The following is a 243793-nucleotide window of genomic DNA, read 5'->3' as shown; positions in this document are numbered from 1 at the left end:
ATGCTTAGATGACAGCTGAAACCCCAATGTTGGATTTATACACCCAAATATCAAGCTAACTTTCAGGGCTGGTATTTTCACACTGATGTGAGAATGACAAGTTTTATTGGCATCAAAAACAGAGTAGCCTGGGGAAGAATCTCATCAAGTGAGAGCAAAGAATCTAGAGTCTTCATTATACTTCAATGAAATGTTTGAATCTTCTTTTGTATCCTACTACTAACAGACAGCAACATGGCTTGTTTTGAACTTTACCTATTTTATTTGTCTGCTCATAAGCAAGAGAGCACAATAGCCCAACAAGCAAGTACGAGTTGGCTCTTGGCTCTAAAGACCAGCAGCTGCAGCTTCCTCTCTAAAGGTGATCACATCTTAAACAATGTAGCAGAGCTGGGGGCAGCAGTCAGGAAATGGGAGGGTGGGCTTTGTGTGAGCAAAGGCTTTGGTTTGTTTAAGAGTTCAGGATATAGATTTGAAGATTATGGTCTCTTTGAACAGTGGCTACAGGCCACATATGAAATAATCTCCGTAATTTTCATGTGTACCTGGCGAGACAAAGTCATGAATTTCAAACTTGATTTTTCCCCACAGACCTACTTGCTCCTTTTGAAAAGTGCTGGGACTGGGAGGTCCAGGCAACATTCATGCTTTTGTTGTTTTTTTTTTAATTACCAGTTGATTCTGATTTGTGAAGACCTTTGCAGACTGCAGCTGTTAGTGGAAAGGGAACAGGAATGAGCTGAACTTTTATGTCCATGTATCGAATATAGATAATAACTCTTGCCCTCCATACTTAACAGCTAACAGCAACTGTTTAATAAAACATTAGGTATTATGTGCCAGGCACTGTCCTAAGAGCTTTACATGTAATAACCACAAAAATCCTTTTTTTTTTTTTTTTTTAGACGGAGTCTCGCTCTGTCATCAGGCTGGAGTGCAGTGGCACAATCTCGGCTCACTGCAACCACTTGACTCCCTGGTTCAAGCGATTCTCCTGCCTCAGCCTCCCGAGTGGCTGGGATTACAGGCGTGAACCACCAAGCCCAGCTAATTTTTGTATTTTTAGTAGAGATGGGGTTTCACCATGTTGGCCAGGGTGGTCTCAATTGCCTGACCTTGTGATCTGCCCGCCTCGGCCTCCCAAAGTGCTGGGATTACAGGCATAAGCCACTGTGTCCGGCCCCACATAATTCCATTTTAAGGTAGGAAACTCATTCACAGAAGGGTTAAGTAACTTGTCCACGGACACAGTTAGGGCTTGGATTTAAAGCTAGACAGTGTGGCACTAGGGATCATGTTTTCAACCATTATTTATAACCTTATAAGGAATATAATAAAAACATGTATCCAAAAAGTATTTTACTTTGAGAAGTTAAAAGTTCTAAGCAGCTGCTGAATTAAGTTCCTGGAGGAAAAGTAGGCTTCTAGACAGTACTTGCTACATAATAGCTGATTACAAACAACTTTACTCAAAGGACTTGAAATCTGATCTTTGCTGTTTCTCTCAAATGCTGACTCTGGCCTACTGAAGTATTAAAGTGACTCCTTTGGCAACTGAAAATAAAGAAAGGAACTCTTTGCAGACCAGGTGCCTCACACACAGGGCTTGGCACCCAGGTGATATGTAAATGTTGGCTGACTTAAACGCCTTCCAATCAAAGGCATTTTGAAATGTGCTATTCATATTTCACAAAATGGCTTGAATATAAACTATTCAGAATGTCAAAACAAAGGGGCATGTGGCAAGTTAAGGAAATTAAAGAGAAATGGAGTACAAATGGAATATTAAACCTTTTACATTCAAAGTGAAGAACCTGGTTGCATACCCTAAAAATCCTCTTTCCTGGCTTAGCAAGGGATGAACTTTGGGGATCAAGTAAGCCTATTCTTTAATAACACAATATCTCTCATTTGTGATGTATATGCTTGCTGCAGGCATACCAATATAAACAAGCTGCTTAATATGCTCAGGTGATTTCTTTTTTAAAGGCTGAATTTATCTTATATCATTTCTTAACAACCCCTACACTTTTTAGCTTGCACTCAAACACAGCTCAGAAATAAAACAGGTTTTGCTACCACTTTAGGGAACAAAATGGTTAACTTATAACAAGCTGGGGTCGTATTCCAGGCATCAAAGCATTAAACTTAACTCAAGTCCAACAAAATGTGTTCAGCCTGCCTATAACTTCCAACCAATATCTAAAGAACTGATGCATAATCCAATTTTTTTACCATAATCCCTGAGAATTTTATGAGTAATGGGTTAATTGGTAATGTGGCATGATCCAAACCTAGGGCAGGCAAAGAATTCCCTGTGAAGACCTGTGTGAGAAGCAATGAGATCTACTGCAAGAGCTCAACTGGGCCTACATTTAGCCCTTTATGGAATTATGAAGCAGAAACCACTTGTGTTGAATTGCCATAGGGAGGAAATTAACTCAGTTTTTCTAGTACAATGTTTTCACTCAGTCTGTCTTCTGACACACATTTGTAAAATGTTGCCCACACTATCTTAGTTGTGGAATTTATTTTTCTCTGTTAGACTACTTGGCCTTTGCTTTAAGAGCAATGTAAAAGGAACTAGGGACTAGGAAAAGCAGAAAAACAGACTTAAGAGCAGTAGTGTGTTGGCTATGACAGGCTCTCAAAAAGCATTTGTTGAACCCACACACTACCTATGTTATGAACATGGCCATAGGCTAATTTCAAGATGGGAGTTAAAGCTGTTTTAAGCTGTTAGGGCTGGGGATGGGGATAATGGGCTGACCCTCAACACAAGAGTAGCTACACATGGTCTTGATCCAACATCAGTTAAATGTGCAGTCCAGATGAAGAGACATTTGAAGACACTAATCAGTCATCCTCACAAAATTTAATTAAGGGCCCGTGTTGAAACAGCCAAAAGCAAACTCTAATACGGGATCCTAGCAATAGTGCTTGGAATGTATTCAAATGGAAAAGTTTGTGCTGGAAATACTTGTTTAGAAAAAGAACTACATCACTCCACCCTGCTTTATCAAGTAATCCAAGCCATCTTAAATGCTCAAAGTCTGATCCAAGCAAGATGTTTTTTATTAAAAGCTCTTTCAGCTTGAAATAGATTATAACTTTGGGAATAAACATTTTAATGAACAAGTAGAAGGGATTCTTGACTACTATAGTTCTTTTTTGTAGACTGCTTCTAGGTAATGCAAAAAGCTCAGAAAAGGACATCAGATAAGGTAAAAGGCTTTATTATTCAGGATCAGCTCAAAGTCTGACATGGACACAGGCAGGGATAATTATCTCATTACAGTTGACCTTTGGCACCCATTTAAAAGTACTAGCTTTCCAAGTGAGACATGTTATACCCAGTAGACTCGGTATAATTTCTGACAGCCAAATGTATCCCAATTTCACTCAGTAGGGCTGCCAGGAGATGGGTAGGGATACAAACAAAATCATCTACTTTATCAATCTTTTTTTTTTCATGGATTTTTTTCCCCCATTGGCTTTCAAAGCAAGTGAGATAAACAGCGTTACTGGCAGATATTGGTCATAAATAACATCTTCCCAAAGCCCAACAGTCAAAAAACAAACACCAAATATAAGCAGATTAGGCAGATTTCCTAAATATTCAGTTAAGGCTATGGTGTGCTTGGTTTTGACCAGAGCAATTCTATGGCTTCCTTTTATTTTTCTCCCTGGATAAAACTATGCTTACTTGATCCATGCAATTTCAGTTGTTACAGCTTTAACTTATAAGATCAAAGGAATTAAAAAGTTGTCAGAATAGATTTTCAAATAATGACAAAAACTGACATAAAGTCTACACAGTCCTCAGGGATATGGATAAAACAAATGAAGTTTCATGACTGGAAGGGGGCTCCCTTCTAAGTAAATAGTACATAGAAAGTATGTAAAGCCTCTTTCCATGAGGTTACAAAGGTGAAAAATATAAAACAATGGTTCAAGATCACTGATACATAATTGTTGAATAAGGGGAGGGATGTTTAAGATATTTTGCACATTATTAACTTAGAGTCAGTCTATACACTCTCTGTATTAAATATCTAGAGAAAATTCTATTACTTTTTGGCTCAGGGCTATCTATACTAAAAGGCTATTGCTTTTTATGTACATGAAAAGAAACTCAAGATTTATGTTTCTGGTTCTGGATTTTCAGTTAAGAGCTATATTCTGTTACAAAAATATCAATAAGAAATCATCACTTTTTTCTTAAAATCTGATGACTTATTTTTTTTAAAACATTGCAGCCCCTAAAGAACTGATGACTGCACCTGAATTCAAACCCCAAATTGATTTCATAAAACATCTTCCTCTAGTAAATGGCAAAAATCATAACCTCCTGTAGAAAGTGATGTTGGGTTGGCTGACATAGCAGATTGCTTGGTGAAAACATGGGGACCTGAAATCTCATACGGGAGATATATTTGAGAGAAAAAAGACAAACACAGCTTTCTGTTGTTGTTCTCCTAGTTTCTCCGAAGAGTTGACATTTATCACTGCATTTAAAATAAAGATGACTTTAACTCAAGAGACTGCATTTTAACACTGAACTGATATAAATGTACTTATCTGAGCATCACATTTTTACACATACTTAAAAAAAACCCCACAAAAGCATAGTGAAAAGATTATGTATTTCAAATAAAATTATACATGTTGGAGGCAGAACAGAACCAGGGGTCTTCAGCAGAGGATTTCTCAGTCAGCCTTCACAGGCCTCATGCTGTGGCTGGCAGATACTTTCCACTGAGCATAGAAAGTTTCAGGATAACAAGAAACTTGTTTTTTGCCTCCATGAACTGGGATGTCATTATTATAGAGAAGATGAATAATTTAAAAAGTGAAGACTATTCATTCAAAATGCTAGAGTGACAAATTTACTTTATGAAATTTAAACACAGCATTCATCCTCGGGAAGCTGCATATACATTATGGTAGTAGAACCAGATTAGGTACATTTCAGCGTTGAAAAGATTTTGTCTAAAAATGAAAAGGCAGCTTTCTTAAAGACCAGAGTTATAGAGTCACTCTTGTATTTTTCATCTTGTTTTAGTGGACCAAAGCTCAGCTTGTTTTAGTGGACCAAAGCTCAGTAACTCACTCAGATTAGAATCTATAATTCTGTTGAGTGTTCAGGACCACAGAAGTCCTCCTGGGACTTTCTATGGAAGTATGTGCAGATTTTCCTCATGGAGCTGGGCGTGATGGTGACCTAGAAGAAGAAAGTTTAGATTTCAGAGATTTCCTTGAAGTTCAACTGTTACTAAGTTATTACTAAGGCATACCTTAAATTAGGCTGCCAGAAATTTCATTGTTTAGCCTGCTTTCAGCTCCAAATACTTTCAATGGCAATGTCTCTTTTGGCTGATTTGTACTGACTATAGTAAAAACTTAACAGATGATATGTAGGGAAAGAAGGCATAGACTTCTTATGTGAATAGAAAACATTTACTAGCTAAGTCTCCTAATAAGAAACAAATAAGTTACAATTACTATCCTTTTTGAAATAAATGAATAAATCAGCCCCCCCAATTTATAAACAAGATAGGTATTCAAATGGAAGATGTTACTCTCTTCTGAAGGTTGACATTATCATCATATAAAGGTAAAAAATTTTTAAGAAATGTTAGCTTCAAATAAATTACAAGACCAGCACACTGTTTCTACTTTTTAAAGATTTTAAGATTTATGTATCAGTGAAAATAGTTTTTCATTGAAACTACTTTTCTGCTAACACATAGCTGAGACCAGCTCCCTTGAAAAAAAAAATAGAAATTTTGGCTAGGGATAAAGAGCAGTCATAATTTTGAGAGAAGGAAAGATTCCTTATAACTGTCTTTTTTCTCCACTTTCTACAGCAAGGTCTTGATTGCAGTTTGTGTACTAAGTTGTCTTTAAAATCTATCAGTTTATTTTTCTAAAATTATGGGATAGGTCTTCATGAGAGCAGGTCGGGGTTATGAACACTTTTTAAACTAAAACTGGCCTAAGGTTGGTTATCTAGCTTCTGCCCTTTAAAATGGCAGATGATGCTGATCATGATTCTGGATTCTATTTCAATCATCCCGCCACCACAAGAGCTACTGTGAAGTACAGTGGAAACTTCCTTAACCCATCTCCCCTTCACATGCAAACAACAGAAGCTTTTTATTCTCTCTGACTGGTGCCCATAGCTCACCCAATGCACTCAGCTACTTCTGCCTCCACCACTGTAATGAATCTTGTTTTTCAAGGTTCACAAACCTATTTCTGCCATCAATCACTGATGACTGATATTATCTAATTTAAATATTAAGTCAGTCAATGAAATGAGTCCTAAAAAGATAAGTGACACTACACTGAATGTTAAAAAGAATAGATATAGGTGTCAAAAGTATTACTGTGGTGTGGCAAAATGATTATAAAAGATTGTGGAGAAGTCATAAAAATCTAGAAAGATTTTGCACTCAAATTGTTTTGTAAGTATCTAAGTTTCACTGTATTTTAAATAATCACAAAATGGAATTACAAACTGGAAATCTACTTATGGATGTTGGCAACTTTCCCATGAACAACAGCTTTATCTATAAAAAGAGGATGGCATACTGTCTAACAGGAGAGGGGAGATATTTTTGAATTGATATCCTGGAGCATGATGAAGGCTTTGGTCAATCAGGCAACAGGGCTGAGGAGTATGGACCCTGACAGGAGGGATTTTAATGGGAGTAAGTAGAGTTGCCAGATAAAATACAGCACATTCAGTTACATTTGAATTTCAGACAAACAAAAATAGTTTCTTAGCATAAAACATTTTTACTAAAAATATGGCCCATGCAAAATTTGTTTTGTATTTATGTGCTGAATTTGGCAGCACTAGGAATAAATAGATTTCTTTCTTTAAAAAAAAAAAAAAGCATCCTGACTTGAGACATCTGGGTGTCTGGCCCCTTTTAAGTTAGGAAATGTATCTTCCCACCACTGCTGACTTACCGGGCTTGGCAATTTCTTTCCGCTCTGTCTCCTGGAATTGGGTGTCTGGGATGACGGACTTCGTGGAGATGGATTCTCAGCCTTCCGTTTGGCTGCCATGGCCAACAACCAGTTTTTATTCTCTGGGGAACTATTCTCTTTGCCTACCATTTCAGACCCTTCTCCACAAGGTCTCAAAGGAAGAGGTAGCGTTCCACAGCTTTCTGAAGCATACGGACTGATAGGAGACGGAGGCTCTGAGATACTGGTACCAGCTCCTTCAATTTTGCTTGATTTGGTAGGACCTAGAGAGTCCTTACTAAGGTCTTCCTGGTTACCAGCAAGGCAGCACAGATCCAAATGAAGATTTTCAACTTGGCCATCAAGCTCAGTCACACAGTTACAACTCTTCACACACTTTTGTTTCACACTCTCCAGACAGCTTGAGTCTAGCCTCCTCTTTACTCTATTTCTAGACTCAGAGCAAGCCTCTGCTTGGGATGACTTCTGGCTCACAGGAATAAGGGCTTTTCTCGGAGACATGATCTTGGTCTCCGAAGCAGGTGGAGTGATGGGTGGTGATGAGGAAGGTGTTCGGGTCACCCAGTTTCTAATCGACATCTTGAAAGATGAAGGTGGCTTGGGAGAGACGGAGGAGACAGAGCCTCTTCTGTTGATGGGAGACCGGGCCTTGGCAGGAGAGGTTTTAATAGAGAACGTAGGAGTATTTGAAGGAAGAGGGAGGTCTCCAGCACAGCTTGGGGCACAAGCTGCGGATGACGGGGAAGAATTGGATGGATTGCACTTTGCCCTGGGGGCTTTGGCAGGAGTACTCTGGCTACTCGTTACTGTTACTGAAAAAGAGGAGAGGATCATGAAGATCAGAAGTGAAAGCCATACAAAGTCCCTAAATTCTCATCAAGAAAAATCATAGCTAACCTAATCATCTAAGGGTCAATTTGCCAGTAAGTAGGTATACATCACTTGATTCCAACCACACCCTTTTATCATTTTCCTTTCTCTTTTCCAAGTCACCAACCTCCCAACTATCCCATTATAAAATATATACTTGTAAAAATCGACAAAATACCGAAAAACATAAAGAGAAAAAATTTAAAGCACTTACGTAAACCATGTTTAGCATACTTTCTATATTTGTGCATGTGATACATACTATACATCTCAACTTTTTTCTTTACAAAAATGAGACTGATTTAAGGGGAAAGTGGCAGATAGGAGGCAGGACTAATTTGCCACTCAGACAGACAGAACAGCATGTGGAGACTCACATAGTGAACTTTGGCTCCAAGAACTATCACAGGAACATACCAGAAAAAACAAAAGAATTAACAGATCCTTTGAAAGAAGTGGCTTGCTGCTGCAAAATCCACAAGACAGCAGAAAAATTGAGTGCCCAAAGTGTGAGAGGGCTCCCGAAGCTGTGTGCTTGGTCGAAGAGGACAACCATTCCTGATAAGAGGAGAATCGGTCTTCAGTCAAGGGTATACGAGTAAATGTGCTCCCCTGCTAGAACCTCCAAACAAGCTCTCAAGGTCCAAAGTGTGAGAGGGTGGCTGGGTGTGGTGGCTCATGCCTGTAATCCCAGCACTATGGGAGGCCGAGGTGGGTGGATCACTTGAGGTCAGGAGTTCAACACTAGCCTGGCCAACATGGTGAAACCCTGTCTCTACTAAAAATACAAAAATTAGCCAGGCATGGTGGTGTGCACCTGTAGTCCCAGCTACTCAGGAGGCTGAGGCAGAAGAGTTGCTTGAACCTGGGAGGTGGAAGTTGCAGTGAGCCAAGATCGCATGCACTGCACTCCAGCCTGCCTGACAGCGAGACTCCGTTTCAAAACAAACAAACAAACAAACAAACAAACAAAAAACAGTGTGAGAGGGGTAAAGTCCACTTCTGCACACATCCTCACTGAGGATCCAGATCATGGGAGAAGGAGAACTGAAATGAATTTAGAGAGCCAAACAAAATATAAAAGTAGAAGCAGCAGCAGGAAGAGCCCTGTAGGCACTCCTGGTCCCCAGGGAAACCATTTCTGACTATCTCACAGGGGTCTTTGGAGAGGGCAGCCAATGGAATTGGGGAAGGACCATAGGGAGAAGGAGACTTTCAGCTGAACTTTGTAATGATTTCAACTGAGCGTGAATTTTCCTGGGCAGAATCTGCAGGGGGATGGGACAAATAGGAAGTGCAGATATGAGCACAGAAGCTGTGGCAGGCAGATGGACAAGGCCTAACAGCCCTGCTTGCTTTCTCGGCGGGGAGTTTTGTAGTCTAGGGCAAGATCTCCACCCTGTGCACTGGAGGCATGGATATAAATTTGGTTCTGTTGGCTGTTGGGGAAGCACTGCAGGAGTGAGACTGGCCTTGCTGGCTGTGGTCTGTCACTGCCGGCTTTCCCCTATTTCCCTGGTGATGTGTATGAAGCAGCAGAGGCAGCCATAATCTCCCTTAGAACGTAACTCCATTGGCCTGTTAACCACCACTCCCATCGCCCAGAGGCCACAGCAAGCCCTGCCCAAGGAGTCTGAGCTCAGACACACTATCCCTGCCCCCACCAGATGGTCTTTCTCTAACCGCCCTGGTAGCCGTAAACAAAAGACAAAAACTCGTGGGGCCCTGCTCATTGCCTGAGAAGCCCGAAAACCTATCCAGGAAACCGTAAGGCAAGCTTATATCCCCCGCTATACTACTGCAGTTGATACTCTCTTGAAAGTGCCACCTCCTGGCTGGAGGCCAACCAATTCAAGCCATTACAGCAATTCAACAGAACAACCCTGCTCCAAGAAAGCAGAAAATAACAGCTAATTCTACTGCCTGTAACATCTTGGCCAACCAGAGAGGTCCTGAGTCTGTCCATGTAATAACTTCAGTGCTAGTATAACTAGCATTCAAGACAACCAGTACACTAAATAAAACTACAACCAAGTACTCTCACACAGTCCACTTCACTCCTTTCCTACCACCTCCATTAGAGCAGGTGCTAGTATCCATGGCATACAGACCTGAAGACAGATCACATCACAGGACTCTTAGCAGACACTCTCCAGTACCAGCCTAGAACCCAGTAGCTCTGCTGGGTGGCTCGACCCAGAAGAGCAATAACAATCACTGCAGTCCAGCTCTCAGAAAGCCCCACCCCTAGGGAAGGGGGAGAGCACCACACCAAGGGATCACTCTGTGGGACAAAAGAATTTAAACAGCACACATTGAGTCCCAGATCTTTCTTCTGACATAGTCCACCCAAACGAGAAGGAACCAGAAAAACAATTCAGGTAATATGACAAAACAAGGTTCTATAACCACCCCTAAAAGATTATACTAGCTTACCAGCAATGGATCCAAACCAATAATAAATCTTTGAATTGCCAGAAAAGAATTTAGAAGGTCAATTATTAAGCTACTCAAGGAAGCACCAGAGAAAGATGAAAACCAACTTAAATTTAAAAATAAAACAAAACAGGATGTAGACGAAAAAAATCTCCAGAGAAATAGATATCATAAATAAAAAACAATCATGACTTCTGGAAATGAAAGACACATTTAGAGAAATGCAAAATACACTGGAAAGTTTTAACAATAGAACCAAACAAGTAGAAGAAAGAATTTTGGAGCTCAAAGACAAGGCTCTTGAATTAACCCAATTCAACAAAGACAAAGGCAAAAGAATAAAAACTTCTCTGGCCTTGCTCGAGATCTAGACATCCAAATACAAGAAGCTCAAAGAACACCCAGGAAATTCATCACAAAAAGATCATCACCTAGACACACAGTCATCAGGCTATCTAAAGTCAAGATGAAGGAAAAAATCTTAAGAGCTGGGAGGCAAAAGCATCAGGTAACCTGTAAAGGAAAAACCTATCAGATTAACAGCAGATACTCTACAAGCTAGAGGGGATAAAGGTCTTATCTTTAGCCTTATTAAATAATTATTAGCTGACAAAATAATTATCAGCCAAGAATTTTGTATCCAGTGAAACTAAGCTTCATAAATGAAGAAAAGATGAAAGTCTTTTTCAAACGCTGAGAGAATTTGCCACTACCAAGCCAGCATAGTTTACAAAAACTGCTAAAAGGAGTTCTAAATCTTAGAGCAAAACCTTGAAATACACAAAAATAGAATCTCATCTCATAGTGGGGGACTTCAATACAGTAAGTCAACATAGAAACAATGGACTTATACCCTAGAACAAATGGACTTAACAGGTATTTACAGAACATTCTACCCAACAACTGCAGAATATACATTCTATTCATCAGAACATTCATGGAACATTCTCCAAGATAGAGACCATATGATAGGCCACAAAACAAGTCTCAATAAATTTAAGAAAATCAAAATTATATCAAGTACTCTCTCAGACCATAGTGGAATAAAATTGGAAGTCAACTCCAAAGGGAATTCTTAGAACCATGCAACATTAAATAATCCGCTCCTGAATGATCTTTGGGTCAATAATGAAATCAAAATCAAGCTGGAAATTAAAAAAATTCTTTGAACTGAATGAAAAAAGTGACACAACCTAACAAAACCTCTAAGATACAGCAAAAGCAGTGCTAAGAGGAAAGTTCACAGCATTAAGTGCCTACATCAAAAAGTCTGAAAGAGCACAAATTGACAATCTAAGGTCACACCTCAAGAACTAGAGAAATAAGAACAAACCAAACCCAAACCCAGGAGGAGGAAAGATATAACAAAGACCAGAGTAGAACTTAATAAAAATGAAACAACAACAACAAAATACAAAAGATAAATGAAACAAAAAGCTGGTTCTTTGAAAAGATAAACAAAATTGATAGCCCATTAGTGAGATTAACCAAGAAAAGAAGAGAGAAGATCCAAATAAGTTCAATTAGAAATGAAACAGGAAATATTAACAACGAATACCACAGAAATACAAAAGATCATTCAAGGCTACTATGAACACATTTGTGCTCACAAACTAGAAAACCTAGAGGAGATGGATAAATTCCTGGAAATATACAACCTCCTAGATTAAACCAGGAAGAAATAAGAACTCTGAACAGACCAATAACAAGCACTTAGATTGAAATGGTAATAAAAAAATTGCCAAGAAGAAAAAGTCCAGGACCAGATGGATTCACTGCTGAATTCTATCAGACATTCAAAGAAGAACTGGTACCAATCTTACTGAAACCATTCCAAAAGAGAAAGAGGGAATACTCCCTAAATCATCCTATGAAGCCAGTATCACTCTAATACCAAAACCAGGAAAGGACATGACAAAAAAGAAAACTACAGACCAATATCCCTGATGAACATAGATGCAAAAATCCTCAACAAAATACTAGCTAACCAAATCCAACAGTATATCAAAAAGATAATCTACCATGATCAAATGGATTTCAAACCAGGGATGCAGGGAAAGTTTAATATACACAAGTCAATACATGTGATACACCATATAAACAGAATTAAAAACAAAAATCAGGCCGGGTGCGGTGGCTCATGCCTGTAATCCCAGCACTTTGGGAGGCCGAGGAGGGCAGATCACTTGAGGTCAGGAGTTTGAGACCAGCCTGGCCAACATGGTGAAACCCCATCTAAAAATACAAAAATTAGCCAGATGTGGTATCTCAGCTACTTGGGAGGCTGAGGCAGGAGAATCCCTTGAACCTGGGTGGTGGAGGTTGCAGTGAGCTGAGATGGTACCACTGCACCCCAGCCTGGGCAACAAGAGCGAAACTCTAAGAGAAAAACAAACGAAAACACATGATCACTTCAATAGAAGCAGAAAAAACGTCTGACAAAATCCAGCATCCCTTTATGATGAAAACACTCAGCAAAATCAGCATAGAAGGAACATACTTGAAGGTAATAAAAGCCATCCATGACAAACCCACAGCCAACGTTATACTGAACGGGGAAAAGTTGAAAGCATTCCCCATGAGAACTGGAAAAAGACAAGGATGCCCACTTTCACCACTTCTATTCAACATAGTAGTGGAAGCCCTAGCCAGCCACAGTCAGTCAGAAAAGAGAAATTAAAAGGCATCCAAATTGGTAAAGAGGAAGTCAACCTGTCACTGTTAGTAAATGATATGATTGTATACCTAGAAAACCCTAAAAACTCATCCAAAAAGCTCCTAGATCTGATAAATGAATTCTGTTAGGTTTCAGGATACAAAATCAATGTACATAAATCAGTAGTACTGCTATACAGCAACAGCAAACAAGCTGCAAATCAAATCAACAACTCAACCCCTTTTACAATAGCTGCAAAACCTAGGAATATACCTAACTAAGGAAGTAAAAGACCTCTACAAGGAAAACTACAAAACACTGCTAAAAGAAATCAGATGACACAAACAAATGGAAAAACACAACCTACGCTCAAGGATGGGTAGAATCAATGCTGTGAAAATAACTATACTGCTAAAAGCAATCTACAAATTCAATGCAATTCCCATCAAAATACCATCATCGTTCTTCACAGAACTAGAAAAAACAATCTGAAAAGTCATATGGAACCAAAAAACAGCCCACATAGCCAAAGCAAGACTAAGCAAAAAGAACAAATCTGCAGGCATCACATTACCTGACTTCAAACTACACTACAAGGCTATAGTCACTCAAATAGCACGGTACTCGTATAAAAATAGGCACATAGACCAATGCAATAGAACAGAGAACCCAGAAATAAAACTAAATACTTACAGACAAATAATCTTCAACAAAGCAAACAAAAACATGAGGTGGGGAAAGGACACCCTATTCAACACATGGTGCTGGGATAACTGGCAAGCCTCATGTAGGAGAATGAAACTGGATCCTCATCTCTCACCTTATACAAAAATCAACTCCAGATGGACCAAAGACTTACATCTAAGACCTGAAACCATAAAAACTCTAGAAGATAACATGGGAAAAACTCATCTAGACATGGCCTAGGCAAAGAGTTCATGACAAAGAACCCAAAAGCAAATGCAAGAAAAACAAAGATAAATAGATGGGACTTAATTAAACGAAAAAGCTTCTGCACAGCAAAAGAAATAATCAGCAAAGTAAACAAAGAACCCACAGAGTGGGAGAAAGTCTTCACAATCTATGCAACCAACAAAGGACTATTATCCAGAATCTACAAGGAACTCAAAAAAATTGATACGGGAGTGCTGGGAAGGGAAGAGCATGGTCCCTTTAAATGATACGGAATGGGGGAAGGGAAGTGTTGGGCAGAAGAAGGTGTGATCCCTGGCTAGGGCTCCATCCCCACAGACCTAGGTGAGGACAGGCATTTCCTGCCCAAATGTTGCATTTCCCAAGACCACCTTGGCCTGCCACGCCCCCATCCTGTGCCTATAAAAACCCCCAAGACCCTAGCAGGAACACATGGTGGCTGGATGTTGTGAGGAACACATGGGCAGAGAAAGACACAAGTGGCTGGTCGTCAAGCAGACGTTGAGAAGCACGCTGGCAGAAGAGCACACTGACAGGCATAGGCAGGCCGGCAGGCCAGCAGGGCATCAACCGGTGGAATGATGCAGTTTGGTCGGGGCAGTCGGAGGAGAACTGGGGCCGCCAAGGGCCCAACTCCAGGGGAAAGCCATTTCCCTTCTGGCTCCCCCATCCGCGGAAAGCTACTTCTGCTCAGTGGAACCTTGCACTCAAATTCTCCAAGCCCACATGTGATCCGAGTCTTCTGGTACACCAAGGCAAGAACCCCGGGATACAGAAAGCCCTCTGTCCTTGCGATAAGGCAGGGGTCTAATAGAGCTGGTTAACACAAGCCGCCTATAGACAGCAAAACTAAAAGAGCACACTGTAACACACGCCCACTGGGGCTTCAGGAGCTATAAACATTCACCCCCAGACACTGCTGTGGGGTCGGAGCCCTACAGCCTGCCCATCTGTATGCTCCCGTAGAGGTCTGAGCACCGGGGCATTGAAGAAGGAAGCCACACCCTCATCGCACGCCCTGCAAGGGGGACAAGGGAACTTTTCCAGTTTTAAAATCAGCAAGGAAAAAAAACCAAATAATCCCATCAAAAAGTGGGCTAAGGACATGAATAGACAATTCTCAAAAAAAAGATATACACAGGGCCATCAAACTTATGAAAAAATGCTCAACATCACTAATAATCAGGGAAATGTAAATAAAAACCACAATGCAATACCACCTTACTCCTGCAAGAATGGCCATCATTGGGGTGGATGTGGTGGAAAGGGAACACTTTTACACTGCTGGTGGGAATGTAAACTAGTACAACCACTATGGAAAACAGTACAGAGATTCTGTAAAGAACTAAAAGTAGATCTACCATTTGATCCAGCAATCCCACTACTGGGTATCTACCCAGAGGAAAAAAAGTTATTATATGAAAAAAACACTTGCCCATGCATGTTTATAGCAACATAATTTGCAACTGCAAAAATGTGGAACCAGCCCAAATGCCCTTCAATCAACAAGTGGATAAAGAAAACGTGGTGTATATATATACCAGGGAATACTACTTAGCCATAAAATGGAATTGAAATAATGGCATTTGCAGGAACCAGGATGGAGTTGGAGACCATTATCTTTTTTTTTTTTTAGACGGAGTCTCGCTCTGTCACCCAGGCTGGAGTGCAGTGGCACGATCTTGGCTTGCTACAACCTCAACCTCCATCTCCCAGGTTCAAGCAATTCTCCTGACTCAGCCTCCCAAGTAGCTGGGACTACAGGCATGCACCACCACACCTAAGTTTTGTATTTTTAGTAGAGGGGGGTTTTACTATGTTGGCCAGGCTGGTCTTGAATTCCTGACCTCAGGTGATCCACCTGCCTTGGCCTCCCAAAGTGCTAGGATTACAGGCATGAGCCACTGCGCCTGGCCTGGAGACCATTATTCTAAGTGAAGTAGCTCAAGAATGGAACCAAACATCGTATGTTCTCACTTATAAGTGGGAGCTAAGCTATGAGGACGCAAAGGCATAAGAATGATACAATGGACTTTGGGGACTCAAGGTGGGAGGGAGGTAAGGGATAAAAGACTACACATTGGTTACAGCGTACACCACTTGGGTGATGGGTGCACCAAATTTCAGAAATCACCACTAAAGTACCTATCCATGTAATCAAACATCACTGGTTCCCCCAAAACTATTGAAATTTTTTAAAAAAGGAGAGATCACTATATATATACTATTTCGTAATATTTTATCTCAAGCAAATTTATTTTTATTGTGTATATAGGCTATAATGTGATGTTTTGATACATGCATACATTGTAGAATGATTAAATCAAGCCAACTAACATCACTTCATATATTTTTGTGGTAAGAACATTTAAAATCTACTCAGCAATTTTCAAGTACATAGTACGTTATTCTACTCTCTGCTCCTATGAGTTCAACTTTTTAAGATTCCACAAGTGAGATCATGCAGTATTTGTCTTTCTCTGTCTGGCTTATTTCTCCTAGCATAATGTCTTTCAGGTTCATCCCTGTTGTTGCAAATGACATTAACTTTCTTCTTTTTCAAGGCTGAATAGTAGTCCATTGTGTATATACATCATATTGTCTTTATCTGATGAATACTTAGGTGATTCCATATCTTGGCTATCGTGAATAGTGCTGCAGTGAACATTGGAGTGCAGGTATCGCTTCCACATACTGCGATCACTTTTTTTGATATATACCCAAAAGTGAAATTGCTGGATCATATGGTAGTTCTATTTTCAATTTTTTGAGAAACTGCCATTCTGTTTTCCTTAATGGCTATACTAATTTACATTCCCACCAGTGTACAAGGGTTCCCTTTTCTCCACATCCTTACCAATACTTGTTACATTTTGTCTTTTTGATAAAAGCTATCCTAACAGGTGTGAGGGGATATCTCATTGTGGTTTTGATTTACATTTCCCTGATGATTGGTGATGCTGAGCAGTTTTTCATATACCTGTTGGGCATTTGTATGTCTTCTTTTGAGAAATGTCTATTCAGGCCCTTTGTCCATTTTAAAATTAGGAATAACCTGCTTCTTAATATATTGTGAACATTTCCCACATTAATACAGATTTATCATTTTTAATAGCTACAATGTATTCTAAGGTATAGGTATTCTACAACACATTTAACGCTGCCATTAGCATTCTTATATAAACTGTTGAGCAATGCTAGGGCAGAAAGGCACTGCACAGGGGCTCTCAAACAGGAATGCACAGATCTAAAACCTGGCACAATCACTTACTATGTGACTTGGGCATAACCCTTTATCTCTTTGGACTCAGATTCTATATCTGTTAAAGGAGATAGTTTTTCTTTTCACAAGAAGCCATTCAATCAATTATTTGTTAAGGTTATCAGGCCTCACATGGCTTCCCACTTTATTTTACAAATGACTACTATTTTCCACAAGGCAAAAAACATTCAGAATCTCAGTGCTTGCTCTCTGTAAATCAAATCAAACTTAGTAAATAGGACTTCTGTATGTGTACCTGTCCCTTTGTTTACATACAATGGCAAGTACTTCAGGCAAATTTTTATGAACTTCATGCTTCTTCCCTCTCGGGCCCTACCACAGACAACACTTTCTCAATTTCCTTCTGAGCTTTCTAGATTGCTGAAATAGCATTCCTGTCTTCAAATAACAAGGGTATTTATTTATTCTCAGTCACAAAGCCTTTGAATTGTTAACTATAATTTTTAATTCAGTTTAATTACCTAATTGCATTTATATCCAGCTGAATTTAGGATGGGCTGATATAAAAATGCAATCTCTCTTTTAGCATAAATAAAGATTGGCAAGTACTCACTTTAGTCAGTTAATTATCCTGTCCTTTTTTTACCCTGTGTTTTTCACTCCTAAAGCAGTCTTGCCTTGAGAGAGAGAAATTCTACAAATTGACTTTTGCCTAAACTTTTCTCATCAACCATATGTTTAGAACCAGCCAAAATGATACTGCTCTTTTAATAAGGATAATTACTGAAAAACCCCATTTTGTCATAAGATGCCATGAAAAGGACTTAGTAACAGGGACCTATTCATGAAACCTCTGGTTATGGTTCTCACACTAACGCTCTAGAGCTTGATAACAGCTATTTTTTTCAGCAGAAAAGGAAGTTTTCATTTGCTGCACTCCTCGGTGCAGGTTAATAGTCACTGCACAGCTGCCACAGTCATCTGTTCCATTTAAGTGGGTCAAAGTGTACATTTAGGGCAGAAAGTCCTAAAATTTTATGAGTCCTATAATATGCCGATTAACAAGGCAGGATTGGGGAAGAAGGAAGAGCTGGGACAGGGACAAACCAGGTATCTAGGTTTCTGAAACTTGCATGGCACACACTGGAGTATTTACTGATAAGGCTGGTATGAAATTGATGTGTTGGAAAGTTGGGGCATTTCCTCTTCCTTCAGGATGTCATGGTGAAAGAGGAAGTGGTCCATGGGGGTCAAAGAAATTTTGTTAGCTTTGAAGGTTAGCAAATGCTGGGTCAAATTTAAGTGTGTGTATATGTTTTTTAAACAGTAACTACATTATAACAGTATGAAAGTTAATGGTAAAAAAATTCAACCAGTACAGAGGGGAAGAGGGTGGAAACAGGATCCTCTTTTCAACTTTTTCATTTCACTTTTACATTCTTGTGCATTCCGCAATTTTCTCTGTGCCTATTTAGCACATACAAAGGTATATATGTATCAGACCTTAAAAAACCCCAAAATACAAATGGATTATACTATATATATATCTGTACATGTTCTGCCATTTGCTCTTTTATTTTTACGTCTCTTCATGTAAGTACACATAGATGCATTGCATTATTTTTAACAGGTGCATAGCATGCCATTATATGGGCCTACACATTTAAATATGGCATGCCATTTTCTTTAGTACTTCATCTACTTAAGTGGACTAACTCCTTATTGACCTTAAGCAATATATGAGATTTGATGACATGGTAGCATAGACTGAGTTATTGCCCTAAATGCTTCCTAAAGTCAGTTCCTTCGAAGAATTATACAGAGTCTACTAACAGTTTGCAGCTTCTTTCTTTGTTTTTTGAGACGGAGTCTTGTCTTGTCGCCCAGGCTGGAGTGCAGTGGCATGATCTCGGCTCACTGCAACCTTTGCCTCCTGGATTCAAACAATTCTCCTGCCTCAGCCTCCCGAGTAGCTGGGATTACAGGCGTGTGCCACCATGCCTAGCTAATTTTGTATTTTTAGTAGAGATGGGGTTTTGCCATGTTGGCAAGACTAGTCCCGAACTCCTGACCTCAGGTGATGCGCCTGCCTCGGCCTCCCAAAGTATTGGGATTACAGGCGTGAGCCACCGTGCCCAGCCAGCTTCTTTCTATATGAGTTTGCCATCTGGCCTCAGCCTGCCTTTTCAGTCTTATCATGTACTTTGCTATTCTAGGATCACGTTACAGGACACTACTAGTTGCTTCCTGAACAAGCTGTGTACTGTCACATTTCTTTGTTCATGTGGTTTTCTTGCCAAGTCAGCTCCTCCTTTGCCAGGCAGAAATTCTTCTCATGTTTCAAGGCTCTGATGACAATGTTAACTCCACTGTGAAGAATTCACAACTTCTTTCCTCTTCTCCCACAGAGCTCTCCTCTCACAGGGGAAGTAGGTTCTCAGAGCCCCTTGTTTACACAGCTAATGGCTGTGTGCTATAGTTTTTGAATCTGCCTCCTAGACTAGACTGTGAGCCTCGAGGGCAGCTAATAATGGTTTACTCATCTTTAGGCCCAGTGCCCCTATAGTGCGTAGTAAGGAATTATTAAACAATGTTTGTTAAGTTTCATTACTGCTGACAAGGATACAGGTGAGGTTCTAGGGATCAGAAAATTGACTCTATAATTATCCTGCTGACTTGTGAGACTGCAGCAAGCAACTGAGGCAGAATAGGTAGGGTTTCCTTCTCTTTAGGATAAGGATAATCAACTTTATCACTCAATAATGCCTAAACCAGAGGTTCTCAATCCTCGCTACATAACAGACCTCCTTGGAGCTTTGTAAAAATACAGGTCCAGTCCCATTGAATCAATCACTGGGGATACACGGACTTGAAAAGCTCCCCAAGTAGCTATGATGCATAGCCAAGATTGAGGACTATTGGTTTCAACAGTGCTATGAGATCTCTGGCTAAAACATAGGGAAAGAGTGGTAAGCAATGAAGCAGGTGCCGGCTGGGAAAGGTAGGGCAGGAGAAAAAGAGGCTATGTCTTAGCACTTAAACCCTTCCAATTAATGTGTTAACTGAGGGGGTTTACAAGCCAGGGCCAGAAGTGAAGATAAGCAGCCCAGGACAGCAATGAAAGGTTGGCGTGGCAATTAGAAGCTTGGGAAAGCAGGGGAACATGATTTTCAAGATGGCAATGTGATTAGAAGCAGCAAATCTGTGGCTGGAAGCTGGCTTAGAGAGTCGAATGGTCAGTGTGCCAGCCTTTGAAAACCCGTGTCAGGTTGTTGCTTCGTAGTGCTCTTCAGAGTAACCCTAGCATCACCCAGAAATGGAGTAATCTAGGCATAACTCTTACTCTGATCTTAACCTGAACTTTTGCCTTGCTCTGCTAGGTTCTTTTTTTTTTTTGAGACAGAGTTTTGATCTGTCGCTCAGGCTGGAGTGCAGTGGCGTGATCTCCACTCACTGCAAGCTCCGCCTCCCGGGTTCACGCCATTCTCCTGCCTCAGCCTCCCGAGTAGCTGGGACTACAGGCGTGTGCCACCATGCCCGGCTAATTTTTTTTGTATTTTTAGTAGAGACGGGGTTTCACCATGTTAGCCAGGATGGTCTCGATCTCCTGACCTCGTGATCCACCCACTCGGCCTCCCAAAGTGCTGGGATTACAGGCGTGAGCCACCGCACCCAGCCTGCTCTGTTAGGTTCTAAAGAAGGCAGTGCTGCAGAGTGGTTCTGAGCATGTGTTCTAGAATCAGACTGCAAGGGTTCAATTATAGACTCTGGTTCTACAACTTCATAGCTATGAGATTTTAAGCAAGTCTAACTTCCTTGACCTTCAGTTTCAGTTGTTTTCATAATTAAATGAGATAATCCAAGTAGGTCCTTAGAATAATTATGCTAGGAGTCAATAGTGGCTAAACGTTGTTATTATTACAACTCACATTTGGTCAATATGTAACTTTTTTGGTGACTTGGCTTCTAATACTAAGGATAATTAATGGCACACTAAAAGTACATAGTTAAAAGCAAGATACTTTTCATCACAAATTTTAAGAAATGGTATAGTCATTAACACAAGAATTCCACCTTTGGGAATCTTATTTTAATGGGAAGGGGGACCCTAAATTCAGGGAGGAAAAAACCCCAAGTTTTAAAATATTTGAAACAAATGTTTAAACTACAGTAGAATAGCTAGGTAAATTATGGAACATTTACTCAAGTGTAGTATTTGAAATAGTGTTGCAAAAAAGATAACATAGAAAGTACTTAAGGCTGGGTGCAGTGGCTCATGCCTGTAATCCCAGCACTTTGGGAGACTGAGGTGGGTGGATTGCTTGAGCTCATAGTTGAGCCCAGCCTGGGCAACATGGCGAAACCCCATCTCTACAAAAAATACAAAAATTATCCAGGCGTGGTGGTGCATGCCTGTAGTCCCAGCTATTGGGAGGCTGAAGTGGTAGGATGGCTTGAGAGAAATCAAATGCGTATTCAGTACAACTATGGTTCTGTTAAAAAGAATCTCTATGTATAAGGGAAAAACCTCAAAAAATAACTGGAAATGTCATTTAAAATTATGTCAAAGTGGAGGGAATACTGATGACTTTTTTTTAAAATCAGTATTCTCTAATGGCCTCATATGATTCTTTTCTTTTATATTTTCTAAAATGAGAGAGAGAAAAGTACATATAACGACAGGCAATAGAAAGACATCCAAGTTCATGGACCAGAAGATTTAACATTATTACGATGTCAATACTTCCATAACTGATCTACACAGTCACTGCAATTCCTATCAAAATCCTAGCTGGCTATTTTGCAAACAATGACAAGCTGAAACTAAAATTTGTATAAAAGAGACCCAGAACAGTCGAGACAATCTTGAAATAAAAGAAGAAAACAGAAGTAGGATTTCAAAACCTACTACAAAGCTACAGTAATGAAGACAATGCAGAACCATAATAAGGACAGATACATAGATCAATGGAATTGAGAAGTCAGAAATAAACCCTCACATTTATGGTCAATTGATTTTTGGCAGATTTTTACCAAGGGTGCCATGACGATTCAATGGGCTAAAGAATAGTCTCTTTAACAAGTGATGGTGAGAAAGTTAAATATCCATATGTAAAAAATTTGAATGCCTAACTCACACCATAACACAAAAATAAACTCAAAACGAATCACAGGCCTAAACTAAAAAACTAGAAGAAAGCATTGGAGTAAATCCTTGTTACCTCAGAAGAGGCAATAGTTTCTTTGATTTAACATCAAAAGCATAAGTGACAAAGGAAAAAACAGATAAACTGAACTTCATCAAAATTATAAAGTTACATGTGTCAAGAGACACCATCAAGAAAGTAAAAACACAACCCACAGAATAAATCATTGCAAATCATTACATGATAAGGGACTTATGTCCAGAATATATAAAGAATGCTTACAACTCAACAATAAAAAGACAAATAACCCAATTAGAATATGGGCAGAAGATCTGCATAGACATTTCACCAAGGAAAATATATAAATGGCCAATAAGCACATGAAAAGATGTTCAGCATCACTGGCCATCAGGAAAATATAAATCAAAACCACAATGGGACACTAATTCACACCTGCTAGGATGGGTATAATGAAAAAGATGGACAATAACAAATGTTGACAAGAACATAAGAGAAATTGGAACCCTCATTTTAGGTGTTGAAGATATTCTAGAATTAGATTGTATTAATGACTACATAACTCTAAATATAGTTGACTCTCTATATCTTGAGTTCTGTATACTGGGTTCCACAGCCATGCATTCAGTTGACTACAAATTGAAAATATTAAAACAAAAACACGAAAAAAGATGGTTGTGTCTGTACTAAACATGTGCAGACTTTTCTTTCCTGTCATTATTCCCTAAATGATATAGTACAACAACTATTAATATACCATTTATACTGTACCAGGTATTTTAAGTAATCTAGAGATGATAAAAGTATATGGGAAAATGTACATAGGTTATAGGCAAATACTACATCATAGATAATGAATCTGAGCTTCTGTGGACTTTGGTATCTGTTGGGGGTTCCTGGATCCAATCCCCCATGGATCCTGAGGGACAACTGCATACTAAAAGGAACTGAGCTGTATCTTGATTTAACCAAAATCATGACCCTGTGTTAGGAGGATGAGGAGTATGAAGGTTTGATAGTGGTGGGACACAGGAAAGGGAGTTAAATCCTCATGTTACAAAGGAAAGAAGTTAATAAAGCTGAAAATTGCAAAAAATAAATAGAAATGCACAAAACTATTTAGAGGTCTAGACATACATATCAAAGAATCAGCAAAAGGATTTGAAAGAGGTTGCCTCTGGGAAAGGGAAACTATGAGGCAGAGGGTCTGTGGACTGCTATTTATCTTATTCACTGTTGTAGAACTAGCTGACTTATTAAACTGTAATACTAAATTAATGAAAAAAAATTTTTAGGGCTGGGCACGGTGGCTCACGCCTGTAATCCCAGCACTTTGGGAGGCTGAGGCGGGTGGATCACCTGAGGTCAGGAGTTCGAGACCAGCCTGACCAACATGGTGAAACCCCATCTCTACTAAAAATACAAAAATTAGCTGGGCATGGTGGCACACGCCTGTAATTCCAGCTACTCAGGAGGCTGAGGCAGGAGAATTGCTTGAATAAGTGAGCTGAGATCATGCCACTGCACTCCAGGCTCAGCGACAAGAGTGAGACTTTGTCTCAAAAAAAAAAAAAGAAAAGAAAAAAAGAAATTAAAAAAAGCAAAGAGCAAAAACAAATAAGGCAGCACCATCAAAGACTACAGAAACCAGACTTAGAGCAAAAGACTCCTCTGAAGTCTAGTTCTGCATCTTATAAGCAACTAAATAAGTCCTTAGAAAAATGAACCTGTATATTTTCCCTTTCTCACCTTCAATTCCCCATTAACCTTAGGCCTTGATGGCTGAAGTAAAATGAATCTTTAAGCTTAAAACTCAAGCTTAAAGATAAGACAGTTTGAAACAGTCACTGAGAGAATATAAGAGTAAATGGACAGGGAAATATGATTGTTGGCCAGTAAGAGTCAACTTGAGGCTAGCAGTAATTAATTGAAAGTGAGCATTCCACAAGGTTGTGTGTTTACCATGTAAGTACAAGTATACAGCACATCTAATGATACCCTGAGGATCCACACTGTGGGTGGCTCATTGCTTGAAGATTTTTGCTCTTGGTTCATTGTTACTCTCTTCAACATTATCTGTCAATTTATGGTGATTAAAAAATCTATGTACATGATCTTTCCAATACCTTGGTTTCTCAGTTTTTTGACCTCCTTCTTCTATAATCTTGTCCTTTCACTCTCCTAAGCCACTTATTCTTTACCTTATTATTACCAATACCTGGAAATCTTCCATTATCTTAATTTCAATCATCCCACTCATCACCACTTATTTTCCCATCTCCCTTTAGTATTTCAATTCCAACAATCTTTTATCCTCAATCCACTGCTAGTACCACATTTACACTATCCCTTGGCCCCATTATGTCCTTACTTCCCTCCTGATATGGTTTGGCTGTGTCCCCACCTGAATCTCATCTTGAATTCCCATGTGTTGTGGGAGGGACCTGGTGGGAGGTAATTGAATAATGGGGGCAGGTCTTTCCCATGCTGTTCTCGTGACAGCAAATAAGTCTCATGAGATCTGACAATATTATAAGGGGGAGTTTCTCTGCCCAATCTCTCTCTTTGCCTGCCGCCATCCATGTAAAATGTGACTTGCTCCTCCTTGCCTTCTGCCATGATTGTGAGGCCTTTCCAGTCATGTGGAACTGTAAGTCATTAAACCTCTTTCTTTTGTAAATTGCCAAGTCTTGTACATGTCTTTATCAGCAGTGTGAAAATGGACTAATATGCCTCCTTACCAAGGTTATATCTTATAGTCATAATCATCCTCTTTGCATCCACTGTCAACTTCCTTCTTCACTTGCATTGCTAAACCACATCCCTGGTTAAATCTAGCTCTCTACCTATAGTATACTTGTACTTGCATAGCAAACACACAACCATGTGGAGTGCTCACTTTCAATTAATTATTGCTAGCCTCAAGTTGACTCTTGAAGCCCAACAATCATATTTTCCTGTCCATTTATTCCTCTATTCTCTCAGTGACAATTTCAGACTTTCTTATCTCTTCTAAAATCTCTACTCCCTTTCTCCCTTATCCTCATTCGCAGTTAATAACCCTGATTCATGTTTTAACATCAGAACAGAAGGAAGCTTCTGTAAGTTATGGCCATCTCATCTCTCCACCTCTCTCCCCACCATCTCTCAGTAGCCTACCTGCACCATGCTTATATATTCCACCTTTTCTCCAATTACTATGGGTCAACTATCCATGTTCCTGGCAAAGGCCTACCCTCCTACTGTGTATCAGATAGTATCCCCTCATGCTTAACATTGCTCCAGCAAATTCCCCTGCATCAATCTCCCCCTCTCTATACGATCCTGCCAATCACTGTGAAATGTTATATTCCTATTTAAAAAAACCCCAGCAAACTTCAACCCTGCTTCTTTCTCCAGCTACCACTTCACTTCTCTTCTTTCCTTTATAACAAAACTCCTTGAAAGAACTGTCTATACTTGTAGTCCCCAAGTCATATACATGAATGACACCAATCAGGCCACCATCATACCACCAAAACAACACTCATTAAGGTCACCAAATAACCCCTATGATTGCCTAATCCATTGGTCAGTTTTTAGGCCTCACCTTATTTGGTATACCAGAAACATCAAATCAAGTTCATCCCTCTCTCCTCTTATTTACTTGGCTTCCAGGATGTAACACTCTCCCAGTTTTTCTCTTACTTCTCTGGTTGTGGCTGCTCAGTAGGCTTTAATGGTATTTGTCACCTCCTCAACCTCTAAACATCGGGGTACCCCAAGACACCAGGCCTATTTTTTTCTATCTATAGCTATCTTCACCCTGTGTGATAATGAACCTCACATCTGCAACTTCAACCCTGAACTGCAGAATTAAACATCGAAATGCCTCCCTGACATGTCCATTTGGGTGTTTAATAATCATATCAAACAACATGTCCAAATGGAACTCCAGCTGTTCCCTCCCAAACTTGCTCTTCCTGCAGGGATATTTATCTAGGTTAATGACACTCCATCTTTTCAGCTTCTTAAGCAAAATCTCTGAAGTTATCCTTGATAACTCTCCCATATAGCCCCACATCTGATCCCTCAACATATTCTGTTGGCTCTGTCTTGTAAATATATCCAAAATTGGATGACTTCTCACCATAGCTTCTGCTACTACTCTGGTCTAAGTCACCATCATCACTTCCTGGATTATCTCAATGGCTTTTTAAAAGTAGCTTTTTGCTTTTACCCTGACCCCCTTACAATTTATCCTCAACACAGGAGCAAGAATGATCAAGTTAAAAGTCAAATTATGATACTCTTCTGCTCCAAACCCTCTGGTGGACTTTTGTCTATCAAAATAAAAGCCAAAGTCTCACAGAATTTCATTTTCTACTACTATTCCCTCCCTTTCCTTTGCCTGCTGCAGCCCTAGGGGCCAGCCATGCTAGCCTCTCTGAGGAAGAGAAAATATGCCAAGCATGCTCCTGCTTTAGGGCCTGTGTACTTTTATCTGCCTGGAATATTCTTCTTTAAAATATCTATATGGCTTACTACTTCACTTTCTTTACTCAAATGCCATCTTTTCATTGAGGCCCCCCTGGTCACCTAATATAAAATTTTGATAGCATATTTCACCCTTGCCCTTCTCCCTTTCCTATTTCCTTTATTCCTAAGCCCTTATTGTTATTTGACACAGTATATATTTTACTTTTTTATCTTGTTTATTGCCTCTCACACTAATATGTTAGCTCTATTTACATCTTCAGGATTTTTTATTCTTTTGTTCATTGCTGAATCCCTAGCAACTAAGAACAGGGCCCAGCACATACTGGGTGTTCAAGAAATATTTGTTGAATAAATCCACCACTGTAGTACCTTGTGTAAATGATAAACATAGTAGTGCTTGGGAAATACTTATCAAAAAGAATGAATGGCAAGAAGATAGTGCTTTTCTTTAAAAACATACCAAAGCAAGATCAAATCTAGCTTATTACTCTGTACTGTCGGACTAAACTAGTCAAACCATAAAAAACTTGGAAAGTATATGATATCCTTACCTAGGCCAGGTCTTGACTCTTTTTTCTTCTGAGAGGCCCAACCCACCGTGGAAAGTTTATCACCTCCTGGTTTCTCCTCTAAGCCTCTATTCAAGCGCCAGATTTTTAGTGTATTGTCATCAGAACAGGTAGCAATCTAAGAGGGAGTACCAAGAAGGGAATTAAGAAATTTCAATCAAGATTCAAAATACATTAAAAAACAGGTGTGTCTTAAGGCCTTGTGACTGGATAATTATTTTGTCTAATAAACAGGATATAGAAAATAATATCTTAAAGATCATGTACATCCATTTCTTGCTTTCAGGAATCATTCCAGATTTCCAACAAAGCTGACTCTTTAGTTTATTCTTCATATACATTCTACTAGTATGTCTTTTGTTACTGGTCATTTCTTATCTAATCTAAAGTTCTGGCTCTTTATCATCTTCTGTATAAATACAAAATATGTAGTTAAGACACTCTTTTTACTCTTCTGTTAAATGATCAATCAGTATATGTTACCAACATTCAATTTCTACAACTTTCTTCTGAATTCTGCATGTTGTGCCACATTGCTAAAGTAATGGCACCATTTGCAAGATCAGACTTGGCCCATGACTCTAGTAGGCTGTGACAAGTAGAAGGAAACCATTCCTTTTGAGATTCTTTTTCAGATAGGTAGAGGAGCAATCTGGGAAAACAACAAGTTCCCTAGGCTGAAAGAAGTTAAAAAATAACCTTTGTCCCTTTAAAAATATCTGACTATTCTAGATCTTGGTCCCAAGCCTTTTATGGCAGAGAAAGTCCAGCTTGAAGAGCTTGTGGCAAATGGCCACTGGTACCAGAGCTGTTCCCCAGCATTTGTTTATATAATTTCTCTATTTCAGTCACTAAAGAGAAAGAAAAAAAGAATACATGTTCTCTTAAGTCTTGGCCCCCAAGAGACTGGCAGCTTTTTCCTTTCCTTACTGGGAGGCCAAAAGAAGATACACATATTTAACTGTTCAATATGAAATGTTTGGAATCTCACAGTTCTTCTATAGTTTATTAACAATAGTTATTTGCAGAGCACCTACTATGTGTCTGGTAGTTTACATTCTTTATCTTATTTAATTCTCACACTCTAAAAGCTTTGTACTCAAATAATCTCATATGCAAAATGGGAATAAAGTTATTTGCCCAAAGTAACCACAATCAAATGGAAGAGCTAGAATTTAAACCCAGCTTTCTCCTATTCCAAATGCCAGACATTAAAAACACAAAAACAACACAAACCATATTTTACTTTCCTAATTCTAGGCTTGGGATGAAATTATTTTTAAGACTTAAAAAAGTAGCCAATAAATTAGTATAGGTAAACAGCCCTGCTATTTCCTTTGAGCACAGGAAATAAGGATAATTAATATATGATGTTTGAGATGCATAGGGGTAAGGATAATATATGACAATTGAAAAAAAGATAACATAATTAACTGAATAATTCAAAAATCATTCAACTTAGTAAGTCCCATGAAGATGCAACCCTCCATGTTAAAAGAAATTACATGGAATCTCAGAGGAAAAAATATCATTAATATGTAATTTTGGGTGATTAAAGTAATGACTTAAAAAAAAAGAAAAGGTCTGCCATGAAGTTGAGCACAGAAATGGTAACAATAAGGAGAAATCCACAGCAATACTGGAAGCTAGCAGGGATGCCACAAATAGACCAGACCATGAGAAGTTTCTGGAAGATAAAAAACAGATGGGAACAATAGGCAACAAAACCTCAAAACGTCATACGTGAAAGGGGAGACCTCCACAGAAATAAGATTTCCTGTAGAACCCAGAATAACTCAAAGACCAGAGGCAATGGGGTTTGGGAGAATGACTGGAACTTGAGCTACTATTATATGCAATTCCAATAGATACATAGTTTTTAATGTTTCTGGCCTTTCTACATTTTAGGGTTTTTTTGTTTCTTAAAGTGTCACTATAAAAAAATTAAAAGGTGGGCATATTGTCTTCTTTCTGGAGTATCTAAAACATTTCAGACCTACTTACATAGTTTAAGCAATAGATAACCTAACATGTTAAGACTTCACAGTTACCATTTTGTTAGCCATATGTGAAAACCCAAATTGGGCTGTCAAGATGTTACCTTTAATATACTACATTGATAATATCTAAAAAGTAAAAAAGACTAGTTCTCACCTTAGATTGTATTTTTATCTTAGATTTTAATAGAAAATTTTAATTAAGTTAACAACTTAATCCTACATTTAGGAAAGAAATAACTGTAGGGAACCAGAAATCTATCCTTATTTCACAGGGCATAATACCATTATGGTATGGGTAGAGAAAAGCAGAATATGCCTGAGTAATGTGAATATAGATCCTGGATGGCCTTTAGGTCTTTAAAATCTCAACTTAAACATAAAAATTTATATCATTCTCAAAACAAACCTTAGAAAAACCTACAAACCTGTGATCTACATTTTAAACCAACTATAGAGATTCATTTACAAACCTTTGTGAAGTCAGATGGACACCAGCACACAGACGTGACCTCTTGAGAATGACCCAGGAGCACAGTAGGAGGTTGCCAGGGTGTGGAGACCTAGTCCAATCAAAAACAAACAAGTCAGCAAAGCAATATTAGATTTCCCAGATAGAGGCCTTTGAATTCAGAAGTGTGTCTTAGAGAGCTTTAGGATTGTTACCAAAGGCCACTAGACCTGCCTAGCTATAGTTAGGAAAAAAAAAACAACAGATTTCCAATGGGCAATGAAATATTTCTGTTACTAATCTGAGAAAACACAATGAAAACAGTCAAAATAAGTAAATAACATGAGCTTACACACAAGGATAGTCCTTATTTCATATCAGGACAACCTAGCCATATATATTTTGACTAAAATTCAAGACTGGCATTGTCCCTTATTCCTTAGGTGGTAAACTTTCTGGAAGGATGTTATCCATCCTTAAGTAGTCAACTCGACAACTCAGTCCTGTTTTTACACAGCATATATATCTTCAGATCCCTAGTCAGCTACTTCTAGGAACACTAAATTAACTGTGAAACCTGAAGATTTCTGAAACATGCTACCAGCTCTCTTCGGACAAGATGATGGTCTTCCTTCCAAAAGAAGACCGTCCTCTTGTCCCAACAGAGCTGGTCACTAACTTTTACAAAACCCAAAGTTATACTCCTTCATTTTGAGTTGGATAACCTTCATTCTGAAGGGGTATAAACTATATTTTACATGGCACTTTGGTATCCTTTCTGAAAAACATTTTTTTCCTCTAAAACTATATTTCAGTTAATTTTCTGAGAGAAGTTTTGAATTTTCAAGTAAGTGTCACTCGCATTTTAATATATTTTAATGCAGAAAGAAGGGTCACATTGTACTGTCCTGTACATGTGACTAAGAATCATATTTTTCCATCATCAGATGCCACCAGTTATGTACATTTGACAGCATCATACAGCTGACTCATTCAAGAGATGTCAATCTCTTTCATAGGCCATGGGAATTAATCAGCACAATAACGAGTACAAACACACATAACTATTATTAGCATGTGTGTTTCAAAAGAGCAAGGAGGTTGGGGCTGAGAGAAGTTATTCTCTTTTCATTTTCCTGAGGCTCTGAATCATGGCTCATTTGTATGAAGAAAGTGGAGGTGACTCTGGAATGATTATTTGTGAGAATGACTAAGTAAACTTAATAGATTCCCCCAGATTATGGTTAAGAGATCTGACACACTGACTGATAAGGTTATTCAACTCAATCATTAATACTCCTCTCTTGGCTTAAATGGTACATATGCAATAATTAAAAAAGCAAAAGAAGACAAAGAGCAGAGTCTAACTTGTCTTGCAGAGTTAATTAAAATTTATCAGAAAGGAAGCTTTTTCCACATCTACAGGAATCTCACTTACTGCCTACTCCTACAATGGCACAGAGATAATTCATTCTTTCACAATGTAACATATTTTAGAAAAGACTTTGAAGATCGTCTCTAACTATCCCAGTAGTCACAGAAATTTTCCTTTCCTCCTCTGTTTGGGATGGCCCCAGTCGATTAAGTTTCTCTTCACCCAAGGTCCAAACAGGTCTGGTAGCAGCAAATTAGAAGGGAGAGGAAATCCTCAAGTCCTACTGAGCATCCCTGGTAGAAATACATTATTGTCTTCCATTGATTCACCCTGCTTATTGCCTATAGCTTTTTAATTTCATGATATTGGTCCTTTCTCAGTTTCTGTATTATAATACCTAGGAGAACCTAAATGTGTACACCAAGGGTTAAAATAAGTTTCAAAAAACCCCCTAAATACCCACCAATAGAATATATGCACATTTTTGCATTTATCTATAGGGTTTCAGAGAAAAAAGAAAGAGACCCATTAGAAAAACATTTTGGAATACGTTAACAAGGTATCAATGACGACAGTAAAAGTCTAAGCCAGGCACTTTACATAGCATTAAAAGTGGGGGGAAGTTTCCTCAGAAAGTTAAACAATTATATGACCCAGCAATTCTATTCTTAGGAATCGAATTCTGTTCCTACACTCCCAGGAGAATTAAAAACCTATGTTAAACAAGAACTTATACACAAATGTTCACAGCAGCTTTATTCATGTCAAAAAATGGAAACAGCTCAAATGTCCATCAACTGATGAATGAATAAACAAAATGTGGTCTATCCACACAATGGCATATTATTCAGTCATAAAAAGGAGTAAGTACTGACACATGCTATAACATGGATGAACCTCGATATTATGCTAAGTAAAAGACGTCACACACAAAATGCTGATTTTGTATGATTCCATTTATATGAAATGTCTAGAATAGCAAATCCATAGAGACTGAATGTAGTTTAGCAGGTGTTGGGGAGGAAGAGGGGATTAGAGAGTGACTGTTAAAGGACACGGGTTTTTTTCTGGTGTGATGATGTTTGGGAATTAGATAGTGGTGATGTTGGTACAACACTGTGATTACAATAGTAACTACTCCATTGTAAACTTTAAAATGACTAAAATGGTGAATTATATGTTATATGAATTCTATCTGAATAAGGAAAAATGGGAGGAAGGGCGTGTTATGGGTTAAAATGAGAAACTAATGTCTAACACGTTTTTATGAACTTTTATGCTTTGATAGTTTAGGACTATCCTAGGGTATAGTATGACTACTTCAAGAAAGATTCATTCCTTCTAATGAGATTCAGGTGGCTTTTAAATCCTTCATTTTTATTCAAATAAATTTTTATTTATTGTCCCTACATTATTATAAGAACACTATCATAATTACGTAACTTCATTTTTTAAAGCTTCCTTTCCCTTTTAAGTAGGAAGGCGACTATTAAGTCTAAGAGACATTTATATCCATGCATTTTGGAGATGCTCAGACACAGAAGACTGTCCTCTCTTACATATTCTACTTTTTGTAAAATAAAGACTTTAATTCAAGGCACAAGGAATCCCAAAGTTAAATCTCCTAGAACTAAGAAGGTACCTCTAGAAGTAAGTGGCTCTAACTTACAGATGTCATAAAGTTATTTTGTGTACTGAAACATACAAAGAATATCAGCACTTTTCCTCACAAAATCTCTTCTCTGCCCAGTTGGAAACCAAGTCTAATCTTTATTTCTGCCATGAGATCATTTACACTTCCTAAAGTGTCAGGCTCAACGTTTCACCAGTCAGTGGTAGAATGACTATGCCAAATCAGTTTATTTATAACCACTTCGATGCTATTCAGTGGCTATATCAGAAACAAACCAGAGAAAAGAGGATGGGGTGGGGGTGAGACAATAGTTAGGAAATTAAAAAGAAAAGGTATAATATTAAATCTTTTTAAGTCTTGGGCCTCAATATCAGCCCGAATATATTATATTTCCTCTTTGCTGGGCAGTAGTGAGGATTAAGAGGCCATTCTCTTCTGTCTTAAGATACAAAACTCCCTTCTATTTTGTTTTCTTGTGCCCATGGGCTTTTGGCTTTTTAGCATAGAAAAAATTCTAATACTTAAGAGAATTCTGACTTTTTGAACACGTAGAAGAGCAATCTAACAGCCTGGATACTCAGCTTGAATGGAATTGCTCTTAAAATACCACTCCTCCTTTTTTTAATCATGGAAAAGAGAAACTGAGCCACCTCACTAGGCAAATTCAAATTTAGGAGGTGCAAGCTTGCCAGGATCTCAAATATCAGAGCCTGTACACCGAGTTATGTGTGGACAGGCAGAAGAACATCACGTCTGAACCACGTCATTCAACACTGACATGTGACCCAGCCTAGGAATTAAAAAAGGGTAACCCTTGTATGTGGTAGACACTGATTGGTTGTCTGAAAATGGCTTAGAAACAATGGCCAACTATATTTAGTGTATATCTTTAAAGGCAAGTATTCCCACAACCTTCATTCCCTGAAACAAAATCTTAAAAAGGCCTTTGCACTAGAGAAGAGGAAGGAACTTTAACAATTGTCAAGAAAACTTTACACAAGATACACATAATATATAATTATACACATAATTATGTATATATATAATTTAAAAATTTATTAAGAATTTAAAAACTATCAAGAAACTATACAACACACATGTAATTGTATACATAATTATGTACATATAATTAAAACTTAATAATTTAACAAGAATGATCAATACATAAGTATTTTTTGAATTATTCTTATATGCTTTTTGTGATGTTGGAAAAAAAAATTTTTTTTTTAACAAGAAACAAACCTTAAAAGATACAGACCTGTGGTAGGAATAAAATCCTCTAGTTAAGTTGGGAGCCAAAGTGGAGAAGGAAACATAGGCAAGACAGTGAGCAAAGAAGAAAGGAAAAAGGTAGCAAAATAAGCATTAAGACCAAATTTGAAACTGAAAATTTTAAATATAAGACAGAGCATTAGTGCCAGCGACATAACATTGTTAAACTTAAAATCTCAAGTAAGAAGAATATTATAAAGAGGAAACTCCATCTTGTGATGGAGTCAAGTATATACTTTATAGGCATTTAAAAATATAACAAAAGAAAGAAATATGCTTGTAGAAAAAGGCAGGCCCAACATAGAAGCATCTTGGATAGAGCAATATTTCCACCCTGTGACTATTTAGGATATTGTTAGTAAAATTTTAATAAAGTAGTGTTGCATTTTCACAACTCCAGTTATATAGAAATCACTTTTCTTTTGTACTTCCCTCAGGATTGGAAGAAATTAAGCTGAAGAATTATGCTTCATACTAAACAGGTTTTACCCCTGTCCTAAAAAAAATTAGCAATATTACTTTCTAGAGCTTGGCAGGATAAAAAATGATATAACTTTCTCTTGAGAAGGGATTTGATACTATCGGAACTATGGGATCTATGAAGTTTTAGACATTATGACTTTAAAACCCAAAATATGTGAACTCTAATCATTCAATTCACCAATGTCAAAGACATTTATGAAGTTACAGGGAAATCTAGAAGATAATTAATTCTTAGTCATGGGTAAACAATGCCTTAATGATCATTCTCTGAATTCCCAGAACATTTCCATAATTAATTATTCCTTCAAGAGACATTTTTCAGTAATAAGCAAGTGCTACCTGTTGTCTAACATTTTTATTTTCTCCACTGGACTTCAAATGGACAGCTTTAAATTTCTTAGCTTACAGTAGACACTTTAGAACTACTGTTATTAAAAAAGTTATTTAAAAGATTATTGGCCAGGCATGGTGGCTCATGCCTGTAATCCCAGCACTTTGGGAGGCCAAGTTGGGCGGATCACGAGGTCAGGAGATCGAGACCATCCTGGCTAACATGGTGAAACCCCGTCTCTACTAAAAATACAAAAGAAATTAGCCGGGCGTGGTGGCAGGCACCTGTAGTCCCAGTTATTCGGGAGGCTGAGGCAGGAGAATGGCGTGAACCTGGGAGGCGGAGCTTGCAGTGAGCCAAGATCGTGCCACTGCACTCCAGCCTGTGCGACAGAGTGAGACTCCATCTCAATAAAAAAAAAAAAAAAAAAGATTAGTAAATAATGCTATTAAATATATAAAAATCTGATAAAGCAGCCATATCTACTTTAGTGGCCTGAAGATCAGCTACTTGTAAGGAGAGAATAAAGAATAAATTAATCATAAAAATATTTTTGAGTTTCTGTTTTGTGCAAGGCTCCATGGGTGATTCAAGCACAGGATCCTAGGGATCAAAATACTGTATTCTGAACGAGAGTTTGAAAACATAGGGCAGAAAGTCAGTATAGCATGTTTTCCAGGATGCAGGACAAAGTAGTTAAGGTTCTTATCACCCTCTGAATTCTCAATTTCCTAATAATTTTTGAAACAGAGGATACAAATTGTCAATTTCTGACAAGCTATGGCCCTGAAAGTGTCATACATTCTGTAGTAGAGTAAGGTTTCAGCTATATTAAGAGCCAAGAGCAACCTTTACTAAATATCTGATGCAGGAATAGTATAGCACGTGGTTACATTAAACTTATCTCATATTGGACAGAACAAATATTTGCAAGAATACTTCAGTCTAACACTTGTGGGTGAAGTTTAGCAACTTACCTTCCATATGTAGGCAGCTTCATCACTTGAGCCACTGACTAAAAACTGGTCATCTGGACTAAGGCTGGATTTTACATAAAAGGTAGAGTTCTGGTGTCCATTGAAAATAGCCACTGCCAGAGGAAAAAAACCAAATTACTTGGCTCTTGTTATTTCTAGTGGTCAAATGGATATAGACAGCATATATATTCTAACAAGTTTTATCACTGTATTGCCTATTGAAGCAGATGATCTAGCTTTATCCATCAAATACAAGGGAACTAGACATTGGCAGAAAAACAAAACCCTAGAAGGAAGCTTTATATTAGATCCAATCTCATGAACTCAGTCTGAGTACTTGGTACGAAAATGGCAATATCAAGAGAAAAAAATTGGAGGGAAAACATTCCTTAAAAAAAGAATCCAGCCAATGTCCAACTTGCAGTAAAATGCCTTTATAAGACCCTCTCTCTCCAGCCCAGGGTAGGATTTTTTCCACTGCATAATATATTCATCTAATTTCCCCTTAGACTTCAGGCCTCTTGAGGATAAATTTTATATCTTACTTTTTCCTCACTAGACTTTATAGTGCTTTGAACAGAGTAGATCCTCAAACATTTGTTCCATGAAAAGGAAAAAAAAAATCAGTGAAAAGTATCATTTGAGTTCTGGTTAAAACTTACTAATAGCTTATGTGGGATGTGAGAATCATTTTAATCCAGCACTTTGAGTAGACTGAATGGTGGAAGAGCTAGTGGAGTAAACTGTTTATATGTAAGGCACTAGATTAGGTTTAGCCTTCTCACTCTCAATGGCAAAAGGGCAGGTAACCCAATCTAGCATATGTTCTTAACAGGTTCTTCTATCCTAAGAAGGTCAAAACCTGAGGCCTCTGACATCAGAACACTACTAGGAAATACAAGAGAAAAATCTCAATTATTGGAGAATTTAAGGATACCTTTAGGCAGGAAAAAACAATCACACTCCAGAGAGAAAAGTATTAGTAGGGGACTTAACAGCTTCCCATAAGTGCTCACAGGAATCTCTTCCATTTTCTAGAATAAAGCTGGAAAAGAACTTTGTATTTATAGCTTTAAAGGAAAAAGCTATGCAGGCATAGCAAATACTCCTCACATCAGACATTTTTACTGTGAAAGTGAGGCAGGATATGAATCAATTTGTATACACCTATTATCACTGCAAAATAAACAAGCTCCTTTATTCTGAACATTGTTCTAAAACTGTAATTTTTAATCTTCCTCAACTCTCAACTATGAATGGAAAACTCTAGCCTGAATTTCCCACTACACCTGTAAGTATTTATTGCCCTCTGCTGGTCTAAGAAAGGCTGGTATGATATGCACTGTAAATGTTTAAACCTTGCTAAAAATCCTCCTAAAATGTATGTTGGCTTTAATGAGCTCAATTTAATCTTGCTTTGGTGATCTGGGCTTTTCAAGTACTTCCAACCAAGTCATCCTTATGAACATATAAACACCATAATACAAAGCATGGTAGATCAAGTATCGAATCCAAGATCGATTCAGAAGTTTTGAAAAGGACAAGTAATTACAAGACGTTACACACACACACACACACAGTTGTCATTCAGTTTTTTTTTTTTGAGACAGGGTCTTACTCTGTCACCCAGGCTGGAGTGCAGTGGCAAGATCATGGCTCACTGAAGACTCAAACCTCCCAGGCTCAAACAATCCTCCTACCTCAGCCTTCCAAGTAGCAGGACTACAGGTGCATGCCACCACATCCAGCTAATTTTTTGCATCTTTTTGTCAAGATGAGGTTTCACCATGTTGCCCAGGCTGGTCTCGAACTCCTGGGCTCAAGTGATCTGCCAGCCTCGGCTTGGGTTTATAGGTGTGAGCCACCATGGCCAGCTGTCATTCAATTTTTAAGGAATAAATCGATCTATTAACCTATCTACCTATCTATCCATCTGCGCAAATGAAATTAAATAGAAGCATAGAAAAGGTTTACTAAATTATTAGCGAAGTGTTGGACAGCAGGACACTAAACTCAAGGACCTTTTCAGTGCCACACTGTAGCAAAAATTATATAGAAAGAGCTCTTGTACATCTGATAATATAATCAGGATCACGCTTTATCTTTCAAGGAAAGATGTTGAAAAGTCTATTTTATTTGACTAACTAAATTAGCAGCTCTCCAAGCTCAGATTCCATTAAGGAAAATAGCAAAAGAAACACCTCTTCCCTTTTCTAAATACTATTGCTCCTGTTTAGAGAAAACTAGACCCAGTGCAAAGTATCAGAAATGCAGACTATGATGCTGCCACCGATACTAAAGTCCTAATAAGATTGCTTGGGGTGATCTTTGGAAAATTCTGTAAGATCTCAGCTAAAATGACAAGTTCTGGGCCGGGCATGGTGGCTCACGCCTGTAATCCCAGCACTTTGGGAGGCTGAGGTGGGTGGATCATGAGGTCAGGAGTTCGAGACCAGCCTGACCAACAAGGTGAAACCCTGCCTTTACTAAAAATACAAAAATTAGCCAGGCATGGTGGCGGGCGCCTGTAATCCCAGCTACTTGGGAGGCTGAGGCAGGAGAATTGCTTGAACCCAGGAGGCGGAGGGTGCAGTGAGCCGAGATCGAACCACTGCACTCCAGCCTGGGCAACAGAGTGAAACTCCGTCTCAAAAAAAAAAAAAAATTTATATCTATATCTACATCTATCTATAAATAAAATAAAACAAGTTCTGTACTTGAGATTTCTTGTTTATCAGCACTTTTTACTTTAGTGGAAACTGGGTAACTCTGAGGATTGGTTATGGAATTCAAAGTGTTTTTGAAAGATCTATAGATGAGGAATAACCAGGCTACTAAGATGTTGCTTAAGAAATTGATGTTCTTAAAAATAATGTAACCCAAATAACTCTCTTAAAGCATGCCTGAGGCTGGTGATTTGGAAGAGGGAGGGGAGAGGATTAAAAAAAAGAGGAAAGCATGCTTGAGAAACTTGGGTTTTCTTTTTAAAACTATCATTTATTTATTAGTTTTAAGTATCAGATTCTATTTTTAAAGTTTTGAGGAAAAAAAAAAGGTGAGGCTGGGGAAAACATCTAGAAATAAAAGGGCCTCTAACATTAAGGAGAAGGCTGAGATAGGCTGAAACTATTTTGGGGGTATGAAAATTTCAGCCCCCTAATTTTAACCAGCAGCCCCTAAAGAGGAAAAAAGCTGAGCAGAAGCACTTTATCTACTCCACAGCTTATTAAATAAAAAATTGAGAGAATTCTAAATATAGGCCAAAGGGCATAATTTCAGGAGATACTCTCTATTAAAATAAAGTCACCATGTAAAGCACAATTCAGCTAACTTATGAAATCATCACAAGGAATGTACACTTATGAAATTATCACTGGATGTAATCAAAGATGCCAAAGTCCTCATATGGCTTAATAAGTTCAGTTTAGAAGAAAGCCCATTAAATTATCATTACCAAAAAAAGCCCATAATGCTTTCCTGGTAAGAGAATTTGAATGACTAATATCTTACCTGGAGAAGTCTTCAACCCAGTCATATTAAACATGTAGATGTTATCGTCTGTGCAATTAGCAAATAAAGTAGAGCCAGTGGAATCCAAAATCAGACTTGAATATCCTGGAAAAAGGAAACTTAAGTTAGCACGTCCTGATGATGGTGAGTAGATCTGAGGTTAAAATGTAGAGACAAAAATAGATCATTTCATAAGAATCATCATCAGAATTCTTTGTCCCCAAAATATACACAAACCAAAAACATTCTTCTGAGTTTTTATCTTTTGAACTTCACATATTAGAATTTTTCATATCAATGTTACTGGAAATTAGCCTTTTTTTTTTTTTTTAAACAAAAACTCTTATCTCCCCCAAAAGACCTATTAAAGGCTTACCAAGTTTTCGAGTGCTGCTACCTGGGTACAGGAAAGACTTGGATGCTATGGGTTCTTGTCGATAAGCAGTATAATTCTTACGTAAATCCCATACTTTGATTATCCTAAAAACCAAGGCAAATAAATATTTTGTAGACCTTCTTCCAACCCCAAACAACTTCAACTACACTAAATGTGAAATGACTTTTAATCTAACTCCTCTGGCACATTAACTAGGTACAGTAAGGATATTTCATTGGGAAACAAATTAAAGTATCTTATACTGTTGTCTCCAATATCAGGCTTATAATTCTGACAGAACGGAAACAGATGTGATTTGACCCAGTGATGGGTTACTGGAGTTTACTCTAAGAGAACGGAAAAGGAAGATGAAGGTTGAGTGCCGATAGTAATTGTTCCATTGTTTTTAGAAAATACACTTCCTAAGCCTTTAATATTCTGCATATATTTTTGATATCATAAGTAGCAAGTTCTGTCCCTGTGGTTATATCTCCATACATAACTCTTTAAATAATCTAAACAAATTGTTCTGTGAAATAAAGTATTTTTTCATTTCATCTATTGAGATAATTGTCTTAATCCTCTACTTCTAGTATAAAGGTAACTTGAAAACACAGACCTGCTATGAAATGACAGTATTCTTGGAAACAAACAGAGCAAGCTTTCACAGTCATTCACAAGCAGAACTAATAACCTTTAGATAATCCTTCATTCCTGCCTGAGAATTTGGTTCAGAGGGTTTTAGTGCCCAGAGGACACAATGGAAATCCTAGTTTGGTAAGCCATCATCTTTTAAATTAAAAATTTTAAGAGAAGGATGCCTTGAGAGATATAATAGGAAGGAAACTTAAAAAGAAAGAGTCTCCATTTGCATAGAATTAATATTCTACAACACAATCAACAAGCATCACAGAGCAGACTTATTTGGAAGCCAAGAATTCAGACTAATCATGGATGACAGGTATGTGAAAGTCATTAGACCTTACTATCATCAATCTAGTTAGATTACTCCCAGAAATGTCAATTACATCCCCAGAATCAGATTTCTTCTTTTAGGATATTCTTAAACCTGAAAAAGACAAAACCCAAAGTAACAGAAATTTTACTCTTCAAAATGAGAATTAGTGACTAAATTATATTGCATAAGGCAAGCAAGCTACCCAGCCAGCTTCTTTTCTAAGATAGCAACAGCAGCTACCACTGCTCTTATGTGCTAGACAATGTGCTAAGCGTGACACATGTATTCTTTCATTTAATTATCCAGCAAGAGTCCTTCAACTAGGTATTTTCCAATGTGATCTATAGCTCCTTTCCTCAGTTGGGGTACTTGCTATGTTGACAGTTGAAAGCACACACATTCAATTATAATGAGACTATGTGACTGCCTCATCACAATCTCATAAAAAAGATCTCGTCGGAAGAAAAAAGAAATAGACTCTTACCCATCCACAGCTCCTGCTGAGACTAAGGTATTCTCGTCTTGAAAGAGGACCACAGTAACACTTTGCTGGAAATCCTGATAGCACAAGAAAAGAAGAAGATTCTATCTTGGGCATCATAATCTTTACCATCAAGGGAACAAGGTGCTAAAAAACGACTTTTCTCCCCAGACTGACTTAGATGAAGTCTTGTCTAATGATCTCGATCAGATATATATGCTGACCAAGAGGTAATTTTAGCAAGGATCATTAAGTTTTAGTATACAGTGTTAATATTTCAACTTATACTCAAAAAACAAACTGGTGACTAAAAGATTTTGCTCGTCTGAGCCTACTGCATCTACTTAGACTCAGCCCTACTAATATGCTGTGTGTATCCTTAGGAAACTTATTTAACTTTCTTGTGCCAGTTTAATCTCTAAAATGTTGCTGTCTACCTAGATTATCATATAGGAGTATCAAAAGAATTATGAATAAAAGATTATTTCATGCCCTGAAAAAGAGGCCCAGTGGAGTCGTACCTCCTAATTGCTATTACTTAACAAGTTATCTTGGCTCAGAACCAGATTAAATGTCTGAAATGCTACTCGTTTTAACTTCATATGGCCTCTACTATCTGCTTCCATTCATGCTTGTGTCCTGTTCACGGTGTATAGTTTTAAGTCTTAATGTCTTAGCAGTCATACTTCCCCCAAAATATTAACTTGTACCCTACACACCAGGAATATGAAAAAAAAATTACATTAAAGTGAGAAAAAGGGCAATTTTTTAAAGAAAAAGGATATATTATGGGCATTGTTTGAGCTCTGACTGTAAGTTATTAGAGTGGTACTATGTTCTACCCATGTGTTTCTCAATATATTTAACAATATTTTGTCAAATGCTTAAAAATAAGCTGGCCAGGCGTGGTGGCTCACATCGGTAATCCCAGCACTTTGGGAGGCTCACGAGGTCAGGAGATTGAGGCTATCCTGGCTAACACGGTGAAACCCCGTCTCTACTAAAAAAACAAAAAATTAGCTGGGCGTGGTGGTGGGCACCTGTAGTCCCAGCTACTTGGGAGGCTGAGGCAGGAGAATGGTGTGAACCTGGGAGGCGGTGCTTGCAGTGAGCCAAGATTGCGCCACTGCACTCCAGCCTGGGTGACAGAGCGAGACTCTGTCTCAAAACAAAAAACATATTTTTCTGTAGTTTGTATTACGAAAACAACAGGTATTCTTTCCCCTTAGAAAACTGCATCACAGTACTTAATATGCTTCTTCAAACTACTCCTCCCCCACTTTTCCTAATGAATTCCACTATACTATAGGGGTGTGTTTGTGTGTGTGTGTTTGTGTCTGTGTGTGTAGAGAGATTTTTAGGGATGAGTAAGGTGAATTTTCAACATGTGCCTCAGGCAACTCTGATGCACACAGTATTTGAAGTGATGGCTATCTCAATTACCCTGATTTGATCATTATACATAGTGTACCCCCCAAAATATGTAAAATTATGTTATCAATTTTTTAAAATGTAGATATTGAAATTGTAAAAAAAAAAACCACTTTCTGCTTAATGGCATGAGACAACATCTTATGTTTAATTCAATCTAATTCTTTAAAACCAAAATAAATTTAAAGATATTTATCAACGAGGCTACATATATTTTAATTCCATCAATAATATAGGTAAATGGCATTATAATTCAGAAGAACCAAAAATTAAAATTTGAGAACCACAAATGTAGGTACTGAATAAGCAATAAACCACTGATATCAAATGAGAATCATGAAGATTCTCATTCACTTAATCAATAGCCTCCCATTTATTCTATCCTACAGATAAGATCTGCACACATGTATACATCTGTAAAACCTTACCACAGAAGGAGCAAGTCCTTTTGAATTCTGTTTCTTCTTGGGTTTTGAAGGGGTTTGCTTGTCTGAGGTATTGTGAGCTCCACTGATTTGATTCACTTGCCTATAAAACCCATCTGAAAGATATTCCAAGGAAATTTAGGTTTCAGGATTCTTACATGCTGAATATAACATGTGTAAATAAAACTTCAATATTAAGTAATTTTTGACCAAGTTGGTGAAATTAGAAGCCAGCAGAGCCAGCTGCACTACATCTCCTGTGGTGAGACTATAATGTATAAAAAGGGAGAGATGTTTATAACAGCTTTAATAATTGCCAAAACTTGGAAACAACCAAGATGTCCTTCAGTAGGTGAATGGATAAACTTTGGTTCATCCAGACAATGGAATATTATTCAGCACTGGAAAGAAATGAGCTTGATAAAGCCATAAAATGACATGGAGGAAATGTGACTGGGGGAAGTAATAAGATCAGTGGTTGCCAGGGCTTAGAGGGAGGTAGGGATGAATAACTGGAGCACAGAGGATTTCTAGAGTAGTGAAACTATTGTGTATGATGCTACAATGGTGGACGCACGTCATTACACATTTGTCAATATCCACAGAATGTGTAATACTAAGAATATATAACACTGATGTAAATTATAAACTCTGAGTGACAGCATGTGTTGACATAGGTTAACTGATTATAACAAATGTACCACTCAGGCACAGGATGTTGTCAGTGGGGAAGTCTGTGTGTGGGCAGGGCAGGGGCTATATGGGAACTCTCTGTACTTTCTGCTCAGTTTTGCTGTGAACCTAAAACTGCTCTACAAAATAAGGTTTATTAAAATTTTTCTAAATAATTTTATTATTTATTTCAAAATAGCTAGAAGAATGGGAGGCTGAGGCAGGCAGATTGCCTGAGGTCAGGAGTTCCAGATCAGCCTGGCCAACATGGTGAAATCCTGTCTGTACTAAAAATACATAACTAGCTGGGAGTGGTGGCATGCACCTGTAATCCCAGCTACTTGAGAGGCTGAGGTAGGAGAATTACTTGAACCCAGGAGGCGGAGGTTGCAGCGAGATGAGATCACGCCACTGCACTCCAGCCTGGGTGACAGAGTGAGACTCCGTCTCCAAAAAAAAAAAAAACAAGAAACAAAAAACCAGAAGAGAAGAATTGTAATGTTCCCAACACAAAGAAAAGATAAATGTTTGAGGTGATGGATATCCCAATTATCCTGATTTGATCATTTCATGTTCTATATATGTATCAAGATATCACATATACCCCTGAAAATATGTAGAACTATGTTACCAATTTTTTAAAATGCAGACACAAAAAAAAATTTTAATAAATTAACTAAAAGTGAACAGTGAGATAATCATCGTCTGCTTAATAGCATCATGAGACAACCATGAGCTTATGTTTAATTCAATCTAATTCTTTAAAATCAGGCTGGGCCTGGTGACTCACGCCTGTAATTTCAGCACTTTGGGAGGCCAGGGTGGGCAGATCACTTGAGGTCAGGAGTTTGAGACCAGCCTGGCCAACATAGTGAAACCCCATTTCTATTAAAAAAATACAAAAATTAGCCAGGCATGGTGGCGGGTGGCTGTAATCCCAGCTACTCAGGAGGCTGAGCTAGAGGAATTGCTGGAACCCAGCGGGTGGGGAGTGCAGTGAGCCAAGTTCACGCCACTGCACTCCAGCCTGGGTGACAGAGACTCCATCTCAAAAAAAAAAAAAATAATAATAATAAAATAAAAAAAATTCTTAAAAACCAAAATAAAGACATTTACCAGTGAGGCTGCGTATTAATATTTTTAAGTCCATCAATAATGTGGGTAAATGGCATTATAATTCAGAAGACAATATGAGATAAATACATGAGTGTAATACTTGTAACAGTGACACTCATGTATTTATCACTCAGGACACTCAGTGAAGATCCTGAGATCTGGAACAGTGAGCAGAAATGGGAAATTATGAGTACATGCCCCCTGGTGGTAATCAGATGAAATCACTAACTCTTTCACTCAAAATTAAGTACAGGGTAATCCCAAATCTCTCAAAATTAAAATAGATCTAGATAACCTTTTTTGTTGCACCTGGTATCCCAGACCATAATGTTGCCATCTCTTCCACCCGTACAGAATACAGCTGTGGGGAAATAAACAGATTATTAAGAGGTTAACAAAACCAGTCAATGACACATATATTTCAGTTTACATTTTGTAGACTATCTATTATGTGCTAGGTACTGTATCTGTCACTGGAGATCAAACATTTAAAAATATATGGCTCAATAACAAATAGGAAAAAGGATTATGAAGAGCTTGAGATGCTAATGTTGAACCAAAACTTCATAGAATCACCCCTCTGTAAATTTTTTAAAACCCATATAAAATATATAGTACAGTTGTAATAAGAATAACAATCAAGAGTCAAAATACAGAGTGCTTCTTATTCTAAATGTTAGCTACTATCCCGCGTGTTTTATAAAAATTATCTCAATCCTTGCTATCAACCTTATTAGGTAAGTACCAAGAGAGGCACAGAGAGGATAAGTAACTTGTAAAGGTATTCCTGGCAGTATGAATCCAGAGCTTACACTCCAAACCTCTAAACTGTATTGGCTCAGTATAAAAATATGGACCAGATCCATATGAAGTTTGTTAAAGAGGTTGCCTGGGATGCAATGGGATTGGAAAAGGCACTATAGGAGAACTTCAATTTATCTGTAATGTTTTATTCTTTAAAATTAAGCCAGAAAAAAACCCTGCTTCCTGTGTGAAAGAGTGAGCACTTAAACTAATCCACTTGCATTAGTTGTACATGGGATAAAACACAAAAACAGCTACCTGAGGGCTCTGTGGAAACTGAATGAAAACATGCAATTTTTCTTACTGATACATAGTATTTTACATATTTATGGGGTATATGTGATATTTTGATGCCTGCATAGAATGTGTTATGATCAAGTCAGGGTATCTGGGGTATCCATCACCTTGTATTCATCATTTCTATGTGCTGGGAACATTTTAAGTTCTCTCTTCTAGCTGCTTGAAATATACAATAATTTGTAAGGTGACAATAGTCAGGTATCGAACAATGGAACTTACACCTTCTATCTAACTTTATGCTTGTATCCATCAAGCAACCTTTCTTCATTCCCCCCTCACACCCACTCACTTTCCAGCCTCTGGTTATTTATCATTCTACTCTCTACCTCCATGATACTGTTTTAGCACCCACATATAAATGGGAACATGTGAAATTTATCTTTTGTGCCTGGCTTGTTTAACATAATGTTGATGTGAATGACATTTCCTTATGGCCAAATAGTATTCAATTGTGTATATACTACATTTTTAAAAACTCTATTTGTTCGTTAATAGACAGGTTGATTCCATATCTTGGCTATTGTGAATAGTGCTGCAACAATGTGACTGCAGTTATTCCTTTGATATACTGTTTGTCTTTGAATCAATACCCAATAATGAGACTGCTAGATCAATGGTAATTCTATTTGTTTTTTTTTTTTTGAGAAATCTTACTGTTTTCCATAGTGACTGGACTAATTTACATTTCCACCAACAGTGTACAAGAGTTCTCTTTTCTCCACATCCTTGCCAGCATGTTTTGTTTAATAATAGCCATTCTAACTGGGTTAAGATGATATCTCACTGTGGTTATTAGTCATGTTGAGCAGTTTTTCACATACCTGTTGGCCATTTGTATGTCTTCTTTCGCGAAATGTCTATTCATGGTCTTTGCCTACTTTTTTTTTTTTTTTGAGACAGGATCTCACTCTATCACTCAGGCTGGAGTACAGCGATGTAATCACCGCTCAGGGCTCAGTGATCCTCTCATCTCAGCCCCACCAAGTAGCTGGGACTACAGTAGTACACCACCATGCCCAGTTAATTTTTTTGTATTTCTTTGTAGAGACAGTTTTGGCACATTGCCCAGTCTGTGTTTGCCTACTTTTTAATATTTTGTCTTTTCTACTGTTGAGTTGTTCGAGTTCCTTGTATACATTCTACATATTATTCCCTTATCAGATAAATAGTTTGCAAATACTTCCCATTCAAAAAGTTTTGGCATGCAGAAGCTTTTTAGTTTAGTATAGTCTAGTTTATCTATTTGTTCTTGTTGTCTGTGCTTTTGAGTTCTTGGCCAGCCATAAAATCTTTGCCTAAACCAATATCCTGAAGTGTTTTCCCTATGTTTTCTTCTAGTAGTTCTATTGTTTCAGGTCTTACATTTAAGTCTTTATACTCCATCTTGATTTTTTTTTTTTTTTTTTGAGACTGAGTCTCACTGTGTCAACCAGGGTGGAGTGCAGTGGTGCTATCTTGGCTCATTGCAATTTCTGCCTCCTGTGCTCAAGCGATTCTCATGCCTCAGCCTTCCAAGCAGCTGGGACTACAGGCGCGCCTACCACGTCAAGCTAATTTTTTGTATTTTAGTAGAGGTGGGGTTTTGCCATGTTGCCCAGGCTGGTCTTGAACTCCTGAGCTCAGGCAATCCACCTGCCTTGGCCTCCCAAAGTGCTAGGATTACAGGCATGAGCCCCATGTCTGGCCTATCTTGATTTTCTTTAATATAGTGAGATAGAGGTACAGTTTCATTCTTCTGCATGTGGATACCCAGTTTTCCCAGCACCGTTTATTGTAGGTTCTTGGCACCTTTATTGAAAATCAATTGGCTGTAAATATATGGATTTATTTCTGAATTCTCTATTCTGTTCCATTGGTCTCTGTGTCTGTTTTTATGCCATGCTGTTTTAGTTATTATATTAGCTATATTCTTTTTGCTTAGGATTGCTTTGGCATTTGGGTTCTTTTTGGCTCCACATAAATTTTAAGATTGTTCTTTCTACTTCTGTGAAAAATGATGTTGGTATTTTGATGGGGATTGCACTGAATCTGTAGATTGCTTGGGGTAGTATGGCCATTTTAAAAATAATAATTTTTTCCCATCCATGAGCATGAGGTCTCTTTCCATTTGTCTCCTCTTCAATTTCTTTGATCGGTTTCATACTTTTCCTTATAGAGGTCTTTCACCTCTTTGGCTAAATTTATTCCTAAGTGTTTTATTTTTTTGTAGCTATTGTAAATGGGATTGCCTTCCTGATTTCTCTCTCAGCTAATTCATTATTGATGTATAGAAATGCTATTTTTTTTGTATGTTGATTTTGTATTCTGCAACTTTTAATGAATTTATCAGATCTGAGGTTTTTTTTTTTTTTTTTTTTTTTTGTAGAGTCTTTAAGTTTTTCTAGATATAAGATCATAACATCAGCCAAGGAAAATACAACTTCTTTTCCAGTTTGGATACTTTTTACTTCTTTCTCTGGCCTGATTGCTCTGGGTAGAACTTCCAGTACCATGTTGAATAGGAGTGGTGAAAAGCGTGCGTCCTTGTCTTGTTCCAGTTCTCAAGGGAAAGGCTTCCAGCTTTTTTCGATTCAGTGTGGTGTTAACTGTGAGTCTGTCATATACAGCCTTTTTATGTTGAGATATGTTCCTTCCATGCCTAGTTGGTTGAGTTTTTTAATTCGGAGGAGATGCTGAATTTTATCGAATTATTTTTCTCTATCTACTAAAATGATCATATGGTTTTTGTCCTTCATTCTGTTGATGACGTATGTATCATGTTTATTGATTTGTCTATATTGAGCTATTCTTGCATTCCTGGGATAAATCCCACTTGATCATGGTGTATTTTTTTTTTTTAATGTGCTGTTGAATTCAGTTTGCTAGTATTCTGTTGAGGATTTTTGCATCTATGTCCGTATGTTCTGTAGTTTTTTTGTGTGTGTCCTTGTGCTTGTCTGGTTTTGGTATCAGAATAATGCTGGCCTTGTAGAATGAGTTAGGGAGAATTCCCATCCTTTTCAATTTTTGGAATAGTTTGAGAACTGGTGTTAGTTCTTTAAAAGTTTGGTAGAATTCAGCAGTGAAGCCATCTGGTCCTGAACTTTTCTTTGTTGGAAGACTTTTTATTATTGCTTTGATCTTGTTACTATTGATTTGATCAGGTTTCCTAGTTCTTTCTGATTCAGTCTTGGTAGGTTGCATGTGTCCTGTAATCTATCCATTTCCTCTAGGTTTTCTAGTTAGTGTATAGTTGTACACAATAGTTTCTGATGATCTTTTGTATTTCTGTATTATCAGTTGCAATGTTTCCTTTTTCATTTCTGATTTTATTTAAGACCATCTTTCTTTTTTTTCGTGGTTAGTCTAGCAAGTACCTTATTGATTTTGTTTATCTTTTCCAAAAACCAACCTTTTGTTTTGTTGACCCTTTTTCTTGTTTTTTTAAGTCTCTATTTAGTTAGGCTCTGCTATTTATTATTTCCCTCTATTAATTTGGGGTTTGGTTTGTTCTTGCTTTTCTAGTTCCTTGAGGTACATTGTTAGATTCTTTTAAAGTCTTTCTACTTTTTTGGTATAGGTGTGTATTGCTATAAACTTTCCTCTTAGTACTGCTTTTATTGTATCCCATGGGTTTTGGTATGTTGGGTTTCAATTTTCATTTGTTTCAAGAATTGTAAAAATTTCCTTAATTTCTTCCTTTACCCAAGTCATTCATAATCATACTGCCTAATTTCCACGTATTTGTAGTTTCCAAACTTCCTTTTGTTGTTGATTTCTAGTTTTATTCCATTGTGGTCTGAGAAGATTCCTGATATTATTTCAACTTTTAAAAATGTGTTGAGACTTGTTTTGTGTCTTAACATGTGGTCTAGCTTGGAGAATATTCTGTTTGCTGATGAGAAGAATGTGTATTCTGTAGCTGTTGGATGAAATGTTCTGTAAATATCTCTTAGGTCCATTTGGTCTAATGTGCAGTTTAAATCCAATTTTCTTTCTAGATATCTGTCTAACGCTGAGTGGGGTGGCTGAAGTCCTCAACTGTTATTGCACTGGAGTCTCTCCCTTTAGATCTAATAGTATTGGCTTTATATATCTGTGTGCTCCAGTGTTAGGTATATACATGTTTACAATTGATATATCCTTTGGCTGAACTGATTTATCATCATAGAATAACCTTCGTTTCTTCTTACTGCTTTTGACATAAAGTCTGTTTTATCTGATGTAAGTATAGCTATTCTTGCTTGCTTTTGGTTTCCATTTGCATGTAGTATCTTTTTACATTCCTTTATTTTCAGTTTATACTTGTCTTCACAGGTGAGATGCGTTTCTTGTAGGCAGCATATAATTAGGTCACATTTGTCTATTTGCCCAGTCTGTACTTTTCAAATGGAAAGTTTAACATGTTTACATTCAACGTTATTGATATGTGAAGGCTTATTCCTAACTTTATTGATTGACTTCTGGTTGTTCTGTATATCCTTTGTTCCTTCCTTTCTCTGGTACTTTTTATCATTATGGTTTCATGGTATTCGGTAGTGGTAACATTTCAGCCTTTCCTCTTTCTTGTTTGTGTGTTTGCTTACCAGTAGTTTTTATATTTTCTTGTGTTTTCATGACAGTAAATATTGCTCTTCACTTCCCGGTATAAGACTCCTTTTAGTATTTTCTGTACGGCCCATCTACTGGTGATTAATTTCCTCAGCTTTTGCTTGTTTGGGAAAGACTTTATTTCTCTTTTATTTATGAAGGATAATTTTACTGGGTGTAGTATTCTTGGGTGGCAGGTTTTTTTTTTTTTCTTTAAGCATGTTGAATATATCATCTCATTCTCTCCTGAACTATAAGATTTCTGCTGAGAAATCTGCTGTTAGGTCTGATGGGGTTTCTTTTATAGGTGACTAGATGTTTTTTCTCTGCTTTTAGAATTTTCACTTTGTCTTTGACTTTTGAGTTTGACTACAATGTGCCATGGAAAAAAAACCTTTTTGAATTATATCCATGTGGGGATCTTGGAGCCTCCTGTATGTGGATATATAAATCCCTTGCTAGACTTGGGAAGTTTTCACCTATTATTTTGTTAAATAGGCTTTCTAACCCTTTCATTTTATCTTTGCCTTCTGGGACACTGAAAATTCATATATTTGGCCACTTTATAGTGTCCCATATGCCATGAAAGCTTTAGTCATTCATGTTTATTATTTTTTCTCTATTTTTGTCTGAGTAGGTTATTTTAAAAGATCTTCAAAACATCTTCAAGTTCTGGGATTCTTCTGCTTGATCTAGTCTATTGTTGAAGCTTTCAAAGGTATTTTGTATTTCATTAAATGAATTCTGTAGTTCCAGAATTTAGCTCTATTTTATGATACCTATCTCTTTGGTAGATTCCTCATTCATTTCCTCAATTATTTTTCTGTTTCTTTGTATTGTCTTTCAGAATTCTCTTTTCTCTCACTGAGCTTCCTTAGTATCAGTATGTTGGATCATTTTTCCAGGATTTTGAGAATTCCTTTTTGATTGGGATTTGTTGCTGAAGAATTACTGTGTTCCTTTGGATGTGTCACATATCCTTGCTTTTTGATTTCTCTGTGTTTTTATGTTGATATTTGTGCACCTGGTGTAACAGTTGCTTTTTCCAATTTTTTGAATTTGGTTTGTAGTGGAGAACATTTTCCTGAAGATGTATCTATGGTGATGGTTGGAGAGGACACTTGGCTTTGGTTCTGGATGCAAGCAGTAGCATAGTCTCTATCATTTCTTTTGGCCATAGAGTCATTGGTATCTGGTTTCGTTGGTAGATTAGAGTGTGGTTTTTAGTGCAGACTGGTTAAGTTTTGCCAGAAATTGAAATACCAGGTGGGCCAGTCTTCAGGCCCCAGTGGTGGCAGCAGTGGTCTGAGCCTGTGTGTCCTTTGGCCCCAAGGCAGCATACGCTGGCACTGGTGTTAATGGATCCAGGCAGGTAGATTCTTGGGCCTTCAGATGACTTACTCAGGTATTGGAAATGGCAGCAGTGGGCCAGGTGGGTGGGCAAATTCTTGAGCCCCTGGGCAGGAGGTGTGGAGTGGTGTGGATGATGACAGTAGCAGTGATGAAAAAATCCCCTGGAACCCAAGTGTTCCGTACTAGTGTTGGCGGTGGCTGTGACAGGTTGGGCAGGCCAGTCCCTAGACTTGCAGGTTGCATGTACAGGTTGGTGCCAGCTATGGTGGTAGCAGCAGATTGAGTAGGCCCAAGTTTAGACTCTAGGAGGAGTGCTCAGGCACCACTGGTGATGAACTGAACTGGGCAATCCTCAGGCCTCCCAGAGGGTGTGCTTGGGTAGTGGCGTGTATGAAGCCAGGCTAGGTGGAACTGCCCTCAGTGACCCTGGTGGTGCATGCAGGTGCTGGCTATGGAAGGCAGGGGTGGGGTGATCCCCAGGCTTCCAGTGGAATGCTCAGGTAAGGGGCAGCAGCAGCTATGCTGCAGTACTGACATGCAGAGTGGGGTTGCTTTCCCTGGGAGTACCCATAGGCAGGCAGTTAAACGACTGAGTTTTGCTTACACCTCTGCCCTGCAGCAGCCCAGAGTGGTGGTGGTTGCAGGAAGTGGAATTTGTCCTTGGGGAGTGTGAAAATGTGCAGCTGCCCCTCCACTCAGGGGAATGAGGTCGCTGTGTGTGGCTCCCAATTCAGCCTGGGTGGCAGGGCAGGACACAGTCTGGTGGGGGCTGGGCTCTGAAAATCAGTGTTACAGCTGCTTAGGACTTGAGGGTTTGTGGGACCCAGTATGATATCTCTCTGGAGCAATGCCTTCATGAAGTCTCCAGGCAGCTCCCTATGTTAGTCTCAGGGTCCGTGAGCATCAAGGGGTCTCCCATGGCTATTATTAGGGTTCACAGTGGGTATTTGGGCTGCTGGGGGTCTCCCACTTACTCTGTCCCTGCATAGGAAGCCTCTCCAGATTCCTAGCTGATCCCAGCCAAACAGGCTGCTTTACTTTTCTCTCCTTCCTTGCTTCCGGAGCTTCTTATCACTTCTCTGTTGAATCCCAGTGTTCTCTCTTAGATGATCTATTTGAAGGGTGATTATCTACGATCTCACTGTCACTATAATATCTCACTATTTTGGTTCCACTCTGTGAAAGAGGTGAGTACCAGATGCATCTAGTCAGCCATGTTGAAACCATTCATCTAATTCAGCACTTTTTAAGTGTCAGGCACTATTCATTCCTTTTAACAGCTTTGGTTGTACAGAATGTCACTCGGGTTCATTTTTCCCCTTTTGTTGGAATTTACTCCGCCTAAAATAGAAACTGTTGTTTGGGGATAAAATTTACTCCTCCCTTTAAGTTACCACTTTCCTCCTTTTTTTTTTTTTTTTTTTTTGAGGTGGTGTCTCGTTGTCACCCAGGCTGGAGTGCAGTGGCACGATTTTGGCTCACTGCAACCTCTGTCTCCCAGGTTCAAGCGCTTCTCCCGCCTCAGCCTCCCGAGTAGCTGGGATTACAGGCATGTGTCACCACACCCGGCTAATTTTTTATATTTTTGGTAGAGACAGGGTTTCACCATCTTGGCCAGGCTGGTCTCGAACTCCTGACCTCAGGTGATCAGCCCACCTCAGCCTTGCAAAGTGCTGGGATTACAGGCATGAGCCACCGTGCCTGGCCCACTTTCCTCTTAAACATGCAATTTTTGGAGGAGAGTCAACATCTTTAGCAAATGATTGGCCTGAGATTAAGTTACTGGGTTTTTTGGTGTTTTTTTTTTTTTTGTGTGTGTGGTTTTACCTTGAGGACAGCCAAAGTTGCAGCATTAATACCAGGCAGCTAAAATGCAAATTAAAAAATCTGCCATCTTTCAAGCCAGAAGAACAAGGAAAAGGAGACTGGGAGCAACAAGAACAGTCAGAGAGTGAGGGGATGGGGAAAACCTGGAGACAGCTAGAGAAAGGGAACCCATGATTCCGTGTTTAAACTCAGTCCAAGTCTCTGGCTGACCCCTGTACCATATGGGCAAGAGAAACTGAAAGCAGTTTGCAGCTGAGGCTTAAACTAAAGAAAATAATTGAGATAAGATCCACTGCCCTCCTGTAGGTGTGACAGTCTTCAATTTGGATCCAAACAAGTGAATTGCCTGTTAAAAAAGGAACACCAACTCTTTTCTAAGCAATATAACAGAATCTAGAATCCAACATACCACTCGCAATGTCCTGAATATAATCTTAAATTACTTGACTTACAAAGAGCCAGGAAAACGAATAATTCTCAAGGGAAAATAAATCAATGGAAGCCAATCCCAAGATAATCCAGATATTGATTTATCAGATAAGGTTGTAAAGGATACATAACCATGTTAAATGAGTTAAAGAAACGTACACTTAGCCTGGGCAACATGGCGAAACCCCATCTCTACAAAAAATACAAAAATTAGCTGGGTGTGGTGGCATGCACCTATAGCCTCAGCTACTTGGGAGGCTGAGGTGGGAGGATCACTTGAGCCCGGGAGGCAGAGGTTGCAGTGAGCAGATTTCGCCACTGCACTCCAAACTGGGTGACAGAGTGAGACCCTGTCTCAAACAACAACAACAACAAAAAACAAAAAAAGGAAGAAAAAAATATATACACTTGTAATCAATAAAAAGATGATAAATCTCAGCAGGAAACAAACAAACAAACAAACAAATGAAGGTCAGCCACTGTGGCTCATGCCTGTAATCCCAGCATTTTGGGAGGCTGGGGTTGACAGATCCCTTGGGCCCAGAAGTTCAAGACCAACCATGGGTGAAACCCCATCTCTACAAAAAATACAAAAAGAAATTAGCCAGGCATGGTGGCATGTGCCTATGATCATGCTACTGCCCTCTAATCTGGGCAACAGTGCCAGACCCTGTCTTAAAAAAAACATAAGAAAATTTTAGAACTGAAAACCAGTATCTGAAATTAAAAAAAAAAATCACTGGATAGGCCTAAGAACAGGCTGGAGAAAATAGAGAAAGTGAACTTTAGGACAAATTAATAGAAATCATTCAATTTGAAGAAGAGAGAGAAAAATAGAACTGAACATTAGGCTAAATTAAAGAAGCCAGTCACAGAAGACCACATATTGTATCATTCCATTTGTATGCATGTGTATAATGGGCAAATCTATAGAGACCGAAATTACTATAGTGGTTGTATAAGGTTGGAAGGAATGGGTGAAAGTACTGCTAATGCGTTCAAGTTTCTTTTTGGACTGATGAAAAGATTCTAAATTTAGATTGTGGTGATAGCTGCACGACTTAGTGAATAAACTAAAAACCACTAAACCGTGTACTTTAAATGGATGAATTTTATGGCTTGTTCATTTTATCTTAAGTTTAGGATAACTGAAAAAAAACAAAACCTCAAGGATGCATGGGATAATTTAGAAAAGTCAAATACATGAGTAATTGAAAAAAAATATATATATATGGGTAATTAAGGTAACAGAAGAAGCAGGGAGGAGAGAGAATATGAATAAATTAGGCAGAAAAAATATTTCTTTTTTTTTTTTTTTTGAGGCAGAGTCTCGCTCTGTTGCCCAGGCTGGAGTGTGGAGTGCAGTGGTGCGATCTCAGCTAACTGCAACCTCCGCCTCCCAGGTTCAAGCGATTCTCCTGCCTCAACCTCCTGAGTAGCTGGGATTACAGGTGCCCACCACAACGCCTGGCTAATTTTTGTATTTTTAGTAAAGATGGGATTTCATCATGTTGGCCTAGCTGGTCTTGAACTCCTGACTTCAGGTGATCTGCCTGCCTCAGCCTCTCAAAGTGCTTGGATTACAGGCCTGAGCCACCACACCTGGCCCAGAAAAAGTATTTCAAGAAATGATAGAAAAATTCCTATTCAGTAAAAAGGAATTTACAAATACAAAAAGCTAAAACAAGCCTCAAACAGGAAAACTGTGAAGGGAACCATGACTAGACATACCACAGTCAAACTGCTAGAAACCAAAGACAAAAAATCCTGAAAATAGTCAGGAAAAACAGCATATTATATACAGGGAAATGATTTTAACAACCACAGAGTTCTCAATGAAAGCAGAGATGATAGTGGAACAACTTTAGCAATGAAAGGAAAAAAAAGCTGTTGACCCAGAATTTCATATCCAGCTTCTTTTCGGCCGGAACCGCCATCTTCCAGTAATTCGCCAAAATGACAAACACAAAGGGAAAGAGGAGAGGCACCCGATATATGTTCTCTAGGCCTTTTAGAAAACATGGAGTTGTTCCTTTGGCCACATATATGCGAATCTATAAGAAAGGTGATATTGTAGACATCAAGGGAACGGGTACTGTTCAAAAAGGAATGCCCCACAAGTGTTACCATGGCAAAACTGGAAGAGTCTACAATGTTACCCAGCATGCTGTTGGCATTGTTGTAAACAAACAAGTTAAGGGCAAGATTCTTGCCAAGAGAATTAATGTGCGTATTGAGCACATTAAGCATTCTAAGAGCCGAGATAGCTTCCTGAAACGTGTGAAGGAAAATGATCAGAAAAAGAAAGAAGCCAAAGAGAAAGGTACCTGGGTTCAACTAAAGCGCCAGCCTGCTCCACCCAGAGAAGCACACTTTGTGAGAACCAATGGGAAGGAGCCTGAGCTGCTGGAACCTATTCCCTATGAATTCATGGCATAATAGGTGTTAAAAAAAAAAAATAAAGGACCTCTGGGCTAAAAAAAAAAAAAAAAAAAAAAAAAAAAAAAAAAAAAAAAAAAAGAATTTCATATCCAACAAAAATGTCCTTCGAGAATGATGATGAAATAAGGACATTTTCAGGTAAAGAAAAACTAAGGTAAATTATTACCATCAGACTCACACTATAAGAAAAGTTAAATACGTTGTTCAAGGAAATGATATCAGAGGAGAGGAAAAAGATGGCATTGCCAGGGAGAAATCATGAGTTCAGGGAGGAATTGTGGGTTCACTTTTTGATATGTTGAATCTGAAGTACTTGCAGAAAGGTTAAGGCTAGGAATATAGATCTGGGTCAACACAAGTAGGATGAAAAACAAAACAAAACTGGTACAGATGAAACTGTCCAAGAAGGTATAGGTTGAAAGCAAAAAAAGGCTAAACACCAAATCCTGGGCCTTGCTAACACTTCAACCTAGGTAAAAGCAACTATGAAAGAATAAAGAGAAGGACAGAAGGAGTACCAGAGGGAGTGGGATATCACAGATTCTAAGCAAAGACTTTTATTGAAATTCTATAAAAGACCAAAAGTGTAACATATTATACAAGCAGAAGAAAAGACCTGAAAAGTTTCGTGCTTTCTGATAATTAGATAATTAATAACCTTAGCAAGAGTGATTTCAGGAAGAGGGCTAGATGTGGAAAATAGATTAAACCAAATTAAAGGAGATGGAAAATATGAAACAGTAACAACTAAAAGAGAACACAGGGTTAAGATATTTGGGAAAATAGGCCAAATATCTTCTCCTAAGGAGAAACAGCCAATAGAGAGGGAGAACTTGAAGATACAGGGTAGTGGGGATACATGTGATGGTGGAAGGTCTTGGGAAGGATCAAGAATGTTTCTCAATTTTAGCTACACATTGAAATCCCTTGAGGAACTTTGAAAAAATAAATGCCTGGCCCACTTGCAAGAGATTCTCATTTAATTAAAACTTGAGAATGAAGAATGAGAAAGAAGGTGTAAATATAGGTAAGTTTGTAGGAGAGGAAATAAATTTATAATCAATTTTAATTATCCACTAGAAGTTCTAATACCTGCCCTTTTGCCACACAAAGCACTTATCTGAGTCCATTTTCTTTGCTTTTAGTTGGTAGATACTTAGGGAAGGCAAATTCCATTAGTGTGACTATGTCCAGTTAGGATTATTTGTATCCTACCTATGTAGGGTGGAAGGAACTGGACCAAAGATGTTTTCTACCATACTACCTACAAAAACCCCCACAAAACACTAAGTATTTATATGGTCCTCTGATTGATTATAGATAGATCGATTGATTTAATTAATTTATTTTGAGACTGGGTCTCACTCTATTGCCCAGGCTAGAGTATGATGGCACAATCACAGCTCACTACAGCTGCAAACTCCTGGGCTCAAGCGATCCTCCCACCTCAGCCTCCCAAGTAGCTCGGACTATAGGTGCATACCACTGTACCAAGCTAATTTTCTGTTTTCTTATAGGGTCTCACTATGTTACCCAGGCTGGTCGTGAACTCCTGGCCTCAAGCAATCCTTCTCAGCCTCCCAAGTTGCTGGGATTATAGGGATGAGCCACCATAATGAGCTCAGATTAAAAAAAAAAAAGTATTCATATTTCACCTCACTTTTATGTCTACAATATTTTTGTGACCTAAATAGACTAGGTATTTATCTCATAAAATTAGAAAATGAAGGCCCAAGGAGGTTAAAATCACTTTGCCCAGGAGGCCAGAATAAAACAGAGGGCTTCCATGTTTAGTTGCAAAGGTTTGCCCTGCAAGAGGGCTTATGGCTGATGGAGTGAGTGGAGCTATTATCTATTCTGTTTTAACAAAACAAACCACAGGGCTTGGGAGCAGTATCCGATCAGACTAATTTACACTAGAGTACCTATGAACTACTGAAAATCATGAAAAAAGCCACCTGCCCCAATCTCTAACTCAGTGCCTTTTCTTCTACAGCTCATTGTCACAGGCTGATTCACATGCAGAGTTGTAAAAATTAAGCAAAAGGACCAAAAGATATGTTTTCCACTACTCTTTAGTTAGGTAAATTTTCATTATCTTAAAATTATGTTTACAAACTCAGAGTGAACTATGACACAAGAGTGTAGAAAACTAGAACACAAGCATACCTAACTACTTAAATATGTTAATAAAGTTATGCAGAAATAAGAAAAATCATGCCATATTTCCCCTTCAAGGTTCCAGTTTCAACTGCAACCACAGTAAATTAAAACCGACTTTCTTAAAAGTCCAAGCCAGGCTGGGCATGGTGGCTCATGCCTGTAATCTCAGCACTTTGGGAAGCCAATGCGGGCAGATCACTTGAGGTTAGGAGTTCGAGACCAACCTGGCCGACATGGCGAAACCCTGTCTCTACTAAAAATACAAAAATTAGCTGGGCGTGGTGGTACACGCCTGTAATCCCAGTTACTTGGGAAGTTGAGGCATGAGAATTGCTTGAACCTGGGAGGTGGAGGTTGCAGTGAGCCAAGATCACGCCACTGCATTCCAGCCTGGGCAACAGAGTGAGACTTTGTCTCAAAAAACAAACAAACAAACAAACAAACAAACAAACAAAAAACCAGTCCAAACCAGCTTAACCTCCTAAATGGCTCAGGTGAATAAATGAAAACATTTGATTTTTAAAACAGAGTACTTTTTTTTTTTTTAGTGATAAAGGAGATTGTAATGTCTGTCACTATTATTCAGAGATTAAAGTCAGATTACTTCAGAGACTCCTTTGAGAGAAATGTTTGTTGGTCCATTTAAAAAAAATTATTTAGTGAGAAACAAATGGAAGGAGAAAACAAACAAACAAAAACAGAAATGAAGAGCTTATTCAGACACCACTGATAAGTTTTTCCCTAGCTGCTACAGTACTGTGCTGTGTTATATAACTCTTAAATCTTCCTTGTCCATTATAACAATATAAACATAGGAAAATCAATTTTAAGTAATAGTTGAAAACATAATAGAAAATTGGGCCATTTGGCCGGGTGTGGTGGCTCATGCCTGTAATCCCAGCACTTTAGGAGGCCGAGGCAGGTGGATCACGAGGTCAGGAGTTCAAGATCAGCCTCGCCAAGATGGTGAAACCCCAGATCTACTAAAAACACAAAAATTAGCTGGGCGTGGTGGCAGGCTCCTGTAATCCCTCCCAGGTACTTGGGACGCTGAGGGAGAGGATTGCTTGAACCCGGGGGATGGAGGCTGCAGTGAGCTGAGATCGAGCCTCTGCACTCCAGCCTGGGTGACAGAGACTCCGTCTCAAAAAACAAACAAACAAACAAAAAACAAAAAACAGGCCATTTAAACCAAATACATGATAAATTTTTAGGTAGAAAAAAATTATGTTGTTTATCAGCCTTATAGCTCATTTAGATTTTACAAGCAGAGTTAAAGTAACTCTGTTTTACAAATAGTTAATGAGTGCCCAGTACAAGGTTTTAACTTCAATGAACAATCAAGGTTGAACAATGGTATTGTAGCTGTTTATAAATCTTTACCTTATGTGCAAGATTACAGAAAAACTTATCAAAGACTCTTGACTTTCAGGGACAAGCTAGAGATAATGTCCAGAAGAGTGGGCCTAAAACCAATTTAATTTTATTAAGGTTTTCAGTCATGTTAGAATCTTAATCACCTGGCTGGGTGCAGCGGCTCACGCCTGTGATCCTAGCACTTTGGGAGGCTGAGGCAGGTGGATTGCCTGAGCTCAGGAGTTCTAGACCAGCCTGGCCAACATGGTGAAACCCCGTCTCTACTAAAAATACAAAAATTAGCTGGGCATGGTGATGTGCGCCTGTAGTCCCAGCTACTCCGGAGGCTGACGCAGGAGAATCACTTGAACCTGGGAGGCAGCGGAGGTAGCAGTGAGCCGAGATGGCGCCACTGCACTCCAGCCTGGGCAACAGAACGAAACTGTCTCCAAAAAAAGAATCTTAATCATCTATGTAGGTAAAGCAGTAACTTTGACAGGGGAAAGGGTAGAAACAATTACAGGTTCTTATCTCCCAACTGCAAAGAAGGTTAAGGAGATGAAAGAAGATAAGCACAAACCTACCTTTCTCAAACTTAGAAAAGGCAACTGACTTGAGGCTGCATTGATGACCTTTGCATGTTCCAATCAGCTCACCAGCTTTTACGTCCCAAAATTTGGCTGTTTGATCACCTGCTGCTGTAACCTTTCAAAAATAAGGTAAACACAATTTAATAAAGCACTCCCTTATCAGTATTTACCCAGATCCTAATGAAATAAAGTCACTTACAAGTTTAAGTTCACCAGGAACCCAGGCCAGGTCAAAGACGGCATTCCAGTGAGCCATCCATTCTAAACAAAGAAAATGGTAAATGTGAAATGTCTAAATTGTATTCTGTGGTACCCATATTAATATAACTTTAAATGCCTGGAAAGCTGTAGTAGTAAAAAGATCAGTAGTTGATCATTAGAGAAATGCAAATCAAAACCACAATGAGATATCATTTCACGTCAGTCAGAATGGCAATTATTTAAAAAGTCAAGAAACAACAGATGCTGGCAAGGCTGCGGAGAGATAGCAACAGTTTTACACTGTTGGTGGGAATGTAAATTAATTCAACCGTTGTGGAAGACAGTGTGGCGCTTCCTCAAAGACCTAGAACCAGAAATACCATTTGACCCAGCAATCCCATTACTGGGTATATACCCAAAGGAACATAAATCATTCTATTATAAAGATACATGCATGCATATGTTCACTGCAGCATTATTCACAATGGCAAAGACATGGAATCAACCCAAATGCCCATCAATGATAGATTGGATAAAGAAAATGTGGTACATATACACTGTGGAATACAATGCAGCCATAAGAGGAATGAGATCATGTCCTTTGCAGGGACATGGATGGAGCTGGAAGTCATTATCCTCAGCAAACTAATGCACAAACAGAAAACCAAACACCGTATGTTCTCACTCATAAGTGGGAGCTGAACAACGAGAACACATGGACACAGGGAGGGGAACAACACACACTGGGGCCTCTTGAGGGGGAGCATGGAGAGGGAGAACATCAGGAAAAATAGCTAATGCATGCTGGGCTTAATACCTAGGTGATGGGTTGGTATGTGCAGCAAACCACCACGGCACATGTTTACCTACGTAACAAACCTGCATGTCCTGCACATGTACCCTGGAACTTAAAATAATAAAAATAAAGATGCACACATAAAAAATCAGTAGTCAGCACCCTTTGGCATGAGCAAAGAGAATTTGTGGACTCACAGAAATTACACATTCCCTTAATTACCACATGAGAACTACTACCATCTGATGTCAAATTCCTTTCCATGAGTTCACTAGTAATATATTCTCTACAATGGAATCTTTCTGAAATATATTCCAGTTCAAAAATCTTCATGATACTGGCTGGGCACAGTGGCTAACACCTGTAATCCCAGCACTTTGGGAGGCCAAGACAGGCAGATCACTTGAGGCCAGGAGTTAACCAGCCTGGCTAATGTGGTGAAACCCCATCTCTACCAAAAATACAACAACAACAACAACAACAACAACAAAACCAAAAACAAAAAGAACTTCATGATGCTCTCTGAATGGAATGTAAAATACTTTAGTTTGACATTCAACATTTTGCATTCTTTAGTCTTTATCTTGGTTGCAAGCCTCATCTCTCACTGTTCTCGATACCTTATTCCAAACAAATTGGTCACTTCCTATTATATCCTATGCTTTTCTATCTCTAGACCTTTGCTAATGCTTTTCCCGTCACCTGGAGTGCCCCCTTCCATTTCCACTGGTCTAAATACCATAATCCAACTCAAATGCCCCATGCTTCGTAAGTTTTCCTAGCCTTCTTTACTACATGAGAGCTTTCTCTTTGACACCAGTGTGTTTTCTTTCTACTTCTACATCATTTATAGTCTTTGTTTTATTTCAGTTATTTCAACACTTGACTTATGGGTTCCAAATTATCAGCTTCTTAAGGTTAGAACTTTGCTTTAAACATGAAAAATGCTTGATTAATATAAGTATTTTAAAGCAACACTTCTCTAATCACATTAAGTGTTAAAGATTTAACTTTTTGAAGAATTGTTTTTAATCCTAAAAAGTATTTTTCTTAACTTTGAGTAAAGGCATTGTCACAGTTAACAGTTATTGACAGATAGGCAGTCCACCATTCACATCTAATCTGGTCCCTAAAAAGACTTAATCAGAAGTTAATATCATTGGGAATGTGTTATATATACTACAGATGTTTGTCCCTTCCCAAATCTCATGTTATAATTTAATCCCCAAAGTTGGAAGTGGGACCTAATGGGAGGCATTTGGGTCATGGGGGTGGATCCCTCATGAACAGATTAACGCCCTCCCTAAGAGGTGAAAAGATGAGTGAGTTCTCACTCTATTAGTTCCCTGGAGAGCTGATTGTTAAAAAAGAGCTTGGTAGTACACCCTTCTCTTGCCATGTGACCTCTGTATTCATGGGCTCCTCTTTGCCTTCTGCCAGGAGTGGGGGCAGCCTGAGGCCTTCACCAGATGTCTACTATTCTAGCCAGCAGAATCACACACCAAGTAAACTTTTTCTATATAAACTACCCAGTCTCAGTTATTCCTTTATAGCAACAGAAGACAGACTAAAACAGAATGTGTTCAAATAATAATATACTTGAGGATGTGTAAAGTTTTTTAAATGTTAAAACAAAAATTGTAGACCTAGACTTACCTTTGAAGCACTTCTTTCTGAAACTTTGTGATTCTGTGTTATACAATCGAACAAAGCCTTCTTCATTGGCAACTGCTAGTACATGTTCCATATTGGGAGCTAAAGCAGAAATAAAGAAAAAAATATATAGAGTAACACAATTTTTTTTTTTTTTTTCAGACGGAGTCTTGCTCTGTCACCCAGACTGGAGTGCAATAGTGCAGTTTGGCTCACTGCAACCTCCACCTCCTGGGTTCAAGTGATTCTCCTGCCTCAGCATCCCAAGTAGGTGGGATTACAGGCATGCGCCACCACGCCCAGCTAATTTTGTATTTTTACTAGAGATGGGGTTTCACCATGCTGGTCAGGCTGCTCTCGAACTCCTGACCTCAAGTGATCCACCCACCTCAGCCTCCCAAAGTGCTGGGATTACAGGCGTGAGCCACCATGCCTAGCTACAAAAATTTTTAAGCTTACTCAAAACCACCAAAATTTTCTTCAGATAATCTCTTATTTAGAGAAGGGCTAAATCGAGGGTAGTACTTAAAACAAGAGTGGTACTGGCCAATGGCAAACAAAGGCATATGATGATGTAGGCTGCCAGCAGGCTGAGTCTATTAGTTTTTTTAACCATATTTTTATTTACTTATTTTTACCACAATCATGACTATGTAATAGTCTATTAGTTTTTGAGAGACAGTCTCGCTATGTCACCTAGGCAGGAATGCAGTGGCGTGATCTCAGCTCACTGCAACTTCCGCCTCCCAGGTTCAAGCGATTCTCTTGCATCAGCCTCCCCAGTAGCTGGGACTACAGGCATGCACCACCATGCCCGGCTAATTTTTATAAGGAGTCTATTAGTTTTAAATTTCCTTGTCACAACTTTTTCTTTCCTCTCAAACTATTATGGGTGGAGACAAATACTTCTATTTCTTTTTTTTTTTTTTTTTTGGAGATGAAGTCTCACTGTCACCCAGGCTAGAATGCAATGGCACGATCTTGGCTCACTGCAACCTCTGCCTCTCAGGTTCAAGTGAGTCTCTTGTCTCAGCATCCCAAGTAGCTGGGATTACAGGGGTGCGCCACCACGCCCAGCTGATTTTTTGCAATTTTAGTAGAGATGGGATTTCACCATGTTGGCCAGGCTGCCTTGAACTCCTGACCTCAAGTGATCCACCCGCCTTGGCCTCCCAAAGTTCGGGGATTACAAGTGTGAGCCACTGTGCCCAGACCTACCTTGGCGTCCTAAAGTGCTGGGATTTTAGGTGTGAGCCACTGAGCCTGGCTGAAGTACTTCTATTTCTGTTCATATATTCCCCAATGAGTCACAGAAAGATACATTCAACCAGATCAAAGGGTATGTATCTACTGGATAAAACAGTTTTCATAGTAGCTGAACCTTTGCAACCCCTTCCTTATATTGATTTTTTAAAAATAGTGCTATAATAGTCCTATGCTTTAGAGGAAATATAGTTATGCTAATGATGTATAGAGATTAAGAAAAGTCTATTTTATAAATCAGAAGATAACAGTTTTTACAAAAACTCTAACATCCACCTAATTTACTTTTCTTTGAAAGGGAAATACTCTAGTATATTTTCCCTATAAGTGTGAAATAGATCATTTCTGTCCAAGCCTTGCCTAGATAGTAATTCTCTTACCAGAAGAGAAGGTACATCCAAAAGGAGGAACTGGGACTCCTGTTTCTCCATAAGAAGTGTGTTCATCATTACCACTGCACTGATAACCAGTCAGAAGGGATTGAAGAGGGTATTGTGAAGACCATCCTAAAACAAGATAATTCCTTATAGAATTCCAATACAGCATCACATTTCAGCATTTTTAACAAATTCAGAGGTAAATATTTGTCCTTAAGAAACTTTAGATATTAACATAGATCCACTTACTATTAATATCTATGGAAGACACCATTTCTGTTATTTCATTAAGGAGTCCTAAGGAAAAAATGAAAGAGCACTTCCAACTTCTGGGGAGGTATAGCTTTGGGCTTACTATCTAAAATGGAGACTCTCACTAGTACATTGAGATTAGAAGAAACAAGAGGCCTCTGCATATTAAGAAAGATCTTCCCCCTTCTCCTACCAAAGAGACAACCACAAAAGCATTCCATTAAAACTGCTATCCCCTTCAATTAAATTCTTATTCCAGAACATCATACAAAATCCAATGGTCAAAGAGCCAAAGAAAATAATATGTCAATGCAGCTACTATAGCCAGTAACATATTCACCAAATTTACTTCTGTTTTCCTTTAGTGCTGAAATTGTAGGAATCTAAAATGTCAATAGCAGCAATTATAGTACCTTAAATTATATTAGAGAAATTGTAAAGTGAAGTGTTATGTACCTACCCCTAGAAAACATTTAATTAGCCCTGGCTAGTGGTAGTGGGTCAGGGAGTCTTTACAGGAGGTCTTGAAAGATGGGTAAATTTTCACTGAATTTAGAACAGAGAACAAGAGACTCAGGGTAGAAGAAAAGTTTATTCTGCTTGGGTCAGAGGTCTAATGTGCACTATGCTCCTACATAGTAAAGACATCTTCAGAGATTTGTTTTTATTATACTGATTTGTGATCAAGACATTTTAAATATATAAAATAAACATTCATTCAACAAGTAATTACTGAAAACCAAATGTTCAATAAGCATTGGAGGAAACACTGAGTTTACAATCTATTGAAAGCATCTTAAATAATTAACAAACTCACATTTTAGGGTACTCTGAATCCTCACTTTTCATCAAAAGTACTATGTGGAGAATACATCTTAGCCTGACATAACCTCAGACAAATCTACATTTGGATGTTCATAGACATAATCTGAATGAATCAACAGAAGGGCACCAAAGAAATTTAATCCAAATTTAATTAGTTCTGGGGCCATCACGTCATAATTTCAGCATCACATATCATTGTAAAGGAGCTGTTAAAGACCACTAAAAGAATGCAATAGGCCGGGCGCGGTCTCTCACACCTGTAATCCCAGCACTTCGGGAGGCAGAGGCAGGCGGACCACGAGGTCAGGAGATCGAGACCATCCTGGCTAACACGGTGAAACCCCGTCTCTACTAAAAATACATAAAAAAAAAATTAGCCAGGCGTGGTGGCAGGCGCCTGTAGTCCCAGCTACTCGGAGGCTGAGGCAGGAGAATAGAGTGAACCTGGGAGGCGGAGCGTGCCGCGAGCTGAGACCTCGCCACTGCACTCCAGCCTGGGCAACACAGCGACACTCCGTCCCCACCCCCCACCCCCCCGCCAAAAATGCAATAGTTATGTTGAGGTCACAAGTATTAACCTACGGAATAAGTGTGTAAAAACAAAAGCCTCTGTTCAAAGGTTATGTAAATATACACGTTTTGGAATTAAAAAAAAAAATCAACTGCAAAATAAAAACTCAAAAGGGACTTTTGAACAACTTGGTTGAAATGAAGATGATACACTCCAAAAAACCTACAATTTTTTACAATTAAACAATGACTCTTTAACTCTGCCTCACTGCCTATAATTAACATCCAAACACCAATGAATGGTGAGTGATTGGTCCTTGCCTACCCCTCTACTTATGCAATCCCTGCAATACACACTTCACTGATGAACCACCCTAAGCTACTTTTGGATCCTTATTGTGTTATGAACATGAAACTGTAATGCTTTCCTCCACAACACATTTGGAAAAAGCTATTATTTCCTCATTGTACAACTTAAGCCCCTGGAGTTACATGCACATATTCCAAGTAGTATACAAGAACATGAGAGTTTTCAGAGACTCAATTTCCAGATACAGTAGTTACCCCTCACCCGTGGTTTCGCTTTTTGTGGTTTCAGTTGCCTATAGTCAACAACGGTCTGAAACTATTAAACTGAAAATTCCAGAAATAAACAATTCATGTTTTAAATTGTGTGCCATTTTGAGTGGCAAGAAAATTTCACACTGTCCTACCCTGACCTGTCCAGGATATGAATCATCCCTGTGTCCAGAGTAGCAGTGCCATAGACGTTACCTGCTCTTTAGTCACTTAGCTGCTGTGTCTGTCACATAGTTGGGAGTAGTAGCCTAATGTTATATCACATAGAAGCTGCTTTGTCTGTCACATAGTTGGAAGTAGTAGCCTAATGTTATATCACAGTGCCTGCCTACGTCATTCATCTCACTTCATCTCTTCATGTTGTAGGTATTATATCATCTCACATCATCATGAGAAGGGCAAGTATATAGCACCATGAGATATTCCGAGAGGCCACCTTCACATAACTTTTATTACAGAATATCGTTATAATTGTTCTATGTTATTATTAGTTATTGTTAATCTCTTACTGTGCCTAAACTTAATCATAGGTATGTGTCTGTATAGTAAAAAACACAGCATACATAGGGTTGGGTCTTGGAACATATCCTTCAAGGATAAGGAGGTACTACTGTACTCAACTACGATATACAGTCATATGCCATGTAATGGCATTTTGGCCAAAGACAGACCGCATACACAATGGTAGTCTTACAACATTATAATGGAGCTTAAAAATTCCTATTGTGTCTTAGTTTTTAACAAAAGGTTTGAAAAGTTAAGAAAAGAAAAACATTTAAAATAAAAAAACTTATAGAATAAGAATATGAAGAAATAAAATATTTTGTACAATTATACAATGTGTCTGTGCTTTATGCTACCTGTTACCACAAGGGTCAAAAAGTTAAAAAATTTAAGATGTTTGTAAGTTTAAAAGTTACAGTAAGCTAAGGTTAATTTATTATTGAAGAAAGTATTTTTTAATCAATTTAATGCAGCCTAAGTATAGAGTGTTTATAAAGTCTACAGTAGTATAATGTCCCAGGTCTTCGTGCTGACTGACTACTCACTCACTGATTCACTCACAGCAACCCCCAGTCCTGCAAGCTCCCATTCATAGTAAGCACCCTCCACAGGTGTTACCATTTTTTATCTTTTATATCCTATTTTTACTGAACCTTTTCTATGTTTAAATACACAAATACTTACCATTGTGTTACAGTTGCCTACGGTATTCAATACAGTAATATGCTACACAGGTTTATAGCCTAGGAAAAATATATAGCTTAGGTGTGTAGTAGTTACACTATCTAGCTTTGTGTTTATACTCTGTGATGTTTGCACAATGATAAAATCACCTAATGATGCATTTCTCAAAATGTTATCTCCATTTATAAGCAATTGGATGACTATATACGCATTTCTAAAACTCACCTGTCTGAAAAACCTGATGTCTCTGAGAAGGTTGAGGTACCACTTTTTCCCTTTCCCTTCATCACTTCCTTTCTTCCACTTTATAAAAGAAAGGCATTCCCGTGCCCCAATCTTAAACCTTGCACTGATCCAAAGAATAAAAACTTTTGGGTATCAAATATTTTTAAATAAAAACAAATAAACTGGTGGAACCTTAACTAAGAGATAATTAAATAATTCCTTCAATAAAGGGACCATAAACACCCAAATTCATCTCTTTAAAAAGATGGACTTCCAATAAAATTTTACTTTTGGTTAATAATTATCAAAATTGGTAATCTATATTGTTTTAATCAATCATATAGTACTAATAATTGAATTGAAAATTCAATCCATAAAGAAGTTTTAATACTTGGAGGCTTATGACAGAAAACAGCAATTTAAACACATTTTTTGACACAGAAGGGTATGACAGAGTGATCAGTAAAAGAGCTTTTCAAGCATAAAATTAAATTACATTAGGAGAAATTCTGTAGGAGAAATGAAATGGAAATAAATTCAAGAGGAAAAAGCAGCTATATGGAATGTCCAGCAGATAAAGAGGAGTTTGTATTTTTCTAAAAAATGGATGATGTGATTATCAAATCACTATAGTATTTAAATTATATTAGATACACTTAAAGGAGTGATATAGCATTTTTATTTTTAAAATGTCAATATTCCCAATATGGTCAGAAATTATATTCTTTGCATTTGTTTAAGTTTATAATAAAAACTTTTAGATATCAATTTAAAAATACACAGAAGAGTAATCAGATTTCCATTTTAGAAGGATCATTAGCAGCAATGTGGAGAATAAACCGAAGACAGACAAACTAGGAGGCCATCTGGGAGACTTCTTACAATCCAGACAAGAAGGCATTAGGGCCCAACCTAGGGAAATGGAATAGTAAAAATAGAACACATCCAGCATACAGTAAAGATGCATAATCATAACAGATAAAGAAGAGAGGATGGATTCAAGAGATTTTAACGAAATGTTTTGAATGTGTAACTGTGAGGAAGATGAAGAAGTCTTTAATTTACTCAGGTTTCTGGCAGGTTTAAATAATGAGGCCACTCTCTAAAATTGGTAATATTGCAGGTTTGGGGGAAAAGCTGAGTTCAGTTTTGGGTATTTGAGTTTGAGATGCTTGTGGGATTGACCGTCTAGGTGCTAATCAACCCACACAGCTTTTATAGAAATGAATCTCAGGTACAGGAAGTCTTCCAATAACATAATTTTGTACAATGTCATTTCGTTATACTGTTCATGAGGAAAAAATCAATTCCTGTTTGAGGCCATTGGCCGTGTGGAGTTTGTACATGCTCTTCCCATGTTCATAGGGGTTTTCTCCAGGTACTCTGGTTTCCTCCCACATGCCAAAGATGTGTATGTTAGGTTCACTGGTGTGTCTACATGGTCCCAGTAGACAATGAGTGTGTGTGAGTGCTTCCTGTGATGAAATAGTGTCTGGTCTAGAGCTGGTTTCCACCTTGTACCATGAGCTGCCAGGATAGGCTCCGGGCACCCACAGCCCTGAGCTGGAATAAGTGTGTCAGAAAATGAATGAATACAAATCATTGTAAAATAAAAATGGGTAAACTTTACAATAATCATACAAATGAATGACAATAAACGATTTGGTATGAAAGGGCTCAGTGAGCTGCCATATTTGTGATTGTTTTTGACCTGGGTGGTGGTAGGAGGTGCTCCTTCCAATTTTCACTTTGCAAACATTTATTCCTTGATTTAGCCCACCACCACTATGACCGAGGTCACTCGCTGATACACCAAAACTTGGATAATTATCTCACCTGTTTTTATTAATCTTTCTCAAATATATGTATAGCACACAATTATTTCAACATTTAATATTAAAAGTACTTTGAGTCTTTCTTTAGAAGTTCGGTGGTGTTTGTGTGACCAAAATATGCCACTGAAACAATTCTTATTTATATCAAGTAGCCTATGGTAGAGTTAGTTTAGTTATACACTGTTTTCCCTAAAGTCACAGTTTCCAAGAGCCTATCTAGACATTAAGTGAGGACTTACTATATAAGTAACAGAAGGTTGTATGTATGTAGAAGTGGAAGAAGCCCTGGTTGTGGCTGTGATCATCCAAAGGAGTAGGTAGAAGAAGAAAAGGGGTCAAGGATGGAACACCAACACTGAAGAGGAAAGGAGATGATTCTATAGATTTCATATAATAACGAATGAATTTCAGTGACTATTATGTAACAACGAATGAGTACTTGAGAATAGGAAAGAGGGAAGGGAAAGGTAAACACATGGAGAATTAGGAGAAAATCTGTCACAAAATAGAGGCTGAACAGCTCCCCCAGAACACACATATAGTAAGGTGTGGAAGTATAATAAAACCCAGGCAGTTTAACTTCAAAGACAGAGTTCTTAGCCACTGTGCGTACTGTCACTCTTAAACAGAGGACAAAGAAGTTACTCAAACAAGGTCCCAGGAGAGACAGAAAGAGGAGCATTTAAGTATAATTACAAAGATTATCTAAGAGGGAAATAAATAAGGATGGTATAAAGTTTCAGACTGCTAGCAGGAAGTTGAGGGACTACTTCTCAGTCTCTTTCTCAATATTATTTTCCTAGACTCATCGCTGAATATAAAAATTCCCTTCTCAGGTTCGTTTTCCACATAGTTTCAAGGGGAAAAAGAACCTCTGGCTATAGTCGACCTTCACATGAGTGAGATTTTATTTCTGTCCAAGGTTAATCTGGGTAGTTAGCTCCCTTATCTGAAACTTACCAAAAAGTTTAAGTTGATGACATCCAAATCTAACCTCAAATCTCTTATTGCCAATGTTTTAGCGTAAGAAAATAAGTTAGATTTCTACGTATTAACATGGGAATACGTTCAACTTATACCATTAAAGTGAAAAAACTGGACGTTTTGATCCGATTTCTGAAAATAATAGGTATTACCTCTAGCGTCGAAAACATCTGGAATAATATACTTCAATCTATTAACAGGGGTCATCTCTGGCGGATGTGGTTACAGGCATCTTTCACTCTATAATTTAAATTTTTATGACCGTGTAGTAAACGGGGAAAATAAGATTTTGTTCCTGTTAGAAGCAGATATCCTGTCTTCTCTGCTTGACTGAGTTCCTTAACAGCGGGTCATATTCACTGGTATATACCTATAGCACATAGCTGGGCTCACTAAGATTCTACAACAAACGAATGAATTAATCAATGATTAGGAGTTTTGAGCATCTCAAATAACCGTTGAAGGAAACATATACACACAAATGCATGCATTTTCCCGTTAACGCGCAATGGAGATGTAAGCTGTAAGGGGCCTTGGAAGGCAGTTATTTCGACGTCCCTGCCTACGTTACGATTTTAAAAGCCCGATTACGATTACAAGTGTCCCGAGGGGATGAAAGTACAGCTTTCTTTAGTAGTCCCTGCTAACACTAATTTACCCTTGCCATGGGAGAACTCAGAAGCTGAGTTCAGAATTGGAGTCGGCCCTGGTCGGAGGTGGCGTGTGTTTCGGGGGAAATGAATTCCGCCAGCTCCGAGCAGCGGTTGGGACCGTTACTCACCATTTCTCAGGACGCCAAGCTGGGGCTGGCGGAGCACCGAATTGAAGAGCATCAGGGTCGGAGGAAAAGCCTCAGCTGAGAGAAAAGTCGTAGAAATGCCTCCAAGTTCAGCAGAAATCGCAGCTTGCGCCTCTCACAACACAAATCGTTATCGCCTCCAACTCCCGCCACTGTAAGCCCCGGCCGCCAAACTCCGCGCCAAACTGACGTCACGCTCTCTGATTGGCTTCCGAGCGACGTCCGGGCGCCTCAGAGTCATTTCCCCCTTCGGATCCCCGCCTCCTTTTCTCCCAGCCGCGGGAACCTGGAGTCCAAGAGCTCCTTGAGCGCCTGCGCAGGGGGTAGCAGAGGCGCGGACAAACCGCGGGGTGACCAGGGCGCATGCGTAACAGGGCTTGACAGCGCGCGGAAGAAAAACCAGCAAGAAGGCGGCGGGGGAAGATGGCGGTCCTGGGGTAGAGTTTGCAAGCTTTCTGACTAGGCTAGTCGAGTAACTATTCGGGTCATGGCGTCAAACTCAACTAAGTCTTTCCTGGCAGATGCCGGCTATGGCGAACAGGAACTGGATGCCAACTCTGCCCTTATGGAATTGGACAAAGGTATTCGAAAGAGAGGGCTGAATGGGTGAAACAGGCGTGGGGGGAAGTGGCGCCACCAGGTGGTGGTTGCTTTGGGAGAAGACGGATAGGCGCATGCGCATGTCTTCGCTGGGCGGGGAGCGCCTGTGCTTTTGCTGGGGCGTGGGCTTTGACCCCTTCGGGAGGTTGCGGGAAATTTGCAGGATTGTGTGACTGGCCTTATACCGGCTAAACAAGTAGCGAGCTCTAGTGAGAGGCCCGTTTTGACCACTTGAGGGAGCAGTCCCCCGATTTTCTAAGCAGTGACAGTGGCTAGTTTCTAAGAGACACTGCAAAGAAATTGTGAAATTGGTTTTCAGTCTGTTCAGTTGAGACCAGGTCTTCATGAAATGTGCTGAATAGTAATCTTGCACCGACTTGACAGCGATTCATTTGATTTCCATAGCTCTGTTACCTGCGGGTTACAAGGCAGGCTAAACCTGGCCAAGACCATAAAAAAGCAAGGGCCCTGCTCATTCTCTGCGGACAAGTTCCAGGAGTTCTGTTGCCGTACAGGGAGCAGCTTGGTGTAGAGGGAGCTTTGGGGTTACACTGAGTTAAGTTTCAATGCCGCTGATTTTATGATTAACTTCATCTAGCCTCGGCTTGTCGTCTGCAAAGTGGGTACAGTACCATTGAGCCGGCAGAATTGTATTAAGTGACTTAATGGTATGCAAAAGAAGCATTTAGTAAATGCTGAAGAGATATACCTCCCTTCTTAGATGTGGATATGGGAGGCAAGGTCGGAAATTTGTTAGTAAAGAACTCGACTAGTAATATGAAACCTTTATTTCATATTGAGGATTTTTATTGTACGGGAAACATTTCGGCAGCTGGTATACAATTAAATCTTGATTAATCGTAGCCAATATATAATGTTGGAGAACTGGACTAGAACTCAGAAGGGTTTGAGCCACTTCCCAGTTTTCTGAGTTGGACATGTCTATTAACTTTTTTGGGACTCTTTTTCTGTTTATTTTTTAAACTGTGAATATTTTTAGTGGGTTAGTCTAAATAAGAGTTTCTCAGGCTCTTAAAAAAGCTTTTACCTTATTTTGATAAACACAAAAATTTCACAGCCCCCTAATGGGATATTCCTTTGGTTGAGTCTCAGTATCTTTAGTGCACCCCCATCAACCAAGAAAATTATGTTGAACTTTTCCTTCTCTTACCAAATCTTTAGGGGTTTTCTCCTCTGAAAAAAAAAAGTATAATACTAAATGTGTTTTTCTCTTTTTTTTTGGAGACAGAGTGTTGCTCTGTTGCCCAGGCTAGAGTGCAGTGGCGCCATCTCGGCTCACTGCAACCTCCGCCTCCCGAGTTCAAACGGTTCTCCTGCCTCAGCCTCCCGAGTAGCTGGAATTACAGGCGCCCGCCACCACGCCCGGCTAATTTTTGTATTTTTAGTATAGACGGGGTTTCACCATGTTGGCCAGGCTGGTCTCCAACTCCTGACCTCAGGTGATCCGTCCGCCTCGGCCTTCCAAAGTGCTGGGATTTACAGGCATGAGCCACCGCGCCCGGCCTTAAATGTGTTTTTCAAACACTTTCCTCCTCATTCTGATACATTTCTTTCTTATTCCTCAGTGAAAGTTACAGGTCAGGATAATATCTAATATCCCTACGAGTTCTAAGGACATTTTCTACCATTCTGGTGCAGCTGAGCTTGTCTCATGCTGACAATAGGATAGTGGTTGTGGAACAGGGATAAAGATGGGGCACTGAAGAGGAGTCTAGAATGGTTTAATTCCTCAAATTTTGCAGTTGTAAGAAAAAAACCACAATTTTTCCTTTTTAAAGAAGAGTTGAAATGAAAATATTTTATATCTATAGGAAAGAAATCAGGTGTCAATCTTAGACACAGAGTAAGTGATCATTTGCACTCCTCCCAGCAATGCCTGGCGTGAGTGTTTTACAGGTGAATCTCAGGCTCAGAAAGATGACTTGTTCTTTTTCATCTCATCTGTAGTAACTTTTAAAGCTGTTAGGAAATTAAGTTATAGAAATAGCCAGTTTCGTGTAGAATATAGTTGAGTATTTTAAATATTGAGTCATTTCATCTTGTACCTGTTAAAGTATTTCTGTTTTGTGAGCTAAAGGTCAGAAGGCTACAAGTTCCAACTCTTTTTTTCGTTCCCAAACTCCAAGGAATACTGTTTCTGAAATATCTCCCCCACCTCAGCATACACACTCAGACACATGACTTATTTGATCGGGCTTTGTACTAGGAACATGGCAGTTAATGAGACAAAACTCCTGCCCCTATAGAGCTTACATTCTAGACAGCAGATGCAGACACTCCGCAAATATAGCAAACGTGACAGTTAGTGATACATATTATAAAGGAAAATGAAGCAATGAAAGGGACTGGAGAAAACTGATCTGGGGCTGGAGTTGATTTCTTATTTTATGAAGTATAGGCAAGAAAGACCTCCTCAATCAAGTGGAAGAACAGCAAGTACAAAGGCCCTGAGGTAGAAGCCTCCTTTGCATGCAGTTATCTGGAGCAAAGTAATAGGCAATGAGTATAGAAAGATAACCAGAGTCAGTCGGGCGTGGTGGTTCACGCCTGTAATCCCCGCACTTTGGGAAGCTGAGGCGGGCGGATCACGAAGTCAGGAGATCGAGACCATCCTGGCTAACATGGTGAAACCCTGTCTCTACTAAACAAAATACAAAAAATTAGCCAGGCGTGGTGGTGGGCACCTGTAGTTCCAGCTACTTGGGAGGCTGAGGCAGGAGAATGGCGTGAACCTGGGAGGCGGGGCTTCCAGTGAGCCGAGATCACACCACTGCACTCCAGTCTGGGCAACAGAGCAAGACTGTCTCGAAAAAAAAAAAAGAAAGATAACCAGAGTCCCGTTCAGGTAGGGCCGTGCAAGCCATCAAAAGGACTGGCTTTCATTCTGAGTGAGAAAGGAAACCATGGAGGATTTTCAGCAGGTGTGTGACATGATCTGACTTTCCTTTGAAAAGTATCAGTCTGGCTACTGTGCTGAGAATAGACTGAAGTGGGGAGGGTCAGGGACCCAAGTAGGGAGACCAATGAGAAGGCAACTATAACAATCCAGGGAAAAGAAAATAGTGGCTTAGACCGAGATGGTGACACTGAAAATGTGTGAAGTGCTGAGATTCTGGATATACTTTCAAAGTAGAGCCAAGAAGATTTGCTAATGGATTAGATGAGGATATAAGAGTAAGTGGTCAAGAAAACTTAGAGGTTTTTGGTATGAGCTACTGGGAGGATGTATGTATTGTTTACTGAAATCAAATCAGTTTGGGTCATGTTAAATTTGAGATGTCTCTTAGACATCCAAATGGAGATGATTAGTCAGTTAGGCATAAGATGTAACCTTTGAACGCTATTTTAAAGAAATATTTTGTGGCACTGGTGTCCTTAGAAACACACTCAGGAAATGCTGCCATTCATAACCTGTTATATATTTATAACTGTTGTACTTTATTCTGAGCCTTTTGAGCAAGCATTGGCAGTAAGCTGATTGTTTCTGATCTCTATAGGAATAAGTGAATACTATTTTGAAGCTGACTCAATTCCATTACTTTAGGATGTAGTTAGTAACAGGAAAATCATCCTTCATGTGATAGCCATTCATTTACTCAACAGATATTTACTGACCACCTGCATTGTCTCAGGCTCTATACTCAGACTAGGGGCTATGTTGGCAAACAAGACATCTTTAAGGAGATTGCATACAAATGTAAGGAGATGGACAATGCTAGATCAAATGTGGTGCCGTTAGTCAGGACAAGAAGTTGGATTTTGTGCAGAGTGCAATGGGAAGGCATTGAAAGTTGTAGGCTGATGGCCATGCTGCTTGAGCTTCTGTAAGACTGAGCATACACAAGCAGAGTTAAGTGTCATAATCAAATACATTACAGCTTATGTTTATCTGACACATTTCATGATATGATCATTACTATACATAATTGGCAATATAAAGGATGCATCTCACAAAAATTAGTGTAACTTTTTCACTAATATAATTTCTTAGTCTAAACATTTTTAGATCAGCTGATGGAAGGTTATCCTGATGATTTGGGAAAACTTATGCAAGATCTCCTTCCCCCTGGGAAAAGAGGAGTCTCTTAAATGATATTATTCAGCCTATCTGCCTTCTGCAATGTTGACCTTGGAAAGGATGAGATGAAAGCAATGGGGAAGAGAGCAGTGACTCATTCCCTTTCTTGCAGCTGATGCAATGGGAAGGGAGGAAATATAGAGGATAGATTTGTTACTAGAGGTGCTGGTGAATGTAATGCTGTGTGAAAAACCTTGATGGTGTGCTTAATGAAAAATTTAGTTATGAAATAGAGAAATGATGTGAATCAGGACAACTGTCTCTGCACTCTAATTTCCCCCTTAGACGGTGTCACCTCACCTGTATTCCAAAATACCTGAATTCTCAGACCATCAAGAAAGTTTGTCAAGAAAGACCACAGATTGCTTTTACATTATCGATATGGCTCAGATGTTGTTGGTGTTTCAGTAAACAAATATGAGGCCTTTGGGGAAGTATCTTCATAGGCCCTCCTCAAGAGAAAGGCCTCAGCAGCCAGATTTGTTCCAGGTGACTAATTCCATACCATAACTGATTGATTCAGAAGTAGGCATGTGACCCACACTGAGTCAAATTCTTTCTCCTGAGAATCTCTGCTGCCAGACCACACTTAGTCTGAGAGTGTTGAGAAGCGGACCTATAAAATCATATAGAATTAGGCCGGGCGCAGTGACTCACACCTGTCATCCCAGCACTTTGGGAGGCCGAGGCGGGCGGATCACCTGAGGTCAGGAGTTCGAGACCAGCCTGCCCAAGATGGTGAAATCCCATCTGTACTAAAAATACAAAAATTAGCCGGGGGTGGTAGCAGGCACCTGTAATCCCAGCTGCTCAGGAGGCTGAGACAGGAGAGTCACTTGAACCCAGGAGGCAGAGGTTGCAGTGAGCTGAGATCATGCCATTGCACTCCAGCCTGGGCGACAAGAATGAAACTCCATCTCAAAAAAAAAAAACAAAAAATCATGTAGAATTGAAGCTAAGGTGAGACTCTGGGCAACTTAATGCAACATAAAAACCAGCAGCCTGGTTGGTAATTCCTTGATGGGCTATGAACTAATCCAAAAATTCAAGTTTTTACTGAAACCCACAGACTCATTCTTATATATAACTAAGATTTACTGTCTTGGAATTTGCAAAGTGGGTTATTAAATATTCCTAGAAGTTGGTATCCATAAACTCAAATTTGTTTAGAATTCTAGATTAGTATTCTCATGTGCATACTGGATGATGTTGCATACATCTTGCCATGTACGTTTACAGACATTTTCTGAAATTTGGGGGATGGATGCTGCCTTATTAATGCATCATTAGTTTTCACTGTCATTTTACTTGTTTCTATTTCTGCTTTTTAAATATAAAAATGGGCTTTGCCATCAATTTTTTAAGCTGTGGGTTGTATGTTTGTGTTCATGTTTCTACCCATGTCCCCCCACACACCTTTTATTAATGTATAGATTTTAAGATATGTTCGTGTTATGGTTCAATTTTGAATCATCCTCATCTCTTAGCTAAAGCAAATGTATGTCACAAATTGTCCTAAATTGTGTTTGTTTGGTAATGCTTTATTTGTGGTGTTCTTTGTAGTGGATGTTAGTTATGTTGATGGTTGCTTAATATATTTTGAACACTCTTTTTATGCTTAAGGAATGTCCCATATCATGAACCTTGTCTTACTAAGGTAGAAGCAAAAACTTATTTCCTAGTTTCCCTTGCAAGAGTGCAGGATCTGACTTAGGCTCTGCCAGTCAGACACACCTCCTTCACACTGTCTGATTTAGAAGTTAGAGATGCAAGAAGGAAGAGTTGAAGTGTCCACTCACAGTTCTGCCATGGCAGCAGCAGTATTTCTAGCTTACAGCAGCAACAACAATGGCTACGATATTCCTAGATGACAGCAGAGCTAATTGTTGCATCTGGTGTTTCCTATCAAAGACAGGGTTCTTCCATCCAGTTGGTTGGGTAGTGTGGTATTAGGTGTTCCTAGAAATTTAGCCTTAAAATTGTTTCTTAAGCTTTTAATAAACTCATTTTCTGCCTCATAAGCCAGAGTTAGCTTCTGTTGCTTGCAGCTAAGAACTGCTGATAGATGCTACTTGGAGATTTGTGCTGTTTTGAAAACTTGATTAATGTGTATCCCAAACCCCAAGTTTACCATAATTTATGGTATTCCCCTAATTCCCTAGAATTCATCACCTCAGAATTCCACCATTTAATCACTAATTTAAATGTCTCATTCTTGAATCTTAATCTCTTTCTTTCTAGTTGCTTGCTAGAGATGCATTTTAGCATAGTGGTTAGCACTATAGCCTTTGGAGCTACATTGCCAGAATTTGAATCCCAGCTCTGTCATTTGTCAGCATTGTTGTTTCTTACGCAAATTGCTTAGCTTGTCTGTGCCTGTTTCCTCACCTTTCAAATGGGGAAAATAATGGTACCTAATTTATGTGATTTTTAGTGAGACTTTAATACATGCAAAGTGCTTAAAGTGACTGGCACAGAATAAGCACTTCATGTGTATCATCATTATCATTATGATTAACTGCTATTTTGGCTAGTCTTTATTTTCATTCAGACCTCGGTATTTCACCTCTCTACATTTCTGTACCTGTTTTACTTCTTTGTTCAGCTTAGATTTCATGGTCCTTCATTTTATTAACTGCATTTACTTTCTTACCAGTACTTTAAATTCACATCCAAGGTTCCATTCTACTCATGTATCCCCAAAGGCAGTCAAAAATTGCTGCAGAAAGTCATACAGTGGGGTACATGGCTATCATCATAAATGGGAGCCGAATCTACACTGACCTTCAACATGGACCTGCAGTACTGTAATGTTTCTGCAGTACTACTATGTTTCTTTGGTCAGACACTTCTACCTTCTTCAGTAAGATTTTAGATCTTTTACTTTTCTAAAACCAGAGATCCTGGGGTTTTATGTGAAGTATGATTTGTAAAACTTGACAGTGTGTTCGAAACCTTTAAAAACATTGTGCCAGATAAAAGCATTCTGAGGACCAAATTCAGCAGCCTAGTAGTTTTCTAACTCCAGTATAATCAGTGTGGGCAGGCTAGTTAAATAAGTTATCAAGTGGCAGAAGTTAACTTGAGAATCTAGGTGCTGGCTGGGCGCAGTGGCTCACGCCTGGAATCCTAGTACTTTGGGAGGCTGAGGCGGGAGGATCACCTGAGGTTGGGAGTTTGAGATTGGCCTGGCCAACATGGTGAAATCCTGTCTCTACTAAAAATATAAAACTTAGCCAGGTGTGATGGTGCACGCCTATAATCCCAGCTACTCGGCAGGCTGAGTCACAAGAATCACTTGAACCCGGGGGGCGGAGGTTGCAGTGAGCTGAGATTGCGCCACTGCACTCCAGCCTGGGCGGCAGAGTGAGACTGTCTCAAGAAAAAAAAAAGGAATCTCGATGCCAACCTTTTCAAAGTAGTTAAACAGATGCCTGGGACTCTGCCCCATATATTTAGTAGGTTTGGAGTAAAACCCATAGCATAGATATTTTTCAAAAACTTAGCAGATATTGCTGATGCAGAACCAAGCTGAAAACCACTAGCCTGGCAAAAAGCTCTGCACACTTTAAGTGCGAAATAATGTTAGAATAATGAATGCTTTACTACTGCCAAATGAATTTTGAATGAATAAATGATTTTACAGCCTATTTTAGTTTCCCTGGTCTACATGCATGTTGCAACTGAGTTAAGCACTGTTTAAGTCCAGGCACAGAAAAGGAAGAGAGATCTGTTTTTGTTTTTGTTTTTTTTTGGTGGAAGAATACAAAATAAAATGTAGGTATAGCAATCACATCCCTCCTTCTTAATCTTATCTCTGGGCTTACAGTAGTATTCTTATGATTAGTGGTCTTATGACCAGGGCATTCTTCCTGTAGCAAGCAATACAAATAAAATGTCTAGCCCCTCTTATACTAGAACTGGAACGTGCTGAGCTCCTGTTTTCCAGTGCTTACAAAATTGGCCTAGAGCAAGCAAGATGAGTACCATACTACCCCAACCCAGGGCTGTTGCTAAGTAATAGGCCTTTAAAGCACTTTTTCCTTCTTTTTCACCTTAGCTCCTGTCCTTCGGAGCCAGCCTGAATTCTCACTACCTCTTTCCTAAGGAGGGCTCTTACATCAGAAAATACAGAAGAGGTTTAATATTCTTTAGTTCATTTACCCCGTGGCGTTGTTACAGAGGAATGAGAGTCTATTTTATCTCAGAGAAAAAAGTTTGATGATATTAGATAAATCAAAACATTCTCTCGCTTCATTCAAAATAATCTTTGGTACATTTTAAATCAGCATGTTTAAACAAATCAATATGGTCTTTGGTTCTGTTTTTCAAGGGAAGATAAAACATGATTATATTCTGTCAAGGAGACTACCTGTACATAGGCTGTTTCCTACTATGCCTTTTTCATCTCAGCCAAGGTTAATTCATTACAAACAGAACTTTACCATCCTTTGTATCTAACTCAGCTACTGACAGTGAGAAGAAAATGAAACAATCCAATTACTGTGGATTTTTTCAACCCCTTTGCCAACACATATACGTAAGCACACATCTCTGTTCCTTCTCACCTCCATCCTCAGCTATGTCTTTCCCCTTCTCTGCCCTGTGTGTCCCTTGACCCGTTTTTCATATCAGGCTTTTAGAAAAGTAAGGCTACATGAGCCACACTGCCAGCTACTTAGAATTATCCCTTTTGGCGTTGTGTTTGATAGGAAAAGGATTTCTAGAGCTTCAGAGGCAGTTCTTTGTGTGTGTAAGAGGGTGAAGGGGAGGAGGGAGCAGATGAAGGAGGGATGTGTTCTATCTCAGTTAGAAATGTTAATTAATTTTCCCATAGAAACATTTATTATAAATGGTTATTAGGTTCCAGAGTACTGTGAGTGCCGATAGTGCTATTATTTTCCTATGAGGAAATAATGTTCTAAGTACTGAATAACTAACATGAGTGCATTACGGAACATCACCCATTAGTAAATGATAGAAATTACCTATGCAGTTTTACTTTGTGGTTGTCTTTTGTATGAAACATTGTGGCAACTAGGAAAAGCCTTCAGATTTCCTTTGTCTTTTTGTTTTTTTTGGAGACAGGGTCTCTGTCACCCAGGCTGGAGTGCAGTGGCGTGATATTGGCTCACTGCAACCTCCGCCTCCCGAGTTCAAGCAGTTCTCATGCCTCAGCCTCCCTAGTAGCTGTGATTACAGGTGCCTGCCATCACGCTGGGCTAATTTTTGTATTTAAACGGGGTTTTACCATGTTGCCCAGGCTGGTCTTGAACTCCTGGCCTCAGGTGATCTGCCAGCCTCGGCCTCCCAAAGTGCTGGGATTACAGGCATGAGCCACTGTGCCTGGCCTCCTTTGTTGTTTTTTTTAAGAATAATCAAAGGTTACTGGACAGAGATATTCTAAGATACTTATTCCTGTGAGGACATAATCAGCATTTTGTGACTGGTAAAATACTAAACAGAGACATTTGAAATTGATGCTGTTAAATCCTTACCAAGGTATTCATTCTTAGTGAATTTTTTTTTTTTTTTCCTGGTACAGCTGTGACTCCAGGCAGGATCCAGAGAGGAGTTTTCCAGTCTCTTCTCTGGGTTTTGTAGAGACTTACTTTATCCTTCTATGTTAGCTTCTTAAAGCACCACATCAACCTTAAAAGGGCATAAGAAAGGGCAAATTCTTAATGCATTTTTTAGAAAATTGAATATTAACTCTTTTTTCTTGGTTGGGTTTTTTTTTTAATTTTTTAAATATCAGATTTAGTGAGGTATAATTTGTATCAGATAAAATTCACCAAATGTATGCAGTCATGAAACCATGACCATAGTCAAGACATAGAATATTTCCTTTACCCCAAAAACTTTCCTCATGCCCCTGTGCAGTCAGTTCCCTCTCTCTAGCTCCTGGCTACCACCAATCTGTTTTTTATCCCTATAGTTTTGCCTCTTCCATAATGTCATATAAAATAGAATGATACAGTAAGTTAAGTGTAGTCCTTCAGGTCTGGCTTCTTTCACTCAGCATAATGATTTTGAGATCGTTTTATGTGGTTAAAATAAGGTATGATTTCACAAATCACGCAGTTTATTACCATACAGAAAGAATTTTCCCTGCCTTTTTCACAATGTTTAGAGAGGGAGAATAACAAGAACACATCTCACAGGGAACACGTTTGATAGACAAAGTCCAGAAACCACATGTGAGTGAATACTAGTTTCATTTAGAGTCAAATTAGTAAAGTCTAGTTGCGCATTTAGGATGGAAACAGGCCTCTGTGAATGTAGTCTAATTGAAGTTTGAGGTGTACCTTTCTATGAGATGTTCTCTGGAGAGATGATCAGACCAACAGTGGAGATCCATGATGACAACAAGATTTTCAATGCTAGGAGCCATGTCATCAGGGAGGGAGATTACACTCCATGTTCTTATCACAGCAGAAAATTTCACTCACAATAGCAGACTATGTGTTTGTAATCATTTCAAAGCTGCACAACAGAGATCCACCTTTGTTGTTGTATGCATCAGTAACTGGTTCCTTTTTTATTGCTGAGTAGTAGTTCATTGTATGGATATACCACAATTTGTTTATTCATCCACTAGTTGATTAACATATGTGTTTCCAGTTTGGGGCTATTAATGAATAAAGCTGCTGTGAATATTTGCATACAGATGTTTGTGTGGACATATGTTTTCATTTCATTTGGATAAATAGCTGAAAGTAGTATTGCTATGTATATAGTATGTTTACCTGCATTAAGAAAGACCAAACAAAAAATAAAATGCCTAGGAATACATCTAACCAAGGAGGTGAAAGATCTCTACAACGAGAACTACAAAACACTACCAAAAGGAATCTTAGGTGACACAAATGGAAAAACATTCCATGCTCATGGATTGGAAGAATCAATATCATTAAAATGGCCAAACTGCCCAAAGCAATCTACAGAGTGCTATTACTATCAAACTATCAACATCATTTTTCACAGAATTAGAAAAAAAAAACTCTTCTAAAATTCATATGGAACCAAAAAAGAGCGTAAATAGCCAAACCAATCCTAAGCAAACTAACAAAACTGAAGGCATCACATTACCCAATTTCAAACTATTTTGTAAGGCCACAGTAACCAAAACAGCATGGTACTGGTACACACACAGTCACATAGACAGCAGAATAGAGAACCCAGAGATAAAGCTGCACACCTGCAGCCATCTGATCTTCAACAAAGTCGATAAAAATAAGCAATGGGAAAAGGACTCCCTATGCAATAAATGGTACAGGGATAGCTGGCTAGCCCTATGCAGAAGAATGAAACTGGACCCCTACCTTTCACCATATACAAAAATTAAGGTGGATTAAATATTCAAATGTAAGACCTCAAACTCTAAGAATCCTAGAAGAAAATCAGCATTGGGAAAGAATTTGTGACTAAATCCTCAAAAGCAATTGCAACAAAACCAAAAATGGACAAGTGGGACCTAATTAAGCAGAAGAGCATCTGCACAGCAAAAGAAACTATCAACAGAGTAAACAGCCTACAGAATGGGAGAAAATATTTGCAAACTATGCATGTGACAAAGGTGTAATATCTAGAGTCTATAAGGAACTTAATTCAACAAGCAAAAACCAAATAACCCTATTAAAAAGTGGGCAAAGGACATGAAAAAGCATTCTCAAAAGAAGACATACAAGCAGTCAACAAACATGAAAAAAATGCTCAGCTTCAGTAATCATCAGAGAAATGTAAATTAAAACCATAGTAAGATACCATCTCACACCAGTCAAAATGGCTATTATTGAAAAGTCAAAAAATAACATGCTGTGAGGCTGTGAAGAAAAGGGAATGCTTATATATACACTGTTGGTGGGAATATAAATTAGTTCAGCCAGTGTAGAAAGCAGTTTGGAGATTTCTCAAAGAACTTAGAACTGCCATTCAACCCAGTAATCCCATTACTGGATATATACACAAAGGAAAATAAATCATTCTGCCCAAAAGACACATGTACTCATATGTTTATCCCAGCACTGTTAACAATAGCAAAGATGTGGAATCAACCTAGATGCCTGTCAGTCATGGATTGGATAAAGAAAACATGGTACATATATACCATGGAATACTATGCAGCCATAAAAAAGAATGAAAACATGTCTTTTGCAGCAACATGGATGCAGCTGGAGGCCATTACCCTAAGCAGATTAATGTAGGAACAGAAAACCAAATACTGTAGGTTCTCACTTATAAGTGGGAGCTAAGCATTGGGTACACATGGACATAAAGAGAGGAACAGTAGACACTGGGGACTTTTAAAAGTAGGGAGGAAGGGAGGGAGAGGGGAAGAGTTGAAAAACTGCTTATTGGGTACTATGCTCACTACCTGGGTAATGGGATCATGCGTACCCCAGACTTCAGCATCTCACAGTATACCCATTAGCAAACTTGCACATGTACCCCCTGAATCTAAAATAAAAGAAAAATGAAAAGTAAAGGAAAGAGCCAGAGGGTTGTCAAAAGAGCTGTACAGTTTTACATTCCCACTAACAAGGTATGAGAGTTATAGTTATCCCATATCCTCATTAGCACTTGACATTGTTGGTCTTTTTAAAGTTTTTGCCATTCTAGTGAATGTGTAATGGTATCTTAGTGGAGTTTTAAATTGTCATTTCCCTGATGACACTGTTGAGCATCTGTTCATGTGCTTATATTTGCCATACATATTTCTTCCTCAATGAAATTTCTCTTCAATTCTTGTCCATTTAAAAAGTTGGTTTGTATTATGGAATTACAACAACTGTGGATGAAGTCCTTTATCACATATGTGTTTTGTAAATGTTTTCTTTCAGCATGTGGTTGTCTTTTCGTCTTCTTAACAGTGTCTTTTGAAGAGCAGAAGTTTTAAATTTTGATGGAATTTAACTTAGCACTTTTTTATTTTATGGTTTATGCCTTTTGTTTTATCTAAGAATTCTTTGCCTAACCTAAGCTCATAAAAATTGTCTCTATGTCTTCTTCTACATAGTTTATAATTTTAGCTCTTACACTGAGGTCTGTGGTTCATTTTGAGTTAATTTTTGTGTATGATGCAAGTTAAGGGTGGAGGTTGATTCTTGTTGCTTATGCTTATCTAGTTTTTCCAGAATCACGTTTCAAAGATTATTGTTTCCACATTGAATTATGTTGGTACCTGTGTTAGATCATTGATTTGAGAACTTTCTTCTTTCTTGATATAAACCTTCAATGTTATAAATGTTCCTTGAAGCACTACTCTAGTTGCATCCCATAGATTGTGCTTTTATTTTCATTCAGTTCAAAATATTTTTCTAATTTCTTCTTTCAGCTGTGGGTTATTTATTTATTTGTTATTAAAAAATTTTTTTTGAGATGGGGTCTTGCACTGCTGCCCAGGCTGGAGCACCGTGACACAATCACAGCTCACTGCAGCTTCAACTTCCCAGGCTCAAGTGATTCGTCCACCTCAGCCTCCTCAGTAGCTGGGTCCACAGGCACACACAACCACACTTGGATTTTTTTTTTTTTTTTTTTTTAAGAGATGAGGTCTGACTGTGTTGTTCAGGCTGGTCATGAACTCCTGAGCTCAAGCAGTCCTTCTTTTCCCAGCCTTCCAAAGTGTTGAGATTACAAGCATGAGCCACCTATGGGTTAAACGTGCTTTTTTTTTTCTTATTTCTAATTTAATTCCATGTGGTCAGAAAACATACGTTGTATGATTTCAGTCCTTTTAAATGTGTTGAGATTTATTTTATGGCTTTGAATATTCTTAACTCTTACCTTTAAAAAATTTTTTTTCATTATTATGTATCTAAAAGTAGCGATTTCCAGATTACTATTTCAATATACCATTTTTACTTTTAAAAGGGTAATGAATTATACTTTACCTGCTTCTTAAGAATGATTATTTCTTTACTATCTAGTAAATTATATTTGCTATTTTTGCTTTGTAGCCACAAATATGCAAACTGTTCTTCCCTCTCTGTGCTTTTTTTTTTCCATAGGCCTAAGATCTGGCAAACTTGGTGAACAGTGTGAAGCAGTTGTTCGCTTTCCCAGACTTTTTCAGAAGTATCCATTCCCTATTCTTATCAATTCTGCATTCCTAAAGTTAGCTGATGTTTTCAGAGTTGGGTAAGTCTTTTTAAATTCTCGATGTCCTAAAGTACTTTGTTCATATTTCTTGTTTTATATTGTGGTCTTTTTCTTTTTGCCTTTTAGTACTTCCACCTGGTTAGTTACCATTAGTGGACACACATGACTGTGTGCAGCACATCAGTGTGAGATTTAATGACATTTAAAGCAAAATGAAGAGTATAATTTAGACGATACTTATTTCTTTGGAGAACAGAATAAAATTAAGACAACCTTAATATTTTACTGTGTACTTCAGGAAAATCTGTGTCTTTGTACAGATTGTTTTTGAGAAGTTTCTGATTTAATTTAATAATTTATTTTATAGCATGAGATGCATGTCTGTGAAGTACCTGAAACATGTAAGCACTGAATACATGCCTATTTGCTTTTTCTCCCCCGACCATTCCATCTTCTGCTGCTTTCTGCCATTCTCCATGCACTCGTGCTCATATGCACACAATACCACACTGGAAGGAGAAAAGAAGTTGTGGAATAAGCCCAAGAGAAGAGAAAGACCGTCTGATTTCCTGGCCTTGGTTATAATATAGTTTGAGGAGATTTAGTTCTGCTCTAGGTCTTCTCCTTGTGTCACTGCCATTTTGGTGTCTTGCAGCAAGACTGTAGCATAGCTCACTGCTTATGCTTAATGTCCACCTAAAGTACAAACTTTAACTCTTTTAGTAGTTAAACAAATAATGTTAAGATTGAAAAATATTTGTGTGTTGCTAAAATTTAATATTATTAGTGTTGCTTTGGTTCCTAATTAAATATTACTTTCTAAAGTGACCTAATTTATTTCTGGTTTTTCTAGAAATAATTTCCTGAGGCTATGTGTTCTTAAAGTTACCCAACAAAGTGAGAAACATTTGGAGAAGATTCTAAATGTGGATGAATTTGTGAAGAGAATTTTTTCTGTGATTCATAGTAATGATCCTGTGGCAAGAGCCATCACCCTCCGGTATATACCGTATTATAATAATTCACTATGAGATTATTTGAACTGTAATTATGTACAAAAAAGGCAGTGTATTTACATTTTTCATTTTGAGTATTAGGAGTTGTTTATGTTTTTTTGACTAAGAGTCAAGGCAAAACTGTGATAACTATCCCAGTCTGCAAATGCTTTTTAGTTAACATCTGTGTTAACTGTTTTGGTTATAAATTGTTGCCTAACTTGTGTTTGAAATGCATCTCTATGTAGATAGGTGTTCTGATCAAATAACTTGGTGGATCTCAATATAGCTTAGCCTCAGCACATTTTGAACTTCGTGTTCCTGCCCTTGTACTTAATGTTTTCTGTCAGTTTTCTATATTCTTCCTTGATTATGTGATCATTTTTAATGTGATAAATCATATTTGATTTCATTGGAGAACATCAGATATAACCACTATAGTTTCTTTAGCTTTTTCTTTTCTTTCTTGGCATATTTAAAAAAATTTATTTGTTAGAATTTCATTTTGTAAGCCTTATATCCAGCTTGAACCATATTCTCTTTTTAGCTCTGCCATTTATAGTATCATATCTATAACTTTTTATATCTTTTGAAATTCACTTTCCTAAATTATAGTGTTCATTTCTGACCTAGCCTGCCCAGACAGTCTTCTTTTTAACCAGGAAGTTTGGGATGTCACATCTTCCCTGAGTGTCGTTTTTTCCATATCAGGAATCAGTTCTTCCTTCTTGTTCAGAATTTAGTGCTTTTGTCATTTCTTTGCCTTTTGAGTGATTAAATTGTGAGTAATATGTGATATTTTAAAGTCAGTTCATTGATTTTCATCTTTTGAAAGCTATATTCAATCGAATTAATTAATTAATTAATTTATTTATTGAGATGGAGTCTTGCTCTGTCACCCAGGCTGGAGGGCAGTGGCGTGATCTTGGCTCACTGCAACCTCTGTCTCCTGGGTTCAGGCAATTCTCCTGCCTCAGCCTCCCGAGTAGCTGGGATTGTAGGTGCCCGCCACCACACTCAACTATCTTTTTTTACTTTTAGTAGAGACAGCATTTCACCATGTTGGCCAGGCTGGTCTCGAACTCCTGACCTCAGGTGATCTGCCCGCTTCGGCCTCCCATATTGTTGGGATTACAGGCGTGAGCCACTGCACCTGTCCCAGAATTTAAATTTAAGGTATTTTTACCCTTTACTTCAGCAAATATACCTATAGGAATTTTTTAAATGAATCATTTTTAAAAGTTGGTGAATATATGTATATAGATGATTATAGTATCATTTTTGTAGAATGAAAAATTGGGGAAAAATCGACATGGGAATAGCTATTGGTGAACTACTGTATAACTTTTAAAGAGTAAAGTGAGTTGTGAGTCTATATATACTGACATAGAAAGATATTGTTTTAAAAAGTAGTCAAATAGTATCCATTTTGTTAACTCATTTTGCTAGTTGATATTAATATATATGTTTATATAGGCTCAGAAAAAAATCTAGAGGAATATATACTGTTAACAGTGATTATTTTTGGTAGAGTCTTTGGGTTGTAGATTACAAGAGGCTTTTCCATTTGGCTTTTTTTGGTAATGTTTGAATTGGTTTTCACAAACATGGTTTTTTTTTTTTAATCAAAAGATAATAGAAAAGAATAGAATTTAACTGGTGGAATGAATTTCATAAATAATTTAGAGCTAGCCTGAATATTTTGATAAGAATGTAGATTAATATTTGAATGTTAATCATTTTCCATGCTTGCCCTTCTCTAAGTCATGGCAATTGACTTTTGCCTCAATTCTTTTTTTAAGCACTGTGGTTATCAATAAAGCCAGCGATCTCTAGAAAGCTTCCAAAAAGAAGGATCACTTTAAAGGAAAAAAAAATTAGATTGAAATCAGATTTTTCTACAGTAACACTTGATGCAATAAGTATTAAAGGAAAATTGAGCCAAGAATTTTATATCTAATCCAGTTTTCATTTAAAAGAGTAGTAAAATAAAAAGATTCTCAGGCACACAAGGCCTTAGGAGGTTTGCCATATAGGACCTGTTTTGTAAACATTCTAGAAGGAGGTACTCAAGTAGGAAGAGAAAAATTAAGCCGGAAGCAGTGGGAATAAGTCATTAAATGTGTCAGTATTAGCCTAGTCTAATCTTTTCTGGTATAATAGATTAATAGTCATTTGTTATTTCTTTTGAAAGATGTATAATTCCAAAACCTTCAAATTAAATATAAATTACATATTTAGTCCATTTTAGTTTCTTGCTACTAACAGTATTACTTATTTTTAACAGTACTAGGAACAGTACTACTTTGAGTGTAATTACAGGGAATAATTAGGTGATTACATGTCACATTGGAAGGTTATTTAGGATGTTGACTTTGAAGAAGGTTGTCATTGTAGGAACATTGTAGGTTTTGTTTACTGCAGTGTTTTGCAAATTTCTAAAATGTATGCCTTTCTGCTGAAAGGATTTTTCAAACTACTTTCTGTAGTTTATACCACAAACAATAGATTTTTTTCCTTTCTAAATGTATGATTTTATTATAAAGTAGACTGTGTTTTCCAAGCTTTACCTTCTGCACCGTTGTTGATTCTGGTGTGAGCCCCAGGGGCGTCCTCAACCACTGCTTTCTTGATCTTGAGGACATTTGAAAATCATCATACCAATATTTACTGATGTGGGAAAAAAAGATTGGGAGCTCTTACTTTTTTTTACTTTGTGTATCTGCTTAACAGCAAAAATGTTGTATTCTTAATGCTTTGCTGAAATGGACTTCTTTATGCAACATTGGAAAATTGATATTTTGATGCTTTAATAATTCAGAAGTTTCCTTCCTGGGCTGTTTGGTACCTGGGAGGTACTTCAAGGTGATTGTTAAAAATTTTGCTTTTTAGATAAGCCATTTTAATTTTTCTGACATATTGAAATATGTAAAAGCGTTTAAAATTTGAGTCATGGATTTCTAAAGTTATGCTTTATTAACTGGAGTTACATAGAATTACCTATAAACTTTAGTTTTGATAATCTGACTTTGCCTTGCCTCTTACTTTTCTGACCTTGACTTTATTTTATGCCCGATCTTCTTGGGTTTCTCTGTTTCTGTAGGATGTTGGGAAGTCTGGCATCAATAATTCCTGAGAGGAAGAATGCTCATCATAGTATTCGTCAGAGTTTAGATTCACATGATAATGTAGAAGTTGAAGCTGCTGTTTTTGCTGCTGCAAACTTCTCTGCACAGTCAAAGTAAGCTTACAAAAGTACATCCCTTTTAGTAATTTGGCTTCCCAAGAAAAATTTTTGAAGGAAAAACTGATCAACTTATATAAACACTGAGAGATACAGGAAAGTGTAAATTACAAGGTGTGTTTTCCAAGAAGGTTTACCTTATGTTGGGGAAACAAGACTTAAATTCATAAAATGGAAAATGTAAGTACAAATGTTGGCATTAATTGTGTAAATGAAATGAGTTTCCAGAAGGACAGGATCAGCATAGATTAGTTGGAGAAGGCTTCATTGGGTAGCAGAAGCTTTGTTGACTGAGGAGCTTCTCCCAGACATATAGATCTGTAATACTAAATTGCTTACTTACTGTCTTCTAATGTTAATTTGTTTTGCATTAGAGCTGTCCACAGTTTGGCAAAGACAATAACTTGAATTAAAACCAATTTTAACCTATTCAGAATGTCATGTCCTACACTGTTGTTTTACAGAACAGTATTTTGTTTTGGGCAGGAGGATTAAATGTTGACCATGGTTTTATTACTATGTTTGATTGGCTTCTCTTCTGTAAAAGAAAATACAGTATCTCCCTGACTGACAGGAAAAGTAGCATTGCCTTCTGGGGTGCATTTTGGTAATATGTATGAAAAGCCTTAAACAAGTACATCCCTTTGACCCAGGAAATTCACTTCTAGAATTTATCCTAAGATAACAGCAATATGTACTGATAATTATTTGTATGGATGCTGGTTGTAGTGTTACTTGTAACAACAAAAGAAATGAGAAGCAACCTAAATTTCTTCCATTGAGCTTAGATAAATTATGATCATACAATAGAATACGGTAACAACTTAAAACCAATGTTTTTAGAAACATATTTGGAAGCAGGTTACATAATAGGTTATGTAATATAACAGGTTTGTTTTAAAAAACCCCAATAGCTTATATAATGTAACAGATTTGTTTAAAAAAAATAAAAGCCGTAATATTTGTATTTATGCAATAGAAAAAAAGACTAGAAGGATATATATCAAAATCTTGGTAAGATGGTATATAATTTTTATTTTCTTTTTATAAATTTCTCTATATCTCTATATCTTGGCATGAGCAAGTTCCAGTTTTATAACCAGGTGAATAATAAATTTTTTGAATCCTGAAAAGTTAACTTTTTTTTTTTTTTTTTTTTTTTTTTTTTTTTTAGTATTTATTGATCATTCTTGGGTGTTTCTCGGAGAGAGGGATTTGGCAGGGTCATAGGACAATAGTGGAGGGAAGGTCAGCAGATAAACATGTGAACAAGGGTCTGTGGTTTTCCTAGGCAGAGGACCCTGCGGCCTTCCTCAGTGTTTGTGTCCCTGGGTACTTGAGATTAGGGAGTGGTGATGACTCTTAACGAGTATGCTGCCTTCAAGCATCTGTTTAACAAAACACATCTTGCACCGCCCTTAATCCATTTAACCCTGAGTGGACATAGCACATGTTTCAGAGAGCAGGGGGTTGGGGGTAAGGTTATAGATTAACAGCATCCCAAGGCAGAAGAATTTTTCTTAGTACAGAACAAAATGGAGTCTCCTATGTCTACTTCTTTCTACACAGACACAGTAACAATCTGATCTTTCTTTCTTTTCCCCACATTTCCCCCTTTTCTATTCGACAAAACCCCCATCGTCGTCATGGCCTGTTCTCAATGAGCTGTTGGGTACACCTCCCAGACGGGGTGGCGGCTGGGCAGAGGGGCTCCTCACTTCCCACACTTCCCGGGCAGGGGCTGCCCCCCACCTCCCTCCCGGACGGGGCGGCTGCCCGGGCGGGGGCCGCCCCCCACCTCCCGGATGGGGCGGCTGCCGGGCGGAGGCGCTCCTCACCTCCCAGATGGGGCGGCTGCCAGGCGGAAGGGCTCCTCACTTCTCAGATGGGGTGGCCGGTTAGAGACGCTCCTCACTTCCCAGACGGGGTGGCGGCCGGGCACAGGCTGCACTTTGGGAGGCCAAGGCAGGCGGCTGGGAGGTGGAGGTTATAGCGAGCGGAGATCACACCACTGCACTCCAGCCTGGGCAAGATTGAGCACTGAGTGAGCGAGACTCCGTCTGCAATCCCGGCACCTCGGGAGGCCCAGGCGGGCAGATCACTCGCGGTCAGGAGCTGGAGACCAGCCCGGCCAACACGGCGAAACCCCGTCTCCACCAAAAAATACAAAAACCAGTCAGGCGTGGCGGCGCACCTGCAATCCCAGGCACTTGGCAGGCTGAGGCAGGAGAATCAGGCAGGGAGGTTGCAGTGAGCCGAGATGGCGGCAGCACAGTCCAGCCTCCGCTCGGCATCAGAGGGAGACCGTGGGGAGAGGGGGAGGGGGAGGGGGAGGGAGAGGATAAATTTTTTTAAAATTTAAAAAATAGTATTTGCATACCCTCCTCTTCAGCTTTTTTTTTTTTTTTTTTTTTTTTGAGATGGAGTTTTGCTCTTGTCATCCAGGCTGGAGTACAGTGGCGCAATCTCGGGTCACAGCAACCTCCATCTCCCAGGTTCAAGTGATTCTTCTGCCTCAGCCTCCGAAGTAGCTGGGATTACAGGCGCCTGCCACCATGCCCAGCTAATTTTTGTATTTTTAGTAAAGATGGGGTTTCAGCACGTTGGCCAGGCTCGTCTTGAACTCCTGACCTCAGGTGATCCACCTGCCTTGGCCTCCCAAAGTGCTGGAATTACAGGCGTGAGCCAGTGTGCCCGGCCCCTTCAGCTATTCTTATCAAACCTTCAGAGTTCCAGGAATTCTTACTGAAAAAGTAGATAATAGAAAGCATATAATTTTTAATTTCACAGATCAAAATTAATAGATGCAGCAGTAATTGATGATCAGAAATACCTGAATAAGTACAGTTCCTATTTGTGCCTTTGAAAATAAGCATTTTTTTCCCTCATTGAGAGAGTCGTTGGTATTGAGAGGACTTTTAAAAATTTCAGTCACACGTCTCTTAACTATGAGGTTACATTCTGAGAAATGCATTGTTAGGAAATTTCATCATTGTGCAAACATTGTAGAGGACTTACACAAATCTAGATGGTATAACCTACTATACACCTAGGTTATATGGTATAGCCTGTTGCCCCAGGCTGTAAACCTGTACAGCATGTTTCTGTACTGAATACTGTAGGCAGTTGGAACACAGTGGTAAGTATATGTATATCTAAACATAGAAAAGGCTCAGTAAAAATATGGCATAAAAGATAAAAATGGTATTCCTGTATAGGGCACTTACCATGAATGGAGCTTGCAGGACTGGAATTTGCTCTGGGTGATCAGTGAGTGAGTGATAAATGAATGTGAAAGCCTAGGACATTACTGTATATTACTGTAGACTTCCTAAACACTGTACACTTAGGCTTCACTAAATTTATTTTTGAAGTTTTTCTTCCTTCAACAATAAATTAACCTTACCTTGCTATAACTTTTTAACTTTGTAAAGTCTTAATTTCTTTTAACTTTTTGACTCTTTTGTAATAACACTTAGCTTAAAATACAAACATACAGCTGTATAAACATACTTTCTTTATATCCTTATTCTATAAGCTTTTTTTGTTAAAATTAAGACATAGCTGGGCACAGTGTCTCACACCTGTAATTCCAGCTATTTGGGAGGCTGAGGCCGGGGTATCACTTGAGCTCAGGAGTTCAAGACCAGCCTAGGCAACATAGTGAGACCCCTCAAAGAAAAGACACAGAGACACATACATTAACCTAGACCTACACAGGGTCAGACATCAAGACATCTCTGGCCAATATGAATTTTTCAGCTCTGTTATAATCTCTTGAGGCCACTGTCAGTATGTAGTGTGTTGTTGACCAAAACGTTGTTATGCTGCACATGACTGTACTTTTATTGATTAGGAGTTGTGCCTAGGGAATAATTACCATCTGATTACCACTGCCAAGGTGTCAGTGCTTCATAGTCTGTCAGATTAAATATATACTTCCAGTGCTTCCAAAAATAGTTTTCTAAATTTAGTTTCTAAATTTAGTTTCTAAATTTGGATGATAAATTTGTAGTTTAGTGATTAAATTTTATATATGAGAATCACTTTTAGTTCAGTTTTTCTCTTGTGTTCTTATTAGAAGCTAATTTTATTTCACTCTGCAAAATTACTGGTTTTGGAAAATGATTAAGACCAAGTAAGAGAAACAGCAAGATTCTTCACTTGTGGAAATGATGATTAAACATCTAAATTAGCAGTTTATGTAGAAACAGTTTTTAATATACCATGCTTCAATATGATGTACTTCTAATTTATTAAAAAATACCAAATGAATCTCTGTCACCTAGGCTGGAATGCAGTGGCGCAATCATGGCTCACTGCAGCCTCGAACTTCTGGACTCAAGTGATCCTCTCACCTCAGCAATCCCAAATTGCTGGGATTACAGGTGTGAGCTACTGTGGCCAGCTGACAAGACTTATATTTTTGATATCAGTGTTCATATCTTCTCCCGGAAATAATGACCTGGCTTGAGATCACATATCTTCGTCAGTACTGATGGATTTTTTTTCTAGTATCTGTATTGATCAGTTTTGGATATTAAATCAGAGTAACAAGCCAAGCCAAATAAGACCTTTAGAATTTATTTAATCCTGTTCTCCGCCCCCTCCCCCCCCAATCTCCTACCATAACCACATTTGTTTTATTCTAAATTGCTAGTCCCTGGGTGGCAAAGCAGGAGTTACAAACTCACACGCTTTCAGGGGCCAGGTGAACATTGTCAGTGAGAGCAGTGTCCCCTAGTGGCAACTGTGGTGAACTGAAGCACGTCCACTCCATCTAAAGTGCCCCATGGCACCAGCCTATTGTTAACAGTGCAGGAATGGATGCCCAGTGCTCAGGTTTTTGGCAAAGGAGAGGGGATAATCTGAAAAACCAAATTATTCTATTTGGGCTCACTATATTTAAATGTTGACATTAAGAATTTTTAAAATGTTATTTTAAAAAGAATTTTAAAAATATTATTACACACAAAAAACCTGCAGTCTCCTAGTTTGAAGTTTCTTAGCCCTAAAGGTCTGTAACAGATTTTTAAATTCTAAGTTGTTATGAGAAGTCTTTATATGGTTATTAAAGAAATACTTACTGAATATCCACCATGTTCAGACACTTTTCTAAGTTCCAGAAATATAGGAGTGAAAAAGGTCAGGCCCTGTTGTTATATAAACACAAAATAATTTCAGATGCTTGTTAGTGTTATGAAAAAATAACACTGTATTGTGGTAATGGCCTAAGTGAGCTGCTTTAGAGCAGTGTTGGCATAGCCCATTTGGTGCTGGAGTTTTTGTTTTAGTTGTGTTTCTTACCACCTCCCCTAACCCGAGCACCTGACCTTGGAATATTAGTTGCAGTTTGGAATATTGTATTTCTTCTGCGCTAATTGTGTTTTATTTCTTTTAAGTCCTTAGAAAATATAAGCAAATGTAAGTTTTTTCTGTTCTCTGTTCTCTTTTTCCAAAGGGATTTTGCTGTAGGAATCTGTAACAAAATCAGTGAAATGATTCAAGGTATGTATTCTTCATTTAGTATTATGAAGTGACTTAATTAGATTTATAATAGTTGCTAACACTAATTAAGTACTTATTATTTGCTAGTCACCATACATTCAAATAATATTTATTAAGTATCTTCTATTTGCCCAAACTGTTCTAAATGCTGAGGATACAGGAATGAGCAAAACAAAGTCCTTACCCCCATCTAACCTACACTCTAGTCAGGGGTGGGGTGTGTGGGGATAGACAAATGTGCCTATGACATTTCTGGTGCTATGGTGAAAAAGTGAGAGAAGAAGGATAGAGAGTCTCAAAAGTAAGTCGTTGGTGGGTTGAGAGAAGGGACTTATCTATTTTATATATATTGATCAGAGAAGGGACTTTTTTGTATATATTGATCAGAGACAGTCTCTGATGAGGTGATACTTGAGTGAGACATGAAGGAGAGAAAGGAGTGAGCCATGCAGATATAGTCTTGCATTGCTTAACAATGGGGATCCTGTGTGAGAAATGGGTCCTTAGGCAGTTTTGTTGTTTGAACTTCATAGAGTGTACTTAAATAAACCTAAATGGTATAGCCAACTGTACACTTAGGCTGTATGGTATAGCCTATTGTTCCTAGGCTCTAAGCCTATACAACATGTAACTGTGCTGAATACCCATAGGCAATTGTAACAAAATGATTTGTATATCTGAGGTAGAAAAGGTAATATATTGCACTGTGGTGTTACAATGACTACAGGGTCTATGAAGTTACTAGGAATTTTTCAGCTCCATTATAATCGTATGGGACCACCGTCTGTCATGTGGTCCATCATTCACCAAAGCATACTTATGGGGGGCATGATTAGTGTAGGGAAGACTGCTCTGTGTGAGAGAGGCTAATATTATTAGGAGCTCTGGAACTCTCTGCTAATGTCCCTCCAGTGTCTTCCAGTTGCATTTAGAATCAAATCCAGATTCCTTACCATAGACTACAAAGCCCTGGTTTTCCAGTCTCTTATACCATAAGTCATGTGTATTAACCCTATTTATCCTTACAACAGTCATTATGGGAGCCCAAGAGCTCCCATAGGGTTAATACACGTGTCATACCCCTATTTATCCTAGCAGTCATAAAAGGGAGCTCTTGGGCTACAGCATTGCCTGACTCTAGAGAACACCACTTTGTTTATATTCTTATAAAGAGCATTCCTTTGAATTGTGCAATGTGGCAGCCTTGGATAGGTAATACCATTATGTTCGTTTTACAGGAAAGGAAATAGAGCCACACTAAAGCTGAATGATTGGTTCACAGTAAAAAAGCTGATAACTTACAGTTTGGCTTTGAGGCCGATGCTTTTAACCACTTATGCTACTGTGCCCTTCTAAGGCATGAATTGCTTAGTGTAGTTATATTTTGCACGCATTTAAATTGTCCTTCAAATTAAAATTAAAGAGAACTTGCTCACTTGCATAAATAATAAAAATCACTTAAAGACCAAGATACAGTGAATGAGCTTTGTTGTGTTCCCCTTTATTCCTTTGTGTTTTTTCTTCCACCATTAGCAAAAGGGCTTTCCTGCAGAAAAGTATCCTTATGACATTAGAAGGAAGCATCACTTATTCATTGAGCAGATTTTATCAGTGCCTGCTGCATCAGACAAGATCTCAGCAGGAAACAGGTGGCACATTTGAATTAAGATAACTCAAGGAAGGTGTAATAAAGGAACCATTCACAAAGGCATGGTCAGGGTGTACTATAGGGGATAATGTAGTTCTTGAACCCGTAATAGCTTTTACCATACCTCTAAGGGTACAGGTTAAAGAGAGGTTACTAGAAAATTGGTATCATGTCAGGAGGACCACTTTGAGAAGCTAACCTCCAGGAGCATGATGTGACCCTGCAGTGAGAGAACCAGGGAATAAATACTCTGACCTCATTCTTCTCTGCAACTCCTGCTGGGCTCTCCATTGGTTAAACCCAAACAAAGGGTAGATAGCAAGGGAGTTGATGAAAGCTATACAGGTGAGCCTTCTAGGATGCTGGAGTATTCTGTGTATCTGATGACAGTTATATGAGAATATACATATGTAGAAATACATTAATCTGTACACTTAAGATTCATTACCTTATTGTTCCTTAAATTTTATCTTAAAAAAATCTGAAAGAACAGGAATTAGCAGGAGAGAGAGGCAGAGGAAAACATAGGAGTGTGGGTGGAGGAAAATTGGAACCTAAGATATGGAAATGAAAGAGGAGTTTTAGGAACAGAATCCTGACATTTGGTTTTAAGCCACTTTTGTTTCTGCCAAGTAAAATCTCCGAGCCTCCCTAAATCTTTAGTAAAGATGCCTGTAAACACAAAGATCCCTCTGAGTACTGGGTTGAGAATAAACTTGCAGTGGAGGAAAGAGGGGGATATAAGAGTGGAGTCTGCCATGGGGAAAGGCCTAAGCAGGGAGAATACTTAGGAGACTTGCAATAATTTAGTCAAGAGATGGTAGTGGAAATGGATCGGCATGGTAACAACGGAGGTAGAAAGAGTCAGTTTGGGTTTTATTTTGAAGTTAGAACCAATAAGATTTGCTAATACATTTGGAAATGGGATGTGATAGAATCCTTTCACTAATAAGAAAGACTCCAGGGTCTAAGAAGCTATAATGATGTGATTTACTGAGACAGGAATATTTTTGGAGGGGCAGTTTCAAGGTTAAGATCAGTTCTCTTTGAGCCTTATTAATACAAAATGCTTCTGAGACCTCCTAGTGCAGATGACCAGAAGATAATGAGATACATGCGTCTGACGTCGGGGCAGGAGGACGGATGGGTGGCAGCCTTTCACATTTAGCCGATAATGGAAACCATGGGATTATATCAGCTCACTCAGGGAAAACACATAGAATGAGAAGAGAATTTATTACCAACCTATGGGAATATCAGAAATTAAAGCGTAGACAGACAAGGAGACTACAAAGGAGATTAAGAAGGAACAGCCAGAGAAAGAGGTCAGAAAACAGTAAAAGTGGAAGAGCCAAAGCCATTAGGAGTGAGTTTCAAAGATAGAATGGTCAGCAGTGTCAAGTGCATTCAGAACCTTAAGGAACAAAGTAATAACATGAGCATGATGTGACCCTGCAGAGAGGAAAGCAGGGAATACTCTGATCTCATTCTTTTCCCTCTGGCAAACCCAAGTAGAGGCCATCTAGCAAGGGAGTTTATTGACGTAGGCAACTGTTGGACGTTGAAATGCTGTCTTACGTTCATACCCACAATTATTTCACCATGGAAAAGCCAGCAATACGCAGAGTATAATTAGCTTGTGGCATGTATGTGGTACATTACGACTGAGAAATTTGTGTTCACCATGACCACAAAGCCATGCCATAGAGAAAAGATTTGTTGGTTTCGCTCCACTGTTGACAGGAAAACGTGGATTAGGGTTAGTCTTCATGGATCCAGTCGTGTATGCAATAAAGAAAGGCATTTACTACACAAAGTTCAGAGGACTTCGAAACCATTCTACACACAGTTTATTCACATCCTGATTATGATTTAGTTGTTGAAGGAAATAATTAAAATCATAAGTATAATCAGACTGTAGCCATCAAGTGTGTGTGTTTGTGTATATATATGTATATGTGTATGTATAATTTTTTTACTATGACAATGAGAGGAAATAGGCAGCAAATATGACTTTGCTTTCTACTGTGCTTTTTAAAGGCAGTTTTTATTATCAGCATGTAGTTTTATAATCATTGAAAAGTTAATGTCAAGATAAATACTTAGGAAAAAATATTGAATTTATCAATTGGTTCTAGTATAATCTTTAATGTTATAAATATATTAGTATACTGTGTTTTTCAAGTGCAATTTTGCTAAATGAGTCACAGCTTTTAAATCTGGAATATTATTAAGGATGGTGATCACAAATACCTTGAGAATTATTTTTGTGTCTAGGTTTAGCGACACCAGTAGACTTGAAGCTAAAATTGATACCCATTCTACAGCACATGCACCATGATGCAATCTTGGCTTCCAGTGCTCGTCAGCTTTTACAACAGCTGGTCACATCCTATCCGTCCACCAAAATGGTGATTGTGTCTTTGCACACTTTCACTCTGCTTGCAGCGTCATCTTTGGTTGATACACCTAAGCAGGTAATTTCAATTTTCTTTAAACTGCCTATCTTTGGTAAACTTACATATTAAATATATGATTAGAAATAAGAAAGTGGCCCACAAGTCTTGAGGACATTAAGGTTCTTTTCTCTAATAAAGGTCAGATTAATTTGCTTTTGCTTGCTTTTTTATTCTCTCTGTTCACAGTACTGATTGTTGGGAGCCCTTGAGGAAAATGAGATGTTATGGAGTACATGGCTGGGTGTGAAGTTGGCCGTATAAAAAAAAAAAAAGAAAGGATTGAGTATCTGTAAAATGCCAGGGCCTGTGCTAAAACTTTAAAGTTAAATGGTAGTATTTTACAAACATGGAGAAAGAGGCCCAAATGTGGGCACATAGCTAGTGAGTGACAGGGCTCTGATTTGAAGTGAGTCCTGTCCCTTTATAAGTTTCACTAAACTACACTGCATTTCTAATGATCATTTCAGTTACAGTATTGTTTATGGAGTGACTTATTTCCTTTATAGATTCAGCTTCTGTTGCAGTATTTGAAGAATGATCCCAGGAAGGCAGTAAAGAGACTTGCTATTCAAGATCTGAAATTACTTGCTAATAAAACACCACATACTTGGAGTAGGGAGAATATTCAGGTATGTAGAACTTGTAACATTTTATATAGAAAAAATAATATAACATTATAATATAGTAAAATGTTTTGCATTTTTATATTGTCTTTGTCATCTTCTAAGTGGTTGAATATGAAAAACTTCTAAAAGCATTGTTGATGTTTGTGGCAGTTATTTTATAAGTGGCACAATAAATACATAAAACTTCTATACTTCAATGTTTGTTTTAGTCAGTGAAACTTGCCACTCAGTTGCTTGTTCATTCTCCCATAGTGGCACTAAGGCTAATTGAGAAGCCCAATTACATTGGTTTGGTTTTTTTATTCTTGTATTTTTCAGTCAATTTGGGGAGAAAAATTTAGGGGCTGAATGTTATCTGTAATGGAGGTAGGGCTGGATGGGCAACTTGGGAAATATATTTCTCTCTTCCTGGAGAGCTGAAGACATTCCTAAGTCTTCTTTTGTAAACAGAAGAGCAGATCTCACTCTTTAGACTTTTAATGTGCATCTTTGACACCATCTCTTACCATCTGTTAGGTTAAATTAATATTTTATGTTTATTTTTTTCTCAAAATAGAACCCTGTTTGTTTACCCATTACCGATAGAAATAACACCATTTTGCAAATAATGCTATTTAAAATGGAACGGTAGTTTTTATCTCTCAGCTTCATCATGACTCCAGTGGATTAAAAATCTTTGAATTTCAGATTATTAAAACTAAACTGCTGTGTTTGTTTTTCTGTTTGTTTGTTTGTTGTTTTCTAAACATCTTTTAATTTACTATATTATGATTTGATAGTCACAGATATCCCAAGATAAGGGCAGTTGTTAAATCTGCATTTAATAGATAAGCAGTTAGGGTTCAGAGAGACTTAATATGCTTAAGAGAGCATCTTAAGAGAAGTAAATTAAGAATTTAATTAAGAGAGCTTCTGTCCTCTGATCCCTAGTCTTATTGCTTTTTCTACTAAATAATGCTATCTTTCCAAGAAGAGAATGTGCCCAGCCACTTTAGTCATTTTAGAGAATTTGTACAAAGAACCAAACCCAGTTATTTAGAAAGATGAGTGAGAAGCACAGTATTATTCCTTCTCATTTTTTTCTTATTGTGAGATAGATCATACATACAGAAAAGTATGTAAAATATATAAATAGTTTAAATACCTTTAAGTGAGAAAAGTATGTAAAATGTATAAATATTTTAAATACTTTTAAGTGAAAACCCATGCAACTACCATCCAGCTAGAAATAGAACATTACAGGATCACAGAACCCTGCCTCCTTCCCTTGCGTGGTCCTTCCTGGTTGAAACTTTACACCTTCCAAAAGCAAACCACCATTTTGACTTTCATGATAATAATTTCTTTGCTCTTCTTTTACCTTCTTCACATGTCTTCCTAAAGAATACTGTTTAGCTTTGTTTTTGTTTCTTTTGCTCAGCATTACACTGGTGAGACTCATCCATGTCTTTCCCCTTTAATTGTAATGTACTATCCCATTGTATGAATGTATCACAGTTTATTTGCTCTCGATGGGTTATTTCCGCATGGGCCTATTGCAAACAGTGCAGAACATTCTTCTGTTTGTCTCCCAGTTCACACACGCAAATTTCTTTAGAGTGTATACCTGGGAATGAAATTTCTGACTTACAGAAAATGCGTATCTTCAGTTTTAACAGATGATGTCAAACTGTTTTCCAAAGTCAATGAACCAGTTTACATTCCTGCTGTGTATGAGGGCGTCCATTAATCACATCCGTACCAACACATAGAATTATCAGACTTACGTTTTTTACCAGTTTAGAAGTTGTACTTTTTATGTGTAGCTCCTTGATTATTAAAGAAATTGAACACCTTTTTAATATGTTTATTGACCATTTGGATTTTCTCTTATGACATGGCTATTCAGGTCTCTTGCCTATTTTTCTGTTGATTCATAGTTATTTTTTATATATTTGGAATACTCATACTTTGTTAGTCCTTGACAATTCTATATAAATTTCAGAATCAGCTTGTCAAATTTAACAGTTTGATTGGGATTACACTGAATATAAAGATTAGTTTGTAAGAAATTGGTAACTTTATAATATTGTCTTCCAGTGCATGAACATGTTATATCTTTCCACTTATTTTAGGTCCCTTAAATGTGTCTCTTGCCCTAGTCTATTTCGTCTGATATTAATATCACTACTTTAGTTTTCTTTTACATATGTTGACATGATAGGTTGTTTACCATCTTTTTAGTTTCAATCTTTATATATCTTTATGTTTCACATGTTTCTTATAAACAGCATTTAATTGGAGGTTTTTTGGGTTTTTTTGAGACAGAATTTTGCTCTGTCACCCAGGCTGGAGTGCAGTGGTGCAGTCTTGGCTTACTGCAACCTCTGCCTCCAGGGTTCAAGCCATCCTCCCACCTCAACTTCCCAAGCAGCTGGGACTACAGGCATGTGCCACCACACCCAGCTAATTTTTGTATTTTTAGTAGAGAATCGTCATCATGTTGCCCAGGCTGGTCCTGAACTCTTGACCTCAAGCAATCCACCTGCCTCAGCCTCCGAAAGTGCTGAGATTACAGGTGTGAGCCACCGTGCCTGGACTAATTGGATTATTTTTAATCCAGCCTGGCAGTCTTTGTCATTTTCAGATGGAGCATTTGATTCTTCTGATTTACTATGATTTGTCACACATTTGAGTTTAAATCTACCATTTTATTTTGTGTTTTCTCTCTGTCTCCCCTGTTCCTTTTCACTCTTTGGAGGAGAGGGGGGTTTCTTCCTGTATTGATTATTTTTGATATCTTACCATTCCATTTGACTTGACTAGTCTGGAAGTATACAGTCTTGTTAAATATTCTTTTAGTTGTTATCCTAGAAATGAAAATATAACTCATAGTCATTTTTATCAGTCTAAAGTTAATTCTGCTAAAAGTCCTTTGAACACATTTGAATGCCATTTTCATCACTCTACACTTTTATGTATTATTGTCTTGTATAATTAAGATACAAGTTAAATAAAATATAATTAAACTTTTTTCTGATACAATTTTGTTATTGTTTAGGGAATTCATTGTTCATTTGCACCTTCCACTGTCTTTGCTCTTCTTGCATCTCAGCTATTTCCTAGTTACTTTTCCTTCTGCCTTCGGAAGGTCCTTGAGTGAGAGTCTGTGGTGGTAAACCCTCTCAATATTTGCTTGCCTGAAAATGCTTTCATTTTGTCCTCAATCTTGAAAGATGCTTTCTTGGGATAGAATTCCCAGGGCATTGAGGATACCATTCTGCTGTCTACTGGTTTTCTTTATTGCCACTGAAAAATAGTAATACTCTTTGAAGGGTTTTTTTTTTTTTTTTTTTTGCTTTAAAATTGTTCTCTTTGACTTGATTTTCTGTAGTTTCACTATGAAATGTCTAGTTGCGAATTTCTTTTTAAACTGTCTAGACTATGTTTGATTTCTTGAATCAGAAGATTGGTGTCTTTCAGCAATTCTGGGAAATTGTTACTTGTAATTTCTTCAGATATTGCCGCTGTCTCTTTTTCTCACCTTTTCTTCTGGACCTCCTATTAAATGTATGATAACCCTTCTCCCGTTAATCCCTCATGTTCCTTATCTTGTTTTCTATTTTCTATCTCTTTGTGCTAAGTTCTCAGTAATTTCTTCTTATATATGTTTTAGTTCAATAATTATTTTTTCAGTTTATCTAAAGTCTGCAGATTTGTCTCTACTCTCTATTTCTATACCCTTTTTCCTTGTATACCTGATTGTTTTTCACTTTGAACTAGTCATTATTCTTGGAGAAGTATGTGTGGGAATTCTTTGAGGCTCAAACCAAAAAGTACATTCCTGTAGGGATTTGCATTTGCTTCCGCTAGGCAGAGACGTCAGACAGTGATAAATGCTGCCAAGAAAACTTAAGTCAGGAAGAAGATTAGTGAATATGGAAGGTGGAGGTTGCAGTTTTAAGTAGGCTGGTTAGGGAAACCCTCACTGCGAAGTTGACATTTGTGCAAAGACCTAAAGAAGGGAATGTCAATTTTGTGGGCCCCTAAAGGAAGGGTATTATCAGGAGGAGAAAAGCCAAAAGGCCCTGAAGTGAGAACATTCATGAGTGTGAGGTCAGTGTGACTGTTAATAGAGGAGATTAGTAGGAGGTGATGTTAGGTGATGGTAGGGAAGAATAGGCATTTAGGGCCTTTGAGTCCTTCTTAAGGACTTTAGCTTTTTACTCTACATGAGATAGATTGCCTCTGGAAGATTCTGAGCAGAGGACATTATCTGACTTAAGTTCTAAAAGATTATCTCTGGCTTAGCTATATTGAGACTAGGTTGTAGGGGCCCAAAGGCAGAAGCCGGGAGAACATTTAAGAGGCAGTTACAAATAATCGAATTAGAAAATATGTGGTTACCTGAACCAAGGTAGTTGGGGTGGTAGTGAGAAGTGGTAATAGTTTGGATATATTTTAAAGGCTAGAGCTGATGGATTTCCTGGTATAGTGTAGAGAAAGAAAGGTGGCTCTAAGCTTTTTACCATCAACAAATGCAATTGTGATTTACTTGGAATGGGCAAGACTCTGGGAGACTCATTTCTTGAAGATCAAGAGTTTACTTCTGAGTATATAAACTGTAAAATGTTAGACATCCAGGTGGAGATGTCAAGGACATATGCCTGGAGTTTAGTGGACAGATCCAGCTGAGGTTATAAATATGAGAGTTGTCAGTTTATAGATGGTATTTGAAGCCATGAGACTGGATGACTCAACTAGGGAGACAATATGGCTAGAGAAGATTTAGGGAATGATGAACTGAGAAACAACCAGCAAAGGGGCCTGAAAAGGAGTGGCCAGTGATATGTAAGTCAGAATAGTATTTTATAGGGAGAAGACCTTGATCTACCATGAGAGCTACTGCAGCCATATTCGCCAAGATAAGGACTGATAGTTCACCTTTGCGTTTGGCAATATGAAGTCATTGATAACCTTAAGAGAGCAATTTTGCTGCAACATTGTGGGTAAAAGACTGAGTAGAGTGGATTCTGCAGGAAAACAGGAGGGAGATTTAAGGCAGTGAATGTACATTGGTCTCTCAGTATCCGCTGGAGATTGGTTCCAGGACCAACCCTTCTCTAGATTACTTATAATACCTAATACAATGTAATCTTAAGTAAATAGTTGTATTATGTTGTTTTTTTATTTGTATTATTCTTTTTTATTATTATTTCAAATACTTTCGATCTGGATTTGGTTGAATCAGTGGATGCGGAACCCATGAATATTGAGTGCCTACTGTAGAAAACGTTTTAAGAGGAATTCTGGGCCGGGCGTGGTGGCTCATGCCTGTAATCCCAGCACTTTGGGAAGCCGAGGTGGGTAGAGTTCAAGACCAGGCTGACAAACATGGAGAAACCTTGTCTCCACTAAAAATACAAAATTAGCCGGGCGTGATGGCGCATGCCTGTAATCCCAGCTACTTTGGGAGGCTGAGGCAGGAGAATCGCTTGAATCCGGGAAGCAGAGGTTGCGGTGAGCCTAGATCGCGCCATTGCACTCCAGCCTGGCAAAAAGAGCAAAACTCTGTCTCAAAAAAAAAAAAAAAAAAAAGGAATTCTGCCCTCAAGGGAGCAGAGAAATGATATGGTATTGCTAAAGGGTATGCTGTTTGTTTGTTTTTATCCTCGGAGGAGTAAACTTGTTTTTTATTGATGGAAATGACCTGGTAGAGGGGAAGAATTGCAACAGCAATGGCCTTGAGTGGGTGAGACTGGAAGGGATCCAGTGTAGAAGTAGATAGGCTTTCTCTAGTTCACATAGAATAGGAAGGAAGACCTTAAGAAGCCTAATGTAGGTGAATGAGTAGGTATTATGGTAAAAAGTTATAGAAAGTCTCTTGTGATGGATTTTTTTTGGGTTTTGTTTTGTTAGGTAATTAGGAAACATGGTCATTAGGTATGGTTAAAAATGGAGGAGGCAAAGAGAAAGGTTTTAAAGAAACACAGAAATTCAAATAAACTAGGGAAATAGAGGATTGCCATGTAAGATATTTGAGTAAAGCAATATATAATGTGGTGTCTGGCACATACAAATAAATGCTTTTTTAAGGGTAGCTGTAAGTTATATTAAAGGTAAGTTTATTCTTTAGTTTTTCCTTTTTGAATACTTTGACAGATTGTAGGGTTGGGGTTGTGCTGTCTTAAAATGAACTGGGAAGTTTCTCTTTCTATACTCTGGAGTGGTTAAGAAGTATAACAGAATTTTCTGTTTCTGAAGATACAACTTTAAAAGTACCACAAATTTATCTGAATGTAGAACTTTTTCCAGCGATAGTTGTTTTGAGAACATTTCCAATCACTACATGTTATTGTCCTGTCAGTTTTTTACCTCTTCTGGAATCAGTTTTGGTCATTTGTTTCCCATTTAATTTACTTCTCAAATTCATTAGTATCAGCATAAAGAGTCTTTATAACTTCTAATAGCTTTGATTTAAAAATTTTTTTTATCTTGTACATTTGTGTTTATATCCCTTTTTCCTTTTTCTTCTTTCTTTCTTTCTTTTTTTTCTTTGAGACAGAGTCTCACTGTGTTGCCCAGGCTGGAGTGCAGTGGCACAATCTCGGCTCACTGCAACCTCTGCCTCCAGGGTTCAAGCGATTCTCCTGCCTCAGCCTCTCAAGTAGCTGGGATTACAGGCATGAGCCACCCTGCTTGGCTAATTTTTGTATTTTTAGTAGAGACAGGGTTTCACCCTGTTGGCCAGGCTGGTTTTGAACTCCAGACCTCAGGTGATCCACGTGCCTCGGCCTCCCTAAAGTACTAGAATTACAGGCATGAGCCACCACGCCCGGCCTATATATCCCCTTTTCCTTGATTAGACTTGCCGGAAGCTTTGCTTTCTTATCTTTTTCAAATCCTTGGTATATTCATTTTTATTTTTTCCGTTTAATAATGAAAGCAGTTAAGACCATTAATTTGCTTCTTGGTACAGATTGACCGCATTTTGTAAATTATGTCTTGTATTGTTCTCATTGCCATTAGTTTGAAATGCATTTTTTAAAAAGCCAGATTTATTATGGTATAATTTATTTACAGAAACTTTTCTAGGTTTGCAGTTGGATGAGTTTTTACAAATGTACAAAACCACCACCACAATTGAGATACAGAACATTTTCATTACCCCCAGAAGTTTCTGCAGGCCCCTCTGTAGTCAGTCCTTTCCCCAACCCCTGACAACTACCAGTCTGATTTCTGTTGCTGTGATTTTGCCTTTCCAGGATATAAATAGAATCATATGGTATGTGGCCTTTTGGATATGGCTTCTTTCACTTACCATAATACTTTTAATATTTATCCATGTTGTTGCATGTAGCAATAGTTCATTCCTTTTTATTGCTGAGCAGTATTCAGATACATGGGCGTACAACAATTTGTCTGTTCATAAGTTGATGGACATTTGGATTGTTTCTGGGTTTTTGGCCATTATGAATAAAGCTGCAATCATACACGGTTTTGTGTGACATCTCTTGGTTAAATACCTAGAAATGGAATTGCTGGGTTGTGTGGTAAACACTTACTCTGTTTAACTTTGTAAGAAACTGCCAAACCGTTTTCCAAAATTGCGATACCATTTTACTTACCCACCAGCCATATATAAGAGTTTTAGTTCTGTATCCTTGCCAGCACTTTGTGTTGTATGGTTTTGTAATAGTGTGTAGTGGTATCTCATCATGGTTTTATTTTGCGCTTTCCTAATGGCTAATGATGTTGAGCATCTTACAGGCTTATTTGTCATCTGTATCTTCAGTGAAGTGCCTATTCTAATATTTTATTCTTTTTTTATTAGGTTTTTTTGTCTTTTTGTTATTGTTATTTATATATTCTTGATATTAATCCTTTATCAGATGTATGTTTTACAAATATTCCCTCTCAATATGTATCTTTAGTATCTGTCTTTTAAAAAGAAGTTTTAAGTTTTGATAAAATCTATCTAGTTTATTAATGTTTTTTTCTTTTATAGGTTGTATTTTATCTAAGAAGTCTGCCTAATCCAAAATCACAAAAGTTTTCTCCTAAAAGTTTTATAGTTTAAGTTTTATATATAGCCCTGTGTGATCCATTTTGAGTTGACTTTTGTGTATGGTACAAGGTAGGCATCAAGGTGCTTTGGATAGCCAGTTGTGGCACCATTTTGTGGGGAAAACTTTTCTTTCCCCATTGAATTACTTTAGCATCTTTGTTGAAAATCAGTTGACAATATCTGTATGGATTTATTTCCAAATTCTATTCTGTTCTATTGGTCTGTGCAAATAATACACTGTCTTGATTACCATCGTTTTATGGCAACTCTTGGAATCAGATAGTGTGAGTCCCCTACCTTTGTATTTCTTTTTCGAAATTGTTACGCTGGGTGGGATGTGGTGGCTCATGCCTATAATCCCAGTGCTTTTAAGAGGCCAAGGTGAGAGGATCACTTGAGGTGAGGAGTTTAGGAGTAGCCTTGGCAACATAGTAAGACCCTGTCTCTACAAAAAAAATAATTTTAAAAATCAGCTAGGCATAGTGGTATACACTTACAGTCCTAGCTACTTGGGAGACTGAGCTGGCGGGATCGCTTGAGGCCAAGAGTTCAAATTTGGCTGTTCTAGGTCTACTGCCTTTCCATGTAAAATTTAGAATCAGTTTGTAAATTTCTATGAAAAAAAAGGCTGCTGGGATTTTTGTTGGTCTTTACATCTAAAGATCAATTTGGGACGAATTGACATCTTAATAGTATTGTGGTTTTTTTTTTTTTTTGAGTTGGAGTTTTGCTCTGTCACCAGGGCTGGAGTGCAGTGGTGTGATCTCAGCTTACTGCAGCCTCCACCTCCCAGGTTCAAGCCATTCTCCTGCCTCAGCCTCCCAAGTAGCTGGGGTTACAGGTGCGCACCATCACCCCCAGCTAACTTTTGTATTTTTAGTAGAGATGGGGTTTCACCATGTTGGCCACGCTGGTCTCAGACTCCTGATCTCAAGTGATCTGCCCGTCTCAGCCTCCGAAAGTGCTGGGATTATAGGTGAGAGCCACTGTGCCTGGCCAATAGTATTGTGTTTTTTTGATCCATGAACATGGTACATCTCTCCCTTTTTTTTTTTTTTTTTTTTTTCTGTTTGGAGATAGGTTTCACTCTGTTGCCCAGGCTGGAGTGCAATGGTGTGCAGTCATGATTCACTGCAGCCTCAGGTGATCTCCCACCTCAGCCTCCTGAGTAGATGGGACTACAGGTACACGCCACCATGCCTGTCTAATTTTTGTATTGCTGGTATTTTGCCACATTGCCCAGGCTGGTCTCAAGCTCCGGGTCTCAAATGATTTGCCCACGTCAGCCTCTCAAAGTGCTAGGATTCCAGGCATGAGCCACTGCACCTGGCCTATCTCTCTCTTTTTTTTCAGCTCTTCTTCAGTTTCTCATCAGTGGTATTTTTGTTTTGTTTTGTTTTTTCCATAGGTTTTTGGGGAGCAGGTGGTGTTTGGTTACATGAGTAAGTTCTTTGGTGGTGATTTGTGAGATTTTGGTGTACCCATGACCCAAGCACTATACACTGTACCCAATTTGTAGTCTTTTATCCCGCATCTTATCAGTGGTTTTTATTTTTATTTATTTATTTTTTGAGACAGGGTCTCACTCCAGTGCCCAGGCTGGAGTGCAGTGGTGCGATCACGGCTCTTTGCAGTCTTGACCCCCCAGGCTTAAGCGATCCTCACACTTCAACCTACCAAGGAGCTGAAACCACAGGTGCACACCAACACCCAGCCAATTTTTGTATTTTTTTGTAGAGGTGAGATCTCGCTATTTTGTCCAGGCTGGTCTCAAACTCCTGGGCTCAAGCAGTCTGCCTGCCTGGACCTCCCAAAGTGCTGGGGTTATAGGCGTGTACCACTGCGCCAGGCCATATGGGTGGTTTTTAGTTCAGCATACAAATCTTGCACATATTTTGTTAGATACATTCCTAAATATTTCATGGTCTTAATGCTACTGTAAGTGATTTTTTTTAATATCCATGAGAGCAATTTTTATTTCTTCTTTGACCATGGCATTAGTTTAATGTTTTCTGCTTTTGAAGTGATTAATTTTCCATATTTGTTGGTGGAATTTTTGTTGTTGCTTTTTGTCATTCTTAAAGTTTATTTGTGGCCCATTGTAGGATCACTTTTTGTAAACAGTTCAGGGGTTTGAAAAGAAGACATTTTTTTTTTGTTTTGCTTTGTTTTTGAGATGGAGTTTTCCTCTGTTGCCCAGGCTGGAGTGCTGTGGTGCTATCTCAGTTCACCTCAGCCTCCACCTCCTGGGTTCAAGCGATTCTCCTGTCTCAGCCTCCTGAGTAGCTGGGATTACAGCTGCCCACCACCATGCCTGGCTAATTTTTATATTTTTAGTAGAGATGGGGTTTCGCCGGGTTCACCAGGCTGGTCTTGAACTCCCAATCTCAAGTGATCCACCCACCTTGGCCTTCCAAAGTGCTGGGATTACAGGGGTGAGCCACCGCATCCGGCCAGAAGACATATTTTCTATAAGCTCTGTTGACTCTTATTTTATTGGTGATATTACTTAGGTATACTATATCTTAAATTAGTTTTTTTCTCTTGTCAGTGTGTGAAATTTTGATAGTCTTTAGTTTCTCACTCCAGTTTATATTTTTCTTAGTTCATTTGGGCTGCTGTAGCAATACCATAACCTGTGTTGCTTACAAATAACACAAATTTATTTCGGACATTTCTGGAAGCTGGGAAGTCTAAAATCATGACTCCAGCAGATTCAGTGTCTGGTGAGGGCCCACTTTCTGTCTTCTTGCTTTGGCCCTCACATGGTGGAAGGGGTGACCACACTCCCTTGTGCTTCTTCTGTAAGGTTACTTACCCCATTCATGAGGGCTCCTTCCCTATGGCCTAATCACCTCTCAAAGTCCCCACCTCCTAATTCCATCAACTTGGCGGTTAGGATTTCAGCATAGGAATTTTCGGGGAGACACAAATATTCAGACCACAGCAATATCTAACCATTTCAATTAAAAAATATTAGGGCTGTCTTATTCCATAGAGAGTTTTATCTGCATAAAAGAATCTTCTGTTCTATTTGCAGCCTTGGCCTCATTCATTTTGTTAATATTGCCACTTGCTTGTTTTTCTTTGCATGTATCTTTTGTCTTTGCCAATTTTATTATCCGTTTAACCTTTCTCTGTCATCTAGGTATGATCCTTATAGTTAGATTTACCTCTTTTGATGCTGAAGTTATTGCTGTCAGGTAAAATAAAGAAAGAAAAAACAGTTTACCTCTTTTGACTTAATTCGAGTCTTTAAAAATGTGTACCATAAGTTGTTTACATTTATTGGTATAACAAGTTTTTTTGCTTATTTCTTCCATCATTATTTTATGCTGTCTGTAATGCTTTCTGTTTCCTTTGTCCCATCGCTTTTCTTTGCTATTTTGATCAAGTTTTCTTTGTTCTTGTCTTCCTCTAGTGAGTTAAAAGATTTTAATGTGCTAATTAGGCATAATTATTAACATTAAGAATGAAAATTATGATGGCTGAAATGTTGCAAATTTTAAGAGGCCTAATTCTCTTTTCTGCTGCCATTCATCTTCCCCTCACCCCATATCATGTTAAAGTAATCTGGAATCTAATTGCCAGTTATCTTTTTTTTTAATACTATGAAGTTTCTTTTTTGTAATAATTTTTAAAAATAATATTTGCATTGAGCTTTACAACCACATTAACAATTAGTTAAATGCAATTGTTTTGTTGATTCACAGCTTACTATTATTTCTTCATTATACCATATCTTATCTTGAATTTTTATTCTGATTTATGTTTCTTATGGATTTTTGTGTTTTGTTTTGTTTTTTTTTTAATTGAACATACTTTTTTTTTAATGTTTGTTTCTTCATGAAGAATTTTTTTCCTCTGGGCACAGTAGCTCATGCCTGTAATCCCAGTACTTGGGGAGGCGGAGGTAGGCGGATCACTTGAGGTCGGGAGTTTGAGACCAGCCTGGCCAACATAGTGAAACCTCATCTCTACTAAACAAAAAAAAACTACAAAAAGTAACTGGGTGTGGTGGTACGCACCTGTAATCCCAGCTACTCAGGAGGCCGAGGCAGGAGAATTGCTGGAACCAGGGACGCAGAGGTTGCAGTGAGCTGAGATCACGCCATTGCACTCCAGCCTGGGTGACAAAAGCAACACTCCATCTCAAAAAAAAAAAAAAAAAGAGAATTTTTTTTCCATTGCAGCTGAATCCTGAGCATGTTGATTTTAATTAAACAGATGTTGTCAATTAATCATTTTTTATAGCCTAGATATATTTTTGAAAATACTGAAATACAGCAGGGGAAAACAATTCTAACGATTTAACCTTTTCTAAAGTAATAAGGTGTTGATTTTGAATTTGAATTTTACTCACAATTACCAAGAGTGATTGTATAACAGGTTTTTTACTTATTTCTTCCATCATTATTTTACAATTACCAAGAGTAATTGTAGGGCTTCCCTTCTTCCTTCTCTCCTTTTGTCTTTCCTTCTCTCCTTTTGTCTTTCCTTCTTTTGTTACTTTCTGCCTTTGTCTCAGCCAGTCTTATCATTGCTGGTTGTTTTTGAGTTTTAGTATTTCAGGTTCACATTGTGTCCATTTCCATTGCTACTTTTTCTGGTTTGTTGGTTAGTATTATAATTTTCAGATGGAATCAGATATTTCAGGTTTAAATGAATAGCTTTCATTCTGTATACCTTTAAAAACCTGAAAGAAGGAAGGGCCTAAATCAAGGTCCAAGTATATTATTATTATTACGGTAGTCAAAAACGATAGTTTCATAGGAAAAACATTTTTTAGTGTGTTTATATTTTTCTTTAGATTTTTTTGATGCCATGCTGGGATAAATAACCATCTTAGCTTGTGTTAATCTCTATTAATAGTTTACAATATCTGATGCTGTAGTCTTTTTTTTTTTTTTTTTTTGAGTTTTAGTCTCACCCTGTCACCCAGGCTGGAGTGCAGTGATGCCGTCTCAGCTCACTGCAACCTCTGCCTCCTGGGTTCAAGCGATTCTCCTGCCTCAGCCTCCCAAGTAGCTGGGATTACAGGCGCCTGCCACCACGCCTAGCTAATTTTTGTATTTTTAGTAGAGACAGAGTTTCATCATGTTGGCCAAGCTGGTCTCAAACTCCTGACCTCAGGTGATCCACCCGCCTTGGCCTCCCAAAGTGCTGGGATTACAGGCGTGAGCTGCCGCACCTGGCCTGTAGTCTTACTGGAAGAGAATATTTGATTTATGCAACCTCTCTGTTACAGAGCAAAGTATTATTTGTTCCAGATAGTCTCAAAGATGTAAATTTTATTTTTAGCATTATCTCTTCTGAGAGCTTCTAATTTGTACCTTACCTGTGACTAGGAGGAGTAACAAGTTCAGCCTGAGAATTAGTTCTTGTAATAATCTTTTTCTTTGCATAACTGCAAAGGAGACAGAAAGTTTTGAGGTATTCTGTCTCTGACAGAATACTTTCAAACATAACATTTTTCTTTACTTTAAAGATTATAAACTCCTTTTTACTATACTTTTCTGGAACATATCCCTGGTGACCAGTCCTATTCCAGGGTGTAGGAGAAGCCCCTATTTAGGGATTGACCCAGACAACAATAATTCAGGCCAGAGCCTCTAGTTGAGTAGTGAGTTAAGCCAGTAGAGAAGGAAATGTAGACCAAATAGTTAGTGAAGAAGGCAGTGGTAATGAATGAGACAGAGGACTCCATTTGAAAAGACAGTTTTTCCTTTTTGTTATGAAAAATGGTCCTGGTAACAATTTTGTAATAGGTAATGTCCACGAACCAGATTTTATATGGAAATGTGATTGACGTATCATTTCTGGGGAACTTCATGATTTGCTCTGTTAAGCTTACTGATTTGGATTAATGAACGTTTAAATCAGTGTTTTTTAATTTTATTATTATTATTTTTAAGACAGAGTCTTACCCTGTTGCCCAAGCTGGAGTGCTGTACCACAATTGTAGCTCATTGCAACCTCAAATTCCTGGGCTCAAGTGATTCTCCCATCTCAGCCTCCCAAGTAGCTAGGACTACAGATGCGCCCCACCACACCTAGATAATTTTTAAAAAATTTTTAGTAGAGATGGGACCTTGCTATGTGCCCAGGCTTAAACGAATATTTATTTACTGAGACTGCTTTAGGTTCCCAATAATGTGCTAGATGACAGAAACAGAATATAACATTGTAAATAATTTTATCACAAGATTTTCTAATATTCAGTTTTTTAAATGGTAAAATTCTTCTTATTTAAAATTATTAATATTATCATTTTATATAAAATCTCTCACCTAGTTTATTACCACAGAAGGCTAAATATCTGTTATACATAGAGCAATCTGAGACATAATATGGAATACATATAAATATAGAACATAGTTCCTAACTTCTGGGGCTGTTTGGTTTAGGATATTAGTCCTAATCACAAGCTAATTAACAGTACAAGGCAGGCCAATTTAGGTAACAAAAAGTGAACAACGGAAATGGCCTAAGTGCTTGAATAAATAAATATAAATTATAGTATTAAATAATAATCACTTTTTTAAAATGCATTCTTTTGAACTTCAAAAACAGCATCTATATCTGCTTTTATTTCCTCATCCCCTGCTCTTTCTTTCATACACTTGCATTTTGATCTGTTTTCCTGTCACTGTGCTTAGGCACTTTACATTTGGCACTGTCAACCTGCCCCTTCTCTTGGCCTCTTTGGCACTTAACTGTCCTCACTCATTCATAACACTACCTAACCTGCACCTTCTCTGTATTCTTCACTGCCCTTTTTCTTCCAAGTTGAGTCCATGGCTCTCTGCTTTCTACCATTTATTCTGTCATTCTTATGGCCTTTCTTAATGCCAGTTTGCAGGGCCTCCAACAATCTAGTCCTTTTACCTGAGCTTCTACATTGCTCTCTAACATAGTAGCCTGTATGGGTCACAAAGTGCTTTGACTTTTAGTGGCTTTGTAATCTTACAGACAGTAGATGTTACCTCACTTACATTTGATTTTTAATTTTAATTCAGTTTTTTAAATGCCAACACATTCATGTGGTCAAAATTCCAAAACTACAAAAGGATGTATAATGACTGTTTCCCGCCTACTGTTCTCTCATCTATGTAGCTCCTTTGCCCAGTGGCAACCAATATCTATTTTTTTGTATATTTTTCTAGAGGTGTTTTTTATGAAAATCAACAGTTCTTTACAAATATTTACCCCATTTTACAGACAAAGAAGTTGAGACTCAAATATTTCAGTAATTGGCTCAGATCACAGAGTTGGTAGGTGGTAGAGCCAGAATTCTGATGTGAGTCTTCCAGTTAAAAATTTGCTGTATCTTAGATTCCAAATGCCTGGTGGATATTTCTTCTTGGACTTCATATCTCATCCTATTTTCTGTCCTTTTTCTAAAATTGGTTTATCCCCCATAAATTTCAGTCTTTTAAATGGAATCTGGTTACTAGATTTGAAAGTTTGTAATACTTACTGAATCCTTCTTATTCATTTCTTGATATGTAATCTCTTTTAAAATGTCTGTCATACTCATTCACTAGTCTCCATTCCTGCTACCAAGTTCTAGTTCAGGCCATCATGACCACCTGCCTGGATTACTGCCAGAGGCTATAGGTTGGCATCCTTAACTCTCAGTTCTCTTTGTTAACTTTATTTTGTTTACCATTTGCCAGAATTATCCTGCCTAACACTTTAGATGCCATTATTCTCTCCTCTGGCTTCTTTTTTTCCTTTTTCATCAGGTTTTAATTATTCTGCCTAACTTTTAAGGCCCTATATCATCTGGCCTAATCCCCCCCATCTTACTTAGCCTCTATCCTTTTGAACATATCTCCTCTTAGGCCAAAATTAAACACCCCATATTCTGGCCTAATTGCCAGAGTATGTGTATGCATTACCTAGACTGTCTTCCCTTCAGTTACCAGAAACATACTGCATCTTTCAGGTCTATTTCCATTCCTTTCATGATAATTTTTGCTGCTGCTGCTGTTTTTCTTGTTAACTAGGTTTTTCTTTCAGTCAAAAAAGTATTCATGTATATGACAAAAAATTTCTAGAGCTCAAAAGTATACCATGAGTGAAATATGTCATCTCTTCTCAGGTCTCCTCTGCAGAAGTGATCACTGTTAATAGTTTCTTATGTATCCTTCCTAAACTTTTTCATCAATATGGAAACGTGTATGCCCCATCTTTTTTTCTTTACAAGTGAAAATACACTACGTGCATGTTCTAAACCTTTTACCTCTTAATATGGGGGAACATCTTATATTAGCAGCTAGATCTACTGCATTTTTTTTTTTTTTATCAGCTGTGTGCTACTTCCTTTATATACCCAGTTCCCCACTGATGGACATTAGGGTTGTTTCTGATACTTTCACGGTTACTGTTGACATTTCTACATTGAATAGTTTGTAAAAAAATCACCTTTGTGAGCATAAATTTTCAGAAAAGAAATTTCTAGGTCTAATGATGGATATTTAAAAATTTTTGAGAGTTAATACCAATGACTCACCAAAGAGATTTACACCATTTTACTCTTCTGACAACAATGAGAGCACCTATTTCCCCATATTCTTCAGTGTTATGTATTATCAAACTTTAACCTTGGTCAATCTGATAGGTAAAAAGTGACACATTTTAATTTAAAATGTTCAAAGTATGAATGAGGTTAGACTATTTAAAAGACATTTGTTTACATTCTTTCTATGAAATACCAAATTTTTATTGAGTTTTTGCCTATTAGTAAGAACTTTTTTTTTTTTTTTTTGAAACGGAGTCTTGCTCTGTCGCCCTGGCTGGAATACAGTGGCGCGATCTTGGCTCACTGCAACCTCTGTCTCCTGGGTTCAAGCGATTCTCCTGCCTCAGCCTCCTGAGTAGCTGGTACTACAGGTGTGCACCACCACACCCGGCTGATTTTTGTGTTTTTAGTAGAGACAGGGTTTCACCATGCTGGCCAGGCTGGTCTCGAACTCCTGACCTCAGGCGATCCTCCTGCCTCGGCCTCCCAAAGTGTTGGGATTACAGACGTGAGCCACTGTGCCCAGCCAGAACTTTTTATATATTAAGGTTCTTGGTCCTTAATTGATGTTATATGATGTGAATATGTTTTTCTAGGTTTGCCAATTATCTTTTTACTTTGTATTGTTCCATGTTACCTCATAGTACTTTTTACAGTTTTGGTTTTTTATTTGCCATAAAAAAAAAAACAGGGATATAGTTTTATTTTACCAAATGACTGGTTAATTGTCTTTGTAGTTTTGATTAACTGGTATCTTTAATTTAAAATGCCATTATCATATATTAAATTCTAGTATATATTTGAATCTATTCCTTGCCAGTTTTTCTGGATGTTTTCTGATTTTTATTTTTCCACATGATCTTTAAAATCAGATAATCTAAATCATCCTGCAGTTTTGTTGACAATTTTATTGATGGTCATATTAAATTTATTTTAACCCTTTCTGAAATGTTATTTTTAACTTTTTTCCTTAGACTTTAAGTTTTGCTTATTTTCTGAACCTTTATCTTTGTGGGAGAATGGAAATTAATTTAACAAAACAGTTATTTGACTTGTTATATTACATGCAGTTATATGATACAGAATCATGTGATAAAGGATAAGGCAAGAGTCACTGTACTGTGATTATGTATTCATAGTTCACTGCATTGAAAGAAAAACTAGCATCTTATTTTTGGTAATACTTCAAACTACCTGGTCAAGAGTAGAGTAAATGCCAGAAATGGGAGGAAGATAGCTCTGTTCACTTAGAAACCAGATAGAATTCCATATTCCCTGTTATTTTTAAAAATTACACATATATGAAATAATATTCATATCTCTCCTAAGCAAAATATGGTGGGGGTTTCAGAATAGTTTTACATTTACAGAAAAATCGAGACGATAGTACACAGGGTTCCCACATTCCCCCACCATTTCCCCTATTATTGACATGTTACAATAGTATAGTACTTTTGTTATAAATGAACCAATATTGATACATTGTTATTATTAACCAAAGTTCATTCTTTATTCATAATTCTTTAGTTTTTCCCTAGTGTCGTTTTTATGTATCAACATAGTTTACATTTAGTTATCCTGCCTCCTGAGGCTCCCCTAAAGAGTTTGGAAGTTTGACCTAGTGCTTTTTTTGTTTTTTTTTTTTTGAGACAGGGTCTTGCTCTGTCCCCCAGGCTGGAGTGCAGTGGCGTGAACATGGTTTATAGCAGTCTCGACCTCCTGGGCTTGAGCGATCCTTCTGCCTCAGCCTCCCAAGTAGCTGGGACCACAGGCACGTACCACCATACCCAGCTAATTTTTCGAATTTTTGTAGAGACAAGGCCTCACTTTGAGCCCAGGCTGGTCTCAAACTCCTGAGCTAGAGTGATCCTCCCACCTCAGCCTCCCAAACTGGTGGGATTACCAGAATGAGCCACTGCACCTGGCCTCGATTTAAGTTTTTTAACATGAAAAAAAGTCCTTAATATATAATTTTTCTAAAAGCCAGAAAATGTAAATGGAGTAGACAGTTTAGAAGTATATTGATGTTTTAACTTCTATATTCATTTCTCTTCTGCATTCCAGGCACTTTGTGAGTGTGCCCTCCAGACTCCTTATGACAGCTTAAAACTAGGGATGTTGTCTGTCCTTTCCACACTATCAGGGACCATCGCCATCAAACATTACTTCAGTATAGTTCCAGGTAAGGAAAAGACAGGAGATACCATATAAATAATGTGCTAACTCCTTTATCCATATTTATGTTTCAGGTTGTTTCTTCTATAAAGCTTTAACATCAGGGAAAAAAATCTCATACTCCATTGCATGCTAGTGATTTATTTGAACATGATTTCTTAACTAATGCCTATGATAACAACATCTCGCATCCTTGATCTTAAGTCAATAATATATTTTTCTAGGTTTGTCCTTTTTTTTTTGAATTATATGTGGGTGAAAATATTTTTGAGGATGCTTAAAATAGTTGGTTTGCTTTTGTGTATCTCTGACTCAAAGTGCCCTTTGAATTTAAGTACATTTCAAAGGTCAAGTAGTAGTGAGTTTTAAAAGCAAATGTCATATGCTTCCTTTTAGGTGCATATTATTTCTCTGGAAAACAATTAAAATAAAACTTGACTCCAGCCCAATAACACTTTCCTAGTTACCTATTCAAGATGATTAACTCTAAAATGCTTTCATTAATGCCCGGTAAGGAGCTTGCTTACCTAACAGACTTAAAGCTAAACTTTTTTGTCATTTTGGGTTTTTTTTTGTTGTTGTTGTTGTTTTGTTTTAAGACAGAGTCTCACTCTGTTACCCAGGCTGGAGTGCAGTGGGGGGATCTTGGCTTACTACAACCCCCACCTCCTAGTTTCAAGAAATTCTCTTGCCTCAGCCTCCCGAGTTGCTGGGACTACAGGCGCCCGCCACCATGGCTGGCTAATTTTTGTATTTTTAGTAGAGATGGAGTTTCACCATTCAGCCCAAGCTGGTCTGAAACTCCTGGCCTCAAGTGATCCACCCACCTTGCCCTTTCAAAGTGCTGGGGTTACAGGCATGAGCCACTGTGCCCAGGCTGGTTGTTTTGTTTTAATGCAAGTTTTGCGGAACCTCTATTGCTTCCTTTTGTAGTCAGTTAGTTTGAATTAAAGAACTGTAATGTACATTTGTTTGTCCCTTTTATGGCCGCATAGTATATGATACTTTCTAGGTGTAGGGAATTCCCTGCCACGTAAGTCTTAATAGGAAGCTAAAAAGACCTGATACTCCGTTGTCACACCTCCCTTCCAGCTAGTGTGCTTACATGTGGCTTGGACTCAACTAATCATTTCCATGCCACAGACTGAATTGGGAGCCAGTAACAACAAGAAAGTAGGGATATGAGAGAATGGGGATATGGTGATGTAGCAATGACAGAGCAACATTTGTTTCCAGAATATACTCTAGCAGTGGGTGTTTGCTATGTCTGGTACCCTGTAACAGAAGTTAAGCTGTGACATGAAATAATCAGTAACAATGGCTGCTGTGTCCTCACTGGACTAATTCCATGCATGGTCTTTTGGGCTGTGGTCTTGGTTGCTCCCTGGCGTTTTTCTTATTTATTTTCTGACCTTGTTTTTCTATTAGTTTTGCAGGCTTTCCAGTGATTCTCTGAAGTACATTATCAGTTATCTATTGCTACATAACAAAATCACCCCAAACCGAGTAGCTTAAAACCATGACCTTTTTATTTGCTCTAATTATGTCAATCAACCATTTTGACTGTACTCAGGTGGGCAGTCCTATTGGCCTCACTTGGGGTCACTTGTGTGATTATGGTCATGTATGACCAGGATTGGATGGTCTAAGACGGCCTCATTCACATGCTAGAAATTGAAAGGCTTTCTGCTGAGGCACCTTAGTTTTTATCCATGTGACTCTTGGTGGGCTAACTTGGGTTTGTTTTCAGGATGTTGGTTGGAGCCAAAAGAAAGCAAGCCACCAACACAAAAGCATTTGTCAACCTTTTGCTTGCAGCCTGTTTTCCAATGCTTTATTGGCCAAAGCAAGTCACATGGAATTGGAAGATCACATGGTAAAGGAGCATGTCCACAAGGGATGTGAGAAATTATCACAGCCTTCTTTATAAACAACGTACCATATACCTAGGGTGCTTTCAATGTATTCTTTTTCTGCATAAATCACCCAGTGTGTTTCTTAGCTTGCAGTTAACATCCTTCACCAACATTGCACTTTGAAAGAGCTGTGATAGACAAAGTCTTAATCATATAATAGATGAGAGCTTTCCCATACAAGTAGCCTTTCAAGTGAGGCATATGCAAAGGAGTTTATAAGTATTGAAACTGAGACTCACAAAGGTTTGACGGTATGTCCAAAGTTCACATAGTTGTGAAGTGTCTGAGCCTAGGCCTGAACTCAGCGGTCTGACTCAGAATTCTCTTTTTTGTACCAAACTGACTTACATGCACAATAACTTTCTTTTTCTTTATTTTTTAATTCCAAAGACATGTATTAGCATTATGTTGGGTTATAATACTTAAACACTTTTCAAGCTAGGTATTTGTCCTTTTATTGAAGTTTGTTAATTTTGGCTTATATATGGAATTAAGCAAAGGCTTAAATAAATAGATAATATTTATAAAAAATAAAATCAAGGATTTTCCAAAGTTACATTATTTCCATAAATAATGGTAAATCTTTATTTCCGTTTATTATGTTTTTTCAATGTAGCCAAAAGTAGTTTAAAAAGCAAACTTAAATTTAGTATGTCTAAATCATCACTAACAAATGGCTCAAATATATAAGATGTTCAATATCAGACATATTTAAGAAAAAGGCACCTTAAAACAACACTTGAAATAATTTTAATCCATCAGATTGGCAAGGATTTAGAAGTTTGATAAACATGGTGTGTTGACAAGGGTGTGGGTAAGCAGTCATTACTGCTGCGAATATAAATTATTAAACTTGTACATAGATGATTTGGAAATACTCATTAAATTACAGATAACCCAGACTTTCCACTTCTAGGAATTTATCTTATTTACATAGTCACACATTGAGAAATGGCATATATACAAGATTATTCTGAGCACCATTTTATATAATAGCAAAATATTATTTCTTAGTAGAGGATGTAATAGCATTAAAAGATCATCAATAGAGGACTCAAAGAAATTATGACACATCACTGCAATAAAAATCAATGCAGTTTACTAAAAAGAAAATATGGCACGGAGCAGTCTCCATGATACAATATTTAAAGAGAAATAAAACAAGATGGAAAACAGTATGTGAAAAGGAAAAAGAAAGAAAGGAATAAATGTGCTTGTAAATTTATGGACTCTGGAATGATACACAAGAAGCTGATAACATTGGGTGGGGGAGGAAAACTTTTCTCTCACTAGCCTTTTACCATTTTCTACTCTTTGTTGTACCTTGTAAGCCTTGTGAGTTTATCTTAGAAAATCATTACTAAATAAATAAAAATTAAATTAAAAATAATCTTATTCCTAGAAAACATAGGAAAAGGCTCAGAAATATTAGATTTTAAAAGCAGAATATTGGCCAGTATCTACATATCCTGATTATATGTGAGTTTTTAAATTGTACTGTTGTACATAGGGGGAAAAAGATTTAAAAGAAATATTTCAGAAAATTAACAGTAAGGTCATGCTGGTTTGTGAAATTTGGTATGATTTTTGTATTGTTCTTTGGATTTTTCTGGGTTTTTTTTCTGAGTTTTCTATGGTGAGTGTTGGTAGGAATAAAACAAAGAAAAAACAAGTTATAAAACATGTTTGTAAATTTATAGATGACTCCGCATTGTCCATATCACATGGACAAAAAGAATAGAGGAAATACAATTTCCACAGTTTTGAAAAAATAAAGATATAGTTTCATCTTTCTAATGTTTTGCCTAACTTAAAAACACTGAAGGGGCCAGGCATGGTGGCTTACACTTTGGGAGGCTAAGATGGGAGGATCTTTTGAAGCCAAGAGTTTGAGACCAGCCTGAGCAACAAAGCAAGACCCATCTCTACAAAAAAAAATAACAAAATTAGCCAGGTATGGTGGCATGCACCTGTATTCTCAGCTACTTGGAAGCTGAGGTGGGAGGATCGCTGGAGTCCTGGAGTTTGAGACTATAGTGAGCTGTGATCTGTAGTAGGCCATGATCGCACCACTGCACTCCAGCCTGGGCAACAGAGTGAGACTCTGTCTCAAAAAAAAAACAAAACAAAACAAACAAAAACCCAAAAAACACTGAGGCTCTCTCTTAAACTTGTATTATATTAAACCAGAAATCAACAAAGTGACCATAGGTCCCATGTCACCACAGATATTCATGGTTTATGTCTATTGTAATTCTTAGTAGCGTCTCTTTCAGCCTCAAAAAATACGGTCACCCTTGGTATGAGAAACAAAGTTGAAGTTGACGAGAATCATGGAAAAATAAGCAGAGGAAAAGAAGACAGGAATGGGAGACTCTTTTAAGTAGTTGAACAAGCCCTAATCTCCTTGTTTTCTTGAAGCTTATTCAGTTATAACTGAGGGCTTCTCTACTGTAAATTACAATAGTTACAACATGAACCTTGCATTCCAGAATTTCAAATGTGAATTTTAAAAATTGCTGCAATCTATAGCATGGAATTTAAGGTATAAAGCAGAAGAGTATAATAACAGGGGCATTAGAACATGACTGATAAGTTTTATGAACTTAATGGCAAGATTCTTAAAATTTTGGGGCTTTGGGCTTTGATTCCACCTGTAAAAATAGGGTGTGTTAAATCAGATGATCCCAAAATTCTTTCCAGCTCTACAATCACGAATTCATATGAGGTATAAATGTGTGTCAGCAATCTGAGATGGAAAAAAAAAGCAAATTTAAATTTTTTTCTCTTTTCTCTCCTATCTTGAAAGTATGGTTTTGTCTGACAAGAGGCCTATAATGATACCTGTTTTAATCAGAATTCATTTGAACTCTTAGGATAGTTGTTTTGGCTTTTGTACTGTTAGTCAATTTTTATTAATATTTTTTAAGAAATTATACGTTGATTTTAGATCTTAGTCATTACGAAACTGTTGGCACATACCTATTTCAAGTACCTTAATGGAGAGAAATGCTGATATGTATTGATAGTGGGATTGTGGTAGGAAATTTTGTTGAAGTTTATTGTTAGAGACTTTTCTCAAAAATTAAGAAAATTGAACCTATGAGCTGAACTGCTTTTGAACTATTTGAATTACAATTTCTACTACTTTTCTCTGCTTTTTTAGGAAATGTGAGTTCTTCTCCCAGATCTTCTGATTTAGTCAAATTAGCCCAAGAGTGCTGTTACCATAATAACAGGGGCATTGCAGCTCATGGAGTTAGAGTCCTAACTAATATAACTGTTTCTTGTCAAGAAAAGGGTAAGTTTGATCAGGACTGATATTACGTATAAACTTTGGTTTAGACCTTGGACAGAATTCTGTTTGATTTTTTTTTAATCCCTTATTTTTAGCCTGTGTGCCTTGATCTACAAATTGACTCCTTTCAAAGTGTTCTTAGAGCATGTGTTCTTAAGACTACTTTATCCTTGTGAAAAATAATAAAGAGATGAAGACCTTGGGAGTGGAATTGAAAGGTTTTATGGAGCATTGCCCATTTCCTTCCACTGCTTACCTTTGCATATATGGTGCATATATGGTGGATAAAGATTGCTTAGGACTCTACCCCTTTTGTATAAGGTGGTATGTTCACTTATACAAAAACCTAGAAAATTTACTTAGGTTCTCCAGGGACTTAAATAACAAATAGTTTCACCTAGAGGCAAGTGAATTCACAGACCAATGTGAATTAAATTTTCACAGAATTTACTCTAGGTATATGTGGCATTAAACTGACTTGCATAATCAAGGAGGACATGCAAGGAAAATAATGCACATATTTTGTTGTCTACCTAACATCTTTTGACTTGTGTTCAAGAACAAGAAATGCATTTTGGATATTCCATCTGTTTCAGTGCTGATTTTGATCTTCATTAAGGATTACAAGCTCAGTGGTTCCTCTTATCCCCCCTAGCCTTCAGCACTGCTTGTTCCTAGTACCTGTTTTTTTCTAGCAACCTGACCTTCACTAGCCTTTACTCTGTTTGCCAAGCTCCTGCACTCAGGAAACATTTCTTAAAGTTGAAAGTTGATTCTGATTTGGATAATTAAGCCTGTTTTATATTGGCATCACAAAGAGTATTTTCTTCCATGTAACACAGAAAACTGCTGTATGTTCTCAACACTGAAATATATTAACCTAAAGGTAACTAATATATTCAGAACTTTCTAAAACCTTCAGAGAAATTTTAACCCTATGGTAGTGAAAAGATGTTCTAGTGCTGCTATTTCATGAGACATCTAAGAGGTTCATTCTTTATGGTCAGACTTAAAACAGTAATAAGGTTATGTGGAGACCTTATTATTTCCTAAAAGTGGTTCAGCTTTCATTAGAAGCTGAAAACTGTTATATCTTAGGTAAAAATGGACCTGCATAATTTATTTCTGATTAGGGAGATTAACACATACTGCATAGTTTGCTGTTCTTAGTATTTTCCTTAGCTAAGCTGGTGACACTATTTCAGTTTTGCTTTATTTATAGCTTTGTGGCTTTAGCTCTTGATTTAATGTGTATATTTTTATAAATACTTCAATAAAGTGGTAGAAATAAAGTCTGAAGATAGACTTTACATTCTAGAAGTAATGCCACATGTACTTTTTCAAGGAAGGTTAGGTTCATCCATTTAATAATTCCCTATATCTTAAACTCCTTAATGTTTTTTCTAAGAGAGTGTGTATGCATGTATATGTGTGTGTGTTTGTACACACATCACTTGACCATCATAAAGTTTACTGTTTTTCTTCTAGATCTTTTGGCACTGGAACAAGATGCTGTCTTTGGCCTGGAATCCCTACTGGTACTTTGTAGTCAAGATGATAGTCCAGGTGCTCAGGCCACTTTAAAGGTGAAAACTTTTATTTATTAAGTTGTAATAGATATATATGATGGTCTTAGGCAATAGAAAGCAAAGTTAAGCAGACATAGCTCCTGTACTCTTAGAAGTTTTAATCTAAGTGATTAAATCTAACTGATAAAACTACACTGATTTAATCTAACTGATAAAACCACAAAAAAACTGATGACATGACTGCAGCCGACTCATAAATGTTCATTAATTTAACATAAGCGTTCATTAATTTCCCAGTGGTATAAGCCCTAGTTTATAAGCCAAGGGAAGAATATTTTAAGGAATTTTCACCTTCACTTAGTTACAGAAATCATCTTAGAGATATGCAAGATTTTTAAAATGTGAAATGAGGCCAGGACAGTGGCTCTCATGCCTATAATCCCAGCATTTTGGGGCGGTCAAGGTGGAAGGATTGCATGAGCCTAGGAGTTCAAGACCAGCCTGGGCAGCATACTGAGACCCCATCTCTAGAAAAATTTTTTAAAATTTAGCTGGACATATTGGGGCACACCTATAGTCCTAGCTACTCATGAGGCTGAGGTGAGAGGATTGCTTGAGGCCGAGAGGTTGAGGCTGCAGGGAGCCATTATTGCACCACTGTTCTCTACCCTATGTGAAAGAATGAGACCCTGTCTCAAAAAAAATAAATAAATAAAATGTGAAATGAAACTACTCTTTTTGGAGTGAAACGTGAAATATAATTTGTGATGGTGCAAAATTAATGAGGAGAAGCATAGTTAATAGAAGTAAGAAACTGTTAGATAAACATTGGCGTTAGCTTGTCTAAGGTGTGGTTTCAAGGAAGTCATGGCTCATTTTAGCAGGTTAAGGAAAGTTGTGATATGGTCATAGTGATGAACAATAAAGATAGTAACATCATTAAGTGACAGCTAATAAGAAGTAGAGAAGGGAAGTAGACAACATGTGTTTGGCAACACATTCTGAGGGGGATCCTCAGAATCCCCTTGGAACCACAGTACATTTAAGACTTTTTTTAAAAGCAAATCTTTTTTCCAACAATTGTGGGTGTCAGTAAAATGCTGGATTCAGCACAGTGGGACATACATAGATGGCCAAGAAAGGTTCCTGTAATAGAGGAGCTTCCCATCTAGAATAGGCTACTGATGTTTATATAGGGGACTATAATACCAAGCGGAACACAATACATTCTCTGATATTTCACAAAAAAAGTGCAGTTCTAATGAGAGGTCAGAGTCGGGAGTGATTAACTTTAACCAAGGGTATTAGGGAAGACTTTAAATAAATGTCATATGAGTTGAGTTGTGAAAGATGGAATCGAATTACAGTAATGAGGAAAGATTGTTTGAGCCCAATGACTGCTGTTATAAAAGACTTGAAAGTAAGAATGTACCTGTTGTGGTGGAAGAATGGTGACTAGCCCACTGTGGCTGGGTGAAATAATTTGAGATTTGGAAAAGTAGTTCAGTCATAGAGGATATCAAATAACATGGTATTATGGCTTTGATTCTATAGGTAATGAGGAGATAATATAATTTTAAAGTAATGGTAACCTTTGTCGTAATTATTATTGTTATTTGAATGTCTATTATGTGCCAATCTTTGTTGAAGACTTATATATACATTTGTTTCAGTCCTTCAATAACCCTATAATGAAATGTGTTCTCCTCTTATACACATCAGAAACTTAAGGCCGAGAGAGAGAAGTACCTTGTTCAAAGCCACCTAGCTAATAAGGGGCAAGCTGAGCTTCAGCCCTTGCATTTATCAGACTCTAAAGTTATGTGTGTGCCTGACACCCCACTGATGGCTACATGGCTGCATTGTGAAGGATGGATTGAAGGGCCCATCTTTTCAAGAAATTGGAATTAGGAAGAGATTTATGATGTGGTAGAGAGAATGGAAAAGTGCCAACAGTGGATATTGGAGGCTTGACAAAAGAATCTGTTAGCTATGTAAAAGTGGGAATATTTCTAGGTTTCTAGTTTTTTGGCTGGATATTAGTGATGCCTTTAAGAAGGCCTTGGTAAGAGAAATTCTGTAGCCAAATTGGTTTTTAGATTTCAGTTGAGAAATAAGAGAAAATTGGGAACCTCTTTCCCACTTCAGTGTACTTAGAGTCATCTAAGCCGTCTTTTTAAAACTGTGAAACCTCAGTAGCCTCAACACACACACACACGTATGTTAATTCAGGAATCTATATTTTTATTTTCATTCTGGGAGATGCTGGCATAGTTTACAAGCCACACTTCAGAAGCAGTTCCTGAAAAGTAATGATAATACAGTGATGGTGACATTTGGCCTATATTTGCCTCTTCAGCATTATTCCTTATGATTTCCATCTTTCTTAAAAGTATTTTAATAGTCTTAGATTGAAATGAGTGGTTGACGTGCAGTCCTAATTTGTTATTTTAAACGTAGTGCACTTCACAAACCCTAATGTGAGATTCAGTACCTCATATTTCTTATGAAGTAAAATGTTATGCCTACAAGAAACCTCACCCTTGAGTTTCCCCAGTAACCTGTACAAAGCTCTTTTCCTTAAAGCTTCATCTGTATCTTCAAAATGTAACTAGTTCATTTTCTTTTTGGCGTGCAGATTGCTCTAAACTGTATGGTGAAGTTGGCCAAGGGCAGGCCCCATCTTAGCCAGTCAGTAGTTGAGACCTTGTTGACTCAATTGCACAGTGCTCAAGACGCTGCCCGGATTTTGATGTGCCATTGCCTGGCAGCCATTGCCATGCAACTGCCGGTGCTGGGTGATGGGATGCTTGGTGACCTCATGGAGCTGTACAAGGTGATTGGACGATCAGCCACAGACAAGCAACAAGAACTTCTGGTAAAAAGCCCATTTTGAATCTCCTTTGAATGACTAGGATCTGGTCTAGTGGGAATTACTTTTAAGTCAACATTACTATTTGACTTTACTTAAAAAACAGAACAAACAATAGGTTAAATTCATTACCTAAGACCAAAGAGTGTGCTGATGTCAAAATAGAATTGGCTTTATGAGCTTTTTACTTTTTTCACTTTTGATTTAGAAAGCCGTGTTTTGTTCACCTCTAAAACTGCTTTCTTCCGAAACCCTGTCAAATCAGCCTAGTATAGCCAAAGCCTTCAATCTCATGTTTTTTTTTATTGCAAAGGACAGAATGAAAATGAAATTTTTATCTTTCTTATACAGAGTAAATAATGAACTAAACCCTGTTTTGTACTTTAGAAAATAGAAGTTAAAAATCTAATGATAATAATGACCATAAATTAGCCCAAATTTATGTTTTCCATTCCAGGACCTCTTTAGCTGTTTAGGATCCAGTTTAGGCTTCTGTAGACCCTTGAGGTTGGGAAAGGTACATGCTTAGAAAGAAACAGAAGCTGTGGAAGCTATAAAATGTTTAGTTGAAAAGTTCTGCAGGACTGAGAGTAGGCTACATTCTAAATAATTGTAAATTAAATGAAAGTTGTAAGGTTGCCATTCCATATTGTTCTGTTCATCTTAATTTAGAATGTGGGAAAAAATATAATGAAATAATTTATTCAAGCCTGTTTTATGTTTAATCCTCCAGAGGGAATTGTGTAAAAGATTGACCCCATCCCATCATTTGCTGCCAGAAAAGGTTACCTTGATGACCAAATGTATGGATCTTTATATGAATCAGCTTTGAAATATTAAGAGGCAGTTAGCTAAGTTTATTTTTTATTGAAGTGGCATTTTGAACTAACGGTCCTGATATCTTTTTTGTGAGTACTACCTTAAGATTGTCTTAAATTATGAAACATAATATTCAAAAAATCTGAGGAATAATACAGTGAAAACTCTTGCATTCATTATCTAGCTTAAGAAAAAGGTATTAACAGTTTAGTTGAAGCCCCCTGTTTACCTTGCTGATAGCATCTCCTCCCTTCTCTCAGGTAACCACTATCCTGAATTTGGTATTTATCATTCTCATGCCTGTTATTCTTTTACTACCAAAGTGTATATCCCTAAGTAATATGCAGTATTTTGCATATTTTTAATTTTATGTAAACTTTATCATACTACTTGTAATCTTTTGCATTTTGCATATTTTTGCGTATTTTGCTTGTCATCTATGTTGGTAAGTCTGTCGCTAGTTTATCCATTTTATTTACGTATCTCATTGTTTGATTATGTTATATAATTTATTCATATTATGGGTATTGCTTCTACTTCTTTGCTGTTATAAAGAGTGCCCTGAGTGAATGGAATAAATTAATGACTTCAAAATAAAAAATTAAATAAATGTCATTGGAAAACAAATTTTGTTCTTTTGCAGTGGGCTCTAATTAGTTTTCCTCCCTTTGGGGTAGGTTATCAATGACACTGAATAAAATTAAATGATTTTCTTGGTTTTCTTCTTGCCCAATGTTAGGTGAGTTTGGCTACTGTGATTTTTGTTGCAAGTCAGAAGGCATTGTCTGTGGAAAGTAAGGCAGTAATTAAGCAGCAGCTTGAAAGTGTCTCCAATGGATGGACTGTATACCGTATTGCCAGACAGGCTTCCAGAATGGTATGTGTTACCCTTCTGAGTGAACTGGGTTGCTGGAAATGTCAGATCATGTATCTTCAATTGTATGATTATTAGTTGTAGTCAAAACTAAAAATAAAGATGGAAGTACCTTTTAGTCATGGGTTCTGAAGATGAGGAAGGAAAGGACCTGATTTTTAACTTTTATCATAAAAGAATGGTATCTATGTTGTTGGCATTAGTAATGAGGAAGTTAAAATCTGGACCCTTTCTGGCTGTAGGTTGTTAGTGCCACTTTCATTTTGCTCTGTATTGTTATAACCAAGGCCACCTACCACCCGCTGTTTCTATCTTCCTTTCTCAGTATACCACATCTTTGTTCCTCTCCCCAGTCTTGTCATTCTTAAGTAGAAATGGGAAAGCTTTAGTATGCTGTACTCTTCTCAGCCATATGGAAAGCCTAACAAGTTTTATTAATTTTGTTTGAGAGGAAATAGAAACCTTGGTTAGTACAGAAATCCTGGCCGGGTGGGGTGGCTCACGCATGTAATCCCAGTACTTTGTGAGAGGCCAAGGCGGACAAATCTCTTGAGGCCAGGAGTTTGAGACCAGCCTGGCTGACATAGTAAAAGCCTGTCTCTACTAAAAATAAATTAAAAAAAAAAACCTTGGGGATAAGTCCAGAGACCAAAGTTTGAGGAAGCATTACTCTAGGTGATTGAAGTGCATGTTCTTAATTTTATGTTGCTTCTCAAATGGGGGAGAAGCACACACTCTTGGCAGGACAATTCTTCATTATACTGTTCTGTCCCAAGCACTGCAGGACATTGAGTATCCCTGGCCCCAGGCATTAAATGGTATTCACATTTCTCCCTGCAACTATGCCTTCTCCCCTGGGGTTTCTCTCACCCACTAAATAGTTCATCTAGAATAACATAAAAAAGTATTTATACTTCCTGTATTTTGGGCTAAAGTTCTAGACTTGGTTTATAGTTGATTCCATTTATTTTCTCTTTCGGAACTGTTTTAGTAAAGAATTTCAAGCATTATGTTACATAAAAGCAACTCAGCATATTTTCTCTGAGGAAATATTTAGACAGAGTCTCAGCGAATTACATAATATGAGGAATGATTGTTCAGACTTATCCAAGGTTTGGGTTTCTCTTTTAGCTGCTGCATCAACTCTTTCAAATGTAAGAACCTCACCGTGTGCTCCTTCTATTCTTTTTTCTTTTCTTTTTTTGTTTTTAGGGTAATCATGACATGGCCAAAGAGCTTTATCAGAGTTTGCTGACTCAGGTTGCCTCAGAACATTTCTACTTCTGGCTAAATAGTTTGAAGGAGTTTTCACATGCAGAACAGTGTCTCACTGGGTTGCAAGAGGAAAATTATAGTTCAGCACTTTCTTGCATTGCTGAATCTTTAAAATTCTATCACAAAGGGATTGCTTCCTTAACAGTAAGTCCTCTTAATTCACCTTTGGTGGTGATGATTTATGTGAGAGTTCTCTCCCTTCTCTTTTTGGATTGTCCTATTTCAACTAACTTGAGAAACCTGCTGATATGAAATAGGTCATGGAAATAAACCCTTAACCTTTTCCCCTTTTTAACATTCTTAGATTGATAAAAGTTTATCACTTTCTTGTTAAAAATAACTGGGTACCACATGTGAAGAGGATTGCTGAATCCATGCAGAATGGGTAAGTGGTGTGTAGACAGGATGCTCCCTCTACAGACTAAGATTCCAGCCTGTGTGCATCAGTACCACCATCAAACATAAACCCCTGACCTCATCTCATACCTGGCAGCTACTGACTAAGTAACTAAAGTTTCTTGCTTTATAGATAAAGAGAAATTATCGAAGATTCTAGTGTCCCACTTTGTATCTCTCTGTGGTATCCTCCTACTCCACATTAACCATTAGCTAGCTACAATTTCTGTTATCTCTGCCAAGAAAATGAAAGGGTTGCAAAGAGATCCTTATGTTTCCTTGAAATTAGTTATATTCCTAAGTAGGAACCTATTCCCTAAAATCAGCATTTTTTGTATTAATGCAAGGGCTTTTTCCCTTTAAAAGTAAAGAAGTTATATAATCAACGTTAAACATTTTAAAAATACTGTCACATGACTTTAAAAATTGTATATATTGAGATGGGACCATAAAACTTTTGGTACCTGTTTACGTACATTTATAACATATCTAAAATATTTTGAATGGTGGCCTATCTCAAAAGAAATGTTTCAAAGTAGAAAAAACAGGTGTCACTAAAGAGAATATTCAGACTACTGTGAGGCACATATATTTTGAAGTATTTTATATATATATATATATATATATATATATATATTTTTTTTTTCTGGGAAGAGATTGTTGTTTCCTATATTAGGCTAATAAATGCCTCAGAAAATTAAAAAATATAATTACTGGTTGAGATCAATAGAACTATTTCATTTTCTAGTTTATGTGGAGCAGAAAATTGGTAATTATTTAGTACCATAAATGGTAAGAACTTTGAACAGACAGGCTTACAAAACAGTGTGAGGCAGATGGAATTAATTTTATGAAAAATTCTGTTGAATATTTGATACTTGTTTAATGATTTGTGTGGTATGTGTATTTAATGAGGCTTGACAATAATTAAGGATTGAATTCTGATACAGGAAGAAAGCACTTGATTGACAGAGAGGAGACCTTGTCTTAGTCTTGGTTCTGCCATTAACACAGCGTGACTTTGGGTGGGTCATTGGGCCTCAGATATTCTCCTTTTGAAATGGAGTTATTTTATTCAACAGATCATAAACACTTGGTATGTGTCAAACACTGTTTTTAGGATTAAGAAAAACAGGAAATAATTCTTCACTTGAGTGTAGTCTACAGGGGAAGGCAGTATGATCCTCAGAGTTGTTGGAAACTTCCCAGAACTCTGATTGTACTGTATACTCTCAGGGTTTTTTTGAGGACTTTTTTTATTTTTATTTTTTAACCTGTTCATTTGGTAAGTGTGGATTTGACAATTGCTTTCTATCTTTTTAACTGAGTAAATATGAGCATGGGCTGCCCCTTTTAACTTACTGATGTGAATGATCCATACCTGAGATCGTACAGCTTTGAGGATCATGCTTTTTATCTGCTTCAGCCACACTAAACAGGAGAAGTTCAAAATTCTTTGTTTATGGAGACCCGATAGCAAAGTTAGGTGTTTAATTTCTCAATACAATGATTAATGATAGAGTTGTCTTATTTCTTAGGAATAAAAATTATAAAAAGTGTTTATATTAGCTTTCTGTGCTGTGTAACAAATTACTACAAGTTTAGTGGCTTAAAACAATACCTATTTATTATTTCACAGTTTCTGTGGGTCAGAAAAGTCCAGGCATAGGCCAGGCGTGGGGGCTCATGCCTGTAATCCCAGTACTCTGGGCGACCAAGATGGGAGGATCACTTGAGCCCAGGAGTTTGAGACCAGCCTGGGCAATGTTGGAAAACCCCGTCTCTACAAAAAAAAATTAGCCAGGCATGGTGGCATGCGCCTGTGGTCCTAGCTACTCAGGAGGCTGAGGTGGGAGAATCACCTGAGCCTGGGAAGAGGAGGTTGCAGTGAGCTGAGATTGTGCCATTGCACTCCAGCCTGAGACTCTGTCTCAAAAAAAAGAGAAGTAGCAGTAGTAGTCCAGGCATGGCTTAGCTGGGTCCTCTGCTCATGGTATCACAAAATTGCAATCAAGGTGTCTGTGAGGGCCAGTCTCAGATATCTGAGGCTCAAGGAAGCTCAGGGTCCTGTTCTAAGATCATGAATTTGTTGCAGAATGTATTTCCTTGCACCTGAAGAACTTGTGGAACCTGGTTCTTCCAGACCAGCAAGAGAATCTCTCACCCTCTTTTAATGGCCTCAACTGATTAGATCCGATTCACTCAGAATGATCTCCCTTTCTACTAATATAAAGTCAATTCATTAGGGACCTAAACTACATCCTCAAAATCTCATCACTTTTGCCATATTCCATTAGTTAGAAGCAAGTTTTGGGTGCTATCCACCTTCAAAAGATGTTGTAGGTTTAGTATTCCTTAATGTAAAATGCTTGGAACCAGGAGTGTTTTGTATTTTGAGGTTTCTTTGGATTTTGGAATATTTGCATTATGCCAGTTGAACCTCCCTAATTCAAAATTTGAAACGTTCCAATGAACATTTCCTTTGAACATCATGTCAGTTTCAGATTTTGGAGCATTTCAGAATTTGGATCATTTCAGATTTTAGGTTTTCAAACTAGTGATATTCAGCCTGCCCAAGGTGTGGATACCAGGGAACTTGAATCAGAGGAACCAGCTTAGCGTTCTTCCTACAATAGTTTTTTTTTAATCATTTAATTTTTGTTATTAAATATTGAATAGGCATAATATCTACACATGTATTATGTAGGGCATAAAAAAATACAACAAATATCCAAACATCCAGTTAGAAAATAGGACATTACCATTACCTTTTAAAATTCTTATATGCTTGTGAATAATACCCTGGGTCACATAGCAAGACACTGTCTCCTAAAGAGAAAAAAAGTAAAATTCTTATGTGCACCTCCACATTTGTATACTGTTTCCTTTCCACAAAGGTAACAGTACTTTGCATCTTGTGTTTACTGTTCCATTGCCTTTCTTTATAATTTTTTCTTTTTCTTTTTCTTTTCTTTTCTTTTTTTTTTTTTTTTTTTTTGAGACTGAGTTTCACTCTTGTCACCAGGCTGGAGTGCAGTGGCACGATCTTGGCTCACTGCAACCTCCACCTCCCAGGTTCAAGTGATTCTCCTGCCTCACCCTTCCAAGTAGCTGGGATTACAGGCGCTCTCCACCATGCCTGGCTAATTTTTGTATTTTTAGTAGAGACAGGGTTTCACCATGTTTGCCAGACTGGTCTCGAACTCCTGACCTAAGGTGATCCACCCGCCTTGGCCTCCCAAAGTGCTGGCATTATAGGCGTGAGCCCAATGCCCGGCCCTTTCTTTGTAATTTCAACATGCTTTTTTGTAACTCTAAAGAAAGTTCTGTTTTATGTTGCTTGTTTTTGAATTTTATGTAAAAAGGAGTCATATTTTTCTTTGACTTGCTTTGATCATCTAAATTATGTTCCTAAGATTCATCCATTTTGTTGCAGGAAGCTGTAGGTCAATTTCCCTGCCATATAGTCTTGCATCATAAGAATATACATCAATTTATTTTCCCACTCTATAGTGTTGATAAGCATTTTGATTTCTCCAGTTTCTTGCTGTTACCAACATACTGCTCTGAACATTCTTGTACATATCTTTTGATGCACTTACTGCAAAGGTTTCTCTAGGACAGTGGTTCTCAACCAGGGATGGTTTTATCCTCCAGGGGATATTTGGCAGTATCTGGAGCGTTTTTTGGCTATCACCACTTGCCCAGTTGTTACTGGTATTTAGTGCAGAGGGAATGCACAGGAGAGCCCCCCTCAACAAAGAATTTATTCAGTTCAGAATGTCAGTAGTACTCAAGTAGAGAAACACCCTTCTCTAGGGCAGTGGACCTCACTCGGAGCTGTGTATCTTCCCCCTGCTCCAATTTGGAAGTGTGTGTGGATGTTTCTTTTTGTCACAGTGATGGGGAGTTGGGAAGCATTGCTACTGGTAGTAATGGTCAGTAGCTAAATACCTAATCTCCTGCAATGCTAAGAATACTCCTGTTCCTGTTTAGAGATATTGCTGTAAGATATTACCTAAGAGTGGAATTGCACAGGTTATGTGCATCTTTAAATTGACTAGCTAATACCAGTTTTTTCCCAGTGGCTTTACAGATTTAAAGTCCTCCCAGCAGTGTATAAGAGTTCCTATTGCCATACATTTTTCTCTTTGTCTGGTAGGTTCTAAAGCTTATGATTGGCTTTTCCCGGATTACTAATACAATTAGACATTTGTTTCATATGTTTGACCATTTGTGTTTTATTTTCTGTGAAGTTCCTTTTGAAGATTTTTGCTCATTTTCCTACTAGTTTTTATGTCTTTTTCTTACTGGTTTATAAGAGTACTTTATATGTTCTGGATACTAATCTTTTGTTTGCTAAGGTCAATATGAGGTAAAATTGGCCAGATAATATTGTAACTGACTTCTAGAACCCCAAAATCATGTCTGGCTCTTTTGCTAAAAGACTAATGTGAGATAGTATCTAAGAAACAGCATCAGCGTGTTTTAAGTGTGTCATGTCATAGAGGAAAATTTTCACTATGCCTCTGTTTATTGTTAAATTAGCACATTTTTAGTATGTGCCTTTTGTTAAAACTACATAGTGCTAGGATCTCCACTAGGACAGTTGCCAAATAGTTAAAGGTTTTCTTAGTTCTCTGCCCACCCTGGCTTGCCTTACCATTTACCTTTTCTACCTAGCTAATGCTACCCAAGACTTACCCCTGATACCCCTCCATCCTCATTGAAACTTATTTGTGTGTTATAACCTCTTCTTCCTTGGTGTCTTCTCTGTGCTTTCTGAAGTGTCTACTCAGGAATTATTTTTAAAATTAATCTGAGCTACAGGAGTTTGAGGCCAGCCTGAGCAACATAGTGAGACCCTGTCTCTACAAAAAAAAATTAGCTGGGCACAGCCAGGCGCGGTGGCTCTCACCTGTAATCCCAGCACTTTGGGAGGCTGAGGCAGGCCGATCATGAGGTCAGGAGATCGAGACCATCCTGGTTAACACGGTGAAACCCCGTCTCTACTAAAAATACAAAAAATTAGCCAGGCGTGGTGGCAGGCGCCTGTAGTCCCAGCTACTCAGGAGGCTGAGGCAGGAGAATTGCTTGAACCCGGAAGACGGAGCTTGCAGTGAGCCGAGATCGTGCCATTGCACTCCAGCTTGGGCAACAAGAGCGAAACTGTCTCAAAAAAAAAAAAAAATTAGCCAGGCATGGTGGTACGCACCCTTAGTCCCGGCTACTTGGGAAACTCAGGTGGGGGGATAATTTGAGCCCAGGAAGTTGAGGCTGCAGTGAGACATGATTGTACCACTGCACTCCGGCCTGGGTGATAGAATGATACCCTGTCTCAAAAAAAAAAAAAAAAAAAAAAGAAAAGAAAAAGAAAAAGAAATTTGGGCTAGCAGTGGAAGAGGGTAACTTTGAGGCAATGTCCATTTTTTTTTAAAAACAGTGACTGTCTAGAAACATATTCCTCCTGCCCTTATCTTTCTTTTTCTTTCTGCCCCCGACTTTACAAGGTTCCAGTGATGGGAATTTCAGATTAGGAAGGTAGCAAAGTAATAGGGGATTTTGGGGGATGGTAATGTCCTTGAAGCATCCCTTATGCGATTATCTTCTTTTTTCTTTGTTTTTTTTTTTGAGACAGTCTCGTTCTATCGCCCAGGCTGGAGTGCAGTGGTGCAATCTCGGCTCACAGCAGACTCCGCCTCCCGGGTTCACGCCATTCTCCTGCCTCAGCCTCCCGAGTAGCTGGGACTACAGGCACCCGCCACAACGCCCAGCTAATTTTTTTGTATTTTTAATAGAGACGGGGTTTCACCATGTTAGCCAGGGTGGTCTTGATCTCCTGACCTTGTGATCCACCCGCCTCGACCTCCCGAAGTGCTGGGATTACAGGCGTGAGCCACCGCACCTGGCCGTGATTATCTTCTTGATGATGTTCTTGACAATTCACATATTATGGGGTCTTTGTGAATGTAGGCAGTAAGGAACCTTTGAATAGTGGTTGTACATACAGTTTTTCAGAGCTGGTGTTTAATAACAATATTTTTCATTCTAATATTACATTATTCTTTTTATCATTTAGGTCTTTATCCGTCAGTGTTTTTAGAGAACTACTGCACTTGACCACAAACTGATAAATACTTGGTACTGCCCCATCTCACTGTTCTGTTTACTTTGTCTTAAATATCTCTTTTTTTTTTTTTTCCCAGGCAGCTAGTACACCACTGAATCCTTTAAGCTTTCAGTGTGAATTTGTAAAACTCAGGATTGACCTTTTACAAGCCTTCTCTCAACTTATCTGTACTTGTAATAGCCTGAAGACAAGCCCACCACCTGCAATTGCCACAACAATTGCCATGACCTTAGGAAATGACCTCCAGAGGTGTGGTCGCATCTCCAATCAGGCATGTCTTAACTTTCAGTGCATTTTTTATTTACACTTTAGAGGTTTTCGAAGTTATAAGATGAAAAGTTGTAAAATATAAAATCAGTGGTTTGACTCAGACATTATCATAAATGTTTATTCACTCAACTGTCTGGCTAAAAAATAGGCTGATGTGTTATTAGAAAGATAAAGTGATTCATGTTATCTCAATGGGTGCTACATATTTATATAAAGAGAAAGGACAGATTTTTTTAAAAACTTGAGAATGTTTATAACTAAATTATTTTAGTGGAACTTGAAGACGCTAAAATACAAATGTTTTTGTTTCTATATGTCATATATAATAATCTTGTGAACATGTATAGTTTCATTTGCCATTTTTGTTTTTATTTAACAAAGTTTATGAAAATGAATGGAATGACAGTGAAAAGATGGCAGTATTTTTTTTGAATTGTTATTGTTTGAAGGTGCTTTTTTTTGTTTTGGTTTTTGTGTTGTTTATACAATAATGATAGCATGTTTGTTTGTCATAATTGATTTTTTTTTATAGATGAAACAGTCCATGGAAGAATTTCGAAGCCTTGCTTCTCGATATGGAGATCTTTACCAGGCATCTTTTGATGCTGACTCAGCAACTTTGAGGAATGTTGAACTGTATCCCAAGCTTGCCCTAGTACTTCTTGTTCTTTTTGGAAGTATTCTTTTAAATACGGACTACCTCAGATATGCTTACCTACAAAATACATGTTAAATAACCCTATAAATTTATTATATAGTTTCCCCTTTAAAATATATAAGCAGAATAATCTTACTTTTTAACTTTACCCAGGATTTTAACAAAAAATGGTGACTCGAAGGTGTCTTTTTTATATCCAGAAAGAGCATCCAAAGCAACATCCAAAGCCAGTGTTGCTTACCTGTGCTCACTTGAGCTACAACAGACAACACAACACATTTTCCCACCAAAGAACATGTATTTCACCTCACCTTTCTTTGTGGCCAACAGTCCTAGTTTTTATCACCTTTATTAATGATCTCTTCAGTAGCATTAGTTGTCACTTTTTTTTTTTTTTTTTTTTTGAGATGGAGTCTCACTCTGTTGCCCAGGCTGGAGTGCAGTGGCATGATCTTGGCTCACTGCAACCTCTGCCTCCTGGGTTCAAGCGATTCTCCTGCCCCAGCCTCCCTAGTAGCTGGGATTACAGGTGTGTGCCACCACAACCTGGCTAATTTTTATATTTTTAGTAGAGACGGGGTTTCACCATGTTGGCCAGGCTGGTCTCAAACTCCTGGCCTCAAGTGATCTACCTAAAAGTGCTGGGATTATACACGTGAGCCACCGTGCCCAGCCTGGTCGTCACTTTTAAACCCTTCCTAAGTTCTCCATATTTTCTTATTAGCAACTTCAAATCACTTTTGAAAGGAAGGAATAGAAATTCTTTTTTTAAGTTGTAGGACTTTCCAATCAGTAGTTCTTGGCATTTAGTTTACTGATTGAAACCCAGTGAATGCTATGGGCCCTCTGCCCTACAAAATGCATATATACAGAGACACCCAAAATGTGCATGTAAGTTCAGGGAGTTGCCAGACCTCTTGAGCACTAGATTAGGAACCTCTGGGATAAAGGCTCCTTAGACCACTGTGTTTTGTTTTTGTTTCTATTTTTTTTTTAACTTTTATCAGTGAAAGCTTTATTTGCTTGTTTGTCTCAAACTCTTATGAAAAACCCCTATATCTAAGACAGATAAAAACAGACTTGCTGTAATTGAATCACGGGGCCTATCACTTGATTTCCCCTTCCCACAGTAGTAGCCTCCGAAGTACCCTTCTTGGAACAGAGTCTGAGGATCACTATTATAGACAATGTATATCCCTTAAAAAGAAAAGGTAGAGCCCCAGACCATTCGAGTTGATAACATTATGATTACCTTCACTAGGCAATCATTAAATCTTGACCAATTTAGTATTCAAGTAATAGAAACCTATAGCGGGTTTCTTCTCTATTTTCGTATGTAACCTTAACATCAATCCAGACAGCAGCAGAGCTGTTTACTGATATCTCATGCAATAGAAGCCCTGATTTTGGATCCAGAATCAGCAAGGTAATTCTAATATTAATAATAGTTGGCGTTACAGAACACTTTCTATACATTGTCTTACCTAATCATCAGAAGACTATTTTGGAGCTAGTACTATGGAAGTAAAAACAAAGTGGAAGAATTCTTCAGCATTTTTTGTGGGTCACATAACTAGTGACAAAACATAGATTTACCTCCTGCCTCCTGTTTTCAAAAAGTTAACATGGAAAGATAACTGGGAAGACATTCTTTGAATATGAGCAATTTCTTCTTGTATATTATAATTATACTACGAAAAATTGAGTTAATGATACAATTAAACTTGAACTTGAGATTTTTTTCCTTTGGCTTCTTAAACCAAAATATCCCTGGTTTTGCTCTTTTAAATTTTTCCCCTCCCCCAATAACTAATTAATTATTCAAAATAGTTGTTTTCATTAAAGAATGATTCCTTTTTCTTTTCCTATTATAGTATTCTCTTTTGGAATATACATTTTCTTTCTTTTTTAACTTTTAAGTTCAGTGTTACATGTGCAGGTTTGTTATATAGGTAAACTCGTGTCACCGGGGTTTGTTGTACAAATGATTTCATTGACCAGATTTTAGGCTTAGTACCCAATAGTTATTTTTCTGGTCCTCTTTTTCCTCCCACCTTCCACCCTCAGGTAGGCCCCAGTGTGTGGTGTTCCCCTCTATGTTTCCATATGTTATCATTTATCTCCCACTTCTAAGTGAGAACGTGTGGTATTTGGTTTTCTGTTCCTGCGTTAGTTTGCTGAGGATAATAGCTTCCAGCTCCATCCATCTTCCTGCCAAGGACATGATCTTCTTTTTTATGGCTGCGTAGTATTTCATGATGCATATGTACCACATTTTCTTTATCTGGTCTGCCATCGATGGGCATTTAGGTTAATTCCATGTGTTTGCTATTGTGAGTAGTGCTGCAGTGAACATATGTGTGCCTGTGTCTTTATGATAGAATGATTTCTATTCCTTTGGGTATATACACAGTTATGGGATTTCTTGGCCGAATGGTAATTCTGTTTTTAGCTTTTTGAGGAATCACCACAGTGCTTTCCACGATGGTTGAACTAATTTACACTCCCGCCAACAGTGTATAAGGGTTCCCTTTTCTCTGCAACCTCACCAACTTCTGTTATTTTTTGATGATGTAATAATAGCCATTCTGACTGGTGTGAGATGGTATCTCATTGTGGTTTTGATTTGCATTTCTCTAATGATCAGCGATGTTGAGTTTTTTTTTTTTTATGTGCTTGTTGGCCATGTGTATGTCTTTGAAAAGTGTTCATGTCCTTTGCCCACTTTTTAATGGGCTTGTTTTTTTCTTGTAAATAATTCAAGTTCCTTATAGATGCTTGATATTAGAACTTTGTCAGATGCATAGTTAGAAAAATTTTCTCCCATTCTGTAGGTTGTTTGTTTAATCTGTGGATAGTTTCTTTTGTTGTGCAGAAGCTCTTTAGTTTTATTAGATCCCATTTGTCAATTTTTGCTTTTGTTGCAATTGCTTTTGGCATCTTTGTCATGAAATCCTTGCCCATGCCTAGTCCTGAAGGTTGTCTTCCAGGGTTCTATCATTTTGGGTTTTACATTTAAGTCTTTAATCCATCTTGAGTTGATTTTTGTCTGTGGTGTAAGGAAGGGGTCCAGTTTCCATCTTCTGCATATGACATCGGTTATCCCAGCACCATCTATTGAACAGGAAATCCTTTCCCTATTGCTTGTTTTTGTCAGCTTTGTCAAAGATCAGATGGTTGTAGGAGTGTGTGGCCTTGTTTCTGGGCTCTCTATTCTATTCCATTGGTCTGTGTGTCTTTTTGTATACCAGTACCATGCTGTTTAGGTTACTGTAGACTTGTAGTATAGTTTGAAGTTGGGTAGCCTGATGCCTCCAGCTTTGCTCTTTTTGCTTAGGATTGCCTTGGCTGTTTGGGCTCTTTTTGGTTCCATATGAATTTTAAAATAGTTTCTTCTAATTCTGCGAAGAATGTCGTTGGCAGTTTGATAGGAATAGCATTGAATCTATACGTTGCTTTGGGCAGTATGGCCATTTTAACAATATTGATTTCTCCTATTCATGAGCATGGAATGTTTTTCCGTTTGTTTGTGTTATCTTTGATTTCGTTGAGCAGTGTTTTGCTTTCATCTCCCCAGTTAGCTGTATTCCTAGGTATTTTATTCTTTTTGTGACAGTCATGAATGGGAATGCATTCCTGATTTGGCTTTCAGCTCGACTGTTGTTGGTATATAGGAATACTAGTGATTTTTTATATTGATTTTGTATCCTGGATCTTTGCCGAAGTTGTTTATCAGCTTAAGGAGCTTGTGGGCCAAGACTATTGGCTTTCCTAGATATAGTATCATGTCTGCACACAGGGATAGTTGGACTTCCTCTCTTCTTATTTGGATGCCCTTTATTTCATTCTCTCACCTGATTGCTCTGGCCAGGACTTCCAATACTATGTTGAATAGGAGTGGTGAGAGAGAGCATCCTTTTGTTATGCCGGTTTTCAGGGGGAATGCTTCCAGCTTTTGCCCATTTGGTATGATGTTGGCTGTGGTTTTGACATAGGTGACTCTTATTATTTTGAGGTATGTTTCTTCAATTCCTAGTTTATTCAGAGTTTTTTTTTTAATATAATGGGATATGGAATTTTATCAAAAAGCCTTTTCTGCATTGATTGAGATGATCATGTGGTTTTTGGCTTTAGTTCCATTTATGTGATGAATCACATTTATTGATTTGGATGTGTTGAACCAACCTTGCATCCCAGAGATAAAGCCTACTTGATGGTGGTGGATAAGCTTTTTGATTTGTTGCTGGGTTCAGTTTGCCAGTATTTTTTGAGGATTTTTGCATCAATGTTCATCAGGGATATTGGCCTGAGGTTTTTGTTGTTGTGTCTCCACCAGGTTTTGGTATCAGGGTGATGCTGGCCTCGTAGATGAGTTAGGGAGGAGTCCCTCCTCCTTAATTTTTTTGGAAAAGCTTCAGTAGGACTGGTACCAGCTCTTCTATGTATACCTGGTAGAGTTTGACTGTGAATCCATCTTGTCCTGGGCTTTTTTTTTGGTTGGTAGGCTGTTTATTACTGATTCAATTTCAGAGCTCATTATTTGTCTCATCAGGGATTCAGTTTCTTCCTGGTTCAGTCTTGGGAGAGAGTGTATGTTCAGGAATTTATCCATTCCTTCTAGATTTTCTAGTTTGTGTCCATAGAGGTGTTCATATTTCTGTGGTGTCAGTGATAATATCTTCTTTGTTGTTTCTAATTGTGTTTACTTGGATCTTCTCTCTTTATTAGTCTAGCCAGCCGTCTATCAAATAGATACTAATTTTTTTTCAAAACACCAACTCCTGGATTTGTTGATCTTTTGAATTTTTTTTGTGTGTCAGTCTCCAATTCAGCTCTGATTTTGATTATTTCTTGTCTTCTAGCTTTGGGGTTGATTTGCTCTTCATTCTCTAGTTCTTTTAGTTGTGATGTTACTTTGTAAATTGAGGTCTTTCTAACTTTTTGATGTAGGTGTTTAGTGCTGTACATTTCCTTCTTAACACTAGCTGTGTTCCAGAGATTCTGGTATGTTGTTTCTTTGTTTTCATTAGTTTCAAAGAACTTCTTGATTTTTGCCTTAATTTCATTTCTTGCCAAAAAATCATTCAGGAGCACGTTGTTTAATTTCCATGTAATTGTATGGTTTTGAGCGATTTTCTTGGTCTTGATTTCTAATTTTATTGTGCTGTGGTCCAAGAAAGTGGTTATTATTTTCATTCTTTTTCATTTGCTGAAGATTGTTTTGTGTCCAACTGTGTGGCTGATTTTAGAGTATGTGCCATGAGATGATGATGAGAACAATGTATATTCTGTTGTTTTTGGGTGGAGAGTTCTGTAGATGTCTATCAGGTCCATTTGATCCAGTGCTGAGATTAAGTCCTGAATATCTTTGTAATTTTCTGCCTCAGTGATCTAATACTGTCATGGAGTGTTGAATTCTCTCACCATTATTGTGTGGGAGTCTAAGTCTCTTTGAAGGTCTCTAAGCACTTGCTTTATGAATCTGGGTGCTCCTGTGTTGGGTGCATATGTATTTAGGATAGTTAGGTCTTCTTGTTGAATTGAACCTTTTACCATTATGTAATACCCTTGTCTTTTTTTTTTTTTTTTTTTTTTAATCTTTGTTGGTTTAAAGTCTGTTTTGTCTGATTTAGGATTGCAACTGCTGCTTTTTTCTATTTTTCATTTGCTTGTTAGGTTTTTCTCTATCTCTTTATTTTGAGCCTATGGATGTAATTGCATGTGAGATGAGACTCTTGGCATACCATTGAGTTTTGGTTCTTTATCCACCTTGCCAATCTGTGCCTTGTAATTGGGGCATTTAGCCAATTTACATTAAAGGTTAGTATTGATGTATGGATTTGATCCTGTCATCATGATAGCAGCTGGTTATCATGCAGGCTTGTTTGTGTGGTTGCTTTATAGTGTCTCACTGGTCTGTGTACTTAAGTATGTTTTTGTAGTGACTGGTCTTTCCTTTCTATATTTAGTGCTTCCTTCAGGAGCTCTAATAAGGCAGGTCTGGTGATAACAAATTCCCTCAGCATTTGCTTGTCTGAAAAAGATAGTATTTTTCTGTCACTCATGAAGCTTAGTTTGGCCGGATATGAATTTCTTGGTTGGAATTTCTTTTCTTTAAGAATGTTGAGGCCGGGCAAGGTGGCTCATACCTGTAATCCTAGCACTTTGGGAGGCCGAGGTGGGAGGGTCACTTGAGGTCAAGAGTTTGAGACCAGCCTGGCCAACATGGTAAAACCCCGTCTCTACTAAAAATACAAAATTAGCCGGGCATGGTGGCACGTGCCTGTAATCCCAGTTACTCAGGAGGCTGAGGCAGGAGAATCTCTTGAACCCGGGAGGCAGAGGTTGCAGTGAGCCAAGATCATGCCACTGCACTCCAGCCTGGGCAACAGACCAAGACTCCATCTCAGGAAAAAAAAAAAAAAGAATTGAATATTGGCCCACAGTCTCTTCTGGCTTGTAGGGTTTCTGCTCAAAGGGGTCTGCTGTTAAGTCTGATGGACTTCCCTTTGTAGGTGGCCTGACCTTTCTAGCTGCCTTTTTTTTTCTTTTTTCATTGCGACCTTGGAGAATCATGATTATATGTCTCGAGGATGACCTTGTGAAGTATCTTACTGGGGTTCTCTGCAGTTCCTGAATTTGAATGTTGGCCTCTTTTTCTAGGTTGGGGAAGTTCTCGTGGATGATACCCTGAAATATGTCTTCCAAGTTGCTTCCATTCTCCCTATCTCTTTCAGGACATCAGTGAGTTGTAGATTCGGTTTCTTTACATAATCCCATATTTCTCGGAGGTTTTGTTCATTCCTTTTCATTCTTTTTTCTCTATTTTTTTTTCTTTTTTCTGAGACAGAGTCTCACTGTTGCCTAGGCTGGAGTGCAGTGGCGCGATCTCAGTTCACTGCCACCTCTGCCTCTCAGGTTCAAGTGATTCTCCTGCCTCAGCCTTCTGAGTAGCTGGAATTACAGGCATGCAGCACCATACTTGGCTAATTTTATTTTATTTTTAGTAAAGACGGGATTTCAACATGTTGGCCAGGCTTGTCTCAAACTCCTGACTTCAAGTGATCGACCCATCTTAGCCTCCCAAAGTGTTTTTTCTCTATTCTTGTCTTACTCTCTTATTCAGAAAGCCAGTCTTCAAGCTCTGTGATTCTTTCCACAGCTTGGTCTGCTTTGCAATTAATTTTAAGGATTGCATTATGAAATTATTGCAGTTTGTTTTTCTACTCTATCAAGTTGGTTACATTCTTTTTTATACTGGTTATTCTTGTCTTTTGGCTCCTGTATAATTTTATTGTGCTTCTTAGCTTCCTTGGATTGGGTTTCAATGTATTCCTCCTTCTTGATGATCTTCATTCCCATCCATACTCTGATTTCTGTTTCTGTAATTCCAGCCATTTCAGCCCAGTTCAGAACGCTTGCTGGAGAGTTAGTGCAGTCATTCGGAAGAAAAAAGGCATTCTGGCTTTTTGAGTTGTCAAAGTTCTTGCACTGGTTCTTTCTCGTCTTTGTGGGCTGATGGTCCTTCGATCTTTGAAGTTGCTGTCCTTTGCATGTTTTTTTTTTTAATCCTATTTGATGACCTTGAGAGTTTGATTGTGGTATAAGGTGGGTTTAATCAACTGGCTTCATTTCCAGAAGATTTCAGGGAGCCAAGGCTCAGCTCATAACTCCTGGACTACCTGCTCTGGGGGACTGATATGAGCCTCAACTTTGTTCTCTGGCTCCTTGAGGCTAGGAACTGACTGCGCTGGGTAGGGGGCCAAGGTGCTCCAGGGCCACTGGTTACTACACTCCAATGGGTGGTGCCAGCCAAGGCGTTTCATTAGGATGTTGGCAGCAGGATCCATCCTCAGTTGCACATACCAGCAGCAGCAACAGCAGCATAACGGGATGCACACTTGTCCACCGCGGCAGGATACTAGCAGGTCTGGGATGCCGGCCTTTGTGTGGGCCTTCACAGCAGCAGCAGAGGCAGCGCAGGTGGCCGGTGGGGTGCAGGGGAACCCTGTTGGTAACTGCACGCCATGGCACTAGTGGTAGTATAAGCATAGGGGCGTGGCGCTGGCAGACACAGAACTGTGTGTGCCCTCTTATGTAGGTGGAGGTAGCCACTTAGGGCAGGGGAAGGTCCATTGTTGTTCACGCCTGGTTTCACTCCCAGGGCAATGTTGACACAGGAGCTCCAAATGCAATGGCGGTAATGCGGGGGTAATGGGGGCAGAATGCACCAGCAGCAGTGGCAGGGCAAGGTGAACGTGCACTTGTGGGGCTGGGGAGGCAAGATCTGCCCATGCACACGCAGGCAAAGCAATGTCGAGGGTGGCCATGGGCCCAGGGAAAGCTGCCAGTACGGGGAGGGAGCAGGTGAGCCGGCCCATGTCCACATGCTGGGCCGCTGTGCTGGAGCTCACTACCAGTTAGGCGCAGTCCACAAGCACAGGAGCTATGATGCAGGCCCCCCAGGACACCCAAGGCTGCACTGCAAGCAGGCACAGCCAGGTTGGGGCCCCAGGAGAGGCCAGATGGACTGGCCCCATCTGATCGTCAAGACTGCTCTGTAGGCTTGAGGTCTGACAGTTCCCTTAGGGATAAAGTCTCCTATGGGAGCAAGTCAGCAAGTTAAGCCTAGAGGGATGGCTGCCCCTGGCCGTATTCCACTACAGATGCTCACACACCAAACCCTTTGGGCTCTGCATTGGCTAGAATACGGCCCCTAACACTTCTCTAAGCAGCCCTCTGTGCCAACTCAAGTGTCCATAGTGGTCGAGGAATCTCCTGCCAGGATTCCAGAGGCCCGTGGCAGTAGCTGGTTGTTTTTTTGCCAGTTCAAGTCACTGTTCCCCCGGTGCGATATCCCCATGCAGGGGTCCCTCCCAGCTTCCTCCCCTTCAGCCCAGCTTCTGTGTCTTCCCTCTGTCCACCCTTAATCTCTTCCCTCTAAAGATCTGTTAGGAGAGGACCAGTCATCCTGGTCCCTTGGTGGTAGCTGTTCCACCTGGCTGTGTCTAGTCAGCCATCTTGCCCATTTACACTATCTATAATTTCAATCTAGTAAGGCCTGAGATTCCAATATCAGTTTCCTCAAAGAGAATATAATCAACAAAGCAGTTTAAATTTCTCTACCCAGATTGGAACAGAGGAAGAAAAAAGGCTGAAAAAATGAAGAGTCAAAGCTGGCCTGTGGGGTAATGTCATTTAGACTAATATGCATGTAACTGGAATCCCAGAAAGAGGGAAAGGGGGAACAGAAAAATATTTAAATGGCTAAAAGTCATTTATATTTAATTAAACATATAAACCCACAGAGCCAAGAAGCTTAATGAACCTCTAGCAGGGAAAACATAAAATTAGAGCAAGGCACACGTAGCAATCAAATTGCTGAAAACCAATGATAAAGAGAAAAATTTTTTAAAGAGAAAGAAGATATTATTTAGAAGGGAAGAAAATATTATTTAGAAGGGAAGAAAGATCAGAATATCTACTGATTTCTCATCAGAAATATTACAAGCCAAAAGACAAGTGGAGCAACATCTTTAAAGTCCTGGAAAAAAAAATGTTAACCTATAATTCCATATTCAGGAAAAATACCATACAATAAATCAAGGTTAAATTAAGGCATTTTCAGAAAAAATCTGATAAATTTTGCCATCAGCAGATCTGTACTACAAGAAATGTTAAAGGAACTTTTTTAGGCTGAAGGAAAATTATTTCAGATATAAACTCAGACCTACAAAACTGAGTAAGAAGGATTACAAGTGGTAAATGTTTTTGTTTTTTTTTTTAATTTTTAAAAAGATATTTGACCGTTTATAGCAAAAATGATGTTTAGGAGTTTTTAACATATAGAAGTAAAATATATGAAATAAGACAACGGGGGGATATAGTAGTAAGAATCTTACATTTAGTAGTATATCATTTGACAGTAACTTCTGATAAACTGAGGGTGAATATTTTAAACTCTAGAGCAGCCACCAAGAAATAAAACAAGCCAGTAGAGCCATAAAGTGGAATACTAAAATATAAAACTCCAAACTTTCTAGAAGACTACATTGGAAAACCTCTTCATGACCTTGAAATTGGTCATGATTTCTTAGGACACAAACAGCAGTTACCATAAGAGAAAAATTTGCTGAATTGGATTTAAACTTTTAAATCTGCTTTTGTTAAGATGTCATTTAAAAAATGAAAAAGGTTACGGACAGCAAGAAAATATTCTTAAAACATATTCTATCAAAAGACTTCTATTCAGACATTGCTTTATTAAGAACGCCATACAACTCGACAATCCGATTTTTCTTTCTTTTTTTGAGACGGATCCTCTCTCTGTCGCCCAGGCTGGAGTACAGTGGTGTGATCTCGGCTCACTGCAACCTCCACCTCCCAGGTTCAAGCGATTCTCCTGCCTCAGCCTCCCGAGTAGCTGGGATTACAGACATGCGTCACCATGCCCAGCAAATTTTTGTATTTTTAGTAGAGTCAGGGTTTCACCATATTGGTCAGGCTGGTCTCAAACTCCCGACCTCAGGTGATCCACCCGCCTCAGCCTGCCAAAGTGCTGGGATTATAGGCATGAGACACCATGCCCGGCTGACAATCCAATTTTATAAAACTGGTAAGAGTTTTGGACACTTCAAAAAAGAAGGTATGTTAATATCCAGTAGGCACATGAAAAGATGCTTGACATCAGTAATCACTAGAGAAATTAAAATCACAATGAGATACTACTCCCACTAGAACAGATAAGATTAAAAAGACCTTCAGTGTCCAATGTTGGTGCAGATGTGGAGGAGCTTGAATTCATACTAGTATGTTGTTGGGAATACACAATGATACAGCCACTTGGAAAACTGTTTGACAATGTCATATAAAGTTAAACATAAATTTATCATATGACCACCAATTCTATTCCTACTGTTCTACCGAAGAGAAATGAAAACATGTTTCCACACAGATGTATACACAAATGTTCATAGCATCTTTATTCATAGTAACAAATCTGGAAAAACCCAAGTGTCTCTCAGTAGGCTAATGGATAAACAAATTGTAGTATATCCACAAATGAAATACTAAGTAATAAAGATGAATGACCTGTTGATCATTCAGCAGGTCATACAGAAACCATGCGTGCCCTCCGAAACATGCTGTGAAAGAAGCCAAAAGAGAAAATCAGTGAAACCAGAAGCTGGTTCTTTGAAAAGATTAATAAAATTGATAAAACTAGTCTGAGCAAGAAAAAAAATAAATCACTAATAGTAGAAATAAAATAGTGGCATCATTACAAATCTTACAGATATTAAAAGCATAATAAGGGAAGAATAACTTTGTGCAAAGAAATTTGCTTAGGTGAACAGGACAAATTTAAATATTCTTCATTAGCATAGACAAAAATTTTTTTAAAAAGTTCAGTCCAACAATATATATAAATATAATACATTAAGACTAAATAGGGTTTATCCCAGGAATACAAGGTTGGGTTAACATTAGAAAATCAATTTAAGTACTTCGCCATATTGCAAAATAAGAAAAACTAAAGTGTCAAGACTTAACTACTGGTTTCAAGACTTAATATAAAACTACAGTAACTAAGACAATGTGATGATGGTTTAAGGGTAGGATTAAGAGTCCAGAAATACTCACGTAGTCACTTGATTTTTGTCAAAGATGCCAAAATAATTGTATGGGAAAAGAATAGTCTTTTCAACAGATTGTGCTAGAACAACTACATATATAAAAGGGAAAAAATAATCTTCCTTACCCCACACCATACACAAAAGAGTATGTATTGTATGGCTCTATTTATATGAACTATCAGGAAACAAATCTTATGTACAGAGATAAAAAGCAAATCTGTGGTTGCCTACCACCAGAAATGGAATTGTTTTGTTAGCAAGTCTTTTATGTAGTTTAGCTGTCCTTAAAGTCCATCATACAAATGAGCTTCAGTTCTTGTCTTAATAGAACTTAAGATATAGTACAGAACAGGAAACAGAACTTTGGAGCCCAGCAAATGTGAACATGAATCCCTTACCAGTCACTCCTAGCTCTGTGAATGTATGTCATCTCAGTGAGCCACGTATGCATAAACTGTAGGTAGATAATGATGCCTGTTTCCCAGAGTAGTTGTGAAGATTAAATGAACTAATATATGTAAAATACCTGGCTGAAATGCCTTGTACATAGTAGGCATTAAAATGATAGTAGGGAATAATCAGAGTAGTCTTATGCCCAGCATATTTAAATTACCTACATTGTATTTTCAAAAGTTTAGTTAGAAATGACTTTGATGGGATGTATCTCAAAATAATAAGAGCTATCGATGACAAACCCATGGCCAGTATCATACTGAATGGGCAAAAACTGGAAGCACTCCCTTTGAAAACTGGCACAAGACAGGGATGCCCTCTCTCACCACTCCTATTCAACATAGTGTTGGAAGTTCTGGCCAGGGCAGTCAGGCAGGAGAAGGAAATAAAGGGTATTCAATGAGGAAAAGAGGAAGTCAGATTGTCCCTGTTTGCAGATGACATGATTGTATATCTAGAAAACCCCATTGTCTCAGCCCAAAATCTCCTTAGGCTGATAAGCAACTTCAGCAAAGTCTCAGGATACAAAATCAATGTACAAAAATCACAAGCATTCTTATACACCAATAACAGACAAACAGAGAGCCAAATCATGAGTGAACTCCCATTCACAATTGCTTCAAAGAGAATAAAATACCTAGGAATCCAACTTACAAGGGACAAGAAGGACCTCTTCAAGGAGAACTACAAACCATTGCTCAATGAAATAAAAGAGGATACAAATGGAAGAACATTCCATGCTCATGGGTAGGAAGAATCAGTATCGTGAAAATGGCCATACTACCCAAGGTAATTTATAGATTCAATGCCATCCCCATCAAGCTACCAATGACTTTCTTCACAGAATTGGAAAAAACTACTTTAAAGTTCATATGGAACCAAAAAAGAGCCCACATCACCAAGTCAATCCTAAACCAAAAGAACAAAGCCGGAGGCATCACACTACCTGACTTCAAACTATACTACAAGGCTACAGTAACCAAAACAGCATGGTACTGGTACCAAAACAGAGATGTAGATCAATGGAACAGAACAGAGCCCTCAGAAATAATGCCGCATATCTACAACCATCTGATCTTTGACAAACCTGACAAAAACAAGCAATGGGGAAAGGATTCCCTATTTAATAAATGGTGCTGGGAAAACTGGTTAGCCATATGTAGAAAGCTGAAACTGGATCCCTTCCTTACACCTTATACAAAAATTAATTCAAGATGGATTAAAGACTTACATGTTTGACCTAAAACCATAAAAACCCTAGAAGAAAACCTAGGCAATACCATTCAGGACATAGGCATGGGCAAGGACTTCATGTCTAAAACACCAAAAGCAATGGCAACAAAAGCCAAAATTCACAAATGGGGTCTAATTAAACTAAAGAGCTTCTGCACAGCAAAACAAACTACCATCAGAGTGAACAGGCAACCTACAGAATGGGAGAAAATTTTCGCAACCTACTCATCTGACAAAGGGCTAATATCCAGAATCTACAATGAACTCCAACAAATTTACAAGAAAAAAACAACCCCATCAAAAAGTGAGCGAAGGACATGAACAGACACTTCTCAAAAGAAGACATTTATGCAGCCAAAAAACACATGAAAAAATGCTCACCATCACTAGCCATCAGAGAAATGCAAGTCAAAACCACAATGAGATACCATCTCACACCAGTTAGAATGGCAATCATTAAAAAGTCAGGAAACAACAGGTGCTGGAGAGGATGTGGAGAAATAGGAACACTTTCACACTGTTGGTGGGACTGTAAACTAGTTCAACCATTGTGGAAGTCAGTGTGGCAATTCCTCAGGGATCTAGAACTAGAAATATCATTTGACCCAGCCATCCCATTACTGGGTATATACCTAAGGATTATAAATCATGCTGCTATAAAGACACATGCACATGTATGTTTATTGCGGCACTATTCACAATAGCAAAGACTTGGAACCAACCCAAATGTCCAACAACGATAGACTGGATTAAGAAAATGTGGCACATATACACCATGGAATACTATGCAGCCATAAAAAATGATGAGTTCATGTCCTTTGTAGGGACATGGATGAAACTGGAAATCATCATTCTCAGCAAACTATCGCAAGGACAAAAAACCAAACACCGCATGTTCTCACTCATAGGTGGGAGTTGAACAATGAGAACACATGGACACAGGAAGGAGAACATCACACTCTAGGGACTGTTGTGGGGTGGGGGGAGGGGGGAGGGATAGCATTAGGAGATATACCTAATGCTAAATGACGAGTTAATGGGTGCAGCACACCAACATGGCACATGTATACATATGTAACAAACCTGCACATTGTGCACATGTACCCTAAAACTTAAAGTATAATGATAATAAAATTAAAAAATAATAAGTTAAAAAAATAAAATAGAAATGCCTTTTTTCACTTAGAAATGTTTTCAGAAATTTGCAGGGGTTCAAAGCAGTAGAGGAAAAAGAAAGAAATCTAGGTTAAACTTATCCCAGCACGCTGTGTATACAGACTGTCTTCTGAACGTGCCTATGCGTTTCATCTCCATGCTTTAGATTCATGCCATTTCTCTAGCTATGAATGTCCTGTACTTTCCATCTCTCCAAAGTTTACCCATCTTACTTACCTACTGATATGTTCAAGACTCTCTTCTTCTGTGACATTCCTCCATGTTCTGACCTGTTATTTATATATCTAACCTGTTATTACATATCTTTATGGATGGTTTGGAGCTTATCTGCTGGCTTTATTGATAGTCCCCTTTTCAGATGTGTTTATGTCTCTTTCACCTGTGGCAGTAACACTGTCATATTTCCTGGCAACCAAAGAGATTAAGAATTACATAACTTGAAGTCAGACCTGGGTTTGAATTCTGGCTTGCCATTTACTAGCTGTATGACTGTAGGCAAACTACTTACCCTCTCCTAGCCTCAATTTTCTCACCTGTAAATGGAAATAACTTCATTATTTTAAAAATTAAATGAAAATATGTTGAAAGTACCTGATACATGTAGGCATTAAATAGCCATGCTATTTTGATGGATTAATGAATATTGACCTTTACTTCAGTTTCCAGGAATATGGATCTACTGGAACAGCCCATGCTGATAGTGAATATGAAAGAAGAATGATGTCTGTATATAATCATGTCTTGGAGGAGGTAGAATCACTCAATCGGAAATATACCCCTGTTTCTTATATGGCAAGTGGCATTTGTTTTATTGAGCTTTTATTGTATGGATGTGGGTTTTTCATACATTTATGGCACTTACTGTGTGAGTTCAACAAATTAACCTTTCTGTGCCTGTTTCCTTATCCATAAAACAGGGTTAATACCTACCTCACAGCATTGTAGTGGGGAGTAAATGAGATAATCCATGAAAGTACTTAGCACATCTCTAGCTGCTACGTAGTTATATTAATATATAAAAATCTGCTCTACCAGAATGCAAATAAAATTTTTTCTTTTTTTAACAATTTAACTGAAGTTGCAATAATTCTCAACGCAGGCTACACATTAGAATCACTTTGAGGGCTTTTTAAAGAATACATTAATATACAGGCCTCACCCCTGACCAGCTAACTCTGAGTTTCTGGAATTGTGGCCCAGGCATTAGTAGTTTTACACACACTCAGGTGATTCTGTCATGCTGCCATGGTTGGGAGAACCACTGGACAATTGAAACAGAAAGAACAGGGCTTGTTGGCTGACTGGCAATGAGTCATTTCCTACCAGGTGATGACATTAATGCCTTTCAGTACACTCTTCAGCCTTTACCCTGCTGAATCTCTGCTGCCTTTGGCACTTCCTAAGAAGTTCTCAGAGCACTCACCCTTTTTTTTATCTTCTCCCCTGATTTCCCAGTCACAGGACAGGCTAACATACTCTCACCCAAATTTTCTCCTCCCTGTCTGACCATTCCCCAGTATCTCTGCTCAGGTTTTATAACAAAATGCCGTAGGCTTGGTACCTTAAACAACAGACATTTATTTCTCACAGTTTTGGAGGCAGGAAAGTCCAGTATCAAGCTGCCAGCAGATTCGGTTCCTGGTGAGGACTTTCTTCCTGGCCCTGGTGACAGCCACCTTCTTATTACATCTTCACATGGTAGGGAGAGATCGAGAGCTCTGGTCACTCTTCCTCTTCTTTAAGAACACTCATCCTGGCCGGGTGCGGTGGCTCACGCCTGTAATCTCAGCACTTTGGGAGGGTGAGGTGGGCAGATCACGAGGCCAGGAGTTTGAGACCAGCCTGACTAACATGGTGAAACCCTGTGTCTACTGAAAATGCAAAAATTAGCTGGGCATGGTGGCGCATGCCTGTAATCCCAGCTACTCAGGCGGCTGAGGCAGGAGAATCGCTTGAACCGGGTGGCGGAGGTTGCAGTGAGCTGAGATAGCGCCACTGCACTCCAGCCCGGGCAACAGAGCGAGGACTCTGTCTCAAAAAAAAACCAACCAAACAAACAAACAAAAAAAACACTCATCCCATCATGGGGGCCCACCTCCAAATGCCATTACCTTGGGGGTTGCAGCTTCCACATACGAATTTGGGGGAACACAAACATTCAGTTCCCAATTCCCAGCCTTTGAACTTTACCCCTTGGAGAGTTTCTCTTCTGCTTCTGCTCTTCTCATTCTGTACTTTCATGCTTTATCAAGTGTTTTAGAATAAATAGGATGTCATTAAAGAGTTAGGTTAGATCTAAAGATGGGCAATTCCTTTGACATATTGCTTTCCATGTAAAATTGTCAATAGTATTTACTGAATTGAATTGACAGCTGTTTGACAGTGACATTGTTTGCTAAGGGAGAGTGTAAAGACAGTCTTTGAAAGAAATACACACATCTGTGTGAGACAGTGGTTATTTTCATATTCTTCTAAGCTCCATCCTAAAAAATGAAATAGATGCTAAACAAACTTCATTTTGATGGAATTGAATATAACGGAATGGGAATTTTCTGCCCAGCAGAAGACACAGTACAGAGAAAAGGGCCCTAGGCTCATTCAGAACTAGGTTCAAATTCTGGCATTGCTGCTCAGCAGCTGTGTGACTTTAGTCACATTGCTTAACATCCTTTTATATGAAGTAGAAAACATACCTGCCTCATAGGATTACTGTGAGGTTTAAATGAAATAATGCTAATTGCCTAGCACAGTGCTGTCATATAGGGAGTGGTTAATAAAAGTTATTTCCCGGTCGGGCGCAGTGGCTCATGCCTGTAATCCCAGCACTTTGGGAGGCCAAGGTGGGCGGATCACCTGAGGTCAGGAGTTCTAGACTAGCATGCCCAACATGGTGAAACCCCATCTGTACTAAAACTACCAAAATTAGCCAGGCATGATGTCAAGCACCTGTAATCCCAGCTACTTGGGAGGCTGAGGCAGGAGAATTACTTGAACCCGGGAGGCGGAGGTTGCAGTGAGCCGAGATCACGCCATTGCACTCCAGCCTGGGTGACAAGAGTGAAACTTCATCTCAAATAAATAAGTAAGTAAGTAAGTTATTTCCCTTTTTCTGTATTTCCAAGTTGTACTTTATAGATTTGTTACTGTCTGAGCCTCCAGATTCAGTTCAACAAGTATTTATGGGATCCTAGGGATAGAAAAATGACAAAGACACAGGATCTTCCCTCAAGTTGTCCATAGTCTAAGAAAGAAAGATTTTATAAACAAACACAATACAGTATATGTGCATTAATAGAATTCTGCACAAGGTAGAGATGTAGTACAAAAAAGAGAGTAGTTCACATCAAAAGATAGGGAAAATGGATTGGTGGTGCAGTTGAGAGGGAAGATGTATTTGTATATGAGTTTTCCAGACAGATAAGAAGGGGTTGGGAATCTCAGGTAGAGAACATATTCAAAAGCAGAGGCATGAAATAGGGTGATGTCTTCTAGGAACAGTTTGTTATTACTTCAATGTAACATACAGGCTAGGGATTAGAGAGATGAAATCAGAGAGGTAGCCAGTGGCCAGGTGACAAAAGGCTTTGAACACAGTATAAGGGAGCTTGGACTTTGTCCTTAGGCACAGGGGGGCTTCTTAGAAATTGTAAATGGGTAGGAGAGAGAAGTGCTTAATATAGATTGTATATTATCATATAGAAGCAAAACAGGAAATGGCTGGCAGGGTGTGGAATTAGAGGAAAGAAGAATGACTACAAGGCTTTTTCAGTAATCCAAACTAAGGAACAAATTACTAAAATGGCAGTAGGAATGAGAAAAATAGATATATATGAGAGATATTTAGTGAAAATATTTTCAAGGCTGAGTTTTTTAACTAGACATGAGATGATGGAGGCATGCCTTCCAGGTTTCCAGCTTGAATGATCAGTTACACAACTGATTGATCCTTTACTGAGAGAATATAGAGAGGTGATAGAAGATGAAGGTTTTACTTTCAAACATGTTGCTGTCTTTAGGCAGTTGGATAGTAAATACGTTGCAGTTGGAAGAAAGATGGGCTGGGATGCATATAAGGTCATCTGCACATAGAAGTTCTTAAAGTCACGGGAGTGGGGAGAATTGCCTATGAAAAACATGGATTGAGAAGAGAAGACAACAAGGAGAGCATCAGCATTTAAGGAACACACAAAAGAAGAGGCTCTTTAAAAAGAAGATGGCAAAAGGAAGAATCAGAAATAAGGGTATGGACTATTAGGTGGAATTTCATGGAAGGAAGAGCATTATCAGGTGCCACAGAAATGTCAGAAAATACAAAGACTGAAAAGTATCCATTGGATTGACAATTAAGAGAGCATTGTCCAGGCACAGTGCCTTATGCCCATAATCCCAGCACTTTGGGAGGCCAAGGCGGGTGGATCACGAGGTCAGGAGTTTGAGATCAGCCTGACCAACATGGTGAAACCCTGTCTCTACTAAAAATACAAAGTTAGCCAGGCGTGGTGGCGCATGCCTGTAATCCCAGCTACTCAGGAGGCTGATGCTGGAGAATTGCTTGAACCTGGGAGGCCGAGGGTGCAGTGAGCCGAGATTGTGCCATTGCACTCCAGCTTGGGCAACAGAGAGAGACTCCGTCTCAAAAAACAAAACAAAACAAAACAAAAAGCGTTAACGTCTTTCTGCTGGTTTACTGATCATGATACGTAATTTACATCTCCAGACATCTTAATAGTGATCTGCTAATACACCTATGGAGGTCAATACCCAAGGGGCTGTTGACCTCAGAGGCACTCCACACTTTTCCAAGAGGGTATTGCAAAATCTGCACCATTCTTTTAAAAGGCAAAATGGTGACTTTCTGCCTGAAAACAGCCTGAAGTCCCTTGTGGTCCTCTGAGTCCACGCTTCAAAGATGTTTCTCTCCTTAGACACTAGTGTGGCATCAGAGGTCCACCAAAGGTGGATGTCTCTGCAAATACTTTCCAAATTACTTGTTGCAGGAAGCTGATTAATGCTATTTTAACAGTTAAATCTGAAAAAATAGAACCAGTGTCTTTAAATCTGTGTTGTGATTATCTCAGGTAATAGACTTGGCATTTGTACTATGAGTCTGTTGGGCACAAAATGTTCAATTGCCTGAACCCAATAAGGAATGGATTTTTCTGGCTTTTAGCCTTAACACCCAACTTTAAAAAAAAAAATGTTTACAGCATGAGCAACTAGGTGACACTCTGCTTGAAAGCAGGAGCCTAGAGGGACAGACAGCATACCACATGGTGCATGCAGCAGTTTTCAACCTGTGGTGTTGGGTTTCAATCAGGCTGGTGGGAAAAATATTAGAGATAGTTATAGAAATAGACACAAATCTTCTTGGAAGGCTGAGAAGTTTGCCTAACTTCAGTAATAGATCTGGCTGAAGGCGGCCTGATCTCTTTACCTTTAAACAAATTAAAATAGTAATAAAGAAAGGCAGAGTAGTTTACCTGGCTAGCTTGTTTACTCATATAAAGACTAACCTTTGATGTACCGTGAGTGCTTAAGTGCCTTTTACTCAGAAGTCCACAATGTCAATTTCCCTCTAATGGTGTTGACTCAAGCTTTTGTTAATTAATCTTACTGAATAAATGCGAGTCTGACTAGCTGATCAGGGCCTAGTTGCAACTGTTTACAGGACTCAGCAGGAGCCTGTAAGCGGCTGGGACCCTCAGCTGGACTGGCAGAGCAGAATATCTGTGTGTCAGCATACTTTATTTATCCGTTGCTGAATCGGGTCTGCAAGAACAGACCTCCCGCAGCTAGTGCCCCCGTGAAAGGAGCGCTGCCTCACTGTGGTGACTTACGAGGCCACTGAGACGGGAGTAGACTGAGGAAGGGATAGTAGACCAAGCAGGAATGGTTCTGGTTCACCTGAAGTTAAAAGTGTTCTTATGATACTTTCAGTTTTCTTCTATTAGACTGGGTAATCTTTAAAATATCTTTGAACGCTTAAATTCTGATTTTATGACCACTTTCATTAAGGCTCAAAATATTCTCTGTGGTGTTTCTGTACCTCTGCAGTCATGCTGGGATTTTCAAAACTCAGTTAAATGTGTGAGGCAGATTTGAGAAATAAGATATTTTATTAGAGTTTCAGGATTCCCCGACTATATAGTCCTCTTTCATCTGAATTCGACCAAGTTTCCACCACTGCTTACTCTGAGGACCAATGGCCATAGAGACAAGCCACCTAATGAAAGAATGAGCCAGCTCAAAGCCAAAGTCCTGCAAAATGCTCGGGCTTCTTTACCATACTGTTTATCATACTTTGCCATGTGATAGTTACTCTATATTTTAGTATCTAATATAATTGTTTAATAATATACTGATAGTTCTGAGCGCTGTAGAAATGTGGAATTTGCCTATTGCTTGGCCTCGAGGACTGTGGATTTTCTCATTTCTGTCACTTATATTTTATTGAATATACTTCACAATAAAGTAAAAATCTGTAATGAATGATTTAGTATGTATGCACAGTTCCTGGATGTGATGCCTAGTTCTTGATTGGTATGTACCTTTGTAATAATCTATATGGGCATTTGTAGTTTTATACTGAATGTACCACTTGTTGATGAAATTTGAAAATTTATTTTTATTTGATTTAGTTTCTTTTTTCCCCCAGCACACAGCATGCCTCTGCAATGCCATCATTGCTTTGCTGAAAGTTCCCCTTTCTTTCCAGAGATATTTTTTCCAGAAACTACAGTCTACCAGCATCAAGGTAATACAGGAAGAATACTAAGGTTAATATAGGTTTTAAAACCAGGTGTCTTCTGAAGATTATGTAGGACATAGCTACACTTCAGTGTGTTACCTTTGGTTTATTGGTTTTTTTGTTTTGTTTTGTTTTTTGAGACAGAGTCTCGCCCTGTCGCCTGGGCTGGAGTACAGTGGTGTGATTTTGGCTCACCGCAACCTCCGGGTTCAAGCGATTCTCCTGCCTCAGCCTCCCAAGGAACTGGGATTACAGGCATCCACCACCTCACGCAGCTGATTTTTTTATTTTTGGTAAAGATGGGGTTTCACCATGTTGGCTAGGCTGGTCAGGAACTCCTGACCTCAAGTGATCCACCCACCTCTGCCTCCCAAAGTGCTGGGATTACAGGCATGAGCCACTGTGCCTGGCTTACCTTTGGTTTTGATAAAACCTAGTTGTAAGCCATTTCTCTCCTTTATCAAGTGGTTTGGTGAAAGAAATGAATTTGGGAGTTAAACTCTCTCCCTTTTTAATTGTCAGTGCCAAATTCTATGAGACAGGCATTTGGGTAACTGGAGCTCTGTTGTTTGTCTCTCACCTCCAGGAATAAATTAGTGATTTATCACAGTAGCCTGCAAGGATCTTGAGCTGAGTCTATTCAGACCCAACTTATAGACCCAACTTAGAATGAATCAGATCCAGTAAACTGTCACCAGTTCTTCTTCCAAAGTACTTCTGCCTTTCAGTAACATGTTTTGAGGGGCTAACCAGTGAGTAGAATTAGTATTTTGAAATATTTAAGCCACTCACAATTCAAAAGCTATTTTTGATTCAGAAAATGAAATTGTTGGAAAAGGGAGAAAATTGTCACTTCTAAGAGATCTCCTGGATTATCCCTGTTAGTTAATGTCTTCAGTAAACTTTTACATCCATGCAAATGTTTTGATTACAAATAACAGAGCATTCCATTTCAAAATGACTGGAATAATGAGGAAGATTTGACGATCTAGATAAGAAGTCCTAAAGTAGGATGTCTCCAGGGTTGATCAGTAGTTCAACAACATTATCAAAAAGACTCAAATTTCTTCCATCTTTTCATTTAGCAAGACTTGGGCTTTCTTTAATTGATGTGTTTGGGATTTTTAATACATTTTTGAAGAAAAACTAATGAGAGGTGAAAAATGTCATTTGATTCATTTGTAGATATTGACTTTTTTTATAGCACAGTGACTTCGTTGTGTAGATAATCCTGGAACTTTAAGTTCATTTACATTTGAATTTAGTTTATTTAAAATTACGTAAGACCAAAGAGACAGCTCTTAGGTAATGAAAATTTATATAATGCCTTTCCCTACTAGAAGTGGTTCATTGTCAAAGAAATGCCTCACCACAAAAATTGGGAGAATAGTGCCTTTGCTTTTTTCTAATTCTCTATTATCCTCAAATAGAACTGAGGTTTGGGATGAAAACCACAGTGATGTTTAGAAGGAGGCACTTTAAAGGTACATCTGTCTCGTTGTCCTGGCACAGTCAGGTCCTGTGGGGGTGGGGGAGTGCACAATCGAATTTGTTAACCTGTAACCAGTGATTAGCACAGACATGTTTGTCGGAAGGAAGCTTGCTCTTGGTTGTTGGCATTTATTTGAGTGTTGGCATTCCAGCTTGCTCTGTCACCATCGCCCCGGAATCCTGCAGAGCCCATTGCTGTCCAGAATAACCAGCAGCTGGCGCTAAAGGTAGAGGGAGTGGTTCAGCACGGATCTAAACCAGGACTCTTCCGCAAAATTCAGTCTGTCTGTCTGAATGTTTCTTCCACACTGCAGAGTAAATCTGGACAAGACTACAAGGTAATTTAGAAAAGAGGCAGAATTGTGATACAGGTTTTATATGAGCTCATTGATGGAAGTTTTCCAGTGTTTTTCATGGTTAAATAGATTGCAGTTATACCTCCAAAGGGATCAGATGGACATAAATTAAAAGCCCACATTGGGGCTGTAAGGGGTTGATAAACACTTCTTTTTCTCTCCCTGAACCAGTTGATAGAGACAAAGCATCCAGGCAAAGATCAAAATATGAGTTTTATTACTGTTGGAGCTGTGGGAAAACCTAACTCCAATGCCTGGCAGCAAGGCCTTTCTAACCGTAGACCCCTGAATTGGATTTTTTCACCCAGCCTCAGTCAGTACGTATGGGAGCCTGCCCCTATAAAATTTATGGCAGGGCACAGAGGACTCAGGTGCCCAAAGCAGAAGAGAAAGAGCAAGTGCTTACCTTCCCATGTCTGGTTCCTGCCCAGAAAGTCACCCATCAGCAAGACTCACCTCCTCCCTGCTAGGTCAGTAATATTAATCTAACGAAAGGTCTCTCTTACATCAGGAGGTCCCTTCAAACGTCAGAAGTTGGAAAATAAGTGTCTCCCTAACCCACCCAATCCCTCCCCACAAAAAATACACATCTATTTAGTTTTCTCCATTTTAAGTAAATTTTATCATTAAAAAAAGTATATAGCATTTCTATAAAATGATCAGATAAAGTAAAATCTTTTTTTAAGAGTGTAACCCTAGGGATTTGCTGCCTTGGGAACTCAGGATATAGGTAAGTAATAACCTGAATTAGGCTACATTGTTAGCCAGAGCTAAGATGCTGAATCTGTGCCCATGAAATGCCAGTGTTCGAGATAAAGAATGTTCCTTGCTTTAGACATTTATTTCCGATTCCCTGGTGGTTTATCCACAGTAAATGAAGCAAGGGACCAAGTCCACAGTTGTAGCAGCGAAGTTACTCAGATGCCCAGATTGGCTGTGTCCAGGTTTATTGTGGCATAGCATGGAAGGCAGGGTATCAGTGAAGGTATAAAAAGAGAGCATTTTATTATCTTTGGTGGTTTTAGGTTAAAAAGCCAAGGGAAGGTCTGGTTCTAAACTATTATTACTTTCTTAAGCCATTACTACTTTCTTAACTATGGCAAGTTCCTCTCACTTTGGCACTCTGTCCACTCTGACACGGCTGAGCCTTCATTCTCCTCTTTTCCTCTGTTTTGACTTCTGTGCCATACAGCATGGTACCTTATGTAGCCACTCAATAATTTGTGAATGATGAAAAAATTATTTACTATATTTAGAGTATAACTGTTAAAATTGGGTATCTGCTGTCACAGAAGGTTGTAATGAGAATTTACATAATTTATCCCTGTCTGCAACTCTCTCTTCACTTTGAATTTGAAACAGTAGTAACCATGATTCTCTTTGTTACTTGCATATAATTTCTACTGTTAAGAAAATAACATTCAAACCTAGAAGCTATGGTCTTCTGCTTGTTGACCTACCTCTCAAGAGGCATTGATTAAAGTCAGGAAGCTGATATAATAAGCCGAGTAATAACATGATTACTTTGCAGTGTTATTCACAGTGAGTTTGCAGCTTAAGATGCAGCCATCCATTCAGGGTGATCAGGTTCCCTAGGCCTATTTCTGGTCCTTTTAAGGAAGTTCTTTGGTTGGCATATTCTTTAGGGAAATAAAAACTGTACAAAGGCTAAATGTGAAAAAGTACCTGTACTATAAATAATTCTAAGACCTTGAATTGGTTGGTGACGTCAGTTCATTACTATTACAGGTAAATGTCTCTGGAAAAGTGACATGATAACTGCTCCTTGAGACACAAAGCTGCAGGGCACATTTATATAATTAATTACACCACAGAAACACGCACATAAACCTAGAGTAATTTGGTCAAATACACATTAAGATCACCTTTATTTGCATTCTCAGGATAAATCTGTCTCTTGACACGTTTCATCTTGGGTACAGGTAAGAGTACGTCAGCAGGTTTTATTCTGGTCTTTGAAGAACAAAGGCATGAGTGTCTGGCTAAATGAATGAGCCTATAAATCTGTGTTTTATAACATATTGTACTTCCAGTCTGAACAAAACAGTGCTTATTAAATGAGCAATGTACAAATGGTTCAGTTAATTTGTTAAAGGAGTAAGGAATCACTACATTAAGTAATAAAAATCAGACTAACTGTTGGGGGGGAACCTAACTTAAATTTGCTTAGTGTTTTGTTCTTTTTCAGTCTCTTAGGTTTTAAACTCTCTGGAACAGGTGATTTCATCCTATTTCTTCAGAATATCTCTTCACAGTCTAAAGGAAGATAGGGATTTAGAGATGGGGTTGAGTAAGCAAGGAAGAAAGGCCAGCATGTGAAGGGGCTGTCAACGGCTCTGGGAGCTCATTCTACTCAAGTAGAGTGAGGAGCATCACTTAGTAGTTCAGAGTGTAGGCCCTGGAGGTAGTCTGCCTGTGTTCAGATTCCTACTCCGTTCACTAATCATGTGACTTTGGAGACATTACTTAACCTGTCTGCCTTAGACTCCTCATCGGTGAAGCAAGGATGATAGCAGTACCTAATTTTTTATTGTCTGCATGGTCTAAATAAGCTCTTAGAACAGGGCCTAACTCATAGTAAGCACTGAAGAAATGTTAGCCATTGTTGTTAGTTAACAATTGTTTCATTGCAGATACCCATTGACAACATGACCAATGAGATGGAGCAAAGGGTTGAACCTCATAATGATTACTTCAGTACTCAATTTCTGTTGAACTTTGCTATCCTTGGAACACACAACATTACAGTGGAATCTTCTGTGAAAGATGCCAATGGTATAGTATGGAAGACTGGTCCCAGAACTACCATATTTGTAAAATCCCTGGAAGACCCTTATTCCCAGCAAATTCGCTTACAACAGCAGCAAGCCCAGCAGCCATTACAGCAGCAGCAGCAACGCAATGCCTACACACGGTTTTAACCATGGAATGAATGCACTGCAGACTCTCAAGAGATCAATCAAATTGCCAGAAACAGTTTGGTTTTTCATATGGAATAAGTATTAAAGTTACAGTGTAGTTCATTTATTCATTGATTTTTGTAATGTAATATTCTGGAAAAAATTTTGTTTTCTTAAAAATTTTGTCTGACAGCTGGGCGTGGTTGCTCACGCCTGTAATCCCAGCACTTTGGGAGGCTGAGGTGGGCGGCTCACGAGGAGATCAAGACCATCCTGGCTAACACAGTGAAACCCCGTCTCCACTAAAAAATACAAAAAAATTAGCCAAGCATGGTGGCAGGCGCCTGTAGTCCCAGCTACTTGGGAGGCTGAGGCAGGAGAATGGTGTGAACCTGGGAGGCGGAGCTTGCAGTGAGCCGAGACTGTGCTCCAGCCTGGGCGACAGAGCGAGACTCCGTCTCAAAAAAATAAATAAATACATTTTGTCTGAAAAATAACTGGGATCCTGGCCAGAAAGATTGTTCTTTCTTGTTTTATTATTAGTTTTTTCTGTTGCCAAGCTTTTTTTTCTTTCAAGAATAGTCACATGTTGAGATCACTGAATTGGTAAATTTGACCGCTACTCTTCCAAAATACATCATTTGCTGCCTGACTTAGACCTAGGATTCTGAGTTGTTCATTGGGAGGTTCTGACCAGTCACTACAAGGTTTATCCATGGTAGCAGAACCTGAGTCCTTCTGTAGATGGACTTGAAAGTGTTCCGTGCAACATCCAGCCTTCTGGATTATGAAAGCCCACAGTCTAACAGTATTGAAACATCCTGCTGTATTAGTTCAACCACATATTTATCTCTTCCTGTGCTAAAGCAGTCTTTATTATTTTCATATTTAATTGAAACAAAGAGCAGCTAGCAATTTCATAGAAAATTAATTTGTTTTTTCTGATGTGTCTGCAACTGTGTATAATACAGACATTTCACATTGTTTCCAAAAGTGAAGAACACTCATTTAATATCTTCAATGTTTTAAGTTAGAAGGGGTGGATCTTTTCCTTTGGTTGGTGATTGGTTTGGTTTATACTTGATGAGTTATGCTAGACTGATTGTTTAGAGAGAGCAGTCTCTTTATTACACAGGCTCAGTTTGTTGGGATGCTCAGGGAACAGAGTTTTCTGGTTAGCCAGAAAACCCCCTTTTTTCCTATTTTAATTCTGGTTGAAAACCATGATAAAATAGACTTTCTTAGCACAGTATGGTAGATATAACTTAACTGCTTTTTGATTGGGGATCATTTAGGGCTTCAGGATCACGATTTCTAAACATCAGGGATCATATGGTTGCAGATGCCGATGCTATAAGTAATTTGGCCGGATGCAGCTCCTAAGGTAAAGCAGGGTACTTTCCCTGGAATTTCCTTTTTAAATAAATATCTGTTTCTTTGCTTGTGTTTTGCCTTTTTCTCTTCAAAGTCAACATTAATTCAAAGGAGAATGGAGCTTAAGATAAAAAATAAAAAGGGGTTGTTGTTTTTTTTTTCTTTCTTGTCATGCGGCCTCTGGGACTGAGAAGTGATTTGCAACTTGGGTCTCTCCAAGATTGCTTGCCTTCATGAGCACAACCCATTGTACTGCTAACAGCCAGAACATTCTCATAAAATGTGTACAGATCTACAGTGTCCACGGTTGAATGACATCTCTTCAGATGCAGCCCAGTTGTATGAGGTTCACACAACCTACACAGTCATCTCAGCACCTGGGAACACGTGCTTAGGAAAAATTGCCAGAGCAGTGCAGAACCCCTTGTTCTTTTACCAGGTGTGGAAACAGCTGAATCAGAAAGCCTGGGTTTCACTCTTGGTTCTGGTGAATTAGCTGTGTGACCAAGCAAGTCACTTTACCTCTACATCTTAGGGGTTTTTTTTTTTGTCTGTCAAGTGACTGAATTAGACTGGTTTTCTGGATTCCAGCCTAGAGTTGTATTATCAAGTGACTGAAAGACTAAAAACAAACAAAAACATTTCTTAAATTGGAGATCTTTTTTATTTGTAATTAAGTGGCTATTTTCAGGGTTAAAGTTTACAATGTGGATTTCAAGCTTCTGGTGCCATTCAAGGTAGATTTCTCCAAAAAAGAAGCAAATCTTGTAAGCCATCAATTCCCTTTGAGAACTTCCCAAATGTTATGTTCTTAAAAGATAGGTTTTGATAGCTATGTTTATGAACTTTTTAACTTGGTGTATTATGGGCTCCTGGCACAAACTCAGAAAGGAATTTTTTTTTTTTTTTTTTGAGACAGAGTCTCGCTCTGTTGCCCAGGCTGGAGTGCAGTGGTGCAATCTCAGCTCACTGCAACCTCTACCTCCCAGGCTCCGGTGATTCTCCTGCCTCAGTCTCCCGAGTAGCTGGGATTACAGGCATGTGCCACCACGCCTGGTTAGTTTTTATATTTTTTAGTAGAGATGGGTTTCACCATGTTGGCCAGGATGGTCCCAAACTCTGGTGATCGCCCGTCTTGGCCTCCCAAAGTGCTAGGATTACAGGTGTGAGCCACCGTGCCTGGCCAGGAATTATTAAAATAAAAGCAAGTCCAAGAAGTTCAGAGTATAACTGAACTGAACATAACTCTGAAGCAAGAAAGACTTATTTTAGTATGTCCATTAGATCCAGGATTGGAACTCTGATTTTGTTTAGTAAAATATCTACTGAATTTTTGGCATCAACTGTTAAATGGTTATTTGTGGTGGGGGAAGCTGTTTATAACTTCAACACTACACTAATGAATGAAAAGAAAAATGAGATGCAGAAAAGAAAGATGCATACTAATTGTGAAGTGGGCATGTTCCCTAAATTTAGAAATATGAAGGGCACTTGCTGGTTAAAGCTAGGAAGACAGGACTAGTTTTTCTCAGTGCTTCGTCACTTTGCAGTGCAGTAGTGTTTCCTTATCTGCAGTTTTTGCTTTTCACTTTCACTTTGCTTTTCAGTTTCAGTTCCCAGAGGTGAAGATAGACCACATTCACATAATTTTTATTACAGTATATTGTTACAATTGTTCTATTTTATAATCACTTAATCTCTTTACTGTGCCTATTTTATAAATTAAACTTTGGCATAGGTGTGTATGTATAGGAAAAAATGTAGTGTATATAGGGTTTGGTACTATCCTCAGTCATAGGCATCCACTGGGGATCTTGGAACGTATCTCCTACTGATAAGGGGGACTGCTGTGTAGTCCAGTGACTGAGAGCACCAGCCTTTGGGGCCATACTGCCGAGGTTCCAATCTTAACTTTATGACCTTGGACAAGCTACTTAGTCTCTCTATGCCTCAATTTCCTTATTCCTAATAGAGAAACATATTAGTGTTTCATGGGGTAGGTATGAGAATTAAGTGAGTTAGTATAGAATTTACTTAGAACATGCTTGGCATATAGTAAAACAGATATATAAGCATTTGCTTTTATTATTACTACTACTGTCATTATCCTCCTTAGTATTTTTTTTTCCAAAGTGTTAGATCAGTTCTCACTGAGCATTTTATTACCTTGTCTCTGCTATTAAACACATTTAAGCTATCTTTCCTAATGCAATTTGGGTACATTGAGTAATAATGATCTAAACAAAATAGAATTTCTGTCTACTATGCTATAAATCATTTAATTAAAATATGTAAAGGCAGACATACAAGGAAATATATGTAAATACATTCTGCTGATTGCCTTCAGTGATGATAGCAATAGAATGTTGACTATTCAGAAATTAATGTATTCCAGCTTAAACTAAGACCTTCAGACATAACCTTTCTAGCGCAAACCAACCAAGATAGCAGGCAATTTGCAACTGGGGAATATGCCATTTCTCATGTTAAGATACTGTTCAGAGAAGAACAAACCAATTAGACAAGATCCTCAGACTAGGGTCCCAGAGAAGTCAGTTTAAATTCTATTTATAAGACTCATCATTAATCCTTAGATAAGTCACTTGATCTTTCTGTGCCAATACCTGCCAACAGAATATTGAGAATAAGATGACCTGGCACTTGGTATGTAGAGTATAGGCACCACTGACCAACAGAACTTTCTGTAATGATGGAGGCGTTCTAAATTTGCACTAACCGCTACAGCCACTGGCCACATGTAGCTATTGAGTACTTAAAATATGGCTAGTGTGATTGAGGAACTGAATTAATTTACTTTTAATTCAGTTAAATTTAATTATTTTATTTATTTATTTATTTATTTATTTATTTATTTATTTAGAGATGGAGTTTTGCTCTTGTTGCCTGGGGTGGAGTGCAATGGTGCGATCTCAGCTCACTGCAACCTCCGCCTCCCAGGTTCAAGTGATTCTCCTGCCTCAGCCTCCCAAGTATCTGGGATTACAGGCATGTGCCACCACACCCGGCTAATTTTGTATTTTTAGTAAAGGTGGAGTTTCATCATGTTGGTCAGGCTGGTCTTGAACTCCTGACCTCCAGTGATCCACCCCCATCGGCCTCCCAAAGTGCTAGGATTACAGGCATGAGCCACCATGCCCGGCCTCCTTCAGTTAAATGGCTTCATGTGGCTACTGCCTATGGAGTTGGAAAGTGCAGGGAATGAAAAATGAAAAAATGAGAACTGTTACCTTAAGACCTAGATGACCCTTAAGTGGATTTCTAGATAAGGGGGCCTACATTGGAATTCTTTGACTCACTAAAAGTTCCACACGAAAGAGTGTATAGATGACAAGGAGGGTATTTAGGTTCATGCGTTTGCTTTGCTTCTAGTATTAAATACTATGTTGAGGCCGGGCACGGTGGCTCACGCCTGTAATCCCTGCACTTTGGGAGGCCGAGGCGGGCAGATCACAAGGTCAGGAGATCGAGACCATCCTGGCTAACACAGTGAAACCCCGTCTCTACTAAAAATACAAAAAATTAGCCAGGCGTGGTGGCAGGCACCTGTAGTCCCAGCTACTTGGGAGGCTGAGGCAGGAGAATGGTGTGAACCCAGGTGGCGGAGCTTGTAGTGAGCCGAGATTGCGCCACTGCACTCCAGCCTGGGCGACAGAGCGAGACTCCGTCTCAAAAAAAAAAAATACTATGTTGCTCAATCAAACCCTGTTCTTTGCACAATGCCTTGGACTTAGCCTTTACCAGTCACATAGACAATAACAGTATGATGAGATGTAGTGAGAAGTCTAAAGTCTGGTGAGTTGGCTTAATTTGATTTTATTTTCTTCCTTCAACCATAATAATATGATATCCAGATTTTGTCTTTATGGAAGGATCTGTAAACACAGGCTTACCCATCCCACTTACAGGCAAGGCAAATGCTGCTTCTTGAAAAGCGGGGGTCTGGGTCATTATCCTCCTTACCCAAGTTGTCCCCTGGCCTGGCTTTTATCTTCACTATATTGTGGAGACACTTCATTGAGTCTCATACTAGATTTTAACTTTTCCATGGCTTCCGTCGTTTTGCCATGTTTTTCGCGTAGAATGTGTCTGTTTGCTGTGTCGCCACCCACTTTGGGGCCCTGAGCCTTCTCATCAGCACTGTTGCTCCCAGAGACATGTCCCCATTTCCCCCTTTTCCAGAACCGTTTTTTCCTTTGGGCATCATTTTTGAAATTTGCTGTTCTAAAAATATTTTGTTGTTGTTTCCAGATAATTTTTTAAGTAAAATTAATAAAGATGGGGTAATGCCAAATGAATTATAACAATCAGGAAAAAAATGAGCATCTCAAATACCCAGAAAGGATGTTTTGAAGAAAATTACATGGTATGCAGAGAAGAAATACTCTCTAACTCAACTTTCTTTGGTTTTCTTGGTGATTTCATTTGAGGGTTTTGATGAATTTATTTGTGGTGATGAGTTAAAAATGTGTAAAGGATTAGGACAAATAAAAGGGAACTAAATTACACTAAGGAATTATGAGAAGATACCGGTGTCTACCCTCTCCTGTTTCCTAAGACCATGGAAGGTGAAAATAGGCTGGAGTTTCCCTCCATCCCCCACTGGAAGCAGTGGAGCTAATGATGCTTTCTATTTATGTCATCTTGCCCTGATGGCATGAAAGAGTAGTGAGATGAGGAAAGTGATGATGAATTGTTAACACTTGCTCCTGCCTTGCTTTGCCTTCATATCCCACCCACCAGCAAAAGCGGACATCCTGTGATTAGGAGGTTCACAGGAGAAGCAGAAGAGAAGACTACTGTGGAAATGCAAATGGAGGAGAGGGACTCTCCCTGTGAGAGCACAACACGTCGCCAGGCCTGAGCTGGCCGTGGGAGAGTCAAAAGGAAACTGACAGGGAGAACCCCCAAGCAACTTGGAGTCTCACTGGACAGAATAAGGCCTATTTTTAGAAAATGTGGCGAGGGCTTAAAAAAAGTGACAAAACACAAAAGAGTGCCATTTCTGAAATTCATGATAGTGTCCCCTTGTATGTAACACTCGGGAGAGGATCTTAAGTAATTTAAAAACTGGCCATCGTTTGGCATTTTCTTCTTTTGCAGCATTTAGAATGCGTGTGTCCCTTCTCAGCCTCTTCTTGATGTAATTCAAACAATTGAGCACCTACTACTTGTTATCCAGAGAGGGGCAAAAGAGCATTTCGAAAAAAAAAAGGCCCCTAAAGTGTGAAGGAAATATTTAACTTCAAGGAGACAGGAGTTTACACTTAAAAAAAAGTTAAATACTGTCTCCTTACAGAAACTGCTGCTGCCTCTGGCCAGGCTGCTGGATGATTTGAACCCCTCCGTGTCACATTTCAAGGTATTGGAGTATTAGGGAGAAATAAGTATAGTCACAGAATCCCTTCAGCAACATCAGAGCTATCCTACTCAATGGTTACCATGTCCCTTGGGATGCTCAAAAGCATATTAGCCTGGCTAGAATTGTTGTCTCTGAGAGTGAGCACATCTGGAATCTCCTTGAGGGCTGTTGACACATGAGAGGGCCTGAGAATCTGTCCTAGGCACTAATTCCCCCTGCCCCCCACCCACTCCCAAGTGGCTGACCAGGAGTAGCTGATGAAAAGAAAACACTCCTGAGCACTGAAGGTAACTCAGCTGACATCACAAGGCACTGCAGCTCAATCAGCATTTGTCAGAGAAGGAATTCGAACACAGATTTTCCGGATGTATGCTAAAGGCATGGCCAGCAAGGGCATAAACCATTTTGAGAAGGTATTCTTTGATTCATGCACGAGATGTCTGTCAAACACACACAGCATAGCAGGTGCTGGGAATACAGTGGTGGCCAAGCTCCTGGGGTTCACGGCCATGCCACCCCCTCTTTCCTGCAGAGACCATGGGAGGGAGGGTGGTGAGAAACACATTCTGACCGTGACTATTCAGGGTGAGCCTGAGCTTCCTCACGTGGCTGATCATGTTCTCCAGTGAAAGGAGAAAGGAATGGGTTTGGACAGGACTCCCCAGGGCAGAGCCACTGCAGTTCCCTGTGCAGCCCTTCACAAAGGCTCACTCACCCTGTGTCTCCTTTGGTATTTAACCATCCTCACAACCCACTAAGTTTTTCTTATATCCAACCTAAACCACTCATTGCAATCTTTTAATTTTTACTTTTTAAAAATGAGGGGTCTGTCACCCAGGCTGGAGCTTAATGGCGCAATAATAGCTCACTGCGGCCTCAACCTGAGTTCAAGGGATCCTCCCACTTCAGCCTCTCACTGCAATCTTAAGCCTGCTTCAATTCTCTGTGATTGGGGAAGATGGGAAACTCCCACAAAGCTTTGGCCAGAGGGAAATAACTCCTGTCAGAATTCAGTCTCCCCTGACACCAACTATTCCACATAGAAAAACCCATCTGTCTTTCCAGACCCTATAGAAACACCCTGACCCTGATTTGTCTAACCAAGCACGATCCTTCATATTTCTCTGTAACCAGTATTGTGTACACTCAGCTGCCCGACCCTGGGGTTGGCTGCAATGTGGATAAATGGTGGCTAATGTTATCAGGTCCTGTTAATGGGAACGAACAGCTCTCTCCACTGTCCCACACCCTATATCAGCCACCTGGCTATTCTCCGAGTCTCTGTTTCTTCTCATCACATCTCTCTGAGCCTTGGCCTCTTCATCTGTGAAAGGGGGCTCATAGTTACCCTGTTGAAGAGTTGTGAAGATTAAATGTGATAACACTCACAAAGCCTGGTGCCTGGCGGGTGCCCAACAGATATTGGTTGCCTTCCTCCTCAGTGGTGGATTGGCCAGCCTGGCCCAGTGGCCCAGAGAGCAGCGGGGACAGGAACTTCAGCCCTACAAAACAGTGACATTTCAGGTCATCTCTGCCTTAAAGAAGGATGACGTTCCAGGTCTCATTTGAGGACCTAGAAGGGACTAAAAGCTCTTAGACTCAAGAGGAATGTATCCTTTTCTGTTGGGAGGAGGGTATTTCCATCTCTCAGCCTTCCCTGTCAGCACAAGTATTGATCCCTGGGGAAGTGAGAGAGGGGGCAGGGGAGTGCCAGGAAGATATGGGAGAAGTATCACCAGTGCAGTGAGCCGACCCAGACATCCTGTCATTCTTTCTGAGACTTATTTGGTCAACTGCAAAATAAATGGGCTTATATCCAAAGTTAGTTTGCACCATCAAATCTACTGGACATAAGCCCCAAGGTTCAATGGGTGCTTCATACCTAACTGATCAGAACTCTTTCCCTACTAACAAGGTTTTGGAGAGTTTGCCACCCCCCAAAAATGGAGCAAGAAGCAAGGAAGTTTACATTGAGTATAAGGAAGAACTTAGTGAACTCTAGAAACAATTACATACTGAAAGAAGGAAGCATTCAGGCTTCATGGGTGCTTCTGAAGGGCCTTAAGACAGGAAGCCTGTTCAATCACAGAGGTGCATTTGCCAAGAGCCTCTCTGGAGGCAGAGGAATGGACTCTATGACCTCTTGGCCCTATTTTATCAGCAAGATTTCATGGAGGCCACAGCTGCAGACTTCCCAGCAGGAGGGCTTTGCCTGGGAGATGCGTTGTGGCCCAGCTCCCCACCAAACACATGCCTTCGAGACTAAGGGCTCAGGCAGTGCAGCCGCAGATATAAATAACCTTCGTGTGACTCTTTCTGTCCTTAGAGCGGATGCCTCCAGCCATTGCCCAGAATGGGATGGAGGGAACAGGAGAAGGGTGCACAGAGAAGTGGTGGGGGTGGAGTGGGGGTGGAGTTGGGGAGGGCTGGGGTTGACAGCTGAGAAGAGAGTGACGGTGAAGAGGCTGTGTTTTCTCTCACCTCCTAAGTGTGTGTGTCTGCATGTTTCTGTGAGATAGGTGTTCATGCAGGGAGAGGAGCTGTCCTACTTTTGGGGAACGGGGTGCTGTTCTTCACAACGTGCTTTCTTTCTTTTCCCACTACCATCATCCTAGTTCACAACCTCATTATGTCTTCCTGGAATATTGCTTTCACTTCCTAATTTCCTTGCTGCTAGTTTCAGTCTCCTCTGAGTGAACCTTTCTTACCATTGCTTCCCAATTCATTCTTCTTTTTTTTTTTTTTTAAATCTAGACAGAGTCTTACTCTGTTGCCCAGGCTGGAGTGCAGTGGCACGATCACAGCTCACTGCAGCCCTGACCTCCTGGGTTCAAGGGATCCCCCACCTCAGCTTCCTGGGTAGCTGGGATTACAGGCGCGTGCCACCACATCGGGCTAATTTTTTGTATTTTTTTGTAGAGGCGGGGTTTCACCACGTTGCCCAGGCTGGTCTCAAACTTTTGGGCTCAAGCAATCCACCCACCTTGGCCTCCCAAAGTGCTGGGATTACATATGTGAGCCCCCGCGCCAGCTGCAATTCACTCTTCTTGTTAAAAAAAAAAAAACAAAACTGGGTTCCCAATACAGTGCACATTCTTCAATATATCATTGAAGATCCTCCACAATTAGACACAGGCCTAGCAGCCAGACCTCTCTTTTCTTTTTTTTTTTTTGAGACGGAGTCTCGCTCTGTCGCCCAGGCTGGAGTGCAGTGGCGCAGTCTCGGCTCACCGCAAGCTCCGCCTCCCGGGTTCATGCCATTCTCCTGCCTCAGCCTCCCGAGTAGCTGGGACTACAGGCGCCTGCCACCACGCCCGGCTAATTTTTTGTATTTTTAGTAGAGACGGGGTTTCACCGTGTTAGCCAGGATGGTCTCGATCTCCTGACCTCGTGATCTGCCCGCCTCGGCCTCCCAAAGTGCTGGGATTACAGGCGTGAGCCACTGCACCCGGCCCAGACCTCTCTTTTCTACGGCCCTCTGTGTGTATCCCAGCCCGCAGTAAAACTGGCACCCTGGGCATTCCATGAGCTCAGTTTGCACTATCTTACCTTTGTGGCTTTGCTCATATTTTCCCTCTGTCTGAACACTCTTCCCTCCATCCGTGAAAAACCTGTTCGTCCTTCCATGTCCTGATTTCTAGCCAGACACAATACTCAGTATTCCTCCATAGCCCGTATCCCAATCCATCTGTGTGAAGCAGTCTAGCTGCATGGCCCTGGGGTCGGAGGCACTGTAGACAAATGGAGGCTAATGTTACCATGTCCTGCCAGGAGCAGCCAGCTCCCTCCACTGCCCCATGCCTCCCATCAGCTCCCTGGCTATTCTGGCCTCCAGCCCTGGTTCTCACCCTGGCTTGAAGCAATCCTGGCTGATCTGCCTGCTGGCCATCCCCAGTGTTCGCCTCGGAGACTGAGGCAGAGAGGCAAGCTGTCTGAGCTCTGAGCAGTGGAGAGGCTGGAGCAGGGCCTGCTAGTATCACAGAGGCTCACCGTGGGCCTCAAGTGCAGCTGAGGCTCTGAACTGAGGGCTGAGGTAGGAGGGAGTGGGCAGTGACTAAAACTTGCAAGAAAGTTTTAATTTTTTTAATTTTTTTTAAGAGTACTTATCTATCTCTTTCCTCCTAGTCATTCTCACCCTCCTCCAGCAGCAGCCTCCTCTTGGTCAGAATTTAGAATATGTTGTTGCTTTGGATGGCTGGGGTTTCAGTTTCCAGCTAGGTTCTTCCCTGTCCATCTTTCCTCCCTCCTGGCCCTTCTTTTTCCTAGACTATCTACTATGTGCAAATCATCATGTATATGTGTAGCAGGGACAGAGTCCCTGCCCCCAGGAAGCTCCCAGATGTTGTCACCTATGTCAGGGTACTCAGTGAGTGTCCGTGGTGCCAAGGTCTAGCTGAGGTGTCCAAGTGGCACTGAGGGAGACTTGAGCAGGACACACATTATTTGTGTTGACTAAGGAGGTATATGAAACCTGGAAGACCCTGTGGAAGGTGGAGTGAGCAAGGAAGACACCAGGGAAAACAAAGACAAAGAGGCTGGGCACAGTGGCTCACATCTATAATCTCAGCACTTTGGGAGGCTGAGGTGGGCAGATCATTTGAGGTCGGGAGTTTGAGACCAGCCTGGCCAACATGGTGAAACCCCATCTCTACTAAAAATACAAAATTAGCCGGGCATGGTGGTACGTGCCTGTAATCCCAGCTATTCGGGAGGCTGAGGCAGGAGAATCATTTGGACCTGGGAGGTGGAGGCTACAGTGAGCTGAGATGGCGCCATTGCACTCCAGCTTGGGTGACAGAGCAAGACTCCATTTCAAAAAAAAAAAAAAAAGGCAAAGAAAGGAAGCCAGAGGTGGCCTTTGGTTTCCCACCACTGCAGTCCAGCCTGATTCCAGAGCCAGCTGTGAACCCAATTCCTAAAGCTCAAATCTGAGGCTTCTGCTCCTACGTGGGCCGTGTGTTAGGTTGCTTGCCAGCTCGTGTTTTCCCCTCACACCCCTACCTGCCATGTGTTTTCATCTATGGATTCTGCAACAAGCTTTGAACCACAGGACCTCCCTCTGGATGACTGGATCTGGACAGGTAACCTTGGAAGCTTTCCAAGGCCATGTTTTCTGCTGTAAAGATGGTAAAAGAAAGCCCAGCTGGGTTCCTGCCCCAAATTCCCTGAACTGCCCCACCTTGTGTCCTCATACTGCAGTGAGATATTCATCTTTGTGCTTTTTTTTCAGGAAAGATACGTGACCTTTCCCTCCTCAGAGGCACCCACAAGTCCCTGAGGAGAAATGAAGGGTTAAAGCAACAAGGCAAAGACAAAAACAATGTTCAGCCTTTTCAACATCCGAAATAAAATATTGAGCATAGACAGAGAGATTTTTGTTGTAATAATAGACAAGAGAAAGAACAGTGGGATGACCATGGCCACTTTGGACATGCTGACTTTCTCATTGCTCCCTGAACCCCAGTACATTGCACGTCTCTGGGCCTTTGTCGGTGCTTGGCTCTCAGCATGCAACGCACTTCTCTCCCAACTCTGCCCAGCAAGCTCCAGCCCATCTCCTATGATTTACCCAAGTCAAAAGTCCTCCTTTCCAGGAAGCAGGAAGAACACTGAAGGCCCCGGGGCTGAGTACTACTGGCCTTCTGTTCTACTCTCTAGTAAAGCACCCGGCTTCTGATAACTTTATAATGTTCTGCTCACAGATCTGTCTCCTCTTCTAGACTGTAAATATCCAAAGGGAGGGATTGGGAGTTCATCTTTGCCTTCCTGGTGCTCAACATGGTGGCTGGCACATGGTAGGTAATCAAGAAAGTTTAACTATTTAACGCAAAATTCAGTGTCAAATTACCTAGCCTTCATGCAGTTTCCGGTCTGAGCCTTGCCACTGAGAAGTGGCTGTAAACACAAGAGCTATTGCTCAACCGATTCCTGGGTGTGGCTAGAAATGGCAGAGGCTAGTTCAATAGCGGGTGCCCCTAAGCCTTACTGCAAAGGATCCAGCATTCCCTGCCATGCCCTGAAGCAGCCTTATAATTCTGCAATCACTGCTAGATAAGCAGTGTAGCCCATAGGCCCTGAAGCTTGGCTCTTTTGTGACCAAGGTGAAGCCTCACCATCCCTGTCTCTGGGCTTCATGTTCTCCATCTGTCGTGAGGTTGTAGGTCCTAATTAGAAAGCTGTTAGAGATTCCTGAAAGGACTGTTATTGTACTGCAGCACAAAGAATATTATGTCAGGGTGCTATAAGAGCACAGCAAATAATGTGAACGAGGAAATAATAAGGGCACTTATTCCCAGAAGCATATTGATTTAAACCACAAAAACTCCTTGGAACAGGGCTCAAGAATTATAAAAGCCTGAGCAATCAGCAACCCCTGTGGGAGGGGAGCCCATGCCAGGCAATTGCTGGAGAGTTCATTTGGTTGGTCTTGGCAGGCCAGTTTTGTCCCTCAGGTGTTCTTGCTTTGGTGAAATTTCCCTGTTGTAATGAGCCCAGCCTACCTGCTGGGTTCTAGGGAGAAAGGACTATTATTTCCACATCCTTTGCATAAGAAGCAAAGGACTGGCCTTAGCACACAAGTGAATTCACTTATCATCCTCTGTGTGATGAAAACAGATCTCCAGATAACAGAAGCTGCATCATCACTTCTGCTTCTAAAGTCTGCATAGCAGGTCACACCCTGACCCAGCCACTGCTATCTCTGGACAGCAACTTGGGAAAACCAGTTACTCAGTAAATATGAAAAATAAAAAGTCACCTTAACAAATGCGTCATCCTGGAGTAGAAAAGCATGTTTAAACCTGCTTCCAACAGCAGAAAGGGCAGAGCCTGTAAGAAAAAAAGAATGATGGCACTAATTGGACAAAAATTTTAATTTAAAACTTGAAATGGGGGAGCACTGACCCCATTTCTCTGGAGTTTGCACATCCCAGGGGAAAGAAATAAAACATTAAATGGCAAAAAGTATCATAAGCCAAACTCTAAGATAGAATAAATTATAGGGAATATATTTGCAGCATTCATAATAGATATCAGAGTAATATCCTTAATATATAAAGGCATTTACAAATCATTAAGAAAAAGATCAGCAACTAGCATGGGAAATTGAGAACACAAAGAATCCACAAAAGAAAAAATAAAAATGACCAATGAACAGCTAAAAAAAAAAATGTAATAATGTAGCTATGAGCAGTGGGCCTGCCTGTAGTCCCAGCTACTCGGGAGGCTGAGATGGGAGGAATTGCTTAAGTCCAGGAGTTAAAAAAAAAAAAAAAGTAATAGTGAAATAAATATAATTTAAAAATGCAAATTTAAGCAATGAATTTAATTTTTACCTATTAGATTGGCCAATTTTTTTTTAGTGGTAAGTGGTGAGTTCATGTATGACATTGAGTGGTAAGTGGTGAGTTCGTGTTCTAAAGCAAACAATAACTATATTCTATGACCCTGCAGTTCCATTCCTAGTTTCTCCTAAAGAAACCTTTGCACCTGGGCATAAGAAGACACATAGGAGAATGCTTAGAACACCCCTGTTTATAAGAGCAAATGCTGGAAGAAACCCAAATATCCATCAATAGATACATAGATATATAAATTATATATTTGTATAATAGAACACTATACAGTGGTAAAAATGAGTGAATTGTAGCTACATATAGCAAGAGGCATGAACATAAAGTTGAGCGTGTGAAGTCAGTCACTCTAATTCCATTTGTATAAATTGTATGGTGTTAGAAGTCAGAATAGTGGTTCCTTTCAGACAAAGACAGTAACTGGGAGGGAGTCAAAAGGGTTTCTGGGGTGCTAGTAATGTTTTGTGTCTTGATCTAGGCATGTGCTCCCTCAGAAAATGCACCACGCTGAACTTAATATACATGCACTTCTCTAAAAAAATTAAACGAAAATAATCAAAAGATATATTTCAATTATTTTTAATAGGTCTGCAGTATAAGAAAAATCACCTCAATTGCTTACTTTCCAAGATATATTAGAGGCATAGAAAAATAATGTAAGAATACATTTTCTTATCATTAACATTCTGAAACATGAGAGGAAGCCCCTCAAAATGCAAGGCCCCCTTCATTGTATACAATATTTAGTGTAGCACGCAGGCAAATACAGGTTTACAGATTTCTAAGAAATGGGTCTGGTATCATCTCCTTCTCCTTTGTCCAGCACTTTCTGAGCTGCCAGCAGGGAAGGCATTTGAATGTGTGACATACTTCATTTACAAATTTTTTAAAGCAAGTTATAAAAGAATACATAAGTACAATTTAATTTCTATAAAGGAAAAATATGCAGAACTAAGGCACATATTGTTAAAGGATACAAGCATATGTGGTAAAACTAACTAAAAGCAAGGAACTGGTAGAGACACAGTTTAGGAAAGTGGATTCTTCTTCTGAGGAGGAGGAGTGCAGGGATGGGGTCAGAGAAGGCACAGGGGGGCTTCTAGGAGACTGGTGATATTCTAGCTCTGAAGCTAGATGGTGGGTTCACAGATAAATATCTGTGTATTCTTTACGTCCTTCACATTAGAAATATTATTTGTATGTATTTAATATTTAATAAAAACAAATTTAAAATTATTTTAAATAGACTTTTATGCCATTCCTGTTGGGGGTGGGGTGGAGTATAAATTGGTAGAGTTTTTCTAGATGAAAGAGTGGCTATGAGTGAAAAATCATGTAAAGATTATACTTCTAAGAAATTTTCCTAAAACAGTGATCAGACAAGAAAGCAGAGGTATTATAAAAATATATTTATCAAATGTGGTTTATTAAGACAAAAATTAGAAACCATCTAAAGTCTTAAAATAGAAACTGATCAAATTATACTACTCCATAAAATAGAAAACTATGTAATATTAAGATTGATGATGATGATGTACATCTGTTGACTGTCATTGAACTACATTCATGATATATTTTTTAGTAAAATAAAGTTTCAAAACATTATGGTTATGGTATGATCTAATTATTTTTAACACAATATATTTTCATGTAAAGGTACATAAGTAAGAAGGTCTATAGCAATATTAATAAGGTGATTCTTTCTAAATGGTACATGTATTACTCACAGTCAAGAAAATAGGCCCAGTGCAGTGGTTCGTGCCTGTAATCCCAGCACTTTGGGAGGCCAAGGAAGGGAGATCTCTTGAGCCTAGGAGTACGAGACCAGCTTGAGCAGCATACTGAGACCCCGTCCCTACAAAAAAAAAAAAAAGAGAGAAAGAAAGAAAAGAAAAATTAGCCAGATGTGGTGGTGCACTCCTGTAATCCAGCTCCTCAGGAGGCTGAGGCAGGAGGATTGCTTGAGCCCAGGAGATCAAGGCTGCAGTAAACCGAGATTGCACCACTGCACTCCAGCCTGGGTAAAAGAGCAAGATCTTGTCTCAAAAATAAATAAATAAATAAAAATAAGCAGAAGAAAATAATCAAAAGATATATTTCAATTATTTTTAATGGGTCTGCAGTATAAAAAAATCACCTCAATTGCTTACTTTCCAAGATATAGTACAGGCATAGAAAAATAATGTAAGAATACATTTTCTTATCATTAACATTCTGAAACATGAGAGGAATCCCCTCAAAGTGCAAGGCCCCCTTCATTGTATACAATATTTAGTGTAGCACACAGGCAAATACAGGTTTACAGATTTCTAAGAAATGTGTCTGTATCATCTCCCTCTCCTTTGTCCGGCACTTTCTGAGCAGCCAGCAGGGAAGGCATTTGAATGTTGGCAGCCTTCAGCTGCATCCACAGCCGCATCTCAGTCAGCACCACACAGCTGCCTTCTGGGGTGAGGCAGCCGAGAGGGCAGGACAGGAGGGTGTGGCCAGGGGACACCTGGCGCTGGAGTAACAGCCCTGACTGCTCTAAGCATAAGACTGCCGCTCTTGACTCAGAACCTCTCCCCATCTCACCAAAACCATCACCCACACCTCTGGAGTGTTTTTAGGTGACAAATTCACTGATCAGTAAATCACTATAAAAAGCTCTTTCCGGTTGGGTGCGGTGGCTTATGCCTGTAATACCAGCCCTTTGGGAGGCTGAGGTGGGTGGATCACTTGAGGTCAGGAGTTTGAGACCAGCCTGGCCAACATGGCAAATCCCCGTTTCTACTAAAAATACAAAAAATTAGCTGGGCTTGGTGGCATGAGCCTGTAATACCAGCTACTTAGGGGGCTGAGGCAGGAGAGTTGCTTGAACCTGGGAGGTGGAGGTTGCAGTGAGCTGAGATCACACTACTGCACTCCAGCCTGGGTGACAGAGTGAGACTATGTCTCAAAAATAAAATAAAATAAAATATAAATCAAATAAAAAAATAAAAAGCCCTTCCAACGGGGAGGCTACTCAGTCTTAAACAGTGGCCAAAGGACTCCTTAGGGTTGCTCTGTCGTTCCCCCAAGCTCACCATCTTGGGGACCTTCTTGGTGACCCGTTTCTGACCACTCCTGGTTCGTGGCTCTTCCCTCAGCCATGTCTTTCTTTGGTTCTAAAGCTCAGAAAGGCAGCTGGGCTCTGGCAAGAGTCTACTCGGTGAGGTGTCCAGAATGGCAGCGCCCAGTTGCCCTCTGTGCCCTGTCCAAACTGCATAGTAAGACACAACTCGCGGTGTCTGCGGTGGGGCCCCCGACAGCACACAGCCCTGCAGTTGGGGCCATGAAGTGGTGAGGGAGGCCGAGGGCAGAGAAAGGGCGCTAAAGAGAGGCAAAGGCACAGGAGCTGGGGACAAGAAATGGGAAATGTGCCACAGGAGTTTCCCTTTCATCTCTGTTTCCCCCCTTTTTAAAAAAGCACAGGCACTTACCTAATGGCTGCCTGTTTCCTAAATAATATCTGGATAGAAAGAAGGATAAATGATTAAATTTGAGCATAGTTTTAATATTGTTTACCCTAGAAACATGCGAATTCATTATTTTTGTCCTAGTCAATCAAACTTAATTCAGCTACATCAGTGTCCATCGAGTGCCTGTGGAGGTGAGGGGTGGGCTAGGCCAGTGAGATGCACAAAGGTGAATAAGACACATTCTTGCCCTCCATAGGTTTCTAGAAATGTCGGAAATATTCAGTAAAATACAAGCCGTGATGATACCACAGAAGTGAGGAGAGCAACAGAGAAAAAGTAACTCACTTCCAAATTTTACATCTTTATTTTTGAGGACTAGCAAGCTTTCTGATTCCATCTGTGTGTGTGTGTGTGTGTGTGTGTGTGTGTGTGTGTGTTTTACTAGAGTCTATGTATTTCCATGTCGTGTTTTCCTGTGTTGTGCTGGCCTAGAATGGGCAGTTGCTGTGGCTGATCTTGGGTGCGCAGTAGCAGTGGTGGTGGGCTTCCCTCCAGGAGGCTGCCATAATGGGCCTGCCTCCCCAGACAGCTCCCTTTCCTTGTGCTTCTGTGTCCAAAATTCCCAATTCCTGGGAGAGGAATCTGGGCAGGTCACAGCATGAACATGACCACCTGGAACTATCTAGGGGTGTGTGCATCAGAAGTGCAGGGGAGGTTGTACTGGCCCCAGAGAAGAGCAGCTGAGCAGATAACCCACTGCAATTCGGAAGTATATACTATCGTTTCCTGTAAGTGTATCTTTAAGTCACTAACATGTGACAGGCAGAAGGCATGGAGGTGCGCAATGATTGCCCTCATGTTTTACATTGTGTGGCAGATCCATTTGTTTTATCTCTTTCTGCAGTAAAAAGCATCGTGTGATGACTCCCTGTTAAGTGACAGTACACCTGACTGCCGAGTCACCTTTTCAGATAAGGTGTGTTCCCCTTTTATTAGGTGCTATAAGGAGCAGTATTCAGATGCTCAGTCGTTTACCTGGCAACCACTTACTGGGTAGCAACTACATGCCTGATACGTGATTGCTTTGCTTGAGGAACCCACAGTCTAAGGTGCTTGAGGAACCCACAGTCTAAGGTGGGAGTCTGTGATATATAGAGCAGCAAAGTGACATGAGCCATTAAAAATTAAAATCTGTCTTCTCTTTCAACTGCTTGCCTACATTACAGATGAAATGCAAGGAATACCTACTTCCAAACAGACAAGCACAAGCCTTCTTAGTTGGGACCAAGCACAGCTGGCCACTGCAGCAGCAGGCACAGTGACAAATATTCATTGCAAGTGTGAAGAACCCTCATTACACTTTTAGGGATATCAGAGAGAAAGAACAGGTCTATTTCCTACCCCTGGGAGGGAGTGGAGAGTCTCATGGAAGAGATAGGCATATGTGCAGATGATCCCAGAATTTCCACCTAGGAGGGACACAGGGGCTTCATTTACTTGGGAAGGGGCAGGCTTGGGGACCTGGATTGTTGTGTTTTCACAGGACTTTACCTGAACTGAGAAAACGCCAGATGCTCATGACAAAGAAGGAAGTGTGTGTGTGTTGGCGGGCATGGGATGCTGATGGAGATTAAGAGGAGATGGCTAAGGCCTCCAACCCTGCTCTTGAAGGCAGCACTAGCCATAGGTAGAACTACATCATACATATAGGAAAGAAACATTGAAACATGCACACGGGAGTCAGGGACCTCGGCCTTAGGTGCCAGCTTTGCCGCTGGCTGGAGCAGGTCTTTTTTCTCTCTGGGCTGCAGTCGGGGGTCCTCTGGGATGCCCCTGTGCTTCAAGAGGCTCCAAAGACAGATGTGAGACAAGTGTGATATGCAGCAGAACCAAATAAACCTTGTCAAGCCAACCTCAGGTAAGGGCTGCTGCTCACTCAGCTTGCCTGGTCAGGACACGTGACCTTGATTTCCATGGCCTGGTAGAACCCAACCAGCCCAAATGAACAGAAGAGTTACACAACTGAGGAATGTATGTAGACAACAAAAGAAGGAGGTAAAAATAACTCAATCTGCAGGACTAAAAGATAGTTGCATTGTTTAATCATAAATTTACCCAACTAACTACTGATACGTGATCTGATGTGATATATGATTTGACATGTGCTCTCAATTCCCTTACTTAGTAGGAAACTGGAAAATACTTTTTTTTGACATAAGATCTCGCTCTGTCACCCAGGCTAGAATGAGGTGGCACAATCATGGCTCACTGCAGCCCTGACGTCCTGGGCTCGAGCAATACTCCCACCTCAGCCTCCTAAGCAACTGAGACTAACAGGTGCACACCACCACACCCAGCCAACTTTTTTTGTTGTTTTTGCAGAGACAGGGTCTCACTATGCTGTCCAGGCTGGTCTCAAGCTCCTGGGCTCAAGCGGTTCTCCTACTTTGGCTGGGATTACAGGCAATCCTCCAAAAGTGCTGGGATTGCAGGCATGCGCCACTGCGCCTGACAGGAAAAGACTCTTGAGCACGACTGAGAGATGGGTGTGGGGTGCAGGGTTGTATGTGGAAAGAGAAGAGAGGTCAGGGTCACTCCAAAGTGTCTGGCATCCCAAATCTGCCAATCACCAATTGTGCAACTCGAGGGATACTACTTGGGATTACCGGACCTCAGTTTCCTCATTTGTAAATTGGAGAGAGCCTCCTTGGTGGTTGTGAGGACTAAATGTTAACATAGATATAAATTGTGTAGCACATACTAGGTGCCTAAGAACAGTAGCTACCTGCTTCATTCTTGTTTCCAATACATTATTCTTTTTTTTTTCTTTTTTTGAGACAGCATCTCGCTCTGTCACCAGGCTAGAGTGCAATGGCGCGATCTTGGCTCACTGCAACCTCTGACTCCCTGGTTCAAGTGATTCTCCTGCCTCAGCCTCCCGAGTAGCTGGGATTATAGGCACACAACACCACGCCCAGCTAATTTTTGTATTTTTAGTAGAGATGGGGTTTCACCATGTTGGCCAGCCTGGTCTTGAACTCCTGACCTCGTGATCCGCCCACATTGGCCTCCCAAAGTGCTGGGATTACAGGTGTGAGCTACTGCGCCTGGCCTATTCTTCCTCTCACATGTCCCATGTCAACCTGGGTAACAATGTCCTTTTAAGATTTACAGTGTCTAATTCTACATGAAGAAAATTCTGCATTAGACACTTGTCCCAACTCTTGGACAGAGGCCTGAGTCACCATACCCAGCATCTGCCTGCTGAGAGAAGACAATACTGTATGGCCACGGGGTCCCAGCTAAGTGACGGGTCTGGCGAAGCCAGAGGGGTTGGATGGAGACAGACAACAGCCAGCTTCCTTAATTAGGGATAACCTGTAAGGTTGCTTCCAAGCCTAAGATACAATGATTTTGATTTTTTTTTCTCTGATTATTTCATTGATCCAGATAGACTAGGCAAAGTCTAGAGAGTTCAGCTGACTCACATTGAGCAATGGCTGGGCTGGGATCAGAAGCTCTGGCCTTTGAGCCATCATCACAGAGCTGGAAGAGACCTTGAGCTCATCAAAAACAGAGCCAGCTCCCAGGGGGAATTTCAAATCCATGCATACTACCAAAAAATAAAAAATAAATAAAATAAAATAAAATAAAAAACCACCATGTTCATTTTGAAAGTATTCCTGGATAATTTCCAACTCAAATAGTTTTACTATGTAAATTCCTTTGATAAAATATTTATTTGGCATCTATTCCAGGCAACAAACACACAGTGCTCTCTGAGTTATCTTTGAGCGTATTTGTTTTCTTCCCTAGTGACATTTTCTAATTGGAAATAATGAGTGGGAAGCTCTGGGCAGGGCATCTTGGCATTTGCCTTTGCTGGGTGCCAGCCTGTGTTAAATCTTCAGGCTGCCTGCCAGACACAGAATTGCGACTGGGAATGGAGCTCAGGAAATAGTGCAAAAGGAAACCAGGCAGAGGTCAGAGAGAAGAGGGCTTGAGACTGTAAATAGCATAGTGGTTAAGAGGAGCAGCGGCTGCATCAGACCTTCCCACTGACGCAGGGAGAGGATGAGGAAAGATGGAGATGTGGTGACTGGAGAGGAGGGGCGGATGGAGAGATGGAGGGGGTGTGGGCAGGAAGCAAAGAAGGGAAGCAGGAAGCTTTGGCTGGGCACGGTGGCTCACGCCTGTAATCCCAGTACTTTGGGAGGCCAAGGTGGGCGCATCATCTGAGGTCAGGAGTTCGAGACCAGCCTGGTCAACATTCCTGGTGAAACCCCTTCCCTACTAAAAATACAAAAAAATTAGTGGGGCCTAGTGACGCGTGCTTGTAATCCTAGCTACTGAGGAGGCAGGAGAATTGCTTGAACCCAGGCGGCGGAGGTTGCAGTGAGCCGAGATCATGCCATTGCACTCCAGGTTGGGTGACAAGAGTGAAACTCCATCTCAAAAAAAAAAAAGTAATAATAATAATAATAAGAAGAAGGAAGCTTCTTTGTCAGGGCCAACCCAATAGCATTTGCATTAATCAGGGCCAAACCATGGAAGCAGAACCACTGATTATTATGGACTAAGGTATTTATTATAAGAATGAGATCTTACACAATGCAGTGGGGAAAGTGGGGAAGTAAAGATCTGAAAAGGGGAGGTGAAGAATCACGAGAGTCACTGCTTGGCCTGGCGTGGGTGAACAAGGTGCAGCTTGCAGAAAGCAAGGCAAGACTGGCTGCCGTCAAGGGCCAGGTGACAAGAGGACATAGAGCCTCAAATTTGGGACCACGTTTCTTTTAAGGTATAGTTGAGAGGAAAACTGTCGGAGAGTTTCTGTTCATCAAGACTAAGTTGCAAGTGGTAGAAATTCTAAAACAAACTGACCTAAGTGAGAAAAAAAGAGAGAGTGACTTTTGGGGAAAGCTCTGGGGTAGCTCGAGGAATCAAAAGAACAATTGCCAGATGACGCCAGGAAGAGTCAGACCTGGGAACTCGACACCACAGACCCTTTCCTTGTTTCCATCTCTGTCTCTCACTGCCTCATTTCTTCTTCCTTCTGGCTGGTGGCCTTGTCCTCCCAGCCTTCTCATGTGGCACATGGGGTCATATTGATAAAGCGCCTTGACCAGAAAGGGAAGATACTTTTCCCTACAAGCTTAATTTAGAAAAATCCCTGGCTTGCTTTTTCTTTCTTTCCCTTTGTTTCTTTCTTTTTCTTTTTCTTTCTTTCTTTGTCTTTCTTTCTTTCTTTTTCTTTTTCTTTCTTTCTTTCTTTTTCTTTCTCTCTCTTTCTTTCTTTTCTTCTTTCTTTCCTTCTTCCTTTCTTTCTTGTTCTTCTTTCTTTCCTTCCTTCTTTCTTTCTTCCTTTCTTCCTTCCTTCCTTTCTTTCCTTCCTTCCTTCCGTCTTTCTTTCTTTCTTTCTTTTCTTTCTTTCTTTCTTTCTTTCTGTCTTTCTTTCTTTCTTTCTTTCTTTCTTCTTTTCTCTCTCTCTCTCTCTTTTCAGATTGATCCTTGGATGAATTCCCAGATCAATCACTGTGGCTAGGTGAGTAGGTTGTTATTACGGTTGAATCAGGGTCACATGCCCACCCCTGTGGCCGAAGAAGAGGAGGCCAGGGTCCTTTGATCAGCAGCCTCCTCACAACCAGGTGGAAGAAGAAAGGAGCAGTTCCCCCATGGAAGGAAGTTCTGTCCCCTGAAGAGCAGAAGAAGTGCTGAGCAGACACAAGTCACAGCTGTCCACTCTGGTGTCCCATGGACTGAATGAAATGTTCCTTAAATTCATTGTTCTCATTCTTACCCATTTTCTTTAATGTTATGCCCACTGCAACAAGTTTCTGAGAACATTCAACTGACATTTTAAAGAGAGATGTCACAAAGAAGGAAATACTTTGTAAAGAGTGATGCTTAGTGATCATAATCATCTTAGAGACCTAGAGAGATTGAGTGACTTGCTCGAGGCCACTCAATTATTAAAAAGGAGAAGTAGGACTTTCACAGAATATCCCCATGGAATAAATTAATAGTCTGGTTTATACAGCACTCTGGAGACTTGAGCAACTATGAATCCATCATCCAAGGCTTGATCAGATTGTTTTCCTGGACGATAAAGAGCAGACCAGGGCCAGAGTGATTACTCAGAGGTTAAAGAATAACAGACATTACTCGGAATCTGACTTCAGCATGCAACCAGGCAGAGATGATTCACGAAGTGTGTGTGTGTGTGTGTGTGTGTGTGTGTGTGTGTGCGTGTGAAATCTTCAGTGTGTGTTTAGATTGCTAGGTAAGAAAAGTAATGTAATTGAAGTCATATACATCTTTTCCAGGAAGAAAAAAGGGACTTGAGATTAGGGTTTCAGGTACCTTGAAAAAGATGGGCAATTTAATTGTTCTCTAAGTTGGCCCTTAGTTATCCACTCTAAAGAGAGCTTAAAACATGCCTGCATCTTTAGCTCACAATTTATTTCTCTTCTCCTGTTTGTCTTTTGTACTTTGTCAGTGGTTTCCACATTTGGATGTGCATCAAAATCACTGGTGGAACTTAAACAAAAGCATCCAGTCACCAGCCTGCCCCTGACCCCTACACTCACATTACGGGCTCCTTGGAGGATTCTAGTACATAGGTGGGGCAGAAAACATCTCCTCATGCTGCAAAATGCTCTCCGGCATGCAGAGAGACTTTGTGTGCTTTATCTTGCCTGATACCCCACAACGGTGAGGACAAGGCCAGACTGGGAAAATAAGGAGACAGCAGTTAAATGGCGTTCCTAAGGTGAGGCAACTTGTAAGTAGTAGAATTAGGAGGACTAGAACCTAGATTTTGCTCCTAATTCAATCAATAAGGATGACTAGGGCTTGGTCTTGACCAACTGTGGAGGAGTAGCAGGTGAAAGAGGCATAACTAACAAGCATAGGTCTACTTTTGCAAGTAATCAATCAAAGTCATACTCTAAAGTAGCATCTAGAAATTAGCACCTTCCACAGGCCGTGCCCTTCCTAAAATGTACCATCTGTATACTCTTTCCTTGTAGAAGGTGTCTTCCTTTCTTGTTCTGGTAATGACCTTGGGAAAGTTGCTTGACTTCACTGTTCCTTGGTTTCCTCATCTATACAATGAGAGTGTTGGATTTGATTCCTTTCTGCTCTTGTGCTAGATAGTTACATTGGTTCAGTGACAAGCCCTTGGACGTCATGTGATTGCAAAGGGCTAAAAAAGAGCCCTCTGTATTCTAAGTGTCTGTTGATGCTTTGTCCAGTGGACAAAGCCTTTCAGGTTGCAACGTGGCGTAAGAAAAAGCTTAAAATGAGGCTGGGTGTTGTGGCTCACACCTGTAATGCCAGCGCTTTGGGAGGTCGAGGCGGGTGGATCACTAGGTCAAGAGATCGAGACTATCCTGGCCAGCATGGTGAAATCTCGTCTCTACTAAAAATACAAAAATTAGCTGTGTGTGGTGGTGTGTGTCTGTAGTCCCAGCTACTTAGGAGGCTGAGGCAGAAAAATCGCTTGAACTCAGGAGGTGGAGGTTGCAGTGAGCCAAGATCACACCACTGCACTCCAGCCTGGTGACAGAGCGAGACTCTGTCTCAAAAAAAAAGAAAAAGCTTAAAATGAGATAATCCCTGGAAAAGGTGGATTGTGACTCAGACTCATTCAAGTAAAAAATGAAAATGATTGACAGCAAAGGAAGGGGGAAGTGTTCAGAAAATAAAGTAGGAAGGCTGCAGATCTGTGAAGGCGAATGGGGAGATGGGGCTGAAGAACACCCTCAGGGGCTGGAGTTGACCAAAAGAGGGGTGGCAGCAGCAATGTCTGATTAATTTCAGTTTTGCCTGAGGTGGGTTGGCCCTACATGGATTATTGGATGGAAACTGGACTCTGAGCCCCTACTTCTGCCCCAGCCCATCTGGAAGGTTTTGAGACCCTTTTCCCCAAATTTTCTACTACTGAAAGCCCCATAAGGCTGAAATAGACACTAGTGTCCTAAATGGATAAAACATTGATGTTGGCCCTTGCCCACGCTGGCTGCAAGAGCTGGAAGAAGGAACCTGGAAGCTAAAAAGGGAATAGAAAGAAAGACACAAACTCATAAGAATAGTGTCAGGAAGATTAAAGTCACTACAGAGAGGGGCCTTACAAACCGTGGGCAGGGCAATAAAGAGGCCTATTAGGTGAAGTTCAGGACAAGAAGATGGACTAGTCCCATAGCTTGGGAAACAGCACAGTGATAACAAATCACAGAGACAGAGGAGCCATTCAGCTTCTAAGTGCTTATTCTTTTCCACTATTTGAGACACAGGCAAGTCTCTGAATACCCAGCTGAGCTTAGGGCCTGGCACATAGTAGGGGTACAATAAGTTTGCTCAATGAATGAAGAATGAATGGGAGGAGGCTGAAGAGAAGAAGGCTCTTCAAGCTCAACAACGAGCCCAAGGTGTTTGAAAAGGTCCTAAGAGGCATCTTTGCTGTCAACTCAATCCAAGTCAGAAGCAAAAGATCATTGTGCCAACAGTCATTGTGGTAGTGGGTTTCTTAGGAAACTACTGAGATAGAGGTTGTGTGCAAGAAGCTTATTGAGGAATGCCCTTGGGACCCACACCTATGGGGGAGTGAAGAGAGTGCAAGGGCAGAGGGATGGGTTGAACTGTGGTGTAGATGCAACAGAGGTCTCAGGCCAAACCCATGGGACAACTCTTCACAGTTGGCCCACCTTGAGACAAGGGTGTAGGAGGTTAGGTTATACTTCCTCATCAACCAGTCAATGGACACGGGCTTCACCCCTGGAGGAAACGTGAACTTGGAACACCTGAGAACTGGCAGCAGCCAACCAACACTGCCAACAGTTGAGGGAATGAGTGACTGGATCTTGAAGATGGGATGTGTGGGCTCACCACAGCACCATGGCATCCACTGCAATAATTAATCCAACTTCCTTATTTGACAGATAAAAAATGTCCAGAGATGAAATCATATAGCTGGTGAAGAGCAGAGCCAGGACATTTCTCAAATGGTCACTAGCAAATTCCCTTAGTGGACTTGGAATTTGGTAGAGGATTCAATAAATCCATCAATATGGATAAGAAGGAGAAATGGTGATTAGATCAATGGTTCCCAAACCTAGCTGTCATCAGCATCACATGGAGGGATGTTAGAATACAGATTCCGGGGCTCCATTTTCAGCAATGCTATTACTCGGGGGTCTGGGGCAAGGCCTGTGAGTCTGTACTTTTTTGTAAGTACCAGGTTATTCTTATGTGGCCTGTCTCTCACCCTGCACTTGGGAACAAGTGGCTAAGATCATAGAACACTGGTCAGATACTAGATTTTTAAACAATCTACACTTACAGACTATTACTGAATGATGTTGCTCTGGAAAATCTCAGGTGGGTGCATGGAGGCTCATTCCTGAGTTCTGTCTTATTCAAAAACTTCAACCCTAAAAAAAAGGCTGGGCGTGGTGGCTCATACCTGTAATCCCAGCACTTTGGGAGGCTTAGGTGGGTGGATCACCTGAAGTCAGGAGTTCAAGACCAGCCTGACCAACATGGTGAAACCCCATCTCTACTAAAAATACAAAATTAGCTGGGCATGGTGGCACACACCTGTAATCCCAGCTACTTGGGAGGCTGAGGCAGGAGGATCACTTGAACCTGAGAGGTGGAGGTTGCAGTGAGCTGAGATTGCACCATTGCACTCCAGTCTGGGCAACAAGAGCGAAATTCCATCTCAAAAAAAAAGAAAAATTACCAACACTCAAAGACATTAATAGGCTATAAATCCACTGAAGATAATCCCCAAACTAGAAGAGATTGCTAGTACTTTGGAGCTCAAATCAGTATTTCAACAGATTTCAACATGTAGCTTGAAGTATCATGTTGTAGGTTGATATTTCTTGACATTAAAGTTGTTCGTGATGTCTTAAATGAAAGGAAGCAGCAGAGAGGCAGTGGGATATGATGGTTTAGAGCACAGATGGTTTAGAGCATGGATCCTAATGGACTGCCCAGGTTCAAATCCCAGCCCCATTGCTTGCTCACTTGCACCTCAGGTTCCTCATCTGTAAAGTGGGGATAATAATATAAAATCATAGTACTTACTGCATCAGGTTAATGTAAGGGTTATGTGAGTTAATATGTATTTAAAAATTATAACCGCCGAGCACATAGTAAGCACGATGTAATACTATTTTTCTGTGTAGTTGTTTCAGTCATCAATTGCTGTTTTAGCAAACTATCCCAAAATTTAGTGGCTTAAAATGACAATTTACTACTTCCCATGATTCTGTGGATTGTTCTGTATCACTTGGTACTGACTGGGGCTCTGGGGCAGCTCACATTTGGTACTGGGACCATCTGGAGCTTTACTGGCGTTCTCAGCCACAGGATTCCATTCTCCTCCATGTGCGCCTCTTCACATGGCTAGTGAGTCCTCCTCACATGGTGGCTGGGCTCCGAGAGATGAAGGCAGAAGTTGAGGTCTCTCAAGACCCAGCCTTGGAAGCTACCCAGTGTTACTTCCACTTCAATCTATTGGTACAGATTAGTCTCAGGCCCAGCCTGGATACACAGGGAGTGGAAACAGACCCCACCGTTCAGTGCGGGGAGTGGCAAAGAATTAGGAGTCATTTTTAATTTACCACAGATGCTTAATCCCACTTGTGTGTGTGTGTGTGTGTGTGTGTGTGTTCATGTGTACGTGTGTCTGTGTGTTCATGTCTGCATGTGAGTGTGTGTGTGAGAGAGAGAGAGAGAGAGAATGTGTGTACGCATAGAAAATGCCTGGAAGAATATATACCAAAATGTGAACAATACTTATCTTGAAGAGGTAAGGTTACAATATGGTTGTTGTTCTCTTCTTTATCTTTGCATGTTTTGCTTTTTCTCCCCTGAATTTTCCATGATTAAAAAAACGAGGATTTTAAAACTTAATATGAACCAAAATTGAGATCGTTCTACCAAAAATAAAAGAAAAAGCTAGCTCAAATTCACACAGCATTCCTAAAACCACAGTAGCTAGCTCTAGAACAAAGAAGGTCCTACTCCCACCCCCACACCGCCTTCAGAGCCCGCTGGAGTGTGTGTGCAGTGCTAAATTCTCAGCTCTAAGATTCACAAAGGGAAACATAACATGTCAAGGTGTGAGAGGGGAGACAAAGGTCTGTAAACTGTGTGTTCTGGAGAAGGACTTAAGGACAACTGGGAGGAAGAGAAGGAGACTTGGAGGGGGCATGGTATCATGAACACGCCCTCACTCGGTGTGGGGGAACAGGTGTCACGGGGAAGAGGCAGTAGTTCTGGTCCTACAGAATTAGGAACATTGAATGGCAGTGACACAGAGGCGGAGTTAATATTTTTCATACGAAGAAGAACGCTCTATTTTGTAAAAAAAGAGGTCGGTCACAGTGGTTCACGCCTGTAATCCCAGCACTTTGGGAGGTCAAGGCGGGTGGATCTTCTGAGGTCAGGAGTTGAAGACCAGCCGCCCCAACATGGTGAAATCCCATCTCTACTAAAAATACAAAATTAGCCTGGTGTGGTGGCAGGCCCCTGTAATCCCAGCTACTTGGGAGGCTGAGGCAGGAGAACTGCTTGAACCCGGGAGGCAGAGGTTGCAGTGAGCTGAGATCATGCTACTGCACTCCAGCCTGGGCAACAAGAGTGAAACTCTGTCAAAAAAAAAAAGGAGCAAAGATGGAATGAACTTCCCAGGAAGGCCACAACCCCCCTGTTCTCCTGCAGACCAGATGCCCATGTCACAGGGGGCGTGGATAGCAGAATCTCACCCTGGGAGGTGCCTGGCCCAGAAGACCCTCCAGGTCCCTTCCAAATCTCAGATTGTACAACCATAGGCTTATGTGGGAGTACAAATAAAATACACACTCATTTATTTAGGAAGCTGAAGTCTTATCCTGGCCAAAGGCAGTGACCCGAAATAAATGACTTCCTGAGATTCCTTTTATGAGGCTATAAATGGAAATTGCCCTTCCTATGAAAATATGATGACTCAACAAATATAACCAGGTAAACATGAGATGTGTGGCAATGTCCTGGGTGTTCAGAAAAGTCTCTCAGTCCACAGTCTTAGACTTTGAGAGGGAAGATATCTAATCACCATATGAACCTAACATTCCTAAATATAGTCATTACAGATGAGTACCTATGGGGGTAGCAAGGGCTGAAAGAGTGCATGATTGATTTGTAATAGCAAAGAAAGCTTGGGGGCATGTGGAGGCAGGAGTTTTAATAAGTTGTAACCAAGAGATGAGAGGGGTGGGGACTGAGAGAGGAAGAGAGGCCCTGCCCCACATCTCTGTGTTAATGTGAACAGCTTTGGTGGAGGAAAGAAGGCACATTGCCAGTGGAGGGAAGAAAGCACAATCTTTCCTAAACAGATCACAGATATCTTTATTGACTAATATAATAATTATAATCGGCTGGGCGCAGTGGCTCATGCCTGTAATTCCAGCACTTTGGGAGGCTGAGGTGGGCGGATCAGGAGTTGGAGACCAGCCTGCCCAACATGGTGAAACCCCGTCTCTACTAAAAATACAAAAATTAGCTGGGCGTGGTGTCATGCACCTGTAGTCCCAGCTACTCAGGAGGCTGAGGCAGAAGAATCGCTTGAACCTGGGAGGTGGAGGTTGCAGTGAGCCGAGATCGTGCCACTGCACTCCAGCCTGGGTGACAGATCAAGACTCCATCTCAAAAAATAATAATAATAATTAGAATTAGAATTATAATCTCCTCCATTTACTGAGGGCCCACTGGGCAGCAGTTGCTTTACATACATTATCTCATCAAATCAGTCCAATAGCCAGGTAAAGCAGTGACCATTGTCTCCAGGGACCAGGGGCCAGAGATATGAAGAACTATGGCTTTGGGGGTGCCTGCCTAACTCACAAGAGCCCTCTTCACTGCCCCTTGCCCACAGTGGTTGCTCCTAGCACCCTCCATTCAGTGTGAACCCTGCTGTCTGTCCTTGGCTGAGTCAGAGCCCCTCCCCGAGAGAGCACACATCTGGAATTGTGTCCAAGACAGATCCACGCTTTCCGTGGGATGGGAGCTGTAATTTGAAGCAAGGGCAAGGGATGGTCATATTCTGCTATGCTGAGACAGAGGAAGATGGGAGTAGGAGGTGGTCAGGGAGGGGAGGAGGGAGGGAGAGACAGAGACAGAGAGAGAGAGAAAGAGGAAGCAGATGCCTAGAGAGATACAGAGACAGAGAGAGGCACCACTTGGCTCCCTGTGGGTGGCTGCCCACTTCCCTGTTTTTGGTTCTTCCTGGGATCCGGGGCCTTCCTGCCCTCCAGTAAAGAGACAGCCCTATAGCTTTATAATAAATTGATTCTTATTACTTATGCCAGCTTGAGTGCCCATGACTCACAACCAATAAGCTCTTACTAATACAAGTGCTTTGTCTATTTGTTAAATAAGGAGCCAGTCTTCCAACACAAGTTTGCACCTATGCAGAGTCCATGAGGAGCTCCTGCTTCTTTTCTGTCTGCTTCAGAGTGGCAGTTTTAAAGTAACATTTCCTAAAAGGAGGTCTGGTGAGACAGCGTGCTCTTTGCATCATCAAGGTGGCCCCTGTGCCAATTAGGTGTCACCAGCCTGAGAGCCAGCTGCTCTGATGAGCACAGGAGCTGACCAGCAGCAATGAAGCTAGTTCACAGAGTTCAGTGGTCACACACCTATCTCCATCATCACATTCTCCCTAGAACAGTGGGCATCTTTCCTACAACACTGTTGCTTTCCACATTTTAATGGCATGGAGCAGGAGAAATTCCTTTAGGAGCTTGGCTTCCTAAGCCTCTGCCGTCTCCCAGCACTAGCTCCCACCTTCACTCTCACCACCCCAGAACTGCGCCTGCTTGCCACACACCTGCTTGTCAGAACTGCCACCTTCGCCACCGCTTCTCCCAAGCCTCCTCCTGGCCTCTGCCCACAGACTCCCTCCTGGTTGGCTTCACCCTGAACCTTGTCCCCATGTCTATGATAGCCCCGATGACACATTCCTGCTTCTACTTGCTTAGCTATCTGTCTCCCACTTCTACCCAGGGGCCCCTGAAGGGCAAGGTCTGTGTCCAGTTGGTGATGTGTCTCTAGTCCCTATCACAGTGGATGGCACATACTTCGTACTTAGTAAATGTCTGTAGAGTGAATGATTGAAAGAATAAATGAATGATTAAACAAACTCATTTTTTTTCCAGATTCATTTCATTCACTGTCCCTTCCCTCTGACATATGGAGCATGCTATGTTTTACTTCACTAACATTTCTTTTAGGATAAGTTTGTCTTCCCTGTTTCTTTGTGCAACTGAAGGACTTCAGAACAAGGGCTTCTTCCTCTTTCCTTTTCATACCTAGCACAAGGCTTCACATACAACTGGTGTCAATTTGTGTGTGTGTGTGTGTGTGTGTGTGTGTGTGTGTGTGGTTCTGAGTGTTTTGTTTTAGAGCTCAACATAATAATCTTCATGCTTATTCTTTCCCAGGGAGCTTCCCAAATAGCAATGTCGTTGGTGTCCTGTCCTTTTCTTCCTCTCCTTATGGATGCTCGCTTCTTGACGGTGGACATAGTTCAACATGAGGCTTTAGATTCAACGGGAGTGACCTTTCGCTTAGGCAATCCAGACAGGAATTTACTCAAACATCCAAAAATAGAGACATCTATTTAATCGCCCTAATTGAACTTAGGAAAATCTATCACATCACATTCCTGCACTTTCTGACCTGCCTGAACAGAACAAACAAGAAGTGAAGTGCCTACTGGGGGATCACCCCTGTCCCCATCAGTTAGGCAGCAGGTGCACGCATGCAATGGGTGAGCTCCTGCAGTGGGGGGCTACATAACACGTGCCCCCCTGCTGCTGTAGCCCTTACAGGCTGTTTCCTTCCCACGGCAAGCCAGTGATAGTGGCCTTGAGGCTATAGGATGTGGCTATTAGAGGAGAGAGGGGTGAGAAGGGGAGAGCCAGCTAGGAGGGTCCTGGATGAGTGAGGAGAAGGCTGTGCATGGGTTATGTAGGTCGTCACCACCTCTCGGTGTTCAGGGTGCTGCTCCCCAGTAGTGGCACTTGCCATTTTACTAGACAACCCTTGACATTACATTGCTGCCACCACCTTTGCTCTGGGCCCTCTGGGCAGCAGCAGCTCCCTCTGCCATCCTGGATTACATCACTTGGTTTTAGGTGAGCCAGGACAGCCCCTGGAGAGGAATAAACATGCTGAAAGGGAATTCACAGGAAGGGGAACTGACATTTAAGTGCCTACTTTATGCCAGGCACTGTGCTAGGCTTTCTTTTTCCTTTTCTTTTTTTTTTAATTAAAGAGTGTAAATATGAAATTCATATATCTTAAATTAGTTATCAGAGCCCCACACAATTAATTTCTTTTTCCCATGTCTGGTTTGCTAAAAATTATTTAAGATCTCAATTCCCCACTGATTTGGCAAGATATGGTGAAATCGATAAAATATTTTTTTAGACTTAAAAAAAAAAGGAAATCCTGCCATTTGCAACAATATGTATGAAACTTGAGGCCATTATGCTAAATGAAGTAAGCCAGACTCAGAAAGACGAATACTGCATGATCTCACTTACACATGAAATCTAAAAAATGTTGAACTCATAGAAACAGAGAGCAGAGGGGTGATTACAGAAGTCAGGGTGTGGGAGAAATAGGGAAGTGTTGCTAAAAGGAACTAATTTGTAGTTGTAAGATGAATAAGTTCTGGAAACCTAAGGTACAGCATGGTGACTATAGTTAATAATAGATTGTATACCTGAAATTTGTTAAGAAAGTAGTTTGTTTTGTTTTTTTTTAAAGATAGAGTCTTGCTCTGTCTCCAGGCTGAGTGCAGTGGCATGATCTTGGCTCACTGCAGCCTCCACCTCCCGGGTTTAAACAATTCTTGTGCCTCAGCCTCCTGAGTAGCTGGAATTACAGGTGTGCACCACCATGCCCAGCCAATTTTTGTATTTTATTAGACATGGGGTTGTACCATGATGGCTAGGCTGGTCTCGAGCTCCTGACCTCAAGTGATCTGCCTGCCTTGGCCTCCCAAAATGCTGGGATTACAGGCGTGAGCCACTGCCTGAAAGTAGATCTTAAGTATCACCACATATACAGACACACACAAAGGTAACTATGTGAGGTGATGGATACATTACTTAGCCTAGATGTGGTAATTATTTTACAATGTATACATATATCAAAACATCATGTTGTACAACTTGAGTATATGCAATTCCTATTTGTCAATTCTACCTCAATAATGCTGAATAGAAATAAATTAAAATCAAAACCCCCCTGTTCACATTGGATCAATGGATAATGAACATATAGCCAACATGGGAAATTTTCAAAGAAAAGTAAATATATTACTTTAATCATTAAAAAAGATGTGAAATTGCTTGGCTTTTTGTAGATAATATACATGACAGGAGAACTGTGTCTTATATTTCTGGTCTTCTATGTAGCTCTGACTTTATGGTCAATATTCTGAGTCTCATTCTATTCTCAAAGCAGCAAAATAACTTGAAGGCTTGAGATTGAACATTTTTGGTCTAATTGCTCACCAGAACCCATTTTCCTCCTCATCCCAGTCACATGTCTCAGCCTTCCTTGTAGTCAGATATGGCCAAGTGGATAAATTTCCTCCAAAGGAATGTGAGCACAAGTGCTGTGTGTCACTTCCAGGACTACACCTGAATGTGTTTCCTCCCCAGTCTCTTCCCCATTTCCACACATTGAGACTGAGACACAGCAATGATTCAACCAGGACCATGCAGATAACAGCAAGGCCTAGGGAATAGAGGAGCAACAAGATGGAAAAAACTTAGATCCCTGAATGATTAGGTGGAACAGAGCCACCTACTCCTTGGAATGCCCACCTTGAACTGATATGTGAGAAAAAAACCAAACTTTTATCTTTTTTTTTTTTTTTTTTTTTTTTGTGACAGTGTTTTACTTTGTCACCCAGGCTGGAGTGCATGGCGCCAACTCAGCTCACTCCAGCCTCAACTTCCCAGGTTCAAGCCATCCTCCTGCCTCAGCCCCCCAAGTAGCTGGAACTGCAGGCGCACACCACCATGCCCAGCTAATTTTTGTACTTTTAGTAGAGACAGGGTTTCGCCATGTTGCCCAGGCTGCTCTTGAACTCCTGGCCTCAAGCGATCTGCCAGCCTCAGCCTCCCAAAGTGCTGGATTACAGGTGTGAGCCACTGTGCCCGGCCTCTTTTATTTTCTTTAAGGTATGGAATTATTGATTGGTCTCTGTTAGAGAAACCTAATGTTATACTAATATAGAAATTAGTATAGAAAATACAGCATTGCTTTTATCAAAATCTGAAATATGTGGCATTGTCTCAGCAGTTGAGCGATAAGAAAATTGATATTATGTACTGGAAAGCCAGTGTCCTTTTTATGCTGAGGCAAAAAAAAGTTTGGCAATAATAATAATAATAATAATAATAATAAGAAGAAGAAGAAGAAGAAGAAGAAGAAGAAGAAGAAAAATAAAAAGAAGAAGAAGAAGAAAAATAAAAAGAAGAAGAAGACAAAGAAGAACTATACCCAGGAAAGAACTTTGGGAGTGGTGACTGGTCCATGGAGCTGACTGTAACCTTCTCAGTTTTTGAGGGAACTAATTGGCAAATAAATTGCAAGCCTCATCAGTAAAAAACTCTTTAAGCATTTATGCCTTAAAGCAGCACTTGGGCCCCCACGTCTGCACCAGCAGGACCAAGCTGTGAAATCTGCATTGCTCCTAAGAGGGCTTAATCCAATACTCACTTTGTATGTTGCAAGAGGGGATAATGGATGAAGAACCTCAAAGAAGGCAAAGCCATCAGTCATGAGGGACCATGGACATACCTCTTCCATACTTTTACCACTTCCTGCCCACTGGGATTAACCAGGTTGTTGCATGTAGCTACTGGTCATTCATTTTCATTGCTCAGTAGTATTCCATTGTAAGAGTATACCATAGTTATTTATCTATTCTTCACTGATGGATGTTTAGGTTGTTTCTAGCTTTTTTTTTTTTTTTTTGCCAAAATGTACATGAACATTCTTGTACATACTTCTAGTTGCACCTGTGCGCAGATTCCTCTGGGGTATATTCTTAGGAGTACAATTGATGAGCTGTTGAGTACTGTACTAGAAATGCCAAACTGAAAGGGGTCGTACCAGTTATACTTCTTCATGTGATATATTTGTGTTCCCTTTGTTTCATAGTCTTGTTTGCTATCTTCAGGTGTTTTAATGTGGCAACCTTGTAAATATCTACTAGTGTATATATGGGGTTTAATTTACATTTTCCAATTACTAATAAGGCTGAATATTTTTCATGTTGTTTATTGGCCATTTGTAGTTTCTCTTTTGTGCCTATTCAAAACCTTTGGAGAGAGCTCCTGGGTTATCTATCATTTTTATGTTAATCTGTAGGAATTCTTTTATGTAATAATTAATCTTTTACATAATGTTGCAAATATGTTCTCTCACCTTGTGGCTTGTCTTTTTACTCTCTATCTGGTGTTTTGATGAACAGAGTAGTTAAATTTAATATGGTTAAACTTACCTATCTTTTTATCCCTCAGTCTGTATCTCTTCCTATCTATGGTTCACGTTCAGGATCTCTGAAAGCTCATCTAATTGGTTGACCAGGCACAGTATAGGGAAATGTGGTGTGGTTGATACTCTCATACCAGACCATTTCCTAGGTCCTGGGCCACCTATGGATGTCTGCCTTGGGGTCAATGCGAATCTCTGGATCTAGTAGCTGGGGCCTAAGATGGAGAGTACCACTTAATTTTTATTTACTTATTTGTTTTTTTTTTTGAGACAGGGCTCACTCTGTTGCCCAGGATGGAGTGCAGTGGCCCTATCTTGGCTCACTGCAACCTCCCGCTCCTGGGTTCAAGAGATTCTCCTGCCTCAGCCTCCCAAGTTGCTGGGATTGCAGACACCCGCCACCATGCCTGGCTAATTTTTGTATTTTTAGTAGAGATGGGGTTTCACTATGTGGGCCAGGCTGATCATGAACTCCTGGCCTCCTGTGATCCACCCACCTCAGCCTCCAAAAATGCTGGGATTACAGGTATGAGCCACCATGCCTGGCCTAGAATACCATTAAAAGCAATAAATAGGCCAGGCGTGGTGGCTCATGCTTGTAATCTCAGTACTTTGGGAGGCCAAGGCAGGTGAAACACATGAGGCCAGGAGTTTGTGACCAGCCTGGCCCACAAGGCAAAACCCATCGCTAATAAAAATACAAAACTTACCTGGGTGTGGTGGTGGGGGCTTGTAATCCCAGCTACTTGGGAGGCTGAGGCAGGAGCATCACTTGAAACCAGGAGACGGAGGCTGCAATGAGCTGGGATTGCACCACTGCACTCCAGCCTGAGCAACAGAGTGCGACTCTGTCACAAAATAATAATAAAATTAAAATAAATAAATAAATAATGGGGCAGGAGGAAATCAGACAAAGAATAAGATAGCCAAGTCTAGAAATATTACTCTTGGATCAAGAAAACATGATCTACATATACAATGGAATATTATTCAGCCTTTAAAAAGAAGGAAATATTGTCATTTGCAACATCATGGATGAACCCAGAGGAAATTATGTTAAGTGAAATAAACCAGGCACAGAAAGATAAATGCCACATGATCTTACTTATACATGAAGTGTGGAAAAGTCAGACTCATGGAAACAGAGTTAAATGGTGGTTATCGGAGGCCAGTGGTAAGGGGATTGGGGATATGTTGGTCAAAGGACACAGATTTAGTTAGACAGAAGGAATAAGTCTAAGAGGTCTATTGTATACCATGGGACTACAATTAATAACAATGTATTATGTACTTGAAAATTGAAAAAAGAAAGAAAAATAAATATTATTTACTGATAATAAAGCTCTTAATCCACATCCAGAGATAAAGAAAATAATTAGCAGGAGACTTCTTAGAAGTTATATAATTTCAGAGTATGGGAGTTTGAAAAAAAAACTATTTGGTAATTGAATACCTAATAACAATAACCCAACTAAAATGTGATTTTTTACACAGTTTATTGATTAAATTAGGGTGATTCCAAAGTTAGCACCAGGAAGTTATAAGTTTAAAACTTCATGAGAGTCTGTTGAAATGATAACTACAATTGCAATCTAACAGGTGGCAGTCCAAAGTCTAGAGGGAGGACAGCCAGTGAGTTAAGATTTGCCAGTGTCCATTGAGGGATTTCCAAGAGAGCTGGATTGGATAGACAACATTCCTGTCACTTCAGGAAGCTCCGTTTCAGTTCTTGAAAATGAGAACATCCTCCTACCAGAAGCCTCAAGCTCAAATGAGGAAAGGAGCTGCTGGGAACTTGCATGCGGCAGACTGCTAACAGGAAAACTCTGCAGGAAAGATCCAGAGAACCAGCAAACAGCTATACCAGAATCACTGGCTCATGCAAACCTATAAGCATTTATCAAATGCCTGCCATGTGGCAGATACTGTGGTGGATACAAAGTTGAAGATAAGTTCCCTGTATCCACTAGAACTCTTCATGTTGCAAGCTAGAAAGAACTTGGCTCCAACTTAATAGCAATTGTTTTGGCTCATGTAAAAGGAAGTTCAGAGGTAGGACAGGCTTCAGGGTTAGATTCATTCAGTAGCTTTTGGGTCATCTCCCATGTACTGGTCTCTTCTTCAGACTGGCTTCCCTCATTGTGCCAGATTGGCTCTTTTTGACATCAGGATTTACAAAAGAGAGGAAAAGTTCTAATGGAAGTTAGAACTTTCCCAGAAACACCTTTCCCAGAAACACCTTTCCCAGAAACACCTTTCCCAGAAACACCTAGTGAAGATTGCCTTGTTCTTCATTGGTTCACATTGGATCACATGATCTTTCCAAAATTAATTCCTGTATCCAGAGAAATGCCATGCATTGTATGGTTCAGAAACCCAGGCATACACCAGTTGGCTTGGCAAACAGCATGGGAATGATTACCTCTAGATAATAAAAACTCATCTCTGGAGCTAGGGGTTGGAATCATCTTCCTCCAAAGCCAATAGGCCAGAGAGTGAATACTGAGTGAAATTTGGGATACTATCAGAGAGTGGCAGAAAGCATACTATGTCATCTTCCAATAAATACCCATTACAGTTTCAATTTGCAAGAAGTTTACAGTTTAGAGGGGAAGACAGGGCTGTAATTTACTCATAATGAAGAAGTGATATGAGAGCTACAAAGTGCTTTTAGAAACTAGAGAAGAAGGCTGTTTATAGCACCTGAGGGATCAAGGAGCTGGGCTGTAATAGATGCATTTTTGAAAGATACAAAAATAGAAATACATTTGTTGCAGGATCCTTGGGGTGTTGCTTTTCTGGCCAGAAACCTCTGTGGCTGTTTGTGCTTTTGTTTGAGTTTTGCTCAGGCCTGCTGGGCTCATTCCATCCACTCGGCCTGGCAGGTTGCACTCGGCTCATACTACTGGTCTGGATCCCACACCTGCCAAGGGCGAGCCAGGTGTGCAGTAGCGAGGGGTGTGTGAGCAAGTGAGTGTGGGGTCTGGCCATGGTGCACAGTGAGGCACACTGGCTGCTGCAGTGGTGCAGGCAGCTCCAGGTGCCAGCATGGGCACTGGCTCTCTGCAAGGCTGCAGCTGGACCAGGTGCACTGCAAACAGCTTCTCACAGCTGCCACTGGGGAACACAGTGGTGCCTGGAAGCTTGGAGACTCCAGGAATCACAGGGCCCCAAAGAGGGAGTGCCAGCCTTGGCTCAAGGAGCTCCAAAGTCTCGGCTCCCCAAAGGACCACAGCTATTCTCACCTTCTCTTCAACTGTAACATGGTGAGAAAGGGGTGTGTTTCAGTCCTGTTTATGTTATAGCTCTTTGAGCCCTGCCATTTGGCAGTTCCTGAGTTCTTGTCCTGCTCCAGGAAGAATGAGATATGTGGACAAGTGGAGGGTGAGTACGGAGAAGACAAGCTTTATTGAGTGACAGCTCAGAGGAGACCCTGGAGTGGGTAGCTCCTCTCTGCAGCTGGTCATCCTGATGTCTGCTGCTCTCAGTAGAAAGGCGGCCCTGGAGTGAGTAGGGTAGCTCCTCTCTGCAGCTGGTTGTCCCAACATCTGCAGCTCTCAGTAGAGAGGAGGCCCTGGTATGGGTAGCTCCACTCTGCAGCTGGTCATCCTGACATCTGCTGCTCTCAGCAGAGAGGAGGCCCTGGAGTGTGTAGCTCCTCTCTGCAGCTGATCATCCTGATATCTGCTCAGCTCTGGCTGAGCTGGGAGATTTCATGGGCCTCAGAGGTGAGGAAGTGAGCATCAGTTGGTCCATGGGTGGCCATGGGTGGGCTCAGAAAAAGCACCACAAGTTCCCATTCTGATTTGTGGGGACTGGCAGCCTGGCCCCCAGCTTTCAAGCCCTCCCTGGCCTGAAGGTGGGGCCTCACCAGGCCTCCACCCTCTTCCACCCAGGAGCCTATTTGCCTCCCACTGCCAATGACGCCCAGGCTGTTCACACCCAGGAGCACCTGCAGGCCAATGCTGAGCTGCCCTCAGCCCCACCTAGGCTTCCCTCCCATGCTTGTTGGTGGCCAAAGTCTGGAGGGGGCCAAGCTGGCAGGGGGCTGTCATGTCAGCACTGCCCCAAGCGTGTGCACATCCAGCTAGGTGCGACAGCACCTGGGCTCAGCCCCAACCTTGCTCCAAGATCAGATCAGGTGCCAGGAGTGGGAGAGACCAGGCAGCAGGAGCACACACCTCTGAGCCTATGGGGGGAGGGGGCCTTCCCAGGCCCCCAAGAGTGCAGAGATACCCAGCTCTGCAGCCCCAGCTTGGGTGGCTGTAGCTGCACCCAGGGGAAAGGGTTCCTGTATGCTCTGTGGAATGAAATACATGGGTCCACAGCTATGATTTTCGGTGACTGTAGCTGCACCCGGAGGGCAGAGCTCCTCCCTGCTCCCAGCACTCCCAAGAGCACAGGTAGGCCCAGGTCTGCAGCCACGACTTGGGTGGCTGAGGCTGTGCTTGGGAGGGTGGGGCTCCTGCCTGCTCCCAGCACACCTGAGAACACACGGAGGGGAAGTAAGGAATGAGTTAAATGTGTAGTAATATGGAAACATCCAAGTGAAAATATCTGAAGAAAATTTGGGAGCAGACAGACCTTGAGAGGCAGAGTTGGAAGCCATTAGCATAAGAGAAATGAACTGCCATATACTAAATACTACATAGATGTCAGATTTGTTCTAAGCATTTTATTTGTATTATTTCTTTTAACTTTCATAATGCAGTACAGAGAATTCTGTCTTAATTTTACTAAAAAGGAATCTGGCACTCGAAAAGGTAACTTACCAAGGCCATTCAGCTGGTCAATGGATGAGCAGGATTCAAACCCAGTTATTCCAGAATCTGGGAGCTGAAGCTATGAATATGGCCAAGGTTGCTCAGGAATAGAAGAAAGAAGACATTTTCCAGTCTTAGTCTCCAAAATGCAGCAATCCTCAATTCACGCAAATGCTTTGACTTTTTATTAATATATTTGTTCAACATTCTTTTGTTGTCCATAGCTCTTTTATCCCCATAATGCCTGGGATCTTTTTGGCTACAAGTAACTGGAAACACTGACTCAGCAAGCCAAAGCAATAAGGAAAAAGTATCACCTCATATAACAAGAAGTCCCAGCTGGGCTTATAGTGGCTCAGGCCTATAATCCCAGCACTTTTGAATGCTGAGGCAGGTGGATCACTTGAGGCCAGGAGTTCATGACCAGTCTGGCCGACATGGTGAAACCCTGTTTCTACTAAAAATACAAAAATTAGCCAGGTGTGGTAGCAGGTGCCTGTGATCCCAGCTACTCAGGAGGCTGAGGTAGGAGAATTGTTTGAACCCAGGAGGCAGAGGTTGCAGTGAGCCAAGATCGGGCCACTGCACTCCAGCCTGGTGACAGAGTGAGACTCCATCTCAAAACAAAAACAAAAACAGACAAACAAACAAGTCCCAATGTGGTCAGTTCCAGGGTTGATTAATTCAGTGAGTCAGCAACTCAGCATCATTAAGAACCCTGATTATTTCCCATTTTGCATCTTCAGCATGTCAGGCCCTTAAGCAAACTCTCTTGATAGACAAAAGATAGCAACCAGAGTTCAAGTCAACACATCAAGACCTGACAACATCTGTGGGGAAAAGGTAGGTCACCTCTTCAAGTTTGACCTTTTTTTTTTTTTTTGAGATGCTCTTGGCTCACTGCAGCCTCGACCTCCTTGGCTCAAGGGATCCTCCCACCTCAGCCTTCCAAGTAGCTGGGACTATAGGCAGGTGCCACCAAGCCCAGCTCATTTATTTATTTTTTTGTAATTGTTTATAGAGACAGGGTTTCGCCATGTTGCCCAGGCTGGTCTAGATCTCTGAGCTCAAGCGATTCCCCCACCTCAGCCTTCCAAAGTGCTGGGATTTCAGTTATGAGCCACTGAGCTCGCCCCCACCAGCCCCACCTTTTTTCATTAACACAACAACAACAACAACAACAACAACAAAACGATGGCTAATCTGCCTTCACATCCTGTTGCCCAGAATTGTGTTATACACCTATTCTTAATCAATCATTAGCAAAGAGAATAGGATATTGCTTAATTGATTTAGCAAAGTGCATGACCACGTGGAAGACAATGGGTTCAAGACAACAATAAATTAGGGGCTGGGCATGGTGGCTCACGCCTGTAATCCCAGCACCTTGGGAGGCTGAAGCAGGTGGATCACCTGAGATCAGGAGTTCGAGACCAGCCTGGCCAACGTGGTGAAACCCCATCTCTACTAAAAATACAAAATTAGCTGGGTGTGGTGGTGGGCACCTGTAATTCCAGTTACTCAGGAAACTGAGGCAGGATAATTGCTTGAACTCAGGAGGCAGAGGCTGCAGTGAGCTGAGATCAAGCCACTGCACTCCAGCCTAGGCAAGAGTGAGATTCTGTCTCAAAAAAAAAAAAAAAAAAAAAAATTAGTGCTCTCTTAGAAAGGAGAGAAACCAGAGGACTGGGAGTGGGCCAGAAGTAGTGAGGAGGTGGGAGATGAGAGGCTTGAGGAGGCAATCAACATGTCTACTAAATTTCCATCCACATCATATATTCTCAATGGCAGTGATATTCCCCCAGGCAGGCAAATAAATGGTTCAATGAAGATTTTACTCTTTTTATGTGTAAAACAGAAACATACATAGAGTACATTAACAGATATACCATATGTCTATAATATTAACATTTCATAAGAAAGATGATTAGGAAAAAATGCCTAAAGCGGCTTCCTAGAGAGGGGTGATCATGAAGAAAAGGTTAAGAAACACTGGTCAACATCAATATGTCTTTATCCAGAAATGGAAATTCCTAGAGAAAATGAGCTGTGCTGAACAGAGTACTATGTGGTACTCAAGACAGCACTTTAAGGATATCTGCAAAGGGGAGTAGCTGTGAGGCAGCTGCTGGTGGCAGTGGTGATGATTATAACAACACCGGCACTCTCTGACCACTTTGTGTATTCTGTCTCCATCTGGTTCAGATCTATACATATAATACATATAATAGCAGCCAACATTACATGATTTATTTATACCTTTCACTCTTGCCTTTCACTTGGCAAGTATTAACTTGTTAAATCTTCACAACAACCAGTTGAAGAGAGTGTAATTATTATCTACAGTTGACAGATGAGGAAACTGAGGCATGGAAGGGTTAAATGACTCTCATCAGAAAGTGGTTGAGGGCCGGGCACAGTGGCTCATGCCTGTAATCCCAGCACTTTGGGAGGCCGAGGCGGGCGGATCACGACGTCAGGAGATTGAGACCATCCTGGCTAACACGGTGAAACCCTGTCTCTACTAAAAATACAAAAAATTAGCCAGGTGTGGTGGCAGGCGCCTGTAGTCCCAGCTACTCAGGAGGCTGAGGCAGGAGAATGGCGTGAACCCGGGAGGTGGAGCTTGCAGTGAGCCGAGACTGCGCCACTGCACTCCAGCCTGGGTGACAGAGCGAGACTCTGTCTCAAAAAAAAAAAAAAAAAAAAAAAAAAGAAAGTGGTTGAATGGGGATTTGAAAAAAAATTTCGTATTGAAATTTCAAATTAGGATGGCATTCCTCGCTTTCTACAGTAGTGCAAGACTGTGAAAACGGCCATGCAAACAATCTGTAATAATCAATGTCGAAAATTACAATTGTTTCGTGACCTTTAAAAATGTTTGTCAAAGCATTAAAAATGCTCTTACTTGCAGTTGTAAATGTATAGGGAAATGAAAAAATTATTTTAAAAACCCAATATTTATTTAGTACATTATAATTTAAAACATTAGAAACATTGAAAATAGGTGTTTTATTTCTTTGTAAAAAATGTATCTGGATAATTTGAACAGTGCTTGCCTTCTCATTGTTTAATGTATGATATGGAGTGGGCATCTTTTTTATGTCTTAGCTTATTGTCACACTCCTGAATTTGGATCAGCTTCCAGCATTTTATCTTTTGCATTTTCAATGATGTAAAACATCTCCAAGTGTGCCCATTTATGCCTAGTGTTCCATTATTGGAATGCTAAGCATGTGGGAGTTATCTTATACATCCTACTGCTCAAGGTCATCGCCAAGGTCTGATTTTCAAAATTCAAAAAATTCAAAAAATTGCATCCTCAGGCATAAATGGGTTAATGTGAAGGTTTTTTTCCACCAGTCTCACTTCCTCTGGGACATCTTCATCCTCTTTACTTTCCCCATTTATGTTGATGTCACTAGCTCCCCTAGCTACATACACAGAGTCTTGAACAGTGGTGGTGTCGACATTCCCATGGTTCAGAATTTTCTCCTATAATTCTATTTGTGTTTGTCTCGAATTTCACTGCTATTGTTATCACTTTTCATTTGTTTGGTACATTTTCTTTCTTTCTTTCTGGCCAGTTTCCTCTTTTAACTATCCATTTTTTTGGGAAAATGTCATGGGTTTATCACTAGGAGACAAGGAGGCAACATGAAACGTGCTCCCGTCTGTGTGTGAACTGAACCACAGATGGGCAGTGACCAACCATCAACCGACAGACTTTGAAGGAAGTGATGTGACTGACCACTGATCACGATGTGCGTCTGTTATTTACACAGTGATTTGGGGACTGAAGCGCCAGCAGCCAAGTTTGTACTTTATGCAATTACTCACATTAATATACCGTGGAAACTGAAATCTGAACTGTGTTGTGGGGTGACTGATGTTATTTAACTAAACCATGGAAACTGAAATCCATGCAGATTGGAGCCATGCAAATTGAGAACTGCCTGTATGGTTGTCCCTCGGTATCCTCGGGGGATTGGTTCCAGGACCCCAGCAGAGACCAAAATCCACAGATGATCAAATCCCTGATATAAAATGGCTAGTATTTGCATATGACATATGCACATCCTCTTTAAATCATCTCTAGATTACTTGTGATACCTGATACAATGTAAATGCTATGTAAATAGTTGTTATACTGCATTGTCTAGGGAATAATGACAAGGAAAAATGTCTGCAAGCCATGGGCCTGTAGTCCCAGTTATGTGGGAAACTGAGATGGGAGGATTATTTAAGCCCAGAAGTTTGAGTCCAGCCTGGCCAGCACAGAGAGACCCCCATCTCTAAAAACAATAAATAAGATAAAATAAAATAAAATAAGTCTGTACATGTTCAGCAGAGATGCAATTTTTTCCAATATTTTTGATCCTCAGTTGAATCCATGGATGCAGAATCCAAGGATGTGGAACCCACAGATCTGAAGAGCCCACTGTATATACAAAGCAGGCAGATTTGTGCAGATTTGTACCAATTTGTACAGATTTTAGACATACAAATCCTAATGTATCCAGCATCTAACTTCAACCATTATCAACTCATGGCCAATCTTGTTTCTGCAACACCCCCATTCATTTTGAAGCAAATCCCTGACATCTCATCATTTCATTCTTAAATAGCTCTCTATGCAATTAAGACTGGGGATTTTGATCGAACTCTATCGAATTCCAGGGCATGAACTTGTAAAAATACACTCGCCAGCTTCCTGGGGAGGGCAGTAGACCCAGGGAAATGGAATGGCATACTAACAGGTATTTGCTGGTTTTATCCTTACTGCAACCCCATGAGGTCTTATTGTCCTCATTTTTTCAGATGAGAAAACTGAGGCATGGAGGGGCTAAGTGACTTGTCCAAGGTCACACAGTATGTGAGTAGTTGAGTCAGGCATTACATTCAGATCTGATTCCACATCTCATTCTCTTCCTATACATCACAACTGCACAGAAGGGGGTCCTTAACCATCGCTGACTTTCTCCTGTGTGCAACCTCCTGTACCAGTTAGCCCCCAGCTATGGCCAAGAACTTAGGAACCATATATTCCTTCCTTCTTTGCACCCCTGGTCTTCTTGGAATATACTCTGAATGGGAAAACAAACAAACAAACAAAACAAGGACTCAGCACAAATCTTTGCTGAGGTGTTGACTTCTCCCAGTCCTGAGGGAGATGGTTCCTCCTGGCACTGAATCCATTGTCAGGGCCACACTTGTGCCATGCTGAGGAGGGCTCAGAAGAATCCTAGTCTATCAACAACCGTCTTCCCCAACAGTGTCCTCTGCCACCGACTCACAGAAAAGCCTAATGGAACAGGTTACTGGGCTGAGACCTACAATGCCCCCAGCTGTGCCTTATCTGGGCCTGGGCTCAATGACTCTTTGTTTAGTGTTCAAACACCTTAGCCCTGGACTGTGGCCTTTCAGGGATGAAGGTCTGGCAGGGGAAGGGACTTGCCTGGAGGGATCTGATACTGTGAAAACAGCAGAGAAGAGGAAGAGGGAAGGGGAGGGATGATAAGAAGGAGGAACAGAGGAGAGGGAGAAGAGGAGTGAGAGAAGAAGGAACCGGGAGGAGGAAGAGAAAGAAAAGAAATCCTGCTTGTCATTCTGTTGGCACCTCTCTGAACACTGCCACTGATTCTAATGGGACTTGTGTCCCAGCCCATAATCCCTCAAGTGCTAAGAGAATAGGCCTCATAGTGGCTTCTCAGGCTCTTTTTTTTTTTCTTTTCAACTACAGCTTTCTGATTTCCCTGGAAAACTTCTTTCTATTCCAGAACTAAGGCACATTTTTCTCTTGCTCCTAGAGGCTGTGCAGAGGGACAGGGTCTTTTTGGTCCCCTCTGGCTGGAGTTTCCCAACAGTCTCAGAAATGACTCTGGGTGTGGCTGGAAGATATTTAAGGAAGGAGGTAGGAGGCACTAAGAACAGAGGGACTGGGGGTTGGCGAAAGAAGGAAGAAACAAGTGGCCCAGTTTATGTCTATTTAGATCCCAGGCATTATAGCCTTACATATGGCATCCCATCAATTGAAATAGATGGTGACTTTTATCTGCCCAAATCTACTCCTGCTCCCAAATCCTTATTTTTTGGTAACAACATTTACGAATACCCTGTCCTCTGGGAAATTTCCTCTCCCCATTCTCAATGATTCTGATGGGACTGCTAATCACAAAACCCTTCTTGCCTCAGCCCAGATCTGGCCAATCAGAGCCTTCCTTGGGCTTATATATATGGATATTGGGAAAGAGAAGCCCTCCTTCCCTTGCCTTCCTTGGGCTTATATATATGGATATTGGGAAAGAGAAGCCCTCCTTCCCTTTGGGGTTGCTAAGGAGAAATTAAATAAAACTAAAGTGGCATGCACCTGTAGTCCCAGCTACTCCAAAGGCTGAGGCAGGAGGACTGCTTGAGCTTAGGAGTTCGAGGCAGCAGTGAGCTGTGATTGCGCCACTGCACTCCAGTCTGGGCAACAGATTGAGACCTTATCTCTATTTTTCAAAACACTGAAATTAGGCTGTGTGCAGTGGCTCATTCCTATAACCCCAGCACTTCGGGAGGCCGAGATGGGAGTAATGCTTGAGGTCAGGAGTTTGAGATCAGCCTGGTCAACATAGCGAGACCCCATCTCAAAATTTAAAAAATAAAAACATAAACTGAAACTATTTGCAACCATTGCCACCCTTTGTATGGAGGAAGCTCATTTGTAGTAGGAGAAAATAAGGGCAACACACAGAAAGAAGTGTGTGTGTGTGAAGAGAGAAAGATAAATTGAGATACATGTTTCTATCTATTTATGTATCTATCTATCTAACCATCCATCCAACCCTGACAACTGTATTTTAGTCTCTAAATTATGTTGTAATGTAAACTAGCAATACCTCTGTGAATAAATCTGTGTGTGTGTGTGTGTGTGTGTGTAAGCTGGTTTGAGTTGGGTTTTTAATACTTAGAACACAGACAGTCCTAATAGATTCCTTCCATCCTCACAGCAATCCTATGAAGTAGTCAAAGCTCAGAGAAGTACATTGTCCAAAAGTCATGTGGACAGCACTGGAGAGTAGGGATTCATACCTGGTCTTTCCGATCCCCCAGCTCCAAAGCTGGTACTTCCCAGCTCCCAAAAATGGGTTAAACCTGGTCCTGCCCCAAAGTAACAATGCCCGCAAGGAGGGTTAGACCTTTATACAACTATAAAGCAAGACAGAACATAATGCTATAATATAATAAAGATACAAATATAATTCACTGGGATACACAGGGGAGAAAGTATTTGAGACCAAATTGTGGCTAAGGCATCCCAGGTCCAGTTTGGGGTAGGGGGAGATTACTGCATACTTGGATGCCCAAAGAAACCCCAAAATGACCAAAGTTGTTTCAGGCTTTTGTGGGCACTGACCATTTACGGATGTGTGACCAGCAACCTGTACAACCCTGAACAGAAACTTATTGCTGCGAGCTGTTGCCACTGTTTACAGAGCATGGTGTTGTTGGTGCAGTTGCCTTGAAACCTTTGTTCCGAGGAGTCCCACTTCCCTCCCTCATTCCCCATCTCAGCTCTGCTGCCTGACCAATTGGCTTCCATTACTTGTGCTGTAATCACCGTGAGCCTGTGGCTGGTAGGGGCTGGCAAAAGGTTCAGTATGGATATTTATTTCCCATGCATCTACCAAGGGAAATGAATTTGCACGTGCCATTTGCAAGCTATTTGCAAAGTGTGCAGTACATTCTGTTGTTTCCTAGAGTCTAAAAAAGTGGTTTTCAATCTCTTCTTTTTCCTATTCTAGGCTACTTTAAGCTGGGCAGAATAACCCACAGTCAATTTGCTCCACCCTTTCTCACATACAAGTGGAAAAATAATGCAAGCATACTATTGAGGCGTCAATGTAAAGTATCTTGGTGGGGGGGATTAGTTGTACATGTGCTTTCATGATCAAGGCATACATGATTCATATTCAAATTGCAATGCATAATTGTCTTTAGGTATAATTACCAGAAAATTAAAGGCCAAAAATACAATTAAAACAAAGATATATCACTGGTCACCTTAAGCTTCAAACAAATCCCAACTGACTTGATAATGATGAAGCTAAATTAACAGTAAATTACAATTAGAAGCAAGAATGGCAGCAGTTGGAGACCTTGACCCACACACGACAAACAACACTGATGGCAGACTGATGATAAAGCATCTGTCCACACAATGCCAGGGATGGGCAAGGCTCCAACAGTGTCGGGCCACGCTTTCTCCAGAGGCCAAACTTCTCAGGGGAATACAAAATCAGAAGCCTCAATAAAATTTGGTAGCACACTGACTTTTATTTATAAATTCCAAACTGGGTTAACCTGTAATCATTCACTTAGCAAGCTTTTAGTAAGTAGGTCTTAGATGTACATAAAAATGAGTGTGGATGAATTTGTAAATAGCTCTTCCTAAAGATAATTATTTACAGTAGTTCATCCTAAAGGGAAGACTTGCTTTCTTGGGTCAGTTTGCAGCCCGTCAGGTGGGTCTTGGGTAGCATTTAAGAATCACTGGTTGGGGCCAGGTGTGGTGGCTCATGCCTGTAATTCCAGCACTTTGGGAGGTAGAGGCGGGGGGATCACCTGAGCCCAGGAATTCAAGACCAGCCTGCGTAACATGGCAAAACCCTGTCTCTACAAAAAATATGAAAAAATTAGCTGGGTGTGGTGGTTTGCACACCAGCTACTTGGGATGCTAAGGCAGGAGGATCTCTTGAGCCTAGGAGGTCGAGGCTGCAGTAATCCATTATCGCACCATTGCACTCCAGCCTGGACAACACAGTAAGACCCTGTCCCCTCCACCCCCCACCAAAAAAAAAAAAAAAAAAAAAGACTGGTTAAAAGGCATTGGAATGCAACTGAATTGTTTGTTATATGCAGGGGTCTTAGACTAAGAGACATGAGAAGTGAGAACCAGAGACATTTGTTTCAACTCTCTTGCTTTCTACTATAAGAGTTATGTCAGGACCTCAGGCAAAAGCTAAACATTCCAACCTGACACCACCAGTTAGGTTAGTACACAGGCTACTGTGAGTTGGAAGATTTCACCCTTGCTAATTTAAAAGAAGCAACTTCCTCAAAGCAACAAAGGTGAATGTCAGCAATTCACAGAAGCGTTATATTTTACCTTTGGCTTAAAAATTAGACAAAAGACTAGGAAACAGTCTGCCAGAAAACCTAACAGCACCCATCTCCAAAGGGTGCAATACCCAGGTAACTCTACCTTAGAAAATAACACTTCACAATTGTGTAACACTTTAACCTCTCCAAACACATTTGCATGTGTTACTGCAATCTCCAGAAAAAAGAGTGAGTTTCTGAGGTGTCCTGACTCCCTGACCTCTTTTTTCTTACCTCAACTCTCTCCTTTGGTCCACATGCCTCTGGATTTGTTCCTTTCTCTCTTGTTCTTTCCGTTCAGTTTCTCAGTTCCTGCTTCAGTAGCTTGCTCAGGCCTTGCTTATCCTTAAAATGCTACAGGACTTTTCAGGGTTACTCTGAGTTCAAAAGGAGTCAACATATAACTCAACCTAGATTTGTTGAGTCCTTTTTCAAGAATAAAACTATTTGGCTTTTGGTTGGGCATGGTAGTTCACACCTGTAATCCTAGCACTTTGGGAGGCCAAGGTAGGAGGATGGTTTGAGGCCAGGAATTAGAGACTGATTTGAGAAACACGGCAAAATCCCATCTCTACAAAAAAATACAAAAATTAGCCAGGCAGGGTGGCTCATGCCTATAGTCCTAGCTACTCTGGAGGCGAACATGGGAGGATCACTTGAGTCCAGGAGTTCCAGAGTAAGCTATGATTGTGCCATTGCACTCCAGCCTGGGTGACTGAATGTGGCCCTATCTCTAAAAGTTAAAATTTTAAAAAAAGATATGGCATTCTGAATGAGTATGGTAGGGCCCTTTATGTGAAGCCCCTTCATTCCTGGATAAATAATTGAAGGTAAGAAGGTTTGGGAATCATCAGCCCCCTTATGTGTAGCATAGGCTATCGCAGGCCTCTAGCCTCACTGAGTCAGCCAGCACGAGCTGTGAAACCTAAGTTCAAAGTCACTGGAGTAGTATTATGGGTTGAATGTTTCCCCCTCCCCTTAAGTTCATATGGTGAAGTCCTCCTAACTTCCTGTACCTCAGACTGTGACCTTATTTGACTAGACTCTTCATAGAGGTAACCAAGTTAAAATGAGGTCATTGGGGTGGGCCCTAATTCAGTTGTGTCCGGAATTGGTGGCTTCTTGGTCTCACTGAATTCAAGAACGAAGCCGCGGACCCTCGCAGTGCGTATTACAGTTCTTAAAGGCCGCGTGTCCGGAGTTTGTTCCTTCTGATGTTCGGATGTGTTCGGAGTTTCCTCCTTCTGGTGGGTTCGTGGTCTTGCTAGCTCAGGAGTGAAGCTGCAGACTTTCAGTGAGTGTTACAGCTCTTAAGGTGGCGCGTCTGGAGTTGTTCGTTCCTCCCAGTAGGTTCGTGGTCTCACTGGCTTCAGAAGTGAAGCAGCAGACCTTCATGGTGAGTGTTGCAGCTCACAAAGACTGAGTGGACCCAAACAGTGAACAGCAGCAAGATTTACCGCAAAGAGTGAAAGAAGGAACCTTCCACACTTTGGAAGCACACCCTACCAGGTTGCCACTGCTACCTCAGGAAGCCTGCTTTTATTCTCTTATCTGGCCCCACCCGCATCCTGCTGATTGGTCCATTTTACAGAGAGCCGATTGGTCTGTTTTACAGAGAGCTGATTGGTCCATTTTCACAGGGTGCTGATTGGTGCATTTACGATCCCTGAGCTAGACACAAAAGTTCTCCACGTCCCCACTAGATTAGCTAGATACAGAGTGTAGACTGGTGTATGTACAAACCCTGAGCTAGACACAGAGTGCTGATTGGTGCATTTATAAACCTTGAGCTAGATACAGAGTGCCAATTGGTGCATTCACAATCCCTTATTTAGACATAAAGAGTCTCCAAGGCCCCGCCAGATTAACTAGATACAGAATGCCGATTGGTGCATTTACAATCCCTTAGCTAGACATAAAGATTCTCCAAGTCCCCACCAGACTCAGGAGCCCAGCTGGCTTCACCCAGTGGATCTTGCACCAGAGCCGCAGGTGGAGCTGCCTGCCAGTCCCCCGCCGTGCGCCCGCACTCCTCAGCCCTTGGGCGGTCATGGGACTGGGCGCCCTGGAGCAGGGGGCGGTGCTCGTCGGGGAGGCTCCGGCCGCGCAGCAGCCCACGGCGGGGGGCGTGGGGGAAGGCTCAGGCATGGCGGGCTGCAGGTCCCGAGCCCTGCCGCTCCCAGTGCGGGGCCCGCCGAGCCCACGCCCACCTGGAACTCGCGCTCGCCCGCAAGCGCCGCGCGCAGCCCCGGTTCCCGCCCGCGCCTCTCCCTCCGCCCCTCCCGGCAAACTGAGGGAGCCGGCTCCGGCCTTGGCCAGCTGAGAAAGGGGCTCCCACAGTGCAGCGGCGGGCTGAAGGGCTCCTCAAGCGCGGCCAGAGTGGGCGCCAAAGCCAAGGAGGCGCCGAGAGCGAGCAAGAGCTGCAGAGGGCTGCCAGCACGCTGTCACCTCTCAGAGTGAGATACTGGTATGGCTTGTATCTTATGAGAAGGGAAAATGTGGACACAGAAAGATAGTGGAAGATAATGTAAAGACACAGGAGAAGACAGCCAGCTACAAGCCAAGGTGAGAGGCCTGGAACAGATCTTTCCTTGACGGCCCTCAGAAGGAACCCCATCCATTTTTTTTTTTCGGAGATGGAGTTTCGCTCATTGCCCAGGCTGGAGTGCAGTGGCTGATCTTGGCTCACTGCAACCTCCTCCTCCGGGGTTCGAGTGATTGTCCTGCCTCAGCCTGCCAAGTAGCTGGGATTACAGGCGCCTGCCATCATGCCCAGCTAATTTTTATATTTTTAGTAAAGAGAGGGTTTCACCATGTTGGCCAGGCTGGTCTCGAACTCCTGACCTCATGGGATCCACCTGCCTCGGCCTCCCAAAGTGCTGGGATTACAAGCGTGAGCCACCATGCCTGGCCCCTGGGGCCCACATTTTGATCTTGGACTTCTGGCCTCTATAACTGTGAGAAAACAGAATTCTGCTGATTAAGCCATCCAGTTTGTGGTACTTTGCTATAGCAGCCCTAGCAGGCTCATTTAGACAGCAGCTAGCCCAGAAGACTAATTTTTCTCACCTCCTCATAAGATGGTTTTAATAATAAAATGAGCTAATAGAACTAAAGCCCTTTGCAAATAGTTAAAGCTACAATTAAGATGAAAGGGTTTCATATCACTATGATAACAGTCCCTGGCTGCCATATTTAAAACTACTGGATTTTTAAAATTACCCGTCTTCTATGCATACAACTGAATCCTTTTCCTGGATATATTTTTCTCTGTAGAACACATATCACCTTCTAACATACTATGTTTTACTTATTTATTTTGCTTATTCTCTGTCTCTTCCCACGAGTAGCAAAGCTCCATGAAGGCAGGGACTTTCTGTTTTGTTCACTGCTAGTCTCCAGCCTGGCGCATGGCAGGTCCTCAGCATGCACTTATCATTCATGCATGTTGGATGAATGATAAATACACATTTACTCCTTATCTTCATCAGGCTATTGTCTACTGATCCTTTAAGGCCTAACTCAGGCCTACTCTTTCTTAGGAAGCCTCCCCACGCCACTTTCCTCTTTCCTAGTTTGGAGCTTCCCCTCCATTCTCTTACATGGATCTTTCCAACAATGCAGGGACCACATTGTGTTTGTTTCCATGACTCCCTCGCTGTGGGCTTTGGAGGTGAGGAACACCCAGGTCTATATACCCTGTAGTCAAAGGAGGCGGCTCTGTGCCTGGCCCTTGGTAGGCACTCTGTGCTTCTCTGTTGAGTGAGGCAGTAGCTAGGGAACAAGGGAAGGGCATGGGCAGAGGGTGGATCAGAGGTGGCCCACAAGGGGGTACTGACCTCGTAGCCTAGGCTGTGCCCTTGAGCTACAATAGTCAACAACACTAAACACTGAAAAGGAAGCCCACCACCACAGGTTGCTGGAACCACAGAGGAAACCAAAGTGGAGAAGAGTGAGGCCAGCTGGGAGGATGACCTCACGGTTTGGAATAGAGGAAGTAAAATAAAAATTGATAAATCAGAGCAGAGATATGGAAAGCCACTTTAAAGAGAAAACAAATGAAAGTTTCCTGGAAATGCAAAACAGGAGTTTCACCTGATTAATATGTTCACATAACTGAATATAGAATGAGTCATCTGGGGCTGAGATGGGGCATGGGGTTTGTCAATTAAGAAATTTTGGTTAGAGGTCAGGCGCGGTTGCTCACACTTGTAATCCGCACTGTGGGAGGCTGAGATTGGCAGGTCACTTGAGGCCGGGAATTCAAGACCAGCCTGGCCAACATGTCGAAACCCCGTCTCTACTAAAAATACAAAAATTAGCTGGGCATGGTGGTGGGCCCCTGTAATTCATTACTCAGGTGGCTGAGGTACAAGAATCACTTGAATCCGGGAGGTGGAGGTTGCAGTGAGCTGAGATTGCACCACTGCACTCCAGCCTGGGTGACAGAGCAAGACTCTGTCTTAAAAAAAAAAATTTTTTTTTTGTTAGAAAAGGGAGAACTGGCCAGGTGTCATGCTCATGTTGTAATCACAGCAATTTGGGAAGCCAAAGTGAGAGGATTGCTTGAGCCCAGGAGTTCGAGATCAACCTGGGCAAGATGGTGAGACCCCCCACCTCGATTAAAAAAGAGAGAGAGAGAAAAGGGAGAACTAAGAGGTCTTTGTCAGCTGAGCTGTTGGCTAGAGAGTGCCCGGACTGGGGATGAAGATAGCAGATCTTCCTGGGAAGTCTTTGATGGGAATTAAATCTCAGAGGTGGGGGCAGGGCCGGTCTAGTAAAGGGAGGCCAGAATGATTAGCAAGTAGTTGGAGGTGGGGCTCAAATATAATAGTATAATTAATGGTAAGAATTCTCTGCCCCATGTGGAACATGGTGGTGGTGTTTGCATTTACAAAGGTAAAAAGTATGGGCCAGGGCAATGGCTCATGCCTGTAACCCCAGCACTTTGGGAGACCGAGGCAGGAGGATCTCTTGAACCCAGGAGTTCAAGACTAGCCTGGACAATGTAGCAAGACACTATCTCTACAAAAAACCGCACACCTGTAGTCCCAGCGACTTAGGAAGACAGAGGCAGGAGGGTCACTTGAACATAGGAGTTTGGGGATCCAGTGAACTAGGATCACACCACTGCACTCCAGCCTGGGCAACAGAGTGAGACCCTATCTCTGAAACAAAAATAAAAAAGAAATAAAAAGTACAGGTAAGACCATCTGTAAAGGTCATTGTGCTCTGAGGGAAGATTTGAGAAGCTCAGCTCATGCTTCTTGTCCACAAAGAATGAGGAAAATTATCACTGGCTTGCCAGGCTGAACTGCCTTTGGTATTTCACAGTCTTGAGGGGGAAACTGTCATCCTTTGACTGTTCATTCATTCATTCATCAAACATTTTTGAGCCAGATACTGTGCTACATCCTGGGGATACAAAAATAAATGTTAACAACCAGTTCAACTAAGAACCTTGACCTCCTGGATTTGTGTAATCTATAATCCAGTTCAAACAAGCATCCTCTGACATCCCCCTGTGCTGTGGGGAGGAAGGTGGTTAGGAAGGGCAGCTCAAGCACCAGGGGCAGCAAGGCTAATCAAGCAGAACAGAAGGTCAAAGTCCCGGAAGAGGAGTAAAATGCCAATCCACCAGGGGAGTCTGGAACCAAGGCTTTGCAACCTCTCCCTGGGAATGTTGAATGGTACCCACGAGAGCAGAAATACAGCACCAATTAGGTTACAGGCACTGCCACTAAAATTCAGTGAGGCAAAATTATCATTGAACTGAAAAAGGAAAGAATTTAGTTAAACAGATCTTTTGAGAATGCCTGCAGAGTCACTGGAATGAGTTGTTGACATTCTTCATCAACACAGAAAATGTTGCCAGGGTGCCTGCAACAAAACAGATTTATGTGATGCCACTCCTGACTCCCCAGAGACCTGCCGACCTGAAGCAGACAGATTAAAGTCAGCCTGGGACACACTTCCTGATTTTAAAAACAAACATTCTTCAGGTTTTGAAAAGTGAATTTCTCCAGGAAACACTTTACACAAGTAATACCCTAGAGTGTACATATTTTGTATTCTCTATACTCTGTGAATATTTCTCATATTACGGACAGTAAGATATTCAGTGTTGACTTCGGATATAAAGGGAGTACATCCTTGAGAAGGAGAGTAGAAAGTCCTTGCCCAGTCTTTGTCCAAGTCATCATCTGTTTTCTGTTCATTAGACATTAGTAGAGGGTCTACTCTGTTCAGCACTGTGCTGGGTACCAGGGTGATGCAGCAGGAGGGAAGGAGGAGGTAGATAACAAAGGACTTGACAGGTGGCCCTTTATACGCTTCCAGCCTAATGGGAGTGGTATAGGTTGAGTTCCCTGGGTTTGAGATAGAGAACTGGGGGCAAGAGGTTTATTGGGGAGTATACCCCAAAACAACATCTGTGTGTGACTGAAGGAAGCGGGCAGAGGTGGGTAAGTTGAGCTGTAATGCAACATAAGCCTGAGCGGGCTCCATGGGACACACTGAAGCTGAGATGCCCTTCAGAGATGTCTCAAGTTGAGACCAGGGAGAGGTGTCTGTGCCCTTTATTGAATGTCATAGAGTGTAGGCTTTCCCCAGGGAAGGGGAGTAGCCTTACACAAGACAGCTCCATTCTGTGGAGGGACATTTCTGAGAAGGAGCTGAGTCTGGAGCTTTCAGCAAGCAACACTCCTAGAAGTTGGGAAAATGCGAGCCTTGGGCCTGAACGTGGGGATTTGGGCAGCACACCACAGCATCCACTATAAGGGAGCATAATACAATAGCATGAAGGGCAGTGTGACATTTTGGTGTTGTAATGAAGGTACAGATACAGTAGAATGAGCATTCAGAAGGTGGAGGGACTGCATCTGATAGGGAGCAAAGAAAGCCTCTTGTGGAGGTTGAGGCCCCTGAATATGCACAAGGCTTCCACCCCTACCCCACCCCGGGAGAAGAGCTAAGGTAATTAAATCACACATTCCCAGCTGATGGGGAAGGAGGATGGAGCAGATGGGAGGAAATAAGATTTCTGCAATTATCTCCTTCCCCAGCACTTCCAGAGTCACAGCCCCAACTGGCAATCACTTCTGACTGCCACAGTTAAAGAGCTCCTCAGGTCAGCAACCCCTTATAATATGGGTAGAGTGATGGCCACAGTGGGCCTTCAGATGTGTCCACTGACTGCCCAGCTAACTGACTTACCTGATGGAGCAAGCTGTGTTTGGTCCAGAAACAAACTGACCCAATTTCATCCCAGAATCTACAATGCCTCCCATTTTCAAAATTATTTCTTCCTATCAAGCAAGGTTATTCATTCCTTTTTCAAGAATGGCTGTCAAGACTTGTGAAACTAGAGTCATCCTTCTGCGATCAGGGTGAATGGAAGCTCAGGATGTGAGGAAGTGCATGAGGCTCCACTCTCTGGCAAAGCAAAAATAATTTTTAGAATCAGTTTTAAGATTTGTCCTTCTGTTTGGGATGCCTCCAGGCTAAAGGAAACAAATATTCCATGGATTTACCCCCAGAGAGCAACATGTCCCCTGTCCTATTTGATATTTCTGCTCAAAAAGCTGCTGTTTAACAGCTGAATAATGGTTTCCCTTCTCAGCGTTCTGTATACACTTGCACACTGCAACATACAGCTTTCTGTGCCCAGATTCAAAAGCATTTCTTCAGGTAAACAAAATTAAACAAAGAAAAGCACTTTGGCCCTATTCAGATAAAGCCTCATTTTTCTACATGTGAAATAGAGACTGGTCCTACTCAACAATCTTTGATTGCCAGGCTCTTCTATGCTAAGAGTCACTGAATTACATTGACCTGAAACAGCTAAATTGAGACCCGCTGGACGGTATAATAGTTATATATTGCTGCGTAACAAATTACCCCTACATGTAGTAGCTTAAAACAACCAACATGTGGCTGGGCGTGGTGGCATGCCTGCAATCCCAGCACTTTGGGAGGCCGAGGTGGATGCATCACTTGAGGCCAGGAGTTCAAGACCAGCCTGGTCAATATGGGAAATGCTGTCTCTACTAAAAATGGAAAAATTAGCGGGGTGTGTTGTTGCACACCTGTAATCCCAGGTGCTGAGGTGGCTGAGGCATGAGAATCACTTGAATCCGGGAGGCGGAGATTGTAGTGAGCCGAGATGCCACCACTGCACTCCAGCCTGGTGAGACTCAAAAACAAACAAACAAACACAACCAACATATATATGTCACAGTTTCTTTAGGTCAGAAGTGAGAGCAGCTCCACTGGGTGGCTCTGCTTGAAGTGTCTCATGAAGTTGCAGTTAGGATGTTGACAGGGGCTGCAAACATTTAAGGCTTGGCTGGGGTTTGCGGATCCACTTCTCAGATGCTTCAACTTACACAGCTGTTGGAAGGATGCCTCAGTTTTATGCCACATGGACCTTTTTTTGTGATATGGTAGCTGGCTACCAATGGAGCAAGTGACTCAAGAAAGAGTGGCTACAATGGAAGCCACAACGCCTTTTATGGCTTAGTCTCAGAAGTAACATAGAATAAGTCTCTGTCATATTCTATTAGAAGCGAATCACTAAGTCCAGCCCATAATAAAGGGGACGCAGATCACTATATTAGACACATTTCAAAACCACCGCAGAAGGGAAGGTGAGGGAGTGTTACATGAGCTACAGAGTGATCCCTAAGCAAAGCTGTGCTTTGCAGTCTTATCTTGGTGCCAGTGCCACCCCAGTACCCTCCCATACTTCCACCCCACTTCATTGGCTCAGCTTCTTAGGTGCATTCTCACCTCTCATCAATCCATCCAAGTCCTTTATTTTATCCCTCCCAAAGCTCTCTGTGCTCCAAGATGATCAAAACAACTGATGCACTAATCTCCTTCCAGGAAACCAGCATTTCATTAGAGAAACCTGCCTCTGCTGGTGAAAGTGAAAGTTCTCCTGGAGAAAGAATGAATGTAGAGGGCAGTTCCCTGAAGAATATTGTGGGGTGGCTGCTCAATGTACTCATAATATAGTGCCTCTCCCAGGGAGCTTGCATGCATCAAAGGAACAAAAGTCAATGTCCTGACCAGACACTTCTCAAAAGAAGATATACAAGCAGTCAACAAGTTTATGTAAAAATGCAAATGCTCACCATCACTAATCATCAGCGAAATGAAAATCAAAATCACAATGAGTTACCGTCTCATACTAGTTAGAATGGCTTTTGTTAAAAAGTCAAGGACTAACAGATGCTGGTGAGGCCGTGGAGAATAGGGGACACGTGTATACTGTTATAGTAATGTAAATTAGTCCAGCCACTATGGAGAGCAGTTTGGAGATTTCTCAAAGAACTAGAAGTTGCATTATGATTCAATCAAGCAATCCCATTACTGGGTATATACTCAAAAGAAATTAAATCATTCTACTGAAAAGACACATGCACTTTTATGTTCATCACAGTGCTATTTCCAAAGCAAAAATGTGGAGTCAACCCAGGTGCCTAACAGTGGTGGATTGGATTTTTAAAAAGTGGTACATATATACCATAGAATACTATGCAGCCATAAAAAAGAATAAAATTGTGTCCTTTGCAGCACCATGGATGCAGTTGGAGGAGGCCATTATCCTAAGAAAACTAACACAGAAATAGGAAATAAATACTGCATATGCTCATATATAAGTGGTTGCTAAACATGGGTACACATGGGCATAAGGATGGAAACAATAGACACAGGACTACTAGAGTGGGGAGAGAGGGATGGGGGCAAGGGCTAAAAAATTATTTATATCATGGATACTATGCTCACTACCAGCGTGACAGTTTCCATCATACCCTGAACCTCACCATAATGGAATATACCTCTATAACATTCCTGCACATGTACCCCGATTGTAAAATAAAAGTTGAAAAAGAAAAAAATTGGAAGTCCTAACTGGAGCAATCAGGCATGAGAAAGAAAAGGCATCCAAATAATAAGAGAGAAAGTCAAACTATCTCTGTTTGCAGATGATAAAATTCTATACCTAGAAAACCTATATCTGGTAAACAACTTCAGCAAAGTTTCAGGATGCAAAATCAAGGTTCAAAAATCAGTAGCATTTCTTTACTCCAACAGCATCCAATCTCAAAGCCAAATCAAGAATGCAGTTCCATTCACAATAGGCACAAAAGGAATAAAACACCTAGGAATACAGCTAACCAGGGAGGTGAAAGAGCCCTACAAGGAGAATTACAAAACACTGCTCAAAGAAATCAGGGATGACACAAACAAATGGAAAAATATTTCATGCTCATGGATAGAAAGTATCAATATTTATAAAATGGCCATACTGCCAAAAGCAATTTACAGAGTCAATGCTATTCCTATCAAACTACCAATAACATTCTTCAGAGAACTAGAAAAAACTATTTTAAAACTCATATGGAACCAAAAAAGAGCCTGAATAGCCAAGACAATTCAAAGCAAAAAGAACAAGGCTGAAGGCATCAGGTTACCCAACTTCAAACTATACTACAAGGCTACAGTAACCAAAACAGCATGGTACCACTACAAAAACAGACACATAGATCAATGGAACAGAATAGAGGCCTAGAAATAAAGCTACACACTTAAAACCAACTGATTTTCCACAAAGTTGACAAAAACAAGCAGTGGGGAGAAGACTTTCTAGTCAATAAATGGTGCTGGGATAATTGATAGCTATATGCAGAACACTGAAGCCGGACCTCTTACTTTCGCTATATACAAAAATCAACTCAAGATGTATTAAAGACTTAAGTGAACAACCTAAAACTACAAAATCTGGATGATAATCTAGGAAATAACACTGTGGACATGGGACCTGGCAAAGATTTCATGATGAAGACACCAAAAGCAATAGCAACAAAAGCAAAAATTGACAAATGGGACCTAATTAAATTAAAGAACTTCTGCACAGCAAAAGAAACTATCAACAGAATAAACAGACAACCTACAGAATGGGAGAAAATATGTGCCTCCCATAGAGAAAACTATGCCTCTGACAAAGGTCTAATGTCCAGAATCTATAAGTAACTTAAATTTATAAGCAAAAAACAACCTCATTAAAAAGTGGGTAAAGGACATGAACAGAAAGTTTTCAAAAGAAGACATACACACGGCCAACAAGCATATGAAAAAATGGTCAACATCACTAACTATTGGAGAAATACAAATCAAAACCACAATGAAATACCATCTCACACCAGTCAGATTGGCTATTATTTAAAAGTCTAATAAAACAGATGCTGATGAGGTTGAGGAGAAAAGAGGATGCTTATACATGGCTGGCAGGAATGTAAATTAGTTCAGCCATTGTGGAAGACAGTGGGGTAATTTCTAAAGGAACTTTAAAGAGAAGTACCATTCAACCCAGCAATCCCATTATTGGGTTTATACCCCAAGTAATATAAATTGTTACTTTAATATAATTTATATATTTAACATATATAAATATATAATTAATATAATTTATATTTTAATATTTATGTTTAATACAATTTTTATATAAGTTGTTACATAAAGATTTTTATATAATATAAATTGTTACATAATATAAATTGTTACGTAAAGACATGTGCACACGTACATTAATCACAGCACTATTCACAATAGCAAAGGCATGAAATCAGCCTAAATGCCCATCAATAGTAGACTGGATAAAGAAAATGTGCGTATACATCTTGGAATACTACATAGCCATGACAAAGAATGAGATCATGTCCTTTGCAGCAACATGGATGAAGCTGGAGGCCATTATCCTAAGTGAACTAACACAGGAACAGAAAACCAAATACTGCATGTTCTCACTTATAAGTAGGAGCTAAACATCGAGTACACATGAACACAAAGAAGGGAACAACAGACATCAGGGCCTACTTGAAGGTGGGGGGTGGGAGAAGAGAGAGGATTAAAAAACTGCCTATCAAGTATTATGCTTATTACCTGGGTGAAAATAATCTGTACAACAAACCCTTGCTACATGCAATTTATGTATATAATAAACCTGCACATGTACCCCGAACTTAAAAGTTGAAAAAAAAGATAAAATTCAAAAAAATAAAAATCAATACAAAAAAAGAGAAAAAAAGATAAAGTATTTAAGGCTATAAAAAATAAAATAAAATAAAATAAAATAAAATAAAATAAAATAAAATAAAATAAAACCCAACATGCTGCACTTCCCCAAGGCTGTTATGCTCCCTTCTAACCTCTGTGATAGGATAAGTACGAAGCCTAGTGATGGCTCACCTCAGAGAAGTCCTTCCTATCAGCCTCTGCATTGGGACCACAAACCCAAGAGAGATGCTTTAAGCCCCTACTGGGTGAGCACAGTTTTGCTCCCTGAGCCCCTTTCCCTTCTCCTGTGTTTCATCTATTGAGCTGAACCACATCCCATCCCAGAGTGGAAAGCAAACTCAAACCCGTTTCTTGGAGTCCTTCTGGGCTGGGTTTTGGAGGCTGCTCCTCCTAGGCCACCATTAGTAACTGTATTCTCTGGGGCCTACCCAACCAGGCCTGGATCCAGCAGGAACATGGACAGCTGGACCTGTAGCTGATCGGCAGTTTGCAGATTGCGCTTCAGTGGTTGGTTGCAAACACCAGATAATAGGAAAAGCGCTGCTGATGCTTTTAGGTACCCAAAGAGTTCTCTCTCTTCAACTCCACCCTTCCAATCAACCTTCTTACTTGTATTAAGGCCCAGTTGAGAGCTTCTCTCAGCTTGCCTTCTCACTTTCAGGGCCAATCTAGCATCCAGGCTTAGCAACATGAGGGCTAAGGGCTGGATTTATTCCTCCATCTTTTGCTTCCTTGCCTGGGCTCTAATGTTCTCTAGTCAGACAATTGCAAGGGCTTTGCTACCATCTTCCAGGTTCTGCTTGGCACACTTCAAACTATACATTGCTGCTGGCATGCCCCCCCGAGTCATGTGCCCCAACAACTTTCAGTGGCTCTTTAATGTGTCTCCCAAATGAAGGATGCATTCTACTCCCTAGGTCTTCCAGCCTCATTCCTACCACTTGTCTTCCTCCCTAGATGGGGTTATCCAGCCAAATTAAACTATAGGTGGGTTTCCAAAATCTGACATTTTCCCACCTTTGCTTATGTTGTTCTCTCACCTTCCTTACTCCCATTTCTTTTTTTGAGACAGAGTCTTGCTCTGTCACCCAGGCTGGAGTGCAGTGGCGTGATCTCGGCTCACTGCAACTTCTACCTCATAGGTTGAAATAATTCTCCTGCTCCAGCCTCCCAAGTAGCTGGGATTACAGGCATGCACCACCACACACAGCTAATTTTTTTGTATTTTTAGTAGAGATGGGGTTTCACCAAGTTGGCCAGGCTGGTCTCAATCTCCTGACGTCAAATGATCTGCCCACCTTGGCCTCCCAAATTGCTGAGATTACAAGCATGAGCCACCATGCCCAGTCTCTACTTCCATTTCTTTGTCCTTCAAATTTCTCATTGCTTTCACTTCGAGCCATGTCCCTCATGCGCATATATAAACAATTCTGTCCAAAATTTTAGCAAATCAAAATTTGCTAAAAAGACAACACAGTATATAAAAGGACAACACATCATGGTCAAATAGGGTGTATCCCAGAATGTAACGTTGGTTTACCATTAAGAAATCAATCAATGTAATTCTGTAATTCATTGTATTCTTTTTTTTTTTTTTTTTTGAGACAGAGTCTCTCTCCGTTGCCCAGGCTGGAGTGCAGTGGCACAATCTCAGCTCACTGCAACCTCCACCTCCCTGGTTCAAGCGATTCTCCTGCCTCAGCCTCCCAAGTAGCTGGGATTACAAGTGCATGCCACCACACCCAGCTAATTTTTTGTATTTTTTGTAGAGATGGGGTTTCACTATGTTGGCCAGGATGGTCTTGAACTCCTGACCTCAAGAGATCCATCAGCCTTGGTCTCCCGAAGTGCTGGGATTACAGGAGTGAGCCACCGCGCCCGGCCCATTGTATTCATTTTCTTTTTTTTTTTTTAATATTTTTTTTTGAGACAGTCTCGCTGTGTTGCCCAGGCTGGAGTGCAGTGGCGCGGTCTCGGCTCACTGCAAGCTCTGCCTCTCAGGTTCACACCATTCTCCTGCCTCAGCCTCCCGAGTAGCTGTGACTACAGGCTCCTGCCACCATGCCCGGCTAATTTTTTGTATTTTTAGTAGAGACGGGGTTTCACCGTGTTAGCCAGGATGGTCTTGAACTCCTGACCTCAAGAGATCCACCCGCCTTGGCGTCCCAAAGTGCTGGGATTACAGGAGTGAGCCACCGTGCCCGGCCCACTGTATTCATTTTCTATTGCTATGTAAAAAATTGCCATGAATTTAGCAGTTCAAAACAACTCAAATTTGTTAAGTTTCTGTAGATCAGAAGTTGAGGCCAAATTCTCTGCTCAACATCTTAACAGGCTGAAATCAGAGTTGGCCATAGCTGTGGTTCTCATGTGGGACTCAAGTTTCCTGTTCAAGTTTGGAATTTCCATAGCCTTTTATTGTACCTCTTTCTATAGTCTATTTCATTTCAGAAATGCTTGTGTCTTTGTCTTATCCCCACCACGTCCCCTCCACTGAAGGCTGAAACTGTCCTCTTATTCTCAGTTTTGTGGACCTGAACTAAGAAGTTCAAGTGTACTGGTGCACTTTCCTTTTTCGCTTGAGCATTTTATAACAGTGAATAAAGAGAGAGTCATCTTCGGTTACATATTTCTACCATTTTGCCACAGTCCTTGTCTGCATTCTTCCCATTTGGCAGTACTTTCCCCAGTCTGGTAGTCAGCATTTCTGACAGCTGTTTGGCATGGCTTTCAATTAGAGACAGCCATCTGTGAAAGGTACATTGCCATACAGCCCATTATGGCTCTAGAGCTGGTGATGGCAGCAACAATTACAATTATTTATAATCTAGTGGGCCAAAGTATTTTTTTTTAGAGCTCTTACCTGAACATGGCTCTGCTATTTCTGAATAAAACTTTCATTTTAAGAAATTGCATCCAGTAAATTGAACTAGACAAAGACATACCTGCAAAACTGGAACAAATGCCCACACCCCCAACTCGCGGGTTATCCTTTGGCACACAGGTCCAAATGGTGCTATATTTCTTTCCTCATTTCAGCTGTACCTACTTCTTTTTGCTTCCCAGTAATGGGTGCGGGCAGAGAATTGCACTCTGGGAGCAGGCAGGGATTCTACCTCCCTTCTCCCATAGAGATCTCCAGCGGGAGGAAGTAAGCCAGTCAAGCAGGGTCAGGTACACAATACTAGTTAACAGCTCAGGCTTTGGAGCCCAACTGTCTGGGTTTGAATCCCAGGGCACATTTCTTAATATTTTGTACCTCAGTTTACTCACCCGTAAAATGGGAACAATAATAATCCGAGGCCAGGTGTGGTGGCTCACACCTGTAATCGCAAGACTTGGGGAAGCTGAGGCAGGGGGACACTTGAGGTCAGGAGTTCAAGACCAGCCTGGCCAACATGGTGAAACCCCATCTCTACTAAAAATACAAAAATTAGCCAGGTGTGGGCGTGTGCCTGTAATCCCAGCTACTTGAGAGGCTGAGGTGGGAAAATAGCTTGAACCCAGGAGGCAGAGGTTGCAGTGAGCCGAAATCACGCCATTTCACGCCAGCCTGGGCAACAGAGCGAGACTCCATCTCAAAAAAAAAAAAACAAAAACAAAGAAACAACAACAAAAAAACCCAACCTTATCTGATAAGCTTATTCCAAAGACTAAATGACTAAATGCGTTAATTCATTGAAAACAATGACACATAGTAAGTACTCAGTAGTAAAGGTTAACTACTGTTATTATCTGTACAACTCTTGTTCGCAACCTGGGTTGTATGTTCAAATTAATTGATTTGAAAGATTTTGAGAAATGCTGAGGCTCAGAACCCCATCCTAGTTCAGGGCTTCTCAGCTGTGGTACCACTGACATTTTGAGCCAGGGAATTCTTTGTTGTGGGGGACTTTCCTGTGCTTTGTGAGATGTTTAGCAGCATTCCTGGTCTTTACCCATTAGATGTCAATAACAAGCCCTCACCCCCAAGTTGTGATAACTAAAAATGTTTCCAGACATTGTTAAATCTTCATCCCCTGGTGGGTGGGAGTGGGGGAGGTTGTGGGTGACTGGGAGATACATCCCCTGAATGGATCTCAGGTGGGTTGACCCTAGCTGAGATCCACTGCCCTAGATCAATTAAATCATCATCTCTGGAGATGGGGGCTTGGGCATGGATCTTCCCAAGGGCAGATCCAAGTTTTGTGGGGCCAGATGCTTTTAAAATTTTATAGTTTTTCTGTAAGAAAAATAACAAAGATTATAAATACAAATTTACATATGGAAGTGAATAGAATATTAGAATATTTAGAATGAGTAAAAAAAGACAATAATTATTATTTACATGGAGATTTATATCCTTTTTATTTGAGATCACTGTGGGCAATTTACCAGCAGAAATTCTTCTTGATCACAACGTGGCTTTCTCTCCCCACCTAGGTCACTATACAAGTTTCAGCACTCACAGGGGCCTGTGTGATTGAGGTACCCTGAAGTTTAAACGTTCTGAGCAAGCTTCATGGTGAATCTACCTCTGGGCCTTCTCCTGCTGCAGCACACTGGCTCTGGATGGAATCCCAGACCAGCAGAACGCAATTTCAGAAAACTTGGCATTGGAAGGTAGGTTGGAGGTGGGCAGGGAGCACAGCAAGAGGGAATTAAGACTGCAGCCAAAACCCAAAGCCTGGAGTACCCCACAAGCCTGGAGTGGCCCCAAACTAGAAAAAAACAGCTCCAGCCACTCTGCTGAGCTTTGATTTTCAGCATCAGCACTGACATTCTGGACAGGGTAACTGGCAGGAATTTAGGACTGGGGTGGTGGAAGCCAGGCAGCAAGGAGAGGTATGCCTCATAGGTCAACATGATCACCCTCCCATGTTCCTCAGGAACATTAAGTCCTAGTGAGAGATGACAGTGTGCTGGCAGCCCTCCAGCCCTCGCTCGCTCTTGGCGCGGCCTCGGTGCCCACTCTGGCCGTGCTTGAGGAGCCCTTCAGCTTGCCGTTGCACTGTGGGAGCCCCTTTCTGGGCTGGCCGAGGCTGGAGCCGGTTCCCTCAGCTTGCGGGGAGGTGTGGAGAGAGAGGCACGGGCGGGAACCGGGGCTGCGCGCCGTGCTTGCGGACCAGCTAGAGTTCCAGATGGGTGTGGGCCTGGCGGGCCCCACACTCGGAACAGCAGGCCGGCCCCGCCAGCCCCCGGCAGTGAGGGGCTTAGCACCCAGGCCAGCAGCTGCAGAGGGTGCGCCAGGTCCCCCAGCAGTGCCGGCCCACCGGCGCTGCGCTCGATTTCTCACCGGGCCTTAGCTGCCTCCCTGCAGGGCAGGGCTCGGGACTTGCACCTCCCCATGCCTGAGCCTCGCCCCCACAACCCCCCCAACCAGCCCTCCCCACCCCCCCCATGGGCTCCTGGCGGCCCGAGCCTCCCCTATGAGCGCCGCCCCCTGCTCTGTGGCTCCTAGTCCCATCAACCACCCAAGGGCTGAGGAGTGCGGGCACAAGGCGTGGGACTGGCAGGCAGCTCCACCTGTGGCCCCTGTGCGGGATCCACTGGGTGAAGCCAGTTGGGCTCCTGAGTCTAGTGGGGACTTAGACCTTTATGTCTAGCTAAGGGATTGTAAATACACCAATCAGCACTCTGTGTCTAGCTCAAGGTCTGTAAACACACCAATCAGCACCCTGTGTCTAGCTCAGGGTTTGTAAATGCACCAATCAGCGCTCTGTGTCTAGCTGATCTGGTAGGGACCTGGAGAACCTTTATGTCTAGCTAAGGGATTGTGAATACACCAATCGGCACTCTGTATCTAGCTCAAGGTTTGTAAATGCACCAGTCAGCACTCTGTATCTAGCTAATCTAGTGGGGACGTGGAGAACTTTTGTGTCTAGCTCAGGGATTGTAAATGCACCAATCAGCACCCTGTCAAAATGGACCAATCAGCTCTCTGTAAAACAGACCAATTGGCTCTCTGTAAAATGGAACAATCAGCAGGATGTGGGTGGGGCCAGATAAGAGAATAAAAGCAGGCTGTCCCAGCTAGCAGTGGCAACCCACTAGGGTCACCTTCCACATTGTGGAAGCCTTGTTCTTTTGCTCTTTGCAATAAATCTTGCTGCTGCGCACTCTTTGGGTCCACACTGCCTTTATGAGCTGTAACACTCACCACGAAGGTCTGCAGCTTCACTCCTGAGCCAGCGAGACCACGAACCCACCAGAAGGAAGAAACTGAACAATCTGAACATCAGAAGGAACAAACTCTGGACTCGCCGCCTTTAAGAACTGTAACACTCACCGTGAGGGTTCGTGGCTTCATTCTTGAAGTCGGTGAGACCAAGAACCCACCAATTCTGGACACACTAGGTTGTCCCAGAAACCAAATGAATCAAGCAACGAAGAGACAGGCCACACAGGCACCCAACAGGCATAAACAGGGAGTCAGACTTCAGGTCTTAGATTGTAAACTTACTTCTCAGCTCCATGAGATGAGATTGTTGGGGACACTAAGCCTGTGATATACTGAACTCCCTGCCCAGTCAGGATGGGATCAAAAACTGCGTGAGGAGAAGTGGCTGGGACTGTGTGTAGAGGTCCACAGTGAATGCACTGGGAATTGCAGAAGATGAGAGAATGAGGCCAGAGCTGATCCAGGGTAATAGCCACTAAACAGAGGCTCTCTTGACCCTGTGGATGGAGCATGGAGCTAGGTAGTACCCGCAAGCTCTTCGTAACACCAGCGGGGATTGCCCATGGAAGCATCATGGAACTTGCTAAGATAAAGGGTTGAGGGATTTTTCAGACCCTTGAAATCAAGAGTTGGACCCTACTACCACCAATTCAGTCACCCCACCACCATCTGGACTGGCCAGATACTCATTTTATCAGAACTGGAGATGAGAACTATTTGACTGTGAGCTTTGCTCTTCGAGGTTAGATGGGCACACCAAAGATCACCTAGGCTATTTCTGTTAATTGCCATCTTTAGCACAGTTAATAGAGGGTGTCTATGTTATCAACATTGTTACTGCTATTGTTTTAGTAACTAAGATTCCTGACATGTACAGGATCTTCATTCTAACAAGAACAGACTCCTTTTCTTCTGGAATTCCCCACAGTGTAGACTTTTGGGTAAGGTTTTTGGGGAGATTGATTATAGCACATGTGAGGGAATCCGGCACAAAGCAAAGAGGGACTTTTCAGGTCTCCTACCCCGGGTAACTGTACTCATCTTCTCATCCCACCTGTGTTACAGTTATCCCCAGGTATGGTTGCATGTGCTCTAATCTTTATATTATAAACCTTTAGGGAAGGGGCAAATTGCAAATTAAGAGGGTGTGTGTAGTTGGTGCCCTAGTCAAGCAAGCTATACCAGTGAACCAACAGATTCCCCACTGTGGCTCCAAGTGTTCATCTAATCACGGGTGTTTGAATCACTCAGCTAACTAGAAAATTAATTTTAACCGGGGTTTTCATCCACTTTGCCATTCTTTTATCAAATATTTTATCAAAATTTCTTTATGGGGTCAGGCGCGGTGGCTCACGTCTGTAATCCCAGCACTTTGGGAGGCTGAGGCGGGTGGATCACCTGAGGTCAGGCATTTGAGAACAGCCTGGCCAACATAGTGAAACACTGTCTCTACAAAAAATACAAAAATTAGCTGGGTGTGGTGGTGCATGCCTGTGATGCCAGCTACTCAGGGGGCTGAGGCAGGAGAATCGCTTGAATCTGGGAGGTGGAGGTTGCGGTGAGCCAAGATCGCACCACTGCACTCCAGCCTGGGTGACAGAGTGAGACTCTGTCTCAAAAAAAAAAAAAAATGAAATAATAATAATAAAGAAAAGAAATTCTTTATGGACACGGGTCCATCTTCTTTTCCCTTTCCTTGCGCACCCACTGATAATCCTGAAAATAGTTAATAAAGTGGTCCAAAGAAGGCAATGGTAGAAAGAAAAGCAACAAGTTTGAATAATTTGCAAACTGGAACTTCAAACCACATCTTAAGCAATGAGGACAAGTTGCATAACATTAGAAGTATGTTTTTCCTCCCCAAATAATCAAAGTTTTCCCTGTCATATTCCTAATTCTAGGAACTCATCTTTACTATAGAAAGTTGCTGTCTTATTCTTCCAGGTTTTCAGGTTTGTTATTTGCAAAGAATAGCATTCAGAGGCCGGGTGCAGTGGCTCACACCTGTAATTCCAGCACTTTGAGAGGCCGAGGTGAGTGAATCTCCTGAGGTCAGGAGTTCGAGACCAGCCTGGCCAACGTGGTGAAACCCCGTCTCTACTAAAAATACAAAAATTAGCTGGGTGTGGTGGTACACACCTGTAATCCCAACTACTCGGGAGGCTGAAGCAGAAGAATTGCTTGAACCTGGGAGGCAGAGGTTGCAGTGAGCCAGTATTGCACCACTGCACTCCAGCCTGGGCAACAGAGCAAGACTCCATCTCAAAAAAGAATAATGTTCCGATCTTTCTTTGAATTATGTTTATTCTCTAACACTACCTCTTTCTATGCATTTGCTTTTAACCTTTCCAATACATTTTAGAGACCTGAGGTTTCACTCTACTCCCCAACAAACAAGCTGCAATATCCACAGCACACTAAATGAAGGTTACAAAAGAGTTAGAGAATTGTGCCCCTCGTGGGATCTCTTCCATTACTATTTTCCCAACTGTGTTGGAGTCGGATCCCAAGTCTGTCAGAGCTAGGCCTGTCTGGCTTTGACATCCACACTCTATCCATTCTTTCCCACTGCCCATTTTCACAGAAGGAGCAGGAGGAGAAACAGATGCTAATGATGATTTACTTTTGAGGAAATTCAGTATTGGCTTTTCATACTTTTGAATGTAACTCTATATCAAGATATTATTAATAGTTAATACAGTAATATCCTATAAATGTCTGTAATAGCTACCTCCCCGGGGTGCAGTGAGAAATAAATATGATGTATATAAAGTGCCTGACACATCAGTGATATTTATTAAATAGTAATTATTATTGATATTATGAATTTGCTCCAACTCTGGAGATAGACTGGATTTGAGTCCTAGCCCCGGTTGTGTGATACTGAGCAACTTATTGAAAGTTACAAAGCCTTAATTTCCTCATCTATAGATAGCAGGAAATAGTGCCTACTTGATAGTATTGTGGTGAAGATTAAATATGATAATGCTATGATAAGGTAATTAGTATTGTGCCTGTCACATAGTAAATGATAAATAAACATTAGTTATATTAATGTTATTATCAGGCACTTATCATTCTGTTTTTTTCTGGTTTGTCCCTAATGTCATCACATACTACTTTCTTGTTGATGACTCCATATCCCTTTTTTTTCCATTTGACATACCTATGCTTTTGAAATTCTGAAATCTACTTGGAAGAATTCCATTGGATTCCTTCCTTCTGATCTTTATTGTTATAAGGAAGGCATAGTACTCGTCAGGAATGTTGGTTACTGAAACAACAGCAGTAATAATGTTGATAATATAGACACTGTCTATGAAGCATGCTAGAGATGGTAATTAGCAGAAAGAGCCTATGTGATCCTTGGTGCACCATCTAACCTTGAGGAGCAAAATTTCTTGGTCAAGTAGTCCTCATCTCCAGTTCTGATAAAATGAGTGTCTGCCCAACCCAGATTGTGGTGGGGTGACTGTAGAATCCAACTTTTGATATCATGGGTCTAGACCACCCCTCATTTCAAACCTTTATCTTGTATAACCAAGACCAAATGAGAATTAAAAGAGAGTATAATATGTAATATCTGTATCTGTCTGCTCAGGCAGTATAGATATGAGAGAACTTCAAAATTGGGATTGGGCAGGAATAGTGAGCACATTTGTAAAAAAAAAAAAGAGAAAAAGAAAAACTATTTTAGTAACACACTTGTAAAAAAAAAACTATTTTAAAAACTTGTTCTCCCTAATTATAATTGCAGCATTAGCATTAGTATTAGTATTCTGATACTGTGTATTCGACATTGAATAAAATAAATAATTATGAAGTTTTACAATTTTTTTTTCTTTTTTTTAAGACAGAGTCTTGCTCTGTCACCCAGGCTAGGGTGCAGTGGCATGATCTCGGCTCACTGAAACCTCCGCCTCCACCAAGTCCAGCTAATTTTTGTATTTTTAGCAGAGGCAGGGTTTTACCATGTTGGCCATTCTAGCCTTGAACTCCTGACCTCAAGTGATCTGCCCATCTTGGCCTCCCAAAGTGCTGGGATTACAGGTGTGAGTCACCATGCCCAGCCAAAGTTTTCTAATTCTATCATCCCATGTGTCCTTAGGAACTGAGATTCTTGGTATGGAATAAAGATGTAATGTAAAAAATGTTATTAAAAAAAAGAGAGAAACAAACTAAATAACAACAGCAGCCCTATATCCCTAAATTTGAATGAAAGTATCATACGGCCTAGAACCCTAGAAACAATTAGAAATCCAGTAATAATGAGCACTTCTAGCACCCAGAATATAGTCTTAAAATACAATTTCACTAAAAGAAACCAGGCTTTTTGAGGGAAATGGCTGATTCTAGGTCTGAGGCAGGAGATTTACAAAACGAGCCTGGATAGCAAGGAGGCTATTAAAGATTACTAGAGTCATGGCAAAAGGACTTGGGAGCTGACTTGAAGAGTCTCTGTCTCAGTGGCTAAAGAGAGGATGATTGGAGCTTCAAAAAAGATCATATGGGAACTTCTGGTTTTCAGTCTGGTATGTAAGGAGCTTAGAAGTTGCTACCTTGTCCTAACAACTAGTCAAAAGCTTAAAAAACTGAAAAATCAGCCACTCTTCTTAGATCCATCAGAGAAGTGAGCTTAGAGGGCAAACCACTGCCTTCAAGAATGGAGAGAATGACAGGCAGATACACAAAATCATAACTGGCCAGAGACTCATGAGCAGAAAACACTATGGGAACTAGTGGCTGGGTAGGAAAATCCAAACTGTAATTGATGAATTGCTGGAAGTTCACTGTGGATAAGCCCAAGAGATAAAAATTCCAGGGGGATCCAATAATGCAGAGGTTGGGGGTTGTGGGGGGAGAAAATATTGTGAGATTTACCTCCTGGAGCTCTACTAAATTCTCACAGTGAATATCTCAGAAAAATCCCCCTGGGCTTCTGGTAGGGAGGGGGGAGAAGGAACCACTGTGAAATATGCCAGAAGATTCTTTTTCTTCTAACAAAGTCTACCCTCAGGAGAAACTATTTTACCACAGTCTAACCTGCTGGGGTTTTACCAGTGCTGAACCAATCTGGAGGAAGGGAAATAGCCACTCCCAGCTCTCTTTAGCCTTCCACATGGTGGAAGAAAAATACCCAACTCTCATCCCCTTTAGCAATCCTGTCCCATTTAAGGAGGGAAAAAACAAAACAAAACTGAGGAGCACTGGTGAAGTTGTTAGTCCAGGGGCACAGGATCACCAAAGACCGAGACCTAATCATAGGACTGTAGGACACTTTCCCTCCTCTCACACCTTACCATTACTTTACTAAAGGCGTATATATCACAGTTCCTTTTACTCAGCATATCATGTCTACCCTTCAACTAAAAAATGCAAGCATACTAAATAGCAAAAAACACAGTTTGAAGCGACTAAACAAGTATCAGTCAGATGTGGCAGAATGTTGGAATTATCCGACTAGGATTTATTTTAAAACTGTGATTAATATGCTAAGGGCTTTGATGAAAAAAGTAGACAAAATGCAAAAAAAAAAAAAAAAAGATGGATAATGTAAGTGGAGAGATTGAAAGTCTAAGAAAGAATAACAAATCATAGAGATAAAAAATACTGCAACATAAATGAAGAATGCCTTTGATGGGCTTGTTAGTAGACTGGACACAGCCAAGGAAAGAATCACTGAGCTTAAATATATTACAATAGAAACTTCTAAAACTGAAAAGCAAAGAGAAAAAAAGACTGAAAAAAAAAAGACAGGCTAAGAACCATGGTACAGGTACACAGGATGTGACATATATGTAATGGGAATATCAGAAGGAGTAAGAAAAGACAGAGAGGAACAGAAGCAATATTTGAAGCATTAATACAGAATTTCTCCCAAATTAACGTCACACAACAAGCCGAAGAACCAGAAGCTCAGAGAACACCAAGTAAAATAAATGCAAAAAACCTCACTATTTCTAGGCATATCATAGTCAAACTTCAGAAATCCAAAGATAAAGAAAAAAATAAAGATATTCTCAGACAAAAAATTGAGGGAATTTGTTGCTAATAGGCCTGCCTTACAAGAAATGTTACAAGAAGTTCTTCAGATGGAAGAAAAATGATACAGGTCAGAAACAGATTTACATAAAGAAAGGAAGAATGTCAGAAAATAAAAGTAAAAACCTTCATTTTTCTTATTCTTAACTGATCTAGCAGATAAGATTGTTCAAAATAAAAATAGCAACAATGTACTTGGAGTTTTTGGTATTTGAATATATAGCCACATCCTTACATATAAGTGAAATGAATGACAGCAATGATGCAAAGGTGGACATGAGGAATTAGGATTATTTTGTTATTACTTGCACTACTCATGAAGTGGTATATTGTTATTTGAAAGTGAACTTGGGCCAGGTGTGGTGGCTCATGCCTGCAATTCCAGCATTTGATGGGACCAGAGTGGGAGGATTGCTTGAGCCCAGGAATTTGAGGCCAGCTTGGGCAACATAGTGAGACCCCCATCTTTACAAAAACACTAAAAACATTAGCCAGGTGTGGTGATGTGCACCTGTGGTCCTAGCTACTCAGAAGGCTGAGGTGGGAAGATAACTTGGGCCCAGGAGGTCAAGACTGCAATGTGCAGTGAGTCATAATTGTGCCACTGCAATCAAGCTTGGAGAAAGATATATGCTGTTAACACCAACTAATAGAAAATGGGAGTAGCTATACTCATTTCAGGCAGAGTAGATGTCAGAGCAAAGAAAATTATCAGAAATAATATGCAATACTACAAAATGATAAAGGGGTCAGTACTGCAAGATGACATAATAATCCTTAATGGGGATGCACCTAACAACAGAGTGTCAAAATATGTGAGACAAAAACTAATATAACTGCATTGAAAAATAGATAAATCCACTATTATAGGTGGAAACTTTAACATCTCTCTATCAGAAGTGGCTAGATCTAGAAAGCAGAAGTCAGTAAGGACAAAGCTGGACTCAACAGCATCATCAGTCAACTGGATATAACTGACACTTGTGAACTACTTCATCCAACAGCAGCAATTACACATTCTTCTTAAGCTAACATACAACATTCACTAAGATAGACCACATTCTGGGCCATAAAATGCATCTTAACAAATTTAAAGAATAGAAATCATACAATGTAAGCTCTCAAATTTCAGTGGAATTAAACTTCATATCAGTAACAGAAAGATAGGTGAAAAATCTAAAAATACTTGGAGATTAAACAGTAGACTTCCAAATAACACATGACTCAAGGAAGAAATATCAAGAAATTAAAAAAATATTTAAGTCAAATGAAAATGTAAATATAAGTTATCAACATTTGTGGCATGTAGGTAAAGCAGTGCTTAGAGGGAAATATCTAGCACTGAATACATATATTAAGAAAAAAGATTAAAAGTCAATAATCTAAGCTAAAAGATTATTTCTAGAAGTAAACTAGAAAAAGAAGAGCAAATTGTGTCCAAATAAACAGCAAAGAAATAATAAAAATTACCTGGGCACAGTGGCTCATGCCTGTAATCCCAGCTACTTGGGAGCCTGAGGTGGGAGGATTGCCTGAGGCCAGGAGTTTGAAACCAGTCTGGGTGACAGAGCAAGGTCCCACCTTTAAAAAGTAAAAAGAAAAGAAATAATAAAAATTAGAACAGAAATCAATGGAATTGAAAAGAAAATTAATAGAGAAAAATCAACAAACCAGGGGCTGTTTGTTTGAAAAGATCAATAAAATCAATAAGCCTCTAGCTGATAGAAAAAGGGAGAAGACACAAATTACTTATATCAGAAGTGAAAGGGGGGACATTACTAAAGATCCCATGGACATTCAAAGGATAATAAAGGAATACTGTGAATGACTCTGTCCCACAAATTTGATAACCTAGATGAAATGGGCCAATTCCTTGAAAGACATGATCTACTAAAACTCACAGAAGAAATAATAGACAATCTGAATTGGCCTGTAACTATTACATAAATTGAATCAATAATTAATAACTTTCAACACAAAGTACCAGGCCCAGATGAGTTCACTGGTGAATTCTACCAAACATTTAAGGAAAAAAATTATACAAAATTTTTAACAATCTCTTTCAAAAAATAGAAGAGGGAATACTTCCTAACACACTCTATGAGGTCAGCATTACATTAATACCAAAACCAAACAAAGACAGTACAAGAAAAAAAAACTACAGACCAATATCTCTCATTAACATAAATGTAAAAATCCTCAACAAAATATTAGCAAGTTAAATTGAACAATATGTAAGGAGAACCATAAACCAAAATCAAGTGGAAAGTATCACAAGTGTGCAAACTGGATTCAACTTTTGGAAAGCATTTAAAGAAAATCACATGTCCGGGTGCCGCAGCTCATGCCTGTAATCCCAGCACTTTGGGAGACCAAAGTGGGCAGATCACTTGAGGTCAGGAGTTCAAGACTAGAATGGCCAACATGGTAAAACCCCGTCTCTACTAAAAATACAAAAAAATTAATTGGGTGTGGTGGCACACACCTGTATTCCCAGCTACTTAGGAGACTGAGGTGAGAGAATTGCTTGAACCCAGGAGACAGAGGTTACAGTGAGCTAAGATCATGACACTGCCTTCCAGCCTGGGTAATGGAGTGAGACTCTGTCTCAAAAAAAAAAAAAGAAAAAGAAAAGAAAATCACATGATCATATCAATAGATGCAGAAAAAGCATTTGACAAAATCCAACACCCGCTCATGTGAAAAAACTCAGCAAACTAAGGATAGAAGAAAACTTCCTCAACTTGATAAAGAACATCTACAAAAATTTATAGCCAACATCATGCTTAATGGTGAGAAACCCAAAGTTTTCCTGCTAAGATCAGGAATAAGGTAAGGATAAGGATGTCCCCCTCACAATTGCTTTTCTTTTCTTTCTTTTTTTTTCTTTTCTTTTATTCTTTCTTTCTGTTTGTTTGTTTGATGGAGTCCCACTCTGTTGCCCAGGCTGGAGTGCAGTGGCTCAGTCTTGGCTAATTGCAACCTCTGCCTCCCGAGTTCAAGCAATTCTCTTGCCTCAGCCTCCGGAGTAGCTGGGACTACAGGTATGTGCCACCATGCATACCTGGCTAATTTTTGTATTTTTTGGTAGAGACAGGGTTTCACTATGTTGGTCAGGCAGGTCTCAAACTCCTGACCTCAAGTGATCCACCCGCCTCAGCCTCCCAAAGTGTTGGGATTACAGGCGTGAGCCACTGCACCCAGCACAACTGCTTTTCAACACCATACTGGAAGTCCTAGCTAATGTAATAAGAAAAGGA

The 243793-nt window shown here is 40.0% G+C and overlaps 2 protein-coding genes, 2 non-coding genes and 3 pseudogenes across 16 annotated transcripts, besides 20 other annotated features; 3 read left to right on the top strand and 4 right to left on the bottom strand.

Moving 5' to 3' along the window:
- Window positions 1–3052: 3052 nt before the first annotated feature.
- DTL (denticleless E3 ubiquitin protein ligase adapter) lies at window positions 3053–72318 on the bottom strand. Of its 5 annotated transcripts, none has more exons than NM_016448.4 (15): window positions 72124–72318; window positions 64948–65073; window positions 63308–63406; window positions 60854–60915; window positions 60649–60769; window positions 45117–45182; window positions 43037–43149; window positions 41181–41254; window positions 39739–39842; window positions 39363–39467; window positions 35853–35965; window positions 29804–29893; window positions 27316–27451; window positions 6982–7814; window positions 3053–5224 (listed from the first exon to the last, which is right to left on the bottom strand). In NM_016448.4, exons 1-15 carry the CDS (start codon window positions 72173–72175, stop codon window positions 5126–5128), a joined length of 2193 nt encoding a protein of 730 aa, NP_057532.4. In that variant the 5' UTR covers window positions 72176–72318; the 3' UTR covers window positions 3053–5125. The 5 variants fall into 5 exon arrangements, with proteins under 5 accessions (NP_057532.4, XP_011507916.1, NP_001273159.2 ...); XM_011509614.2 differs by lacking the exon at window positions 72124–72318 and adding an exon at window positions 72001–72095; NM_001286230.2 differs by lacking the exon at window positions 64948–65073.
- RN7SKP98 (RN7SK pseudogene 98) lies at window positions 8390–8545 on the top strand (annotated as a pseudogene).
- Window positions 25688–25857: an enhancer, noted in NCBI's record as "experimental_3330 CRE fragment used in MPRA reporter constructs". NCBI's record gives its function as "activates a minimal promoter by MPRAs in K562 erythroleukemia cells, with activity observed for the non-introgressed 1:212255636 or rs72750369 variant allele {active_cell/tissue: K562}" and the evidence as "EXISTENCE:reporter gene assay evidence [ECO:0000049][PMID:34662402]".
- Window position 25772: a transcriptional cis regulatory region, noted in NCBI's record as "Neanderthal adaptively introgressed variant 1:212255636 (GRCh37/hg19 assembly coordinates) or rs72750369 in the experimental_3330 CRE". NCBI's record gives its function as "modulates activity of the experimental_3330 enhancer by MPRAs in K562 erythroleukemia cells {active_cell/tissue: K562}" and the evidence as "EXISTENCE:reporter gene assay evidence [ECO:0000049][PMID:34662402]".
- Window positions 30381–30453, bottom strand: MIR3122 (microRNA 3122). The gene has a single exon (NR_036068.1). It is a non-coding gene; the product is annotated as a microRNA 3122 (primary transcript).
- Window positions 49933–50133: a silencer, noted in NCBI's record as "peak685 fragment used in MPRA reporter construct". NCBI's record gives its function as "represses an SCP1 promoter by STARR-seq MPRAs in K562 erythroleukemia cells {active_cell/tissue: K562}" and the evidence as "EXISTENCE:reporter gene assay evidence [ECO:0000049][PMID:32103011]".
- RPL21P28 (ribosomal protein L21 pseudogene 28) lies at window positions 56015–56580 on the top strand (annotated as a pseudogene). Its single transcript, NR_026911.1, has one exon. The product of NR_026911.1 is annotated as a ribosomal protein L21 pseudogene 28 (transcript).
- Window positions 71499–72033: an enhancer, noted in NCBI's record as "NANOG-H3K27ac-H3K4me1 hESC enhancer chr1:212209375-212209909 (GRCh37/hg19 assembly coordinates)". NCBI's record gives its function as "activates a minimal SCP1, AML or CMV promoter by ChIP-STARR-seq in naive H9 embryonic stem cells {active_cell/tissue: H9 hESC(naive)}" and the evidence as "EXISTENCE:reporter gene assay evidence [ECO:0000049][PMID:30033119]".
- Window positions 72034–72570: an enhancer, noted in NCBI's record as "NANOG-H3K27ac-H3K4me1 hESC enhancer chr1:212208838-212209374 (GRCh37/hg19 assembly coordinates)". NCBI's record gives its function as "activates a minimal SCP1, AML or CMV promoter by ChIP-STARR-seq in primed H9 embryonic stem cells {active_cell/tissue: H9 hESC(primed)}" and the evidence as "EXISTENCE:reporter gene assay evidence [ECO:0000049][PMID:30033119]".
- Window positions 72034–72658: a biological region, named in NCBI's record as "NANOG-H3K27ac-H3K4me1 hESC enhancer GRCh37_chr1:212208838-212209374".
- Window positions 72049–72288: an enhancer, noted in NCBI's record as "active region_2497". NCBI's record gives its function as "activates an Ori minimal core promoter by ATAC-STARR-seq in GM12878 lymphoblastoid cells {active_cell/tissue: GM12878}" and the evidence as "EXISTENCE:reporter gene assay evidence [ECO:0000049][PMID:35858748]".
- Window positions 72449–72658: an enhancer, noted in NCBI's record as "active region_2496". NCBI's record gives its function as "activates an Ori minimal core promoter by ATAC-STARR-seq in GM12878 lymphoblastoid cells {active_cell/tissue: GM12878}" and the evidence as "EXISTENCE:reporter gene assay evidence [ECO:0000049][PMID:35858748]".
- Window positions 72509–167663, top strand: INTS7 (integrator complex subunit 7). 7 transcript variants are annotated; one of them, NR_037667.2, is made up of 21 exons: window positions 72509–72722; window positions 86854–86983; window positions 87312–87345; window positions 87798–87944; window positions 91043–91180; window positions 96645–96691; window positions 100617–100816; window positions 101305–101427; window positions 120063–120180; window positions 125256–125390; window positions 126876–126973; window positions 129555–129794; window positions 131347–131484; window positions 132694–132900; window positions 139359–139553; window positions 140085–140188; window positions 141568–141636; window positions 155365–155497; window positions 161361–161459; window positions 163097–163282; window positions 165955–167663. NR_037667.2 is itself a non-coding variant. In NM_001199811.2 (20 exons), exons 1-20 carry the CDS (start codon window positions 72629–72631, stop codon window positions 166240–166242), a joined length of 2847 nt encoding a protein of 948 aa, NP_001186740.1. In that variant the 5' UTR covers window positions 72509–72628; the 3' UTR covers window positions 166243–167663. The 7 variants fall into 7 exon arrangements, 6 of the variants coding, with proteins under 6 accessions (NP_001186740.1, NP_001186741.1, NP_056249.1 ...); NM_001199811.2 differs by lacking the exon at window positions 87312–87345 and having other exon boundaries at window positions 155365–155455; NM_001199812.2 differs by lacking the exon at window positions 87312–87345 and having other exon boundaries at window positions 161421–161459.
- Window positions 77216–77265: an enhancer, noted in NCBI's record as "active region_2495". NCBI's record gives its function as "activates an Ori minimal core promoter by ATAC-STARR-seq in GM12878 lymphoblastoid cells {active_cell/tissue: GM12878}" and the evidence as "EXISTENCE:reporter gene assay evidence [ECO:0000049][PMID:35858748]".
- LOC124900448 (small nucleolar RNA SNORA26) lies at window positions 82384–82505 on the bottom strand. Its single transcript, XR_007067402.1, has one exon. It is a non-coding gene; the product is annotated as a small nucleolar RNA SNORA26 (small nucleolar RNA).
- Window positions 131648–131877: an enhancer, noted in NCBI's record as "active region_2494". NCBI's record gives its function as "activates an Ori minimal core promoter by ATAC-STARR-seq in GM12878 lymphoblastoid cells {active_cell/tissue: GM12878}" and the evidence as "EXISTENCE:reporter gene assay evidence [ECO:0000049][PMID:35858748]".
- Window positions 139031–139531: an enhancer, noted in NCBI's record as "H3K4me1 hESC enhancer chr1:212141877-212142377 (GRCh37/hg19 assembly coordinates)". NCBI's record gives its function as "activates a minimal SCP1, AML or CMV promoter by ChIP-STARR-seq in primed H9 embryonic stem cells {active_cell/tissue: H9 hESC(primed)}" and the evidence as "EXISTENCE:reporter gene assay evidence [ECO:0000049][PMID:30033119]".
- Window positions 139532–140032: an enhancer, noted in NCBI's record as "H3K4me1 hESC enhancer chr1:212141376-212141876 (GRCh37/hg19 assembly coordinates)". NCBI's record gives its function as "activates a minimal SCP1, AML or CMV promoter by ChIP-STARR-seq in primed H9 embryonic stem cells {active_cell/tissue: H9 hESC(primed)}" and the evidence as "EXISTENCE:reporter gene assay evidence [ECO:0000049][PMID:30033119]".
- Window positions 159895–160507: an enhancer, noted in NCBI's record as "NANOG hESC enhancer chr1:212120901-212121513 (GRCh37/hg19 assembly coordinates)". NCBI's record gives its function as "activates a minimal SCP1, AML or CMV promoter by ChIP-STARR-seq in naive H9 embryonic stem cells {active_cell/tissue: H9 hESC(naive)}" and the evidence as "EXISTENCE:reporter gene assay evidence [ECO:0000049][PMID:30033119]".
- Window positions 169082–169161: an enhancer, noted in NCBI's record as "active region_2493". NCBI's record gives its function as "activates an Ori minimal core promoter by ATAC-STARR-seq in GM12878 lymphoblastoid cells {active_cell/tissue: GM12878}" and the evidence as "EXISTENCE:reporter gene assay evidence [ECO:0000049][PMID:35858748]".
- LOC124904505 (peptidyl-prolyl cis-trans isomerase NIMA-interacting 4-like) lies at window positions 171414–174059 on the bottom strand (annotated as a pseudogene). The gene has a single exon (XR_007066869.1). The product of XR_007066869.1 is annotated as a peptidyl-prolyl cis-trans isomerase NIMA-interacting 4-like (transcript).
- Window positions 172159–172248: an enhancer, noted in NCBI's record as "active region_2492". NCBI's record gives its function as "activates an Ori minimal core promoter by ATAC-STARR-seq in GM12878 lymphoblastoid cells {active_cell/tissue: GM12878}" and the evidence as "EXISTENCE:reporter gene assay evidence [ECO:0000049][PMID:35858748]".
- Window positions 172299–172578: an enhancer, noted in NCBI's record as "active region_2491". NCBI's record gives its function as "activates an Ori minimal core promoter by ATAC-STARR-seq in GM12878 lymphoblastoid cells {active_cell/tissue: GM12878}" and the evidence as "EXISTENCE:reporter gene assay evidence [ECO:0000049][PMID:35858748]".
- Window positions 179223–179724: an enhancer, noted in NCBI's record as "OCT4-NANOG hESC enhancer chr1:212101684-212102185 (GRCh37/hg19 assembly coordinates)". NCBI's record gives its function as "activates a minimal SCP1, AML or CMV promoter by ChIP-STARR-seq in primed H9 embryonic stem cells {active_cell/tissue: H9 hESC(primed)}" and the evidence as "EXISTENCE:reporter gene assay evidence [ECO:0000049][PMID:30033119]".
- Window positions 191253–191422: an enhancer, noted in NCBI's record as "experimental_3305 CRE fragment used in MPRA reporter constructs". NCBI's record gives its function as "activates a minimal promoter by MPRAs in K562 erythroleukemia cells, with activity observed for both the introgressed and non-introgressed 1:212090071 variant alleles {active_cell/tissue: K562}" and the evidence as "EXISTENCE:reporter gene assay evidence [ECO:0000049][PMID:34662402]".
- Window positions 212385–212679: a silencer, noted in NCBI's record as "tiled region #10612; K562 Repressive DNase unmatched - State 4:PromP". NCBI's record gives its function as "represses a minimal TATA promoter and a strong SV40 promoter by Sharpr-MPRA in K562 cells {active_cell/tissue: K562}" and the evidence as "EXISTENCE:reporter gene assay evidence [ECO:0000049][PMID:27701403]".
- Window positions 220537–220586: an enhancer, noted in NCBI's record as "active region_2490". NCBI's record gives its function as "activates an Ori minimal core promoter by ATAC-STARR-seq in GM12878 lymphoblastoid cells {active_cell/tissue: GM12878}" and the evidence as "EXISTENCE:reporter gene assay evidence [ECO:0000049][PMID:35858748]".

The sequence above is a fragment of the Homo sapiens genome, chromosome 1 (genome assembly GCF_000001405.40).
Source record: "Homo sapiens chromosome 1, GRCh38.p14 Primary Assembly".
In the NCBI taxonomy this organism is placed as follows: domain Eukaryota; kingdom Metazoa; phylum Chordata; class Mammalia; order Primates; family Hominidae; genus Homo; species Homo sapiens.
The sequence above is the reverse complement of the archived record's forward strand: the minus strand, read 5'-3'. Positions and strand labels throughout refer to the sequence as shown.

Excerpts from the sequence above, each read along its gene's own strand:
- DTL (NM_016448.4), bottom strand. The coding sequence starts at position 72,175 with ATGCTCTTCAATTCGGTGCTCCGCCAGCCCCAGCTTGGCGTCCTGAGA. Across the intron at positions 63,407-64,947 it reads TGGATGTACCTTCTCTTCTG|CTCCCAATATGGAACATGTA; the intron begins GTAAGAGAATTA and ends TTTCTGCTTTAG. Across the intron at positions 39,843-41,180 it reads TCAGCAGGAGCTGTGGATGG|GATAATCAAAGTATGGGATT; the intron begins GTAAGAGTCTAT and ends CTTGGTTTTTAG.
- INTS7 (NM_015434.4), top strand. The coding sequence starts at position 72,629 with ATGGCGTCAAACTCAACTAAGTCTTTCCTGGCAGATGCCGGCTATGGC. Across the intron at positions 120,181-125,255 it reads TTACTTCAGTATAGTTCCAG|GAAATGTGAGTTCTTCTCCC; the intron begins GTAAGGAAAAGA and ends CTGCTTTTTTAG. Across the intron at positions 161,460-163,096 it reads TACAGTCTACCAGCATCAAG|CTTGCTCTGTCACCATCGCC; the intron begins GTAATACAGGAA and ends TTGGCATTCCAG.